Source organism: Mustelus asterias, chromosome 5 (assembly GCF_964213995.1).
Source record: "Mustelus asterias chromosome 5, sMusAst1.hap1.1, whole genome shotgun sequence".
NCBI classification, from domain to species: Eukaryota; Metazoa; Chordata; class Chondrichthyes; order Carcharhiniformes; family Triakidae; genus Mustelus; species Mustelus asterias.
In genome coordinates, this window is record NC_135805.1 from 16,485,732 (window position 1) to 16,774,089 (window position 288,358).

Below are 288,358 nucleotides of genomic sequence, written 5' to 3' on the forward strand. Positions count from 1 at the left end.
TGACCCTGCTTTAGAAAGCGGAAAAACACTTTAACAGCCAACTAAGAGTTTCTGAAGTGCAGACACTCTTTTATTGTAGAAAACCTTACAGCCAACATACGCAGAGCAAGCTCCCACAGACAGTGATATGATAGTGATCAACTCACCAGCTTTAGAGATGTTTATAGAATCATACAATCCTCCAAGCAGAAGGAGGCCATTTGGCCCATTGAATCTGCACCGACCACAATCCCACCCAGGCCCTATCTCCATAACCCTATTCATTTACCCTAGCTCGTCCCCCTGACACTAAGGGGCAATTTAGCATGAAAGTCCACCTAACTGGGAGGAAACCGGAGCACCCTGAGGAAACCCACGCAGGCATGGGGAGAACGTGCAAACTCCACAGTGACCCAAGGTGTTTCTTCATGATGTTTTTTACACAGGAGGTGGTAAGTGCCTGGAATGCGCTGCCAGAGGAGGTGGCAGAAGCAGATACAATGGCAACGTTTATGAGGCATCTTCACAGATTCATAAATAAGCAGGAAATAGAGGGATAGGGACCATGTAGAGGCAAAAGGTCTCTGGTTTAGAAAGGTGTCATGTGTCGGTGCAGGATTGGTGGGTCGAAGGATCTGGTCCTGTGCTGTTCCTTGTTCCGTGATTGAGGGATAAATATTGTCCAGCAGATAACTCCTTGGCTCTTCTTTGTAATAGTGCCATGAGGTCATTCATGGGCAGCTGAGAAGGCAGAGCTGGCCTCAGTTTAACAGCTCATCCAAAAAAAACCAGCACCACCAGTCATGCAGCACCCACTCAGTACTGTGGGTGTCAGCTTGGATCCTGTAAAGTAAAGTTTATTTATTAGTCACAAGTAGGCTTACATTAACACTGCAATGAAGTTACTGTGAAAATTCCCCTAGTCGCCACACTCCGACGCCTGTTCGGGTACACTGAGGGAGAATTTAGCATGGCCAATGCACCTAACCAGCACATCTTCCAGACTGTGGGAGGAAACCGGAGCACCCGGAGGAAACCCACGCCGACATGGGGAGAACGTGTAGACTCCGCACGTGACCCAAGCTGGGAATTGAATCCAGTTCCCTGGCGCTGTGACGCAGCAGTGCTAACCACTGTTCCATCGTGCCGCCCTCAAACTTCTACTCAAACCTGGAGTGGGACTTGGACCCATGGCTTCCTGCCACAGAGGCAAGAGTGCTACAGCATGCACTCGCGGTAACAATAATAAACTGATCAGCTGGCCTCCATGAATCACTGTCAGCGCTCACAGATGAATGTAAGATGGATGAAGTTCCAGAAGGCAGTGGGCACCCTATAATCCCACTGGTATCTGCCCCTTCTATGGGGAGAGGGAGTTTCTGGTGGAGAGGTGATGGTAGGAGGAAGGGAAAAGCTGTTCTGCCATGATGCTCCAGCCATAAGACCATAAGACATAGGAGCAGAATTAGGCCACTCGACCCCTTGAGTCTGCTCTGCCATTCAATCATGGCTGATATTTTACTCATCCCATTCTCCTTTCTTTATCCCATAACCCCTGATCCCCTTATTAATCAAGAACCTATCTATCTCTGTTTAAAGACACTCAATATCCTGGCCTCCACAGCCTTCTGCGGTAAAGAGTTCCACAGATTCACCACACTCTGACTGAAGAAATTCCTCATCTATGTTTTAAAGGATCGTCCCTTTAGCCTGAGGTTGTGCCCTCTGGTTCTAGTTTTTCCTACTAGTGGAAACATCCTCTCCCGTCCACTCTAGCCAGGCCTCACAGTATCCTGTAAGTTTCAATAAGATCCCCCTTCATCCTTCTAAACTCCAACGAGTACAGACCCAGAGTCCTCAACTGTTCCTCATACAACAAGCTCTTCATTCCAGGGATCATTCTTGTGAAACTCCCCTGGACCCTTTCCAAGGCCAGCACAGCCTTCCTTAGATGCGGGGCCCAAAACTGTTCACAATATTATAAATGGGGTCTGACCATAGCCTTAAGAAAGCCTCAGAACTACATCCTGCTCTTGTATTCTAGCCCTCTGAACATGAATGCTAACATTGCATTTGCCTTCCTAACTGCCGATTGAACCTGCACGTTAATCTTAAGAGAATCTTGAACAATTACTCCCACGTCCCTTTGTGCTTCTGATTTCCTAAGCATTCCCCCATTTAGAAAATAGTCTATGCCTCCATTCCTCCTTCCAAAATGCATAACCTCACACTTTTCCACATTGTATTCCATCTGCCACTTCTTTGCCCACTCTCCTAACCTGTCCAAGTCCTTCTGCAGCCCCCCTGCTTCCTCAATACTACCTATTCCTCTACATATCTTTGTATCATCTGCAAACTTAGCGATGGTATCTTCAGTTCCTTCTTCCAAATCGTTAATGTATATTGTGAAAAGTTGTGGTCCCAGCACTGACCCCTGAGGCACACCACTAGTCACCGGCTGCCATCCTGAAAAAGATCCCTTTATCTCCACTCTCTGCCTTCTGCCAGTCAGCCAATCCTCTATCCATGCCAGGATCTTACCCTTAACACCATGGGCACTTATCTTATTTAACAGTCTCCTAGGTGGCACCTTGTCAAAGGCCTTCTGGAAATCTAAATGAATCACATCCACTGGTTCTCCTTTATCTAACCTCCTTGTTACATCCTCAAAGAACTCTGACAGATTTGTCAGACATGACCTTCCCTTGACGAAGCCGTGCTGACTCAGTCCCATTTTACCCTGCACTTCCAAGTACTCCGCGATCTCATCTTTAATAATGGACTCTAAAATCTTGGCAAGACAGGTTTGTGTAAAATAAAACCCTTAAAAATTTAATTGGAGGAGAATTTCTTGCTCTGAGAACTTACCATGCAGTGGCTGACCAATTTCAACTCGCCCCTGGCCTCAGGTAGAAATTGAACACCACCTTTTATAGGGAGGACCGTTCTGCTCCCACCCCTCAAGCCCCCCGTCAAGTATGTTGCTTCCTATTGGAGGTGGTGGATAGGGCAGAGAAGCAAGGGCTTACGTTAAATGATAAGGGGTCAAAATTATGCTCTGTAACATTATAACTAATGCGTTAAGTTGGTGGGCAATGTAATGGCACATAAACACACAACCTAGTTTATGACCTGATGGATGGTACATAAATGTTCAACCAAATAGCAGTAGATTCCAATATAGTTAAGAAAACCCACCAACACTTCTACTTTCTCAGGAGGCTAAGTAAATTTAGCACGTCTGTTATGATTCTCATCAACTTTTACAGATGTACCATAGAAAGCATTCTTTCTGGTTGTATCACAGCTTGGTATGGCTCCTGCTCTGACCAAGACCGCAAGAGACTACAAAGGGTTGTGAATGTAGCCCGTCCATCACTCAAATCAGCCTTCCATCCATTGACTCTGTCTGCACTTCCCACTGCCTCGGAAAAGCAGCCAGCATAATCGAGGAACACATGCACCCTGGACATACTCTCTTCCACCTTCTTCTGTCAGGAACAAGATACCAACTGACTCAAAAACAGCTTCTTCCCTGCTGCTGTCAGACTTTTGAATGGACCTATCTCGCACTAAGTTGATCTTTCTGTACACCCTAGCTATCACTCTAACACTATGTTCTGCACCCTTTCCTTTCCTTCTCTATGTACTGTATGCTTTGTCTGTATGGCGCACGGGAAACAATACTTTTCACTGTATACTAATACATGTGACAAAAATAAATCAAATCAAATCAAATCAAATCAATAAGGAAGGTAGGTATCATAGGCTGAGTTGCAAATTCAACTCAAAAATGTAACAAAGATCCTTCCACAGGCAGGCACAAAAAACCTCAACAGTAAGGCGAATGGTAAGGCTTTGCTCTATTATTCCTGTAAGCACATATATGTACTGACACCTTGATATATTTCCTCCCACTGATACCCACTTCACCGCCATCCTGCAATTTGTTAACTTGTCCAAGTGGGGATCTGTTTCTTACCAAGAAGAGCAATGTGAAGCACTTTCACAGGAATAAATGCTTCATGTCTGCGGCTTAAGCCAACTTTGATTGCTGGGTAATCCTACACTCTTTGTTTCGATCCGTCATTCTGGAAAAGAAGGAAGCCATTGTAGTTTAGGATAACCTTAGACATCAGGTTTAATCCAGCTAAACAGCGTAGTGTCACGGGAACCAAGTCTCTGTGTAATAAAGAACAAAGCCTGTGGCCTAAATAGTCATTTACAGTTAAAATTTGTTTTCCGTGTGAAGAGAACCAGCTGAGGCAGCTTTATATGTGGCCCAGAACTTTAAAAAAAAATGCAACTTTCCCGCTCTCATTCAGGGTTTCTTGGTCAAATTGCTGTTTATTAGGTGCATGTGGGACAGTGCGTTTTGGCGGGCTATTTAGTCATGGCAGGGTTTTGGAAGGCACGTTACTTCCTTGCTTCATACATTCCTCTTCCAGTTTTCATGCTCACCTTCCATAGACCCATAGAACCATAGAATTCCTACAGTACAGAAAGAGGCCATTCGGCCCTTCGAGTCTGCACCAACTCTCCAAAAGAGCAGCCTATCCAGGCCCTCCCCTCTGTCCTATCCCCGTAATTCCACACGTTTACTATGGCCAATCCACCCAACCTACACACCTTTGCACACTCAGGTGTGATTCAGGATGGCCAATCCACTTAACCTACACATTTTTGGACTCTAAGGGACAATTCAGGATGCCCAATGCACCCAACCTACACATCTTTGGACAGTCGGGGGAATTCAGGATGGCCAATCCACTTAACCTGCACATTTTTGGACTCTAAGGGGCGATTCAGCATGGCCAATCCACCTAACCTGCATATATTTGGACTGTGGGAGGAAACCGGAGCACCCAGAGGAAACCCACGCACACACTGGGAGAATGTGCGAACTCCACACAGACAGTCACCCGAAGCCGGTGGTGAGTTTGTGGAACTCGCTGCCTCACAGAGTGCTGGAGTCTGAATCATTAAATGGTTTCAAGAAGGAGATGCAAATATCTCTGATAAAGAAAATGGGTTAAAGGGAACAGGTGGGGAGGTGGATTTGAGACCAGGGAGCGATCAGCCATGATCTGATTGATTGGCAGAGCAGGCTCGAAGGGCTGAATTGCTGACTTCTGCTCCTAATCCCTATATTTCTATGTATCCCTTCTTCCTCGCCCACATTTGCTGAAGGCAATTTAAAGTTGCTGTCACTGCTGCTCTCAGTAGTTAACCCAATAGAAAGAAGTGGGCTTTATTTTGTCAAAATAACAATGGCAGCAACTGCAAACTCACCGAATTGAAACGCATATGGTTCTTAGAATAAAACATTGCATGCGAGCGGAAATAGGACCTCCCCACCCCGCAGGCCAATTTTCATCGCTCCATCACAGACCCCTGTACCTTCAGGTGCCTCGGCCCAAAGCTTGCAAATTAGTTCCCTAAAACTCTTCACTTTTAAGATTCTCCATTAAATAGCATGTCTCTGGGCCTCAGAAAATCCCAAAACTCTTTGGAGACAATGATTTGAGTGTAGTCACCATTGTAATTTGGAAATAGTGCAGCTAACTTGTGCACAGCAAGATCCCACAAAACAGCATTGCAATAATGATAAATAACTTTGTCGTGCAGAATAATTATTGGTTAGGACACTGGGGAGAACTCTCTGCTCTTATATGTAGTGCTGTAGGATCTTGAATATCAGTCTGAGAGAACAGACAGAGACCTCATTTTGACATCTTAGCTGAAAGGCGGCACGTTTGTCAAGAACAGAAGGTTGGTTAGGGCAAGTTTAGGGCCAGTTATAGATGGCAGAGGGAAGTTATGTGTGGAACCGGAGGAGATTGGTGAAGCATTGAACCAATATTTCTCTTCGGTGTTCACGCAAGGGGACATGAATATAGCTGAGGAGGACACTGGGTTGCAAGGGAGTAGAATAGACAGTATTACAGTTGATAAGGAGGATGTGCAGGATATTCTGGAGGGTCTGAAAATAGATAAATCCCCTGGTCCGGATGGGATTTATCCAAGGATTCTCTGGGAGGCAAGAGAAGTGATTGCAGAGCCTCTGGCTCTGATCTTCAGGTCGTCGTTGGCCTCTGGTATAGTACCAGAAGATTGGAGGTTAGCGAATGTTGTCCCATTGTTTAAGAAGGGGAACAGAGACTTCCCCGGGAATTATAGACCGGTGAGTCTCACTTCTGTTGTCGGCAAGATGTTGGAAAAAATTATAAGGGATAGGATTTATAGTTATTTGGAGAGTAATGAATTGATAGGTGATAGTCAGCATGGTTTTGTGGCAGGTAGGTCGTGCCTTACTAACCTTATTGAGTTTTTTGAGAAAGTGACCAGGGAGGTGGATGGGGGCAAGGCAGTGGACGTGGTATATATGGATTTTAGTAAGGCGTTTGATAAGGTTCACCATGGTAGGCTTCTGCAGAAAATGCAGATGTATGGGATTGGGGGTGATCTAGGAAATTGGATCAGGAATTGGCTAGCGGATAGGAAACAGAGGGTGGTGGTTGATAGTAAATATTCATCATGGAGTGCGGTTACAAGTGGTGTACCTCAGGGATCTGTTTTGGGGCCACTGCTGTTTGTAATATTTATTAATGATCTGGATGAGGGTATAGTTGGGTGGATTAGCAAATTTGCTGATGACACCAAAGTCGGTGGTGTGGTAGACAGTGAGGAAGGGTGTCGTAGTTTGCAGGAAGACTTAGACAGGTTGCAAAGTTGGGCCGAGAGGTGGCGGATGGAGTTTAATGCGGAGAAGTGTGAGGTAATTCACTTTGGTAGGAATAACAGATGTGTTGAGTATAGGGCTAACGGGAGGACTTTGAATAGTGTGGAGGAGCAGAGGGATCTAGGTGTATGTGTGCATAGATCCCTGAAAGTTGGGAATCAAGTAGATAAGGTTGTTAAGAAGGCATATGGTGTCTTGGCGTTTATTGGTAGGGGGATTGAATTTAGGAGTCGTAGCGTTATGTTGCAACTGTACACAACTCTGGTGCGGCCGCACTTGGAGTACTGTGTGCAGTTCTGGTCCCCACATTACAGGAAGGATGTGGAGGCTTTGGAGAGGGTGCAGAGGAGGTTTACCAGGATGTTGCCTGGTATGGAGGGGAGATCCTATGAGGAGAGGCTGAGGGATTTGGGATTGTTTTCGCTGGAAAGGCGGCGGCTAAGAGGGGATCTTATTGAAACATATAAGATGATTAGAGGTTTAGATAGGGTGGATAGTGATAGCCTTTTTCCTCTGATGGAGAAATCCAGCACGAGGGGGCATGGCTTTAAATTGAGGGGGGGTAGTTATAGAACCGATGTCAGGGGTAGGTTCTTTACCCAGAGGGTGGTGAGGGATTGGAATGCCCTGCCAGCATCAGTAGTAAATGCGCCTAGTTTGGGGGCGTTTAAGAGATCCGTAGATAGGTTCATGGACGAAAAGAAATTGGTTTAGGTTGGAGGGTCACAGTTTTTTTTTTAACTGGTCGGTGCAACATCGTGGGCCGAAGGGCCTGTTCTGCGCTGTAATGTTCTATGTTCTATGTTTGATTCATCTGAGCACTCCATTACAGTGTTAAACAACGTTTAACGCTGAAGTCCCCAGAATGGGACTTGAACTCACAACCTTCTGATGAAGCGCACTGCTGCAGCTGATCCGTGATTCACCTTCACAGTGGCACAGTGGTTAGCACGGCTGCCTCACAGCGCCGGGGTCCCGGGTTTGATTCCCGGCTTGGGTCACTGTCTGTGTGGAGTTTGCACGTACTCCCCATATCTGTGTGGGTTTCCTCCGGGTGCCCCAGTTTCCTCCCACAGTCCGAAAGATGTGCTGGTTAGGTGCATTGTCCGTGCTAAATTCTCCCTCAGTGTACCCGAACAGGCGCTGGAGTGTGGTGACTAGGGGATTTTCACAGTGACTTCATTGCAGTGTTAATGTAAGTCTACTTGTGATACTAATAAATAAACTTTAAACTTAAGCTTTAACATTAAACTTCCATCAGCTTGATAATGGCATGCTTCAACAATGATGGAGCTGTTGAAAATTCATACCAATTCACAGGAGGGCGGTGGGGAAGAAGTGGTATTGTTGCTGGACTAGTAATCCAGAAATCCAGGGTAAACCTCTGGGGGCCCAGATTCGAATCCCACCACAGAAAATGCAAAATTTGAATTCAGTTAAACGTTTATTGATGACCATGATACCATTATTATTTTTGTAAAAGGAGGCAATGGCCTAGTGGTATTATTGCTAGACTATTAATCCAGAAACTCAGCTAATGTTCCAGGGACCCAGGTTCGAATCTCGCCACGGCAGATGGTGGAATTTGATTTCAATCAAAAATATCTGAAATTAAGGATCTTCTGATGACCATGAAGCCATTGTCGATTGTTGGGAAAACCCACCTGGGTCACTGATGTCCTTTAGGGAAGGAAATCTGCCGTCCTTACCTGGTCTGGCCTACATGTGACTCCAGAGTCACAGCAATGTGGTTGACTCTTAAATGCCCTCTGAACAAAGGCAACTAGGTATGGGCAATAAATGTCCCACAAATGAATATTAAAAAAACCCATCTGGTTCACTAATGTCCTTTCGGGAAGGAAACCTGCCATCCATACCTGGCCTACTTGTGACTTCAGATCCACAGCAATGTAGCTGACTCTCAGTTCAAGGGCAATTTGGAATGGGCAATAAATGCTGACCCAGCCAGAGATGCCAACATCTGATTAATGAATGAAAAAATAAATCAATCTCTATCTCCAATGGTGGAATGCATGAAGGATCTATAACTGGGTGGCATGGTGGCACAGTGGCTAGCACAGCTGCCTCACATCGCCAGGGACCCAGGTTCAATTCCAGCCTTGGGTTACTGTTTGTGTGGAGTTTACACATTCTCCCCATGTCTGCGTGGGTTGCCTCCGGGTGCTCCTGGCTTCCTCCCACAGTCCCAAGATGTGCGGGTTAGGTTGATTGGCCATGCTAAATTGCACCTTAGTGTCAGGGAGATTAGCAGGGTAAATATGTGCGGTTACGTGAATAGGGCCTGGGTGGAATTGTGGTCGGTGCAGACTCGATGGGCCAAATGGCCTCCTTCTGCGCTGTAGGGATTCTAACTCTGCCACTGCATTACATATCAGAGAGGATAGAGTGGCTTCGTATGTCACTCAGTTCAAGGACAATTAGGGATGGGCAAAATATGCTGGCCCGCATCCCATCAAAGAATATTTTAAAAATGCATCCTAGTGGTCCTGCATTATGGTCATTGCACAGTGCGAAACAGTTTGAGGCACAGCATAAATGTAAGTATTATGAAGCTTGGCACTGTCTTCAATTGGATGTAGCCTTGTTAGTGATAAGCCACGCCAACTGTTTCCTTGCTGCGAGGTTCAAATATTGAGAGATATCAATCATGACCAGATTAAATGAGCGTTCCTGCATTTAGGCAGCAAAGCAGCTGACAGATTTAGCAACTGTGAAAGAGAGGTTGGCACAGGCATGGTTACCTTCCTGGTCAACCCTCATCATAGCAAATTACTCAGAACAGTGGTACTGTTTAACTACATGTGAATGTCACGAGGCCAGGTAATCACACAGGCCATTCATTATGCAAAATGTAGATACGATGTGGCACTCACATAGGGCAACTGCTGTTATTAATTTCCACACAAAACATGTAGAACATTCCAGGCACCATTTATTCACATAGTTATCCAACAAGGGCACCCAACTGAATGACATACAGGCAACTATGTGATTTTTTATCTTCCGGTCTTAAGCAGAAAAATGGTACATTACAAAGAAATAAATGACATTGTACAAAAAACCTTTGACATAGCTAATGCAAGCTAAGTGAAACCACGAGTTGTCAAGAATGCAGGTTTGATGGTGTCATGCTTAAGTAATCAGAGGAACTGAATTCCACAATGCAATCATAGATCTATTAGTAATTTACTGCCAGGTAGGAGGCTATTTGGCCCATCATGTCCGAACCAACAGACGAGTGGTCAAATCCAGCCTAATCCCACTTTCTGGCTTTTGGTCTGTAGACTTCTGTGTTATGGCACATCAAATCTTTAAAGTTTATTTATTATTGTCACAAGCAGGCTTACATTAACACTGAAATTACGTCAGTGTGAAAATCTCCGAGCCGCCACATCCGGCGCCTGTTCGGGTACACTGAGGGAGAATTTAGCATGGCCAATGCACCTAACCAGCTCATCTTTCAGACTGTGGAAGGAAACCGGAGCACCTGGAGGAAACCCACGCAGACACGGAGAGAATGTGCAGATTCTGCACAGACAGTGACCCAAGCCGGGAATCGAACCCGGGTCCCTGGCACTGTGAGGCAGCAGTGCTAACCACTGTGCCACTGTGCTGCCCCATCAGGTGCATAAAAGTGAAATTTTTAAGTGCTAAGAAAGTTCCTGTCTCTATCCCCCTTTTAGACAAAAGAGCCATTCGGCCCATCAAGCCTTCTCTGCCATTCAATTAAATCATGGCTGATCTTTTACCTCAATGCTACTCTCCTGTGCGATCCGCATTACCCTTAGAAACATAGAAAAACTACAGCACAATACAGGCCCTTCAGCCCACAAAGTTGTGCCGAGCATGTTCCTACCTTAGCGATTACTAAGCTTACCTATAACCCTCTATCTTACTAAGTTCCATGCACTTATCTAAAAGTCTCTTAAAAGACCCTATCGAATCCGTCTCCACCACCGTTGCTGGCAGCCCATTCCACACACCCACCACCCTCTGAGTGAAAAACTTACCCCTGACATCTCCTCTGTACCTACTCCCCAGCACCCTAAACCTGTGTCCTCTTGTGGCAACCATTTCAGCCCTGGGAAAAAGCCTCTGACTCTCCACTCGATCAATACCTCTCGACATCTTATACACCTCTATCAGTCACCCCTCATCCTTCGTCTCTCCAAGGAGAAAAGGCCGAGCTCACTCAACCTATCCTCATAAGGCATGCTCCCCAACCCAGGCAACATCCTTGTAAATCTCCTCTGCACCCTTTCTATGGCTTCCACAACCTTCCTGTAATGAGGCGACCAGAACTGAGCACAGTACTCCAAGTGTGGTCTGACCAGGGTCTTATATAGCTGCAACATTATCTCACGACTCCGAAACTCAATTCCTCGATTGATGAAGGCCAGTACACCATACGCCTTCTTAACCACAGCCTCAACCTGCACAGCTGCTTTGAGCGTCCTATGAACTCGGACCCCAAGATCCTTCTGATCTTCCACTCTGCCAAGAGTCCTACCATTAATATTATATTCCGCCATCCTATTTGACCTGCCAAAATGAACCACCTCACACTTATAATGAACCATCTCACACTTGATGTCATTCGTCTCAATAGATTTATATCTTGAACATGTTCAGTGATTCAGCTTCTGCAGCCCTCTGGAGCAGAGAATTGCAAATATTCACCACTGTTATAACCCCCCATGAGGTCCTTGGGGAACCACTGATTGTTCTCCCAGTGGGGCTCGATGAGTATGAGTTCCCCTAGTAACAGGCAGTGGCCTGCCCAGTTAGAACTCACCACCTGAGCCTTTATAAGACAGGCCCAGGACTGGGACTACTGAACTGCGGTCCCGGGCTGGGATTAGTATGGTGGTTTTACTTTGCATTTTGTAATAAACTATGTTCCTTTCCAGTCAAGCTTCCTGAGTCATTATCACCACCCTCTGAGTGAAGAAATTCTTCCTCGGTTCAATCTTAAATGCCCTGCCCCTTATTCTGAGACTGTATCCCCTGGTTCCAGACTCACCAGCCAGGGGAAACATCCTAATCATTCAGTGAATTCCAGATCCCCAATAGCCTCTTGGTAAAATAAACTTTCCCTTGAATTCCCTCTAAACCTCCAACCTAATTTTTTTTTGGAATATGGGCATTGTTGGCAAGGTCAGCATTTGTTGCCTGTCCCTAATTGCCCTTCAATGGACTAAATGTAAAAGCTTATTTACTTAAAATTTATTTATTAGTCACATGTAAGGTTTACATTAACACTGCAATGAAGTTACCGTGAAATCCCCCAGTCGCCACAGTCCGGCACCTGTTCGGGTCAATGCACCTAACCAGCACATCTTTCGGACTGTGGGAGGAAACCGGAGCATAGAGTCATAGAAGTTTACAGCATGGAAACAGGCCCTTCGGCCCAACTTGTCCATGCCGCCCTTGCTTTTTTAAAACCCCTAAGCTAATCCCAATTGCCCGCATTTGGCCCATATCCCTCTATACCCATCTTACCCATGTAACTATCTAAATGCTTTTTAAAAGACAAAATTGTACCCACCTCTACTACTACCTCTGGCAGCTTGTTCCAGACACTCACCACCCTCTGTGTGAAAAAATTGCCCCTCTGGACACTTTTGTATCTCTTCCCTCTCACCTTAAAACTATGCCCTCTAGTTTTAGACTCCTCTACCTTTGGGAAAAGATATTGACTATCTAGCTGATCTGCGCCCCTCATTATTTTATAGACCTCTATAAGATCACCCCTCAGCCTCCTACGTTTCAGAGAAAAAAGTCCCAGTCTATCCAGCCTCACCTTATAACTCAATCCATCAAGTCCCGGTAGCATCCTAGTAAATCTTTTCTGCACTCTTTCTAGTTTAATAATATCCTTTCTATAATAGGGTGACCAGAATTGCACACAGTATTCCAAGTGTGGCCTTAACAATGTCTTGTACAACTTCAACAAGACATTCCAACTCCTGTATTCAACGTTCTGACCGATGAAACCACGCATGCCGAATGCCTTCTTCACCACTCTGTCCACCTGTGACTCCACTTTCAAAAGAGCTATTAACATGTACCCCGAGATCTCTTTGTTCTGTAACTCTCCCCAATGCCCTACCATTAACTGAGTAAGTCCTGCCCTGGTTCAATCTACCAAAATGCATCACCTTGCATTTGTCTAAATTAAACTCCATCTGCCGTTCGTCAGCCCACTGGCCCAATTGATCAAGATCCCGTTGCAATTGGAGATAACCTTCCTCACTGTCCACTATGCCACCAATCTTAGTGTCATCTGCAAACTTACTAACCATGCCTCCTATATTCTCATCCAAATCATTAATATAAATGGCAAATAACAGTGGACCCAGCACTGATCCCTGAGGCACACCGCTGGTCACAGGCCTCCAGTTTGAAAAACAACTCTCTACAACTACCCTCTGGCTTCTGTGAAGAAGCCAATTTTGTATCCATTTAGATACCTCACCGTGGATCCCGTGAGATTTAACCTTATGCAACTGGAGCACCTGGAGGAAACCCACACAGGCACAGGGAGAATGTGCAAACTCCGCACAGGCAGTGACCCAAGCCGGAAATCAAACCTGGGTACCTGACGCTGTGAAGCAGAAGTGCTCACCACTGTGTCACCATGCCGCCCCACGGTTCAACAAGGACTACCCTTCCAAGCCATAAGAGAGGGCAGTTAAGAGTCATTGCTGGGGGTCTAGATTCACATACAGACCAGGCCAAGTAAGGGTGCCAGATTTCCTTCCCTTAAGGACACAAGTGAACCAATTGGGTATAAACAATAATAGATTCATGATCATCATTATTGAGACCAGCTTTCAATTCTAGGCACTGGGTGATTTTTTTAAAAATAGAAAGAATATGTAATTCTTTATGATTGGAGGCTGGAATTCTCCCATCCCACCTGCCACTGAAATTTTAGCGGGCGGGTTGCGGACAATCTGAAACCCCATTGACAGTCCGTCAGGAATTTCCAGCTTTTAGACAAGCGCGGCTGGAGAATTCCACCCAGAATTTTAAATTCCATTCGCTGCTGTGGTGGGATTTGAACTAATGCCCCCCAACATTATTAACCTGGGCCTCTGGGTTACTAGTCCAATGGCATTGCCACTATGCCACTGTTTCCATCATGCCCTAACCTATGTCTCTTTGTTGAATACCTGTCAACCTAGAGGAATAGGGCCTTCCTATCCACCCTATCTGGAACTTTCAATTATAGTAAAAAGTCTAACAACACCAGGTTAAAGTCCAGCAGGTTTATTTGTTAGTAAATGCCCTTTCAATTGCAGTTTGGCCTCTGCTCAGCCTCTTTTGCTCAATAAAACATCCCTGGCTTATGCAATTTATCCTCATAACTGAAATTCACGAGTCCAGGCAATATCCTTGTAAATCTCCACCCTCCCGAGTGCAATCACATCCTATAGTGTGATGGCCAGAACTGCACACAGTGTTTCTTCCATTGGATGTGGGTGTTGTTGTGTCAAGCCAGCACTTATTTACCATGCCCAGTTGCTCTTGAGAAGGTGATGGTGAGCTGCCTTCTTGAAATGCTGCAGCCCCTGTGATGTAGGCACACCCACAGTGCCTACACAGTGCTCTGATTCTGATCAACGGATCCACCACAGATCCAATTCACATTCAGAATGGAGCCAAGCAAGGCAGTAGCATAGCAGGATGCTCTTCTTGATCATCCATGTCTCTATGCTCTATCTCACCCTCAGCCAGCTTCCCAATGGAGTGCAGTTAAGCTCCGGAACAAATGTTGAACCTCCACCACCTGCAGGACAGACCCAAGGATGTCTCATCCTCTGTCATTCTCCTACAGTATGCAGATGACGCTTGTGTCTGTATATATATATTGGGGAAAGAGCTCCAAGCCATTGTCAATACCTTCACCGAGGTGTATGATGACATGGGCCTTACACTCAACATCCATAAGACAAAGGTGTGTACCAACCTGCCCTGCCACACAGCACTACACTCCACCGCCACACCACTCCCCCCATCCACAATGAGGCTTTGAACAATGTGGACCAATTTCCATACCTTGGGAGTCAACAATCAACAAGGGCAGATATCGATGACAAGGTTCAACACCACCTTCAGTGTGCCAGCGCAGCCTTTGGTTACCTGAGGAAGGAGTGTTTGATTTGATTTGATTTTTGATTTGATTTGATTTATTATTGTCACATGTATTAACTTACAGTGAAAAGTATTGCTTCTTGTCCGCTATACAAACAAAACATACCGTTCATAGAGAAGGAAACGAGAGAGTGCAGAATGTAATAGAAACATAGAAACATAGAAAAACTACAGCACAAACAGGCCCTTCGGCCCCACAAGTTGTGCCGAACATATCCCTACCCTTTAGGCCGACCTATAACCCTCCATCCTATTAAGTCCCATGTACTCATCCAAGAGTCTCTTAAAAGTCCCTATTGAGTTTGCCTCCACCACCACTGACGGCAGCCGATTCCACTCGCCCACCACCCTCTGTGTGAAAAACCTCCCCCTAACATTTCCCCTGTACCTACCCCCCAGCACCTTAAACCTGTGTCCTCTCATAGCAGCCATTTCCACCCTGGGAAAAAGCCTCTGAGAGTCCACCCGATCTATGCCTCTCAACATCTTATATACATCTATTAGGTCTCCTCTCATCCTACATCTCTCCAAGGAGAAAAGACCGAGCTCCCTCAGCCTATCCTCATAAGGCATGCCACTCAATCCAGGCAACATCTTTGTAAATCGCCTCTGCACCCTTTCAATCTTTTCCACATCCTTCCTGTAATGAGGCGTCCAGAACTGAGCATAGCACTCTAAGTGGGGTCTGACAAGGGTCTTATATAGCTGCATCATTATCCCCGGACTCCTAAACTCAATCCCTCGATTGATAAAGGCCAGCACACCATACGCCTTCTTAACCACCTCCTCCACCTGCGGGGCCGATTTTAGAGTCCTATGGACCCGGACCCCAAGGTCCTTCTGATCCTCTACAGTACTAAGAGCCTTGCCCTTAATATTGTACTCCTTCATCCCATTTGACCTGCCAAAATGGACCACTACGCATTTATCTGGGTTGAAGTCCATCTGCCACTTCTCCGCCCAGTCTTGCATCCTATCTATGTCCCTCTGTAACTTCTGACATCCCTCCAGACTATCCACAACCCCACCAACCTTCGTGTTGTTGGCAAACTTACCAACCCATCCCTCCACTTCCTCATCCAGGTCATTTATGAAAATGACAAACAGCAAGGGTCCCAGAACAGATCCCTGGGGCACACCACTGGTGACCAACCTCCATTTAGAAAAAGACCCATCTATACACACTCTCTGCTTCCTTTGGGCAAGCCAGTTTTGGATCCACAGGGCAGCAGCCCCTTGGATCCCATGCCCTCTCACTTTTTCTAGAAACCTTGCATGGGGGACCTTATCGAACACTTTGCTAAAATCCATATAAACCACATCTACCGCTTTCCCTTCGTCAATGTGTTTAGTCACATTTTCGAAGAACTCCACCAGGCTCGTAAGGCACGATCTGCCTTTGACAAAGCCGTGCTGAGTATTCTTGAGCATACTAAACCTCTCTAAATGCTCATAAGTCTTGTCCCTCAGGATCTTCTCCATCAGCTTACCAACCACTGAGGTTAGACTCACTGGTCGGTAATTTCCTGGGCTATCCCTATTCCCCTTCTTGAAAATAGGAACCACATCTGCAATCCTCCAATCCTCCGGCACCTCTCCCGTCTCCATCGACGATGCAAAGATCATCGCCAGAGGCTCTGCAATCTCTTCCCTCGCCTCCCACAGTAACCTGGGGTACATCCCATCTGGACCCGGCGACTTATCTATCTTGATGCCATTCAAAGATTCCAGCACAACCTCTTTCTTAAAGTCCACATACTCAATCTTTTCAGTCCACCGCAAGTCCGCAGTACATCCACCATGTAATGTTACAGTCATAGTTAGTTTGTAGAGAAAGATCAACTTAGTGCGAGGTAGGTCCATTCAAAAGTCTGACAGCAGCAGGGAAGAAACTGTTCTTGAGTCGGTTGGTACGTGACCTCAGACTTTTGTATATTTTTCCTGACAGAAGAAGGTGGAAGAGAGAATGTCCGGGGTACGTGGGGTCCTTAATTATGCTGGCTGCTTTGCCGAGGCAGCAGGAAGTGTAGACAGAAGACCTGGAGCTAAGATTTGGTTCCAAGCTCATGGTCTACACTGCTGCAGTGATACCCATCCTCCTATATGGCTCAGAGATGTGGACTATATACAGCAGGTACCTCAAAACCCTGGAGAAATACCTCCAGCACTGTCTCTACAAGATCCTGCAAATCCATTGGCAGGATCAATGTCAGTGTTCTCGCTCAGGCCAACATCCCCGCTATCGAAGCATTGACCACTCGATCAGCTCAGTTGGGTGGGCCACATCATCTGGATACTTGACATTAGACTCCCGAAACAAGTGCTCTATTTGGAACTTCGGCACAGCAAGCGAGTCCCAGGAGGGCAGGGGAAATGCTTCCAGGACACTCTCAAAGCCTCCTTGAAAAACTGCAATGTCTTCACCAATACCTGGTGCACAGATCCTCGAAGGTGACATCACAGGTGGAGAAGGTAGTGAATAAGGCATGTGGCATGCTTGCCTTTATAGGACGGGGCATAGAGTATAAAAGTTGGGGTCTGATGTTGCAGTTGTATAGAACGTTGGTTCGGCCGCATTTGGAATACTGCACCCAGTTCTGGTCACCACACTACCAGAAGGACGTGGAGGCTTTAGAGAGAGTGCAGAGGAGGTTTACCAGGGTGTTGCCTGGTATGGAAGGGCTTAGTTATGAGGAGAGATTGGGTAAACTGGGGTTGTTCTCATTGGAAAGACGGAGGATGAGGGGTGACCTAATAGAGGTGTATAAAATTATGAAAGGCATAGATAGGGTGAACGGTGGGAAGCTTTTTCCCAGGTCGGTGGTGACGTTCACGAGGGTCATAGGTTCAAGGTGAGGGGGCGGGGAGGTTTAACACGGATATCAGAAGGATGTATTTTACACAGAGGGTGGTGGGGGCCTGGAATGCGCTGCCGGGCAAGATGGTGGAGGCGGACACACTGGGAACGTTTAAGACTTATCTAGACAGCCTCATGAACGGAGTGGGAATGGAGGGATACAAAAGAATGGTCTAGTTTTGACCAGGAAGCGGCACGGGCTTGGAGGGCCGAAGGGCCTGTTCCTGTGCTGTATTGTTCTTTGTTCTTTGTTTTAATACCTGCGAAGCCCGGGTGCAAGACTGCATGAAGCGGGGGAAATGCATCCGGGAAGGAGTTCAATACCCTGAGTTTCATCATGGAGAGCAAGCTAGCGCCAAACCTCAACAGCAAAAGGAACATGTGGCAACCCGAGCACCCCACCAGCTGCTCCCCTAACCAACCGGGCACCCCACCAGCCGCTCCCCTAACCAACCGGGCACCCACCCAACCACTCCCTTAACCATCGGGCACCCCACCCACCCAGTCCCCTAACCACACGGGCACCCCACCAGCTGCTCCCCTAACCAACCGGGCACCCACCCACCCACACCCACCCACCCACTCCCCTAACCATCGCGCACCCCATCCACCCACTCCCCTAACCATCGGGCACCCCACCCACCCAGTCCCCTAACCACCTGGGCACCCTACCAGCCGCTCCCCTAACCAACCGGGCACCCACCCAACCACTCCCTTAACCATCGGGCACCCCACCCACCCACTCCCCTAACCATCAGGCACCCCACCCACCCATTCCCCTAACCACCCGGGCAACCACCCACCCACTCCCCTAACCACCCGGGCACCCACTCATCCAATGCCCTAACCATCTGGGCACCCCATCCACCTGCTCCCTTAACCACCTGAGCACCCACTCCCCTAACCACCCAGGCACCCCACACGCCTGCTCCCCTATCCACCCGGGCACCCGCTCCCCTAACCACGCAGGCACTTGCTCCCATAACCACCCAGGCACCCCACCTACCCGCTCCTCTAACCAACCGGGTGCCCCACTCACTCACTACCCTAACCACCCGGGCAACCCACACACCCACTCCTCTAACCACCCAGGCACCCCACCCACCCGCTCCCTGAACCACACGGGCACCCCATCCACCTGCTCCTCTAACCACCGTCTGCCCCTCCTGTGACAGGGAGTGTAGGTGGTGCATTGGACTCCTCATTCACCTGAGAATTGATTCTTAGTGTGAGAAGCAAGTCATCCTCCACTCCGAGGGACTGCCTTAGAAGAGAAAACATTTCAACAGTACTGAATTGACTTTGGGACATCACGAATTTGATTTAATTTGATTTATTATTGCCACATGTATTGGGATACAGTGAAAAGTATTGTTTCTTGTGCGCTATACAGACAAAGGATACCGCTCATAGAGAAGGAAAGGAGAGAGTGCAGGAAATAGTGTTACAGTCATAGCTAGGGTGTAGAGAAAGATCAACTTAATGCAAGGTAAGTCCATTCAAAAGTCAGACAGCAGCAGGGAAGAAGCTGTTCTTGAGTCGGTTGGTACGTGACTTCAGACTTTTGTATCTTTTCCTCGAAGGAAGAAGGTGGAAGAGAGAATGGCAGGGGTGGGTAGGTCCTTAATTATGCTGGCTGCTTTGCTGAGGCAGAGGGAAGTGTAGACAGAGTCAGTGGATGGGAGGCTGGTTTGCGTGATGGATTGGGCTACATTCACGACCTTTTGTAATTCCTTGGGGTCTTGGGCAGAGCAGGAGCCACACCAAGCTGTGATACAACCAGAAATAATGCTTTCTATGGTGCATCTGTAAAGGTTGGTGAGAGTCGTAGCTGACATGCCAAATTTCCTTAGTCTTCTGAGAAAGTAGAGGGGTTGGTGGGCTTTCTTAACTCTCGTGTCCTCATGGAGGGATACAGACTGCTTATTGGTGATCTGTTCACCTAAAAACTTAAAGTCTTGACCATTTCTACTTTGTCCCCATTGATGTAGACAGGGGCATGTCCTCCACTATGCTTCCTGAAGTCGATGACTATCTCCTTTGTTTTGTTGACATTGAATGAGAGTTCATTGTCATCTCACCATTTCACCAGACTCTCTGGCCAGAATTTCACTGGCACGCCCGCCCCAGAATCGGGGTGAGTGAGGCTCGCAGAACAGCATTCTCCATTGGCAACGGGCAGGGTCCTATGAGCCTCTGGTAGGTGAGGTGGCACAATTCCAGCATCTATCTCTTTCCTGTACTCCGTCTCATCATAGTTTGAGATCCCACTACGGTGGTATCATCAGCAAACTTGAAAATCAAGTTGGAGGGGAATTTGGCCACACAGTCATAGGTGCATAAGGAGTATAGTAAGGGGCTGAGGACACAGCTTTGTGGAGCACTGGTGTTGAGGATGCTCGTGGAGGAGATGTTGTTGCCTATCCTCACTGATTGCGGTCTATGGGTTAGGAAGTTCTGGATCCAGTCACAGAGGGGGGAGCCGAACCACAAGCCACGGAGTTTGGAGATGAGTTTTGTGGGAATAATAGTGTTGAAGGCTGAGTTGTTGTTGATAAATAGGAGTCTGACATAGGTGTCCTTGTTATTTAGGTGTTCCAGGGTTGAGTGCAGGGCCAGGGAGATGGTGTCTGCTGTGGATCTGTTACGGCGATAGGCAAACTGTAGTGGATCCAGGTAGTCCGGGAGGCTGGAATTGATTCGTGCCATGACTAACTTTTCAAAGCACTTCATAATGATGGATGTCAGAGCCACCAGACGATAGTCATTAAGGCACGCTGCTTGGTTTTTCTTTGGTACCGGATGATGTCGTCTTCTTGAAGCAGATAGGGACCTCAGATTGTTGTAAAGAGAGGTTGAAGGTGTCTGCGAATAACCCCGCACAGGGTCTGAGTGCTTGTCCGGGTACCCCATCTGGGCCAGTCGCTTTCCATGGGTTGACCTTCAAAAAGGCTACTCTGACGTCCGAGACTTCCAGGGTGGAGGGCATGCTCTCGCTGACCTCTTGCTCAAAATGGGCATAGAATGCATTGAGCTCGTCAGGGAGGGGTGCGTTGGAGCCGGCGATTTTACATGCCTTCATCTTGTAGCCTGTTATATCTTGCAGACCTTGCCATAGTCGGCGGGGGTCGGTGTGGCTAGCCTGGGACTCTAGTTTGGTCTGGTACTGTCTTTTGGCATCTTTGATGGATCTCCTTAAATCATATTTGGCTTTCTTATATAGGTCAGGGTCGCCTGACTTGAACACCTCAGACCTGGACTTCAGCAAGCAGTGGATATTCCTGTTCATCCATGGTTTCCTGTGGGGAACACACGGATTTGCTTCTTTCGCATACAGTCTTCTACACACTTGCTAATGAAGTCAGTTACTGTAGTGGCATACTCGTTCAGACTGGTTGCAGAGTTTTTAAATACTGACCAGTCCACTGACTCCAAGCAGCCCCCGTAGGAGATCATCCGATTCCTCAGACCAACATTGCACAACTTTCTTTGACGGATTCTCCCATTTCAGTTTTTGCTTGTAAGCTGGGAGCAGGGGCAAGGCCTTGTGGTCTGATTTGCCAAAGTGTGGGCAGGCGATAGAGCAGTAGACATCTTTGATATTTGTGTAGTAGTGGTCTACAATGTTTGGGCCTCTGGTGGAACAGAAGACGTGTTGGTGGTAACTTGGTAGGATGCTCTTGAGTGTGGCCTGATTGAAGTCCCAAACCACGATGAACAAGGTCTCGGGATGTTTTATCTCAAGGCCATTTGTGGTGGTGTATATTCCGTCCAGCGCTGTCTTCACGTTCGCATGGGGTGGGATGTAAACTGTTGTCAGGAAAACAGAGGCGAACTCCCATGGAAGGTAGTAGGGGTGGCATTTTAGCCTCAGATATTCTAGGTCCGGGGAGCAGAAACTCCCCAATGTTGCTATGTCTAGGCACCATGAGGTGTTGATTAGGAAGCAGAACCACCCCCCCTCCCATCCCACCTGCCCCCTCCCCGCCCACCTCCCCCACCCCAGATGGAGGTCTGGGCCTAGGCCATCATGTTTGAGCAGGTGAAAGGGCACACATCATAAACTGTTGTGTGTAACTATTAATATTATTTTACACTAAACAGTAACCTGAGTCACCAGGGAAGCTCCAAGGCTGTCATTTTAAGAACAGTCTTAGTAAATTACAGTTATAGTTTCCTCATCATTGCCTGAGGCCTCTGTACGGTCTATTCAGTGAATTGAGAAGCCCTCTGGTTTCAGGGCACAGTCCAGTGAAGCAGGAGTGAGCCATGTCTCTGTGAAACAGAGTACAGTAAGAAGTCTCACAACACCAGGTTAAAGTCCAACAGGTTTATTTGGCAGTACTAGCTTTCGGAGCCTCAAGCTCCTTCTTCAGGTGAGTGAGGACTTGTGTTCACAAACAGGGCATATAAAGACACAAATTCAATTTACAAGATAATGCGACTTGCCCAGGCGAGTCGTGGGGCAAGTTGTGTAACCCCCACGACTTGCCTGGGCTTGCAAAATCTCACTAACTGTCCTGGCTGGAGCCAATACACATCTCTTTAACCTGTGCTTAACCCTCTCTCCACTCACATTGTCTGTACCTTTAAGACTTGATTACCTGTAAAGACTTGCATTCCAACCATTATCTTGTAAATTGAGTTTGTGTCCTTCTATGCCCTGTTTGTGAACACAAGTCTGCACTCACCTGAAGAAGGAGCTTGAGGCTCTGAAAGCTAGTGCTGCCAAATAAACCTGTTGGACTTTAACCTGGTGTTGTGAGACTTCTGACTGTGCTTACCCCAGTCCAATGCCGGCATCTCCACATCATGAAACAGAGTACACAGCAGTCCCTCAGTACTTTTTGTAAAGTGAGCCTGGCTTTAAGTTTGTCTGGCTTGTTTTCCAGAGATTGGACATTTGCCAGGAGTAAGCTGGGGAGGGGGGGGCCATGCTGTTTCACTCTCACCTGAAGGCCTGCACGTTTTCCACGCTTCCTGGAGTGGAAGCTTCTTTTCGGGCCTGAGAGATGGTGAGAGTGGTTTGCGGTGTTAAGGGCTTCCAATGAATTTGTGAAAGGTGCAAGATTTTATGTTTTTTAATGGGACTCGAGTTTCATACTGTGCCGTTGGCTCTCACTGCACTTTGAAGTGCTTTTGCATAGTCAGCTGCCAAGGGATAAACAATGCAATATCATTGCCAGAGCCACCCACATTCTGAGAATTAAGATAAAGCTGACGGCAACTCTTCTTGGTTTGAAAACACTGCCTGTTTTGACATACATTGCTCTTTGGAAACAATAACATACCTATTACAAACTGTAAAGGAGGTCGGCACATTAGCCTGCTCATTAATGTTCATGACAGAATAGGAACAAACAGTCAGGGCGATAGTGAAGGTTGACTATGAAATATGTGCCCTCCTCCAATTCAACCTTCTTTGGTATCATCGATTTTACTCTCTTCACTTTTTCAGGCTCTTCCTTCAGCTGCCTCAGGCCTTAAGTCTATAATTTTCTCCCTGAATTTCTCTGTCTTTCTTTCCTCCCTAAATCCTACCCATCTTTCATTCCCTCACCCTGCAGTATAAATATCTTCCACTTTCTATTCCTTTTAGCTTTGACAAAGGGTCACCTGGACTCGAAACGTCAGCTCTTTTCTCTACTCACAGATGCTGCCAGACCTGCTGAGATTTTCCAGCATTTTCTCTTTTGGTTTCAGATTCCAGCATCCGCAGTAATTTGCCCACCTCTTTAGCTAAGCTTTCAACCATCTGTCTCATAATAACTCGGTATTACATTTTGATTGATAATGCTAATTTTAAAAATTCGTTGATGGAGGTTTGGGCATCACTGGCTAGGTCAACATTTATTGCCCATCTGTAACTGCCCTTGAGAAGGTGGTGATGAGCTGCCTTCTTTAACTGCTGCAGTCCATGTTGTGTAGGTACACCCACAGTGCTGTTAAGAAAGGAGTTCCAGAATTTTGACACAGCGATAGTGAAGGAATGGCAAAATAATCCTAAATCAGAATGATGTGTGACTTGGAAGGGAATTTGCAGGTGGTGGTGTTCCCATGCATCTCCTCTCCTTGTCCTTCGAAGCGATAGAGGTTGTGGATTTGGAAGATGCTGTCGAAGGAGCCTTGGTGAGTTGCTGCCATGCATCTTGTAGATGGTATATCTACATTCATCCATGGTGGATGGAGTGAATGTTTGTGGATGGGATCAAGCGGGCTGCTTTATCCTGGATAGTGTCAAGCTGAGGGCAGCATGGTGGCACAGTGGTTAGCACTGCTGCCTCACAGCAGGGTTTGATTCCCAGCTTGGGTCACAGTCTGTGTGGAGTTTGCATGTTCTCTCCGAGTCTGCATAGTTTTCCTCCAGGTGCTCCGGTTTCCTCCCACAGTCGAAAGATGTGAGGGTTAGGTGCATTGAACCGAACAGGTGCTGGAGTGTGCTGTAGCTTCATTGCATTGTTAATGTAAGCCTTACTTGTGACTAATAAATAAGCTTTAGTTTTAAGCTTCTTGAGTGTTGTTGAAGCTGCCATCATGCAGGCAAGTGGAGAGTATTCCATCACACTCCTGACTTGTGCCTTCATGGGGGACAGCCTTCAGGTCAGGAAGTGAGTTACTCACCATATGAAACAGCTTGGGATGATTTAGTGTAAGATAGATGCTGTTACATATAAAGTACATTAAGCGATGTATTAGAAGACATTTATTTTGTTTATTTATGGGCTATTTATACGCTAAGTTGATGTGTAAATTGCTTCCAATTTTGACCTCTAGAAATATTTATATTGGAAACCTACTCAATTTAATTAGTAGTTTTGCCATCCATCAATTCCTGCACTTAGTTCAATTTCTAACAATAGAATTTTAACATTCTACACAGAAAACATCCTTTGTTCTCTTCAGGGGCTATCTGCTTTTTTTGAACATTATCACTGGCATTTTACTTGACCAGATTTCCAAAGGAAAAGGGTTCAGACTGGTCCTATGATGAGGAGATATTGGCTATTACAATTTTCAATTAATTTACATAATGAAAAATAGAATTTCCTGCCTCAGGCAAAGTAAATAGGAATAAGGAACCTTGGTTCTCGAGGGAGATTGTAACACTGATTAAGAGGAAGAGAGAGTTGTATGAAATGTACAGGCAGCAAGGAACACATCAGATGCTCGAGGAGTATAAAAAGTGCAAGAAGCTACTTAAGAGGGAAATCAGGAGGGCTAAAAGAAGACATGAGGTTGCTTTGGCAGACAGAGTGAAGGAAAATCCAAAGAGTTTCTGTAGGTATGTTAGGAGCAAAAGGATAGTGAGGGATAAAATTGGTCCTCTTGAAGACCAGAGTGGTAGACTGTGTATGGAACCAAAAGAGATGGGGGAGATACTAAATGGTTTTTTTGCATCCGTATTTACTGAGGAAACGGGCATGGAGTCTACGGAAATAGGGCAAACTGGTAGGGAGGCCATGGAACCTTTACAGATTAAAGGGGAGGAGATGCTCGCTGTCTTGAGGCAAATCAGAGTGGATAAATCCCCAGGACCGGACAGGGTATTCCCACGGACCTTGAGGGAAGCTAGTGTTGAACTTGCAGGGGCCCTGGCAGACATATTTAAAATGTCAGTATTCATGGGGGAGGTGCCGGATGATTGGAGGGTGGCTCATGTTGTTCCGTTGTTTAAAAAAGGTTCCAAAAGAAATCCGGGAAATTATCGGCCAGTAAGTTTGACGTCGGTGGTGGGCAAGTTATTGGAAGGTGTGATAAGGGATAGGATCTACAAATATTTGGATAGACAGGGACTTATTAGGGAGAGTCAACATGGCTTTGTGCGTGGTAGGTCATGTTTGACCAATCTATTAGAGTTTTTCGAGGAGGTTACCAGGAAAGTGGATGAAGGGAAGGCGGTGGATGTTGTCTACCTGGATTTCAGCAAGGCCTTTGACAAGGTCCCTCATGGGAGGTTAGTTAGGAAGGTTCAGTCGCTAGGTATACATGGGGAGGTAGTAAATTGGATAAGACACTGGCTCAATGGAAGAAGCCAGAGAGTGGTTGTGGAGGATTGCTTCTCTGAGTGGAGGCCTGTGACTAGTGGTGTGCTGCAGGGATTGGTGTTGGGTCCATTGTTGTTTGTCATCTATATCAATGATCTGGATGATAATGTGGTAAATTGGATCAGCAAGTTTGCTGATGATACAAAGATTGGAGGTGTAGTGGACAGTGAGGAAGGTTTTCAAAGCTTGCAGAGGGATTTGGACCAACTAGAAAAATGGACTGAAAAATGGCAAATGGAATTTAACGCAGACAAGTGTGAGATATTGCACTTTGGAAGAACAAACCAAAGAAGAACGTACTCGGTAAATGGTAGGACTCTGAAGAGTGCAGTGAACAGAGGGATCTGGGAATACAGGTACAGAATTCCCTAAAAGTGACGTCACAGGTGGATAGGGTCGTAAAGAGTGCCTTTGGTACATTGGCCTTTATAAATTGGAGTATCGAGTATAAAAGTTGGAGTGTTATGGTAAGGTTATATAAGGCATTGGTGAGGCCGAATTTGGAGTATTGTGTACAGTTTTGGTCACCTAGTTACAGGAAGGATGTAAATAAGATTGAAAGAGTGCAGAGAAGGTTCATAAGAATGTTGCCGGGACTTGAGAAGCTGAGTTACAGAGAGAGATTGAATAGGTTGGGACTTTATTCCCTGGAGCATAGAAGATTGAGGGGAGATTTGATAGAGGTGTATAAGATTTTGATGGGTATAGATAGAGTGAATGCAAGCAGGCTTTTTCCGCTGAGGCTAGGGCAGAAAAAAACCAGAGGGCATGGGTTAAGGGTGAAAGGAGAAAAGTTTAAAGGGAATATTAGGGGGGGCTTCTTCACGCAGAGAGTGGTGGGAGTGTGGAATGAGCTGCCGGATAAAGTGGTAAATGCGGGGTCACTTTTAACATTTAAGAAAAACTTGGACGGGTTCATGACTAGCTATGACTCGAACACTATATTCCGCACCCTCTCCTTTCCTTCTCCCCTATGTACTCTTTGGGCAACATGGTGGCACGGTGGTTAGCACTGCTGCCTCGCAGCATCAGGGACTTGGGTTTAATTCCCGGCTTGGGTCACCCTCTGTGCGGAGTCTGCACTTTCTCCTCGTGTCTGTGTGGGCTTCCTCCGTGCTCTGGTTTCCTCCCACAGTCAGACGTGCTGGTTAAGTGCATTGGCCATGCTAAATTCTCCCTCAGTGTACCCGAACAGGAGCCAGAGTGTGATGACTAAGGGATTTTCACAATAACTTCACTGCAATGTTAATGTAAGCCTACTTGTGACGCAAATAAATAAACTTAAAAGTTAATGTTCTCCCCTGTTGCCATCAGACATTTGAATGGACTTATCTCGCATTAAGTTGATCTTTCTCTACACCCTAGCTATGGCTGTAATACTACATTCTGCACCCTCTCCTTTCCTGGCACAGTGGTTAGCACTGCTGCCTCACAGCGCCAGAGACCCGGGTTCGATTCCTGACTTGGATCACTGTCTGTGTGGAGTTGGAAGTTCTCTCTGTGTCTGCATGGGTTGCCTCCGGGTGCTCTGGTTTCCTCCCACATTCTGAAAGACGTGCTGGTTCGGGGCATTGATCTGAACAGGCGCCGAACTGTGGCGACTAGAAATCATAGAAATCATAGAAACCCTACAGTGCAGAAGGAGGCCATTCGGCCCATCGAGTCTGCACCGACCACAATCCCACCCAGGCCCTACCCCCACATATTTACCCGCTAACCTACGCATCTCAGAACTCTAAGGGGCAATTTTTAACCTGGCCAATCAACCTAACCTGCACATCTTTGGACTGTGGGAGGAAACCGGAGCACCCGGAGGAAACCCACGCAGACACGAGGAGGATGTGCAAACTAGGGGATTTTCACAGTAACTTCATTACAGTGTTAATGTAAGTCTTATTTGTGACGAATAAAAGATACTTTACTTTTTTTCCATGAACAGTATGCTTTGTCTGTATAGTGCACAAGTAATAATACTTTTCACTGTATACTAATACGTGTGACAATAATAAATCGAATCACATCATTCTCCTCTCTTCAACATTGGATTTGGTTACAGGTGCGTTTTATAATTAATTTTACAATGTAAGATAGGTAATATTTAGAAGGTGGTATGTGTGAATAATGTACAATTGGCTTCTATTGTCTATTGCATTGACCACAATTGATTCAGCTCCAGCAATGAGCCTGCCTTTGATTGACAGCTGGGACCGGAAGTGCTGGGTGCTGGGTGACTGGTCCTTTCCGGCCGGCCGGCTGCGGGAAGATGGCGGCGATCGGCGCTTGGCGCTCTGTTTGCCGGGCGGCCAAGAACCCCTCTCTCTGGCTTTCCAGCCAGCGCTTTTCACCAGATACCGTTACCGGATCGCGACTGCAGCTTGCTCCGGCGGTGCTGGTACCAGCCCGAGGCCTGAGGGAAAGTGAGTGCGGGGAGGGATGGGGGGAAGCCAGACGAAGGCCCCGCGGCTCTGACGCGCGACGCCGGGTACGGGGCGTGAGAGGGCGGGGCCAGCGGCAGGAGTGGGGGCGGGGCCAGCGGCGGGAGTGGGGGCGGGGCCAGCGGCTGGAGGGGGGAGCGGGTTGCTCAGTGATTGAGAGCGATGTGGGGCGGGGCTCTGTGATTGACAGGTGGGGCGGGCCAGGCTCTGATTGACAGCAGCTTGGGGCGTGTCCAGGCATCCTGGAGCGATTTGATTGACAGGTTAAAGAATCCAATCCATTGTGTGTGATCAGGCTTGGCTTTTCCTCCTCTTCCCATCAATGCCTATTGATAGGGCTCACCAAACTGGTAGCAATGTGATGGAGGAGGATTTCCTGGAATGTATAAGGGATGGTTTTCTTGGCCAATATGTCGATGTACCAATTTAGAGAGCAGGCCAATTTACACTAGGTATTGTTTAATGAGAGAGGATTAATTAGCAACATTTGTGGTGCAAGATCGTTTGGGAAAGAGTGACCATAATATGGTAGAATTCTTTGTTAAGATGGAGAATGACATAGTTAAGTCTGGGACTAGGATTCTGAACTTAAGGAAAGCTAACTTAGATGGTATGCACAGTAAGTAGTCTCACACCATCAGGTTAAAGTCCAACAGGTTTAATTTTTTAGCACGAGCTTTCAGAGCGTTGCCCTTTCATCGAGTGAGTCACTCAACACCAGGGCACACTTTAACCTGGTGTTGTGAGACTACTTATCGTGCCTACCCCAGTCCAACGCTGGCAACTCCACATCATTAGATGGTATGAGATGTGCATTGGCTAGGATAAGCTGACAAGGATAATTAAAGGGTTGACAGTGGATATTTAAAGAGCACATGGATAAACTTCAACAACTGTACATCTCTGTCTGGCGTAAGAGTACAATGGGGAAGGTGGTTCAATCATGGATAGCAAGGGAAATCAGGAATAGTGTTCTCCAAGGCGGCCTTCACGACACACGACAGCGCAGAGTCGCTGAGCAGAAACTGATAGCCAAGTTCCGCACACATGAGGACGGCCTAAACCGGGATGTTGGATTTATGTCACATTATCAGTAACCCCCACAGCTTGCCCCCTGGACTTGCAGAATCTCACTAGCTGTTCTGTCTGGAGACAATACACATCTTTTTAACCTGTGTTTAATGCTCCCTCCACCCACATTGTTGGTACCTTTAAGACCTGGCTGGCTGTCGAGATTCGCATTCTAATTAGTATTCTGTAACTTGATTTCTGTGTCTGTGCACTGTTTGAGAGCAGATTTCCACTCCATCTGACGAAGGAGCTGTGCTCCAAAAGCTTACGGTATTTGCTACCAAATAAACCTGTTGGACTTTAACCTGGTGTTGTGAGACTTCTTACTGTGTTCACTAAGGAGGGCACACATAACCTTCAAGAAATTCCAGGGGACAGAGGAAATTGTATTGGGGTAATTGCTGGGATTAAAACCCATTAAGCCTGACGTCCTGCATCCCAGATTACTTAAGGAAGTGTCTCGAGAAAAAGCAGATGCATTGGTGATCATTTTCCCGCATTCTATAGACTCTGGGAGAGTTCCAATGGATTGAAGGATAGCTAATGTAACCCCACTTTTTACAAAAGGAGGGAGAGAGAAAATGGGGAATTGTAGACCAGTTAGCCTGATACTGGTAGTAGGGAAAATGCTGGAGTCAGTTATTTAGGGTGTAATAACTAAACATTTGGAAAGCGGTGACAGGATTGGTCCGAGTCAGCATGGATTCACTAAAGGGAAATTGTGCTTGACAAATCTTCTGGAATTTTTTGAGGATGTGACCAGTAGAGTGGACAAGGGTGAACCAGTGGATGTTGTGTATCTGGACTTTCAAAAGGCTTTTGACAAGGTCCCACACAAAAGAATAGTGAGCAAAATTAAAGCTCATGATATAGACGTGGATCGAGAAGTCACCCTTCATAACACTGTTGCTGACTCCCATTACGTAATGACTGAGAGTAGACTGATGATAATTGTCCAGTTTGGATTTGTCCTTTTTTTGTGCACAGGGCATCCTGGACAATTTTCCACACTGTCAGGTAGATGCCAGTGTTGTAACCATACTGGAAGAGCTTCGTTAGATGTGTGGAAGGTTCTGGAGTACAAATCTTCAGTGCTATTTCTGGAACATTGCAGGGCCCATTTCCTTTGCAGTATCCGGTGTCTTCTGTGTTTCTTGATATCTCATGAATTGTATTGGCTGAAGACTGCTATCTGTGATGCTGGGGGCCCTCGAGGCTGATGATGTGAAATCAATCCTGTGGAAGATTGTAGCAAATACTTCAGTCTTGTCTTTCACACTGATGTGGGCTTCCCTATCATTCAGGATGGGGATATTTGTGGAGCCTCCTCCTCCAGTGAATTGTTTAATCGTCCACCACCATTCACAGCTAGATGTGGCAGTTCTGCAGAGCTTGGATCTGTTCTGTTAGTTGTGGGTCGCTTATCGCTGGTTGCATGCTGCTTCCACTGTTTGACACGCAAGTAGTCCTGTGTTGTTCAATCGTTTTTATAATCAACATCCAGATTAACGTTGATTAGGTTCGAACCTCGGGTAAGATAATTTTGGTTATTACAGATATAATGGACTAAAACAGTTAAAAAGACAAGGCATAACTAGATGGTGCAGTTTCCAACAAGCACATGAACGAGAAAGGGACAGAAATGTGTGGGGATAGGGTAAGATGAAGAGGGGTGGGAGGAGGCTTGTGTTGTTGGGCCGAATGGCCTGTTTCAATGCGATTAACTCTATACCTGCTATCGACCAGTTCAAGAATATCATGGTCATCAGAATGAAAACAAGTTAGCATGAGATTTGAAGAAACCCAGAAAAGGACGGTAATCAAATCAGTCTGATAATGAAAGGCAACATGTCCCCACAACAAAGTTTGTCTTCATGTTTCAATCAGCTCTCATCTGGAGGGGTTTAATGGGTGTAGGTGTGATTTTAGTTCATTTTAAAAGTTTAGCAGACAAATATAAGGGCCCTATGAAGAGATAGTCTTAGAGGTTTACAGCATGGAAACAGGTCCTTTGGCCCAACTTGCCCATGTTGCCCTTTTTATAAACCACTAAGCTCCTTCCAGTTGCCCACGTTTAGCCCATTATCCCTTTATACCCATGTAACTGTCTAAATGCTTTTTAAAAGACAAAATTGTACCCGCCTCTACTACTACCTCTGGCAGCTTGTTCCAGACACTCACCACCCTCTGTGTGAAAAAAATTGTCCCTCTGGACCCTTTTGTATCTCTCCCCTCTCACCTTAAACCTATGCCATCCAGTTTTAGACTCCCCTACATTTTGCCTTGGAATTGTATATCAGACTTCTTTTGCCATTGGCAGTTCTATAAAGAGCCTAGAGTGTATGATATGATGGGGTTTTATGTAGTTTCCATTTGGTAGATATTGGTTTTCAAACAATGCCATTTCTTTGCTTTGCAGTTATAAGGATCCAGGATGGACAGACCACAATGGTGAGTCCGGCTTCCTCAGCGTCTCATCCAACCTAAAAATGTGCAGTGACTGAACCGTGCAAGCAGAAGACAGCCAATTACCACAGAACTGAGCCACCACACCAAGAAAAATCACCGTCTGAGTATAATATCTAGCTCTAGAGGAGGAGGTCCTTAATTTCTCTCAATTACGAAACCTGGGTGAAGAATCAGACATTTATAATCACAGATTGAAATGGGGTAGGGGAAACGAAGGAAGGTTAAAGAGTTGTACTATTTTGATTCCTGGATAAAATTTTATTTTATGGGACATGGGCATTGCTGGCTGGGCCAGCAACACCCATGTTGTTGCCCATCCCTAGTTGCCCTTGAACTGAGTGGCTCACTTGGCCATTTCTGAGGGAAATTGGGAGTCAACCACATTGCTGTGGGTCTGGAGTCACATGTAGGCCAGACCAGTTAAGGATGGCGGATATCCTTCTCTAAATGACATTAGTGAACCAGATGGGTTTTTCCGACAATCTACAATAGTTTCATGGTCATCAATCGATTCTTACTTCCAGATTTTTAAAATTGAATTTAAATTCCACCAGCTGCCACGGTGGGATTCGAACCCAGATCCCCAGAACATTAGCTGAGTTTTTGGATTAATGGTCTAGTGATAATACCACGAGGCCATCGCCTCCCCTGGAAGTAGTCTACATTTCAAATCACTGAAGATGCAGGAAACATAAGAACTTAAGAAACAGGAGGACTGGGCCACACAATCCCTCATGTCTATTCCGCTGTTCACTAAGACGGTTGATCTTCCACCAGAGGTCCATTTTCCTGTCCTAATCCCATTTTGCTGACTCTTAATTCCAGGTTTTCTTTTGAATTCAAATTCTACCATCTGCTAAATTCAGGGAGAATATTGCTGAAATCCAAGATCAGGCGATGAGGCAGCAGCAGATGCAGCGGGAACTGTTTCGGGTCCCCTGGACATAGTGGATTGTGAATCTTGAAGTTATAATTCTGCATTGCTTGAAATACTGATGGAGAGAAGAATAAAGGGAAAAGGAACTGCGTTTGATAGTGAACTCAGACTTAATTCACATTTTACTCTTTTTATATTTTATATATTTTTAATATTTTTTGTATATATCTTTTAGTGTCACAAGTTACTGTGAAAATCCCCTAGTCACCACACTCCAGGGCCTGTTCGGGCACACTGAGGGAGAATTTAGCATGGCTAGTACATTTAACCAGCAAGTCTTTCGGACTGTGGGAGGAAACTGGTGGAAACCCACGCAGACATGGGGAGAATGTGCAGACTCCGTACAGACAGTGACCCAGAAGCCTGGCATTGTGTGGCAGCAGTGCTAACCATTGTGCCACTGTGCAGCTCCTCCACAGTATCTCAAGCATTAGGCCATAAGGCTTCTTCAAATTACTTGTGTTGCAGAAGGTAGATTGGAATTCAGAAGACCCTTCAGTCGCCCCCAGCAACCCCACTGTAGGAACACACAATATTACAGTACAAATAAAGGCATTAGCTCTATCATGCATGTACCAGCTCTTCGGAATTCTTTTAAAGTTTATTTATTTGTTAGTGTCACAAGTAGGCTCCATTCCCCATCTCTTTCCATTTTTAAATTATTTTGCCAATTTTAGAAGCAGTTACGAATTCTGTTTCCACTGCTCTTTCTGGTAGGGTATTCCGTGTTCCAATAAATAAATTATCCTCCTTACCTCTCACTTCATTGGTTTGGTCACAGGAACAGGTGTAGGCCACTCAAACATATATCCTAACTCCACTTACCCATCTTGATTCCGTAACCCGTAATTCCCTTGCCCAAAAAGGGATCATGATCTTCAGTTTATTCCCTTCAGATACAGATTCGCTGACCAGTCCTTCCAACTGAAAGAAAACCTCTCATCGTTTTGCTTACCTAGGTCAGATCGCCTCTTACCTTTCTCATTTTGGAAGCTGAGTGCCTTGGGCTACAAGATGATATAGATGGAATGGTCAAATGGACAGATAAGTGGCAGATGGAATTTAACCCTGAAAAGTGTGAAGTGATACACTTTGAAAGGAGTAATTTGACAAGGAAATATTCAATGAACAGCATGACACCAGGAAGTTCTGTGGAACAAAGGGACCTTGGCCTGTTTGTCCACAGATCTCTGAAGGCGGAAGGGCAAGTCAGTGGGGTGGTTAAAAGGCTTCTGGGACACTGGCCTTTATCAATCGAGGCATAGATTACAAAAGCAGGGAAGTCATGTTGGAGTTGTATCGAACGTTGGTGAGGCCACAGCTGGAATACTTGTGCAGTTCTGGTCGCCACATTATAGGAAGGATGTGATCGCACTGGAAGGGGTGCAGAGGACATTCACCAGGATGCTGCCTGGGATGGAACATTTAAGTTATGAAAAGAGGTTGGATAGGCTTGGGCTGTTTTCGTTGGAGCAGAGAAGACGACGCGATGGACTGAAGGGCATCATCTGCACTGTATGATTCTATGAATTCTGACAAGGGTCCCAGTTTTTCTAGTGTCTTCCATTAACTAAAGCCCCTCATCCTTGGAATCATGTGGAGTCTCTTCTGGATGCAGTCCGTGGCCTTCACCTTTTTGTCTGATAGCATCTAAAACTGGCATTGCCATTCCAACAACTTTTCACTAACCTCTAAAGAGCATCTGTTGACCTTCCACATCTTTAGCTCCTCACCTCCTTCCACTCCAATTTAGTTTGCGGAAATGTTTCTGTAAATACGAGTTTTTATCAGAGTATGAGAGAAAGTTAGCTCTTAGATTCTGTATGGCACTTTTTCAGAATGAAATATAAAAGTAGGGAAGTTTTACTGTAGCTGTACTGGGGGTACAGACCCCATCTGGAGTCCTGTGTACTGCTTTGGTCTCTCTATTTGAAAAAATTGATATCATTGTGTTAGAAGCAGTACAGAATAGATTCACCTAACTCATTCCTGGGATGAAGGGCTTATCCTGTGAAGGGCGGTTAACAAGTTGGGCCGAGACTCATTGGGGTTTAGAAGAATGAGATGTGACCTTATTGAAACGTAAGATCCTGAGGGGATTTGACACCCGGCAGATGTTTTTAATTGTGGCAGAGACTAGAACTAGAGGACACAGTTTAGGAATAAGAAGTCTCCCTTTTAAGATGGAGATGAGGGAACTTTTTTCTCTTGAGGATAGTTAATATGTGCAATTCTCTTTTGAAGAAAGCAGTGGGGCTGCGTCATTGAATTAATTCAAGGCAGAGTTGGACAGGTTTTTGATGGACAAGTGGAGTCATGGATTATGGGTGCAGACAGGAAAGTGGAATCGAGGCCAGAACCAGATTGCCCATAATCTTATTGGATGATGGAGCTGAATGATCCATTGCCACTCCTAAGAACTATGTTTTTGTGCCTTTTATTCTTGTTCTTGTGCCTTTTATGTACTGGTGCGGTGAGTTTGGAGAATCGGCTGTAACTCCTAAGCCTCTCGGGCACAAGAATTGCTGAAAAGTCACATTCAGAACTTTAGGATTGTGGTGGCAAGACTATCTTTTGTCCATTGTTGTTTCTTTGCTTCCTTGGCGGTTGGGCACATTTCAGTTATATTGGAGCAGGCCTTTGAACTCAGCATTGTTACTGACCAGTGGAACTGTTACCCTCACCTTTTTAATGGTCACACTCATTAATTCTCCTTTCAGATTGAAGGAAAGAAAGCCGAGAATCCCCCAGTGGCTTCTGAACCTCCAAATCCTTCAGGGCAGTGTCCGATCTGCAGATGGAACCTGAAACATAAATATACCTACACAGTAAGTAGACTGCATTCAGGAATTATCCATTTGTGTAATGTTTCAGTGAACGGATTTCATTTTTACAACCACCCAGAGAGTGGTTAAAAAGTGGAGCTCTCTGCCTTTTGGAGCATTTGAGAAGAACAGTATCTCTGCCTTTAAAGGAAAGTTAGTTAACATAGAAACATGGAAGATAGGTGCAGGAGGAGGCCATTTGGCCCTTCGAGCCTGCTCCGCCATTCATTACGATCATGGCTGATCATCTAACTCAATAGCCTAATCCTGCTTTTTCCCCATAACCGTTGACCCCATTCACCCCAAGTTAAATATATGAGGCAAAAAAATATAGCAAGCCATGCAGATGGGGTGAGATGAAGTTGGTGGCAGGAGTTTCTTGAGGAGTGTAAACACCAGCTTAAGCTAGCTGGGCTGCATGGCCTGTTATTGTGCTGTGATTAATTATGTGAGGAATACAGTAGTAAGCTCTGACTTTGGGTAGTCTCAAGCTCTTGAGCATGAACACACAACAGACCTTCTACTTTGTACCTTGGTGGAAAATGGGAGGTGTGAGAATGGGAACTTGGTGGTGAATGGGGTGTGTGAGAATTGGAGCTTGGTGGTGAATGGGGGGGGGGGGGGGGTGAGAACTGGAGCTTGGTGGTGAATGGGGGGGGGTGAGAATTGGAGCTTGGTGGTGAATGGGGGGGGTGAGAATTGGAGCTTGGTGGTGAATGGGGGGGGGGGTGAGAACTGGAGCTTGGTGGTGAATGGGGGGTGTGAGAATTGGAGCTTGGTGGTGAATGGGGGGGGGGGTGAGAATTGGAGCTTGGTGGTGAATGGGGGGTGTGAGAATTGGAGCTTGGTGGTGAATGGGGGGTGTGAGAATTGGAGCTTGGTGGTGAATGGGGGGTGTGAGAATTGGAGCTTGGTGGTGAATGGGGGGGGGGGTGAGAATTGGAGCTTGGTGGTGAATGGGGGGTGTGAGAATTGGAGCTTGGTGGTGAATGGGGGGGGGTGAGAATTGGAGCTTGGTGGTGAATGGGGGGGGGGGTGAGAACTGGAGCTTGGTGGTGAATGGGGGGTGTGAGAATGGGAACTTGGTGGTAAATGGGTTGTGTGATTAATAATATTCCTGGGAGGTAAGGAAGGAAAAGCACCGCCTGAATGTCCATCTGGTAGATTGGCATGTGAAGCATCACTAAACACAACCAATTTCATATCTTCCGGTTCTCCGAGTGTTGGGAATTTAATTACACACACCTCTAATTTTAACTTTTTTAGTGTTTTATTAGCCTGCTAGATCTCTCTGACTGTGGCGCGCTTCAACATATTACTGAGCTCTAGGACAGTATAGCTCCCATCTGGTCTTGTCAGTGTGCATAGCCAATTTAGCTGTCCTATCATATCTTGTTCCCATTGGTCACATTACATCCAATACAAAGTTGTCACTGGTTACATTCTAACACCGGTTACCATATCCCTCTATTCCCATCCTATTCATGTATTTGTCCAGACCCCCCTTTAAAGTCACTATCGTATCTGCTTCCACTACCTCCCCCGGCAGCGAGTTCCAGGCACCCACCACCCTCTGTGTAAAAAGAATTGCATAACTATAGGGTTCGTGGTGGGAGATACAGGGCGGATATCAGAGGTAGGTTCTTTACGCAGAGAGTGGTTGGGGTGTGGAATGGACTGCCTGCAGTGATAGTGGAGTCAGACACTTTAGAAACATTTAAGCGGTTATTGGATAGGCACATGGAGCACACCAGGATGATAGGGAGTGGGATAGCTTGATCTTGGTTTCAGATAAAGCTCGGCACAACATCGTGGGCCGAAGGGCCTGTTCTGTGCTGTGCTGTACTGTTCTATGTTCTATGTTCTACACATCTCCTTTAAACCTTGCCCCTCGCACCTTAAACCCAGGCCCCTAGTAATTGACTTACACCCTGGAAAAAAGCTTCTGACTATCCTTTGTCGATAAGTTTTCCATCTTGAACTCAACAGGGCAAACACAAGAATGCCATATTTTAAACAATCACACTAATTTACACTACAGGAGAGAAAGGGTGCTGATTGGCCAAGGCCGCCTTACCTTGGAGCTTGGGCATCCTATAGTTTCACGTTGCTTTTTCCACAGCAATGCCTCGCCCAATCAGAATTGACTTTCCATTCAATCATCACCTTTTTGTTTTTATTCCTCCATGGGATGCGTGTGTGCTGGCTGGACCAGCATTTATTGACCACCCCTGCTTGCCCTTGAAGGATTTATGTCATATTGTTGGATTTATGTCACACTATCAGTAACCCCACAGCTTGCCTCCTGGACTTGCAGAATCTCACTGGCTGTCCTGTCTGGAGACAATACACATCTCTTTAACCTGTGCTTAATGCTCCCTCCACCCACATTGTCTGTACCTTTAAGACCTGGTTGGCTGTAGGGATTCGCATTCTAATCAGTATTCTGCAACTTGATTTTGTGTCTCTGTACCCTGTTTGAGAGCAGAGTTTCACTCCATCTGACGAAGGAGCAGCGCTCCGAAAGCTAATGGCATTTGCTACCAAATAAACCTGTTGGACTTTAACCTGGTGTTGTTAAAACTCTTACTGTGCCCTTGAAGGGACAGTTAAGAGTCAACCACATTGCTGTGGACCTGGAGTGATATACAGGCCAGACCCGTAAGGATGGCAGATTTCCTTCACTAAAGGGCATTAGTGAACCAGATGGGTTTTTACAACAATCATTTCATGGTCATTAGTAGGTTCTTAATTACAGATTTTTATTGAGTTCAATCTCACCATCTGCAGTGGCGGGATTCAAACCCAGGACCCCAGATCATTGCCCTGGGTCTCTGGATCACTAGTTGAGAGACAATAGCACTTTGTTACTGCCTCCCCTAAAAACCAATGATGCAGACTTGGCAGCTTTCATGAGTTACATGTGTAACATGGCAGGAGGAAAACCTTTTTCTCACAGTAAATAGTTAGGATTTCGACTGCACTGCCTAAGAATGTGGTGGACAGGATGAGAGGTCACACGACACCAGGTTATGGCCCAACAGGTTTATCTGAAGTCACAAGCTTTCGGAGCACTGCTCCTTCGTCAGGTGAAGTGACGCCTAGCTGAATTGATCTTGCAAAGGGACAAGATGGATGGAATGGCCTCATTCTGTGCTGTAATCCTTCTATGATTTTGTTGGACACCCAAATCCGCATGATTTTGCACAGTCATTCCCCCTGCCAACGCATCTCTGCCCTCAAAACTGGTTCTGTTAGTCTAAAACAGACCTTTTGCACGTCTTTCCAAGTATTTATTGACCAGACCCAGCAGAGACTTGGCTGACAATCGCACAAGCATCACGTCGCGGCTAAGAATGCAGAGTTCACTCATTGCTCTGCTCAGAAGACTGCTGCAAATACAGTGAGCCAAAACAGAAGTGCTAATTTATTCTGAGTTAATCGCAGGCCCTGCTGACGTGGAGGCTGAAAGGTGCTGTGGCAGCAGCAAGAGGAACAACAGCATGTCTGCCCGATATACTGGCAAAAAAACTTTTCTCACGACCAGTGACAATCAAAATAAATAAATCACGTTGACCACTCGATCATCCTGTGTCTGCTTTAAGGAAGCTTTGTTGTTGCATTTGCCTCCATAATGGTCACGACCATTTATCAACAGCGTGATAGCTTTATATGTGCATGTCTGTCATTTTGGGAAGTGCATTGAGATGCCCTAGGCTCTGGAGTGCAGCTCCTAAACCATTTGGCCTTTCCATTTCTCTCTCTGCTTTCTACTTCTTTGATGTGGAGATGCCGGCGTTGGACTGGGGTGGGCACAGTAAGAAGTCTCACAACACCAGGTTAAAGTCCAACAGGTTTATTTGGTATCACTCACCTGATGAAGGAGCAGCGCTCCGAAAGCACGTGATACCAAATAAACCTGTTGGACTTTAACCGTCTACTTCTTTGACCAAACCTGTGCTCACTTGTCTTAATAAATCCTGATCAACAATAGTTTCATGGTCATCATTAGACTTTTAATTCCAGATTTTATATTGAATTCATGGTGGCACAGTGGTTAGCACTGCTGCCTCACAGCACCAGGGACCCGGGTTCGATTCCCGGCTTGGGTCACTGTCTGTGCGGAGTTTGCATGTTCTCCCCGTGTCTGCGTGGGTTTCCTCCGGGTGCTCCGGTTTCCTCCCACAATCCGAAAGATGTGCTGGTTAGGTGGGTTGGCCGTGCTAAATTCTCCCTCAGTGTACCTGAACAGGCGCCGGAGTATGGCGACGAGGGGATTTTCACAGTAACTTCATTGCAGCATTAATGTAAGCCTACTTGTGGCAAAAAGTAAACTTTAAACTTCTAAATTTCACCATCTGCCATGGTGGAATTTGAACCCGGGCATTACCAGAGCATTACTCGGGTCTCTCTCTGGGTTACTCATCCAGTGACAATATCACTATGCCACTATTCCCTAAATCCTGATGTGTCTTGGTGTCAGATTTCTATTAATGTCCCTGTGAAGCATCTTTAAAAGCTTGATTTAGTTACTGTTGTTTAATATCTACTGATATCAGTATTTGATTATACAAAAGCTCCTACGGAATAACGTGTGTGAGGAATTGGAGGGGGTCGGTAGCTTGTGTTTATCCTCGTGTACAGAATGTGAGGTAATGTCCCACGTATCATCTACACGGTGGCGCAGTGTTTAGCACTGCTGCCTCACAGAGCCAGAGATCCAGGTTCAATTCTGGCCTTGGGTCACTGCGAAGTTTGCACGTTCTCCCCGTGTCTCCGGGTGCTCTGGTTTCCTCCCACAGTCCAAAAGACGTGCTGGTTAGGTTGATCAGCCACGCTAAATTCTCCCTCAGTGTATCCGAACACGCGCTAGAGTGTGGCGACTAGGGGATTTTCACAGTAACTTCATTGCAGTGTTAATGTAAGCCTACCTATGACACTAATAAATAAACTTTAACTTAATTATAATGTTGAACAGAGACTGGAAACAACACTGCGCTTGTCGACTGAGAGTGGTATAGTTTAGTAATTGATCAATGAGGAGTGGTGGGACCTGGTGAACGTGTTGCACTCGAGATACGTGCTGTCCTGCACTGCTTTGTCATACCACAGGAAGTTTGTTGTGCATTCCTTTTAGCAGGCACCTGGGTGTGTTGGAAAAGTACACTGAGTACTTGTGGAGCAGAATAGTATAATTTGTTTCTCATTTCCAGTTTAGTGACTTATAAGCGACTGATTTTTCCGTTCAATGGTTCTGCAGCCTGCAACTTCTCTGTTGCCTGCTGCATAACGTATCCATCGGAGTATGAAACATGAGCATGTAATCTAGGCTGACCTCCCACTGCAGTGCCAAGGGAGTGCTGTACTGTTGGAGGTGCCATCTTTCAATAAGATGATGTTAAACTGAGGCCCCATCTGTGGATGTAAAATATCTCCCGCCACTATTTGAAAGAGATCTGGGCAGTTCTCCAGGTATCCTGATCAATATTGTTCCCTTAACCAAATCCTGAAACATTAATTAAAAACAAAATATGTCAGAAATCTGAAAGAAAAACAGAAAATGCTAGAAAAACTCAACAGGACTGGCAGCATCTGTGGAGAGAGAAACAGTTAACAGAGCTCTGAAGAAGTCATACAGCCATGACACATTAACTCTGTTTCTCTCTCCGCAGATACCTTTGCATAGCCCCACCCTCACTCAGGCCCGAACACACTGGCACTGCCCTGGCACGTGTATGGTACCCAATTAGGCACTGCCATAGTGTCCAGTGTGCAATGCCCAGCCATGCCCCCGACCACCAGGGGGCTTCAGTGGCCTCCCATCCCCCTGGTGTGGCCTTGGTGCCTGGTCTCTGCTGGTGGAGATTGCCGGTATGACTTCATGCCAGCGAGGGAGAAGATTACAGGAGGCCGGAAGATGCCGTGCAGGAACACGCCGTTTTCGGGCACGAAGCCGATCTTGCCGGCAAAGGTGCGAATCGGATTTTACCCTCACCCACGGTTTTCCCGGCTCGTCACACTGATCAACCGGTGTGGCCCTGAGTATTTGAAATGTTTAAAGTGGTTGGGAGGGTTGCAATGGGGTTTTGCACCGGCGCTGAACTCGTGAACCTATCACCCGCGCTTCCCCGCCCCCGCTCTGCCCTAACACGAGCTGCGCCAGGTGTGACTCAGCTGGAAAATCGCAGCCATTATCTTGTTATTATTGTTGGTTTTGTATTGGGACCTTGCCACCTCGTTTATCAAATTTGCTGCCACGTTTTGTATTTTTGACCAAACTTCAAAAACACTTTGTCGGCTGTGAAGTGCTTTGAGTTATCCTGAGGGGGGAGGGGAAACGTCATTATAGATATGCAAGTCTTTTCCTCATTATCTATGGTAGAGCTTAAGATGAGCTTCCCACACCATATCCTTTCAATCACAAAACACTGCCTGCATCCTCTCCTTCTGGCCCAGTTCAGCCCGGCTGCCATTTTACCTTCACCTATGCTCACGACTAGTTTGTCATTGGAAGTATTTCATATAGTGGATTATTCTTTAAAGAGAAGCAATTGTTGTCATGTTTGGCTGTACCAGTAATAACTCACACACAGCCGAGAGATGAACGAGCATCATTGTCCTGTTGTGGTGATATTTTCTGAGGGTGCGGTGCTGAACAGGATATGAGGGAGAACTTCTGGATTGGGAGGTGATTAAGGTGAAAGAGCTTTCCATCTAGATGATATTTAACATTGATACCAGAGGGCAGTTGATCTTTGGTAAGGTGAATAGCCACTGTCAGGTAGATTGTAAGCTGTATGAGGCTATCCAGTCCAAACAGCAATACTATAATGAGCAGATGGTGTGATGTTGGTTGAAGGATTTGATTGGTTTGAGTTATTATTGTCACATGTATTAGCGTACAGTGAAAAGTATTGTTTCTTGTGCGCTATACAGACAAATCATAATGTTCATAGAGAAGGAAAGGAGAGAATGCAGAATGTAGTCATAGCTAGGGTGTAGAGAAAGATCAACATAGTGCGAGGTAGGTCCATTCAAAAGTGACAAGAAGCTGTTCTTGTGTTGGTTGGTACGTGACCTCAGACTTTTGTATCTTTTTCCCAACGAAAGAAGGTGGAAGAGAGAATGTCAGGGGTCCTTAATTATGCTGGCTGCTTTGCTGAGGCAGCGGGAAGTGTAGACAGAATCAATGGATGGGAGGCTGGTTTGCGTGATGGATTAGGCTTCATTCACAACCTTTTGTAGGTCTTGCGGTCTTGGGCAGAGCAGGAGCCATACCAAGCTGTGATGCAACCAAAAAGAATGCTTTCTATGGTGCATCTGTAAAAGTTGGTGAGAGTCGTAGCTGACATGCCAAATTTCCTTGGTCTTCTGAGAAAGTAGAGGCGTTGGAGGGCTTTCTTAACTATAGTGTCGGCATGGAGGGACCAGGACAGGTTGTTGGTGATCTGGACACCTAAAAACTTGAAGCTTTCAATTTTTTCAAGGATGTGCAAATGTATGCAGGTTCAGTGGATTGGCCGTGCTAAATTGTTCCTTAGTGTGCAGATTAGATGGTAAATGTGCGGGGATACAGGGATGGACCAGGAAGGTGGGTCTGCGTAAGATGCTCTGTCGGAGAGTCTGTGCAGACTCGATGGGCCAAATGGCCTCCATCTGCACGACAGGGATTCTATTAATATGACCAGGATGCCAGGGATAATTCTCCCGCTATTTCTTTTGAAATTGTGGTTTGGGATTTTTAATATCCACCTGAGAGAGCAACAAAGACCTCATGTTAATAGCACCTCCGACAGTACAGTACTCCCTCAGTACTGCACAAGTGTCAATTTGGATCTCATGCTCAAGTCTCTCGAGCAGGACTTCGGCTCACAACCTTCTGGCTGGGATCTGTGTGCACTGCCAACTGAGCCAATGTCACAAACTGTGGGTGGAGTGACCCCAGTGTGCCTTTGTCTCAGATTTCTGGCGGGGGCAGCTCTCTCCCACTGTGTCAATATCGTAGATTCGAGTTAGGGAGCAGCAAGGATTCACTTTGTCTGTATAATAGACCCAAGGGGAAGGGTGAAAGAATACTGGGCTGAGTGATCTCCTCCTGTGGTTTTATGGTTCGGAGTAGCAAAACAATTTGGGTGTCTTTTGCCCCATAGTGAGCGGCAGATTAGCTTGTCTGCTACCTGCTCTTTGTAACAGAAACAGGTCCAGCTCACCTACCTCAGCAGCATCATAAACCCGATCCGGCTGTAAGGATAAGGCAAATTAGAACAGGAATTTAGCCCCTTTATTGATATTTAACACAATCATGGTTGCTCTATTTGTTAAGTCCTGTTTTCCTATCTTGATTGCATACCCCATAATACCCTTATCCAACAGAAATCTCAGTCAATTGTCCCAAACCTCAATGACTTTATTAGGGGGAGAGCTTTCTCGATTTTCGCTACCCCTTGTGTGACTCAGTGATTCCTGACTTCACCCCTGAACAGCCAAGCTCAAACGTTAAAGATTTTCGTTCCCCCCCCTCATTGGTCTCCGATCCCCAGAAGGAATGATTCCTCTCCGTCCTCTCTATCAGCTCTTTCAATCATATTAAACAGCTTAATTAGGTCACCTCTTAACCTTCTATAGCCGAGGGATTAGGAGCCTAATCTTAACAGTGCAAACAGAAGAAGCCCATGTGATTGTGTAAGAATCCAGCATGCCTGCAGAAATAGGCTGCCCGAAGACAGTACACTGGTGTGGTCCTGAAACAGAATCCAGTTAAAACACCCCAAGTAAGCCAATTGTTGCTTTATTTACGGATTACAGATTTCCCCTCCTCCCTTCACCTGTTTAAGCTATCGTTACACTTTAAGAAAGGCTCAGCTGCATAATCAATATTTACCTCCAACTCTGGAATTTTGGAGCCTTTAGAAATTTCTTGTCCAGCTGAAGTTGGCCTGGTCCCAAGAATGCAGCAGCGCTGAATGCAAAGTCAGTGCGGCGAACAATGGGAGCTGTTTCCTCGTTCAAGTAGTGGGTGCTGGGCTTCCCTTGGTTTTTAAATTAAATTAGTATTTCACTCACTGAGCTCCGAAATTGTCTTAATTAAAAACAAGAATTGCCGAGCTGGCCGGCGAGCTTGCAGAGGCAGGTGTCAGTATGTCGCCTAAAACGCGAGGAATTTCCTTTGACAGAGGTCTGCTGAAATTGCTGTGTCACTGAACTCCAGGCAGTGGTGGTCTGTAATCGGTAGTGGAGTTCAGAATGAAGGGGATCGTAAGTATATCCAAAGAAAGAAAACTGTCTGCGTTCAAAATAATGCAGTGAAGGGTGTGATTTCCTGATTCAGAATCTCGTGGGCCAGGTTTGGCAGGGAGGTGAAGGTGATCGGGTAAGTGTGCCAAAGTATGGTTGAAAAGGCCTCGATTATTGCTACGAAATAAACACTTGTTTGAGTCACTGGAAATTGGTTGATTTGGCAAGTCGTCTTTTTCGGGTTGGTAATTGCTACTTTTGGGTGGGAGTGGAAGTGGCCAGTGCCCTCCCTCATGCTGGAGGAGAGCTGCATAATACGAACGCACAAATTTGGATCAGGATTATGTCATTTGGCACGGTGGCACAGTGGTCAGCACTGCTGCTTCACATCGCCAGGGACCCAGGTTCGATTCTGGCCTTGGGTCACTGTCTGTGCGGAGTCTGCACGTTCTCCCTGTGTCTGCGTGGGTTTCCTCCCACAGTCTGAAAGACGTGCTGGTTAGGTGCGTTGGCCATGCTAAATTCTCCCTCAGTGAACCCGAACGGACGCTGGAGTGTGGAGACTCGGGGATTTTCACAGTAACTTCATTGCAGTGTTAATGTAAGCCTACTTGTGACACTAATAAGTATTATTATCCTCGAATCCCTACAGTGCAGAAAGGCCATGTGGTCCATTGAGTCTGCACCAACTCTCTGAGAGGACGCCTTATTCAGGTCTTCTCCTCCCACCCTACCCCCCTCGCACATTCACCATGGCTAATCCAACCAGCTGCCACATCTCGGGACACTAAGGGGCAATTTAGCATGGCCAATCCACCTAACCCGTACATCTTTGGACTGTGGAAGAAAACCAGACCACCCGGGTGAAACCCAGGCAGACACGGGGAGAACGTGCAAACTCCACACACTGGAATCCGGAGGCTGGAATCAAACCTGGGTCCATGGCACAGTGCTAACCACTGTGCCACCGTGCCTCCCACACCGTGCCGTGGAGGTGCCTTCAACCCCACTTTCCCGCCCAACCTCCCACTCAGTAATTCTACGTCACTTATCATTTAACTTGCTGGTCTCCAAAATCAGTTAATCTTACTGGGTGAAAAAATTTTTCCTAATGTCCCCTCTAATCCTTCTACCCATCCCCTTGTAATTGGCCCCCTCAGCTAGGGAGAAACAAGTCTTCCCTGGTTGTATCTACGTATCGACATTTTATTTATTTACATTGAAAACTTTTAAAGAATTTGTCAAGGCTTCACAAGGGCATTTTTACTTCACAGTGGCTCCATAATTTCCCTTCTCGGTAGAGTGGAACTGAATGTTGCAGCACAATTGTTGAATGCCATAGAGTGAGATAAATGTCAATTCAATTCCTGCTCCAGCAAGTTTAGGGGAGGTGATGGCCTAATAGTATTATTGCTAGACTATTAATCCAGAAACTCAGCGAACGTTCTGGGGTCCCGGGTTCGAATCCTGCCACGGCAGATGGTGGAACTTGAATTCAATTAAAAATACCTGGAATTAAGAATCTACTGATGACCATGAAACCATTGTCGATTGTCGGAAAAACCCACTGGTTCACAAATGTCCTTTCGGGAAGGAAATCTGCCATCCTTACCCGTTCTGGTCTACATGTGACTCCAGAGCCACAGCAATGTGGTTGACTCTCAACTGTCCTCTAACGGCAACTAGGGATGGGCAATAAATACTGGTCAGCCAGCGATGCCCATGTCCCATGAATGAATAAAAAATAGATCTGGGGAGTGGGGTGGGTGTTTTTGGCTCCCCCTGGCATTTGGCTACAGGTTGTGTTCTGTGAGCATTTTCTGACATGCTTCAAATCTATGAGAGCAGAATGATTGTTTGATAGGCTTCTTGGCACATACGCTGCCTCCATCTTCCTCAAGTCATGAGCTTCATTTTGTTGAGGTGACAATCTATTGTAAAACAATAATTGACGTTGGGCAGCACGGTGGCACAATGGTTAGCACTGCTGCCTCACAGCACCAGGGACCCGGGTTCAATCCCGGCCTCGGGTCACTGTGTGGAGTTTGCACTTTCTCCCTGCTTCTGCGTGGGTTTCCTCCGGGTGCTCCGGTTTCCTCCCACAGTCCAAAGATATGTGGATTAGGTTGATTGGCCATGCTAAATTGACCCTAGTGTCAAGGGAATAGCGGGGTAAATATGTGGGGTTATGGGAATAGGGCCTGGGTGGGATTATGGCCGGTGCAGACTCGAAGGCTGAATGGCCTCCTTCTGCACTGTCGGGATTCTATGAAATTAAACTGGAGAGAGTGCAGAAGAGATTTACAAGGATGTTGCCAGGACTCAAGGGACTGAGTTATAGGGAGAGATTGGACAGGCGAGGACTTTTTTCTTTGGAGGGCAGGAGACTGAGGGGTGATCTTCTAGAACAAAGAAAATTACAGCACAGGAACAGGCCATTCGGCCCTCCAAGCCTGCACCGACCATGCTGCCTGACTTAACTAAAACCCCTACCCTTCCGGGGACCATATCCCTCTATTCCCATCTATTTATGTATTTGTCAGGATGCCCCTTAAAAGACATTATCATATTCGCTTCCGCTACCTCCCTCGGCAACAAGTTCCAGACACCCACTACTCTGTGTAAAAAATCTGCCTCCTACATCTCCTTTAAACCTTGCCCCTCGCACCTTAAACCTGTGCCCCCTAGTAATGACTTTTCCACCCTGGGAAAAAGCTTCTGAGTATCCACTCCGTCCATGCCTCTCATAATCTTGTAGCCTTCTATCAGGTCACCCCCTCGACCTCCATCATTCCAGTGAGAACAAACTAACTTTCTCCAACCTCTCTTCATTGCTAATGCCCTCCATAGCAGGCAACATCCTGGTAAATCTTTTCTGTACCCCCTCCAAAGCCTCCACATCCTTCTGGTAGTGTGGCAACCAGAATTGAACACTATATTCCAAGTGCGGCCTAACTAAGGTTCTATAAAGCTATAACATGACTTGCCAATTTTTAAACTCAGTGCCTTGGCCGATGAAGGCAAGCATGGCGTATGCCTTTTTGACTACCTTCTCCACCTGCATTGCCACTTTCAGTGACCTGTGTACCTGTACACCCAGATCCCTTTGCCTATCAATACTCTTAGGGGTTCTGCCATTTACTGTATATTTCCTATCTGTATTAGATCTTCCAAAATGCATTACCTCACAGTTGCCTGGATTAAACTCCATATTTATAGAGGTGTATAAGATCATGAGAGGCATTGCTAGGGTGAATGCACTCAGTCTTTTTTCCCAGGGTCGGGGAATCAACAACTCGGGAGCATAGGTTTAAGTTAAGAGAGGAAAGAATTAATGGGAACCTGAGGATGAACTTTTTTACACAGAGGGTGGTACGTGTGTGGAATGAGGTGCTGGAGGAAGTGGTTGAGGCAGGGACATTGACAACATTTATAAGGCATTTGGACAGAGACATGATAGGAAAGGTTTAGAGGGATATGGGTCAAATGCAGGCAAATGGGGTTAGCTTCGATGGGCATTTTAGTTGGCATGGACCAGTTTGGGCCGAAGGGCCTGTCTCCATGCCGGAGGTACTCTGATTTTAATAATGAACTGCACCTTGTTTTGAGGTGAGAGTTTTAAGTATCTGTTATCCCAGATGTCTGTACCTCTACAGAATGAGGGGGCAGAACCTGAAAGTTAGAATTCAGTCATGATGTCAGGGACTACAGTGCATTGTGAGAATTTAGAATGATTTCTCTTACAGAGCTGTTGGAGACAATCGGTCAATTGAAAAGGTCAAAATGGAGACCATTAGATTTTTGTTCAGCAAGGGTACTTATTACCGGTTATGTCGCCAAGGTAAGTTAAGATCCTGTGGTGAAATTGGCTCAAGGGGCCGAATGGCCCCTGTTCCTGTGCGAAGTGCCCACTCCCTCAACCCTCTCCACCACTTTGTGCTAACCGGTTAGGAGTCAGCTATTCTCTTGTTGCTCCAATCTCTCTTGTTGCTTCTCACTAGGACGTGCTCCTGCTCAGTCAGTTCATCCGGTCAGATGGAGGGATGTTATCACGCCGGATCACGGGCCTCTGCTTCGAAGAACATAAAAAGATTGAAGTCTGTGTGAAGATGGCTCACCGAACGGGTAAATCTGTGTGTGTGTATGTCTGTCTGTTTGATATTGAGTTTTACCTCACTTTCTCATGAGCAACAGGGCGGCACAGTGGCACAATGGTTAGCACTGCTGCCTCACAGCGCCAAGGACCCGGGTTCGATCCCCGGCTTGGGTCACTGTCTGTGTGGAGTCTGCACATTCTCCCCGTGTCTATGTGGGTTTCCTCTGGGTTCTCCGGTTTCCTCTCTGTCGAAAGGTGTGCGGATTAAGTGGATTGGCCGTGCTAAATTGACCCTAAGTGTCAGGGGGACAAACTAGGGTAAATGAATGGGGTTATGGGGATAGGGTCGTGGGATTGTGGTCAGTGCAGATTTGATGGGCTGAATGGCCTCCTTCTGCACTGGAGGGATTCTATGATGATTCAACTCTGATGTCCCTCTGTGTATTGAGTAAGCATGCCTCTGGATCCACTGTAGCCCCCTGGACCGTTGCCTTTTAACTAATTCACATCCCTCTCCATCGCAAGTCCTGTCTTCGGGTATTTTCTTTTCACCAGTGAAAAGAATGTATCCCAGTCCCACGTGCTCTTTTCCAATCGCTTTCAGGCCCATGCCAGCCATGTCATTGTTCTATAAGATCATAGTGGACAGTGAAGAAAGTTATCTCCAATCGCAACGGGATCTTGATCAATTGGGCCAATGGGCTGACGAATGGCAGATGGAGTTTAATTTAGACAAATGCGAGGTGATGCATTTTGGTAGATTGAACCAGGGCAGGACTTATTAAGTTAATGGTAGGGCGTTGGGGAGAGTTACAGAACAAAGAGATCTAGGGGTACATGTTCATAGCTCCTTGAAAGTGGAGTCACAGGTGGACAGAGTGGTGCAGAAGGCATTCGGCATGCTTGGTTTCATCAGTCAGAACGTTGAACATAAGAACATAAGAAATAGGAGCAGGAGTAGGCCATCTGTCCCTTCGAGCCTGCCCCGCCATTCAACAAGATCATGGCTGTTCTGAAGCGAATCAGTTCCACTTACCCGCCTGCTCCCCATATCCCCTAATTCCCTTATCGATCAGAAAACTATCTACCCGTGATTTAAACTATCTACCCGTGATTTAAACAGGATTGAATACAGGAGTTGAAATGTCTTGAAGTTGTACAAGACATTGGTAAGGCCACACTTGGAATACTGAGTGCAATTCTGGTCACCCTATTATAGAAAGGATATTATTAAACTAGAAAGAGTGCAGAAAAGATTTACTAGGATGCTGCCGGGACTTGATGGATTGAGTTATAAGGAGAGACTTGATAGACTGGGACTTTTTTCTCTGGAGCGTAGGAGGCTGAGGGATGACCTTATAGAGGTCTATAAAATAATGAGGGGCACAGATCAGCTGGATAGTCAATATCTTTTCCTAAAGGTAGGGGAGTCTAAAACTAGAGGGCATAGTTTTAAGGTGAGAGGGGGGAGATACAGAAGTGTCCAGAGGGGCAATTTTTTCACAGAGGGTGGTGAGTGTCTGGAACAAGCTGCCAGAGGTAGTAGTAGAGACGGGTACAATTTTATCTTTTAAAAAGCATTTAGATAGTTACATGGGTAAGATGGGTATAGAGGGATATGGGCCAAATGTGGGCAATTGGGATTAACTTAGGGTTTTTTTTTAAAAAAAGGGCAGCATGGACAAGTTGGGCCGAAGGGCCTGTTTCCATGCTGTAAACCTCTATGATTCCACAAGGAATAGACCCAATGAGCCTGCTGCGCCATTCCATAAAATCATGGCGAATCTGATTGTGGCCTTAAATTCACTTTTTCTACTGCCCACCATCACCCTTAACTCCATTGTCAATCAAATATCTATCCATCTCTGACTTAAATGGGCGACCCTTTATTTTTATGCTGTCTGCCTTGTTCCAGATTTCCCCACGAGGGAAAACAACCTCTCCGCATCTACCTTGTCAAGCCCCTTCAGAATCTTTTATATTTCAATAAGATCACGTCTCATTCTTCTAACATCCAATGAGAGTATTCCAGTTGCTGTCTCTTCGCCTGTCCCTATCTCCCTCGCTCCCTCCCCCGGTGGCACGGTGGTTAGCACTGCTGCCTCTCAGTGCAGAGACCCGGGTTCAATTCCTGGCTTGCGTCACTATCTGTAGAGTTTGCATGTTCTCCCTGTGTCTGCGTGGGTTTCCTCCGGGTGCTCCGCTTTCCTCCCACAATCCAAAAGACGTGCTGGTTAGGTGCATTGGCCATGCTAAATTCTCCCTCAGTGTATCCGAACAGTAACTTTATTGCAGTGTTACTATAAGCCTACTTGTGACACTAATAAATAAACCTATACCATGCTTGTATAATCATTGAAAATATCATGACACATTCACTGAAATGAAAGACTATGAAATTGGCAGTGGGTTTAAAACCTTCGCATGCAGCTAAGTTGAAAGTTAGACAGATGTGCACAACCAATTATAACTCTGGTTTTACAGGATAGGAGGCCAATACAGTGACAGTTGTTATCAACCCCATGTCCAGATGCTGAAGCTTGTTTATGGTATTAATCTTGAACTTGACCTGATTGAGGAGATTGTAATCTTCATGTTAAATAAAGCGAAGAAAGTCGGCCGTTGAAACTTGTTGAAAAGTCACAGGTTGTAAATGGCAGAGTTTCAGACTCCAGAGAGTGAAAGCCTTGCTGCAAATTATTAGTGTCCAGCTTGTCTGCGGGATCCTAAATTGATTAATACCGAAAAAAGAACTGAGATGGCTAAGGATATGAATGTGTTAGCTTGAAATATTCGGCAGGGAAGCATGCCATCTGTCGAAGGGGGTTTAAGAACTCGCATTAATGACTGAAGTAATTTGCTTGGGTTTTCTGGACATGTTGATAAAACTAAAATCTACACTGAAGGAACTGTGTTCCTGTAGACACTGAGTGAGACCAAAAACAACTTCAACCAAGTGTTAAAACAAGTGAAGTAACTTGCATTTATATAGCACCTGTCGCAACCTCCGGAAATGCTTTTCAGTCCATGAAATACTTTAGAAATCACTGTTGTAATGTAGGAATTATCACATTGCAAGTTTGTGGGAGTTTGCTGTGTGGAAATTTCCACACAGATTTTTTCAGGCCTTATTTTATTCATTCAAGGGATGTTGGGCATTATTGCCCATTCCTAGTTGAGAGTCAACCACATTGCTGTGGCTCAGACCAGGTAAGATTTCCTAAAGGACATTAATGAACGAGATGGGTTTTTATGACAATCGACAATGGTTTCATGGTCACCAGTAGATTCTTCATTCCAGGTGTTTTTTTATTGAATTCAAAGTCCACCATCTGCTTGGCGGGATTCGAACCTGGGTCCCTAGAACATTAGCTGAGTTTGTGGATTAACAGTCCAGCGATAATACCACTAGGCTGTCGCCTCCCTTGAGTGAGATTGAACTAAACAATGATGAGACACCTTGTCACTGATCTGCGATCAACTCGGTAGAGTTCAAGTCTGGGTTTGTAGCTGTAGCTGAAGCTGTAGAGTGCTCTGGTCAGTTTTGATGCATGCGAAAAATAGCCAAACCCTGGTAGTAACAAAGAACTCAGACATGGTGGAAAGGTTTGAATTGATCAAGAAAAAGCAAATACGATTAAATTAAGGGTTAGATGTTGTGCCGAGCTTTGTCCGAAACCAAGATCAAGCTATCCCACTCCCTATCATTCTGGTGTGCTCCATGTACCTGTCCAATAACCACTTGAAAGTTCCTAAAGTGTCCAACTCCACCATCACAGCAGGCAGTCCATTCCACACTCCAACCACTCTCTGAGTAAAGAACCTACCTCAGACATCCCTCGGACATCCCTCCTATGGTAAGGTTATATAAGGCATTGGTGAGGCCGAATTTGGAGTATTGTGTACAGTTTTGGTCACCTAGTTACAGGAAGGATGTAAATAAGATTGAAAGAGTGCAGAGAAGGTTCACAAGGATGTTGCCGGGACTTGAGAAGCTGAGTTACAGAGAGAGATTGAATAGGTTGGGACTTTATTCCCTGGAGCGTAGAAAATTGAGGGGAGATTTGATAGAGGTGTATAAGATTTTGATGGGTATAGATAGAGTGAATGCAAGCAGGCTTTTTCCGCTGAGGCTAGGGGAGAAAAAAACCAGAGGGCATGGGTTAAGGGTGAAAGGAGAAAAGTTTAAAGGGAATATTAGGGGGGGCTTCTTCACGCAGAGAGTGGTGGGAGTGTGGAATGAGCTGCCGGATAAAGTGGTAAATGCGGGGTCACTTTTAACATTTAAGAAAAACTTGGACGGGTTCATGGATGAGAGGGGTGTGGAGCGATGTGGTCCAAGTGCAGGTCAGTGGGACTAGGCATAAAATGGTTCGGCACAGACAAGAAGGGCCAAAAGGCCTGTTTCTGAGCTGTAATTTTCTATCGTTCTATGGTTCTATATCTCCCACCATGAACCTTATAGTTATGCCCCCTAGTAACAGCTACATCCACCTGAGGAAATAGTCTCTGAACGTCCACTCTATCTATCCCCCTCATCATCTTATAAACCTCCATTAAGTCGCCTCTCATCCTCCGCTCTAAAGAGAAAAGCCCTAGTTCCCTCAAAACCTTTCCTCACAAGACCTACCCTCCAAACCAGGCAGCATCCTGGTAAATCTCCTTTGCACGCTTTCCAATGCTTCCACATCCTTCTTATAGTGAGGTGACCAGAACTGCAGACAGTATTCCAAATGTGGTCTCACCAAGGTCCTGTACAGTTGCAGCATAACCCCACGGCTCTTAACCCCCTGTTAATAAACGCTAACACACTATAGGCCTTCTTCACGGCTCTATCCACTTGAGTGGCAACCTTCAGAGATCTGTGGATATGAACCCCAAGATCTCTCTGTTCCTCCACATTCCTTAGAACCCTGCCATTGACCCTGTAATCCACATTCAAATTTGTCCTACCAAAATGAATCACCTTGCACTTATCAGAGTTAAACTCCATCTGCCATTTTTCGGCCCAGCTCTGCATCCTATCAATGTCTCTTTGCAGCCTACAACAGCCTTCCACCTCATCCACTACTCCACCAATCTTGGTGTCATCCGCAAATTTACTGATCCACCCTTCAGCCCCCTCCTCCAAGTCACTGATAAAAGTCACAAATAGCAGAGGACCAAGCACTGATCCCTGTGGTACACCGCTGGTAACTGGTCTCCAGTCTGAAAATTTTCCATCCACCACCGCCCTCTGTCTTCTATGAGATAGTAAGAGTTTTAACAACACCAGGTTAAAGTCCAACAGGTTTATTTGGTCTATGAGATAGCCAGTTACTTATCCAATCGGCCAAATTTCCCTCTATCCCACACCTCCTTACTCTCTTCATGAGCCGACCATGGGGAACCTTATCAAACGCCTTACTAAATTCCATGTATACGACATCAACTCCTCTACCTTCATCTACACACTTAGTTACCTCCTCAAAAAATTCAATCAAATTTGTGAGGCAAGACTTACCCTTCACGAATCCGTGTTGACTATGATCCAGCTCTGTGTGGGTAACATTGATGTCCTACATTTTCCGTGTTTTAAAATCACAAGGAAGAAATATCCAGTTCTGTATGTGCTCTCTTTCACCCCTACCCCTTGCACCATTGCCATTGAAAAAGCTACCTGTTAACCATTGGCCGACCATGTTATGTCAGGTTCATGCTGTGAGCCAAGTATGGCACCACTTGGCTGGGCACGTCGCTGGCAAGTGGAGCACTTTCACAGCCCAAGTGAACAAACAAAGGGCTTTGCCTTGATTTGATATGGCGATACACAAAGGCCGGTGGAACATAATGTACAATTCATAAAATTGTACAGTGCCTAGCTGCAGTACAGAAGGTAATTTCCTGACTCCATTCTGTTGGCACAAGGCACATCTCATTCTTAACCATCTGAAGAAGAAGACCATTGCAGGTCTGAAACTCTGTGACTATAGTTACTTGGGTAAACAGTACTGCCTGCCAGGGCTCAAGATAATGGGTCTTTAAGGATAAAGTGTTTCCAGAAGTATTGTTTGACTGCAAATCAAAGTAGACATACATGCGTTTTCTTGTCCTCTATTATTTCTTCAATGTTGTTGTTACTTTGCTACATGACTTCCCAGCACATTCTTTACTTTGCAGTCATGATCTGTAGCACGTCCGCATGTTTTTTTTAATTCTCTAAATCATCATCCCAACCTTGTGCAGCTGACTCCATATCCCTCTGACTTCAGTCTGTAAAGGGTGGTTATATGGCTCACTCTCTTGCCCAGTGACTGCTGCCTCACAGTGCCAGGGACTCGGGTTCGATTCCCAGCTTGGGCCACTGTCTGTGTGGGTTTTCTCCGGGTGCTCCGGTTTCCTCCCACATTCTGAAAGACGTACTGGTTAGGTGCATTGACCCGAACAGGCGCCGGAGTGTGGCGACTAGGGGGAATTTCACAGTAACTTAATTGCAATGTTAACGTAAGCCTTACTTGTGATTAATAAGACCATTCGGCCCATCGAGACTGCACTGACCACAATCCCACCCAGGCCCTATCCCCTTAACCCCATGCATTTACCCTAGCTAGTCCCCCAATGACTCTGGTCTGAGGAAGACTGTTGTTATACATCCTGATGACAGGTTTGAAGAAGCTGGCCGCTATATCTGGATCGCCAAAGATGTGCGGGTTGGGTGGATTGGATATGGTAAATTGTCCCTTAGTCCCAGGGGGACTATCAGTGTATCACAGAATCCTACAGTGCAAAAGGAGACCCACCGAGTCTGCACCGACCACAATCTCATCCAGGCCCTATCTCCATAACCCCATGCTTTTACCCTAGCTAGTCCCCCTAACATTGAGGGGCAATTTTAGCATGGCCAATCCACCTAACCCACACATTTTTGGACTGTGGGAGGAAACAGCACTTGGAGGAAACCCACACAGACACGGGGAAAATGTGCAAGCTCCACACAGCCAGTGACCCAAGCCGGGAATCGAACCCGGGTCCCTGGCGCTGTGAGGCAGCAGTGCCAACCACTGTGCCACCGGGTAATTATGTGGGGTTACGGCATAGGGCCTGGGTGGGATTCTGGTCGGTGCAGACTCGATGGGCTGAATGACCTCCTTCTGCACTGTGGGGATTCTACAATATATTGTAGAAACATTACCTTTTCCCATTGCCGAAGCAGTTAGGCTGACTCTTTCCAACAATTGCTGATTTTCATTACTTTCCTGAGTCTGATATGTTGCAACCATGCAGGAATCTTATTCTGTTTTTTTTGCAATTTTATTGTTCTTCCCTTCCTTGAGCTCATTCACTCAACTAGATTTATCAGGTGAAAGGTTTAGGGTACAGAACAACGCGGCTGTAGCAACAGCACTCTGAGAGCACTGATGAGAATTGATCCCCCGCATAGTTTTGACTTGGTATTCCTAACCACTCCGATGAATGTTAAAGACCCTATGGCTGTCTGTCAGAGAAAAGCCAGGAAGGTGTCACTAAGTGTTCTGGTCAATAATGATCTCTCAGACAGCATCACTGAGAGCAAATGACCTGGTCATTATTTGAATGCTGTTTATGGGAGCTTGCTATTTGCAATTGGTTGCCACATTTCCGACATTGCAATAGTGATGCACTTAATTCTCTGTAAAGGACTTTGAAAAACTCCTGAGGTGATGAAAGATGCTCGAGAAATGCGAGTCATTTCTTTCTTTATACATAGTTGTCAATCCTAACGCAGGCAGTCCTCAAATTTACAAACCCCAGCTCACAGAAAAAGAACATATCAATGTCGCTGAAGCAGGGGGAAGGGGTATATACGTTTTTCAGAGATTTTCATTTTAAACTCTTAAGTTACTTTAGCAGTTGTATGACAGAGCCTTGTCTAAATTTACAGCAAAATATTACAATTTACTTTTACCTTTCCAACGCTGCGGGTTTTTATCAATTAAAACGATAAACTTAAGAAATACAGTCGTTTGCTATCTGTGTATCTATGTCAGGCTTGCATAAAAGAAGAGGGAAAAGTATGTAAGAAAGATAGCTTCCAGTTCTACTTGGGAGCTGTTAAACTATAACTACATACCTTGTAAAAGAGTTATAGTTTGAGGGTGTATCATTGAATGAGCTCAGGGAAAGTTTTATTTTCAATTGGATCTGTTGAATCTAGTGAAGGGATACGACGAGGGCCCAGGTAGAGATGTTTCCATGTGGGGGAGGTCACAAACAGGGGCCAAAAGTGTGCAGTGGAGTAGTATTAGGATGTAACCAGGATATGAGGAAGTGCTCAGGGAGGGAGCCCAATCAACCAGTTGAGACCTTAGTGACAGGAGAGATGGCAAGGCCTAGGAGGCGCCTGGGGCTATGGAATACACCCTAGCTATGATTGTAACACTACATTCTGCACTCTCTCTTTTCCTTCTCTATGAACAGTATGCTTTGTATAGCGCGCAAGATACAATACTTTTCACTGTATACCAATACACGTGGCAATAAACCAAGTCAAAAGATGAGATGGAGTGACGATAGGATAGGACGAGTCAGTGGATGAATTACCACACCCATGGTAAATGAATAAGGTCATGATGTGGAGATGCTGGCGTTGGACTGGGGTAAACACAGTAAGAAGTGGACTCTATCTTGGTCCAAAGTCCAAAGATGCACGGGTTAGGTTGATTGGCCATGCTAAAATTGCCCCTTAGTGTCCTGGGATGCGTAGATTAGAGGGATTAGCAGGTAAAATATGTAGGGATATGGGGGTAGGGCCTGGGTGGGATTGTGGTCGGTGCAGACTCGATGGGCCGAATGGCCCCTTTCTGTACTGTAGGGTTTCTATGATTGGTAAATGAATAAGGAGCAGATTCAATCCCAAAGCCACCTAAATCATGGAGCGCCATGAGCAAAAGAGGTGCACTTTGAAAACCAGAATAGGCGTCATCGGAGTAGCAAACCTATACCCCCCACCCCCCCCAGGGCAACACGGTGAAGACTGGGAGGATAGCGAAGGTCAACTCAGGTTGGTACTCCAGGGAGAAATTTCAGAGAGGAGAAAGTTAATCTTTTGACTTGCAGAAGGCATGGAGGGTCTGAGGACCAGCAATGCCTTCTGGGCCAAAGAAATGATCTGAACTGGGGCAGAGAGAAATTTGTGTTGTCTTGAAGATCATGTGGCGTAAGATTGTGAAGGTTGGAAGTCGGCTAATTGGAAAAGTGTAACTCATTTGAACAACTCTGGCCTCGTGTTATAAAATTCTGGCTCATCGGAGAAATGGGTAGAGAGAGACACTGGAGAAAGTGCAAATGAGGCTTCATCAGGATGACACCAGAATTGAGAGGTAACAATCCTCAGGAAACACTGGCTAAAGGTTGAGGATATTTTTCTCTGGAGAAAGGAAATCCGAGAACTGACCTGACAGGGTATTCATTAGGGCCAATGTTGAGGTATTCGCACTTGGGGGAAATCAGAATTAGGGGTCATAAATATAATATGGCCATGAATAAGTCCAATAGGGAGCTCAAGCAAGATTTATTTACTCAAAGTGAGAATGTGGAACTCACCACCACCGGAAGTAGTTATGAGGTCAGGGAAAGATTTAATTTAGCAGAAACTAAATAAGTACATGAGGGGAGAAAAACGAAGGCTGTGTTGATCAAGTTGAATGAATTAAATAGAATGTGAGGGGGATTGTATTATGCATAAACACTGGCACGAATCTGTTAAATTTAGAACCATAACATCATAGAATTCCGATAGTGCAGAAGGAGGACGTTCGGCCCAGCGAGTCTGCACAGATTCTCCGACAGAGGATCACACCCAGGTCCTATCCCCGTGATCCCAATTATTCCCCCCATATCTGTCTAATCTACCCATCTTGGGACACTAAGGGGCAATTTAGCATGGCCAATCCACCTTACCTGCACACCCTTGGAGTGTTGGAAGAAACTGGAGCACCTGGAGGAAACCCAAGCAGACACGGGGAGAACGTGCAGACTGCATACAGACAGTGACCTGAGGCGGGAATTGAACTTGGGTCCCTGGCGCTGCGAGGCAGCAGTGCTAACCATTAAAAGCCTGTTTCTCTACTGTAGGTTTTGCACACATATGCATGTGGTTAAGTGAAAGATTACAGCATTGTCAGCCCTGGTAGAAGCCTGTGTTTGACTTCGGGATCTTGGGTCACCGTGATTGTTCACACGACTTTCACAGGTTGGTGGTGAGGTTTGAGTCATGTAAGACCCTCGTCAGACCCCACTTGGAGTACTGTGCTCAGTTCTGGTCACCTCACTATAGGAAGGATGTGGAAAAGATTGAAAGGGTGCAGAGGAGATTTACAAGGATGTTGCCTGGATTGAGTGGCATGCCTTATGAGGATAGGCTGAGGGAGCTCGGTCTTTTCTCCTTGGAGAGACGAAGGATGAGAGGAGACCTAATAGAGGTGTATAAGATGTTGAGAGGCATAGATCGGGTGGACTCTCAGAGGCTTTTTCCCAGGGTGGAAATGTCTGCTACGAGAGGACACAGGTTTAAGGTGCTGGGGGGTAGGTACAGGGGAGATGTTAGGGGGAGGTTTTTCACACAGAGGGTGGTGGGCGAGTGGAATCGGCTGCCGTCAGTGGTGGTGGAGGTGAACTCAATAAGGTCTTTTAAGAGACTCCTGGATGAGTACATGGAGCTTAATAGGATGGAGGGTTATAGGTAGGTCTAGAAGGTAGGGATGTGTTCGGCACAACTTGTGGGCCGAAGGCCTGTTTGTGCTGTAGTTTTTCTATGTTTCTATGTGTCCAGCCGTGATCCCCAGGACCACCTTGCCGTTGCAGCCTTCTTGCACTTCCACAGCCGGTGAGATGCACTGTCTTCTTTCGCCTGTTCTGTCGTTTACTTTTTATATCAATAATATATCAAAAGTCTCGCATATAACAGAAATTTCCTGTAACTGTCACATTGCCTTCCTGTCACACTGATAACTTTAGGGGGCACAGTAGCACAGTGGTTAGCACTGCTGCCTCACAGCGCCAGGGATCTGGGTTGATTCCCGGCTTGGGTGACTGTCTGTGTGGGGTTTGCACGTTCTCCCCATGTCTGCGTCGGTTTCCTCCCACAGTCCAAAGATGTGCGGGTTAGGTGCATTGGCCATGTTAAATTTGCCCCTTAGTGTCAGAGGGATTAGCAGGGTAAATGCATGGGGTTATGGGAAAATATAGGGCCTGGGTGGGATTGTTGTCACTGTGGTCTTGATGAGCTGAATGGCCTCCTTCTGCACCGTAGGGATTCTATAATTTCAGTGTTTCTTCCCGCTGGTTGAGCAGTGCCGTGGAAAATCGAGTATACTTATTAAAATATTGGCCCCCATCCTAACCGACAAACTGAAGTAAGAAGATCCTTTGCTTTGAAACACACTTTTATTTTGAAATGCTGCAAGACAGCAGTGACCTTTTCCTGAAGGGAATGATGCAAAGTAAAACATGACAATGTGGTGGTTATTGTTCTCGACCAGCAACCCAGAGGTCATGAGTTCAAATCCAACCGTAGCAAGTTGTAAATTTAGTAAATCTAGTAATTTACAAGCTGGCACCAGAAAATTGACTGCCAGAGTTTTAAAGCTGGTTCATTAATGTCTTACAAGGAAAGGAATCTGGCACTCCCGATCTGGTTTGGTCAATTTGTACCTCAATAATCATGCTTCATGGTTAACTTTTCATCTCCATTTAACTGGCATAACCAGCCACCCACTGCAAAGGCAATTACTACAAATCAAGGAGCAGCCACCCAATACCAGCCATTTAAGGGTAGAATCATAGAAGCCCTACAGTGCAGAAGGAGGCCATTCGGCCCATCAAGCCTATATCGACAATATCCCACCCAGACCTTATCCCCGTAACTCCACGTCTTTACCCTGCTGATCCCTTGACACTAAGGGGTAATTTATCATGGCCAATCAACCAAACCCGCACATCTTTAGAGTGTGGGAGGAAACCGGAGCACCTGGGCGAAACCCACGTAGACACAGGGAGAATGTGCAAACTCCACACTGTCACCTGAGGCCGGAATCGACTCCGGGTCCCGGGCGCAGTGAGGCAGCAGTGCTAACCACTGTGTCAAAGTGCCGCCCAGGATAGGGTGCCCACTGGGGATAGGGCCTGGGTAACTCGGAATGGGTAAAACTTGAAGCCTTGTTAGCATCACCCGTATTCCAAATAAAGAGCAGAGAGCCGTTAAGGTATGTTCATCTAGAAACGCTTTTAATGGGCAAAGGAATCTGCATTTAGTAGAATCTAAAAATAAATGCATTACTTTGTATAAAGTACATAAATCTCAAGCCCTTCACATTGTTTAAACAAGTGTAATAAGAGTTACTATTCTGTGAGATAGGACTGACCCAGATTTCTGCAGGGTACCATGACAGCTAGCTTAGCATCCAGTGCTAAATGAAAGATAGTTGTGGGTAAATTGGCACTGCTGTGCCACCATGGTTCAGTAACTTCCTCTACCTATATCCATTTGCATCCATACACATTTGTAGTCCTGAATGGAAATTTTAGCTCCTTCTGTATTTGGATATCAGATTACAAATTGTACTGTACCCACCCACACAGGGCAAAGCACTTGCTGTGGAGCCTTTTAGCTGCACCTGGCAGGGTTACCAGATATAGGATGTTGTAACTGCGATGATACGTCGCCTAAGCTCATCAGGGGAGCAACTTAGATCATCTGGACATGAGAATTCAGCGAGAAACCACAATTTTTTTGATCAAGTTTTCCCATTCTGAGTTACCCATAGGACGTTGGTGGTGGGTGGCTCCTTCTTGATTCCGAGTCATTGTCTCTGAGGTGGTATTGGAAAACGTCAAGTATTTGAGCAGAGGCGCCGAATTAGGAAAATAAGAAATGGCCAGAGTAGGCCATTCAGCCCCTCGTGATCGCTCCACCATTCAGTAAGATCATGATTGATCTGATCTCAACAAGCCTCTCGCGCCCCCCCCCCCCCCGCTCCAATCACCATATCACCTGATTCCCTTAAGAGTCCAAACTTTTATTGATCTCGGTCTTGAATATGCTCAAACATTGAGCATTCACAGCCTTCTGGAGCAGAGAATTTCAAAGATTCACAACCCTCTGAGTGAAGAAATTTCTCCTCATATGCCAAATGACCAACTGACCTCTGGGTCAAGATCCTCCACAGGTACAGTAAGCAATTAGGAAGGCAAGTGGTAGGCTGGGCTTTATTGCAATGGAATTAGATTAAATAAGTCTTGCTGCAATAGTGCTGGGCTTTGGTGAGGCCACACAGAATCCTGCAGTGCAGAAGAGGCCCATCGAGTCTGCACCGACTCATGAAAGGCCCTGACCTGCCCACCTAATCCCACTTGCCAGCACTTGACCCATAGCCTTGAATGTTGGCATACTCTGCACTGTTTTGGTCTCCACACACAAGGAAGACTATACTTGCCTTAGAGGGGGTGCAGTGAACACACACAAGATTAATCCCTGGGTCGAGAGTTGTCCTATGTGGAGAGATTGAGTGGAATCAGCCTGCATGCTCTCGAGTGAGAGTGATCTCACTGTAACAAAAACAAATTTTGAGTGTGCTTGGCAGGGTGGACACTCCGAGACTTGAATTATGAGGAGGGACGAGGGAAATTTGGGATCTTCATTAGAACAAAGAAGGTTAAGATCAGGGTATTGAAATCAGAGAGGTTTTGCTGGAGTAAATCGGCTAATGCTATTTCGACTGGCCACCCTCTTGGTAAAAATGTTTTTTCCTCAAATCCCTTCTAAATTCCTGCCCATAACCTTAACTCGTATTGACACCTCTACTAAGGGGAAAAGTTTCTTCCTATCTACCCTATCTCTGTCTCTCATATTTTTCTGCACCTTGATCAACGCCCCATCAGCTTTCTCTGCTTGAAGGAAAGCAACGCCAGCCTATCCAGTCTCTCTTCGAAGCTGAAATATTCCAGCCCAGGCAACATCCTGGTGATCTCCTCTGCGCCCTTTCTAGTGTAATCACATCCATCCTATACTGTGGTGACCAGAACTGTACGCAATACTCTATCTGTGGCCTAACAAGCATTTCATACAGCTCCATCATAACTTCCCTGATCTTATATTCTATGCCTCGGCTAACGAAGGCAAGTATCCCATATGCTGCCTTAACCAACTTATGTTACTGTCCTGCTGCCTTCAGGGATCTTTGGACATGCACCCCAAGGTCTCTCTGGTCCTCTGTACTTCCTAGCTTCCTGCTATTCATTGTGTATTTTCTTGCCTTGTTAGTCACCCTATCTTTCTTTGCAGCATGCCATCGTAGGTGGAAGAATGCTGGTTGGCCTGCCAATAAGTTTTCAAAATTGAATACTGAGAATTTGAGCAAAGAGTGAGGGGAGGGAAGAGCAAGGTTGGCGGATGCATAGGAACAGCAGCATCTGCAACTTCCCCTCCAAGCTGCACACCATCCTGACTTGAAACTTCCCTCCCTGTTGCTGGGTCACAATCCTAGAACTCCCTCTTTAACAGCACTTTGGTTATATCTACACTCAGTGGACTGCAGCAGTTTAAGAAGGCGGCTCTCCGCCATCTTCTTCAAGGGCAATTAGCGATGAATGAAAAGTAAAGTGTAGAAAAGGTTTGTACGTTTTATTTAGTCCAAGTGTGTGTGCTGCATAGTGTCTATTCAGCTCTTACAGAGTACCGCACACTCCTATAGAGGCAGGATGGATTCATGCCATGGAAGATGCACTTAACCACAGGTCCCCAGTTATAAAGAAAAAGTGATACAGCCAAGAATTGCTCCTTTAACTTAATACTGGGGACGGTGGCACAGTGGTCAGCACTGCTGCCTCACAGTGCCAGGGACCCGGGTTCAATTCTGGCCTCGGGTGACTGTGTGGAGTTTGCATGTTCTCCCCGTGCCTGTGTGGGTTTCCTCCGGGTGCTCTGATTTCCTCCCACTTTCCAAAGATGTGTGGGTTAGGTGGATTGGCCATGCTAAATTGCCCCTTAGTGTCAGCAGGATTAGCAGAGTAACTACATGGGGTTAAGGAGATAGAGCTTGGGTGGGATGGTTGTTGGTGCAGGCTGAATGGGTCGAATGACCTCCTTCTGCACTGTAGGTTTCTATGGTACACACCTCACCCATGTTAAATATCTATTCGGATAGGCACAAGCAGCCTGTCTTTGCACTGTCCTTTAAGTTCTGTGTTGAGGTGTACACCAAGACTGTATTCACATGAAAACAAGTGAATGTTTTTATTGAAGTGGAAAGGGGAGTTTTTGTAAATATTTAATGCACGCAGCTTATTTTATACTTGGGAGTTTTCATTGCGACATGCTTGCCAATTGTTCTGTTTCAACTTGCAAACCATTTGTAATTTTCCTTTCTTGAAATAAGATGTGGCCAGAGAAAGGAGAGAGCGAGTTAACTTTTTAAACTGAAGCTCTGACGTAGGGACTCCCAGTCTTTTGCTTCGGGATCGACCAGATTTTTTAATGTTTCAGTTCCTAATTTGAGAATCCGGTGGCGGGGAGGTGCGGATTCTGGGAGAGGAGGGGTGCGAAGACGATGAAAAGCTTTTTAAAACCCTGACCCCTGCACCTATTCTGTTAGTACAAAGAATGTCTGAAACCCCCCCAGCCCGCATCTCGTCCAGATCAGAAAAGAACCTGCTGGGCAAGTTCGCCAGCTAAATAAATGTGTCTAATTGATTCAAAAACAGGTGAAACATGCCCTCTAGAGGAAGCTCTTGTGGCTGTGATTAGGTTTCAAATCGCAGGTCTCTTCGTCAAGAGAGTCCACCACTATTGTAATGCATTCTACTTTGCTCTGCTCTCTGAATATAACAAAACAAAAGAGCCTTCTAAGTCTTCTCAGTACATTTGAGGCTAATATAAACCTTAACTATTGGAAGGGAAAGAAAAGTGTTTGTATCGTCACAAAAACAAAATATGCTGGACAAAGAGGTGGCGCAGTGGTTAGCACCGCTGCCTCACAGTTCCAGGGACCTGGGTTCGATTCCCAGCTTAACATAGAACATTACAGCGCGGTACAGGCCCTTCGGCCCTCGATGTTGCGCCGACCAGTGAAACCAGTCTAAAGCCCATCTAACCTACACTATTCCAATATCATCCATATGTTTATCCAATGACCATTTAAATGCCCTTAATGTTGGTGAGTCCACTACTGTTGCAGGCAGGGCATTCCACGTCCTTACTACTCTCTGAGTAAAGAACCTACCTCTGACATCTGTCCTATATCTATCACCCCTCAATTTAAAGCTATGTCCCCTCATGCTAGCCATCACCATCCAAGGAAAAAAGCTCTCACTGTCCACCCTATCTAATCCTCTGATCATCTTATATGCCTCTATTAAGTCACCTCTTAACCTTCTCTCTAACGAAAACAGCCTCAAGTCCCTCAGCCTTTCCTCATAAGACCTTCCCACCATACCAGGCAACATCCTGGTAAATCTCCTCTGCACCCTTTCCAACACTTGCACATCCTTCCTATAATGCGGTGACCAGAACTGTACGCAATACTCCAAGTGCGGCCGCACCAGAGTTTTGTACAGCTGCAACATGACCTCATGGCTCCGAAACTCAATCCCTCTACCAATAAAAGCTAACACACCGTACGCCTTCTTAACAACCCTTGGGTCACTGTCTGTGTGGAATTTGCATGTTCACCCCATGTCTGTGTGGGTTTGCCCCAGGTGCTCCGGTTTCCTCCTGCAGTCCAAAGATGTGCGGGTTAGGTTGATTGGCCATGCTAAATTGCCCCTTAGTGTCCCGGGATGCGCAGGTTAGAGAGATTAGCGGGGTAAATATGTGGGGTTACGGAGATAGGGTTTGTTGTCGGTGTAGACTTGATGGGGCCGAATGGCCTCCTTCTGCACTGTAGGGATTCTATGAAACCAGCAGGTTTGACAGCATCTGTGGAGAGAGAATAGATTCAGTGTTTTGAGTCAGGATGATCCTTGGAGGTCAACCTGACCCTTGGGTCATCCAGATTTGAAACATTGGTTCTATTCTCTCTCCACAGATGCTGCCAGAGCTGCTGAGAGTTTCCAGCATTTTCTGTTTTTGTTTCAGATTCCAGCATCCGCAGTAATTTGCCTTTATCTTCGTGTTTGTATAGCGCCTTTTATATTCTCTGGATATCTCAAAGTACTTTACAACCAATGACGTACTTTTAAAATGTAGCCAATATTGTAATATAGGGAAATACAGCAAGCGATTTGCGTCCAGCCTTGAGATAAATAACAGAAAGACTCTTTCTTTTTTAGTGATGTTAGTTGTGGGATAAACATTGTCCAAAGCACTGGGGAAAATTCCCCTGCTCTTCCTCAAAATAGTGGCATGGAATCTTTTACATTTACCTGAGGGTTGAATATCTTATTAGGATGATGTAGTTTACATGGATTTCAGCAAAGCCTTTGACAAGGTCCCACATGGGAGACTTATGAAGAAGGTAAATTCACGTGGGATACAGGGTAAAGTGGATTCAAAATTGGCTCAGTTGTAGGAGACAGAGGGTGATGACAGAAGCTGCTTTAGTGACTGAAGCCAGTGTCCAGTGGCGTACCATAGGGACCTGTGTTGGGCCCCCGATTATTCGTCATTTATATAAACAACATAGGTGACTATGTATGGGTAGGATTAGTAAGTTTGTAGATGACACAAAGATTGGCCGGGTTGTTAACAGTGAGGCAGAGTGACTTGGGCTACAAGAAGATATAGACGGAATGGTCAAATGGCCAGATAGATGGCCAATGGAATTTAACCCTGAAAAGTGTAAGGTGATACACTTTGGAAGGAGTAATTTGACAAGGGAGTACTCAATGAATGGTAGGACACTAGGAAGTTCTGTGGAATAAAGGAACCTTGGTGTGTTTGTCCACAGATCTCTGAAGGTGGGAGGGCATATTAGTAGGGTAGTGAAAAAGGCATATGGGACACTTGCCTTTATCAGTCGAGGCATAGATTACAAAAGCAGGGAAGTCATGTTGGAGTTGTGTAGTACTTTGGTGGGACCACAGCTGGAGTACTGTGTGCAGGTCTGGTTGCCACATTATAGGAAGGATGTGGTTGCACTGGAAGGGGTGCAGAGGAGATTCACCAGGATGCTGCCAGGGATGGAACATTTAAGTTATGAAGAGAGGTTGCGTAGAGGTGGGTTACTTTCGTTGGAGCAGAGAAGACTGAGGAGTGACCCAATCGAGGTGTACAAGATTATGAGGGACATGGACAGAATGGATTGGAAGCAGCTGCTCCCTTTAGTTGAGGGTCAGTCACGAGGGGACATAGGTTCAAGGTGAGGGGCAGGAGGTTTAGGGGGGATGTGAGGAAAAACATTTTTACCCAGAGGGTGGTGACGGTCTGGGATGTGCTGCCTGGGAAGGTGGTGGAGGCGGGATGCCTCACATCCTTTAAAAAGTATCTGGATGAGCATTTCGCACATCATAGCATTTAAGGCTATGGGCCAAGTGCTGGAAGATGGGATTAGGTGGGAGTTCAGGTGTTTCTAATGTGACGGTGCGGACTTGATGGACCGAAGGGCCAGTTCTGCAGTGTATAATTATATGATTCTAAGATGGTACCACTGGTAGTGTAGTCCTCCCTCAGTACTGCATTGGCAAATTGTCCTGGATTACATGCTCAATTCACATCATAGGAGTGCCACAGGATGGGCAATAAATGTTGGCCTAGCCGGTGTTACGTCCAGCTGCAGGTGAGATTCTCCAAAAGTTGTTGATCCGGGCGAGACCCCTCGATTTGTCATTGTCTGACTGGGATACTCCCAAATTGTTACAAGCCTGGGAGAGGACAGATGACTGCGTTCGTGCCTTTATTCAACCCAGCTTCTGCTGGTAGCAACAAGGTTTAATCTAACAAAGTTTCCTTTCCCTTGGATAACTTTTCCAGACCTAGTAATTATGTTTAAAAAGAAGCTGATTAAACAGGCTTTTTTGTCTTAAGGTAGATCAAGTTTATTAACTACTAAAAGTGGAAGAAGAAATGTAACACACATGGGCGGCACGGTAGCACAGTGGTTAGCACTGCTGCTTCACAGCTCCAGGGTCCCGGGTTCGATTCCCGGCTCGGGTCACTGTCTGTGTGGAGTTTGCACATTCTCCTCGTGTCTGCGTGGGTTTACTCCAGGTGCTCCGGTTTCCTCCCACAGTCCAAAGATGTGCGGGTTAGGTTGATTGGCCAGGTTAAAAATTGCCCCTTAGAGTCCTGGGATGTGTAGGTTAGAGGGATTAGCGGGTAAATATGTGGGGGTAGGGCCTGGGTGGGATTGTGGTCGGTGCAGACTCGATGGGCCGAATGGCCTCCTTCTGCACTGTAGGGTTTCTATGATTCTATGATGATTCTATGAACATGCATTTACATTCAGATGGATTGGAAGAAAGAATCGAGTCCAATAGTAAGTGAATACAAAAAACAGAGAACAAAGAAAATTACAGCACAGGAACAGGCCCTTTGGCCCTCCAAGCCTGCACTGACCATACTGCTCGACTGAACTAAAACCCCCTACTCTTCTTGGGACCATATCGCTCTATTCCCATCCTACTCATGTATTTGTCCAGACACCCCTTAAAAGTCACTATGGTATCTGCTTCCACTACCTTCCTCAGCAGCGAGTTCCAGGCACCTACCACCTTCTGTGTAAAAAAAAACTTGCCTCGTACATCTCCTTTAAACCTTGCCCCTCGCACTTTAAACCTATGCCCTCAGTAATTGACTCTTCCACCCTGGGAAAAAGCTTCTGACTATCCACTCTGTCCATGCCCCTCATAATCTTAAATAAAAAGTTTTACGGAACAGTCTTTGATCGTGAGGTGTAGATAATGAAGCGTTATGGCCATTACTGATTGATCCCAGTATAGTTGATTTCTACTGACAAATAGTTGATTCTTCAGTTCAGGTGTCCTGTGGTTTGGTAGAGATATTTCGGTTCCTTTTTCCAGCTGTGATCCTTTTCCAATTTCCACTGTCAGAGAGAGAGTTTTTAGATATTCCTGCAAACACAGTTTCTGATACTGAGTGTCACACCTTCCCTATGGAAAACCTCCAGCCGCTTTTCCTCACAGCACACACGCAAAGCCTGACCAACAGGGCAAATACAAGCAGGCAGTTAGGCAAACAGGACAGCATGCAAGTATTTTTTAACCTTTGTGTATTCCAACTGGACTTAGAATCCACTAGTCGGTCGAGGGAGACTATTTTGCCCAGGCTTTTTTAGATTATGGCCATTATGTTCCTTTGTTTTCACTGAAGATAGGGATGAGTCTTTGGATGTTTTTGGAAGTAGTTTGTCTGGAAACACTGGGAGGGGTTCCATTGTCCCTGAGAGAAACACCCTGCAGTCATTCCTGTCAGTAGCTAACCAAGCATTCTCAGCCATCTTCGGTAGTTTGTGTCCATTATAAAATATAATTAAAACCCAGGTCTTTTAATAGTCCCATATTTCTGTGTATAATGTCACTGCTTTTTTCCAGGGCCCCGGGTTCGATTCCCGGCTTGGGGCGACTGTCTGTGTGGAGTTTGCATGTTCTCCCCATGTCTGCATGGGTTTCCTCTGGGTACTTGGGTTCCTTATACAGTCCAAAGGTGTGCGGGTTAGGTGGATTGGCCATGCTCAGTTGCCCCTTCGTGTCAGGCGGACTAGCTAGAATAAATCCATGGGATTATGGGGATAGGGCCTGGGTGGGATTGTGGTCGGTGCAGAGTCGATGGGCCGAATGGCTGCCTTCTGCAATGTAGGATTCTATGATTCTTTCCATTACCATAACACCAGCAACTTGAAATTTTTGGAATTCTGTATCCCAGAGGGCTGTGTAAGTTCAGTCGTTGGAAGTATTCAGGACTGAGATTGATAGATTTTTGGGCACTAAGGGAATCTAAGGATGCGGAGATAGGTGGGGTAAGTGGAGTTGAAGTAGAAAGTCAGCTATGATTTTATTGAGTGGCAAAACAGGCTTGAGGGCTGAATGGCCTACTCTAGTTATCAATTCTCTTTTAAAAAGTCTGATTATCTGACTTTGAGGTGACAGTGTTATTGGCTGAACTATCGCTGACATACAGAAATGTTTCAGAAGATTGAAAGAGTGACACAAGGCAGTGGAGCGGCCAATTGCCGATATAATAATAATGAGGGGAAGAAATTGGGGGAAGGGACACGCCAAACAGATCACTGAGATGATCCCTGTGACCTTTCAGAGTAAATCTCAAAGAATCATCTGCACTTTCTGTTGTAGAAAGTCCTCCCCACTATCTCTTCCAAATATAACCAAGAGATTGTTTAACAATTAAATTTCAGTGGTTTGGGGAGCAAGAAAGAAATAGGGTTTGGGGGTCGGGGGGGGGAAACGAGGTGGGTAATTCTTTGAGATGTCATCTGGAAACAGAAAATAGGAGCAGGAGTAGGCCATTCCGCCCTTTGAGCCTACTCTGTTATTTATTATGATCATGGCCAATCATCCAACCTGTTCCCCTCCCTTTCCCCCGCCCCCCCCCCCCCTCATATCCTTTGATCTGTTTAGCCCCAAGGGCTGTATCTAACTCATTCTTGAAAACATACAATGTTTTGGCCTCAGCTGCTTTCTGTGGTAGAGAATTCCACAGGCTCACCACTCTCTGGGATATAAAGACTACTTGCACCATGAAATACTGTGTGAAAATGCTTCCACAATGACTATATTTAATAAAGCACCAATGGAGCTCTGTCTTCATTCATTTTCTGCCTCATGCTAGAGGGTTACTTCTGTTTTTATGTCATGTTTTTAAAAAAAGTACATAGTTTTCGGCTAAACCCTTGCTTTTTCGATCGGTTAAGTTGTATCTGTCTGCCTGTTACCCAACGCTGGTTTGTCTACTGCATGTCTGACCCCACACTTCGCCCGACCCCAGTTTCCTCCGAACCCAGATGTTAATTTGATTCCTACGATCATCCTTTCTGAAAGTAGCTGATATGAAAACCTCTCCAGTTGAGCATGAGCATTATCGAAGAATAGAATTTCTGATAGAATCCCTCCAGTGCAGAAGGAGGCCCATTGGGTCTGTACCGACTGACCCAACAGAGCATCCCACCCAGGCCCTATCCCCATTACCCCACACATTTACCCCACCAATCCACCCACTTCACACATCGTGGGACACTAAGTGACAATTTAGCATGGCCAATTTATTTATTCATTTCTTCATTTCTTCCTCCATGGGATGCAGGCGTTGCTGACTGGGCCACCATTTCTTGCCCATTCCTGAGGGCATTTAAGAGCCAATTATATTGTTGTGGATCTGGAGTAGGCCAGACCAGGTAAGGACGGAAGATTTCCTTTCCTCAAGGCCATTAGTGAACCAGATGGGTTTTTGCAACAATTGACAATGGTTTCATGGCCATCATGAAACTTTTAATTCCAGATTTTTATTGAATTCAAATTTCACCATCTGCCATGGTGGGATTTGAACCCAGGTTATCAGAGCACTGGGTCTCTGGATTACTAGTCCAGTAACAATGCCACTACACCACCGCCTACCAATCCACCTAACCTGTACATCTTTGGACTGTGGGAGGAAACCGGAGCATCTGGGACAAACCCATGGGGAGAACATGTAAACTCCACACAGTCACCCAAGGCCGGAATTGAACCCGTGTCTCTGGTGCTGTGAGGCAGCAGCGCTAACCACTGTGCCGCCTTCCTGATGCATCTGCCATGGCTCAATGAGTAGCGCTCGGACCCAGAATAGAAAGATCGAGAGACTTGAGGACAAAAAAATCTAGGCTGACACACCAGTGCTGCATGGAGGGAGGAGTGATGTGGAGATGCCGGCGTTGGACTGGGGTAAACACAGTAAGAAGTCTCACAACACCAGGTTAAAGTCCAACAGGTTTATTTGGTAGCAAATACCATAAGCTGACGAAGGAGCAGCGTTCCGAAAGCTTATGGTATTTGCTATCAGATAAACCTGTTGGACTTTAACCTGGTGTTGTGAGACTTCTTACTGGAGGGAGGAGGCCAGCACTGCTGGAGGTGCTGATGTGTCAAACAGAGGCATTGTGTCTTGTTTGATAATGTAAAAGATCCCACAGCAGTATTTCGAAGAAGAGTTTGAGAGGACGCCTCTGGTGTTGATAGCAGTATTTATCCCTCAACCAGCATCACTTAATCCAGTTATTTATTGTTTACTGTGCACTAGTTAGCTACAGCACTTCCTACATTATAGCTTCAGAAAACTTAATTGGCTGTACGGGATGTCCTAAGGTCATACAAGATGGTATTGAAGTCTAAGTCCATCTGTTTTGCTACTACATCACATGCTACCACACAAACCCTAATTCCTCGACACTCTTCACTTCTGTTTTGTAACCACAAATTAATTTATGTTCTACACAAGTCAAATCAGCCATCCTCTGTATCTTCTAATTGCTGAATGTGAGTGTGACGCTCAAAGCGTTACATTTTCAGAGTCTTTAGTTTATGTGCACATGTGTGTTTCAGTGTATCACAAAAACGAACTGCTGTGGTATTGCCAGTGACTTCGACAGGGGGAAGAGCACTCAGTGACCAAGATTCAAATTGCGATCACCCAAACTATGATAAAAGTTAGCTTGAGAATCAGTTGTCACTGTTGCTGAAATGATTATTTTCTAGAAAAGGGAGAAGCTGGCAGGAGTGTTTGCATATGTTGGTGGCTGGTTTTACAGCTGTGTTTTGAGTTTTGTGTGTGTGGGAACTTTACTAGTATATGAACATTTAACTGTTACATCTATAAAAGACAGCTGCTGCTATAGTTACCAGTGTGTCACTAATTGCTTTTTTTTTAGGCTTGTTGCCAGACCACAAACCTGCCCTGCCAGAAGGTCATGTTCCAAAAAAACAGAAGCCCCACTTAAACAGGTAAGTGTCTTTATTTGATGCGAAAAAAAAGGATTGCTGAGGTTAAAAGAAAGCACAAAAAACAACATTGTCAAGACCCATGGAATTCTCTTACTGAGCAATGATTGCGGGATGTGGATTGAAACAAACCATATTCCTTAGGAAACCTAAACGCTACAGCGCTCTGCCTCTGCAACAAGTCCATTAAAAAGCCACTGGACCTTTCAGTAAATGGTGTTCAGGTGCATTTCGCCACAAGACTGCAGAACCAGGATGCTGATGGTGGTCTGAATGTTCTAATCATTGGGCTGTGGAACCAGGGTACTGGACTGGCTGCACAGTGGTTAGCACTGCTGCCTCACAGCGCCAGGGACCCAGGTTCAATTCTGGCCTTGGGTCACTGTCTGTTTGGAGTCTGCACATTCTCTGCGGGGTTTCCTCCGGGTGCTCCGGTTTCCTCCCACAGTCCAAAGATGTGCAGGTTGGGTGGATTAGCCATGCTGAATTGACCCTTCGTGTCATGGGGACTAGCAGGGGGTTACTGGGATAGAGCCTGGTGGGATTGTTGTTGGTGCAGGCTCGATGGGCTGAATGGCCTCCACTGTAGGGATTCTATGACTGTAAATGGTCAAAATCCTGCAATTTCCACCCTGGCGGTATTGTGGATCAATCCACAGCACATAGTCTGCAGAGATTCAAGAAGGCAGATCACCACCACCTTCCCTAGGGCAACTAGAGATGGGCAATAAATGCTGGCTCAGCCAGCGACGTCCATGTCCCACAAAGGAATAACAAAAATGGTAGTCTTCATGGTTTAGTAGCAGATGTGACACTAGTTAGGCCTTAGCTTGAATCTCACCTGGACTACTGCTCCCAGTCCTGGGCTCCACACTTGAGGAAGGATGTGAAAGCATTTGAGAGAGTACAGAGGAGCTTCACGAGAATGACTCTAGGAATAAAGAACTGTAGCTACGAGGATGAATTGGAGAGGCTGCGACTGTTTTTCTGGGAGAAACGAAGGCTAGGATAAATCATGATGGGGGTTTTCAAGATCATGAGGGGTACGGACAAGGTAGATAGTGAGAAACTGTTCCCACTCAAGACAGCATCAAGAATGAGAGGGCACAGATTCAAAATCATTGGTAAATGGAGTAAGAGTGATGTGAGGAAAGATTATTTTGCTCAAAGGGTGGTTGAAGTCTGGAACAAACTTCCTGAGGCTTTGGTGGAGGCAGGTTCAATCGAGGTATTTAAAAGGAATTGGATATCTGAAAAGAAAGAAAGTGCAAGGATACAGGAATAAGGTAGAGGAATGGGACTGGCTAGAATGCTCTTTCAGAGAGCCAGTGCAGACTCGATGGACTGAATGGCCTCCTTCTGCACTGTAAAGATTGAGTGACACTGTGGAACCAGGAAACTGGACAGTAAATGGCAGCCTGACTGCTTTAACCAATAGGCTGTCGGACTATGAGTATTGACATAGAACATAGAACAGTACAGCACAGTACAGGCCCTTCGGCCCTCGATGTTGTGCCGAGCTTTGTCCGAAACCAAGTTCAAGCTATCCCACTCCCTATCATTCTGGTGTGCTCCATGTGCCTATCCAATAGCTGCTTGAAAGTTCCTAAAGTGTCTGACTCCACTATCACAGCAGGCAGTCCATTCCACACCCCAACCACTCTCTAAGTAAAGAACCTACCTCGGACATCCCTCCTATATCTCCCTCCATGAACCTTATAGTTATGCCCCCTAGTAACAGCTACATCCACCCGAGGAAATAGTCTCTGAACGTCCACTCTATCTATGCCCCTCATCATCTTATAAACCTCTATTAACTCGCCTCTCATCCTCCTCCGCTCTAAAGAGAAAAGCCCTAGCTCCCTCAACCTTTCCTCATAAGACCTACCCTCCAAACCAGGCAGCATCCTGGTAAATCTCCTTTGCACTCTTTCCAGCGCTTCCACATCCTTCTTATAGTGAGGTGACCAGAACTGCACACAATATTCCAAATGTGGTCTGACCAAGGTCCTGTAGAGTTGCAGCATAACCCCACGGCTCTTAAACTCCAACCCCCTGTTAATAAACGCTAACACACCATAGGCCTTCTTCACGGCTCTATCCACTTGAGTGGCAACCTTCAGAGATCTGTGGATATGAACCCCAAGATCTCTCTGTTCCTCCACATTCCTCAGAACCCTGCCGTTGACCCTGTAATCCGCATTTAAATTTGACCTCCCAAAATGAATCACCTCGCACTTATCAGGGTTAAACTCCATCTGCCATTTTCCGGCCCAGCTCTGCATCCTATCAATGTCTCTTTGGAGCCTACAACAGCCCTCCACCTCATCCACTACTCCACCAATCTTGGTGTCATCAGCAAATTTACTGACCCACCCTTCAGCTCCCTCCTCCTTAACGTGTTTGAAATGTGGAATTTGCTACCACATGAAGTAGTTGAGGGAAATAGCATAGGTACCGCTCAGGGAAAGAACAAAGAAAATTATAGCACACGAACAGGCCCTACGGTCCTCCAAGCCTGCACTGACCATGCTGCCCGACTGAATTAGCATGAACTAGCACTGAATCAGCAAGCTAGCTAAGTGCACACGGGAAAAAGGAATATACAGATCAGGCAAGATAAATCTGAGGAGGGGGGAGCTGATGTGGAGCATAAACACCGGTGTAGATCAGCTTGACCAAGTGACCGGTGTGTATGAGATAAATGCTGGCTTGTTCTAACTCGTAGAATTATAGAATCCTGCAGTGCAGAAGGAGGCCATTTGGCCCATTGAGTCTGCACCGACCACAATCTCACCCAGGTCTTATCCCCATAACCCCACCACCCCACGTATTTACCCTGCTAGTCTCCTTGACACTAAGGGTCAATTTAGCATGGCCAATCCACCTAACCTTCACAACTTTGGACTGTGGGAGGAAACTGGAGTGCCCGGAGGAAACCCATGCAGACACGGGGAGAATGTGCAAACTCCACACAGACAGTGACCCGAGGCCGGAATTGAATGCGGGTCCTTGGCGCTGTGAGGCAGCAGTGCTAACCACTGTGCCACCGTGCTGCCCCTGACGTGAGAAAAGCAGTATTATATATTAGTAGCGCTTTTGTTTTGCTGATATTTTACCCCCAGTTCAGTATAACTGGTAGGGTATTGGAGATGATGGACAGTTAATGCAGTAATCATCTTTGTGGCCTGTTTGCAATCTGTGTGCTTGCCTCTGTAGGCAACTTGCTGCTTTTTTAATGCTTGAATTCTTCGATTGAACCACAAAATGTATTTTAGCCTCTGAGGGAAAAGCACAGCAGTAGGAAGTATCCCCAGGCGTTTTGGATGGCTACCCAAGTCAAATGGCAACGGACACTTCTGGAGGATGCCAGCCCTCAGGGATATTAATGCGTGCTGTTTCCGCCACCCTATCTCCCCACATACTTTCAGTTGCTAAATGATAACTGAAGTTGTATACACCTTGCCGAGCTGACAGATATATTTCATAACATGCTTTTTGCAATCAGCTGGAGGCCGTACTTGGGTGGTATGTAGTTATCCAGTTGGAGCATTGCTTGTATTCTAGTCGAGTAGGTCCAATGGAATAGCCTTACCCAGCACCTCCTGGCTGGTGTCTGTCTGATCAAAGAGCCAGTGGTTCAGAGCAGGGAGCAGTGTTTTTATTTTGTTCTTGACTGCATCACTTTATTTTCAACTGTATGCTTTGGGTGCTGACTTTTTTTGGTGACCGTCTTGCATTTCCCCCTGCTTTGTGTCAGCTCTGGCTGTCGTAGCGTCGAAGTTAGATTGAAACTGAAGTTACGTGAGACAGATGTGTTGTTTTCTGCCTAGGCCGCGTTTTGCATTCATTTTTCATGCACTGTTAGATGAAGCCCTTCCGTGCCTTATCACATCTGTAACTCTGAAACTGGCCAGCGGGTAGCGTGAGAGCAGCTGAGGGTTATCATCCCCCCAGATCTGTCTTTTCCTACTCCCCTCCCCATGTGGGAAAACATGAAAGCATGTTGTGGGAGGGTTAACTGTTGCAAATTTAATTTAAATTAACTTGATGATAAAATGAGAAGCATGAGGACTGCTCTTTTCTCCATTAGTGTAATGTCAGAATTATGATCTATTTCCTTGGGACCTTTAATATATTTTCTAATTGATTTCCTAATTCCCTCAAGTGATTGGCTTTGATGCTACATCAACAGCCATTCACAGTAAAGTGTCCCAAACCAACATTGTATAGGTGGATTAGCCATGCTAAATTGTCCCTTACTGACCCAAGATGTGTAGGTTAGGGAGATTGTGTAGGTTAGGGAGATCATTGGGTAAATACATGAGGTTATGGGGATAGGGCAGGGGTGGGCCTGGGTAAGATGCTCTGTTGGAGAGTTGGTGCAAATTTAATGGGCTGAATGGCCTTCTCCTGCACTGTATGGATACTATGGGGAAAAAAAGTTCTCAAATCCCGTCTGAATCTCCTGCTTCTTACTCTAAAACTATGCCCCCTCGTGATTGACCCCTCAACCAAGGGGAACAGCTACATCTTATTCACCTTGTCCATACCCTTCATAATCTTATACATCTCAATCATGTCTCCCTTAGCCTTCTCTGCTCTAAAGAAAACAATCCAAGCCTAACCAGTATCTCCTTATAGCTCAAATGTTCCATCCCAGGCAACATCCTGGTGAACCTCCTCTGTCCCCCCCTAGTGCTGTCACATCCTCCCTACAGTGAGGTGACCAGAACTGCACACAGTACTCCAGCTGTGGCCTAACTAACGTTCTGTACAAGTCTAACATTACCCCCTTGCTCTTATACTCTGTACAACGACTAGTGAAAGCAAGTGTCCCATGTGCCTCCTTAACTATCCTATTCACGTGCTCTTCCGTTTTCAGGGATCTGTATGTGTTTAGGGTTTTTTGACAATTGAAGATAGTTCCATGGTTACTATGACTGATGCTAGCTTTTATTCCAGATTTATTTAATTAACTGAATTTTAAATTTCCCCAGTTGCCATGGCTGGATATTGAACTTGTGGCCAGAATTTTACCAGCCCTGTGGAGGTAGTGGGAGTTGTGGGAGCATGGAAATTTGGAATGCAGAGGGTAGCGTGGGCTTCCTGCTGTGTTCCTGCCCCCAGGCTAATTTCCCAGGAGCGGGCTGAGAGTGGAATCGGCCGTTTGCCTGCAGGAGGCTTTCCGGCGATCAAGCTTCAACTAAGAGCCGTTTCCATCCAGGGAGGCAAATTTCTGGACATCGCACAGGCCACCCACTCTGTCAGGAGGTCCAGCAGTCGCATTGGAGGCAGCTTCACATGAGTGGTCTGAGCTGTAATTCTCAATGCTCGTGTCCCAAATCAAAGGGCATGCCTTTGAAGCCAGCTCAGAGTGACTGATGTCTCCACAGCTGCTATAGCGGATATGATGGCAGCCGCTCTTCTCTCTCTGAAGGCATCTCCATTGCACTGTTGCTGGTCCTGCAGTTGACCCCTGGGCAATGCCCGCACTGTCAAAGGACACACTGAATGAACCTCCTGACCCAGGCTGTCATCCTCATTTAGACGGGCTCCCGCCGGCAGCCTGTTAATTCTTGATCCTCCGCCGTCGGAACGGAATCTGTTTATAATGTGTGCACCTCCTCCTTTGCCACTTTTTCTAAAAAGTTTAAAGTTTATTTATTAGTGTCACAAGTAGGCTGACGTTATCACTGTAATGAAGTTACTGTGAAAATCCCCTAGTCGCCACACTTCGGCACCTGTTCGGGTACACTGAGGGAGAATTTAACATGGCTAACCAGCACGTCTTTCAGACTGGGAGGAAACCGGAGCACCCGGAGGAAACCCACGCAGACACGGGGAGAACGTGCAGACTCCACACAGACAGTGACCCAAAGCCAGGAATCGAACCCGGGACCCTGGTGCTGTGAGGCAGCAGTGCTAACCACTGTGCCTAAGTACTTGTACAAAACCTGTTGTGGCTCTCTGCAAATATTTTATTTTCCCATACTCCCTTTTTGGCCTCACTGTTTTTTTGTTGTCTAAATCTCCCTTGTCTTCTTGTTTGATACTGGCCCTAGTTGCTGTTGCAAATGGTGGCCACATACCCCGAAACCACTCTGTTGCCTTCAAGGTTTTGTAGTTGTTTTTTCATCTGCTAATTAACTTTTTAAGCAGTTCACCGCTACCAATCAACAACTTACCACAGCAAACTCCACAAGAACAACTTGCAGCACTTAAAATAAAGGAATTCATTGCAGGGTGCTTCAGAGATGTAAACAGAAAGAAATATTGGGGGAGTTGGTGTGAACACCCATCTACTTTGGTGGCATATTTAGCAAGTGTCTCATTGAGGGTTAAAACTTGAAACATTGCTGCTTTGCCACCACAATCTGCTTTCAAATAAGATCCATGTTTTCTTTTGATAACTATCACATTCTTTGCCTTAACTTGCAACATTGCCTCCAGCCATAGTTCAAAACTTAATCAGATTTGCTTATTAGTCAATGGGTGCTCTCCTGTGTGTTATGTATGTGCACTTTTCAGTCAGCCTCTGAGAGAAGTTAACTGAAATTTGCCCGTAGCGTCCGCAACATGCAGTTTATATTGAAGTCAATTATGTTACAACACACAATCTTAAGTTACATATTTGCTTCAAATGAGCCACAAAGATGCCACAAGGGAGAGATTTTTAAACGTCAAACGGTGATAGTGAGATGTTGGAAGGAAAATGTTCCCTCCCTGGGGGAGCAATCCCAAGCACCATTAACCATCAAACCTTGTGTGTAGGGTTTTTTCCTCATTTGAACCTATCTTGGTCTGAACGCAGAAATCTCACCGGATGATTTTTGGAGGGATTCTTAAGGGCGCGGAGAAGTGAGTTCAAAGCAAGTCACTTTCACTTTTGGGTGGCACAGTGGTTAGCACTGCTGCATCACAGCGCCAGCGGCCTGGGTTCGATTCCCGGCTTGGGTCACTGTCTGTGTGTAGTCTGCAAGTTTGCCCCGTGTCTGTGTGGGTTTCCTCCGAATGCTCCGGTTTCCTCCCACAGTCCAAAAGACGTGCTGGTTAAGTGCATTGTCCATGCTAAATTCTCCCTCAGTGTACCCGAACAGGCACTGGAGTGTGGCGACTAGGGGATTTTCACAGCAACTTCATTGCAGTGTTAATGTAAGCCTACTTGTGACACTAATAACTAAATTTTAAAACTTTACTTTCAGTGCATGTTATTTTAAATTTGATCTGATTTATTATTGTCACATGTATTAGCATACAGTGAAAAGTATTGTTTCCTGCACGCTATACAGACAAAGCATGCCGTTCATAGAGAAGGAAATGAGAGAGTGCAGAATGTAGTGTTGCAGTCATAGGGTGTAGGGAAAGATCAACCTAATGCAAGGTAGGTCCATTCAAAAGTCTGACTGCAGCAGGGAAGAAGCTGTTCTTGAGTTGGTTGGTACGTGACCTCAGACTTTTGCATCTTTTTCCTGACGGAAGAAGACAGAAGAGAGAATGTCCAGAGTGCGTGGGGTCCTTAATTATGCTGGCTGCTTTGCCAAGGCAGCAGGAAGTGTAGACAGAGTCAATGGATAGGAGGCTGGTTTGCATGATGGATTGGGCTACATTCACGACCCTTTGTAGTTTCTTGCGGTCTTGGGCAGAGCAGAAGCCATACTAAGCTGTGGCTGTGAATAGTCAGCAGCTCGGTCAAACAGTTACCTCAGTCCATATCAATGCAGTCAGACCTTACACTAGGTAAGGTGGGGAGGTGATGGTATTGCGGTTGATGAAAGGGAATAGGTCAGTAGAACCAGGAGGTAGATTGGGCCACAGGGATAATCTTTGGGAGCATGTTTCCTTATTCCTTTATCTTGCTGAAGGTTAACGAGGAAAACCCTGCAACTCAGTAGCATTTCTTTTCCTACGGAGGAAGGAAATGAGGAATGACAGTGCTGAGCCTCTGGGTTTAGGAATGATTGCTTGTGTCGTTCGCTGTGCATTCCATGCTGTTAGCATAAATGTGCATTTATTTGTCCCATCACGTACCTTAAGCTTGGTTCAGGTGGCAGACACTTTTGTTTCTGAATCAGACGATTGTGGGCGCACGTTCCACTCTGCACAGACTGTGTTCCAACTCTATTATTGAGGCTTCCAAGTCTGCTGTTGCGGACAGTGTTCCAATCATTAGGAATCAGTCCTTTCATGACATGATAAGGTCATGCCTGCCACTTCCACTGTTCCAAGTAGATTTTAAAGGTCCCATGCTACTCGAAGAGAATCATAGAATCCCTACAGGGCAAAAGGAGGCCATTCAGCCCATCGAGTTAGTATCGACCACAATCCCACCCTCTCCCTATCCCCATAACCCCACATATTTACCCTGCTAATCCCTCTAACCTACGCATCCTGGGACACTAAGGGGCAATTTAGCATGGCCAATCAACCTAACCCACGCATCTTTGGAATGTGGGAGGAAACCGGGGCACCTGGAGGAAACCCACGCAGACACGGGGAGAACATGCAAACTCCACACAGACAGTGACCCAAGCCAAGAATTGAACCCGGGTCCCTGGCACTGTGAAGCAGCAGTGCTAACCACTGTGTAAGGTGAGTTCTGCTTGTGTCTTGGGCACATTCTTCCCTCAACTCCAGCACAGACTTAATTATTCATCTAATTGTTATTTAAGGGATCTTGCTGTGTGCAAATTAGCTACAACATTTGTTCCCTTAAGTCTGCTCTAGTGTACTTGACTGTGAAGAGCTTTGGGAGGTATTGAGGAATGTAGATTTTTTTTTAACCCTGTAACAGTTGAAGTTATGATGTGGAGATGCCGGCGTTGGACTGGGGTAAACACAGTAAGAAGTTTAACAACACCAGGTTAAAGTCCAACAGGTTTATTTGGTAGCAAAAGCCACACAAGCTTTCGAAGCTCTAAGCCCCTTCTAGGTAAGGTGGGGAGGTGATGGTATTGCGGTTGATGAAAGGGAATAGGTCGGTAGAACCAGGAGGTAGATTGGGCCACAGGGATAATCTTTGGGAGCATGTTTCCTCATTCCTTTATCTTGCTCTCACCTGAAGAAGGGGCTTAGAGCTTCGAAAGCTTGTGTGGCTTTTGCTACCAAATAAACCTGTTGGACTTTAACCTGGTGTTGTTAAACTTCTTACAGTTGAAGTTTGTCAGCACCAAAGACCACGATGGGTGTTCTGAGCTTTTCTCTCTATGTACCATATGACGTGTTTTCCTGCATGTTAAAATCATGGTTCAGTGCACGTTCCTCCTCATCTAAATCATTCTTTTCCAGGATCACAAAACTGTGGAATTCCTCAACCCCTTCCTGCAGTTTTTCAAATGCTTTCCAATTTCTTCTCCGGCTAACTGGTATTCTGCACCGTGAGCCTTTACTGAGAAGAACAAAAAAAAATCCTTCATAAACGTCAGTCCTTTTCAAAAGGGACCGATTTCCTGTTTACTGTTTATAAACTAAATTATGTGTTTATGTGAAAATGGCCAACAGCGTAATCTCTTCCGTACCTCGGTATCAGTTTAACACTAGTCTTTCTTCTTATTAAGCCTGAAGTAGTTCACATCTCCCTTCGCTAAGCTTGAAGAGTGAATCCTCTATGCCCTAATATTCATTTTCTATGCCAACAGCGATTGGTATTAACAGAATTATTCGTCTCTCTCCTGTGCTTCCCTTTTGAAGTAAATTATATTTGCTTGCTGTTTTTGTGCCTCTGGACCACATGGTACTATCTTGTGGACAGAAAACAACTTGTTGATGCAATCAGCTGCCTGCCCTAGGAACACAATGCTCTTTGTCCCTGTACAGAATTCTTGTTTTGAAAAACAGATCATCAGTAGACTTCAAACTGGGGCAGAAACTAGAGATTATTTTCTTGCTTCAGATGATTTCAACAGATGGATCGTCTTGTAGGTTGGACTGATGGAGTGAATTTTTAACAGAGAACATGGCCTTTCCTCCATGCCTCTCCCATCTTCCCCCGCTGAAAAATTATAGAATCATACAGTGTCGAAGAAGGCCGTGCGGCCCATCGAGTCTGCACCGACCACAATCCCACCCAGGCCCTATCCCCTTAAACCTATGCATTTACCCTACCTCTGATACTAAAAGGGGCAATTTAACATGGCCAATCCACCTAACTCGCACATCTTTGGGAGGAAACCGGAGCACCCGGAGGAAACCCACGCAGACACGGGGAGAATGTGCAAACTCCACACAGACAGTGACCCAATCTAGGAATTGAACCCAGGTCCCTGGAGCGGTGAAGCAGCAATGCTAACCATCATGCTACCGTGCTGCATGTTGACAGGATGTTAAAATCATGGCTCAGTGCACGATCCTCCTCATCTAAATCATTCTTTTTCAGGATCACAAAACTGTGGAATTCCCAAGGGAGAGAAACAAATAATTCTGTTAATATCAATCACTGTTGGCATCGAAAATGATTATTACTGAGTAGGGCATAGAGGATTCACTGTTCAGGCTTTGCAGAGGAGATGTGAACGTTAATGTCTTTGGGAAGAGATTGTATTGCCAGCAGAAAGAATGGGTTTGAAAACATGAGAAAATTCAGCTGAAGATGGGGCCATTCAGCCCATCCTGGGTTGGGTGTCACACTGCTTCCAACCTCAGCTGGCCAGTTCTGCGATTCTGCAATTCCATTTCCCGCTGCATCCTATCACTTGCTTTTAAAGCTTCAATGGAGCATTTGTTTGCTTTTATTAATATATGTTAGTACAATGTATTTCCTGTGAGATGGGGGTGGCATGGTGGCACAGTGGTTAGCACTGCTGCCTCTCAGTGCCAGGGACCTAGGTTCAATGACTCCCAGAGTCCAAAGATGTGCGGGTTAGGTGGATAGGCCATGCTAAATTGCCCCTTAGTGTCAGGGAAACTAGCTAAGGTTAATTCATGGGGTTATGGGGCGAGGGCTTGGGTGGGATTGTGGTCAGTGCAGACTCGATGGGCCAAATGGCCTCCTCCTGCACTGTAGGATTCTATGATAGCACAGGTGCCAGAGTGGGTCTTGAATCCGCTCTCTTCTAGCTCTGACAAGAATGCCACTAATTTTCAAATCCTGACATGTAAGACTATCCCAGAGAACCTGGATCGACAGTTATCTCAACAAGAGGTGATTTTTCTCAGTGGGTGACTTGAGTAAGAAAGGCAAAGATTGATGGGGATAAAAGAGAGATGAAAAGACAGTCAGAAAGGCAAAATCTGCATTTTTCTGTAGCGCTTTGGTGCCAGTACATTAGCCTGACAGTACTGCAATGTGAGGATTCATCTCTTCAGTGTATTTTTCAATCTTTGTACAATGGTTCCATCTTGCCTCTTTCTGTAGTGCAGCTGAAGAGAGATGAATGTTTGAGGGAAACATGCTCCCAAAGTTTATTCCTGTGGCCCAATCTACCTGCTTCCATATTTACCTCTGCAATCGATTTTTACCCAGTTATCTGGGTCGCTGCTGCTGTGTCAAGAAAAATGACAGACTTCTAAGGAACATTCTTGTCATGCCTTGTGATATATGGTTTGCGTCAGCTCAGTGGTTCCAAGGTGCCTGTTGACACACAGTGTTGCTTTCAGCCGCAGGCTCTAACCATGTCCAATTAATAGCAATATTAGTGCGGATTAGGTCCAGTTTGTACAAAGTGCTGCCTTCATGTTGAATGACATTGTTGTGTACATATATCATTCCTTTGCTAACTTAAGTGTTTTTAATCTTATCGTAATATCTCAGACCTTGGCTGTCTGTGTAATGACTTTTCATGTCTAGATTTTCTTGGCACTGCAGAGCTGTTGCAGAGGACAAGAGAACTTTGGTGACTTGTTCTGTGTGGGGCAAAACTTAGTGTGGAAGTGAGAATCTTTGCACTATCCAATACATCTTTTACTTTCTCCAAAAGGGAATTTTTTTCCCTTGTTCCCATTTTCCCAGTGTTATTATCCAGATGAGGGATGCAGCCCTGGGGATTGCAAAACTTCTTCATGTATCCAGTGATGAGTTAGGCAAGTATTACCAGGTCAGTTGCAACATGAGTTGGATGTTTGCAGATTGTAGATGCTTGTAGAGTAAAACTCCCTCTGTTCTGCCCAGCAACATGCACTAAACCTAAACTCATTCAAGTGCCATCTGCTGTACCAGTGTGTTATTTTCATACCTGAATCACAACCAGCATTTTGATGTCTCTCCAGGAAAGGGATTTGCTTCTGTATGGACAGTTTGTGCTGTGGGATTGCATTGCTGGCTTAGATTTTGATTTGATTTATTCTTGTCACATGTATTGGTATACAGTGAAAAGTATTGTTTCTTGCGCGCTATACAGACAAAGAATACCATTCATGGAGTACATAGGGAAGAAGGAAAGGGGAGGGTGCAGAATGTAGTGTTACAGTCATAGCTCGGGTGTAGTGAAAGATCAACTTAATGTAAGGCAGGTCCATTCAAAAGTCTGATGGCAGCAGGGAAGAAGCTGTTCTTGAGTCGGTTGGTACGTGATCTCAGGCTTTTGTATCTTTTTCCCAGCGGAAGAAGGTGGAAGAGAGAATGTCCGGGGTGCGTCGGATCCTTGATTATGCTGGCTGCTTTCCCAAGGCATCGGGAAGTGTAGACAGTCATTGGATGGGAGGCTGGTTTGCGTGATGGACTGGGCTACATTCACAACCCTTTGTAGTTCCTTGCAGTCTTGGTCAGAGCAGGAGCCATACCAAGCTGTAATACATCGGATAAGGATGCTTTCTATGGTGCATCTGTAAAAATTGTTGGGGGTCATAGTAGACATATTGAATTTCCTTAGCCTCCTGACAAAGTAGAGGCATTGGTGGGCTTTCTTAACTATAGCGTCGATCTGCCTAATCTCAAAGAACAAAGAAAATTACATCCCAGTAACAGGCAAAGTCTCACTTGGTCTCTGTTGCTGGAGTTTTCTCGCAATGCAGAACGCTATAGGTGTTTATAACTTGCTTGAGTATAAGGCAACATCCATCTGGCGGATGTCCATTTGGATGAGGTGTAAGAATCTCCTTAAGATGAGGACATTGGAGAGAAACGTAAAAGGCTGATAATTAATTACCCGGACTTCCGTTAGCTAAAATCACCAAGATCCTCCGTGACATGATGCCCGTTTGGTGCAGTCTGTACAAGGTTTTCCGGTTGTCAGTGTTTATACATAAACCCCTTTGCCTCCAACTGCTGTTGCAGTGTTGCTTCGTCCATAATAGCTTGGATTTATTGCCATTACTCCCACTGGATATCTATCAGTTCCACAGATTGCAGTATCAGCTGCAAATATCAGCTTAACAGGCTTGTCGTTTCACACTTTTATGCTTTCAAACTTTGCCGAAAGCTGAAATCACTTCTGCTGTTTTCTTTTTTTGCTGCGAATGGCCTCTTGTATTTAATGGTCTGTGAAAAATTCAGCAACAGCCCAATTTCCATCCACATTTGTGCTGCTCTCCAACTTGTTCCACCTGGTTTGAATTTCTGAATGATGAAGTACTTTGCTCTGTATTTACCCTTCCTTCCTGGGAGTGATCTCTGTCACTCTCCTATCCTGACGGTGTTGAATGCTTGTTGGGGGTGTAGATCCTCAGATATCCACTGTTCATGTGTGGGCCTTGATCATGAATATTAGCATTCTACTGTGGATTTACTCACCCAAATGTCGCATCCAGTGCTTCCAGCTGGAATCTGCACAGCAAACAGAGCCTTGGCAGTTTCTCTCACTAATACTGTTGATGTTGAGACCAGTTAAAGTACCATACTCTTATCCAAGCAAAAGCCAGCAGAAAATGTCGATCAAACCTGGGATTTTTCAATTTTCTGTGATACTCACTCGATAAACTTGCTGAGCCACTGAGGAAGCTCCCTAAGCCCTTGTTTTATTTTCAACGGCCCTCTCCAATTATTTTCCCACAGCTCTTACAAAGGCACTTACAAAAATATTATCCAGCTGGATGGGACCGCCCTCACCTTGTTCCATTCTTGTCCATCAGCTTCTGGCCAGAGAATCTCCTGAAATGGATTCTCCTCCAGTTCCCGCACCAATGTCCACAGTCTGTGGAGTTCCCCCAAAAATCTGTCCTTGCCCCTATTTTTCATCGACACTGGCCCTCAGTGATATCATCCAAAAATGCAACATCAGATGCTACATGTACAGTGACGACACCCAGTAGTACATTAGAAACATAGAAAATAGGAACAGGAGGAGGCCATTCGAGCCTGCTCCACCATTCATTATGACCATGGCTGATCATCCAACTCAATAGCCTGATCCCACCTTTCCCCATATCTTACCATTACCTCCCTCAAATCTCCTTGGTTTCGCCTGGATTTTCTCAAACCTTCTCCAGCTCTATAACCTCTTTGTTCCACTAATTCTGGCCTTTTGTACATCCCCGATTACTTTGTTTCCCTGTTGATGTTTGTGTCATTAGCTGTCGCGGTGCTCAGCTCTGGACCCGCACCCTTAACCTTGCCACCTCATGTAATCTTGCTTGGCCCATCACATCAATCACAGATAAAGTCATCTCTGATCATTATCTTGTGTAACTCATTCAGGCATTCCCCATGCCTGAACCCTATCTCCTCCTGTAGCCCACAATTCATTTACAACTGCACTTTATCCCAACTATCTAGATTTGCTCAACTCCACCCTCCCCTCCACCTTTGATCCAAATAAAAACATTACTCTCCCACCATGGCTGTTTTGCCCTGAGTACAGCCCTCATCTCCATTCCCTTAAATCCAAGTACAAAGATGTGCGGGTTCAGTTGATTGGCCATAGTAAATTGCCCCTTAGTGTCAGGGGGACTAGCATGGTAAATAAGAGGGCTTACGGGGATAGGGCCTGGGTGGGATTGTGGTCAGTCCGCACAAGTGGGGCCTTGCAGGGAACCCAGACTTCAGCTGTGATGCCCCCCAGTCAATGGCTCACATCATTGAAGACTGACACAATTTAGCTCAGGGCTCAGAGCTCCACTTAGCCACTGCGGAAGCTATTGTCTGGCTTGGTGATTGCTAGAGTCAGAGAACAATACAGCACAGAAACAGTCCCTTCGGTCTAACCTGTCCATGCTGACCATGGTGCCCTCCCAGCGAGTCCCAATTGTCCGCGTTTGGCCCATATCCCTCTAATCCTTTCCCATCCGTGTACTTATCCAAATGCTTTTTAAATGTTGCTATTGAACCTGCCTCAACCACTTTCTCTGGCTGCTCATTCCATACACGCACCACCCTCTGCGTGAAGACGTTGCCCTTCAGGTCCCTTTTAAATCTTTCCCCTCTCACCTGAAACCCATGCCCTCTAGTTTCCAATTCCCCTTCCCTGGGAAAAAGACACTGTGCGTTCATCCTATCTGTGCCCCTCATGATTTTATACACCTCATTCTTCTACATTCCAAGGAATAAAGTCTTAGCCTGGCACCCTATAACTCAGGACTACTAGTCCTGGCAACATCTTCATAAATGCCTTGTAACTACAGAACACACTTTAAAAAAAGGATGAAGTTTGATAGGTGAAGAAGCTCCGACAGGCTACATCTTCAACCATGAGTCCTGTCAAGATTGTCATGGTAATGGTGTGTTACTTATCACCAAATCACACCTAGGCCTAACTACTTACTCCTCTGGTATTTTCTCCTTCTTTAATCATCGTTCTGTGCCACCCTCTGTAGTATGATAAAATATTTTCTCACCGCGATATCATCAATGCTTTCCACCCTCTCAGCCTCTGCACCAATGACTTTTCAATGTCCGTGATTTCAACTTCCATCTCAACTCAGCATCTTCTCTCTCCTCTGAGTTCACTGCCCCTTTATCCTCGCTAAATCTGTATTTCCATGTAATCTCTCCAACCCATATTCACAGCCGCACCCTTAACCTTGCCACCTCATGTAATCTTGCTTGGCTCATCACATCAATCACAGATAAAGTCATCTCTGATCGCTACCTTGTGTAACTCATTCAGGCATTCCCCATGCCTGAACCCTATCTCCTCCTGTAGCCCACAATTCATTTACAACTGCACTTTATCCCAACTATCTAGATTTGCTCAACTCCACCCTCACCTCCACCTTTGATCCAAATAAAAACATTACTCTCCCACCATGGCTGTTTTGCCCTGGGTACAGCCCTCATCTCCATTCCCTTAAATCCAAGTACAAAGATGTGCGGGTTCAGTTGATTGGCCATAGTAAATTGCCCATTGGTGTCAGGGGGACGAGCATGGTAAATAAGTGGGCTTACGGGGATAGGGCCTGGGTGGGATTGTGGTCAGTGCAGACTCAATGGGCCAAATGGCCTCCTCTGCACTGTAGGGATTCTATGATTTCTAAGTAGTGCGCACTTGAAATTCATGACAGTCACTTCTTTAGCCTTCCACTGCACTGTCTGGACCACCCTATTGGTCCTGCTCTCTTCTGTTCAAATTACTCACTGTTCCAAGATCATCCCAGAATACGAAGATCACTTTTATCTTCTTTTCTCAACTGCACATCATCTTCTGAAACCCTGCTGCCCTGTCTCCCCCATCCTCTCCTCCACAAATAAGTGCAAGGTGATCCTTTGTCACCAAGATCAAGGTGATTCGTTCAGCTGTCTCTGCTTCATCCATCTCCCTCTCTCTCTCTCTCTCACCTAGTCCACCTGGCCAAACCAAAGTTCCCTAGTATCCTCACCCTGAACTTGCATCTATCTCTTGTTTCTCTCCGATCTTGCCCTGTGCTCTCTGAGCTCAACTTGCCCACGAGACCCACCTCTGTACCACTTGGCCTCACTCCCAGTAAATGGCTGATCACCCAGCTTCCCCTCCTGGCGTTAGCTAGTATTGTAAATCATTCTTTCTCTTCTGGTGTTATCCCTCTCTCCTTAAAGTCTGCTGTTGTCACCCCTCTCCTCAAGAAACAACCCTTGATCTCATCTTTTTTGCAAGTGACTTTCCGATCTCCAATCTCACTTTCCTCTCCAAAGCCCTTTACCTTGAGACCACTTCCCAAATCCCTGCCCATCCTTCCCAGGGTCCAATGTTTGAATTCTCCAAATCAGTTTCTGCCCTGCTGTCGTACTGAAATTGCTCTTATTAAAATAATTAGTGGCATCCTGAATGACTGTGACAAAGGCAAGCTATCCCTCCTCATCCTGCTCACTCTGTCTAAATACATCACGTCCACTGGTTCTCCTTTATCTAACTTCCTTGTTACCTCCTCAAAGAACTCGAACAGATTTGTCAGACATGACCTCCCCTTGACGAAGCCGTGCTGACTCAGTCCTACTTTATCATGCACTTCCAAGTACTCTGCGATCTCATCTTTAATAACGAACTCTAAAATCTTGCCAATGACTCAAGTCAGGAGAACCAGCCTATAATTTCCCGTCTGTTGCCTCCCTCCCTTCTTAAACAGCGGTGTTACATTAACTACTTTCCAGTCCTCTGGGACAAGCTCCGAAAGCTTGTGTGGCTTTTGCTACCAAATAAACCTGTTGGACTTTAACCTGGTGTTGTTAAACTTCTTACTGTGTTTACCCCAGTCCAACGCCGGCATCTCCACATCACCCTCCCTACCTCCAGTGATTGCTGAAAGATCACCACCAATGCCTCCAAAGTTTTCCTCAGCTATCTCTTTTAGAACCCTGGGGTGTAGTTCATCCGGTCCAGGTGACTTATCCACCTTCAGATCTTTCAGTTTCCCAGAACCTTCTCCTTAGTGATGGCCACTACACTCACCTATGCCCCTTGACTCTCCTGGAGCTCTGGCATCCCAATGGTGTTTTCCACCGTGAAGATTAATACAAAGTAACTATTCAGTTCCTCTGCCATTGCTTTGTTTCCTATTATTACTTCTCCAGTCTCATTTTCCAGTGGTCCAATGTCTATTTTTGCCTCTTTTTTTATATATTGAAAAAATCTCTTCCTATCATCTTTTATATTACTAGCTAGCTTACACTCATATTTCATCTTCTCCCCCCTTATTGCTTTTTTTAGTTATCCTCTGCTCGCTTTTAAAGGCTTCCCAATCCTCTGGCTTCCCACTAATCCTCGTCACTTTGTATGCTTTTTATTTTGCTTTTATGCTGTCTTTGACTTCCCTCGTCAGCCATGGATGCCTCGTCCTCCCCTTAACATGCTTCCTCCTCCTTGGGATGAATTTCTGTTCTGCCTCCCGAATAACCCCCAAAAACTCCTGCCATTGCTGTTCCACTGTCTTCCCTGCGAGGCTCCCTTTCCAATCAACTCTGGCCAGCTCCTCCCTCATGTCTTTGTAGTTACCTTTATTTAATTGTAATACCGTTACATCTGATTCCAGCTTCTCCCTCTCAAACTGCAGGGTAAATTCTATCACATTGTGGTCACTGCTCCCTAAGGGTTCCTTCACCTTAAGTTCCCTAATCAAGTCTGCCTCATTACACATCACCAAATCCAGAATTAGAGGTGCAGATAGTTTGGAGGCCAGTATAGATAGGGCTTTAACCTAAATAGCGGGGGGGGGGGGGGAGGGTTCAGTTATATGGAGAATTAGAAAATCAAAGTTAAAGGAGAGGGTAGAAGTGCAGGTTAATAGTGACGTCTTTCAACTAGTTAAAGGAGCCGAGGGCACAGGAGAGGTTAGTAAAATTTCAAGACCACGTAATAGAGCAGATAGTATAGAAGATGGCAGGAATCTCAGACAGAGCAATAAAGGTGACAAGTATAAATCGGGAGGTGGTCAATACAAGACTGAGGGTATTGTACCAAAATGAGCGCAGTGTACAGAACAAGGTAAATGAGCTTGTTGCGCACATTGAAATTGGCCGGTACGATGTTGTGGGCATCTGTTCGCTGATAGGCTCTGTTACAAGCTGTTCCAAAACCATCTCTTAGACATTCCACAAATTCCTTTTCTTGGGATCCACCATCTACCTGATTTTCCCAGTCCCCCTGCATATTGGAGTCCCCATGATTGTTGTAATATTGCCTTTTTTAAATGCCTTTTCCATCTCCTGATTTATTTTCTGCCCCACATCCTGACTACTGCTCGGGGGCCTGTACATAACTCCCATCAGGGCCTTTTTACCTTTGCGATTCCTCAACTCTACCCACAGAGATTCTATGCCTTCTGATCCTATATCACTTCTTGCTATTGATTTAATGTCATTCCTTACTAACAGTGCAACCCTGTCCCCTTTGCCTATCTGCCTATCCTTTCGATAGGTTACATATCCTTGGATATTTAGATCCCAGCCCTCATCCCTACTGATTGCCTACTAGGGAACAGGCACTTCTGGATTTCATGATTTGTCATGAGGCAGACTTGATTAGGGAACTTAAGGTGAAGGAACCCTTAGGAAGTAGTGACCACAATGTGATAGAATTTAACCTGAAATTTGAGAGGGAGAAGCTGGAATCAGATGTAACAGTATTACAATTAAATAAAGGTAACTACAAACTCATAGAACATAGAACATTACAGCGCAGTACAGGCCCTTCGGCCCTCGATGTTGTGCCGACCAGTGGAACCAATCTAAAGCCCCTCTAATCTACACTATTCCAATATCATCCATATGTTTATCCAATAACCACTTGAACGCTCTCAACGTTGACGAGTCCACTACTGCTGCAGGCAGGGCATTCCATGCCCTTACTACTCTGAGTAAAGAACCTACCTCTAACATCTGTTCTATATCTCTCACCCCTCAATTTAAAGCTATGTCCCCTCATGTTAGCTATCACCATCCGAGGAAAAAGGCTCTCACTGTCCACCCTATCTAATCCTCTGATCATCTTGTATGCCTCTATTAAGTCACCTCTTAACCTTCTTATCTCTAACGAAAACAACCTCAAGTCCCTCAGCCTTTCCTCATACGATTTTCCCACCATACCAGGCAACATCCTGGCAAATCTCCTCTGCACCCTTTCCAACACTTCCACATCTTTCCTATAATGCGGCGACCAGAACTGTACGCAATGCTCCAAATGCGGCCGCACCAGAGTTTTATACAGTTGCAGCATGACCTTGCTCCGAAACTCAATCCCTCTACCAATAAAAGCTAACACACCGTACGCCTTCTTAACAACCCTATCAACCTGGGTGCCAACTTTCAGGGATCTATGCACATGGACACCCAGATCCCTCTGTTCATCCACACTACCAAGTATCTTACCATTCGCCCAGTACTCTGTATTCCTGTTACTCCTTCCAAAGTGAATCACCTCACACTTTTCCGCATTAAACTCCATTTGCCACCTCTCAGCCCAGCTCTGCAGCTTATCTATGTCCCTCTGTAACCTGCCACTTCCCTCCGCACTGTCTACAACTCCACCGACTTTAGTGTCATCCGCAAATTTACTAATCCATCCTTCCACGGCCTCATCCAGGTCATTAATAAAAATGACAAACAGCAGTGGCCCCAAAACAGATCCTTGCGGTACACCACTAGTAACTGAACTCCAGGATGAATATTTCCCATCAACCACCACCCTCTGTTTTCTTACAGCCAGCCAATTCCTGATCCAAACCATTAAATCACCCTCAATCCTATGTGTCCGTATTTTCTGCAAAAGCTTACCATGGGGAACCTTATCAAATGATTTGCTGAAATCCATATACACCACATCAACCGCTTTACCCTCATCCACCTCTTTGGTCACCTTCTCAAAGAACTCAATCAGGTTTGTGAGGCACGACCTACCCTTCACAAAACCGTGCTGACTATTCCTAATCAAATTATTCCTTTCTAGGTGATTATAAATCCTATCTCTTATAATCCTTTCCAAAATTTTGCCCACACAGAAGTAAGGCTCACCGGTCTATAATTACCAGGGTTGTCCCTACTCCCCTTCTTGGACAAGGGGACAACATTTGCTATCCTCCAGTCTTCTGGCACTGTTCCTGTAGACAATGACGACACAAAGATCAAAGCCAAAGGCTCTGCAATCTCCTCTCTAGCCTCCCAGAGAATCCTTGGATAAATCCCATCCAGCCCAGGGGACTTATCTATTTTTACCCTTTCCATAATTGCTAACACCACCTCCTCATGAACCTCAATCCCGTCCAGTCCAACAGCCTGCATCTCAGTACTCCCCTCAACAACACTGTCCCTCTCCTGTGTGAATACCGACGAAAAATATTCATTTAGTGCCTCTCCTATCTCCTCAGACTCCACGCACAACTTCCCACTACTGTCCTTGACTGGCCCTAATCTTACCCTAGTCATTCTTTTATTCTTGACATACCTATAGAAAGCTTTAGGGTTTTCCTTGATCCTACCTGCCAAAGACTTCTCATGTCCCCTCCTGGCTCTTCTTAACTCTTTCTTTAGGTCCTTCCTGGCTAACCTGTAACTCTCAAGTGCCCTAACTGAGCCTTCACATCTCATCTTAACATAAGTCTCCTTCTTCCTTTTCACAAGAGATTCAACCTCCTTCGTAAACCACGGCTGCTTCCTCCCTGCCTGACAGGTACATATTTATCAAGGATGCATGAGGGAGGAGCTGGTCAGAGTTGATTGGAAAGGGAGCCTAGCAGGGAAGACAGTGGAACAGCAATGGCAGGGGTTTTTGGGGGTTATTCGGGAGGCACAACAGAAATTCTGGGAGGCTGCAAGGGGATCAGGGATGTCCTCTGTGATGCCCACAACATGGTATCGGCCAATTTCAATGTGTGCAACAAGCTCATTTACCTTGTTCTGTACACTGCGCACATTTTGGCACAATACCCTCAGTCTTGTATTGACCACCTCCCGATTTATACTTGTCACCTTTTTTGCTCTGTCTGAGATTCCTGCCATCTTCTATACTATCTGCTCTATTACGTGGTCTTGAAATTTTACTAACCTCTCCTGTGCCCTCGGCTCCTTTAACTAGTTGAAAGACGTCAATATTAACCTGCACTTCTACCCTCTCCTTTAACTTTGATTTTCTAATTCTCCATATAACTGAACCCTCCCCCCCACTATTTAGTTTAAAGCCCTATCTATACCGGCCTCCAAACTATCTGCACCTCTAATTCTGGCCTCTTGAATATCCCCAATTTTAATCGCTCCATCAATGTGGAAGTGCCTCCAGCTGCCTCGGGCCTAAACTCTGGCATTCCCTCCCTAAACCTCTCTCTTTCTCTTCCCTCCTTCAAGACATTCCTCAAAATCTGTCTCTTTAACCAAGCTGTTTTGTCGTCCTCCTAATATCTCCCTCTGTGGCTTGGTGTCATATTTCTATTGTGCTTTGTGAAGTGACTTGGGATGTTTTATTAGGTTAAAGATGCAATCTAAATATAGAATCCCTACAATGTAGAAGGAGGCCATTCAGCCCATTGAGTCTGCACCAGCTCTTCAACAGAGCATCTTACCCAGGCCTTATCCCCATTACCACTTGCATTCGCCCTGCTTATCCACCTAACCTACACATCTTGGGACACTAAGGAGCAATTTAGCATGGCCCATCCGCCGAACATCTTTGGACTATGGGAGGACAACGGAGCACCTTGAGGAAACCCACGCAGACACGGGGAGAACATGCAGACTCTACACAGGGGATCTCATAGAAACGTATAAAATTCTGACAGGGTAGATTCAGAAAGAATGTTCCCAGTGGTGGGGAGTCCAGAAATAGGGGTCATAGTTTGAGGATAAGAACTGAGGTGAGGAAAAATTTCTTCAGCCAGAAGGTGGTAAATGTGTGGAATTCATTACCACAGAAAGTAGTTGAGGCCAAAATGTTATGTGGTTTCAGGAAGAAATTAGATATCGCTTTTGGGGCTAAAGGGATATGGGAGGAAGGGGGAGTCAGGCTATTGAATTTGATGATCAGCCATGATCATAATGAATGGTAGAGAAGGCTCAAAGGGCCAAATGGCCTCCTCCTGCTTCTAGTTTCTATGTTTCTATGATAATGCAGCTGTGAAGCACTTTAGGACTTGGTGCAGTATTAAAGATGCACATATCTGCGATTTGTTGTTGGTAATGAGGACAGTTGCGGTGCTGAGTGGAACATGATGACTACCGAGTTATGGAGACCAAGGAAATGTCATGCCAAAGCAGGCAGCTGCTGAAAGATGAGCTGCGGCTCTGACAGGAGATTTATTGCTTCATCTTTTGGAGGGTAGGGAGCAGGCTGCCGAACCTTGAGCTGAGCTATTGATGATGATGGAAGGAATGGGATCAATTTGTCTGCAAGGCCACTTTCCCATTCCACGTTTATTGATGATGTAACATGAAACAAGTGACATACTGGTGCTTTAACCAGCATCACAAGAAGCCGCCAAAGGAAGGTCGAATAATTCTCTTCTCCTTCTGCAATACGCATGCAAAAGGAAAATCTTACCCAGCTCCTCCTGCGCAATCTAATCGCAGAGCTTCACTGATGGCTAGAAGTAGGCCATTCGGCCCATTAAGTCTGCTCCATTTAATGAGATCATGAGTGATCTGATGTGATAATCTTCAGCAGCTCTTTCCCACCGCATCCCTCCTTGATTCCCTCACTGATTAAACATTGTTTTTAGTTTTTATAGTTGGGAGAAAACTCAACCATGCTTGTTTGGAAATCACAAAGGATAAGGATCCCCCAAAAAGAATAGACAGACTCATGCTTACAAGTTGCACATTCTCACCACTCTGAATAAAGATGTTGCTCCTGAATTCCTCATTGGGGCTTATAACTGATTAATTTTATATTTAGGACACCTCGTTCTGGTTTCGCCATAAAGTAGAAACATCTTCACTACGTCTACCTAATCGAGCCCTTTCATAATCTTAAAGACAGGTTCAGTGCTCAGTCTTCTCTTTCTAGTGAAAAGATACGCAGCCTGAACAATCTGTCCCATTAGGTATAGCCCCTCAGTTCTGGTATTATCCGAACATTTTTTTTTAACTTAGTGCAGGCCTCTATATCTTTTTTCTAATATGGGGGTCCAACCTGTTAGTGCTCCGAAAATGTAGTCTAGCGAAGATATAGTCAAAAGTGCTTTTCAGTTCTGTTCCTCTGGAAATGAACCGCAATGTTTGTGTTTCTTTTTAATGGCCTTCGTCATTACTTTTAGTGATTTGTACATCTGCACTCCCCTCCAGATCTCTCGGCTCCTTAAATAAAAGCAAAATACTGCGGATGCTGGAATCTGAAACAAAAACAGAAAATGCTGGAAAATCTCAGCAGGCCTGACAGCATCTGTGAGGAGAGAATAGAGCCAATGTTTTGAGTTGTCCCTAGTCTCTCCACAGATGCAGTCAGACCTGCTGAGATTTTCCAGCATTTTCTGTTTTTTTTCCCTCTGCTCCTTTACTTTTTTTGAAGACTTATTTTCCAAGCAATATGCGGCCTCCTTATTCACCCAATAATATACATATGTACACACCACCTCACAGTTAGAGATAATGAGAAAAAAAGCTGTCAACTGCAGGAAAATATCAGTGGACTAGTCAGGTGGGCGGTGGGCAAATGGAGTTCAGTCAGAAGAAGTGTGAAGTAATGCACTTGGGGAAGAGAAAGAAATAAAGACTAGATGGCAGGATACTGAGACATATCGAGAAACAGAGGGGCGTGCACGTCTGCTGATCCCTGAAGGTGGCTGAACAGGTGTATAAGGTAGTCAAGAAGTTCTTACAGTATATGTTCAATGGCATTAGCATCTCTTCACTATCAACACCCTGTGGATTACCATTAACCAGAAACTGAACTGGACTAGCCATAAAAATACTGTGGCTACCAGAGCAGGTCAGAAGCTGTGGATTCTGTGGTGAATAACTCATCTCTTGACTTCCCAAAGCCTGTCCACCATCGACAAAGCACATGTCAGGAGTGTGATGGAATATTTTTAATTAGTGTCACAAGTAGGCTTACATTAACACTGCAATGAAATTGCTGTGAAAATCCCCTAGTTGCCACATTCCAGCGCCTACTTGCCTGGATGGGTGCAGCTCCAACAACACTCAAACCCAATACCATCCAGAACAAAGCAGCTTGCTTGATTGGCACCCCATCCACAAATATCCACTCCCTTCACCCAGGCACACTGTGGCAGCCATGTGTGCCACTTACAAGATGCACTGCTGCCAACCATTTGCCATTATTTTTCTGTGGCTAACGAGAGGCTTAAACAAATAACTTCCCTTATACTTCTTGTCCAGCCCCTTCAGGTTTGGAAAATTATCCATCGTATCTGCAGTGGGCCTTGTAACTCATTAACCACCCAAGGCTTCTCTCGTGGTTAACTATAAAGATAGATACACCTCCCCCTCGCTGTTGCACAGTGCACTGCTGTGTTACACAGTTGGCCATTCCAAAAGCTGAATATGTACTATTTTATTTTCCTGTGGCATAGTATTACACAATTAGTCTAGGTGCAAAATCCTGAACACTGTGTAGATACTGATCCCTATTGTGCTTGAGAAGTAGACATGCCAGCCATGCTTCATTTAATCTAAGCAGAGAGGATTAAAATGATTTATAGCATACATGAGGTAAAATATGTCTCATGAATGTTTGACCTTGGAGTACCTATAAAATGAGTCAGCACATGCCTCTTGATGCATTGACATGTTGAAATCCAGCCTGATATTTTACCAGATGCATTAAGTCAATATATCTGGATGTTTCAATACAGATTGTTCTCATTTCAAAAAAGGGAGAGTATGGCGTATGCACCTGACATTATCTGATAAGATGGAACATGCTGTGTAACTTGTCTCTTGTGGGGCACCTTGTACTTCTTATCTTCTTTGGCTTGATTTATCTGGGCCAGACCCATCTATTCCGCTGTGATTCTGCAACCCTCAATCCATCCATCATTTGTCTGCAATTCCAGTGAGTACGCCTTGCCTGAGTTTCTGTACAACATGCCTGTCAGGAATGTACAGGTGAATTGCTCTTCTATCAGCGTGGGAGGAACGGCGATTAGCTTCACATCTGTCTGGACGGCTTTTATTTAATCTTTCGTGGGATGGGTGAGAATCGTTGCTCCTCTCTCAATACCCTTGGCTTGCCAGGCCATTTCAGAGGGCAGTTAAGGGTCAACCACATTGCTGTGGGTCTGGAGACACATGAAGGCCAAACCAGTTAAGGATGGCAGATTTCCTTACCTAAAGGGCATTAAGTGAACCAGATGGGTTTTTCCAGCAATCGAGAATGGTTCATGGTCACCACTACTGGGACTGGCTTTTCAATCTCAGATTTATTCATTGAATTTAAATTCCACCAGCTGCCTTCGTGGAATCTGAACCAATTTCCCCAGAATATTAGCCTGGGTGTCTGGAAACTAGTTCAGTGGCATTGCCATTATGCCACCATCTCCTCCACCGTGGGTTAGCACTCTATCCTTTTGTCTTTGGTACCTGGGTTGAACCCAGGCCACAAACGCCTCCAGTGGGATACAAATCTTCTTGGTGCGCTAGTGCTAATAACCCTACATGTATAAGAAACCACTTTACCTTGCAATAGAGAAAATATAGAATTTACTATCACAAGGAGTAGTTGAAAGGGGTAATATTTAAGGGGAAGCTAGCTAAGTGCAGGCAAGAACAAGGAGTATAAGGACATGTAGGTGAGGAGGAGTTTCATATAATGCAATGACATTGAGGAGGAGTTTCATATGAAGTATAAATCACAGAGTGGAACAGAATGACCCAGCACAGCTTTGGCTGATAGGTAGCAAGTACAAGTGCCAGACAATGCCATCTACATCAACAGAGAATCCAACAGTCTTCCCTGACATCACTGAATTCCCCAACATCAACATCCTGGGGTTAGCATTAACCAGAAACTGGACTGGACCAGCCATATAAATACTGTGACAACAGAAGCAGCTCAGATGCTGGGAATTCTGCGATAAGTTATCTCCTGATTCCCTGAAGCTTGTCTACCGTCCACAAGGCCAGATTTTGATGGAATACTCCCCACAACACCGATTTGTCATTCAATCATATCCTGGCTGAACTGTACCTCAACTCTGTTTGCCCACATTTGCTCATATCCATCAATACTCTTGGCTAACAAAACCTACTCGCCTGTCTTCAAATTCTCAGTTGACTTCTATGGGAGAGAGATACCCATCTCCACGTGCTTTTGTGTGGACACAGTAAGAAGTCTCACAACACCAGGTTAAAGTCCAACAGGTTTATTTGGTAGCAAATACCATAAGCTTTCGGAGCGCTGCCCCTTCATTAGGTGAGTTGCTCGCCTGATGAAAAGCTCTGAAAGCTCCGTGCTACCAAATAAACCTGTTGGACTTTAACCTGGGGGGGGTGTTGTGAGACTTCTTACTGTGCCCACCCCAGTCCAACGCCGACATCTCCACATCATGCTTTTGTGTGGAACAGGTTCAATCTAATGGTATTCCAAAATGACCTGGCTCCAGTTTTAAGATTATATTGTTTTTCCTGACATGTATTAATAATCTGGACCTTGGTGTGGACAATTTCAATATTTGCAGATGATACAAAACTTGGAAGCATTGTGAATTCTGAGGAGAATAGTGTAAAACTTCAAAAGGGCAAAGACAAGTTGGAGTGGGCAGATAGGTGGCAGATGAAGTTGAATGAGGACAAATGTGAAGCGATGTATTTTGGTTGGAAGAACATGGAGAGATAATATAAAATGCAGGGTACAATTCTAAAGAGGGTGCAGGAGTAGAGGGTCCTGGGTGTATATTTGCATAAATCATTGAAGGTGGCAGGGCAGGTTGAGAGTGGGGTTAATGGAGCCTACAGTGTCCTTATTAATAGTAGCAGAGAGCAAGGGAGATTGGAGCTGTTTTCCTTAGAGAAGAGAAGGCTGATAAGAGGTTTAATAGAGGTATCCAAAATCATGAAGGGTTTGGACAGGGTAGTTAGGGAGAAACTGTTTCCATTGGGTTGGGAATTGTATCTGCTCTAACTTTTCTCACTCGCCTAGACTTGTCTACCTCCCTTTGTGACTTGCTGTTCCTGTCCACTACTGTCTGTCCCAACATTGTGGCCCTGTGGATGTACAACATTCTGCAGCTTTATCCAAATCATTGGTGTATATGGTGAACAGATCCATGCTACCGGTCGATCACAGGGATATCTAGCAGGTCATTCAAGTCACAATTAATCACACAGAGTTTACGCATATTTCTGTAAATATCTGAAAGGGGTGCTCGTGTAAATTTATAGTTGCAGTGATGAATTATTCACCCTCCCCAAGTGAATGGAGGCTTTTCTGGAGTTCATGGTGAGGCAGTTTGCAGGAATTGAGATGGGGCTGTGTGTGAAGGTAGTTTAACTTTCCATTTTGGAGGGTGGGAGGGAGAGAAGGTCTCGAATGGTTGCATGCACCTGATATGAGCTCTCAAATTCTGGAAATGAGCCTGGCCAACTCCGAGCTGCAATGAATGAACATGGCAGATGTTTCTGATGCTGTAAGTCATTGATCTGTTGAGCAAAGACAGGCAGAAAGCTGAGGTAGTGGGGTTTCTTGCAGTATCTGACTTCAGTCCAGTGGTCAGGAGCTCAGAAATGCAAGTTAGTTTAGTGCGTGAAGATTGCCTGTAATCTAATGATGTGAAGTTGATTCAGCACTGCTGTGTGGAGAAGAACCTGATGGAAAAATGAGGGGGAGGTTGATTTGATTCCTCTACCTCTCCCCTTATGAACAAAACCCTCTCCCTCCTGAGGGATTTGCCGCCCTGTTGAATTGCTGTTTCAAGGGCACTGGTACAGTTTGCAATTCAAGGATCCCAATTTACATACCCTGGCACTGCCAGGAATGCAATAGCAAAATGAATGTGAGAATAGGTCAAGGGAGCACGGCTTCAAAGTCAGAAGCAGCAAATTGAGAAGCATTTTTGGAACGTTCTTCATTGACCAACACTGAGGATATGGAGCAGGTATAGCAGCTTGCTGAATGAACCTTCTTCACCTTTAGGTATCTTGTAAAGTTAACCCAAATACTAAGAACAACCATTTTTTAAAAATTCATTCATGGGACATGGGCGTCGCTGGCTGGTCAGCATTTATTGCCCATCCCTAGTTGCCTGAGGGCAGTTGAGCGTTAAACACATTGCTGTGGCTCTGGAGTCATATGTCGGCCAGACCGGGTAAGGACAGCAGATTTCCTTCCCTAAAGGACATTAGTGAACCAGATGAATTTTTCTGACAATTGACAATGGTTTCATGGTCATCAGTAGATTCTTATTTCCAGATTTGTTTAAAAATTGAATTCAAATTCCACCGCCTGCTGTGGTGGGATTCGGATCCAGGACATTAGCTGAGTTTCTGGATTAATAGTCTAGCGATAACACCACTAGGCCGTCACCACCCCTGTTACATTTCTAACTTTTCCCAATTCTGATGGACCTGAAATGTTAACTCTTTTTCCCGCTCCGTAGATGCTGTCAGACCTGTCGAGTCTTACCCGCATTTTCTGGTTTTATTTCAGATTTCCAGCACCCGCAGCTGTTACCTCTGTTCCAGTGATCATGGTCATTAACAAATCTCACTTGTTTTCATTTAGTGACCAGAGAGACGCACCCTTAAAATTGCATAATTTCCCAAGCCGTCCCAGCCATGAGGAATTTAATGATAAACATTGTTTCAGCCCCTGTTTTATTGTTTTACTGTTTGCAATGCCAGTTGTATCAGTCCAGGCATGGGTTTCAACACTGGAACATAGTTGGCTGCTGGCACCAACAGTATCAAGCTGCGTCTGCCCTGAGCATGCACTGTAAAATGTGCTGCTGCCTCCCACTGTTACGGTGCAGATTCACTGCTACATCAGACTAGCATTGCTAAAGCCTGAGAAGACAGGAACTTACTCCAAAGTTCACTCTTAGAATCCCTACAGTAGCCATTCAGCCCATTGAGTTTGCACCAACTCTCTAAACAAGCATTTTACCCACACCCTTTGGACTCTTCATTTCAACAGATCTGTCTCCCAGCTTTTGAGTATTGAGCTGAACTTTACGGCCAATCGATGTTCCTGACTGTGGGCCCTTGGCTCCTCCAAAGTGAAATCCTGTTTGAAGTGTGGAACACCATGGTTAAAAAAACAGTCTTGGAATTTGATTCTGACATCCCGGAATAGGATATCTAGGATTGCAAATCCTAGGTACTACCAATTTCCTTCTACCTCAATCCATTTGAGGCCATTTGAATGTATGCATCTAGACCAGGGCATGGTGGCAGGCTGCTTGATCATGGACATCTGATCTTGAGACCATCTGCCCTTCCTGTCCAGACTTTGTAGCAATGCTAAATTGCCTCTTAGTGTCCAAGCATGTCTAGATGGTTAGTCATGGTAAATACGTGGGGTTTGGGGGATAGGACAGTAGGAGGGATTGGGTAAGATGCTCTTTGGGTGAGTTGGTGCAGACTTGATGGGCCGAATGGCCTCTTTCTGCACTGTAGGGATTCTGTGGTTCTATGGATCGCTAGTTAGTGGTCAAGGGTAGGAACACTAACTGTATGTTCCTTTCCTTTCCCCAAGAATAAGGCTGATTGTCACATCACAACTGCTGGCTTTTGTAAAATGTGCAAGTTGGCTCAGTTTTACTCATATTGGAGGTCATAGATCCTGCACAGAAGGAGGCCAGTTGGCCCATCGTGTCTGCACTGGGAAGTGGATAGGTCTTTCACAATCATTTTTTAAGGTTCCTCCATAAAACTCTCTTGCTGCCCATTCAGAAAGGCCGTTTGACCTCGACGTGCTGGGGTAGAGTCAGGAACTGATGTTTGAACATGGGAGTTCCATCGACTGGCTCGCCGGGGACCCATCTGGAAGATATCTTCCAGGACACTTACTTGCTCTCCTGCTCCTCCTCTCGCTTTCTCTCATCTATGCACGATGTATTTTAGCTTTGAGACAAAGCTACATCCTGGCGTTTGTGGCAGTCCTTTAGAGAAATGTGTCAGCAGCCACTGAAAGTGAGTACGAAAAGAGGAAGCTAACTGATGTGCTTTCTTTACCATATTTTTGTAACGTGTTCTAGGTTGTTGCTTAAGCACTCAACCTTCACTTTTGCTGTTTGACGTCAACCTGGTCCCCTCGTGCGCGCTACAGATCGAAGCAGATTCACAACCCTTGACATTCTTTGCAGCCAGAGTGCTGTGGAGCCTAAAAGCTGCGAGCGATTAGAATCCGAATCACTGACCCAACCATTTTGCACAGTTGGAAGTAGAAACAAATGACGTGAGTTCGTATGTCAGCAGCTAGTGGCAACGATTGTCCTTTGTTTGGCTAAAGTACAGCAGGAGCACCCTCGAGATCATTGAATCCAGGATGCATTCACACGTGGAAGTTACGGTATGTTGGACAGCATTTGGCAGCCTCAGGCTTGGTGTTCCCGTCATTGTTGCTGGGTCAAAATCCTGGAACTCCTGACCTAACCGCACTATGGGAGTACTTTCACCACGCACACACACACACACACACACACAGACAGGTAGCAATGGTTCCTCCATCACACAGACAGCCGCGATTCCAGAAGAAGGCAGCTCACCACCATCTTCCCGGGGGCTACTAGAGCAGTGCTCCCCAAACACACTTCTGCTGTGACCCTGTTTCAATGCATCACACTTGGTGTGACCCAGGGTGAACTTTGTGGCAAGGTTGGGGTATTGGAGGGGTGGGGGGGAGAGTTGTTGAGCAGAGTGGGGGTCAGACAGCTGGGATACAGGTGCAAAAATAAGCAAGACGCCCACCATCTTGCAGGTTTGTTGGTGTCAGAGCTTATTGGATTTGGTCATGCTCAAAGGCAGAAGGAATTGTGCATGTTTAAGAGGCCTCGCAGCCGACCTCAGCAATGTTTTTGCTCCAAGCGCTGCCTCGGAGCTTGCTGTCATCACCCAGGGCATGGGCACCCCTGAATTAGGGAATGGGCAGTAAATCTGCTGCCTTGCCAGTGAGTTTCAGGCCATCGGGGAATGATTTTTGTTTTGAAGGAAAATCTCAAATTCTCTGTTTGGAATGGATTGGGAGAGATGGTTTGGGATTTGACAGGATTTAAGTGCCGAGCCTAACCAGAATCCGTTTAAGAACAAGCAAGTTCGGCCAAGTGGAAAGGCTGCTGCTTCCTGAAGCAAATGATTGAAAAAGTGTTTTCCAGTACATTTAACACTGCGACTAAACACACTATCAACTCGACTGGGAAAGAAGGCTGTTGAGTTTTTATGATGCTGCGAGAAAAGGAAAATGACCAGTTGTTTATTGTTCTGTGGAGTCTCTCCTCCTTCAGGGCAGCTTCAGACTGCTTTCAGCATCTTCCAGCTCTTGTTCAGGGGAAGGGACCGTTCAGAGGCCTGGAGGAAGCTGTCTGCTAATTTTCTCTGGAGCACCATGAGAAATCAGTCACATTAAAAGAAAGAGTTTGGTCCCTCCTGACAGCCGTGTAACGTACTCTTTTCTCACTGCTAGCAGCTCCATGCGCTACGATCAGGTCAGGCGCCGTTACCTTGCCTTGCTTGGCATAGGGTCGAAAAGACAAAGACAAAAGACCATAAAAACAAAAAGACAAAAATTGTCACTGCACAGTGGGTTTGAGTGTTGCTGTCATTACGGGATAGTGGGTGGCACGGTAGCACAGTGGTTAGCACTGCTGCCTCACAGTGCCAGGGACCCAGGTTCGATTCCTGTCTTGGCTCACTGTCTGTGTGAAGTCTGCACATTCTCACCGTGTCTGTGTGGGTTTCCTCCGAGTGCTCCGGTTTCCTCCCACACTCCAAAGATATGCAGGTTAGGTGGATTGGTCATGCTAAAATTGTCCCTTGATGTCGGGGGGCCCAGCAGGATGAGTATGTGGGGTTACAGGGATAGGGTTTGGGTGGGATTGTTGTCAGTGCAGGCTCGATGGGCCAAATGGCCTCCTGCACTGCAGGGATTCTATGAAAGAGGCAAAAACCTTGTAACATTTAAGAAATACTTGGACTATTTGAACTTATGAAGCCACACACCGTGTGGGGTTAGGTTGGATGGTTACTTGTTGGTGACTGCCGATACGATGGCCTTCTTCCATGCTGTAACCTTCTATGATTTCTTTCTGTGGTTTCTTTGAAGGTTACAGGAAATGTTGAACAGGCCATTTAAAAAAAAGAAATATCAGAGTTCTGGCTTTTTAAACAGAAACATAGAGTAAAAGTTATGCCTGGCCTTTAAAAATCACTTGTCAGGCTGCAGGCAGAGTATGTTCAGGGCTGCAGTCAGTGTGTGTTCAGGGTGCAGTCGGAGTGTGTTCAGGGTGCAGTCGGAGTGTGTTCAGGGTGCAGTCGGAGTGTGTTCAGGGTGCAGTCGGAGTGTGTTCAGGGTGCAGTCGGAGTGTGTTCAGGGTGCAGTCGGAGTGTGTTCAGGGCTGCAGTCGGAGTGTGTTCAGGGCTGCAGTCGGAGTGTGTTCAGGGTGCAGTCAGTGTGTGTTCAGGGTGCAGTCGGAGTGTGTTCAGGGTGCAGTCAGTGTGTGTTCAGGGTGCAGTCGGAGTGTGTTCAGGGTGCAGTCGGAGTGTGTTCAGGGTGCAGTCGGAGTGTGTTCAGGGTGCAGTCGGAGTGTGTTCAGGGCTGCAGTCGGAGTGTGTTCAGGGTGCAGTCGGAGTGTGTTCAGGGTGCAGTCAGTGTGTGTTCAGGGTGCAGTCGGAGTGTGTTCAGGGTGCAGTCGGAGTGTGTTCAGGGCTGCAGTCGGAGTGTGTTCAGGGTGCAGTCGGAGTGTGTTCAGGGTGCAGTCGGAGTGTGTTCAGGGTGCAGTCGGATTGTGTTCAGGGTGCAGTCGGAGTGTGATCAGGGTGCAGTCGGAGTGTGTTCAGGGCTGCAGTCGGAGTGTGTTCAGGGTGCAGTCAGTGTGTGTTCAGGGTGCAGTCAGTGTGTGTTCAGGGTGCAGTCGGAGTGTGTTCAGGATGCAGTCGGAGTGTGTTCAGGGTGCAGTCGGAGTGTGTTCAGGGTGCAGTCGGAGTGTGTTCAGGATGCAGTCGGAGTGTGTTCAGGGTGCAGTCGGAGTGTGTTCAGGGTGCAGTCGGAGTGTGTTCAGGATGCAGTCGGAGTGTGTTCAGGGTGCAGTCGGAGTGTGTTCAGGGTGCAGTCGGAGTGTGTTCAGGGTGCAGTCGGAGTGTGTTCAGGGTGCAGTCGGAGTGTGTTCAGGGTGCAGTCGGAGTGTGTTCAGGGTGCAGTCGGAGTGTGTTCAGGGTGCAGTCGGAGTGTGTTCAGGGTGCAGTCGGAGTGTGTTCAGGATGCAGTCGGAGTGTGTTCAGGGTGCAGTCGGAGTGTGTTCAGGGTGCAGTCGGAGTGTGTTCAGGGTGCAGTCGGAGTGTGTTCAGGGTGCAGTCGGAGTGTGTTCAGGGTGCAGTCGGAGTGTGTTCAGGGTGCAGTCGGAGTGTGTTCAGGGTGCAGTCGGAGTGTGTTCAGGGTGCAGTCGGAGTGTGTTCAGGGTGCAGTCGGAGTGTGTTCAGGGTGCAGTCGGAGTGTGTTCAGGGTGCAGTCGGAGTGTGTTCAGGGTGCAGTCGGAGTGTGTTCAGGGTGCAGTCGGAGTGTGTTCAGGGTGCAGTCGGAGTGTGTTCAGGGTGCAGTCGGAGTGTGTTCAGGGTGCAGTCGGAGTGTGTTCAGGGTGCAGTCGGAGTGTGTTCAGGGTGCAGTCGGAGTGTGTTCAGGGTGCAGTCGGAGTGTGTTCAGGGTGCAGTCGGAGTGTGTTCAGGGTGCAGTCGGAGTGTGTTCAGGGTGCAGTCGGAGTGTGTTCAGGGTGCAGTCGGAGTGTGTTCAGGGTGCAGTCGGAGTGTGTTCAGGGTGCAGTCGGAGTGTGTTCAGGGTGCAGTCGGAGTGTGTTCAGGGTGCAGTCGGAGTGTGTTCAGGGTGCAGTCAGTGTGTGTTCAGGGTGCAGTCGGAGTGTGTTCAGGGTGCAGTCGGAGTGTGTTCAGGGTGCAGTCGGAGTGTGTTCAGGGTGCAGTCGGAGTGTGTTCAGGGTGCAGTCAGTGTGTGTTCAGGGTGCAGTCGGAGTGTGTTCAGGGTGCAGTCGGAGTGTGTTCAGGGTGCAGTCGGAGTGTGTTCAGGGTGCAGTCGGAGTGTGTTCAGGGTGCAGTCAGTGTGTGTTCAGGGTGCAGTCAGTGTGTGTTCAGGGTGCAGTCGGAGTGTGTTCAGGGTGCAGTCAGTGTGTGTTCAGGGTGCAGTCAGTGTGTGTTCAGGGTGCAGTCGGAGTGTGTTCAGGGTGCAGTCGGAGTGTGTTCAGGGTGCAGTCAGTGTGTGTTCAGGGTGCAGTCGGGGTGTGTTCAGGGTGCAGTCGGAGTGTGTTCAGGGTGCAGTCAGTGTGTGTTCAGGGTGCAGTCGGGGTGTGTTCAGGGTGCAGTCGGAGTGTGTTCAGGGTGCAGTCGGAGTGTGTTCAGGGTGCAGTCAGTGTGTGTTCAGGGTGCAGTCAGTGTGTGTTCAGGGTGCAGTCGGAGTGTGTTCAGGGTGCAGTCAGTGTGTGTTCAGGGTGCAGTCAGTGTGTGTTCAGGGTGCAGTCGGAGTGTGTTCAGGGTGCAGTCGGAGTGTGTTCAGGGTGCAGTCAGTGTGTGTTCAGGGTGCAGTCGGGGTGTGTTCAGGGTGCAGTCGGAGTGTGTTCAGGGTGCAGTCAGTGTGTGTTCAGGGTGCAGTCGGGGTGTGTTCAGGGTGCAGTCGGAGTGTGTTCAGGGTGCAGTCGGCTGCAGTGTTCAGTCCTGGGCACCTCACCTTAGGAAGAATTGTCCAGACCTTGAAGGAGATACAGAGAATTTACCAGAATGGTGCTGGATGAGAAATGTTTGTTCCGCAGACAGACTGGAAAGGCTGTTTTTGTTCTCCTGAGAATAGAGCAGGCTAGAAGATTGAGTGTGGGTGGTTGGATTTGGGAGTGGTTCTGAAGGAGCGGATCTGCTGCCAGTGATCGAGATGGATGTTAATCAGATGAAACAGATGAAAGATGATTGCCAAAGAAAATGCAGGGAGAAAATGAAAGCGAGTTGTTGAGAGCTGAAATCCACTACCTGATGAAAAGGTGGAAGCCGATCAAATAATCATTTTCAAAAAGGAATTGAACAAATACTTGGAAAAGACAAAATTTGCCAGACCATCGGGAAAGGGCTGGGATGTAAGATCAATTGGACAGCTCCTTCAAGGAGCTAGCACAGACAGGGTATGAATGGACTTCTGGCCTGTATCATTGTATGGTTCTCATATTAACTTAGCAAGAACTCGAGGAATTTGTATAGAGTTGGACTGGGCCTACAATGTGGGAAATGTATTCATTAGTGTCACAGGTAGGCTTACATTAACACTGCAGTGTGAAAATCCCCTAGTCGCCACACTCTGGCGTCTGTTCGGGTACACTGAGGGAGAATTTAGCATGGCCAATGCGCCTACCCAGCACATCTTTTGGACTGTGGGAGGGAACCGGAGCATCCGGAGGAAACCCATGCAGACATGGGGAGAACGTGCAGACACCACACACACACTGACCCAAGCCAGGAATTGAACCTGGGTCCCTGGCGCTGTGAGGCAGCAGTGCTAACCACTGTGCCACCGTGCTGCCCTAAAGGTTAGAACAGTACAGCACAGAACAGGCCCTTCGGCCCACGATGTTGTGCCGAGCTTTATCTGAAACCAAGATCAAGCTATCCCACTCCCTATCATCCTGGTGCGCTCCATGTGCCTATCCAATAACCGCTTAAATGTTCCTAAAATGTCTGACTCCACTATCACTGCAGGCAGTCCATTCCACACCCCAACCACTCTCTGCGTAAAGAACCCACCTCTGATATCCTTCCTGTATCTCCCACCACGAACCCTATAGTTATGCCCCCTTGTAATAGCTCCATCCACCCGAGGAAATAGTCTTTGAACGTTCACTCTATCTATCCCCTTCATCATTTTATACACCTCTATTAAGTCTCCCCTCAGCCTCCTCCGCTCCAGAGAGAACAGCCCTAGCTCCCGAAACCTTTCCTCATAAGACCTACCCTCCAAACCAGGCAGCATCCTGGTAAATCTCCTCTGCACTCTTTCCAGCGCTTCCACATCCTTCCTATAGTGAGGTGACCAGAACTGCACACAATATTCCAAATGTGGTCTCACCAAGGTCCTGTACAGTTGCAGCATAACCCCATGGCTCCTAAACTCCAACCCCCTGTTAATAAAAGCTAACACACTATAGGCCTTCTTCACAGCTCTATCCACTTGAGTGGCAACCTTTAGAGATCTGTGGCTATGGACCCCAAGATCTCTCTGTTCCTCCACAGTCTTCAGAACCCTACCTTTGACCCTGTAATCCACATTTAAATTTGTCCTACCAAAATGAATCACCTCACATTTATCAGGGTTAAACTCCATTTGCCATTTTTCAGCCCAGCTTTGCATCCTATCTATGTCTCTTTGCAGCCTACAACAGCCCTCCACCTCATCCACTACTCCACCAATCTTGGTGTCTAAAGCTTTTTCACTAGGATCTTAATGAAGCACTAATGAAGGTATGTGGAATATGCATTTCATGAAAAATACCTCTCTGATACAATTAACGGCTGCTAACTTTCAGCTTTGGGTCGTACTTGGAGAGATCAGTTTGAATCATACAACACAGGCAGCACAGTGGTTAGCACTGCTGCCTCACAGTGCCAGGACCCGGGTTCGATTCCCGGCTTGGGTCACTGCCTGTATTAAATTTGCACTTTCTCCCCGTGTCTGCGTGGGTTTCCTCCGGGTGCTCCGATTTCCTCCCACAGTCCAAAGATGTGCGGGTTAGGCTGATTGGCCATGCAAAATTGCCCCTTAATGTCAGGGGGATTAGGAGGGTAAATATGTGGGGTTATGGAAATAGAACCTGGGTGTGATTGTTGTTGGTCCAGGCTCAATGGGCCAAATGGCCTCCTTCTGCACTGTAAGGATTCTATAGAGTGAAGTAGCATTGGTTGCAGGGATAATATAAAAGTCTGCTGAGAATGCTTCTTTTCTCATCCACATATACAGATGTTCTTCCATCAGTCATGTAACCCAATTTTATTAAATTTGCAATGACTGGTGCTTTGTGCAGAATAAAAGATGCATATCACCAGTGTAGGAAATTAAATGACATTCTGATTCACAATGCCACAGGCTCCTTCCTCACAACGGAGTCAGCTGATTGAAGTTCTGTCCCATATTAGTGGGCCATATTTGTGAGATGAAGAATTGGAATTTGAAGCATTTAATAGGCGAAGGGCCCAAGTATGCAGGATCAGATACACAGAAGGTGATCTGGGTTTTACAAATTTGATGAGGTAGTCTGGAGATGTTTTGATTGTGGATATTTGGGACGTTGCGTTCCAGTTCTGGGCATTTGCACAACTCAATCCTGTTTCCTTATCCTGCTGGCAGACTTGTAGACCACAAAACACCAAGTCTGGGAGTCTGCCCTCAGGATAAGAGAGGAGGATTTATTTGAGTGAGACATTAAGACCCAGCTCAGAGAATCCCAACAAGACCAGAACAGTACAAAACACCTGTTGGTATTGATGTTACAGATCTGACCACTGTTGCATGCTCACTGAAATCCTGCCCAGGCGAATGACTTAACTGTACGTGCCTTTTAAAAATAAAGACTTGCTTTCACACAGCGATGAACACACCTGTCAATATCTTCAGCTGCTTACATACAGCGATAACAAGCAGAATGACTTGTTAAGTGGGCAGTATTTGCGAGGCAAGATTCCACCAACAGCAATTAGAAAAAGGGGCAAATGAATAATTGCTAATGGTGTTGTTTTTTATTCTTTCACGGGACATGGGCGCCGCTGGTTAGGCCAGCAGTTTATTTCCCATCCCCAATTGCCCTTGAGAGAGTGATGATCGTAAGCACCCTCTTGACGCTGCAGTCCGTGTGATAGGAGATAAGACAACAACTGTTTGCATTTTTATAGTATCTTTAAACATAATGAAACATAGAAGATAGGAGCAGGAGGAGGCCATTTGGTCCTTTGAGCCTGCTCCGCCATTCATGGCTGATCTCAACTCAACATCTCTTGGTGCTTCACACAAGCAGGTTTTGGGAGCAGTGAGAGGTGGGCTTTAAGGAAGAAAGACATAAGTTTTGGAAGGGAATTCCACAACCACAGGAGTCGTTACCACACAATCTATGACATAGCTCGAATTTGGTGCTTTGTACATTAACTCCTCCAAAGGTGCGGACCTTGTCGAGTCTTCCACTGGAGTGTTAATCTGGAGCAGGGTCTGAATATACAGCCTTGTGACACAAGTAGGAGGGCAATCAGCTGAGAATAGATGGATTTCAGTCTGATTTATTCAAGCAGACACAGCTGGTGGGCAAGGGGAATCTGTCTTCACAAGAAGAAGCCTCATTCAATTACTCGGGGGCATAGGTTTAAGGTGGGAGGGGCAAGGTTTAAAGGAGATGTACGAGGCAGGGTTTTTACACAGAGGGTGGTGGGTGCCTGGAACTCGTTGCCGGGGGAGGTAGTGGAAGCAGATACGGTAGTGACTTTTAAGGGGCGTCTTGACAAATACATGAATAGGATGGGAATAGAGGGATATGGTCCCTGGAAGGGTAGGAGGTTTTAGTTCAGTCGGGCAGCATGGTCAGTGCAGGCTTGGAGGGCCACAGGGCCTGTTCCTGTGCTGTAATTTTCTTTGTTCTTTGTATTAACAATGTAGACATGGATATTTTGATGTTTTTAAAGAAATTGCAGTAGTTATTTTTGACATGGGTGATATATTTTTCTTCTCCCTTAGCCATTGCTTGACGCAACTAGTCTAATATTGCAAAGTGTATTAAAAGCACTTTATTGCAGACTGGGAGAATTAACCAGCTGCTGTCATGTTATTCTTAACCTTTTTTTATCTTTTATAAGCCCCAGTAATGAACTCCTGAAGGTTATCCACTTTTTAAAAAAGGAAAGGAAGTTACTTTCACAGCAGTAATTAATGACTGATTTCACTGAGGTGGAAGAACAGACATTAATGACTCTAATTTAACTGCAGTGTATCATGCCACTGTGTGACTCATTGATTTATCAGCCGTTCAAACAAATTTCGCCCGGTACTCAAAACTCATAGGGGAGCTCTTCCCCGCTGCCTCAATTGGTCATCTGGCCAGGGTGATCAGGCTTCACTTCCTGGTTGCCCTCAGCAATTGAGGTTGTGAATTTGGCCTTGTTTCCTTTAATTAGGGGAGGAGGACACATATCAGGCTGTTTCATTCTTGCTCGCTCCCTGCTGACTCCTGTAGAAAAACGTATGTGAGGACATCACCTGACGACAGGATCAGACTTCCTCCATTTCCAAATGGCCATGCAGCCTTGACTGGCTTATTAATCCATCACAAACTTTCCATCTCCTTGTTCCTCACTGTTTTCCAGTTTCAGAGCTGGCAGGTGCCAGCCCATTACAGGCATCTCATTGGAACACTGGTTTTCCATCTGTAAGCTTTGACCACAAGTGCCATTAAGCTTTAGTCATCTATCTAGTGCTGTCCTGGCTGAGAGGAGCTAACACAGCATAGATTTTTGAACTAAGCTTGGTCTCTGTACACCTCAACAGCGACTCATTATTTAAACTTGCTGAGTCGTCCGAGTATCTCTCAGTTGCTGACATAACCAAAAAATGTCTTTTTATCCCTAAGTGTTGCTTGAAGGTGCACTTTCTGTAAGTGTCATACTTCTAAAAGCATCACACTTCATTGTATTCAGTCTCGCCCTGAGCAACACGATGTGACCTCTGCACGTATAAGTAATAAAACTCGTGTGTGTGTTTTTTTGCACAGATACCTCACTCGATGGTCAATTGACTCAGTGAAGCCTATCTGGAAGAAAGGCCTGAAGTGGTGTAAGATTCGCATGCCTGTTGGAGACCCAATACTGAAGAATAATATTGTCTATGGGAAAAAACCCTGTTATATCAAACATTGATAAGGACATTGTAGTGGGATGACTGACTGAAGTTCCAAAATACTTCAACACATTTTACAAACAACCAGATCATTTGAAAGGGTTTTTGAATAACATTTATTCAAATCTAGAATGATTTCATGAATTGCCAGTCGTGTTTGTGTAATAAATACAGAACGTGTAATTTTTTGAAATAAATGAATTAAAATGAGAGCGACGACTTAGTCTCGTTTCACTGAGTTTTTCTTTCATTGAGTTTTGGGATTGCTCTGGCTGTCATATCATGAATGGGAAATCGATGTTCCTCTCACCCAGGCCCATGTAGATGTAGCCATGCTGGGGAGTCTCTGGCACATGGAAGAAAGTGAAGCCGAGCCACAGGAGGTTTCGAAGAATGACCAACTTGCTACCCCTCTCGTACTGCAAACTCCAGAACACTGCAAATCCAAAAACACACCACATATGTTAATCTCCTGTCTAGTCAGAGATTAGGCTTCCAAACCCCTGCACAGATGACGATACCTTGCCCTGAACCAAAGTCAGCACCATACATAATTAGTACAAAGCAACAGAAGTAAGGTTCTAAGCCGTCAAGAGTACACAATTCAGTGGGACTGCGTCAATACACATTCTTCAGACAATACTGGGCTGTGGCTGACTCATACAGTGCTCCTTTTCTTCAAGATGCTTTACTGAAGGTGATAGCTCAAAAAAAGGCAGGATCCATATTCTCGATACAAAATAAGAACTAGAAGCAGGAGTAGGCCATTCGGCCCTTTGAGCCTGCTCTGCCATTCATTATGATCATGGCTGATCATCAAATTCAATATCCTGATCCCCCTTCCCCCCATATCACTTGATCCTATAGCCCCAAGGGCTATATCTAATTTCTTCTTGAAATCAGACAATGTTTTGGCCTCAACTGCTTTCCATGAGAGTGAATACCACACATTCACCACCCTCTGGGTGAAGAAATTTCTCCTCACCTCAGTTCTAAAAGGTTTACTCCTTATCCTTAAACTATGATCCCTAGTTCTGGACCTTGGTTCGGGAACATTCTTTCTGAATCTACCCTGTCTAACCCTGTTAGAATTTTATAAGTTTCTATGAGAACCCCTCTCACTCTTCTAAACTCCAGTGAATATAATCCTAACCAATTTAGTCTCTCCTCATATGACAGACTTGCCATCCCAGGAATCAGCCTGGTAAACCTTCGCTGTACTCCCTCTATAGCTGGGACATCCTTCCTCAGTTAAGGACACCAAAACTGCACACAATACTCCAGCTGTGGCCTCACCAATGCCCTACACAATTGCAGCAAAACATCCCTATTCCTCTACTCAAATCTTCTCGCTATGAAGGCCAGCATAGCATTTGTCTTCTTTACTGCCTGCTGTACCTGCGTACTTACTTTCAGCGACTGATGGACGAGGACTCCAAGGTCTCGCTGAGTATCCACCTCTCTCAATTTACACCCATTCAAATAATAATCTGTCTTCCTATTATTGCTACCAAAGTGGATAACCTCTCATTTATCCACATTATACTGCATCTGCCATGCATATGCTCACACACTCAACCTGTCCAAATCATGTTGAAGCATCTCTGCATCCTCCTCACAGCTCACCCTCCCACCTACTTTGTATCATCTGCAAATTTGGAGATAAATACATTCAGTTCCCTCTTCCAAATCATTAATATATAATGTGAACAGATGGGGTCCTAGCATAGATCCCTGCAAACCCCACTAGTCACTGACTGCCAATCAGAAAAAGAACCATCTATGCCAACTCTTTGCTTCCTATCTGTTAACCAGCATTCTGTCCATCTCAAGACATTACCTGCAATCCCAAGTGCTTTAATTTTGCATTAGACAGTAGTCTGTGATGTGAAATCTTGTCGAAAGCCTTCTGAAAGTCGAAATAAACCATATCCACTGGTTCTCCTCGGTCAACTCTACTCGTTACATCCTCAAAGAATTCCAATAGATTCATCAAGCATGATTTCCCTTTTGTAAATCCATGCTGACTTTGACTATGCCACTGCCTTCCAAATGCCGAGTTATGAAATCCTTGATAATAGACTCTAGCAACTTCCCCAGTACCGACGTTAGGCTCACTGGTCTACAGTTCCTTGTTTTCTCTCTACCTCCTTTTTTGAATAGTGGGCTTACATTAGCTACCCTCCAATCTGTAGAAACTATTCCAGAGTACAAAGAATGTTAGAAAATAACGACCAATGGATCAACTATTTCCAGGGCCACTTCCTTAAGTAATCTGGGGTGAAGATTATCAGGACTTGGAGATTTATTCACCTTCAATCCCATCAATTTCCCCAAAACCATTTCTCTATTAATGCTGATTTCCTTCACCTTCTCACTAAAATATGTTTCAACACTCTGGCACATTATTCATGTCTTCCTTTGTGAAGACTGAAGCAATGTACAAACTTTAATTCCTCGGCCATTTTTTTATTCCCCATTATGAATTCTCCCATTTCTGACTATAAGAGGCCTATATTCATTTTTATCAATCTTTTTCTCTTTATATATCGATAGAAACTTTTACAGTCAGTTTTTATGTTCCCGCCCGCTTACTTTCATACTCCTATTTTTCCCTTGGTCCCCCATTGCTGAATTTTAAACTGCTCCCAACCCTCAGGCCTATTGTTTTTTCTTGCCAATTTGTATGCTTCTTCCTTGAATCTGATACTATCTCTAATTTCCCTTGTAAGCCATGATTTGGCCACAATTCCCTTACCACTCTTGTGCCAAACAGGAATAAACAACTTTTGAGTTCACCAATTCGTTCTTTAAATGCCTGTCCACTGTTTTTCCTTTCAGTAATATTTCCCAGTCCATCATGGCCAATTCATGCCTCATACCATCATAGTTACCTTTATTGAGATTTAGGGCCCTGGTCTCAGAATCAACTATTTCATTATCCATCTTGACAAAGAATTCTACCATATTATGGTCACTTGTCCCCAAGGGTTCTCTCACAACTAGATTGCCAACTAATCCTTTCTCATTGCACAACACCCAGTCCAAGATGGCCTGTTCCCTTGTTGGTTCCGCAATGTAAAACCATCCCGTATGTACTCCAGAAATTCCTCCTCTATTGCACTGTGGCTAATTTGACTCTCCCAATCTATATGCAGATTAAAGTTGCCCATAATCACAGATGTTCCTTTAACACATGCATCTCTGATTTCCTGTCTGATGCTTTTCCCAACATTACCTCTACAGTTTGGTGGTCTGTATACCACTGCCACCAATATTTTTTGCCTCTTGTTTCTTAACTCGACTGACACAGCTTCCACATCATCCATGCTAATATCTTTCCTCAATATCGTATCAATATCAAATTTGATCAAGAATGCAACTCCACCACCTTTTCCTTTCCGCGTGTTCTTCCTAAACACTGAATAGCCCTCAATGTTTAGTTCCCATCCTTGCTCACCTTGAAGCCACGTTTCCATAATGCCAACTATTTACACCCCTTTACATCTATTCATACTCCTTTACATCTATTGTATGGGGAGGAAAGGTGGCTGTAGTGATGAAGTTCTTTCGAACTTATAAGAATATTAGAATGCTGGAGGGACCAAGATTGAATCTATTTGGTTCTGGGTGAGAAACAACAGGGATAGCGTTACTGGGTTTATTCCAACAGACATCAACCGGTGGGAAAGATATAGATAGAAGAACAAATTTGTAGCGGAATTACTGAGAGGTGTAAAGACTAAAGTAGTAATAAAGTGGGATTCCAATTGAAGCTGCCTCCACCTCACTCTCAGGCAGTGCATTCCAGACCCAAGCACCTCCTATCCTCCTGTCACTTTTGCTTCTTTTATTAATTACTTCAAATTTGTGACCTCTCATTTTGCATTTGTTCATGGGATGTGGCCAGCATTTATTGCCCATCCCTAATTGCCCTTGAACCATTTCAGAGGGCAGTTAAGAGTCAACCACATTGCCATGGATTGGGAGTCATATGTAGGCCAAACCAGGTAAGGACGGCAGATTTCCTACCCTAAAGGACATTAGTGAACCAGATGGGTTTTTATGACAATTGGCAATGGTTTCATGGTCATCATTAGACTTTTAGTTATTGAATTCAAATTTCACCATTTGCAGTGGTGGGATTCGAACCCGAGTCCCCAGAGCATTACCCTAGGTCTCTGGATTACTAGTCCGGTGACAAAACCACTCTGCCATTGTCTCCTTCAAGGAATTGCTGAACCTTTCATAGAAATGAATCATAGAAACCCTACAGTGCAGAAGGAGGCCATTCGGCCCATCGAGTCTGCACCGACCACAATCCCACCCAGGCCCTACCCCCACATATTTTACCCGCTAATCCAACTAACCTACACATCCCAGGACTCTAAGGGGCAATTTTTTAACCTGGCCAATCAACCTAACCCGCACATCTTTGGACTGTGGGAGGAAACCGGAGCACCCGGAGGAAACCCACGCAGACACTTTGTGATGTGTTTCTCAGGGTAACCAAACCTCTCCATTACCTTTCAGAGGTGGCTGACTGTGGCAAAGGCCTCGGTCCATGTTCTACCGGCAGGTAAAGTAAAAGGTATTCCAAAAGCCTTCTAAAGGCATATTAATGGTAAAATCGCGTTGAAAGGAGGAGTGGGGCCAACTAGGGACGAAAAGGATTTATTCTTTGAGGTAAGGGGCATAACTGAGGCAGTAAATGAGTACTTAAGATGCTGCCTAATTCATACTGAAAGAGGAGATAGTTGAAACCTAAAAATTCCCTAAAGGACTAAAAGTTGATAAAAAGGCTGGTGCCACAGAAAGTTGGTAAGTAAGCAGGGCCAGATGAAATGCACTTGAGAGTATTAAGGAAAGTAAGGGTGAACATTATGGAGGCACGAGGCAATGGCCATAATCTTCCAATCCCCTTAGATACAAGGGCGATGCGAGAAGGGTGGATGATGACAAATCATAGAAGAAATGTTCGAAAACATACAAATGTTCTAAATCATACAAATGTTACATAAGTATGTAAGGATAAGCCCAGCAACTATACAAGAGTCAGTTTCACCTTGCTGCTGCTTGAGAAAGCCTCGAGAGGGTGGTGGGCGAGTGGAATCGGCTGCCGTCAGTGGTGGTGGAGGCAAACTCAATCGGGTCTTTTAAGAGACTCCTGGATGAGTACATGGGACTTAATAGGATGGAGGGTTATAGGGCAGAAAGGCCTGTTTCTATGTTTCTAAATGATAACCTGGGACAAAATGAATACTCACTTGGATGAATGTGGATTAATTAAGGAAAGTTAGCAGGGAATAGTTGAGGGAAAATTGTGTGTTTAACTAGCTTGAATTTTTTGACGAGGTAACAGAATTTATAAGGGTAATGCAACTGATGTGATATATATTGTCTTCCATAAGGCATTTGATAAAGCACCCAGAGGAAATCCACGCAGACACAGGGAGAATGTGCCAACCCCACCCAAGCCGAGAATTGAGCCCAGGTCCCTGGCACTGTGAGGCAGCAGTGCTAACCACTGTGACACTGTGCCATCCCGTGTTGACTTGATGGGCTAAATGGCCTCCTACTGCACCATAGGAATTCTATGATTCATGGACTTGGACGTGTTTTTAATCTGCTGTCACAGATCAGGTGCAGCAGCTCAGTAAGTTAATAACTGAGTCTGGAGTCTCGAACTCAAAGGGTTTTCTCACCCACCTCTTCTCTTTCAAAGTGTCAAACATCTCATAGAATCATAGAATCCCTACAGTGCAGAAGGAGGTCATTCAGCCCATCGAGTCTGCACTGATAACAATCCCACCCAGGCCCCATCCCCACAACCCCATGCATTCACCCTAGCTAGTCCCCCTGACACTAAGGGACAATTTACCATGGCCAATCCAGCTAACCCGCACATCTTTAGACTGTGGGAGGAAACCGGAGCACCCGGAGGAAACCCACGCAGACACGGGGAGAATGTGCAGACTCCGCACAGACAGACTCAAGCCGGGAATCAAACCCGGATCCCTGGCGCTGTGAGGCAGCAGTGCTAACCATTGTGCCATCATGCCATCTCCCTAGAAAGTCGCGACAAAAACTGTTGATCAGTGCAGGCAGATGCGACTGAATAAGGCTGGTCAGTTTATTGACAGCTTCCTTACTAATAGCGCGGGTAACGTGTAGAAAGTGAGGCTTTTTAGTTGCCAAACTTTCAATGACTTTATGGAAAACATCTGCTTCCTTCCAGTGCCGGGAAAGAAATCATCAGTTTTTCAGCTGACTTCTGATTGAAGACCGTGTGAAGCATTCTAATGGCTGCAGGGAGAGTTCATTTCTCTGCAACAGTGTGTGGCATTTTCTCTATCGCTCTGCGGTCAGCTACCATGTAAGAGGCTAAATGTGCTTTGTCATTCAATGTTAAATTTCTGCTAAGAACTTGAGCTGACGATTTCAGTTCTTGCTGCATCATTTAAAGTTTATTTATTAGTCACAAGTAGGCTTACATTAACACTGCAATGAAGTTACTGTGAAAATCCCCTCGTGGCCACACTCCGGTGCCTGTTCGGGCACACTGAGGGAGAATTTAGCATGGCCAATGCACCTAACCAGCACGTCTTTCGGACTGTGAGAGGTAACCGGAGCACCCGGAGGAAACCCACGCAGACACAGGGAGAACGTGCAGACTCCACACAGACAGTGACCCAAGCCGGGAATTGAATCCGGGTCCCTGGAGCTGTGAGGCAGCAGTGCTAACCCACTGTGCCACCGTGCCGCCTCCCATTTGAAAGAAAATCCAAAGGTTTGCTCTCCAGATCACCGTGCAGTGTTCAGATGCCTCTGCAGTTTAGAGGGTTTTAAACCCTCATTCCCCCACATATTACACACCTGGGCTTGGCATCCTGATTTGTTGGAATTGACAAAACACGACCTCAATAAATCATCTTTGTACGGCTTTGTTCCTGATTTTAGTTCTTTGCAGGCTGCTCACCGGAGGCCCTGGCACTCTGTTCATTGCTAACATTAATGCTGCTCTGTCCTGTCGTGGACTTGGCAGAGCGGCTAACTTTCTCTCAGATTCAGGTGCCAGATCCTAGCCAGTAGGTTTATTGGCCAATGGTGTCTTTGGCCCTCCCTTTCGCATAACAAAACAATCCATGTCTACAATCGGCTCACTAGAACAGGAAAGAAAACTGGCACCGGTTCACGTACGTTTAGGACGGTTGGCATCAAGTGCGTGTACAGGGTGCGCTGACCTGTTTATTCTTGCCTCATGTGGTCATTCACGGTACTGCAGTGAGTACCCAGTGAGGAAACAGGATAAAAGATTCGGGGATCTTTGGGGATCATTTTTGGGGACCCATTTTTCAACAACCCATAAATTTTACTTCATACCGTGACTTTTTTAAAATCAGGTTAATTCAAAATCAGGTTAACAAAGAGAAAGGGTGGGTTAATGTTTCAATAGGATTCCCTCTGACTGATAAAAATAGGCAAATTTATTATTCAGAAGCACCATATGTGATGTGTCACAACAAATGAGATAATGCATTTTGGAAGGTCCAATGCATGTAGGAATTATACTGTAAATGATAGACCCCTTAGGAGTATTGACAGGCAGAGAGATCCGGGCGTACATGTCCACTGATCACTGAAAGTGGCAACACAGGTGGATAAGGTAGTCAAGAAGGCATATAGCATGCTTACCTTCATCGGTCGGGCCATTGAGGATAAAAATTGGTCATGCTGCAGCGGTACAGAACCTTAGTTAGGCCTCATATTGGAATATTGTGTACAATTCTGGTCGCCACACCACCAAAAGGCTTTGGAGAGGATACAGAAGAGGTTTACCAGATGTTGCCTGGTATGGAGGGCATTAGTTATGAGAAGAGGTTGGATAAACTCAGTTTGTTCTTACTGGAACGACAGAGGTTGAGGGATGACCTGATAGAGGTTAACAAGACTATGAGCAGCATTGACAGAGTGGATAGTCAGATCTCTTTCTGTGAGATCTCTTTCTGTCCAGCTCACTGGACTGCCTGCAGTGATAGTGGAGTCAGACACTTTAGGAACATTTAAGCGGTTATTGGATAGGCACATGGAGCACACCAGGATGATAGGGAGTGGGATAGCTTGATCTTGGTTTCAGATAAAGCTCGGCACAACATCGTGGGCCGAAGGGCCTGTTCTGTGCTGTACTGTTCTATGTTCTTTCCTAGGGTAGAAAAGTCAAGTACTCAGGGACATAGGTTTAAGGTGCATGGGGAAAAGTTTAGAGGAGATGTGTGAGGCAAGTTTTTTACAAAGAGGGTGGTGAATGTCTGGAACAGGCTGCCTGGGGAGGTGGTGGGGGCAGGTACAATAGCGACATTTAAGGGAAAACTGGACGAATACATGAATAGGATCAGAATAGAAGGATATGGACTCCATAAATTCATACGGTTTTAGTTTAGGCAGGCATCATGATCGGTGCAGACTTGGAGGGCCGAAGGGCCTGTTCTTGTGCTGTACTTTGTTCTTTGTTGTTCACATACAATCGATTGCTTTTAGTACATCTAATTTAGATGCATTAATGACCTGGACTTGGAAATATGACATCATTTCAAAGATTGCAGATGACAAAACTCAGAAAGGTAGAAAGCAAGAGGGTAGCAACAGACTTCAGAAGGGTGTACAAAATACTGTGGATGCTGGAATCCAAAACAAAAACAGAAAATACTGGAAAATCTTAGCTGGTCTGGCAGCATCTGTGGAGAGGGAATAGAGCCAATGTTTCGAGTCTGGCTCAGCACTTGTCAGAGCTGAGGGTTCAGAAGGGTTTAGACAGAACGATGAAATGGACAGACAGTAGGCAGATGAAAGAGAAGTGTGTATGATTCATTTTGATAGGAGAGAGGAGGAGATAAATGGTACAATGTTGAAAGGATGCAGGAGCAGAGAGACATGTGAAGCAATGTTCCCTCTAACTACTCTTTGCTGGGTGCAGTCAGCACTTTTGCACCGTACAGTCTCTTTAAGACTGACATGCACCTTAAAGGGAACTTTGCGAGTGTGAGGCCTGTTTGGGGATTCCCTGTGTAGACCTTGTTCCCTGTGGTTGCACCAATGCAGCTTACAACAAACCTTACTGGGGAGTATGTCCACATTATGTAGGTGGCAAAATAAGTTGAGAATGCTGTTTAAAAAGCATACAGGATCTAATATATAGAGGTATAGGCGGTATTTTATAAAGGTGGAGATTTTGCCTGCTGGCTCAGCAACAGACCCGCGTTGTCTCCTGCGGGAACTAAGTGCCTCTTAGTGCACTCAAGTAGCCATTGGCAGGCCCTTTCCAGGATCACGGACCCAGGAAGAGGTGGGGGAGGAAATCTCACCCTCCAGCTACTTGTCAGTCAGAGACTGGTAGATCTTTGACTCATCTGTGTCACCAGGGAGACGGTGCTACTGTCAGAACATCTACTGAGGCCCAGGTCAGAGGTAAATCGTGGTGGGATGGGGTTTCGCAGGTGGGGCTCACAGGGAATAAGGGAAGGAAGTTGACCGAAAGGGCAGGGAGATGTCTCTCAGCTGCCCCCTCCCCCCCCCCCCCCTCAATTCCCGATGCTGGGTCTCCCAATCAGGTACTGAGTGTCTTTGAATGAGCGACCTCCACCTCCCCCAACCCTTTCGAGAATTCTTTATTCCATCGGGCTGTGGAGACCTTATCATTTAATATGTTCAAAGCACAGGTTGATATGTTTTGAGATACCAATGAAATCGAGGGATACAGGGATAATGCAGCAAGATGGTGTTGAGCTGGAAGATCAGCCATGATCGTTAAATAGCAGTGTAGGCTCGAGGGCCCGAATGGCCCACGCCTGCTCCTATATTCCTTAAGTGATCATTAGTTGCCTACTTAACGGCCTCAATTGGTGGTAATGCTAGAAGGCTATACGCAATCCTTCCCAGCCGGACTTAATTTTGGCAGAGCCAGAATGGTGACGGGGACCTTACCCACCACATTCCTGTCTGATTAAATCCCTCCGCACATTCAAACACGCCATGAGAAAGGCCCCATAGAGTACAAAAGCAGGGGGTTATGCCACATCATTGTAATACACAGGTTAGACTCCAGCTAATGTGGCCAATTCTGGATATCACACTTTAGAACTGAAGTTAAGGTTTTTGAGAGAATCTAGAGGAGATTTACTAGACTAATATGAAGAATACGGGACTTCAACCATTGCCGGAATTTTACCGCCTCGCCCGCCCTAGGTTCTTAAGATCCCACCCGAGGCCAACGGAGAATGCCGTTCTGTGAGCCTCGCCCGCCCTGATTTGAACCCAGGTCCCTGGCGCTGTGAGGCAGCAGTGCTAACCATTGTGCCAGCGTGTTGCCCATATCTAAGGACGGGCATACTAGCCATTGAGGAAGTGCAACGAAGCAAAGATCCCACAAATATCAACGAGGCAATGACTGTTTTTGCCAGTGGTTGAGGGGAGAATGTTAGGCAGGCAGTGCAGGGAGGAGAGAGCCTAGGGCTTAGTTTATTTTGTCCAAATTGTGTGCTGCTGCCTAGGCTGCGCTAATGGGTGACGCACCCCAGCAGCAGGGCTGGTGCAGAGAACTGGCCCTGTTTGAGAGATGCCCTGGAGCGCTGCTGGTAACCAGGCCATCTTACTGGAGAGAGTCAAATGCTACCAACTGCTGCTTAGGAAGCCATTTTGTCCAAACAGCCAGCATTTGTAGTTTCTTGTGTTGCTGAGAGTCTGACGTTGTAGCTCCCTGAAATGTGAATTACTGCACTGTTTGTGCTCTGTTTAAAAAAAGATTTTAAAACATGAAACCATCGAAGTTGCACCTGTCGATGTATCTAATAAAACCTTGGCAATACAAGCTCCGAATTAGGCTGAAAAGCACTCAATCTCTGGAGAGATTTTCTGAAACCTGTCCTGTCACTAAAATTGATACATTGGTCAAATTGTGTGTGTGTGATAATAAAATATAAAATAATTCTCACAAATCAATGGTCTCGGCCATGAGGCTGCACATTAAGAGTTTTATTTTTCTCTGGGAGGGATGTGGTGCACCTGAGTATATTGTGCACAGGATATTTATTGTGCTGCTGTGAAACAGAGCATTGATTGAAGAGTGAGGCACCAGCAAGGGATTTATTTAATCAGCTCAAGGTCTCTATTCCAGTCTCAAACATAATGGATTATTGCCATTAGCAGATGGACACGTTGATAATAAGCCTTTTATACGGAAATGGTTCGACAAAATACTCCCTTCTTGGAGCAACCTGACATTTAAAGTTGAAGTAAAAGCACCAACACGTTTTTATTGCCCAGGCCCTGTGGACCTCGAATTGAAATTATTGGTGAGGTAACAAATTGAGAAGCTGCGGCTGAATTTTACAAGGTGTTAAAGGTCACTGCATCCATCTGTCTGCTGAACTTATTAACGTGGATCCTGAAAGGTGTGTGTGTGTGGAGGGGGGGGGGGGGGGGGGTGTGGAGGGGGGGGGGGGGTGTGTGTGTGGAGGGGGTGGTGTGTGTGTGTGGAGGGGGGATGTGTGTGTGTGGAGGGGGGGGGGTGTGTGTGTGGAGGGGGGGGGTTGGTCTGTGTGTGTGTGGGTGCGAGGTGGTGGGGGGTGTGTGTGTGTGTGGAGGGGGGGGGTTGGTCTGTGTGTGTGTGGGTGCGGGGTGGTGGGGGGTGTGTGTGTGTGTGGGGAGGGGGTGGTCTGGTTTGTGTGTGTGTGTGGGGGGGGAAGGTGATGGGTATGTGTGTGTGTGTGTGTATGTGGGGGGAGGTGGTGTGTGTGGGGGGGGAGGTGGTGGGTGTGTGTGTGTGTGTGTGCAGGGTGGGTGTGTGTGTGTGTGTGTGCAGGGTGGGTGTGTGTGTGTGTGTGTGTGTGTGTGCAGGGTGGGTGTGTGTGTGCAGGGTGTGTGTGTGTGTGTGCAGGGTGTGTGTGTGTGTGTGTGCAGGGTGTGTGTGTGTGTGTGTGTGTGCAGGGTGTGTGTGTGTGTGTGCAGGGTGGGTGTGTGTGTGTGTGCAGGGTGGGTGTGTGTGGGGGGGTGAGTTTGTGTGTGTGGGGAGGGAGGTGGTGGGTGTTGTGTGTGTGTGTGGGGAGGGAGGTGGTGGGTGTTGTGTGTGTGTGTGTGTGCAGGAGGGTGTGTGTGTGTGTGTGTGTGTGCAGGAGGGTGTGTGTGTGTGTGTGTGCAGGAGGGTGTGTGTGTGTGTGTGCAGGAGGGTGTGTGTGTGTGTGTGCAGGAGGGTGTGTGTGTGTGTGTGCAGGAGGGTGTGTGTGTGTGTGCAGGAGGGTGTGTGTGTGTGTGCAGGAGGGTGTGTGTGTGTGTGTGTGTGCAGGAGGGTGTGTGTGTGTGTGTGCAGGAGGGTGTGTGTGTGTGCAGGAGGGTGTGTGTGTGTGTGTGCAGGAGGGTGTGTGTGTGTGTGTGCGCGCAGGGTGTGTGTGTGTGTGTGTGTGTGTGTGCAGGAGGGTGTGTGTGTGTGGAGGGGGGTGAGCGTGTGTGTGGAGGGGGGGAGGTGGTGGGTGTTGTGTGTGTGGAGGGGGGTGGGTGTGTGTGTGTGCGGGGGGGGTGAGTGTGTGTGTGGGGGGGGTGAGTGTGTGTGTGGAGGGGGGTGGGTGTGTGTGTGTGCAGGGTGGGTGTGTGTGTGTGCAGGGTGTGTGTGTGTGCAGGAGGGTGTGTGTGTGTGTGTGTGTGTGTGTTGGGGGGTGGGAGGGAGATCAGGGCAGAGATGTTCAGATGTGCCACCATTTTACAAAGTTTGATTGAAAGGAAACAAGCCAAATCTTGGATGAAGAGAAGGTGCGCGTTGTCTATTGGAGAATTGGGAAGCACGGAGGGTGAAAAATAACGGGGTTTAATTTACAGGGTGTTGTTCACTACGTGGCTGCTCCTTCACTCTGGCAGTTTCCCCGCACTAGCCACCTGTGATGTTAACTCCAGTGAATAATGAATATATTAATACACGGTGCTTAATGCAGCCACCAAGAATCAATAACAGTACGGAGCAGCTGTCTTTGGCAATGAGCTTTTCTCTGCAAAGTTAGAGTGATAGTGGCTTATTCTGACTGCGACACTTCCACATGGGTCTGGAAGCTGACAATCAAACTGGAATCATATGAAGCAATTCTTTAACCATAGCTGCTGCATGAATATGGGCACTGGCACCAATACTGGGACAGGAGGAACTGCACCATGTGGTTCTACGTAATAACAGTGACTACATTTTAATAGGTCATTCCCTGTTTGGGACATCTTAATGAAATACTGATAAAAGCAGCATTTTTATCTCTTTCACTCACGCAGTTAGGTTAGGTTATCACAGAGTGGGAGAGTGTCATGAACCCATACCCTCGAGCCCATGCAAAATTTCAAGGTCACTCAAATGCTGACAAAATGACTGACAAGTCAACCTGTTGATTGAGATGGGGATATGCTGGCCAGGAAACCAGGAGAGTTTCTCTGCTCCCTGCCACCAATTTTCTCAGGAAAGTAGAGCTTTATTGTGATTAGAGATGAGAACCTCTCACATTGTCCGGCCAAACAAAATGATTGGGGATTGTTACTAAACAAGTGATTGATGTCTGGATGGCACTGGTGTGGCCTCCTGGTCTATGACTGAACAGTGCGAACTGTCCACACCCCTCTTCCACAGCGATGGATAGTCAGAAGCTTTTTCCCAGGGTGGAAGAGTCAATTACTTCAGGACATACGTTTAAGGTTTAAAGGAGATGTACGAGGCAAGTGTTTTTTACACAGAGCGTGGTGGGTGCCTGGAACTCGCTGCCGGGGGAGGTAGTGGAAGCAGATATGACAATGACTTTTATGGGACGTCTGGACAAATACATGAATAGGATGGGAATAGAGGGATATGGTCCCTGGAAGGGTAGGGGGTTTTAGTTCAGTTGGGCAGCGTGGTCGGTGTAGGCTTGGAGGGCCGAAGGGCCTGTTGCTGTGCTGTAAGTTTCTTTGTTCTTTGTTCCTTGTTATATGTTCATTGCCTGGTGCCCTGGAGAGGAACACGCGGTGTCTGCTGGCACCAATGAGGCCTTCTGTGCCCGGTGGGAACTGCAGGGACTGGGGTGCGTTATTGATCCCTTTAATCACATTTTGTTTTGAGTATTTAAGTTTCCTTTGAGATTCTGTTTACTTTGATGCAGAATCCTTATAAAGAGCTGCCTTTTTAATTTATCCCACACTTTGTTAATTTTGTTTGCTTGGTTGATGAAAAGAAGCATTCACATTGTCCGCACATGCAGTCCTTGCACTTCAGAATTGCCTACAGCAGAACGACCAATATAGATTTTTTGTGCATACTTTAAGAGAAATGGTGCAAGTTTATGTGGATTAATGGTTCTGTTCTCCTTCACATAAGGTGGTCAGATTAGAAAGTTCAATGGAACTTGCCTGCTTACATTCAGTGAATTCTGTGCTTATCGAAAGAAGGTGAGGGATGGGGAATGGAATACACTATAATTCAGTCGCCTGCCTGCAGTATCAGGAACACCCAGGTTGTGTTTGGCACTCTTGATGTTAAATGTCCTCTAATCTGCCCCCTCCGGGAAAGAGCGCTAACTCAATTGTACCAATTTCAATCTTACCACATACTCCCCCATCACTACCCACACTCTCCCACACACATCACAGCAGCCATCCTTCATCTATATAGCAGCTAACTGAGTAGCAAATAAAACGTTTTATGCTGTGATCTACGCCAACTGAGATTACATATATAAATAGAAAATACAGCACAAATACAGCTAATCAGCCCCAAAAAAGCAGATCTATGGACACAATTCTCCCAATAAAGTTCTAAGTGTTGAATTTGTGGGAAATTGGTGCAAATCACGCCAGTTTTTTCAGTGAAGCTTCACACTCGAATCTCTCACACTCTGTGCAATCGAGGTCACAATCGTGGGGCAGGGCCTATTCACGCCAGAGGCTGACAGTTCCCAAACTCTGCGATGCGCAGTGTCCCCAAACTATCACCCTGCAGTTTGCTGGCCAGCCCGGGACCCCCGTAGTGCTGCCCCTCCAGCACTTGCCAACCACCCCCCCCCCCCCCCCCCCCCCACAGCCCGATTGTGGCCCAAGGCTGACCCACTCAGGCTGACCGCTCCCTTCTCCCCACCACCCCCCCCTCCCCCCCGGCTGTCCCGATCGTTGGCCTCCCCCCAGCCCCGGCCGATCCCAATGCAGAGTGGTAGTGGGACCCCCTACCCCCACGGATCGCCTCCTCGGCCCCACCCCCAGCTGGCCCTGACCCCAAGACCCTACCCCGAAGCCATGCCCCCTTGGCAGTGCCTAATGCCCGATGGGCAGTGCCAAGGTGCCCCCTGGGCATGGGCACTTTGTCCCTTGGGCAGTGCCAGGGGACCAGGCTGGCACTGCCAGGGTGCCCATGCCCAGGGAGCACCATCCCCCTGCTGCATTGGGGAGCTCCGATTGACCCTCCTTCACTACCGCAGGGTCGTCCCGCTAGTTCCCTGTAAGTAGGGAGTAATTCTGAACCCCGCTGGAGTGAAATACTCCCGACGGGGTGGGAGATGCTAGTGGGCCGGGAGAATTCAGTCCCGGGCCTACTAATCAAATTAAAATATGATTAAAAACAGATGCAAAGTACTGATCTTGTGTTCCCCCAGTTTCCAGCACTGCTCAAACAGCGCCGGATATCCGGCACTGGGAGATACACGCACAGCGCAAAAGCATGTGCGAACCGGCCAACACGTGATTCTCCCGGCCAGACGCACTAAAAAAACTCGCGCAGCAGGATGGGAGAATCACCTCCCCACCCCCATAACTCTGTTTATGCCTCATATGAACCTGCTCCCTTTCTCCCTCATGTACTTACCTATCCCCCCTTAAAAGCAGCTACAGCGTTTGCCTCAATTATTCCTTATTATTATTTATTTAGCGAATGCAAATCCCGAAGCAAAGCCATAGTTGTTTATTTGTTGAGTTTACGATGATTAGAATGTCATTTAGTCTGTAGAGGGGAAACATTCCTCAGTAATGTACACCATTTTTTTGTTTTTCCACAAGTCCATAGGGAGTTTGTACTGAGGCCCCAGCAGTGGGGTTGGCTGGACAGGAACTCGAGCCTGTCTTGAACTGATTTGGCAAGGACCACTCTCACCATGGTAGCTCCAGTTCGACAGGCTATTTTCAGCCCGGCAGCGCAGTGGTTAGCACTGCTGCTTCACAGCTCCAGGGGCCTGGGTTCGATTCCTGGCTTGGGTCACTGTCTGTGTGGAGTTTGCACATTCTCCTGCGTGGTTTCCTCCGGGTGCTCCGGTTTCCTCCCACAGTCCAAAGATGTGCGGGTTAGGCTGATTGGCCATGCTAAAATTGCCCCTTAGTGTCCTGAGATGCGTAGGTTAGAGGGATTAGCGGGTAAATGTGTAGGGATATGGAAGTAGGGCCTGGGTGGGAATGTGGTCGGTGCAGACTTGATGGGCCAGATGGCCTCTTTCTGCACTGTAGGATTTCTATGATTCTATGAACTTGATCACGTGTTGCGTCCCTTACAGAAACCAGCTGGGTTAACATGAAGGATGATCTCTAAAATCATGGCTGATCTGATTGTCACCATAACTCTACATTCCTGTCTGTCCCCATTACCTTTGAGTCCCTTGTAGATCAAAAGACTATCTAACTCAGCCTTGAATATGTTCAATGACCTTGCCTCCACTGTTCTCAGGGTTAGAGAATTCCAAAGAGACCTTCTGAGAAAATAAATTCCTCTTCCTCTACTTTTAGATTCCCTCACAAGGTGAACAATCCTCCCAGCATCTACCTCCTCAGTGTCAAGTCCCATCAGAATCACAGAATCCCTTCAGTGCAGAAGGAGGCCAATCGACTCATCGAGTCTGCACCGACTCAACATCTCCACCCAGGCCCACCCTATCCTCATAACCTCATGTATTTACCCCGCTAATCCCCATAACCTACGCATCTTGGGACACTAATGGGCAATTAAGCATGACCAATCCACCTAACCTGCACATTTTTGGACAGTGGGAGGAAACCAGAGCACCTGAAGGAAACCCACGCAGAATATTTTATGTTTCAAAGAACAAAGAACAGTACAGCACAGGAAACAGGCCCTTCGGCCCTCCAAGATTGTGTCACTCCTTGGTCCAACTAGACCAATCGTTTGTATCCCTCCATTCCCAGGCTGCTCATGTGACTATCCAGGTAAGTCTTAAACGATGTCAGCGTGCCTGCCTCCACCACCCTACTTGGCAGCGCATTCCAGGCCCCCACCACCCTCTGTGTAAAAAAAATCCTTCTAATATCTGAGTTATACTTCGCCCCTCTCACCTTGAGCCCGTGACCCCTCGTGACCGTCACTTCTGACCTGGGAAAAAGCTTCCCACCGTTCACCCTATCTATCCCCTTCATAATCCTGTACACCTCTATTAGATCTCCCCTCATTCTCCGTCTCTCCAGGGAGAACAACCCCAGTTTACCCAATCTCTCCTCATAGCTAAGACCCTCCATACCAGGCAACATCCTGGTAAACCTTCTCTGCACTCTCTCTAAGAGTTCAATAAGATTACTTCTCATTCTTCTAAACTCCAATGAATATATACCCTACCTGCTCAATCTCTCCTCATAAGACAAAGCCCTTCATCCCAAGAATCAGTCAAGTGAATCTTCTCTGAACTGCCTCCAGTGCAAGTATATGTATCCCTCCTTAAATAAGACTGAGCTGCATTGCCGTTCTCTAGGTGTGACCCTGTATAACATTTCCCAATTTTATATTTCATTCCCCCACAAAAAGATCATTGGTGTCCATATTAGTAGTAAATTACAAAATGGCAGCTAGAAGGAAGGCCTAGTGGTATTATCGCTAGACTATTAATCCAGAAACTCAGCTAATGTTCACCTATTGACAGAACAGTATGGAATTTGAATTCAGTTAAAAAAAAATCTGGAATTGAAAGTCTACTGATGACCATGAAACCATTGGCGATTGTCGGAAAAAAACCCATCGGGTTCATTAATGTCCTTTAGGAAAGGAAATCTGCCATCCTTACCTGGTCTGGCCTACATGTGACTCCAGAGCCACAGCAATGTGGTTGACTCTCAACTGCCCTCCAAGGGCAACAAGGAATGGGCAATAAATGTTGGCCAGCCAGCGACGCCCATGTCCCATGAATGAATAAAAAAAAGAAGCTGGAACCTTCCTTAATCTTTCCCCTTCTTGAGCCCAGGGGCACTGAGGATGTTTGCTGGTTCCGATCTGTGTTCGATGTGCAGGCTATTAGTGACTGACACATTAAGGCAATCATATAAGAACATAAGAACTAGGAGCAGGAGTAGGCCATCTGGCCCCTCGAGCCTGCTCCACCATTCAATAAGATCATGGGTGATCTTTTCATGGACTCAGCACAACTTACCCGCCCACTCACCATAACCCTTAATTCCTTTACTGTTCAATTATTTATCTAGCCTTGCCTTAAAAACATTCAATGAGGTAGCCTCAACTGCTTCACTGGGCAGGGACTTCCACAGATTCACAACCCTTTGTATGAAGAAGTTCTTCCTCAACTCAGTCCTAAATCTGCTTCCCCTTATTTTGAGGTTATGCCCCCTAGTTCTAGTTTCACCCGCCAGTGGAAACAACTTCCCTGCTTCTATCTTATCTATTCCCTTCATAATCTTATATGTTTCTATAATATCTCCCCTCATTCTTCTGAATTCCAATAAGTATAGCCCCAGTCTATTCAGTCTCTCCTCATAAGCCAACCCTCTCAACTCCAGAATCAATCTGGTGAATCTCCTTTGCACCCCCTCCAGTGCCAGTATATCCTTTCTCAAGTAAGGAGACCAAAACTGTACACAGTACTCCTGGTGTGGCCTCACCAGCACCTTATACAGCTGCAACATAACCTCGCTGTTTTTAAACTCCATCCCTCTCGCAATGAAGGACAAAATTCCATTTGCCTTCTTAATTACCTGCTGCACCTGCAAATCAACTCCTTGAGATTCCTGCACAAGGACACCCAGGTCCCTCTGCATAGCAGCATGCTGCAATTTTTTACCATTTAAATAATAGTCCATTTTGCTGTTATTCCTACCAAAATGGATGATCTCACATACCAACATTGTACTCCATCTGCCAGACCCTCGCCCACTCACTTAGACTATCTATATCCCTTTGCAGACTTTCAACGTCCTCTGCACACTTTGCTCTGTCACCCATCTTAGTGTCATCTGCGAATTTTGACGCACGACACTTGGTCCCCAACTCCAAATCATCAATGTAAATCGTAAACAATTATGGTCCCAACACTGATCCCTGAGGCACACCACTAATCACTGATCGCCAATCAGAAAAATACCCATTTACGCCCACTCTTTGCTTTCTGTTAGTTAACCAATCCTCTATCCATGCTGATACATTACCCGTAACATCCTGCACCTTTATTTTATGTAGCAGTCTTTGATGCGGCACCTTGTCAAATGCCTTCTGGAAATCCAGATACACCACATCCACAGGTTCCCCATTGTCCACTGCGCATGTAATGTTCTCAAAGAATTCCACCAAATTAGTCAAACTTGACCTTCCCTTCATGAATCATGCTGCATCTTACCAATGGGACAATTTATATCCAGATGTCTCGCTATTTCTTCCTTGATGATAGATTCAAGCATTTTCCCTACTACAGAAGTTAAGCTATCTGGCCTATAGTTATCCGCCTTCTGTCTACCTCCTTTTTTAAACAGTGGCGTCACTTTTGCTGTTTTCCAATCTGCGGGAACCGCCCCAGAGTCCAGCGAATTTTGGTAAATTACCACTAGTGCATTTGCTATTTCTCCCGCCGTCTCTTTTATCACCCTGGGATGCATTCCATCAGGACCAGGAGACTTGTCTACCTTTAGCACCATTAACTTGCCCAACACTACCTCTTTCGTGATAATGATAGTTTCTAGGTTCTCACCTGCCATAGCCTTCCTGTCATTTTTGGCATGTTATTTGTGTCTTCCACTGTGAAGACCGACACAAAATACCTGTTCAATGCCTCAACCATTTTCTCTTTTCCAGTTATTACATCCCCCTTCTCATCCAAATATCAAATCACTATATGTGGTAATAGCAGCAAGTGATATAGTAACATAGTCACATGACAAAAAATCCTGAGGAGAAACAAGGAGAATGTTTTACATACAAATATATGAATTAGGAGAAGCAGGCCACTTGAGTCTACTCAGCAATGACGAAGGGTCATCCAGACTCGAAACGTTAGCTCTGTTCTCTCTCCACAGATGCTGTCAAACCTGCTGAGATTTTCCAGCATTTTCTGTTTTTGTTTCAGATTCCAGCATCCGCAGTATTTTGCTATTATTTTGGACATGGCTGATCTAATTGTCATCTCAACCCCACATTCTCACCTACCCCCAATAACCATTCACCCCCTTGTTAATCAAGAATCTATCCAGCTCTGCCTTAAAAATATTCAAAGCCTCTGCTTCCACTGTGGTTAGAGGAAGAGAGTTCCAGAGACTCATAACCGTCAGGGAAAAACATTCTCCCCATTACCATCTCAATGAGCGACCCTTTATATTAAAACAGTGACCTCTAGTTCTCCAACAAGAGGAGACATCCTCTCCACATCCACCCTGTCAATACCCCCACAGGAATTTAAAGATTTTGATCAAGTTGCTCCTTACTCTTCTAAACTCTAGTGGAGACAAGCCTAGCCTGTCCAGTCATTCCTCATGAGGCAACCTGCTCATTCCTGGTATTAGTTTAGTAAACTGTTCCTAACGCATTTACATTAGATAAGGAGACCTGTATTCCAGTACTCCAGATTAGTGTGTTCTGATTTTGAATACATTGTTGAAAGGATGATGGAAGCAGACTCAATAGTAACTTGAAGAAACGCAGGGCCATGGGAAAAATAATTAGATGAATTGGTAGCTCTTTAAGGGGCATCTGGACAAATACATGAATAGGATGGGAACAGTAAGAAGTCTCAAAACACCAGGTTAAAGTCCAACAAGTTTATTTGGTAGCACGAGCTTTCGGAGCGCTGCCCCTTCATCATTGACTCACCTGATGAAGGGGCGGTGCTCCGAAAGCTCGTGCTACTAAATAAACCTGTTGGACTTTAACCTGGTGTTGTGAGACTCCTTAAAATAGCTACCCCAGTCCAACGCCGGCATTTCCACAGGATGGGAATAGAGGGATATGGTCCCCAGAAGGGTAGGGGGTTTTAGTTCACATGGGCAGCATGGTCGGTGCAGGCTTGAAGGGCCAAAGGGCCTGTTCCTGTGCTGTAATTTTCTTTGTTCTTTGAACTGACATTGGCATGATGGGCCAAATGGCCTTCTTCTATTTTGTAACTTTCTATGATTCGAACAAATGCCACTGTATTTCCCTTATACAGTCAACATTTCACCCAAATAGCAGAAAGCATCTTATATTGAATGTTTTTAATATATTTGGAACTAATATTGCTCTGCATCATTTCAAATGTGAAGTATGCAGTAACAGGCAAATCTGCCTGCCATAACATCCTGATTTTACAGCAGTCCTGTAAGGAATTCCTTTCTTTTGGCTCACTTATCTTCTATAGTGGCCTGCCCTAAACTTGCTGCTTCCACTGATGAATGGATCCAGCTGCTTTGGAAGCTGAAATTCAGAAGTTTTCAGAAATTTCTGCAATTTTACACTTACATTCTTCCTGGCAAGTAAGCATGTGTTGTATTGCCAAAAATAATCAAGGCATCTTGCTTGGAGAATTTCTCTGTTCCGCCGTTCAAAACAAACTTATTTCAAAATGAAAAATATCCCACATCCCGCCAAAAAATAAGGGTTCCCGGCACCGTTAGTCTATCTCTTGTTCCAGTCAGTTACAGCCTCTTCAATCCAGTAAATCTCACAGCAAGATAGCAATGTACAATTTTGGATAAGAAGGGTGAATAAAGGCCCATTTTAATTCATCAATCCAGATAAGCCCTTAAATTGCCCCATTTCATCATCCAACTGTTTCTTACAAGATTCCAGAGTTTGCTTCCACTACTCAGGAAACTGGGATTAGGCTGGCTGGCTACTTGTCAACTGGCGAGGACTTGATGGGGAAAATGGCTTTTCTTCCATACTCTAAGTTCTATACTCTGAATGTGTATTCCATACGCTGATCACACTTTGGATAAAGAACTTCAGACCTAAATGTGCCGTTTAATAGTTTGAAATGTGCCCTCCTGGCCTGTTCTCACCATGTAGTTTCCCTATAGACTGCCTGGGAAGGTTGCGGAGACCAGAAACCTTACAACCTTTTAAAAAGTAGTTGGATGAGCACTTGAATCTTATGATATTTTAAGTGTTGGGAGTCAGGAGGTGAATTACTTGCCACAGTATTCCTAGCCTCTGACTTGCTCTTCCAGCCACTGTGTTTATGTGATGAGTCCAGTTGAGTTTCAGGTCAATGATAATCCCGAGGATGTTGACAGTGGGAGGTTCAATGATGGTTACACCATTCAACGTTAAGGGGTGGTGGTTAGATTGTCTTTTATTGGTGATGGTCATTGCCTTGCATTTGTATGGTGCGAATGTTATTTGCCACTTGTCAGCCCAAGTCTGGATATTGTCCAGATCTTGTTGCATTTGAACATGGATGGCTTCAGTACCTGAGGAGTCACGAATGGTGCTGAACATTGTGCAATCGTTGGCGAACATCTGATGGAAGGAAGGTCATTGATGAAGCCGCTGAAAATGGTTGGGCCTCGGACACTAGTCAAATGCGTCCTTGATGTTAAGGGCTGTCACTCTCACCTCACCTCTGGAATTCAGCTCTTTTGTCCATGTTTGAACTAAGATTGCAATGAGAATCATAGAATCTCTACAGTGCAGAAGGAGGCCATTTGGGCCATCGAGTCGGCACCGATCACAATCCCACCCAGGTTCTATTCCCGTAACTCCACATATTTACCCTGCTAATCCCCTGACACTAGGGTCAATTTAGCATGGCCAGTCAACCTAATCCACACATCTTTGGACTGTGGGAGGAAACCGGAGCACCCGGAGGAAACCCATGCAGACATAGGGAGAATGTGCATCTCCACACAGTCAGTGACCCGAGGCTGAAATTGAACCTGGGTCCCTGGCGCTGTGAGGCAGCAGTGCTAACCACTGTGCCACCGTGCCACCCCACGAGGTCAGGAGTGAGAGACCCTGGTGAAATCCAAACTGGATGTTATTGCTGAGCAGGTGCTACTTAGACCATAAGACAAAGGAGCAAAATTAGGCCACTCGGCCCATCGAGTCTGCTCTCCCCATTCAATCATGGCTGATTTTTTTCTCTTGATAGCACTGTTTATGATCCTTTCCATCACTTCACTGATGATCAAGAGTAGACTGATGGGCCCGTAACTGGTCGGGTTGGATTTGCCCTGCTTTTTGTGTATAGGACATACCTGGGCAATTTTCCACATTGTCGGGTAGATGCAGTGTTGTAACTGTACTGGAAGAGCTTGGCTCAGAGAGCAAGTTCTGTAGCACGAGTCTTCAGTACTATTGCCAGAATGTTGTCAGGGCCCATTGCGTTTGCAGTATCCAGTGCCTTCAGCCATTATACAAAAATGTGGGTTCGAGGAAAAACTACTGTTTGACAGCCAAGAGTCATTCAATTAAGTCGTTAATAATCTGATCACTTTCCATCACTTTTCGAGGGACACATGAGGATGCTGAGAGGATGTTACCCCTCGTGGGGGAATCTAGAACCGGGGGGACACAGTTTAAAAATACGAGGCCTCCTATTTAAGATGGAGATTAGAAGGAATTTCTTCCCTCAGGAAGTCAACAGTCTTTGGAATTCTCTTTCACACTTATCGATACAGACTGAAACGTTGAATATATTCAAGGCTATGTTTGACAGCTTTTAACTTATATGGGGGGGCAGGCGGGAAAGTAGACTTAAGGCCACAATATAATGAGCCATGATCTTACTGTTTGGCGGAGCAGGCTCTTGGAGCTAAATGGTCTACTCCTGCTCCTATTTCTTATGTTCCTACGAGGATGGATTTGTTAGGTGACCAATGTTGGGAGCGTGAGAACGGGTCAATTGGAGCAGAGGTTGTTATCTATTGAAACCTCTCGGTCAATTACCTTAGGGAGGGGTAAAGCAGGGAGAAGTATTTAAAAGTAAACTTAAGTGCAAACTACGCAGATGATCTAATTGAAAAATACAAAATTCCTACAGGGGTCAACAAGGTAGATGCAGGAGGGCTGTTTCCCCTAGCTGGAGGACAGTCTCAGAAAATGGGGCAGGCCATTAGGACAGAGAGGAGGTGGAATTTCTTCACTCAGAGAGTGATGAATTATTGGAATTCTCAATCCCAGAGGGCTTTCCAGGCTCAGTCATTGCGAATGTTGACGACAGAGATCGATTTGAATTCAACATGGTGCTGGAGCGTGACTGCTTCTTGCGAGCTGTCCCCAGCGTACCCTCTAATTCGATCTTTTACTCTCGTTCTCACTACATTCTGAGCCCTCTCCTTTCCTTCTCTCCTATGCACTCTACATATGGTATGTTTTATCTGTATAGCGCGCAAAAAACAATACTTTTCACTGTACACTAATACATGTGACAATGATAAATCAAATCAAATCAAATCAAAGATAGATGTCTAAATAAGTTCATAAGATATAGGAGCAGAATTAGGCCATTCGGCCCATCAAGTCTGCTCCACCATTCGATCATGGCTGATATGCTCCTCATCCCCATTTTCCTGCCTTCTCCCCATAATCCTTCAACCCATTCCCAATTAAAAATCTGTCTCACTTTTTCTAAATTTACTCACTGTCCCAGCATCCACCGCACTTTGAGGGAGCGAATTCCACAGATTCACAACCCTTTGGGAGAAGTAGTTTTTCCTCAACTCTGTTTTAAATTTGCTACCCCTTATCCTAAGACTATGGCCTCTTGTCCTAGAATGCCCCACAAGAGGAAGCATCCGCTCCACGTCTACTTCATCCATACCTTTTATCATCTTGTGTATCTCAATTTGATCTCCCCTCATTCTTCTAAATTCCAGAGAGTATCGGCCTAAACTGTTCAATCTCTCTTCATACGACAAACCCCTCATCTCTGGAATCAATCTAGTGAACCTCCTCTGAACTGCCTCCAATGCCACTACATCCTTCCTCAAATAAGGGGACCAAAATTGTGCACAATACTCCAGGTGCGGCCTCACCAAGCTTTGTACAGTTGCAACAATACTTCCTTACCTTTACATTCTATTCCTTTAGCGATAAATGCCAACATTCCATTTGCTTCCTTTAAATATCAAGGGAAAAAGGTGTTCAGGTCGAAAATCAGCCATGATTTCCGCCAGAACTGGCTCGAGGAATGAATGGCCTACTCCTGCTCCTGTTTTCTATGTTCTTATATGAGAGAATAAAGGCCATTGCCACAAGTCAGTAACATTAATCTGCCTTTCTCTTTGAGACGCTGACAAACCTGCTGTGCGTTTCCAACACTATCTGTGGTTTGTTCCGTCTCGAATGCATTCTATCCAATGTTAACAGCAGTTGCAAAACACTGGCTCTGCCACCTCCCTATCTCTCTGCTCTGTAGCACCGATGACCCACAGTCTGAAAATCAACAACACTGAAAAGACGCAGGAACCGTCAGGGTCAAAGCAAGTCCAAAGCATTTTGTTGTTGAATCATTACACTCTGGGATTACTGCAGGGTAGGGAAGAAGGAAAAATCAGCCCCTGTTATTGCCAGCGTCAACACTGGGAGAGAGACAATTAAAGATAACAAAGTCTTGGGACCAAGGGGCAAGGTAATTAAGATTAAACATGGAAGGGTCACTACAGTCCAATTCACACATAACTGTATAAATAAAAACAAGGAGGTAAAGAGAGTTCAGAGGGTCATAGTTAAAGGATAAAGGAAAGTTCAAAGGGAGTCATTCTTGCTCAAAGTGCTCCCAGCTGTTGGATCTACTGATTTGAGGGTATTGCAGATAATTCCCAGCTCCTGCTGCCACCTCACCACCTTTGCCCAACTTGCTGAGAGAAGGAATTCCAAGCCCAGTAAAACTTGGATAGGTCACATTGCTGCCACTGCGGAGAAGGATGCGCAGCCATCTTCCCCCATCTCCCTCTATATCCATTAAGATGGGTATAGAGAAATATGGCCAAATGTGGGCAATTAAGACTGGTTGAAAACTGGGCGGCATGGACAAGTTGGGCCAAAGGGTCTATTTCCATGCTGTAAACCTCTCTGTCTTGAAGTTGGTTCAAGTGACCATCATCACCTCTTCCGAGGCAACAGTAGAGTTGCCGACCCTCCAAAATTAACCCGGAGTCTCCACAAGGATTATTCTTCAGGACACAGCTGCGAACAACCTGGGAGAAACATCATCAGGTCATTAAAAAGAAAATCATGTTTGGCCACTTTCATTTATCAGTTGTAAAACTATATCGGAGATTTGGGGGTGGGGGGGGGGAAGAAAAGGCTTGTTTGAATTATGGATAACGTGAATTTAGTCTGCTCCCTTTCCAATTGGCCACCAGGAGGCCGACCAAATGAGGAAAACAGGGATAGAACATAGAACATAGAAAATCTACAGCACAAACAGGCCCTTCGGCCCACAAGTTGCGCCGAACATGTCCCTACCTACTAGGCTTACCTATAACCCTCTATCTTACTAACTTCCGTGAACTTATCCAAAAGTCTCTTAAAAGACCCTGTTGAATCCGCCTCCACCACCACTACCGGCAGCTGATTCCACACACCCACCACCCTCTGAGTGAAAAACTTACCCCTAACATCTCCTCTGTACCTACTCCCCAGCACCCTAAACCTGTGACCTCTTGTGGCAACCATTTCAACCCTGGGTAAAAGCCTCTGAGAATTCACTCTATCAATACCCCTCAACATCTTATACACCTCTATCAGGTCACCTCTCATCCTTCGCCTCTCCAAGGAGAAAAGACCTCGCTCTCTCAACCTATCCTCATAAGGCATGCCACTTAATCCAGACAACATCCTTGTAAATCTCCTCTGCACCCTTTCTATGGGTTCCACATCCTTTCTGTAATGAGGTGACCAGAACTGGGCACAGTACTCCAGGTGGGGTCTGACCAGGGTCCTATATAGCTACAGCATTATCTCCCGATTTCTAAACTCAATTCCTCTATTGATGAAGGCCAGTATTCCATACGCCTTCTTAACCACAGCCTCTACCTGCGACACTGCTTTGAGCGTCCTATGAACCCTTCCGATCTTCCATACTGCCAAGCGTCTTACCCTTAATGTTATATTCTTTCATCCTATTCGACCTGCCAAAATGAACCACCACACACTTGTCTGGGTTGAACTCCATCTGCCACTTCTCCGCCCAGTCTTGCATCTTATCTATGTCTCGTTGCAACTGCTGACATCCCTCTACACTATCCACAACCACACCAACCTTTGCGTCATCAGCAAACTTGCCAACGCATCCTTCCACTTCCTCATCCTGGTCATTTATAAAAATCACAAAGAGCAAGGGTCCCAGAACAGATCCCTGGGGCACTCCACTGGTGACCGACCTCCATGCTGAAAAAGACCCATCTACAACCACTCTTTGCCTTCTGTGGGCAAGCCAGTTCTGAATAGTTTATGTATTTGTGTCACAAGTAGGCTTACATTAACACTGCAATGAAGTTACTGTGAAAATGCCCTAGTCGCTACATTCTGGTGCCTGTTCGGGTACACAGAGGGAAAATTTAGCACGGCCAATACACCAAAGCATCACGTCTTTCGGACTGTGGGGGGAAACCGGAGCACCTGGAGGAAATCCACGCAGACACGGGGAGAACGTGCAAACTCCGCACAGTCAATGACCCGAGCGTGGAATTGAACCTGGGTCCCTGTGAGGCAGCAGTGCTAACCACTATGCCGCCATGCTGCCCAATGCTACCTAAGTACCATATTACTGGAACATACCGAAGTACTTTATGCATTGAGGGCTTTTTTTGCATTGTTGTTACAGTGCACAGTGGTTAGCACTGCTGCTTCACAGCTCCAGGGACCTGGGTTCGAATCCCGGCTCAAGTCATTGTCTGTGTGGAGTTTGCACATTCTCCCTGTGTCTGCGTGGGTTTCCTCCGGGTGCTCCGGTTTCCTCCCACAGTCCAAAGATGTGCGGGCTAGGTTGATTGGCCATTCTAAATTGCCCCTTAGTGTCCCGGGATGCATAGGTTAGAGGGATAGTGGGTAAATATGTAGGGATATGTGGATGGGGCCTGGGTAGGATTGTGGTTGGTGCAGACTCGATGGGCCGAATGGCCTCTTTCTGCACTGTAGGATTCTATGATTCTAAGAATTGTAGAATGATAGCGCAAAGGGTGACTCCAATTAATCCCTTTTTAATGCTTTTTGCCCTTAAAGTATTTAACTGATTCCCTTTTGAAAATCATTCTTGAATCTGCTTCCATCATCCTTACTGGCAATGCATTCCAGCTGGCAAAAACTCCAAGCAAAATAAAGTCTCCATATCTCACCTGTGGTTCGGATGTCAATGATCTTAAATCTGTAACAGGGCTGGCTTAAAGCAAATCAAAAGGGTAAAACGAGATCACTAAAATCAAAAACGTGTCTTGATCAGCTGAAGAGTCATTTTGTTAGTAAATAAAAATAACCGTGCTGTTTATGTAAAAAGCTTCAAGAAGCCACTAAATGACAATCTTGGGGCCAGAAATTCCTCCTGTCGCTGATTTTAGTAGGAGAGTATTTAATCTGACTTCACAAGAAACTATTGGGTGGCACAGTGGTTAGCGCTGCTGCCCCACAGTATCAGGTACCCGGGTTCGATTCCAGCCTCGGGCCACTGTCTGTGTGGAGTCTGCACATTCTCCCCGTGTCTGCGTAGGTTTCCACCGGGTGCTCCGGTTTCCTCCTACAGTCCAAAGATGTGCGGGTTGGGTGGATTGGCCATGCTAAATTGCTTCTTAGTGTCAGGGGGAACTAGCAAGGTAAATATGTGGAGTTACAGGGATAGGGCCTGGGTGGGACCGTTGTTGGTGCAGGCTTGAAGGGCCGAATGGCCTCCCTTTCCACTGTAGGGACACTATGCTGACATAATTAGCAAGAATTAATTGTAGCTCTCAGGCTGGTAATTCTTATGCTTGGGCGCCTTGCCATCAAGCCTTCTATCAACTGAAGGGAGGTGTCTCAAGGTAGCTTCACTAGACATAGCTGGAACGAATTTGGACAAGGCTGAGGGCCATTTTGGAGCCATTACTTTATGGAGTTATTTCCCATCCACATATTTGTAACACAAATGGAGGGGGGTGGGGAGAGCAGGGGTTACGGAGGAAATACTTTGCACATAATATACTCCCTTGGGCTTCCCTATTACAGCTTTTCTGAACCTGGACACGATTCAATATTCCCAATCCTTTGAGGATATTTTAAGCACCAATTAAGATTTATGCTTCATTAGCAATGGTATCAGATGAACTAAAGTGTAAACATTGGAAAAACTGTGCCAAATTACCCTCAGGGGAAGGGTGTGTGTGTGTGTGTGTGTGTGTGTGTGTGTGTGTGTGTGTGTGTGTGTGTGTGTGTGTGTGTGTGTGTGTGTGTGTGTGTGGAAGGAGGCAGATACCAAATGAAAGCCAGGAATGGAGGAGAGGGAAGAGAGTCATATGAGGCAGCTCTTGTCTTTCTCAGGCACACTGATTACAAAGAAGTGTTTGAAAAAGGTTCAGCAGTCAGGTACAGTGGAGAGTCAACCTGACGAGAAAGGTAGAGAAAAGACAAATGCAATCCAATTATTAGAGAATACAATTGGGAAGAAAACTGGGAGGTACGGTGGCACAGTGGTTAGCACTGCTGCCTAACAGCCTCAGGGACCCGGGTTCAATTCCGACCTCAGGTCACTGTCTGTGCGGAGTCTGCACGTTCTCCCTGTGTCTACGTGGGTTTCCTTTGGGTGCTCCGGTTTCATCCCACATTCCGAAAAATGTACGGTTAGATTGATTGGCCATGCTAAATTGACCCTAGTGTCAGAGGGATTAGCTAGGGTAAATATGTGGGGTTACCGGGATAAGGCCTGGGTGGGATTGCGGTCAGTGTAGGCTCGATGGGCTGAACGGCCTCCTTCTGCACTGTAGGGATTCTATGATTCTATGAAAACACCAGGAAGAGGAGTGTACAGTTAATTGAAAGGAAGGCTATGGATGAACAGATACTTAATTCCACCAAACCGTCTATCTAAGCCAGTGGTTCCCAACCTTTTTTCACTGGGCCGCACTTTCAAAGAACAAAGAACAAAGAACAGTACAGCACAGGAAACAGGCCCTTCGGCCCTCCAAGCCTGTGCCGCTCCTTGGTCCAACTAGACCAATCGTTTGTATCCCTCCATTCCCAGGCTGCTCATGTGACTATCCAGGTAAGTCTTAAACGATGTCAGCGTGCCTGCCTCCACCACCCTACTTGGCAGCGCATTCCAGGCCCCCACCACCCTCTGTGTAAAAAACGTCCCTCTGATGTCTGAGTTATACTTCGCCCCTCTCAGCTTGAGCCCGTGACCCCTCGTGATCGTCACCTCCGACCTGGGAAAAAGCTTCCCACTGTTCACCCTATCTATACCCTTCATAATCTTGTATACCTCTATTAGATCTCCCCTCATTCTCCGTCTTTCCAAGGAGAACAACCCCAGTCTACCCAATCTCTCCTCATAGCTAAGACCCTCCATACCAGGCAACATCCTGGTAAACCTTCTCTGCACTCTCTCCAATGCCTCCACGTCCTTCTGGTAGTGCGGCGACCAGAACTGGACGCAGTACTCCAAATGTGGCCTAACCAGCGTTCTATACAGCTGCATCATCAGACTCCAGCTTTTATACTCTATACCCCGTCCTATAAAGGCAAGCATACCATATGCCTTCTTCACCACCTTCTCCACCTGTGTTGCCACCTTCAAGGATTTGTGGACTTGCACACCTAGGTCCCTCTGTGTTTCTATACTCCTGATGACTCTGCCATTTATTGTATAATTTCGGAATAAAAATTTGCTCGCGCCACACCAAATTTTTTATTGATAAGACATACATTCAAAAACAAAAAAAACTCCTAGCAGTGCTTGATTCATAACATAGAACACAACTACTTTATAATATGATCATGGGACACCCTCTCTCGCCGCACCAGTGTGGCGTGCCGCACCCTTTGGGAACCACTGATCTAAGCCAGGCCTCTTTTCCCGAACCATTTGTTTCCTGTTTGCCAATTAACATTCTATCCCAGCTGCTACGTTTCCTCGTACACTATGGCCAACATTTTTGTAATGTAACTTACTGTGGATCTTCAGAAAATCAACATAATCTACATTTCTTTTATTGGTCCGGCCGGTTCTGTTTGCCAGTTCCCATTTTTCAAGACTGGTCGGAAACCCCGCCAACACAAAATCACTCTGGAGAAGGGTGAAATCACTGCCTGAGGGGATGATACAGCAGGAGGCCCACTAGTGATATGTAAATGTATGCCAATTGGGTTTCCGACCTTCCATGGAGGGAACCCCATCATTGATGGGAGGCGACATCAATCCCAACAGGAAATCCCACCGGCGTGGAAGCCGTTCTGGAAATCCTGTTGGATTCTCCAACCCCTCCGGCTTTCCTACCCGCTGAAATCGGGGGCAGAAAATCCCCTCCAAAGCTGCGGAGTTACTTCGAGACTTGAATATTTGTTGGGCGATTGAGCTAGGCAGTCCAGGAGTTTGTCAGTTTCTCAGCTGTATTTAACATTTTCTTAATTCACTCTGGGATGTGGTTGTTGCTGCTAAGGCCAGCATTTACTGTCCATCCTATTGCCTTTGAGAAGGTGGCAGTGTCTTGACAATGAGTGGCTTGCTACTCCATTTCAGAGGACACTGAAATTGTTGTGGTCCTGAAGTCACATATGGATCAGACTGAGTGACTATGGCAAATAACCTTCTATCTTTCCCAGAACGACAGTAGTGAACTAGATCGATTTTTACAATAATAGTTACCTCATGCTCAGCATTACAGACACTGGCTTTTTAATTAATTGGAGTTCAATTCCCCAGCTGCCATGGTGGGATTTGAACTCCCCTCTCCAGATCATTAGTTCAGGCCTCTGGATTGGAACAAAAAGCAAAGCACAGGAACAGGCTCTTCGGTCTTCTAAGCCTGTACTGGGCTTGATTCATCAATCATGATGCCCTAACTAAACCACTTCTGCCCTTACTCTCTCCATCTCCCTCTATTCCCTCCCTATTCATGTGCCCATCCAGATATCTCTTAAATGTTGCTAATGTACCTGCTTCCACCACTTCCCTTGGCAGCAGGTCCCAGGCACCCACCACTCTCCACGTGAAAAACATCCCCCGCACATCTCTCTTAAACTTTCCCTCTCTCGCCTTGAACCTGTGCCCCCTTGTAATTGACACTTCCACTCTGGGAAAATGCCTCTGACTATCCACCCTGTCTATGCCTCTCATCATTTTGAGGACCTCTATCTGGTCTTCCCTCAGCCTCTATCTTTCCAGTGAAAGCAATCCTAGTTTATTCAACCTCTCCTCATAATCAACACCCTCGAGACCAGGCAACATCCTGGTGAACCTTCTTTGCACTCTCTCCAAAGCCTCCATGTTCTTCTGGTAGTGTGGTGACTAGAACTGCACGCAATACTCCAAATGTGACCTAACCAAAGTTTTATATAGCTGCAACGTGATTTCCCAACTCTTGTACTTGGTGCCCTGGCCAATGAAGGCAAGCATGTCATATGTCTTCTTAATCACCTTGGAAAACTGCACTGCCACCAAGAAAATCACTACTGGTACCTTTATGAACCTTGATGATGTTTCACATGTTGGGTCTTGGTCTTTGCCTTGGGTTTCTCAATTTAAGAAAATGGTTAGCAAAGGTGAGTAATGAAGATAATTCTAAACATCAAGAACTTGTTATAAGGAAAGGCAGCAAAGAAATGACTAGGAAACAATGGGGCCTGCCACTGAACCACCCTACAGCTGGTGATCACGGAATCGGCTTTCTTTTGAGGCTAGTAAATCTTTTATGAAATGGGACAAAACTTTGAATAACTTTCTTTAGAAAAGAGACTGTGGAGTGGTGTACCTAAATTAAAGATTATGAAATGAATCAACAAATTTAGCAGGGAAATTGTGCGTCATGGGGAAAGACTTAAATACCAAGAGCCAGGTTCGGGCTGAGGAGATGAGGAGTGAAAAAGGAAGTGAAACAGGTGCTTTACATGTATGGATTAATGAAATAATGGAATAAATTAATAGGAAGGTCACCGAAGCAGGGAAATTAGTTTAAAGTTCAATTACATAGAATCCATAGAATCCCTACAGTGCAGAAGGAGGCCATTCGGCCCATCAAGTCTGCACCGACCATAATACCACCCAGGCCCTATCTTCATAACCCCATGCATTTACCTTAGCTAGTTCCCCTGACACTAAGGGGCAATTTAGCATGGCTAATCCACCTAACCTGCACATCCTTGGACACCAAGGGGCAATTTTAGCAAGTCCAATCCACCTAACCACACATCTTTGGACTGTGGGAGGAAACCGGAGCACCCGGGGGAAGCCCATGCAGACATGGGTAGAATGTGCAAACTCCGCACAGTGACCCAAACCGGAAATTGAACCCGGGTCCCTGGCGCTGTGAGGCAGCAGTGCTAACCACTGTGCCACCGTGTCGCCCTGTTACAGTTTAGAAATGACTGTAGATAGAATTCATGAACGATATTTCAAATGTTTGTAAGAAGTTCCTGTCTGTGAATGTAACACAAATATTAGCCATTGTATTAAATAGATTAATTTTGCGAATGAAACAGAGCGACAGCTTGGCTGAGTAAGCAGCATTTTTGTCTCTGAGTCAGTGGGGCATCAGTTCAAGCTTTATTCGGAACTTCAGTACACAATCTGAGATGACACTTTGCAGGCGGAGAGAGGGAACTGTCAGAGATGCTGCCTTTGGAGGAAATGCTAACTCGATCTGCCTGCTCCCACAGTTCAGGTATGTCACGAAGATCCAATGGTGGAGCTCGAAGGATAGGGAGTTCCCAAGAGCTTCTGGCCAATATTCCTCTCTCGACCCGAAACCAATAGAAACAAGCAAATGTGCTGGGCCACTTGCCAGTGACCTGACATTCCACCATCGCTACCACCCTATCACATGACAGCAGCAACCCCAAGGAACTTCGGAGCTTGTAACTTGAAGCACTATCATCATTAATGATTAATAGCAATGCCCCCGATCACGCAGTTTAAACTGTACATCTTCTGACTAATGTTAAAATTCTTCAAATTCAAGCCTGTTCATGGGCCCAGTACAAGGGAGTACATAAAAAGTGATAGCAGAGTTCAATAGCCTGCTGTCCTGACACTTTCCTGTAAACAGTTCCCCCGTGACCGAGTCGTTTCCCCCGCCAACCCCTCCTTCCCCACCCCCCCAACCCCAATAAAAGTAAGCTTGGAGCAGAAAAACATGCAGTGATTAATGAACACTTGCAGTTCAAACTGACAATTCACATAGGCCGTGTCGGTGAATTATGTTAAATCCCTTTTCCCTGTCACTGACCACCCCCTCGTACACATCCCCATGAGATGGTTTGCTTTTTAAGTCGGAAAGAAATTGTGAAAGAAATGAAACTGAAATGGCAAAAGGGAATTGTAAAAATTTTGATTTTCCACAGTTGTGGTAAATGTGAGCATTGATGAAATAGGGTAGCAGGAATGATGCAGGGGCCCCGAATGAGAAATGGGAGCACGTGGCACCCAATACACCACAATTCTGCACTGCCTCATTATCCCCAAGTTCAACAACAACCAATTTCATTAAGATAGTGCCTTTAATACAGAAAACCTGAATGGGGAGCTTCACACAAAATTCCTGTGAAAATTGAGCAGAAAGCCCGGAGACAGTAAAACAAAACCCATAGTGACCATAGCAACAACTTCCAGTCCTCATGCAGAAAGGCTCAGAGCAACTATACATGGAGGAAGCCAGGAAAGTTGAAGAGAAAGGGGACAGTCAGTGGGTGAAAGAAGAATTTTGAAGCCAGGGAATGAAGTGGTTTAGGAAAAGAGATTCAGCTTCAGTGGGTGAGATATCAGTCACACTTCCATATACCTGAAGCAGTGGAGGAAGACTGGGAAGACCAGGCTGCTGTACCAGGCAATGGTGGACAAACAGACACACTGATGAATCTGCCAGCCAATATATGATGGGTGACATTAAATATAAGGAGTGAAATAGGAGATAAGGATTGAGATGTAGCTTCGATCACCTCTTGGACGTCCAATGCCCACCGGATGTAATTTTCAGCTGGGCCTACTTATGGGCACACAGCACACCCATCTGTTTTAGGGCAGGACGATCCTATACTGTTTTAAGACTCTGGTTGTAAAGTCTGTTGTGGAGTACAGATAGGACAAAGCCCATTTTTAACTGAGCAGCGAATGGCCTAACTAACCCCCTCCTCAAAGGGATTCCTGGTGGCCAATCTTCAAAAGGATCCCTTCAGGAGTGCTCCTTCTGACACCACCAGCACCCTGCTATCGGTCTGCGCTTGTCCTTTTCAGGTTCAGCTTTGCGCACTCAATTTCAACCTTACAGCCAGCATAGCTGAGGCGCAGACTGGATTTGTCTGCCTCGCCACGGCCAACTTGTGCCCATTGGGGATCCACTGCCAAATGAGTGCTTTGGGCCTCTTGATGCTGGTTTCAGGCAGAAACTGAAATAAATTTTACCCCCTCCTCACCATGAGCTTAAGTAGCTTTTAAACCAGCCGCATTGCAATCTGAAGAAGCCCAGCTCACAGTTAAAAGAAGATATGAAGCAGAGCAGATAAATACTTGCAGGGGACAAAATTGAAGAGCAGGGAAGTGTGACTAATTGCGCTGTCTACAGAAGAGCTGGCTCGGGCAGAATGGGCCAATTAGTCTTTTTTCTAGCTGTGATACTAAGGGAGGTGGCCTTAACAGGCATTACATTCTGTCTGGAAAACTGTAAAATGTTGGACTTTTTAAAAATTCATTCATGGGACATGGGCATCGCTGGCTGGCCAGCGTTTATTGCCCATCCCTAGTTGCCCGAGGGCAGTTGAGAGTCAACCACATTGCTGTGGCTCTGGAGTCACATGTAGGCCAGACCAGGTAATGACAGCAGATTTCCTTCCCGAGTGAACCAGATGGGTTCTGAATGTTCTAAGAACATTAATGAACCAGATGGGTTTTTCTGAAAGTTGACAATGGCTTCATGATAATCAGTAGGTTCATAATTCCAGATATTTTCCATTGAATTCAAATTCCACCATCTGCTGTGGCAGGATTCGAACCCGGGTCCCCAGAACATTAGCTGAATTTCTGGATTAATAGTCTCGCGATAATACCACAAGGCCATCACCTCCCCACACAGCAACCTCGATCAGCGTCTGAAAAGGCAGGTTAATGTTCAAAGTGGGGCACTTCTTCGGAGCTACTCTGAAAGAGTCCTGCTTGAAGCACCAAGCTGTCTGCTACCTTTCAGATGTTGGCTGATCAATGGGATATTTTCAGTTTTCAGCATTTGGAGTTGCCTTGCTATCTCTGGAGACCTGTGCTGTCGTGTTGTCTGCATTAGTCCATGACTTTTAATAGCTGGTTTCAAGTCCGCTCACAGAGTTCTCAGCATTTGTGGATTAAATTAGATAATTTGGCTTGATGACAGAAGCCAGAGGGTGGTTGTCGAGGGTTGTTTTTCAAACTGGAGGCCTGTGACCAGCGGTGTGCCTCAGGAATCAGTGCTGGGTCCACTGTTATTTGTCATTTATATTAATGATTTGGATGAGAATATAGGAGGCATGATTAGTAAGTTTGCAGATGACACCAAGATTGGTGGCATAATGGACAGTGAAGAAGGTTATCTCGGATTGCAACGGGATCTTGATCAAATGGGCCAGTGGGCTGATGAATGGCAGATGGAGTTTAATTTAGATAAATGCGAGATGACGCAATTTGGTCGACCGAACCAAGGACTTACTCAGTTAACGGTAGGGCATTGGGGAGAGTTATAGAACAAAGAGATCTTTGGGCGGCACGGTAGCACAGTGGTTAGCACTGCTGCTTCACAGCTCCAGGGACCGGGTTCGATTCCCGGCTTGGGTCACTGTCTGTGTGGAGTTTGCACTTTCTCCTCGTGTCTGCGTGGGTTTCCTCCGGGTGCTCCGGTTTCCTCCCATAGTCCAAAGATGTGCGGGTTAGGTTGATTGGCCATGCTAAAATTGCCCCTTAGTGTCCTGAGATGAGTAGGTTAGAGGGATTAGTGGATAAATATGTAGGGATATGGGGGTAGGGCTTGGGTGGGATTGTGGTCGGTGCAGACTCGATGGGCCAAATGGCCTCTTTCTGCACTGTAGGGTTTCTATGATTTCTATGATTTCTATGATCTAGGGGTACAGGTTCATAGCTCCTTAAAAGTGGAGTCACAGTGGACAGAGTGGTGAAGAAGGCATTTGGCATGCTTGGTTTCATTGGCCAGAACATTGAATGCAGGAGTTGGGACGTCTTGTTGAAGTTGTACAAGACATTGGTAAGGCCACACTTGAAATACTGTGTACAATTCTGATCACTCTATTATAGAAAGGATATTATTAAACTAGAAAGAGTGCAGAAAAGAATTACTGGGATACTACCGGGACTTGATGGTTTGAGTTATGAGGATAGGCTGGATAGACTGGGATTTTTTTCGCTGGGCTTAGGGGTGATATTATAGAGGTCTATAAAATAATGAGGGGCATAGATCAGCGAGATAGTCAATATCTTTTCCCAAAGGTAGGGAAGTCCAAAACTAGAGGGCATAGATTTAAGGCTAATTTAGTCGGATGATGATAATGAGAGGGGAGAGATACAAAAGGGTCCATAGGGGCAATTTTTTCACACAGAGGGTGGTGAGTATCTGGAACAAGCTGCCAGAGTTAGTAGTAGAGGCGGGTACAATTTTGTCTTTTAAAAAACGTTTAGACAGTTACATGGGTAACATGGGTACAGAGCAATATGGACCCAACGCGGGCAACTGGGACTAGCTTAGGGGTTAAAAAAGGGGCAGCACGGACAAGTTGGGTCGAAGGGCCTGTTTCCATGCTTAAATCTCTATGACTCTATTTATGCAAGGAAGCTATGATGCTTCACACAATGCCAAAAACCAACAAGGGAGTTGGAAAAAAAAATGGGATCGTATTTAGGGGGAATCTAAAAGAATTGTTCAAAATTATGGGCAGGATTCTCCAGCTATTCACACCAGCGAGATTCTCCTGTCCCACTGCAGTGAATGGAGATTTGGCTGAGCGCCAAATTCTCCATTCCCTCTGGCCTCGACGATGGGGCGTGAATGGTTGGAGAACTCCGGCCTAAAGGTCAAATTCCCCTCCGATTCAATTTTCACCACCGTAGTGGGTCGGATCTCAAACAATGACGAGACAGAGTACAGGAATGAGATAGAGAATCTGGTGAACTGGTGCGGTGACAATAATCTCTCCCTCAATGTCAACAAAATGAAGGAGATTGTCATCGACTTCAGGAAGCGTAAAGGAGAACATGCCCCTGTCTACATCAATGGGGACGAAGTAAAAAGGGTCGAGAGCTTCAAGTTTTTAGGTGTCCAAATCACCAACAACTTGTCCTGGTCCCTCCATGCCGACACTATAGTTAAGAAAGCCCACCAACGTCTCTACTTTCTCAGAAAACGAAGGAAATTTGGCATGTCAGCACCGACTTTCACCAACTTTTACAGCTGCACCATCAAAAGCATTCTTTCTGGTTGTATCACAGCTTGATATGGCTCCTGCTCTGCCCAAGACTGCAAGGAACTACAAAGGGTCATGAATGTAGCCCAGTCCACCACGCAAACCAGCCTCCCATCCATTGACTCTGTCTACACTTCCTGCTGCCTCGGCAAAGCAGCCAGCATAATTAAAGACCCCACGCACCCCGGACATTCTCTCTTCCACCTTCTTCTGTTGGGAAAAAGATACAAAAGTCTGAGGTCACTTACCAACTGACTCAAGAACAGCTTCTTCCCTGCTGCTGTCAGACTTTTGAATGGACCTACCTTGCATTAAGTTGATCTTTCTCTACACTCTCACAATAACTGCACCACTATATTCTGCACTCTCTCGTTTCCTTCTCTATGAACAGTATGCTTTGTCTATATAGCATGCAAGAAACAATACTTTTCACTGTATGTTAATATATGTGACAATAATAAATCAAATCAAATCAAAAATTTCCTGACATCTGCTCCTTCAAAGGAACTTCTGAGCTTATGAAATGGTTTGGAAGGTCTATTATTAACAAAGGGACATAAAGAATATTACCAGATGTGTGAAGAGGTGAAATTAGAAGGAATTTCATCCGTTTATTAGAATGTGGAATGTTTGCCAATGTGCCTATTGAAGGCAAGTCGAGGAGGATCTGATAGACATATAGGGAAGAAAAGTATTAATGGGTGCAGGAATCGGTCAGAGAAATGAGATTCACTGGTTCTGGAGTACAGTCAGCAGCAGGACAGGTAGAATGGCTGATACAGTTGAAAAGGCTATGATGATTCTACTAACAACCCACTCCATTGGCCGGGTTTCTTGCACTAACATTCTAACATTCTGATATTATTTTGAACTGTTTATGAAACCAAACAACATCCACATTCCCACATAAGCTGCCAATGGTCAGCAACTAGCGCTGTCTATGCTTGGTTCACAGTTACTTGCTGGGAGGTGAGCTGGGGTGCCTCTCTTTTACGTGTTACTTGTGGGGAATGCCAGCCTGATTTTGCTCGACTCTGTAGAAGCTGTGGCCTTTTTAGCAGCTCGCAACAGCTTTTCAAAAATAAGGGGTCATTCATTTAAGACGGAGATTAGGAGAATTTTTTTCTCTCAGGGGGTCATGAGTCTCTGGAACTCTCTTCCTTAAAAGACAATTTCAAAAGGCTATTTCATCATTTAACTCAATAGTTTTGAAAAAAAAACTTCCAGTGACTTACCTTTCAACTCGTCGTCTTCGAGAGAATTGAGAAAATCGATGGATTCCTCCAGATTGGCTTGTGACAGCATCGACTTGGTCTTCCGCTTGACAGGAGTGGTGAAGTGAAGATAGGATTGCAACTTCCCAGCCTCAGTCACCGACAAACCTGGGGCCAAAGTCAGAGTGGAGGATGTCATTAGACTGACAAACTGAACGAGTACCATGGGATCTTCTACATCCATTAGACTGACAATGCCGCCAACTGGTCAATCTTCTAAAGCATCGTGATAGCTGTAAGCATTGGATAATTCATTATACAAGAGGTATTGTAAAAATAAAAAATAAAACCTGTTGGACTTTAACCTGGTGCCGTTAGACTCCCTACTGTGTAGAGTCTACACATTCTTCCCTTGTCTGTGTGGGTTTCCTCCGGGTGCTCCGGTTTCCTCCCACAGTCTGAAAGATGTGCTGGCTAGGTGCATTGGCCGTGCTAAATTCTCCCTCAGTGTACCCGAACAGGCGCCAGAGTGTAGCGACTGAGGGATTTTCACAGTAACTGTGTGGGGCGGCACAGTCTAAAGATGTGCGGGTTAGGTTGATTGGCCAGGTTAAAAAATTGCCCCATAGAATCCTAAAATGCGTAGGTTAGAGCGATTAGCGGGTAAATATGTGGGGGTAGGGCCTGGGTGGGATTGTGGTCGGTGCAGACTCGATGGGCCGAATGGCCTCCTTCTGCACTGTAGGGTTTCTATGATTCTATGAACTTCATTGCAGTGTTAACGTAAGCCTACTTGTATAGATACTAATAAACAAACTTAAAATAAAACAACTTCACAGTCAATGAAGCACCCGGAGGAAGCCCACACAGACACGGGGAGAATGTGCAAACACCATACAGACAGTAACTCAAGCAGGAAATCAAACCCGGCTCCCTGGCACTGTGAGGCAGCAGTGTTAAATGCCACAGCCAATTTGCAAACAACAGGCTCCGAAAAAACAAAATTGAAATAAAGGTCCATATGTTTATATTACTGGCTGAGGAATAAATATTGATTAGGAGAGTGAGGAGAACACTTCGTCTTTTCATTGAACGAGTACCATGGGATCTTCTACATCCATTTGAAGAAGCAGACAGGACTTCACTTTAATTTTAAAAAACTGCACTGGAGTTTCAGCCTAATTATGTGCTGCATAACTTTGTAACTCAGGGGCGATTGTCCAAACACTGAATTACAGCTAATGTGTATATACATATATCATATATTATGCAGAAAACAGCAACCAAACTGATATCTGGCCAAAAACATCTGAGCGATGAAAAGAGGTTAGAGAGTGTACGACCGTTTGAAACGAAGATGTCAGCGAGAGGTTATTCAACTGTCCAAATTCTTCAAAGCAACAGAAGGACTGGGCATGAAGTTGATTATGTCACCAGCAGTGGAGGGGGGTCTCATTCTCAGACGGGTTAAGTCCTGTCACGGCCCTCTCGCAAGAGTTAGCTGCCATAACAAAATTTGCACCCACGTCAAACGGGCCCAAAACAATCACGGCCCAAACTCCAAAACGGGCTCTGGCAAAGGGTCATCCAGGCTCGAAACATTGGCTCTATTCTCTCTCCACAGATGTTGTCAGACCTGCTGGGATTTTCCAGCATTTTCTGTTTTTGTTCCAAAACGAGGTTCACCCTGAGAAGAGGGGTAGTATTAAAGGCAATTTACATGAAATTATTTAGTTGGGAACATATGGCTCAGGGAGTGGAAACATTTAAAGAAAACTAAAAAGCTAGAGAGAAAACCTGGGGAGAAACACGTTAGTTTTCAGTCAGAAAATTGCCATTTTTGTGGGAAAATTCCACCCATTTTTTTAGATTTCTCATTTCAGAGACTTTTTAAGAGTTTAAAGATAGTGTGAAAGCCAACAGGAAATGGGGGTGCAATTCCTGTAAGGGGAGGTTTGCAAAAGAGGAAGTGAAACCACAGGCTGTCCAGCAGGATCAGACTCTGTCTACATTGCAGTCAGATGAATGGGGTACTTGAGGTGCAATCAACTGTGAAGGAAATTCAAAATAAACACAGATGGCTGGATGCTGATAGAAAGCCTTTGATCTGACAGCTGGATCTTTTACCACAGCATTGCAGATTGAACTTGTAATAGATCAAAGGCTTTGAGTGCAATGGAGAGGGTTTCAGTGAAAGCAAAAAAGAAAATGCTGGAAAATCTCAGCAGGTCTGGCAGCATCTGTAAGGAGAGAAAAGTGCTGACGTTTCGCGTCCAGACGACCCTTTGTCAAAGCAGGGTTTCAATGATTTCAGCTTGCTGGGAAGCCACAATAACTTCAAATCAAAGTTGTGTGCATACACTGGGGCTGAGTGTACAGCTGGGCAGACTGGAACCCCCCCCCTCACCCCCCACATCTAGGGAAATTGATATCTCCCTTTTGTCAGAGGGGTCTGCTCACACCTGCAGCTCCTGACAGGGAGAAAGAAAAATCTCTGCTGCAGAATGGAGTGCTGTGATGATTTAAAATCCCACCAGGTGACTGGTGGAGTGGGGGGGGGGGGGGGGGGGGGGGGGTGGCGCAGAATAAAGTGACTTGGCCACTTCAGAATTTGCACAGCTGACAGGCAGGAATGAAGATGTTGATCACAGAGCTGCCTGAAATCACCATGCCAGTCATCCCGACAGAGAGTGGTGAGGACAACCACTTCACCCCCCCACCCCCAACAGCCTCCCCCCCCCCGCCCTCCTCCCACCTCAGCCTAAGCCCAACCAATCTGCAGAACCCTTGTGGAACCTCTATAGTCTGGCAACAGCAGCAGGGCAAATAGCCACTGGACCTATCTCCTCGAGCCCTCTTGGGGTTCCAAGGCACCAACCCAGGATGTCAGTGCCAAGGGCAGTGCACTGTTGGCACTGACAATGTGCTTGGCCTGAAGGGAGACTGAGTAGGGGTCTGAGGGGGGGCTCTGAGGGATGAAGGAAGCTGAGTGGGGGGGTGGGTCAGGTGGGTCATGCCTGTGTGGTGTGTGGGGGAGTCAGCCATTATTTGTGGATGAGGAGGAAGATGCCCCTCTTTGGTGAGGGGGTTAGTGGTGTTCCCCTAGTCAGTGGGGGGGGGGGGGGAACAGCATTTCATTTTTTCGAGGGATGGGGTCAGCAAACGAGCGAGGAGGTTGGGTCACCATGTAAAAGGGGCGGCCCAGGCTCAGACCAGTGAGGATGGCTGGCGGTTTGCCAACTATTCATAAATTAGCATATATCAACTTGGAGAATCCCAGCTGATAGATATTCTCACACCGATGGGAAATTCTCCAGGTTTCCAGCTGCTGTGGGCCGTTAGGAAGCAATTCTCCTGAATTAGAGTCATAGAGGTTTACAACATGGAAACAGGCCCTTCGACCCAACTTGTCCAGGCCGCCCTTTTTTTTTAAACCCCGAAGCTAGTCCCAATTGTCCGCATTTGGCCCATATCCCTCTATACCCATGTAACTGTCTAAACGCTTTTTAAAAGACAAAATTATACCTGCCTCTACTAACGCCTCTGGCAACTTGTTCTGGACACTCACCACCCTCTGTGTGAAGAAATTGCTCCTCTGGACCCTTTTATATCTCTCCCCTCTCACCTTAAACCTATGCCCTCTAGTTTTAAACTCCCCTACCTTTGGGACTAAATGTCATAACGGTGAGTTTAATGGAGTGATCCGCGCTGGTCTGTCAGGCGCACTCTGCACCCCAATCCTCCCACACACTCTTGCTTTTTTGGAGAGTTGGCAATTTGGCGCCAGTACTGGGGAGGAGGGGGCAGGGCCTAAACAAGCAGAGCCCAGCTTCAGGGCACTCGGGTGCCATTTTGCAAGGGTGCCCGATCTCACAGTGCACTGGGAGACCTTATCGGTGGCAGATGATCCCATCGCCGACATGGGTCGCTAGCACAGGGCATCGGGGCCCTCCTAATGGGTCCCCCTGTCTGACCCCCAACATGCTCCCCCATCATGATCCCTCCAGCATAACCCCCCTGTCATAGCAGCCCCTGTTATCGCTCCTGGCACTGCCCCAGCACACTGGCAATGCCCAACTGGCACACCAGCAGTGCCCAAATGGCACCGCAGGATTGCCCAGTGGCCACTGCCAGGGTGTCCAATGGGCACCTCCAGTGTGCCAGGTGGGCAGTGTCAGGTGTCCCTCGCAGTTGGGCACTGCCCGGCCATGCCCCCAAACATCCAAGAGCTTTAATAGCCCTGAATCCCCCGGTGTAACCATTGCGCCAGGTCTCCGCTGAAGACCAGTAGTGAATTCTGGCTGTTCTCACGCTGCGTCCAAAGGCCAATGAATTCCATGTTCTGGGAGTATGCTATGCATATTTAAAAGCTACTTTAAATATGCTAATCAGCCTCACGTCCATCCAGTTTGCGCCATTGGAAAGGGGTCGGGAGAATATTAAGTAATAACCTGTAGGTGTTTGACGTCGTTCCAGCAAGTGATACCTGAACTTAAAGGACTCTTTACCTTCAAAACTCCTGTTCTTGTGAATCTGTTCAAGAGGTGTTCTGACAAAAGCACCCCTGGGAATTATTGCAGCTTCCCTGTTTATTTGTTCAATCGTAGCAGTCAGACGTTCTTCCTCCTTTACCTTCAACTGAAACAAAAATGCACGTATATTTATGTTCAAAAGCCCCTGATGATTGTCAATTGCAACTTATGTTCAGCTATCATTTCTATCCCAGCTGATTTCTGGGACTGGCATCCTGTCTTCTAGGGACTAGGGAGAATGTGAAATTGAAGGAAATTAGTATAAGAAGGTTGTATTGGAAAAATTAATGGGACTGAAAGTTGATATGCCCCCAGGACCTGATATTATGCATCACAGAGTGTTAATAGAGGCTGCTATAGAGATAGTGAATTTATCTCAGAAACATAGAAATTAGGTGCAGGAGTAGGCCATTCGGCCTGCACTGCCTTTCAATATGATCATGGTTGATCAAGCACTTTCAGAAAGTATCCCATTCTTGTTTTCTCTCCATACCACTTGATCCCTTTAGCCACAAGGGCCATGGCCAGCTCCCTCTTGAACATATCTAACAAACTGTCCCCAACAGCTTTCTGTGGTAGAGAGTTCCACAGGTTCACAACTCTCCGAGTGAACAAGTTCTTCCTCATCTCAGTCCTGAATGGCTTACCCCTTATTCTTAGACTGTGACCCCCAACACCAGGAACATTCTTCCTGCATCCAGCCTGTCCAGTCCCATCAGGATTTTATATGTTTCTACGGGATCCCCTCTCGTTCTTCTAAATTCCACTGAGTACAAGCCCAGTCGATCCAGTCTCTCTTCATATGTCAGTCCTGCCATTCCAAGAATCAGTCTGGTGAACCTTCGCTGGATTCCCTCAATAGCAAGAATGTCCTTCCTCAGACTAGGAGACCAGAACTGCACATAATACTTAAGATGTGGCCTCACCAAGGCTCTGTATAACTGCAGCAAAACATCCTTACCCCTATACTTAAATCCTCTTGCTATGAAGGCAAGCAAGGTTCTACAGATTCTGGAATGGTTCCAGAAGATTGGAAGGTAGCAAATGTCACCTCAATATTTAAGAATGGAGGGGCATGGGATAGGAGGCAATAGACTGGCATGGATTAAGGATAGGCTGACAAGCAGAAAATAGAGAGTATGAATAAATGGGTCATTCTCGCATTGGCAGGCTATGGCTAGTGGGGGTAACAAGAGGATCAGTACTTGGGCCCCAGCTGTTCACAATGTATATCAATGATTTGGATGTGGAGGCCAAATGTAATATTTCCAAGTTTGTGGATGATACAAAGCTAGGCGGGAATGTGTGTTGTGAGGAAGATGTAAAGCGGCTATAGGAGGATTTGAACAATCTTAGTAAGTGGGCAAGAACATGGCAGATGGAATATAATGTGGAAAAATGTGAGGTTAGCCACCTTGATAGAAGGAACAGATGTGCAGGGTATTTCCTAGATGGTAAGAAATTAGAAACTGTAGGTGCACAAAGAGACCTGGGTGTCCTTGTCCATAAGTCACTGAAGGCTGACATGCAGGCGCAGCAAGCTATCAGGAAGGCTAATGGAATGTTAGCCTTTATCACAAGAGGATTTGAGTACAACAGTACTGAGGTCTTGCTTCAATGTGTAGAAGCTTGGTTAGACCATACCTGGGGCACTTTGCAGTTTTGGCCTCCTTGTCTCAGAAGGCTATCATTATCATAGAGGGAGTGCAACAAAGGTTCATCAGACTTGTTCCAGGGATGGCGTGGCTGTCTTACAAAGAGAGATTGAGCAAACTTGGCCTGTATTCTTTAGCATTTTGAAGAATGAGAGACAATCTAATTGAAATCTACAAGATACTTAAAGGAATAGACAGGGTGGATGCAGGTAAGATGTTTCCCTTGGTTGGGGAGTGTAGAACTAGGGGAGACAATTTTAAAATAAGGCGAAAGCCACTTAGAACCAAGATGAGGAGAAATTTCTTGACACAGAAGGTTGTGAATCTTTGGAATTCTCCACCACAGAGAGCTGTGGAAGCTCAGTCATTCAGTATGTTTAAGGTAGAGATTGATATATTTCTGATTAACAATAATTTCAATTGTTATGGGGATAGTGGGCGTAAAAGACATTGAAGTGGCCCATCAGCCATCATCGTAGAACAGACTGCCTGGCCAATTCCATCTCCCCCAGGGGCTATATTTACCTTTACGACCCAGGGGACACCCTCACGACAGGGTCACATCTAGGTGAGCCTGTTGTAAATGGCATTGACGTGTCCACTGACTATCTGGTGAGGGGGGACATCCCAGAGAGAGTGCTTTCTAATGACATGCTGATGTATTAAAATGAGCTTTTTACGGTCCCGTGGCTTGATTCACGCCACTCCACCAGCAAAGGACTGGGAAGATTAGAACTTGGAAACTCGCCGATGCGATTCCCGCTCTCCAGATTTCGAGCACACACCGCCAGTCCCACAGACAGACATAGTCTCCCTGGATATTTTGAGTTTTCAAACCCATCACCCTCTCTCTCCGATTTCACAACTGATGACAGACACTTTGACTCAATGGTTCTGCACTTTGGAATTCTCTTCCTAATCCTCTTTGCTTTGCTACCTCTTCCTGCACAAACCACACTTTTGATTATTTCCCCCTCATTCCATCAGTTAAGCACCTCAGAACATTGCATCATATTAGAGCTGTTGCATAGATTAAAGTGTTCCTCTTTATAAATCTCCAATTGTTCCTTTCCGTTGTCCCAAGTACAAGAGTTCAATGGGTGATGGCTGCCTTCAAGGGCATGGGCCAAGTATACCCTATTTATATGAGCCAAGAAACTGTGTTCGCAGTCTATCTGAGTGTGGAAAGCATCACAGCTAAGCTAGATTGAGTCTTCTACCAACTTCCACACTGGAGCAATCTCCTACAAGACTAGAATCAGATCAGAAAGCTGATTTTAGGCTCTAGATCCTAGCCCTGAAAGAAGCAAGATGCCAGAGAATGTATCCCTGACTACATTTTGGGTCATCTGGTGGTGGTGGAAGGGGTGGGGGCTTAAGCCTCGGCAAAATTCAGTCAGGACCTAGTTACACTGCCTCTCCACCACCTTCACAACTTCTCCCTTTTCCTACACCATTAACCAATAATCCTACACAATGGCTATTCTCAGGCAAAAACGACGGGTTGGTCTTGTGTCCACCAGCACTTATTTCGCCATCAGCAACAACCCACCAGGTGTGGGTCCCCTGGCACCTAGCGAATACCCGCGCTTCAATAATGCTTAGACGAGTGCCCAGTCACTACACAGAAGTAACCTGGACTTCCAACAGGGTCAAGCTGTTTACATGAAGCAGTATTCTGAGGCCTCCTCCTATCGTTGCCATCCTTGTAGCCCTTTAAGACTAATTTGCAAACATTTCTAGTATTTCTAAATGCTGACTTATTCCATTCCAAAATCTTACACTAACCTCCAAATCGCTTTCTTCTTCTTCAGTCTTCTTAATTGTTATAGTCTCGTACTCATGAGAAGGATCACCCATGAAGCGACCTTTAACATGCAGGGAATTCTCTATCATCTGGTCTGTTGCTGGAGGCAACAATTTCCAATCCATGCAGTTCAAACTGTGCAAACAGGAACACAATCAACATACATCATTTTCATTAACTTTGGTTGAGGTGAATATAATTAAAGGGAATGTCATTCTGATCACCATTGGACTAGCAGTTGTCACAAAGAAGCTCTACTCAAGACATTATTAACCTTTGCTCAGAGACCTGTTATGCACTTGCCAGAATTCTCTTTTAGTACAAAACTCAGATATCTCCCAATGGCACTGCTCGCAGTTAGGTACTGATCCACGTCAGATCAGCCATGATCTTATTGAATGGCGGGGCAGGCTTGAGGGGCTAGGTGGCCTACTCCTGCTCCTATTTCTTATGTTCTTATGTTGCTGTCAACGTCCTTGGGGTTACCATTGACCAGAAACTCAACTGGACTCACCACATTAACATAGTGGCTACAAGGGAAGGTCAGAGGCTAGGAATACTGTGGCGAGTAACTCACCTCCTGACTCCCCAGAGCCTATCCACCGTCGACAATGCACAAGTCAGGACTGTGATGGAATACTCCCCACTTGCCTAGATGGGTGCAGCTCCAACAACACTCAAGGGCGGCACGGTAGCGCAGTGGTTAGCACTGCTGCTTCACAGCTCCAGGGTCCCGGGTTCGATTCCCGGCTCGGGTCACTGTCTGTGTGGAGTTTGCACATTCTCCTCGTGTCTGCGTGGGTTTCCTCCCACAGTCCAAAGATGTGCGGGTTAGGTTGATTGGCCAAGTTAAAAATTGCCCCTTAGAATCCTAAAATGCGTAGGTTAGAGGGATTAACGGGTAAATATGTGGAGGTAGGGCCTGGGTGGGATTGTGGTCGGTGCAGACTCGATGGGCCGAATGGCCTCCTTCTGCACTGTCGGGTTTCTATGATTTCTATGATTTCTAAGCTTGACATCATCCAGGCCAAAACAGCCCGCTTGATTGGTACCACATCTACAAACATCCACTCCCTCCACCACGACACTCAGAAGTAGCAGTGTGTACTATCTACAAGATACACTGAAGCAATTCACCAAAGATCCTTAGACAGCACCTTCCAAACCCACAACCACTTCCATCTAGAAGGACAAGGGCAGCAATTACATGGGAACACCACCACCTGCAAATTCCCCTCCAAGCAACTCACCATCCTGACTCGGAAATATATCTCCATTCCTTCGCAGTCGCTGGGTCAAAATCCTGGAATTCCCTCCCTAACGGTATTGTGGGTCAACCCACAGCACATAGACTGCAGCGATTCAAGAAGGCAGCTCACCACCACCTTCTCAAGGGCAACTAGGGTGAGTAATAAATACTGGCCAGCCAGCGAGGCCCATGTCCCATGAATGAATAAAAAAAACTGTGTTGTCACATTAAGCTGTGTTTAATCGTGCCGTTCCTTTTAAGATCACTTCCTAAAACGTCCCACACAGAAATGGTCTCAATCAATGTGGTTGACTCTGAACTGCTATTCAGTTCGAGGGTAATTAGGGATGGGCCAGCCTTGCCACTGATGCCCATATCCTGTGAAAGAATAAGTAGAAGACAGGGGGTGATCTTGCCAAAAAAAATTCTAAGTGCCGAACGAGCGTGAAAACAGGAGAGAATCGCGCCCATTTTTGGGCGAGCTCTCAGACACTATTGTACAGCACTTTAAAAATACCCAAGTGTGAGTCTCGCCAGCAGGGGGAGTGGGTGGATTGGAGGATAGCTAATGTGGTCCCGTTATTTAAGAAGGGTAGGAAGGATAACCCGGGTAATTATAGGCCAGTGAGCTTGACGTCCGTGGTGGGGAAGTTGTTGGAGAAGATTCTTAGAGATAGGATGTATGCGCATTTAGAAAGGAATAAACTCATTAACGATAGTCAGCATGGTTTTGTGAGAGGGAGGTCATGCCTCACTAATCTGGTGGAGCTTTTTGAAGAAGTGACCAGATTGGTTGATGAGGGAAGGGCCGTGGATGTCGTCTATATGGACTTGAGTAAATCGTTTGACAAAGTCCCTCATGGTAGGCTGGTGAAAAAGGTTGGATCTCATGGGATAAAGGGGGAGGTGGCTAGATGGGTGGAGAACTGGCTTGGTCACAGAAGACAGAGGGTGGTAGTGGAAGGGTCTTTTTCCGGCTGGAGGCCTGTGACTAGTGGTGTACCGCAGGGCTCTGTATTGGGACCTCTGCTGTTTGTGATTTATATAAACGATCTGGAAGAAGGTGTAACTGGGGTGATCAGTAAGTTTGCGGATGACACAAAATTGGCAGGACTTGCAGATAGTGAGGAGCATTGTCAGAAGCTACAGAAGGATATAGATAGGCTGGAAATTTGGGCAAAGAAATGGCAGATGGAGTTCAATCCTGATAAATGCGAAGTGATGCATTTTGGTAGAAATAATGTAGGGAGGAGCTATACGATAAATGGCAGAACCATAAAGGGTGTAGATATGCAGAGGGACCTGGGTGTGCAAGTCCACAGATCCTTGAAGGTGACGTCACAGGTGGAGAAGGTGGTGAAGAAGGCATATGGCATGCTTGCCTTTATAGGACGGGGCATAGAGTATAAAAGTTGGGGTCTGATGTTACAGATGTATAGAACGTTGGTTCGGCCGCATTTGGAATACTGCGCCCAGTTCTGGTCGCCACACTACCAGAAGGACGTGGAGACTTTGGAGAGAGTACAGAGGAGGTTTACCAGGATGTTGCCTGGTATGGAGGGGCTTAGTTATGAGGAGAGATTGGGTAAACTGGGGTTGTTCTCCCTGGAAAGACGGAGGATGAGGGGAGACTTAATAGAGGTGTATAAAATTATGAAAGGCATAGATAGGGTGAACGGTGGGAAGCTTTTCCCCAGGTCGGTGGTGACGTTCACGAGGGGTCATAGGTTCAAGGTGAAGGGGGGGAGGTTTAACACAGATATCAGAAGGACATATTTTACACAGAGGGTGGTGGGGGCCTGGAATGCGCTGCCAGGCAAGGTGGTGGAGGTGAACACACTGGGAACGTTTAAGACTTATTTAGATAGCCATGTGAACGGAGTGGGAATGGAGGGATACAAAAGAATGGTCTAGTTTGGACCAGGGAGCGGCACGGACTTGGAGGGCCGAAGGGCCTGTTCCTGTGCTGTATTGTTCTTTGTTCTTTGTTCTATTCACCCCAGGACGCTGGCTGCTGAACTCTAGGGACACCATTGCGCAGGCGCCCCAATCTCCCAGTGCACTGAGAGATAGGGTATAGGGGAATTATCTCCCAAGTGGCGCATACGTTCCTCCTAATGTAAAATCTGCCACACGTGATGGGTTAGTTTGCAAGCTTATCATTAATTAGAAGATTCTGTTGTTCAATTAGAAGTCCAAAGGAGGGAGAGGACAGTGTCCATAAACCCTCAGAGGAGTACACCTTTTCAATAATGATCACAATCTTCAGGAAGTAATATCTTTAGCTAGAAGGGGCTACATTAGGGATGAAGTGAATTATGGATACCATTGAATGCACAAGGATGGGGTGTTGTTTTGTACATCGCAGCACAGGCTGAAACTATAAACCAACAAATTGGCCTGCTCAGATCATCTTGGCATTTCAGAATCATTGCCTAATGATTATCAAAGAACTATTGATGCAAGACATTGTCCCATTCCAGAATCGGGAAACATGATGCACTGCACATCTGAATATCTGCACAGGCATTTTGTCTGATATCCAAACAGTGCTGGCTGAAGCAACAGTGGTCCCTGTGTTAAAATGGGAGTTCAGCGATATCTACTACGTTGCACAGTTTTCAAATTACGTGGCTCTGAAGTAGACCTCAGCTTATCTGAATATTTTAGAACTGAGACCTAGTTACTCTGTGCTGAGGACCAGCATTTCCCTTTTATAATCATGGGAGAGATCTGTGTTAATTAGGACGGCCAAGTTATACAACCCTAAATCTACAGAGTGCCTGGTAAATGCATTCCCAAGCAATTCTCATGGAATAAAAGCAAAGTACGTGATTGACGTCATGAAGCAATTCGTTTATTGCCTTTGTCAATAAAACAGTAATTCATCACTTCACATAAATAATAAGTCTACACATAAATGTATAAAGATAAATAAGACATAAATGTACAAAAGCTACTTTCCAGACTGGCAAATATTCATTGAAATCGTGGCTGATGTAATTTTGCAATTTTCCAACTGCAATGAAAATCAAAAAAGATGGGACAATCAGGCGGATCTTCATTAAGACAACACACCAATCATAAGGCGAGGTAAAGGTTGGAGGGTATGGGAGCAGAGAGGGTACAGACTGGGGAGGGGAAAGACTGCAGAAGAGAAACATAGCAAGGGGAGAGGTTGGGGCGCGACAGCCGGAGCCACGGTTCAGAGAAGGAGAAACAGTGGCCAGTTGCTGCATAGTGGGGCAGGTGAGAGGGAGATAGTGTCCAGTTTCTGCAATGGGGAAATTGCAGCTTCTGGTTGGCAAGGCTTTGTGCCACCCCAGGGAAATTCACTGGGTGTGTACAAGAATAAACCCAGAGATGAAGATTAATGGAATCAAAATGAATAACTAAGTCAGTGATTGAGATCATGACATAATCAGAGAGGGATGAGGGGCGGGCATTCACTCGTGTTTGGTTTAGTAAAATTGACAGTGGGTGACATCTGGATCCAGTTCAAGTCAGCTGGAAAGTACTGGTGCCCCTTGGTGACTACACAGGTACTGGCAACCCCGACCGGATTTCCAATACGTCCAGTAGAGTCATCGGCCGCTACCAGTAAAATCCAGCTGAGACTTGATCAGAAAGGAGGTAGACAAGAGGCGGGTAACTATAGGCTGGTTAGCTTAACTTCTGTAGTGGGGAAAATGCTTGAATCTATCATCAAGGAAGAAACAGCAAGACATCTGGATGTAAATTGCCCCATTGGGTCATGTTTAACTAATTTACTGGAATTCTTTGAGGACATTACCAGCGTGGTGAACAACAGGGAACCGGTGGATGTGGTGTATCTGAATTTCCAAAAGGAAACTGACAAGGTGCCGCACCAAAGGCTACTGCATAAGATAAAGGTGCATGGTGTTATGGGTAATGTATTAGCATGGTTAGAGGATTGGTTAACTCACAGAAAGCAAAGAGTGGGGGTAAATGGGTGTTTTTCTGGTTGGCGATCAGTGACTCGTGGTGTGCCTCAGGGATCAGTGTTGGGACCACAATTGTTTACAATTTACATAGATGATTTGGAATTGGGGACCAAGTGTAGTGTGTCAAAATTCGCAGATGACACTAAGATGAGTGGTAGAGCAAAGTGTGCAGAGGACACTGAACGTCTGCAAAAGGATAGAGAAAGTTTAAGTGGGGCGACACTGTGGCACAGTGGTTAGCACTACTGCCTCAAAGCACCAGACCCGGGTTCGATTCCCGGCTTGGGTCACTGTCTGTGTGGAGTTGACACATTCTCCCCGTGTCTGCATGGGTTTACTCCGGGTGCTCTGGTTTCCTCTCACGGTCCAAAGATGTGGTGGATTGGCCATGGTAAATTGCCCCTTAGTATCAGGGGACTAGCTAGGTTAAATGCATGGGGTTATGGGGATAGGGCCCTGGTGGGATTGTGGCATGTGCAGACTCGATGGGTTGAACGGCCTCCTTCTGCACTGTAAGATTCTATGAATGGGCAAGCATCTGGCAGATGGAGTACAATGTTGGTAAATGTGAAGTCATCCATTTTGGTAGGAAGAATAGCAAAATAGACTATTATTTAAATGGTAAACAATTGCAGCATTCTGCTGTGCAGAGGGACCTGGGTGTCCTTGTGCATGAATCACAAAAAGCTGGTTTGCAGATGCAGCAGGTAAATAAAAAAGTAAATGGAATTTTGTCCTTCATTGCTAGAGGGACAAAGTTTAAAAACAGGGAGATTATATTGAAGCTGGACAAGGTGCTGGTGAGGCCACAGCTGGAGTACTATGTGCACTTTAGGTCTCCTTACTTGAGAAAAGATATACTGGCCCTGGAGGGGGTGCAGAGGAGATTCACTAGGTTGATTCCGGAGTTGAGAGGGTCGGTTTATGAAGACAGACTGAGTAGGCTGGGGCTATACTCATTGGAATTCAGAAGAATTAGGGGAGATCTTATAGAAACATATAAAATTATGAAGGGAATAGTTAAAATAGAAGCAGGGAAGTTGTTTCCACTGGCAGGTGAAACTAGAACTAGGGGGCATGGCCTCAAATTAAGGGGGAGCAGACTTAGGACTGAGTTGAAGAGGAACCTCTTCACCCTTTGGGTTGCGAATCTGTGGAATTCCCTGCCCAGTGAAGCAGCTGAGTGTTTTTAAGGCAAAGATAGATAGATTTTTGAACAGTAAAGGAATTAAGGGTTATGGTGAGTGGGCTTAGGGAGTGGAGCTGAGTCCATGAAAAGATCAGCCATGGTCTTATTGAATGGCAGAGCAGGCTCGAAGGGTCAGATGGTCTACTCCTGCTCCTATTTCTTATGTTCTTATGTTCTTAAATGAGTTTGTGCCAGTGCAGACCAATTCAGACTTGGGCTGGTCTAAACTGGCTTTTCCATCTGGGAGGAAGTTGAAGAAAATTGTGCTTTATAAAAGAAGTAGAACAGATATGGTGTTGCTTCTGTAAATGAAACAGAGGGCAAAATTTTCCCGTCCTGCCTGCCACGAGAATCGATACACGTGGAGGGCAGGATACGGACCATGCAAAGGTCCATTGACCTTAGGCAGTATTTTCCGGTCTTGGGGTAAGTGCGGCCGGAAAATCCCACCCAGAGTGTTGGTTTTGGAAAGCTTTGTGAAGTGTTCAAGGCAATAGTTAAAATGTGATACAGGCTCGAGAGTAGTTTTGGACTTGGCAGAGGAACAAAATTGAGAATATAGAAGAGGATAGATAGTTGAGGATTGAGTAATGAAGCAATGGAGAGGGACTGTGAGTAATTTGGGAAGGGGGTCACGGGTTGTGGAACTGGACTATTATTATGAAGCTTCACTCCTTAGGGAGTTGGATGTTTTCACTAGTCTTCATTGCCTCCCTACATTTTGGGGCAGATGGGAGGGAGGTAGTCCAGTTTCCGCAATGGGGAATGGAGAAATTGTAGCATCTGGTTGGCAAGGCTTTGTGCCACCCCAGGAAAATTCACTGATTGGGTGTAAGAATAAAGTAAGAAGTTTAACAACACCAGGTTAAAGTCCAAAAGGTTTATTTAAGAACATAAGAACATAAGAAATAGGAGCAGGAGTAGGCCATCTAGCCCCTCGAGCCTGCCCCGCCATTCAATAAGATCATGGCTGATCTGACGTGGATCAGTACCACTTACCCGCCTGATCCCCATAACCCTTAATTCCCTTACCGATCAGGAATCCATCCATCCGCGCTTTAAACATATTCAGCGAGGTAGCCTCCACCACCTCAGTGGGCAGAGAATTCCAGAGATTCACCACCCTCTGGGAGAAGAAGTTCCTCCTCAACTCTGTCTTAAACCGACCCCCCTTTATTTTGAGGCTGTGTCCTCTAGTTTTAACTTCCTTACTAAGTGGAAAGAATCTCTCCGCCTCCACCCTATCCAGCCCCCGCATTATCTTATAAGTCTCCATAAGATCCCCCCTCATCCTTCTAAACTCCAACGAGTACAAACCCAATCTCCTCAGCCTCTCCTCATAATCCAAACCCCTCATCTCCGGTATCAACCTGGTGAACCTTCTCTGCACTCCCTCCAATGCCAATATATCCTTCCTCATATTTGGTAGCAAAAGCCACACAAGCTTTCGAGGCTCTAAGCCCCTTCTTCAGGTGAGTGGGAATTCTGTTCACAAACAGAATTTATAAAGACACAGACTCAATTTACATGAATAATGGTTGGAATGCGAATACTTACAACTAATCCAGTCTTTAAGAAACAAAACAATGGGAGTGGAGACAGCATCAAGACAGGCTAAAAAGATGTGTATTGTCTCCAGACAAGACAGCCAGTGAAACTCTGCAGGTCCACGCAACTGTGGGAGTTACAAATATTGTGACATGAACCCAATATCCCGGTTGAGGCCGTCCTTGTGTGTGCGGAACTTGGCTATCAGTTTCTGCTCAGCGACTCTGCGCTGTCGTGTGTCGCGAAGGCCGCCTTGGAGAACGCTTACCCGAATATCAGAGGCCGAATGCCCGTGACCGCTGAAGTGCTCCCCAACAGGAAGAGAACAGTCTTGCCTGGTGATTGTCGAGCGGTGTTCATTCATCCGTTGTCGCAGCGTCTGCATAGTTTCCCCAATGTACCATGCCTCGGGACATCCTTTCTTGCAGCGTATCAGGTAGACAACGTTGGCCGAGTTGCAAGAGTATGTACCGTGTACCTGGTGGATGGTGTTCTCACGTGAGATGATGGCATCTGTGTCGATGATCCGGCACGTCTTGCAGAGGTTGCTGTGGCAGGGTTGTGTGGTGTCTTGGTCACTGTTCTCCTGAAGGCTGGGTAGTTTGCTGCGGACAATGGTCTGTTTGAGGTTGTGCGGTTGTTTGAAGGCAAGAAGTGGGGGTGTGGGGATGGCCTTGGCGAGATGTTCGTCTTCATCAATGACATGTTGAAGGCTCCGGAGGAGATGCCGTAGCTTCTCCGCTCCGGGGAAGTACTGGACGACGAAGGGTACTCTGTCCACTGTGTCCCGTGTTTGTCTTCTGAGGAGGTCGGTGCGGTTTTTCGCTGTGGCGCGTTGGAACTGTTGATCAATGAGTCTAGCGCCATATCCTGTTCTTATGAGGGCATCTTTCAGCGTCTGGAGGTGTCTGTTGCGATCCTCCTCATCCGAGCAGATCCTGTGTATACGGAGGGCTTGTCCGTAGGGAATGGCTTCTTTAACGTGTTTAGGGTGGAAGCGAGGCATGGTACATTGGGGAAACTATGCAGACGCTGCGACAACGGATGAATGAACACCGCTCGACAATCACCAGGCAAGACTGTTCTCTTCCTGTTGGGGAGCACTTCAGCGGTCACGGGCATTCGGCCTCTGATATTCGGGTAAGCGTTCTCCAAGGCGGCCTTCGCGACACACGACAGCGCAGAGTCGCTGAGCAGAAACTGATAGCCAAGTTCCGCACACACAAGGACGGCCTCAACCGGGATATTGGGTTCATGTCACAATATTTGTAACTCCCACAGTTGCGTGGACCTGCAGAGTTTCACTGGCTGTCTTGTCTGGAGACAATACACATCTTTTTAGCCTGTCTTGATGCTGTCTCCACTCCCATTGTTTTGTTTCTTAAAGACTGGATTAGTTGTAAGTATTCGCATTCCAACCATTATTCATGTAAATTGAGTCTGTGTCTTTATAAATTCTGTTTGTGAACAGAATTCCCACTCACCTGAAGAAGGGGCTTAGAGCCTCGAAAGCTTGTGTGGCTTTTGCTACCAAATAAACCTGTTGGACTTTAACCTGGTGTTGTTAAACTTCTTACTGTGTTTACCCCAGTCCAACGCCGGCATCTCCACATTGTAAGAATAAACCCAGAGCTGAAGATTAATGGAAGATTAGGCCTTTGCTATATGTGAACAATTTACCCTGGACCATGTTGACCAATTAATTCCCTTCACAATCTGTACAAATCAATAATATAGTCTCAAAGTCTCCTGGTTGTTTCTCGAAAAACAAGCCCAATTGTCTTAACTTTTCCTTATAAATTTCCGATGGCAAGAAACCATAACTCACTATTCTGTGGCACCATCTGTTCCTGGTGTTTCAAAGAACTGGACCACTGCATATCCATGCATAAATATCCACCACTTGCCTCCTCTCTCCCATTACCCATTTCAAAACTTTGCCCCAAGCAACACAATACTGCTGATTAGAAATTTCTTGCTCTTTATAGTTTCTGAAAAATGTGCTTTGAACCCAAAGTTATTACAGCTCATGGTAAATTGCCAGAATCAGTCAGCCATGTCAGCTATATTCTGTGGGTGATATCACGGGGTTAGACAGGCTAAGCTTTATTCCAGTGTGTTAAGTTGCCTGGTGCAATGAAAATAATCATCAGATATAATGGTTCTAACTCATTCTAATCTGGGAAATGCAATCAAATAAACATAAGTAATTGTGTTGGAGACTACGATTAAAAATGACATTTTCACAGGACCTTCTTCAGCTGCATTATTTTGACATTGCTTTAAAAGCATTGGGATATCAAAGTAACGTTCCAAGCCCAAGCACCTTCAGCTGCTTCATCATCAGGTCAGAAGTGGGGATGTTCTCTGATTATTGCAGTTTTCAGTACCATTCGTGACTTCTCAGATACTGATGCTGTTTCTGACCTTATGCAGCCATACCCTTGATTTGATTTGATTTATTGTCACATGTATTAGTGTACAGTGAAAAGTATTGTTTCTTACACACTATACAAAGAATGCTGCTCATAGAGAAGGAAAGGAGAGGGTGCAGAATGTAGAGTTACAGTCATAGCTAGGGTGTAGAGAAAGATCAACTTAATATAAGATAGGTCCATTCAAAAGTCTGATGGCAGCAGGGGAAAAGCTGTTCTTGAGTTGGTTGGTATGTGATCTCAAACTTTTGTATCTATTTTCCGACAGAAGGTGGAAGAGAGTATGTCTGGGGTGCGTGGGGTCCTTGATTATGCTTTTCTGAGGCAGCGGGAAGTATAGACAGTATCAATGGAAGGGAGGCTGGTTTGAGTGATGGACTGGGCTTTGTTCACTACCCTTTGTAGTTGATTGCGGTCTTGGTCAGAGCAGGAGCCATACCAAGCTGTGATACAACCAGAAAGAATGCTTTCAATGGTGCATCTGTAAAAGTTGGTGAGAGTCATGGCGGAGATGCCAAAGTTCTTTAGAATCCTGAGAAAGTAGAGGCGTTGGTGGGCTTTCTTAACTGTAGTATCAGCATGGGGGGACCAGGACAGATTGTTAGTGATCTTGTTACAAGGGAAACACTTAGGCCTTTGAAGATCACTTCCAGCCTCACCACCTTCCTTTCCGGTCTGAGGATGAATTCCTGGCGTATTCTGTCTTCTCTTCCCTGGCTACTGATCTTTCTTTCACTTTCCCACCTTCTACTTCTCAGGACAATTCATAGAACATAGAACATAGAACAGTACAGCACAGAACAGGCCCTTCGGCCCACGATGTTGTGCCGAGCTTTATCTGAAACCAAGATCAAGCTATCCCACTCCCTATCATCCTGGTGTGCTCCATGTGCCTATCCAATAACCGCTTAAATGTTCCTAAAGTGTCTGACTCCACTATCACTGCAGGCAGTCCATTCCACACCCCAACCACTCTCTGCGTAAAGAACCTACCTCTGATATCCTTCCTATATCTCCCACCACGAACTCTGTAGTTATGCCCCCTTGTAATAGCTCCATCCACCCGAGGAAATAGTCTTTGAGCGTTCACTCTATCTATCCCCTTCATCATTTTATAAACCTCTATTAAGTCTCCCCTCAGCCTCCTCCGCTCCAGAGAGAACAGCCCTAGCTCCCGCAACCTTTCCTCATAAGACCTACCCTCCAAACCAGGCAGCATCCTGGTAAATCTCCTCTGCACTCTTTCCAGCGCTTCCACATCCTTCTTATAGTGAGGTGACCAGAACTGCACACAATATTCCAAATGTGGTCTCCCCAAGGTCCTGTACAGTTGCAGCATAACCCCACGGCTCTTAAACTCCAACCCCCTGTTAATAAAAGCTAACACACTATAGGCCTTCTTCACAGCTCTATCCACTTGAGTGGCAACCTTTAGAGATCTGTGGATATAGACCCCAAGATCTCTCTGTTCCTCCACAGTCTTCAGAACCCTACCTTTGACCCTGTAATCCACATTTAAATTAGTCCTACCAAAATGAATCACCTCACATTTATCAGTGTTAAACTCCATTTAGACCAATTCAGACCACATGATTGGCACCCTATCCACCACCTTTAACATTCACTCCCCCTACCACTGACGCATTGATGGCAGGGTGTAGCATCTGTAAGATGCACTGCAGCAACTTATTCGTTTGACAGCACCTTCCAAACCTCTTAACACCTCGAAGGACAAGGGCAACTGATGCATGGGAACACCACCACCTGCAAGTTCCCCTCCAAGCCACACACCATCCTGATTTGGAACTGCATTGCCGTTCCTTCACTGTCACTGGATCATAATCCTGGAACGGTGGGTGTACCTTCATCATGTCGACTGCAGTGGTTCAGGAAAACATCATCATCTTCTCAAGTGCAATTAGGATGGGTTATAAATGCTTGGCTCGAAAGCAACGTTCACATCCCATGAACAAATAAAAGACCTTGTCAATAACTATTCAATTTGCCATTGCATTGCACATGATCCAAGACCACTTTGAAGTTTCCAAGTAACATTCAGAAGATAATTGGATAAGTACTTGAAGGGAAATAATTTGTAGGTCCTTGGGGAATGAGCAGGAGAGAGGGATATGTTGGAGAGTTACCAAACAGTTGGCACAGGCAAAATGGACAAATTGTGTTTCTCTGTGCTGTTTCATTTTATGATTCTATGAACCTCCAAAGAAAAGACCAATACAACAGTGATTTTATCACATTACTTCTCAGTTTTATGGTATTGTAACAAGATAATTTCATTGTAATCTTTGTAACATTATTTATATTAGACTGCTTACTCTATTTAAAATATTGATATAGTATTGATATATCTTCTAAATATGTATTTATACATCAAGATCATATATTACTATTCATGGTGTTCTTCTATAATCAGTTCTTCACGTACCTGTAAAAGGACTTCCTGCCTCACATTTGATGCATCTCCATGTTTTCTAAGATCCTATTATTAAAACAGGTAACTTTTGAGACTGTACGGTGTTTAATTCAGGGGTTTGGGAGCACGTATAGGGTTAGGTCATGGAGGTTTCAGAGTTACTTTTGAGGTTACGGATTAGAGTTAATGCATAGGGTTAGGTTGTGACATTTATGGTTTGCAGCTAATGCTTGGAGATAGGTTTTAATATTTGGGACTTAGAATTAATTAGGGGAGGTGATGGCCCAGTGGTATTATTGCTGGACTATTAATCCAGAAACTCAGTTAACGGATTAAGGATCTTCTTGTGAAGGATCCTCTTGGGATGAGTGATCATAATATGGTGGAATTTCTGATACAGATGGAGGGTGAGAAAGTAGGGTCCCAAACCAGTGTCCTCTGCTTAAACAGAGGGGAGTACGATAGGATGAGGGTGGAATTGGCTAATGTAGACTGGGCGAGCAGATGGTAGGTAGGACAGCTGAGGAACAGTGGAGGATTTTTAAGGAGATTTTTTTAAGTACTCAGCAAAAATATATTCCGGTGATAAAGAAGGACTGTAAGAAAAAGGATAACCGGACGTGGATAACGAAGGAAATAAAGGAGAGTATTAAAATAAAAACAGATGTGTACAGAGTGGCCAAAAATAGTGGAGAATTAGTGGATTGGGAAAGCTTTAAAGAAAAACAAAGAACGACTAAGAAAGCGATTAAGAAAGGAAAGATAGATTATGAAACTAAACTAGCTCAAAATATAAAAAATGATAGTAAAAGTTTTTACAAGTATATAAAAAGGAATAGAGTGGCTAGAGTGAATGTTGGACCCTTGGAAGATGAGAGGGGGGATTTAGTAGTGGAAAACGAGGAAATGGCTGAGACTTTAAATAAGTTCTTTGTGTCGGTCTTCACGGTGGAAGACACAAATAGTTTGCCGAATATTAGAGATCGAGAGTTGGTGGGAGGGGAGGTCCTTAATACAATTACTGTTACTAAGGAGGTGGTGCTTGGTAGACTAATAGGACTGAAGGTAGACAAGTCCCCAGGCCCGGATGGAATGCATCCCAGGGTACTGAAAGAAATGGCTGAGGTAATAGCAGATGCGTTAGTAGTAATTTATCAAAATTCGCTGGACTCTGGGGTAGTGCCGGCTGACTGGAAAACAGCTACTGTTACGCCGCTGTTTAAAAAAGGAAGTAGACAAAAGGCGGGTAACTACAGGCCGGTGAGCTTAACGTCCGTAGTTGGGAAGATGCTAGAGTCCATTATTAAAGAGGAAATAACAGAGCACCTGAATAAGAATGGTTCGATCAAGCAGACGCAGAATGGATTCATGAAGGGAAAGTCGTGTTTGACGAATCTACTGGACTTTTATGAAGATGTCACTAGTGCGGTTGACAGAGGGGAACCGGTGGATGTGGTGTTTTTAGATTTCCAGAAGGCGTTCGATAAGGTGCCTCACAAAAGGTTGCTGCAGAAGATTGGGGTACACGGAGTTAGGGGTAAGGTGTTGGCGTGGATTGGGGATTGGCTATCTAACAGGAAGCAGAGAGTTGGGATAAATGGGTGCTTTTCTGGTTGGCAGTTGGTGACCAGTAGCGTGCCACAGGGATCGGTGCTTGGGCCTCAATTGTTTACCATTTACATAGATGATCTGGAGGAGGGGACTGAATCTAGGGTATTCAAGTTTGCTGATGACACGAAGGTGAGTGGGAAAGCGAATTGCGTGGAGGACGCGGAAAGTCTGCAGAGAGATTTGGATAGGCTGAGCGAGTGGGCGAGGATCTGGCAGATGGAATATAACGTTAGCAAATGTGAGGTTATCCACTTTGGAAGAAATAATAGTAAATTGGAATATTATTTAAATGGAGAAAAATTACATTGTGCAACTGTGCAGAGGGACCTGGGGGTCCTTGTGCACGAATCACAAAAACTCAGTCTGCAGGTGCAGCAGGTGATCAAGAAGGCGAATGGAATGTTGGCCTTTATCGCGAGGGGGATAGAATATAAAAGCAGGGAGGTCTTGCTGCAACTGTACAAGGCACTGGTGAGGCCGCAACTGGAGTACTGTGTGCAGTTTTGGTCCCCTTATTTGCGAAAGGATATATTGGCCTTGGAGGGAGTGCAGAGAAGGTTCACCAGGTTGATACCGGAGATGAGGGGTGTAGCTTATGAGGAGAGATTAAACAGATTGGGTCTGTGCTCGTTGGAGTTTAGAAGGATGAGGGGTGATCTTATAGAGACATATAAGATAATGAAGGGGCTGGATAGGGTAGAGGTGGAGAGATTCTTTCCACTTAGAAGGGAAAGCAGAACTAGAGGGCGCAGCCTCAAAATAAGGGGGGGCCGGTTCAGAACAGAGTTGAGGGGGAACTTCTTCTCTCAGAGGGTGGTGAATCTCTGGAATTCTCTGCCCATTGAAGTGGTGGAGGCTTCCTCGTTGAATATGTTTAAATCACGGGTAGATAGTTTTCTGATCGATAAGGGAATTAGGGGATATGGGGAGCAGGCAGGTAAGTGGAACTGATTCGCTTCAGATCAGCCATGATCTTGTTGAATGGCGGGGCAGGCTCGAAGGGCCAGATGGCCTACTCCTGCTCCTATTTCTTATGTTCTTATGTTCTGGGGACATGGATTCAAATCCCACCACGGCAGAAGGTGGAATTTGAAATCAATAAAACAAAATCTGGAATTAAGAATCTACTGATGACCATAAAACTATTGCCGACTGTTGGAAAAACCCATCTGGTTCATTAATATCCCTTGAGGGAAGGGAATCTGCCGTCCTTACGCGGTCTGGCCTACATGCGGCTCCAGATCCACAGCAATGTGGTTGACTCTCAACTGCCCTTGGGCAACAAATGCTGGCAAGAAAGCGACACCCATGACCCATGAATGAATTTTAAAAAAATTTACAGTTCGCATTTTATGTTTAGGGTTTAGTGTTAAACCAGGCTGATTCCGGGGATGGCGGGACTGATGTATGAGGAGAGATTGACAAGGTTAGGATTGTTTTCGCTGGAGTTCAGACGAATGAGAGGGGATGTCATAGAGACTTATAAAATTCTAACAGGACTAGAGAGGGTAGATGCAGGGATATTCCCGAAGGTCGGGGAGTCCAGAACCAGGGTCACAGTCTGAGGATTCAGGATAAACCATTTAGGACGGAGGTGAGGAGACATTTCTTCAGCCAAAGAGTGGTGAGCCTGTGGAATTCATTACCACAGGAAATAGTTGATGCCAAAGCATTGAATGTGTTCAAGAGTAAGCTAGATATAGCACTTGGGGCAAATGGGATCAAAGGTTATGGGGAGAAAGCAGGATTAGGCTATTGAGTTGGATGATCAGCCATGATCGTAATGAATTGCGGAACAGGCTCGAAGGGCCAAATGGCCTCCTCCTGCTCCTATCTTCTATGTTTCGAAGTTAATGTTTAGTGTTTAATGATAATGTTTAGGGTCTAGTGCCTAATGTCTAATGTTTAGGATTAGGAGATGCGATGCATAGCCCTTCTCTTATTGCAGTTTGCACTGCTGCCCAGCCCCTTTCCCAGTACAGACACTTGCTGCTCCCTATCCCCTTTACCTGTACAGACTCTTGCTGCTCCCCAGCCCCTTTCCCAGTACAGACACTTGCTGCTCCCTATCCCCTTTACCTGTACAGACTCTTGCTGCTCCCTATCCCCTTTACCTGTACAGACTCTTGCTGCTCCCTATCCCCTTTACCTGTACAGACTCTTGCTGCTCCCTATCCCCTTTACCTGGACTCTTGCTGCTCCCTATCCCCTTTACCTGTACAGGCTCTTGCTGCTGCCCAGCCCCTTTACCTGTACAGACTCTTGCTGCTCCCTATTCCCTTTACCTGTACAGGCTCTTGCTGCTCCCTATCCCCTTTACCTGTACAGACACTTGCTGCTCCCTATCCCCTTTACCTGTACAGGCTCTTGCTGCTGCCCAGCCCCTTTACCTGTACAGACTCTTGCTGCTCCCTATTCCCTTTACCTGTACAGGCTCTTGCTGCTCCCCAGCCCCTTTACCTGTACAGACACTTGCTGCTCCCCAGCCCCTTTACCTGTACAGACACTTGCTGCTGCCCAGCCCCTTTACCTGTACAGGCTCTTGCTGCTCCCCAGCCCCTTTACCTGTACAGACACTTGCTGCTGCCCAGCCCCTTTACCTGTACAGGCTCTTGCTGCTCCCCAGCCCCTTTACCTGTACAGACACTTGCTGCTCCCCAGCCCCTTTACCTGTACAGACTCTTGCTGCTGCCCAGCCCCTTTACCTGTACAGGCTCTTGCTGCTGCCCAGCCCCTTTACCTGTACAGGCTCTTGCTGCTCCCCAGCCCCTTTACCTGTACAGACACTTGCTGCTCCCCAGCCCCTTTACCTGTACAGACTCTTGCTGCTGCCCAGCCCCTTTACCTGTACAGGCTCTTGCTGCTGCCCAGCCCCTTTACCTGTACAGGCTCTTGCTGCTCCCCAGCCCCTTTACCTGTACAGACACTTGCTGCTCCCCAGCCCCTTTACCTGTACAGACTCTTGCTGCTGCCCAGCCCCTTTACCTGTACAGGCTCTTGCTGCTGCCCAGCCCCTTTACCTGTACAGGCTCTTGCTGCTCCCCAGCCCCTTTACCTGTACAGACTCTTCCTGTCGCTCAGCTCGTCCTTCTCCACCCCCTGCACGATGAAGTAGTCGGCGTTCAGGCCGATGACCTTGCCCCAGAAGTAGAGCTGGCTGAACTTGTAGTTCTTCTTGGCGATCTCCAGGGAGATGTGCAGCGCGGCCTGCTGCTCGGGGCTGAGCAGCAGCCCGTTGCTGGCCACATGCTCCAGGTACTGGTGCAGGTAGTCGGCCTGCATGCTGCCCGCTTCGCCCGGGGCCCGGGCCGCTGGTTGCTAAGGGAGGGGGGAAGCCTCGCGTGCTCTACCGGGTCGGGCCCTCCGCGTCGCTGCCCTGGTTACTGTTGCCAGGCGACGCGCGAGCCTGAGTTCAGAGGGCAGCCAGCCCCTCCCCCTAACTCCCCCAACAACAACAACATCTGCCTCTCTCTCTGAGCTCAAACATTCCCAATGTTCTCACATCCACACTCTGTTCATACCCTGTGTGGATAATGGGATTGCCAACTCCCCAGGATTGGCCTGGAGTCTCCAGCAATTGAAGATCTATTGTGTACTGCACTGTATTCTGTACTGTGTACAGCTCTGGTCACCTATTATAGAAAGGATATTATTAAACTAGAAAGAGTGCAGGAAAGATTTACTAGGATGCTACCGGGGACTTGATGGTTTGGGTTATAAGGAGAGGCTGGATAGACTGGGACCTTTTTTCTCTGGAGCGTAGGAGGTTGAGGGGTGAACTTATAGAGGGCTATATAATAATGAGGGGCACAGATCAGCTCGATAGTCAATATCTTTTCCCAAAGGTAGGGGAGTCTAAAACTAGAGGGGATAGGTTTAAGGTGAGAGGGGAGAGATACAAAAGGGTCCAGACGGGCAGTTGTTTCACACAGAGGGTGGTGTGTCTGGAACAAGCTGCCAGAGGTAGTAGTAGAGGCGGGCACAATTTTGTCTTTTAAAAAGCGTTTAGACAGTTACATGGGTAAGATGGGTATCAAGGGATATGGGCCAAATGCGGGCAATTGGGACTAGCTTAGGGGTTTTTAAAAAAGGGCGGCATGGACAAGTTGGGCCAAAGTGCCTGTTTCCATGTAAGCCTCTCTGATTCTATCATGGTCTTATGTTAATAAGGGGATCAGGGGTTAATGGGGAAAATGCAGGAGAATGGGGATGAGAAAAATATCAACCATGATTGAATGACGGAGCAGACTCGATGGGCCAAGTGGCCTAATTCTGCTCCTATGTCTTATGGTCTTATCAATCTCCAATTCTGTGCAACCCTGGAGAAAATTTTGATTTGATTTATTATTGTCACATAAATTTTAAAAACTTAAAGTTTATTTATTAGTGTCACAAGTAGGCTTGCATTAACACTGCAGTAAAGTTAATGTGAAAATCCAAAGGTCGCCACTCTCCAGCACCTATTCGGGTACACTGAGGGGAAAATTAGCATGGCCAATGCACCTATCCAGGCTTTCGGACTGCGGGAGGAAACCGGAGCACCCGGAGGAAACCCACGCAGACACACATTTATTAGGATACCGTGAAAAGTATTGTTTCTCATGCGCGATACAGACAAAGCATACCGTTCATAGAGAAAGAAAGGAGAGGGTGCAGAATGCAGTGTTACAGTCATAGCTAGGTTGTAGAAAAAGGTCAACTTCATATAAGGTAGGTCCATTCAAAAGTCTGATGGCAACAGGGAAGAGGCTGTTCTTGAGTTGGTTGGTGCATGTCCTCATATTTTTCTATCTTTTTCCCGATGGAGGAAGGTGGAAGAGGGAATGTCCGGGGCGAGTGGGGTCCTTAATTGTGCTGGCTTCTTTGCCGATGCAGCGGAAAGTGTAGACAGTGTTAATGGATGGGAGGCTGGTTTGCGTGATGGACTGGACTTCATTCAAGCTGCCAGAAGTAGTAATAGAGGCGGGTACAATTTTGTCCTTTAAAAAGTACTTGGATAGTTATATGATAGTACTTGGTAAGATGGCTATAGAGAAATATGGGCCAAACGCGGACAATTGGGACTAGCTTAGTCGATAAAAAAAAGGGGCGGCATGAACAAGTTGGGCCAAAGGGCCTGTTTCCCTGCTGTAAACCTCTGTGACTCTATCCACTATATATTCATATCCTGTATGGATAATAGGATTGCCAACTCTCCAGGATTGGCTTGGAGTCTCCACCAATTGAAGATTAATCTCCATGCAACCCTGGAGAAAAATTCATCAGGACATTAGTTTGTGGTCACTTTCGTCTTCACTGGGCCAAAAGGTCTGTCTCCATGCTGTTCATCTCTATGACACTATGAACAGATATGAAAATATTGAAACAAAATCTCAGCAAATCTATCAGCATCTGTGCAGAGAGAATAGAGCCAATGTTTCGAGTCTGGATGACCCTTCATCAATTTCCCAAGAATGTTGGCACTCAGTAAGCTGAGGCAACATCCAATTCGCAGAATGGAAAATGGACACATTGCCAAAGATTCTCTATATGACAAGGTAGCCAGAATCAGAAGACCAGTATCACACCCAAAACTCTGTTTGCAATGCCTTGCACATTGATTTTCACACCTGACAGACACTAGCTGACAACAGAGGAAGATGGAGGTGGTTTTTAGATGGAGGCTATTGCTTTTGATTGGGTGTGGGAAAGGGGGAATGGGGGAATTTTTTGCTGACCACAAGAGACAGAGTGGGTCTGGTTGAGGAGTGAGGGTTGCTGGTTTAAGGCAAGCAAAGCTTATAACCTTGTCGAATCTCATTCTTCTGTAAGAGTCATATGTGGGCAGATATGCAATCAGTGACAATAGGCACCAAAGCCAAAAGCAACAGCCCACAACAACACCTGATAACTGTGCGGCATTCATAGCAGAACCAAACTCGCATGGATTGATCTTTCTAGCCTTGAGCAAAAATGCACCATATGAAGCTACCCTTCTCCCCAGCAGATCTGTTTGAATGGAAGGATGCTGCAATGAAATTCTGAGACTTACTGCCAACAGAATGCTGCTGAAGATCACCCTGAATGCCACAGGATAGCCCTGGCGCAGTTGGCTGAATTACTCTGCCGACAAAAACTGGGCAAATAAATTTTGTAAATGTGTCGAATGTCAAATAATTCTCTTCAAAGAAAAAAATGATTATTTGTGCTGTGGGGAAATTTGAAAAGGTGGCCAATTGTGTCTTAAACTAAGACAATTCAAAACTTGCAAGGCAAATATCTCTGTGCAAAGATGTACAAAATTTATTTGACACGTAAGACATAGAGCAAGACAATATAAACGTACAGCTGGGTTAAATAGCTCTGGAACAGAGCGACAGCACCTCTCCGAAAGATCTGAAGTACATTGTCAAAAACAGATCAACTGTAGTTTTTTCAAATGCAGGCAATTGAGATTAGTTTAAGGGTTTAAAAAAAAGGGCGGCATGGACACGTTGGGCCGAAGGGCCTGTTTCCATGCTGTAAACCTCTATGACTCTATGATTCTATGAATCAATAATTCCACCAAATTAATTAATTTCACTTAACAATGATACACCAATACAAATCTCTGACAAGTACCTCAGCCAACCATATGATACTTAATAGCATGGTGATATTTTATTTGTTCTTCTGATTCCAGATATATTCTTTCCCATTTTCCATGGTAATGGCAGACACTACCGCAAGGTCAAAATGGACATTCCCACCGGCTCACTGCCAAGTTGAATAAACATGTGTTCCTGCATCCAGGTTCATATCTATCCTGGTGTCTGGGCAATGAATGCATCTATTCACTAATGCTGCATAATGCGTCCTTTCATAAGAATTCCACCCGCACAGGCTGCTGCTGACTAACAAGTTCCCAGACCTTTGGCTTTGACCTTTACCACCATGCCTTTCAGTAACTTAGCTTGACCAAAGTGAACAATGCATTGGAAATATGTTAAAATATCATAAAATGTCAGCATATAAGTTTGAAAATCACAACTGTTTGTTTTGTTTCATTTACTGCATTAACATTTGTGATAGCTGGTCTAAGAATCATTTAACTCCTTACTGATTCCTTGTCCTCTATAGGACTGCATTCTGCTTATAAATCTAATTGGCTGGTTAGAAATCCCCTTCCACAATTTGTGATCCCAGGTCAGCAGATTCTGCATTCAAGGCCCATTCCAGAGACTGGAGCACAACATTAAGATTGACACCACAGCGCAGCACGAAGAGCAACGCCAGACTGTTGGTAGATTCTGCCCTTTGGTTACACAGAAATGCTCAACAAAGGCCCTGTTATCATAGAATCATAGAATCCTACAGTGCAGAAGGAGGTCATTTGGCCCATCGAGTCTGCACTGGCAACAATCCCACCTAAGCCCTATTCCGATAACTCAATGCATTTACCCTAGCTAGTCCTCCTGACACTAAGGGCAATTTAGCATGGCCAATCCACCTAACTCGCACATCTTTGGACTGTGGCAGGAAACCGGAGCACCCGGAGGAAACCCACACATCACAGGGAGAACGTGTAGACTCCACACACACAGTGACCCAAGTCGGGAATCGAACCCAAGTCCCTGACGCTATGAGACAGCAGTGCTAACCACTGTGCCACCATGCTGTTCATGCTGTCAGGTAGATGTAAAAGACAATACAGCACTATTTTAATAATTAGCAAGGTCTTCTCAGTGTCCTGATTCATCAAAAAACAATTGTAAAGGAAAAGGTGAAACATTTGCAACACCGTTCAGCCAAAAGTGCCGAGTGGATGATCCATCTCAGCCTGCTCAGCCAATTCAATTCACTGCACATGATATCAAGGAAAGTCTGAAGGCACCGGATACTGCAAAGGCTAGGGGCCTTGACAACCAGATTGCAAAACTCAGGTGACAGTGCAGTACCAGCAGAACCACGGTGCCGTTATCCCCACCCGCGTGCCCACCATTGTCATCTCGGTGCAGCACGATGAGGGACGCTCTGAAGGACAAGGTGGTCAAGGCTGTCATGCTTTCCAAGTACCTGGACGAGGAGACCATCTGCCACCTGCAGCCCAGTTGGTTAGAGCTCGTCGCTCTTCCATGTGGTGGGCTTCTGAAATCTGCTGACGTGTACAGTCTTAGAGTAGCTTTCGAGGCTGTTTGCTGCATGTGCTTCAAGCTTTGCTGTTTTCTTTTGCCTGAAAGCGAATGATGTAGTGCTACCCCTCCCCCTCCCTCCCCCCCCCCCCCCCCCCCCCCCCCCATCCACCCCACTATTGGAGCTGAGACTTTTTTCCCTGGAGCGTAGGAGGCTTTGGGGTGATCTTACAGAGGTCTATAAAATAATGAGGGGCATAGATCAGCTAGACAGCGAACATCTTTTCCCAAAGGTAGGGGAGTCTAAAACTAGAGGGCATAGGTTTAAGGTGAGAGGGGAGAGATACAAAAAGGGCCAGAGGGGCAATTGTTTCACACAAAGGGTGATGAGTGTCTGGAACAAGCTGCCAGAGGTAGTAGTAGAGGTGGGTACAATTTAAAAAAAAACATTACATGGGTATAGAGGGATTTGGGACTGACTAGCTTAGTGGTTTACAAAAAGGGGTTGATGCGCGATTAAATCACTCCGGAGGCTAGATTGTACCCGGGAAATAAAGGCTTTTATTACTGACAAGAATGGAGCACACTATATACAATACAATCCCAGACTAAAGGGTCACCAGGCAGTGCAGTGACCTTTATACTTTCCCTGGTAGGCGGAGCCAACTGGAGTGTACCACAGAACAATATCAACAGGTAGAACAGCCCAACCCTAACACCAACAGTAACTACAGTAACATATCTACAAACACCCATAGTGCTGACCATCCATGGCTCAGCACTCATAGTGGTAACCAACTATGGTTCACCACAGGGGTGGCATGGACAAGTTGGGCCAAAGGGCCTGTTTCCATGCTGTAACCCTCTGACTCTGACTCTATAAATATTCTGGCAATAGGATTGAAGACCTGTGCTCCAGTACCTGCCGCGACCCTAGCCTAGCTGTTCAACGGCAGCTACAATACTGGCATCTACCCAGCATTGTGCAAAATTATCCAGGTATATCCTGCACACGAAAGGTAGAACAAGTCCAACCCGGCCAATTACCGCCCATCAGTCTACCCTCTGTTGGTTGGAGTCATACCGGACAAAGATAGATTGTTGTGTTTATTGCTAGTCAATCATCTCAACTCCAGGACATCTCTGCAGGAGTCCCTCAGGGTAGTGTCCTTGGCCCAACCATCTTCAGCTGCTTTATCAATGACCTCCCCTCCGTCATAAGGTCTGAAGCGGGGATGTTCGCTGACGACTGTATAACGTTCAGCATCATTTGCGATTCCTCAGATACTGAAGCAATCCATGTCCAAAAGGGGCACGACCTGGACAATATCCAGCCTTGGGCTGAGAAGTGGCAAGTAACATTCATGCCACACAAGTGCCAGGCAATAACAAAGGAGAATCTAACCATCTCCTTTGAAACTCAATGGCATTACCATTGCTGAATCACCCACAATGGACAGGCAATGGCATAGTGGTATTATCACTGGACCAGTAATCCAGAGACTCAGGGTAATGTTCTGGGGACCCGGGTTTGAATCCCACCATGGCAGTTGGTGGACTTTGAGTTCAATAAAAAAAATCTGGAATTAAGAATCTACTGATGACCATGAAACCATTGTTGATTGTTGGAAAAACCCATCTGGTTCACTAATGTCCTTTAGGGTAGGAAATCTGCTGTCCTTACCTGGTCTGGCCAACATGTGACTCCAGAGCCACAGCAATGTGGTTGACTCTCAACTGCCCTCGGGCAACTAGGGATGGGCGCTAAATGCTGGCCAGCCAACGAAGCCCATGTCCTACGAATGAATAAAGAATAATCAACATCCAGGTGATTCATTAACCAGAAAGACAGCTGGACTAGCCATATAAATACTGTGACTACAAGAGCAGATCCAATGGTGAGTAACTCACCTCCTCTCTGCCAAAGTCTGTGCTCCATTAAAAAAGCACAAGTCAAGAGTGTACTGGAATACTCTCCATTTGCCTGGATGAGTGCAGCTCCAACAACATCCGAGACACTCGACACCGTCCAGGACAAAGCAGCTGCTTAATTGCTACCCCTTCCACAAACACTCATTCCATCCACCACTGTCACACAGTGGCAGCCGTGGGTACCATCTACCAGATGCATTGCAGGAACCCAACAAGGCATCTCATACAGCACCTTCCATTGACATGCCCACTACAGCAGACACCTGGAAGAAATTCCCCTCAAAATCGCTCACCTTCCTGACTTGGAAATACATCACTGTTCCTGCATGTCGCTAGGTCAAGATCCTGTATACCCTTCCCTAACTGCACTGCGGGTGTACATGTACTTTGATTTGATTTATTATTGTCACATGTATTAGTATACAGTGAAAAGTATTGTTTCTTGCGTGCGATACGGACAAAGCATACCGATCATCGAGAAGGAAAGGAGAAAGTGCAGAATGTCGTGTTACAATCATAGCTAGGGTGCAGAGAAAGATCAACTTAGTGCGACGTAGATCAATTCAAAAGTCTGATGGCAGTAGTGAAGAAGTTGGTTGGTACATAACCTCAGACTTTTGTATCTTTTTCCCGATGGAAGAAGGTGGAAGAGAGTATGTTTGGGGTCTTTAAGCCTTAAGGTCCGTAGCCTTAATTATGCTGGCTGCTTTTCTGAGGCAGCGGGGAGTGTAGACAGAGTCAATGGACGGGAGGCTGGTTTGACTGATGACCTGGGCTACGTTTATGACCCTTTGTAGTTTCTTGTGGTCTTGGGCAGAGCAGGAGCCATACCAAGCTGTGATACAACCTGAAAGAATGATTTCTATGGTGCATCTGTGAAAGTTGGTGAGAGTTGTAGCCGACATGCCCAATTTCCACATGGGCTGCAGCGTTTCATGACGGCATCTCCCCATCAACTTCTCAAGGGCAATAAATGCTGGCCCAGCCAGTGATGCCCACAAACAATGAATGAATATTTAAAATAAAAGCAATAATTTATTTCATTGTTGTTTCGTGTGTCGGATGTCATATTTTGGTGTCAGAAACATTTCACTGGAAGTAAAGAGCTTTGAGATGTCATGAAAAACAATTCATAAATGCATGACTTTTATCAGTTACGTTCAAAAATTGCTAATGATTTAGCCATTGCTTGAGTTTTTTGCAGAGTAGATAGCAAACAGCTTTTAACAATTGCACAAAATGCGCTTCACAATTATGATACTCTACATGAATGCCCAGGGATAAAAATACCAAACTGATATGAGGTGTTCTAAAAAAGACAGTAAAGTTTATTTATTAGTCACAAATAAGGCTTACATTAACACTGCAATGAAGTTACTGTAAAATTCCCCTAGTTGCCATATTCCGGCACCTGTTCGGGTCAATGCGCCAAACCCGCACGTCTTTCAGACTGTGGGAAGAATCCGGAGCATCCGGAGGAAACCCACGCAAACACGGATAGTGAACCAAGCCAGGAATCGAACCCGGGTCCCTGACACTGTGAGGCAGCAGTGCTAACCACTGTGTCACCGTACCACCCCGAGACACAGGAAGACAGATTATTTTGTGATCGGATCCAACTATCTATTATTCTATATGTAAATATCTCAATTTCTCAATTTGATTCCAGTCTGTAATCACTCCCAGGTATCCATTATTCTAGATATAAACCATCTGAACCCCTCGATTAGATTCCAGTCTGTAATCACCATCAGGTAACCATTATTCTACATATAAACCATCTTTACCCCGGATTGGATTCCAGTATATAATCACACTCAACATAACATAAGAACTAGGAGCAGGAGTAGGCCATTTGGCCCTTCGAGCCTGTTCCGCCATTCATTAAATCATGGCTGACCTTTTCGTGGACTCAGCTCCACTTCCCTGCCCGCTCGCCATAACCCTTCATTCCTTTACTGTTCAAAAATCTCTACATTTGCCTTAAAAACATTCAAAGGTGGAGCCTCAACTGGTTCACTGGGCAGGGAATTCCACAGATTCACAACCCCTTGGGTGAAAAAGTTCCTCCTCAACTCAGTCCTAAATCTGCTTCCCCTTATTTTGTGGCCATGTCCCCTCGTTCTAGTTTCATCCGCCAGTGGAAACAACCTCCATGCTTCTATCTTATCTATTCCCTTCATTATTTTATATGTTTCTAAAAGATTCCCCCTCATTCTATTGATTTCCAATGAGTATAGTGCCAATCTACTCAGTCTCTCCTCATAAGCCAACCCTCTCAACTCCGGAATCAACCTAGTGAATCCCCTCTGCACCCCCTCCAGTGCCAGTATATCCTTTCTCAAGTAAAGAGACCAAAACTATACACAATACTCCAGGTGTGGCCTCACTACAACCTTATACAGCTGCAACATAACCTCCCTGTTTTTAAACTCCATCCCTCCAGCAATGAAAGAGAAATTTGCCTTCTTAATTACCTGCTGCACCTGCAAACCAATTTTTTGTGAATCATGCGCAAGGACACCCAGGTCCCTCTGCACAGCAGCATGCTGCAATTTTTTTACCATTTAAATAATAGTCCATTCTGCTGTTATTCCTATCAAAATGGTTGACCTCACATTTACCAACATTGCACTCCATCTGCCAGACCCTCGCCCATTTATAGAATCATAGAATCCTAGAGTGCAGAATAAGGTCATTCGGTCCATCAAGTCTGCATCGATCACAATGCCACCCAGGCCCCTATTCCCATAACCCCATGCATTTACCCTGGCTCGTTCGCCTGACACTAAGGGGCAATTTACCATGATCAATCCACCTAACCAGCACATCTTTGGACTGTGGGAGCAAACCGGAGCACCCGGAGGAAACCCACGCAGACACGGGGGGAATGTGCAAACTCCGCACAGACAGTGACCCAGTGCTAACCACTACGCCACCGTGGCACTTCACTGAAAATATAAATAGCTTTGCAGACCTTTAGTGTCCTCTGCACACTTTGCTCTAGTGTCATCTGTGAACCTTGACACACTACACTTGGTCCCCAACTCCAAATCATCTATGTAAATCGTAAACAATTGCGGTCCCAAGACTGATCCCTGAGGCACACCACTGGTCGCTGATCGCCAACCAGAAAAACACCCATTTACCCCCACTCTTTGCTTTCTGTTCTATCTGTTCTCTCAGGTATCTATTATTATTATATATAAACCATCTGAACCCCTCGATTAGATTCTAGTCTGTAATCACTCCCAGGTATCCATTATTCTATATATAAACCATCTGAACCCCTCGATTAGATTCCAGTCTGTAATCACCCCCAGGTATCCATTATTCTATATATAAACCACCTGAACCCCTCGATTAGATTCCAGTCTGTAACCACTCCCAGGTATCCATTATTCTATATATAAACCACCTGAACCCCTCGATTGGATTCCAGTCTGTAATCACTCCCAGGTATCCATTATTCTATATATAAACCATCTGAACCCCTCGATTAGATTCCAGTCTGTAATCACTCCCAGGTATCCATTATTCTACATAAACCATCTGAACCCCTCGATTAGATTCCAGTCTGTAATCACTCCCAGGTATCCATTATTCTATATATAAGCCATCTGAACCCCTCGATTAGATTCCAGTCTGTAATCACTCCCAGGTATCCATTATTCTATATATAAACCATCTGAACCCCTCGATTGGATTCCAGTCTGTAATCACTCCCCGGTATCCATTATTCTATATATAAACCATCTGAACCCCTCGATTAGATTCCAGTCTGTAATCACTCCCCGGTATCCATTATTCTATATATAAACCATCTGAACCCCTCGATTAGATTCCAGTCTGTAATCACTCCCAGGTATCCATTATTCTATATATAAACCATCTGAACCCCTCGATTAGATTCCAGTCTATAATCACTCTCAGGTATCCATTATTCTGTATATAAACCATCTGAACCCCTGGATTAGATTCCAGTCTGTAATCACTCCCAGGTATCCATTATTCTATATATGAACCATCTGAACCCCTCGATCACATTCTAGTCTGTAATCACTCCCAGCTATCCATTATTCTATATATAAACCATCTGAACCTCTTGATTACATTCTAGTCTGTAATCACTCCCAGGTATCCATTATTCTATATATAAACCATCTGAACCCCTCGATTCGATTCCAGTTTGTAATCACCCCCAGGTATCCATTATTCTATATATAAACCATCTGAACCCCTCGATTCGATTCCAGTTTGTAATCACTCCCAGGTATCCATTATTCTATATAGAAACCATCGGAACTCCTGGTTTAGATTCCAGTCTGTAATCAATCCCAGGTATTCATTATTCTATTTATAATCCACTTAAACCCTAGTTTACCTGTTCCTTTTATGTTCAGTGGTTAATACTTTGGAGATCTTTGCAAAGTGAATGAAGCAATTCTTGCTTCTATGATAACTGGACAGATATTGCACTTGTGTGGAAGGGATTACCTGAGTGCATCAATAGAGCAAATGTGCTAGGGGAAGGATCAGTGCCCACCTGATTTTCCACTAATCTATCGCAGAGAAAGGATTATGCTCCAAGGCAATGAAATAAATCCTCTCAACTTTATTGCAAGCAAATTTGGACCGCTGAACTACAAGATATATTCATTCTCTTCCTCGCAGTTTCCAACCATCTCCCACCTTGCCACCTCCAACGGAGTTTGTAAGTTAAATCCTGAACCATTTTTCACCTCAGACCATTCTAATCTTGTTATAAACACGTCGCAATGTCTGTGTTTGTGGAACCAGCATGTTGTTTTCTCTTTTTTATTAAAAAAATCGTGTGCTTCCCCTATACCTTTAGCTTCCTAATTCCACATGTTGCTTTCTCAGTGTATCGGATGTCAGAGCTCCGTAATCCCTGCCTTTGATCCCTTTATGGGTGCTCAATGCACCAAATCAGCACCTACCATCTTGATGCCCATCACTTACCCGCATCGTGGCCCAGCCATCAAAAGGCCTCATTTACTTTCTTCCTCAAACTAATAACATCTGTTCTACAATTACCACTTCAAAGAGAGGCAGTCAGCTGCTCCTCCTCCTCTTTTCTATTCTTTCCCTATCCTACCGTATCTGTCCCGTGATCTGGATGGTTGTGAATGCCCTTGCTTCTGCCGCTTGTCAACATACTGACTACCAGTAGGCTCCTCTGGTATTTCGATTATTATCACCTCTTGGGCCCACTTAATTTGTGAACAAAACGTCTCCAAAACAAAAATATAAGCCTTTCAACCTGCACGCTGTCATGCAAAAAAATAGAACAGTCTCAACTATCTTTTTGTTACATCGAACGAGTTGATATCTGCGATCAAACCGCAGACTTTCAGATGGTGAGGATTGCGTGTACATTATGAGATCTGATGCAGCCACTGCAAAGGTCTAGTGGATCGGGTGTCTTGTTCCACACAATGGCTGATTCCATGTCGTTAAGAGCATTGCAATACTGGATTCCTGCTTCTTCCGTCGGGAAAAAGATACAAAAGTCTGAGGTCATGTACCAACCGACTCAAGAACAACTTCTTCCCTGCTGCTGTCAGACTTTTGAAAGGACCCACCTCGCATTAAGCTGATCTTTCTCTACATACTAGCTATGACTGTAACACTACATTTTGCACCCTGTCCTTTCCTTCCTTATGAACGGTATGCTTTGTCTGTATAGTGTGCAAGAAACAATACTTTTCACTGTATGCTAATACATGTGGCAATAATAAATCAGATCAAATCAAATCAAAATAAAATGCTGCTTAACTAAAGCGATATCTAAGTTTATGACTATTCTTCAAGACGTGCTGGTTAGGTGCATTGACCTGAATAGGTGCCGGAGTGTGGCGACTAGGGGAATTTCACAGTAACTTCATTGCAGTATCTGTTACTCTATAAGTAAGCCTTACTTGTGACGAATAAAAAAACTTTAAAAGTTCGACTCTAGCCTATTAATATATCCAGTTTGTAACCCCCGAGAGATTCCTTTCTTTAACTCATTGACTGCTACAGAGACCATTTGGACTATTGCAGTCACCAATCTGAAAGAAGATTCCAGGTGGTACGTTTGTGCAGTTGACACATGGCGCGTACCCAACACGTTTTCCCCACATTTCTTTTATTTCTAAGGTTGCCTCCGAGAGTCTCAGTTTTTAGTCCCATGTCGTACTGTTCCCCTGACCCTCAAGATGCAAGAGCATCTTGGTCTTGATGCACCCGATCACTTGTTTTGGCACTGTTGCAATGAAAGCCAATCCAAGGCCTGAATACGCGTGACCACTTCAGAGATATTAAGAAGCAGCCACATATCACACCATGGGTTTACCTACAACAAGATAGACTCCAGAGATTCAAGCAAATAGCCACCATCTCTTCAAGACCTATTGGAGATGGGCAATAAATATGATGATGTTCAGTGGCAATATCTATCTGCGTGAGGAATAATTCATGTTGAGAGTGTGCTACCAGAAGGAATCTCATCTTACCTCAGCGAATCCCATGATATCGAAAGAAGTCACTCTGGGTGCGATTCTCTGACCTCGCCACGTCTGGCGCAGATCGTGCCAATCCCAGGGAATAACGTGCAGGGCTAAAAATTGGTTTTGTGCCCGGCGCTAATAGTTTGTGATGCTCCCGGCCCCTTCCTAATGGCGTGAACTAGATTGTGCCCAGAAAGGGCGTGAGTCCAATTAGTATATTTGAAGTAGCATTTAAATATCCAAAGCCCGTTCAACTGCTAGCGCACAAAATTTACCGGCCTTTGGTCATGGCGTGATAATGTTGAGAACTACTCGTCTTCACCTACGGAGACCTGGTGCTTTGGTCACGCCGATGGGGGAATAGCTCGGAGGTCATTGAAGCCCCTGGGGGCATGCCCGGGCAGTACCCATCGTGAGTGCCCACCTGCCGGGACCCACCTGGCACACTGGCAGTGCCTGGCGGTGGCCACTGAACAGCCCAGCAGCAGATACCAGCGTGCCAGTTGGGTATAGCCAGTAGACCAAGAACAGTGCTAAGAGGATGGGGCCTTTATGGGGGCATGATGGGGGCATCATGAAGGGATATCTGACCGGGGGTGGGGGGGCCGGGGGTGTCATGCAGAGGTGGATCATGAGGCAATCATGATGGGGGCAATTCAGGGGTCCTTGTGGGGGAGCATGTCAGTGGTCGTGATGGGGGGGGGCGCATGTCGGAGGTCGGGCAGGGGGAGGATTGCGGTGCGGCGCATGCCTGAGAAACTGGCATGGATCACTTCATTATTCTCACCATTATTAGAAATGTTTTGGGATAATTCCACCCATTGTTTCCTGTATTATTACAGTGACTACACTTCAAAAAAAACATGCTTACTTGCTCGTAAAGCAATGCAAAACATACGGAGCACATGAAGGTACTACATAAATGCAAATATTTTTTAGTGTACCTGAGGAAATCCATTTGTGCCCAAGGAAATCCTGTGAGTGAATCGTTTGTAGAATATATTCCTGGAGGGAATCCCATTTTACCTCATGGAACGCCTTTTAACTTGAGGGGCTCCCATTCTCCCTGAAGGAATGCCACCCGAGAAAACACATTATAGCCGAGGAACTCTCATGAATCAGAGTGAAAACCATTATGCCTGAGAGATTCCTATTCTACTGGAGGGGATCCTCTTCTGTATGAAGAAATTCCCATCTACCTGATGGAATCCCATTCTAACTGAAGAAATTTGATTGTACCTGAGGGAATTCTGTTATACCTGAGGATTCCAATTGCACCTTTCGTTTTAAGTTTAAGTTTATTTATTAGTATCACAAGTAGGCTTACATTAACACTGCAGTGAAGTTACTGTGAAAATCCCCTAGTCGCCACACTCCGGCATCTGTTCAGATACACTGAGGGAGAATTTAGCCTGGCCAATGCATCTGACCAGCACATCTTTTGGACTGCGGGGCGGAAACCGGAGCACCCGGAGGAAATCCACGCAGATACGGGGAGAACGTGCAGACTCTGCGCAGACAGTGACCCAAATCGAACCCGGGTCATGGTGCTGTGAGGTAACAGTGCTAATCACTGTGCCACCCTGCCGCTCTACCTGAGGAATCTTGTTCTACCTGAGGGAATCCTGTTCTACCTGAGGGAATCCTGGTCTACTTGAGGGAATCCTGGTCTACTTGAGGGAATCCTGCTCTACCTGAGGGAATCCTGCTCTACCTGAGGGAATCCTGGTCTACTTGAGGGAATCCTGCTCTACCTGAGGGAATCCTGGTCTACCTGAGGGAATCTTGTTCTCCCTGAGGGAACCCTGGTCTACCAGAGGGAATCCTGTTCTACCTGAGGGAATCCTGGTCTACCTGAGGAATCCTGTTCTACCTGAGGAATCCTGGTCTACCTGAGGAATCCTGTTCTACCTGAAGGAATCCTGGTCTATCTGAGGGAATCCTGTTCCACCTGAGGGAATCCTGTTGTACATGAGGAAATCCTGTTCTACCTGAGGGAAGCCCGGTCTACCTGAGGAATTCTGTTCTACCTGATGGAATCCTGTTCTACCTGAAGGAATCCTGGTCTACCTGAGAAATCCTGTTCTACCTGAGGAATCCTGTTCTACCTGAGGAATCCTGTTCTACCTGAGGAATCCTGGTCTACCTGAGGAATCCTGTTCTACCTGAAGGAATCCTGGTCTATCTGAGGGAATCCTGTTCCACCTGAGGGAATCCTGTTGTACGTGAGGAAATCCTGTTCTACCTGAGGGAATCCTGTTCTACCTTCGGGAATCCTGTTTTACCTGAGGGAATTCTGTTCTACCTGAAGGAATCCTGGTCTACCTGAGGGAATCCTGATCTACCTGAGGAAATCCTGTTCTACCCGAGGGAATCCTGTTCTACCTGAGGGAATCCTGTTTTACCTGAGGGAATCCTGGTCTACCTGAGGAATTCTGTTCTACCTGATGTAATCCTGTTCTACCTGAGGAATCCTGGTCTACCTGAGAAATCCTGTTCTACCTGAGGGAATCCTGTTCTACCTGAGGGAATCCTGTTTTACCTGAGGGAATCCTGGTCTACCTGAGGAATTCTGTTCTACCTGATGGAATCCTGGTCTACCTGAGGGAATCCTGATCTACCTGAGGAAATCCTGTTCTACCTGAGGGAATCCTGTTTTACCTGAGGGAATTCTGTTCTACCTGAAGGAATCCTGGTCTACCTGAGGGAATCCTGATCTACCTGAGGAAATCCTGTTCTACCCGAGGGAATCCTGTTCTACCTGAGGGAATCCTGTTTTACCTGAGGGAATCCTGTTCTACCTGAGGGAACCCTGTTCGACCTGAGGGAATCCTGTTTTACCTGAGGGAATCCTGTTCTACCTGAGGGAATCCTGTTCTAATTGAGGGAATCCCGGCCACAGCAATGCCCATCTCCACATTCTGCTCACTGACAGTGATGTAATACCTGGATGTGGTTCAAAAATTGTCATTAATGTACAATGGTCTTTCAATATTGTGAATTTCGTTCTGTACAAAGAACAGTACAGCACAGGAACAGGCCCTTCGGCGCACCAAGCCTGCGCCGATCACGTCCTATTTAGAAACCGTCTGTATCCCTCTATTCCCCGTCTGTTCATGTATCTATCCAGATAAGTCTTAAATGTGGCTAACGCATCTGCCTCAACCACCTCACTTGGCAGTACATTCCAGGCCCCCACCACCCTCTGTGTAAAAACCTTCCCTCGCACGTCTCCACTGAACCTTTCCCCCCTTACCTTGAACTTGTGCCCCCTTGTAATAGTCATTTCTGCCCTGGGAAAAAGCTTCCAACTGCTCACCCTATCTATCCCCCTCATAATTTTATAAACTTCTATCAGGTCGCCCCTCAGCCTCCGTCTTTCCAGGAAGAACAATCCCAGTTTATTCAGTCTCTCCTCATAGCTAATACCCTCCATACCAGGCAACATCCTGGTAAACATTTTCTGTACTCTCTCCAAAGCCTCCACGTCCTTCTGGTAGTGTGCTGACCAGAATTGAACACAGTATTCCAAATGTGGCCTAACCAACGTTTTATACAACTGTAACATAATTTGCCAACTTTTGTACTCGATGCCCTGTCTGCTGAAGGCAAGCATGCCATTTGCTTTCTTCATCACCTTTTCTACCTGTGCTGCCACTTTTAAGGATCTGTGGACCTGCACGCCCAGATCCCTCTGTGTGTCTATACTCCTGATGGTTCTGCCATTTATTTTATAACTCCCAGCTGAATTGGACCTACCAAAATGCATCACCTCACATTTTTCCGGATTAAATTCCATCTGCCATTTCTCCAACCAATTTTCTAGCCTATCTACATCCTTCACTGCGATGTCCTTTATACTTCCCAGCTCCCCGTCGAAAACCTCAGCGTGTCACTTCAGGATATTGGTAAGGCCCGATTCTGAATCAGGCATTCGGTTTTCTTCAGCCCAATTTAGTTGGATCTTTTCCAGCCAAGTTTGACCCATTTGTGCCGGACAATTGCCTTTGACTATGTGTAAGGACAAAGGACAAGGCCAAGTGTCCATTTAATTGTACTGCTACGACAATACAGCCCTTCAATGGCATCACTTCACCAGTCTAAGCCTTGAACACAATTCTTGGGTGTCTCAGTGGAAAATGTCAGAGCTTTTCTTTGTAGATAAGTCTCTGGCACCAGCGAGACTGCTGCCCCAGTGTCTACCTCCATCTTTATCGGCTGTTCTACCAGGAGTGGAGTGACTCAATACCTAATTGCAGCATGAGCAATGGCTAGCACATTCAATGACAATTCATCCTCAGACTATGAATCAAGTCTTTTCTCTCACCTGTTTGTACTACATGGCCATTTTTTCCTTTGGTTTGCTTGTGGGTTGCTTTATTCAGCTCTTGTTTTTCGCTACTTTTTTTCCCAAAGCACTCAGTGTGACCTTTTTCCGACAGTTTCTGCACATGGTATCTTTGCACCAACAATTTGTTGCTGATGTCCAGTCTTTGCACATCTATGGTAAGTACAAGTCTGTGTTTGCATTTCGGCAGACGTCTTGTGAATCCTTGCTTTTGAACTCAACTGCTGAGCTTCTTTAGCTGCTAACTCCATTGATACAGCAACTTTTATGGCTTTCTTTAAAGTCAGGTTGCTTTCAGTTAATAACCACTTTTGAATTGCCTTGCTCCTCAAACCACAGACCAGTCTCTCTCGGATTGTATCATTTAATACATCCCCAAACTCACAGTGCTCTGCCAGTCTTTTCACTGTAGCCACAAGTTATGCAATTGATTCCCCCTCTTTTTAGAATCAAAGAATCATACAGTGTAGAAGAGGACCTTCGGCCCATCGAGTCTGCACTGACATATTAGATACACCTGAACTCCCATCTAATCCCATCTGCCAGGACCAGCCCATAGCCTTGAATGTTGTGACATGCCAGGTGCTCATCCAGATATTGTTTAAAGGATCTGAGGCAACCCGCCTACACCACCCTCACAGGCAGCGCATTCCCATTCGTCACCACCCTCTGGGTAAAAAGGGTTTTCCTCACATCCCCCCTAAACCTCCTGCCCCTCACCTTGAACCTAAATCTCCTCGTGACTTACCTGACAACTAAAGGGAACAACTGTTCCTTATCCACTCTGTCTATGTCCCTCATAATCTTGTACACCTCGATCAGGTCCCCCTCAGTCTTCTCTGCTCCAACAAAAACAACCCAAGCCTATCCAACCTCGCTTCATAATTTAAATGTTCCATCCCAGGCAGCATCCTGGTGAATCTCCTCTGCACCCCTTCCAGTGTAAAGGAGATTCACCCTCTTGATTGCAGCTTTGAAATCTAAACCTTTCTGCAATGACTAAAGGTTTTGGTGATTAGTGACCCTTGCAAAATTTCCACCATTTCTTAGTATGTCTTTTGTGCCTGGCTTTGCCAGCTACACCAGACTCCTGAGGAGGTTTCATTAAACGCCCCACCATTATGCTCAGGAATGTGGGAACTTCTTTTTCCTCTGCCATCTTGTTAGCTTGTGCAAAATAGTCAAAGTGTTCCATATACAAGCTCCTTTGCCCTGTAACCATAGAATCATAGAATCCCTACAGTGCAGATGGAGGACACGCGCCCCATCGAGTCTGCACCGACCACAATCCCATCCAGGCCCCATCCACAGAACCCTACGCACTTACCTTAGCTAGTCCGTCTGACACCAAGGGGCAATTTAGAATGGCCAATCCACCTAACCTGCACATCTTTTGGACTGTGGGAGGAAACACTCGCAGACACGGGCAGAATGTGCAGACTCCACACAGCCAATGATCCAAGCCGGGAATTGAACCCGGGTCCCTGGCATTGTGAGACAGCAGTGCTAACCACTGTGCCACTGTGCCAGTCCCATGGTGCCAAAAATGTCCACCGTATTCTCTTGATGGAAGGATCTGTGTATGTACAGTGTGCCACAAAGTTTTAGCGAACCTTACCTTACCCCTCTTAAAACAAAGCACAATTTAGCTTGGTTTTCTTGTTTTAAAACACCCCCAGCTCTCGATTTGCTGCTGCCGAGTAATTGTTACTCACAGCTACTGAGTTCATTGTGACTGGAGCACGTGGTGAGCTTCTCATCAAAGTTCTTTTCTCTGAAATGTTTTCGTTTCCTCCTGGTAGTTGCAAGCATTGTTCATCCGATCCTCGTCGCCAGTTTTTGCGTGTGGTGTTTGCAGGATTGAGGCTCGGAGGCCATGGAGGTTCAATGAACTAAGAGCTTAATGAACATGATGTGTTCACTCAGGCTGTGCTGTTACTCTGAACAGTTACCCCATAAACGGTCAAAGAGGTCACCTCCAATGTGCCCTGTTCAGCTTCAATGCTGCCAGTAAGAAATCACGAGAAATGCACACCTTTATGGTACACCGGCAGTGATAGGGGAACAGGATGCCACATGGCGGGGGAGGGGGTCTCCCTGTGGATTTGCGAGGGGGGATTAGATGAAAAGAGCACCACCTACTGGTGGGAGTGTGATGATGCAGGGGAACAGTTTGCTGAGTACGGGTAGCATAATGGTTATGTTATTAGACTAATTACCCAGAGGCATGGACTAAATAATTAGGTATATGTGTTCAAATCCCACTGCAGCAGCAATCGAATTTGAATACAGATAATTAAATAAACTTGGAATACAAATATGTCAAGAGTAAAAGGATGAGATGTGAAGGCATAGGACCCTTAAAAGGTGAAGGGGGAAAAGTTTGTGCGGAACCGTTAGAAATGGCGGAGCTGCTTAATGAATACTTTACCTCGGTATTCACGGTGGAAAGGGATCTGGGTGGTTGTACTGCTGGTTTGCGGTGGACAGAAAGGATCGAGCATGTGGACATAAAGAAAGAGGATGTGTTGGAACTATTGAATGGCATCAAGGTTGGTAAGTCGCCGGGACCGGATGGTATGTACCCCAGGTTACTGTGGGAGGCGAGGGAGGAGATTGCGGAGCCTTTGGCGATGATCTTTGCATCGTCGATGGAGACGGGAGAGGTTCCGGAGGATTGGAGGATTGCAGATGTGGTCCCTATATTCAAGAAAGGGAACAGGGACAGCCCGGGAAATTACCGACCGGTGAGTCTAACCTCAGTGGTTGGTAAGTTGATGGAGAGGATCCTGAGAGACAGGATTTATGATCATCTAGAGAAGTTTAGTATGATCAAAAGTAGTCAGCACGGCTTTGTCAAGGGCAGGTCGTGCCTTACGAGCCTGGTTGAGTTCTTTGAAAATGTGACCAAACACATTGACGAAGGAAGAGCGGTGGATGTGGTCTATATGGACTTCAGCAAGGCGTTCGATAAGGTCCCCCATGCAAGACTTCTTGAGAAAGTGAGAGGGCATGGGATCCAAGGGGCTGTTGCCTTGTGGATCCAGAACTGGCTTGCCTGCAGAAGGCAGAGAGTGGCTGTGGAGGGGTCTTTCTCTGCATGGCGGTCAGTGACCAGTGGAGTGCCCCAGGGACCTGTTCTGGGACCCTTGCTGTTTGTCATTTTCATAAATGACCTGGATGAGGAAGTGGAGGGATGGGTTGGTAAGTTTGCTGACGACACCAAGGTAGGTGGTGTTGTGGATAGTTTGGAGGGATGTCAGAAGTTGCAGCGAGACATAGATAGAATGCAAGACTGGGCGGAGAAGTGGCAGATGGACTTCAACCCGGATAAGTGTGTGGTGATCCATTTTGGCAGATCCAATGGGATGAAGCAGCAGTATAATATGAAGGGTACCATTCTTAGCAGTGTAGAGGATCAGAAGGACCTTGGGGTTCGGGTCCATAGGACTCTTAAATCGGCCTCGCAGGTGGAGGATGCGGTCAAGAAGGCGTACGGCGTACTGGCCTTCATTAATCGAGGGATTGAGTTTAGGAGTCGGGAGATAATGCTGCAGCTTTATAGGACCCTGGTTAGACCCCACTTGGAGTACTGCGCGCAGTTCTGGTCACCTCATTACAGGAAAGATGTTGAAGCCATTGAAAGGGTGCAGAGGAGATTTACAAGGATGTTGCCTGGATTGGGGGGCATGCCTTATGAGGATAGGTTGAGGGAGCTTGGTCTCTTCTCCCTGGAGAGACGAAGGATGAGAGGTGACCTGATAGAGGTTTACAAGATGTTGAGAGGTCTGGATAGGGTAGACTCTCAGAGGCTATTTCCAAGGGCTGAAATGGTTGCTACGAGAGGACACAGGTTTAAGGTGCTGGGGGGTAGGTACAGAGGAGATGTCAGGGGTAAGTTTTTCACTCAGAGGGTGGTGGGTGAGTGGAATCGGCTGACGTCGGTGGTGGTGGAGGCAAACTCGTTGGGGTCTTTTAAGAGACTTCTGGATGAGTACATGGGATTTAATGGGATTGAGGGCTATAGATAGGCCTAGAGGTGGGGATGTGATCGGCGCAACCTGTGGGCCGAAGGGCCTGTTTGTGCTGTGGCTTTCTATGTTCTATGTTCTATGTTCAGTAGTGGCCATGAAAATATCAAATCGTCCGAATGACCCATCTGGTTCATTAATGACATCCTACAGGGGAGGAAATCTGCCATCCTTATTCGGTCTGGCCAATATCTGACTCCAAATCAGCAGCAATGTGATTGTCTCTTTACTGAACTGGGCTAGCATGACACTCGGATCCAACTGCCACATGTCCACACTTGCGTGGGATCAAGAAGGTAGCTCACCACAACTTTCCCAGTGACAGTTAGGGATGGGCAATAAATGCTGTACTGGTCAAGCGGTGCTCACATTCCATGAATTAATTTAGAAATAACTTTCAGGAATAAGATAGATAAAGTTTAAGTTTAAAGTTTATTTATTAGTGTCACAAGTAGGCTTACATTAACACTGCAATGAAGTTACTGTGAAAATCCCTTAGTCGCCACACTCCAGGGCCTGTTCGGGTAACATTGAGGGAGAATTTAGCATGGCCAATGCACCTAACCAGCACGTCATTTGGACTGTGGGAGGAAACCGGAGCACCCAGAGGCAACCCACGCAGACACGTGGAGAATGTGCAAACTCCACACAGACTGTGACCCAAACCGGGAATTGAACCCAGGTCCCTGACACTGTGAGGCAGCAGTGCTAACCACTGTACCATCTTGCCATCCTGTTTTGTGAGTTAAGAACATAGAACATAGAACACTACAGCGCAGTACAGGCCCTTCGGCCCTCGATGTTGTGCCGACCAGAGGGTATGGAGTAAAAGAGGGCACAGATCAGCGATAATTTGATTGAATAATGGTACAGGTCGGATGATTACTAGGGGGCATAGGTTTAAGGTGCGAGGGGTAAGGTTTAAAGGAGATGTACGAGGCACGTTTTTTACACAGAGGGTGGTGGGTGCCTGGAACTCGCTGCCGGGGGAGGTAGTGGAAGCAGATACAATAGTGAGTGTTAAGGGGCGTCTGGACAAATACATGATTAGGATGGGAATAGAGGGATATGGTCCCTGGAAGGGTAGGGGGTTTTAGTTCAGTCGAGCAGCATGGCCAGTGCAGGCTTGGAGGGCCGAAGGGCCTGTTCCTGTGCTGTAATTTTCTATGTTCTTTGTTCTTTGAGTGAATGTCCCTCTGTTATGAAGACCATTCAATTGGCAATGGCTCTGCCTACTATACCCTTCAACCACACAGAACCAAATATCTCAGGTTCAATCCACCTTCTGTACTCGGTTACTTAACTGTAGGAAGGAGACATGACAATTTGCCTCAGTACCATCCCGCATCAAGGAGAGGAAAGAATCATGACGGGGCTCTCAATCCCGACCAATTGATTTCCGCTGGGAAAATGTGCAGATGTCAGGATGTCAGGCTCAGGACAGGCTGGATAAAGCTGACTCCTCTACTTTGCAGGTAAGGATTGTCCGTGTGGGTGCAGTATCGGGCAGTTTGGTACCTTCGGTGCCAAATAACATGTGAGCAAGGTGGAGGGTGAGAAGAGAACAATGGAAGTTTACCCTGAAAGAAAATTAAAAACACTCATGACAAACACGTTCACCAGCGGCACGGTAGCACATTGGTTAGCACTGCTGCTTCACAGCTCCAGGGACCTGGGTTCGATTCCCGGCTTGGGTCACTGTCTGTGTGGAGTTTGCACATTCTCCTCGTGTCTGCATGGGTTTCCTCCGGGTGCTCCGGTTTCCTCCCACAGTCCAAAGATGTGTGGGTTAGGTTGGTTGGCCAGGTTAAAAATTGCCCTTAGTGTCCTGGGATGCGTAGGTTAGAGGGAGTAGTGGGTGAATATGTAGGGATATGGGGGTGGGGCCTGGGTGGGATTGTGGTCGGTGCAGACTCGATGGGCCGAATGGCCTCTTTCTGTGCTGTAGGGTTTCTAAGATTCTAAGATTCTAAGAACAGGCGCCAGAGTGTAGCGACTAGGGGAATTTCACAGTCGCTTCATTGCGTGTTAATGTAAGCCTTACTTGTGACTAATAAACTTTACTTTTAAACACACGGAAACACAAAAACAGACACACACACACATACATAGACACATAGACACGCAAGTGTCAGGATGGCGTTGGCCTAGTCGTATTACTGCTAGACTATTGAACCAGAAACTCAGCTAATGTTCTGGGGACTCAGGTTCGAATCCCGCCACGACAAATATCTGGAATCAAGTATCTACTGATGACCATGAAATCATCGTCGATTGTCGGGAAAACCCATCTGGTTCACTAATGTCCTTTAGGGAAGGAAATCTGTCGTTCTTACCTGGTCTGGCCTACATGTGACTCCAGAGCCACAGCAATGTGGTTGACTCTCAACTGCCCTCGGGTGATTAGGGATGGGCAATAAATGCTGGCCCAGCCAGCGACGCCCATGTCCCACAAATGAATAAAAAAATACATTCAGACCCCACACCCCACCCACCCCTCAACCCCGCCCACACACACACATCCAAAAACACAAATAAGAACAGACAAATACACAGAGGCATACGCACAAATGCATGCACAGCTACCCACACACAGAGCTACACAGACAGACACACACATATACCCACAGAGTTTCACACGTACACACACCTCAAAGGGGAGCTCCTTTGGAATGCTTCTAAACTGACTCGACTTGGTGTAACGCACAGCGTGTAATAAAGGTTTTCATTAACAAACTGTTTAAGTCTTTTCTTCTCCCAGTAGAAAGACAGGCACAGGGTCATCCACAGAAGAATTAAACGCCTCGATAAAGGTTATGAAAATCCTTGTGGTATTTCTCCATTTCTCGTTTCAGACATTTCTTAATGTAATCCATGCGTTTCCACCCCCCAAGGCCTCCCCGACAGGCTCCTCCCTGCCTTTGCAACAAACCAGTTCAATCAGCAATATTTGTTTAGACTGGAAACTTTCCTTCCAGGAGCTTCATTTGCAGAAAGCGCTACTGCTATTTGGGGGGGAATTTGACAGGGTGAAGACAGGGAATTCTTTAATAAATTCCCATTAAAACCATAATCTCCAGTGTATTTCTGCATGGGTTAATGTTTGAACAAGTTCTAAGCCAGTCAGGGCAGTGAGAGAGTCGCAGTAATCTACAATCACCAATTTAAAAATAAAATCATTATCGCCACACGTGAAAAAGGGGCCACAGCGTGGAAATTGCTAACTGAACAAAGAACAAAGAAAATTACAGCACAGGAACAGGCCCTTCGGCCCTCCAAGTCTGCAGCGACCATACTGCCCACGCGAACTAAAACCCGCTACTCTTCCAGGGACCATATCCCTCTATTCCCATCCTATTCATGTATTTGTCAAGATGCCCCTTATAAGTCACTATCGTATCTGCTTCCATTACCTCTCCCAGCAGTGAGTTCCGGGCACCCACCATCCTCTGTGTAAAAAACTTGCCTCGTACATCTCCTTTAAACCTTGCATCTCTCACTTTAAACCTAGTAATTGACTCTTCCACCCTGGGAAAAAGCTTCTGACTAACCACTCTGTCCAGGCCCCTCATAATCTTGTAGACTTCAACCAGGTCTCCCCTCAACCTCCGTCGTTCCAGTGAGAACAAACAAAGTTTCTCCAATCTTTCCTCTCATAGCTAATGGCCTCCATACCAGGCAACATCTTGGTAAATCTTTTCTGTACCCTCTCCAAAGTCTCCACATCCTTCTGGTAGTGTGGCGACCACTGTGATATTAGTTTAGTACATTTATGTGTTTGGACAAATGCCAGCCTTGTGTAGTACACATGCCCCTGATTCTCACTCCAACACTTGAGCACATGATCCAGGCGCTCTTTCTGACACGATATTAAACCTGTCTGACCCCTCAAGTGAATGTAAAAGTTCTCATGGCACCTGCTTGAAGAAATGTGGAACAGGTATCCTGGCCAAGGTTTATCCCAAGCGAAACAATACCATTTCACCCACTTACACTGAGATTATGCCCTCTGGCCCTATACTTTCTCACATGGGAAAACAACCTTTCAGCATTTACCCTGACAAGCCTCCTGAGAATCCTATATGTCTCAAAAAGGTCACTTTTCATTCTTCTCAATGAGCACAGGCCCAATCCACGACAGTTTGCCTCCCGCGGCAACAGGTCCACAGCAGACGCCATCTCCCTGGCCCTGCACTCAGCCCTGGAATCCCTAAACAATGAAGACATCAATGTCAAACTCCTATTTATTGAGTACAGCTCAGCCTTCAACAACATTATTCTTACGAAACTCATCTCCAAACTCTGGGGCTCGGCTCCTCCCTCTGTGACTGGACCCTGAACTTCCTAACCCACAGACAACAATCAGTAATATTCTCTCTTCCATCTTCTTCCGCTGGGAAAAAGATACAAATGTCCAAGGTCACACACCAACTGACTCAAGAACAGCTTCTTCCCTGCTGCCATCAGACTTTTGAGTGGACCTACCTCGCACTAAGTTGATCTTTCTCTACACCCTAGCTGTAACTGTAACATTACATTCTGCACTCTCTCGTTTCCTTCTCTATGAATGGTATGCTTTGCCTGTATAGTGCGCAAGAAACAATACTTTTCACTGTATGTTAATACATGTGACAATAATAAATCAAATCAAATCAAAACCTCTCTTTATAAGAAAATCCCTCCATACCTGGCATCAACCTAACAAACCTAGACTACCTCCAATGCCAGTATGTCTTTCCTTAGATAAGGGGATCATAACATTTTGCCTCCTTGATGTGTTGGAATGTTTTCCGAGATGAAAGGAAGTAGATGCATGTCAATTGACAACCTGTGTTCACCCAAAAATGTGATGCAACCAACAAAGTACTTTTGAAGAATCGCCACTTTTCTACCGTAAAGTTTATTTATTTGTATCACAAGTAGGCTTACATTAACACTGCAATGAAGTCACTGTGAAAATCCCCTAGTCACCACACTCCGGCGCTTGTTCGGGTACACTGAGGGAGAATTTAGCACGGCCAATGCACCTAACCAGCACGTCTTTCGGACTGTGGGAGGAAATCGGAGCACCCGGAGGAAATCCATGCAGACACGGGGAGAACATAGAGACTCCACACAGACAGTGACCCAATCCGGGAATCGAACCCGGGTCCCTGGCACAGTGAGGCAACAGTGCCAACCACTGTGCCAGGAAATGTGGCATAGCAAGATTCCACGACCAGCAATAAGATAATTTGGTTTTGTCGTGTTGTTTGAGGGATAACTGTTGGCCAAAGCACTCAAGGCAACTCTCTCGCCCTTCTTCAAATAATGGGATCTTTCGCACCCACATGGGAGGATAGTTGTGCCTTTGGTTTAACGTCTCAATTGAGGGATGAAGTAGGCCTGGGATAGGTTCCTGGTCACCTGAAGATCTTCCCATGAGTGCTGTATGGTCAGAACCTGGATGAGTCTGACAAGGCTTCTTGGCGGAGTTCAATGTACAAACTGCCAAACAAACCCTGGATCAGATTGGCATGATTTCCACAACTCAGTGGCATATCGAATGACACTAAAAGCGCCGTTCTGCGAGCGATACTTTTATTTCTCATCCTTCACTATTAGCTCCAAAGTGGGAGCTGTTTAAACATGCTCTTCATCAGTCTGGAGGGCAAAAGAGTTGGGAAAGGACACAATGGGAAATATTATGGGGATGTGCCATTTTATTTGAATACATTCTTACACTTTGCAGACTGGAAGGTTTTTAAAAATGAGGCATCGTTGGACTGGTCAGATAAGCTCAGAGGTGATAGGTAAAAGGAACTTGGTGAAAATTGGGACATGAGCAATCAAATTTTATAAATTGCCCTAAATTTATCAATTGCCCAAAAAACAGCCTTTTTTTGATTTGATTATATTATCGTCACATGTATTAGTATACAGTTAGAAGTATTGTTTCTTGCGCCCTATACAGACAAAGCATACCGTTCATAGAGAAGGAAAGGACAGAGTGCAGAATGTAGTGTTACAGTCATAGCTAGGGTGTAGAGAAAGATCAACTTAATGCAAGGTAGGTCCATTCAAAAGTCTGATGGCAACAGGGAAGAAGCTGTTCTTGAGTTGGTTGGTACGTGACCTCAGACTTTTGTATCTTTTTCCCAATGGAAGAAGGTGGAAGAGAGAATGTCCAGAGTGCGTGGGGTCCTTAATTATGCTGGCTGCTTTGCCGAGGCAGCGGGAAGTGTAGACAGAGTCAATGGATGGGAGGCTGGTTTGCATGATGAATTGGGCTACATTCACGACCTTTTGTAGTTTTTTGCGGTCTTGGGCAGAGCAGGAGCCATACCAAACTGTGATACAACCAGAAAGGATCTTGGTGAATCAGCAGTTAATGATAAATAAGTCTTTCAAAATAAGCAACTATATCTGAAACTTAAATGTTTAGCCTTTACTGCAAGGGATCCATGTTGTCTCCTGATTAATGGTGCCCATACTTTGCCTGTCTCCAATACTGTGTCACCCAGGAAAACATTTGGCTTCACACTCCAGACTTTGGTACAAATTATATCATCCGTGATGAGTCAGATACATGAAACACCATTGCTGAGAGCATTCGCAGGTACAAGGTCTCAAAGGGGCAGCCTCGGGACTGACTGAGTCTACCCTACATTTTGGATCTTGCCAGGTTTCAGGTCAGGCAGATTGGTCCGGGTCAGTTTGGCAGGTTTGGGCCAAGCCAGGTTGGGTGAGGTCAAGGATCGCTCGAACTATATGTAGCATGGGAAAAGTCTGGTTGTAAAGCAGATGTGGAGATGCTGGCGTTGGACTGGAGTACATAGAACATAGAACATAGAACAGTACAGCACAGAACAGGCCCTTCGGCCCACGATGTTGTGCCGACCTTCATCTGAAACCAAGATCAAGCTATCCCACTCCCTACCATCCAGGTGTGCTCCATGTGCCTATCCAATAACCGCTTAAATGTTCCTAAAGTGTCTGACTCCACTATCACTGCAGGCAGTCCATTCCACACCCCAACCACTCTCTGCGTGAAGAACCTACCTCTGATATCCTTCCTATATCTCCCACCATGAACCCTATAGTTATGCCCCCTTGTAATAGCTCCATCCACCCGAGGAAATAGTCTTTGAACGTTCACTCGATCTATCCCCTTCATCATTTTATAAACCTCTATTAAGTCTCCCCTCAATCTCCTCCGCTCCAGAGAGAACAGCCCCAGCTCCCTCAACCTTTCCTCATAAGACCGACACTCCAAACCAGGCAGCATCCTGGTAAATCTCCTCTGCACTCTTTCCAGCGCTTCCACATCCTTCTTATAGTGAGGTGACCAGAACTGCATGCAATATTCCAAATGCGGTCTCACCAAGGTCCTGTACAGTTGCAGCATAACCCCACGGCTCTTAAACTCCAACCCCCTGTTAATAAAAGCTAACACACTATATGCCTTCTTCACAGCTCTATCCACTTGAGTGGCAACCTTTAGAGATCTGTGGATATGGACCCCAAGATCTCTCTGTTCCTCCACAGTCTTCAGAACCCTACCTTTGACCCTGTAATACACATTTAAATTAGTCCTACCAAAATGAATCACCTCACATTTATCAGGGTTAAACTCCATTTGCCATTTTTCAGCCCAGCTTTGCATCCTATCTATGTCTCTTTGCAGCCTACAACAGCCCTCCACCTCATCCACTACTCCACCAATCTTGGTGTCATCAGCAAATTTACTGATCCACCCTTCAGCCCCCTCCTCTAAGTCATTAATAAAAATCACAAAGAGCAGAGGACCAAGCACCGATCCCTGCGGCACTCCGCTAGCAACCTGCCTCCAGTCCGAAAATTTTCCATCCACCATCTGTCTTCGATCAGACAGCCAGTTCCCTATCCAATCGGCCAACTTTCCCTCTATCCCACACCTCCTCACTTTCATCATAAGCCGACCATGGGGGACCTTATCAAACGCCTTACTAAAATCCATGTATATGACATCAACCGCCCTACCTTCATCAACACACCTAGTTACCTCCTCAAAAAATTCTATCAAATTTGTGAGGCACGATTTGCCCTTCACAAATCCGTGCTGACTATCCCGGATTAATCCGCATCTTTCTAAATGGTCGTAAATCCCATCCCTAAGGACCTTTTCCATCAATTTACCAACCACCGAAGTCAGACTAACCGGTCTATAATTACCAGGGTCATTTCTATTCCCTTTCTTAAACAGAGGAACAACATTTGCCACTCTCCAGTCCTCTGGCACCATCCCCGTGGACAGCGAGGACCCAAAGATCAAAGCCAAAGGCTCTGCAATCTCATCCCTCGCCTCCCAAAGAATCCTAGGATACATTTCATCAGGCCCAGGGGACTTATCGACCTTCAGTTTATTCAAAACTGCCAATACATCCTCCCTCCGAACATCTATTTCCTCCAGCCTATTAGCCTGTAACACCTTCTCTTCCTGAAAAACATGGCCCCTCTCCTTGGTGAACATTGAAGAAAAGTATTCATTCATCACCTCGCCTATCTCTACTGATTCCATACACAAGTTCCCACCACTGTCCTTGACCGGCCCTAACCTCACCCTGGTCATTCTTTTATTCCTCACATAAGAGTAAAAAGCCTTGGGGTTTTCCTTGATCCGACCCGCCAAGGACTTCTCATGTCCCCTCCTAGCTCTCCTCAGCCCCTTTTTCAGCTCGTTCCAGCTCGAGTAAACACAGTAAGAAGTCTCACAACACCAGGTTAAAGTCCAACAGGTTTATTTGGTAGCAAAAGCCACTAGCTGTCGGAGCGCTGCTCCTTCGCCAGGTAAGTGGGAGTTCTGTTCACAAACAACGTGGCTATCACAGATGCCATCATCTCACGTGAGAACACCATCCACCAGGTACACGGTACATATTCTTGCAACTCGGCCAATGTTGTCTACCTGATACGCTGCAGGAAAGGATGTCCCGAGGCATGGTACATTGGGGAGACCATGCAGATGCTACGACAACGGATGAATGAACACCGCTCGACAATCACCAGGCAAGAGCGTTCTCTTCCTGTTGGGGAGCACTTCAGCGGTCACGGGCATTCGGCCTCTGATCTTCGGGTAAGTGTTCTCCAAGGCGGCCTTCACGACACACGACAACGCAGAGTCGCTGAGCAGAAACTGATAGCCAAGTTCCGCACATATGAGGACAGCCTCAACTGGGATCTTGGGTTCATGTCACACTATCTGTAACCCCCACGAATTGCCTGGGCTTGCAAAATCTCACTAACTGTCCTGTCCGGAGACAATACACACCTCCGGGTGCTCCGGTTTCCTCCCACAGTCCAAAGAAGTGCGGGTTAGGTTGATTGGCCAGGTTAAAAATTGCCCCTTAGAGTCCTGAGATGTGTAGGTTAGAGGGATTAGCGGGTAAATATGTGGGGATAGGGCCTGGGTGGGATTGTGGTCGGTGCAGACTCGATGGGCCGAATGGCCTCCTTCTGCACTGTAGGGTTTCTATGATTCTATGATTCTTTAACCTGTGCTTAACGCTCTCTCCACTCACATTGTCTGTACCTTTGAGACTTGATTACCTGTAAAGACTCGCATTCCAACCATTATTTTGTAAATTGAGTTTGTGTCTTTATATGCCCTGTTTGTGAACAGAACTCCCACTTACCTGACGAAGGAGCAGCGCTCTGAAAGCTAGTGGCTTTTGCTACCAAATAAATCTGTTGGACTTTAACCTGGTGTTGTGAGACTTCTTACTGTAAAGCAGATAACCAGACGGGCGCACCAATGCAGCACCTAACCAAACAAGCTGGTGAGTTATTTTACTTGTTTAGTAAGAATTAAGATTCATGCATGGCAGCTTGTAAACATGTCCGGTTTTTGGACATCTCTGATTTTTGAACAGCCAGATCTGAGACACTGTACATGTCCATGATGATCATAGAATTGTACAGCACTGCAGAAGGCCATTCAGTCCATCATGCCTGTGTTGGTTCTTTAGCTATCCAATTCGTCACAAATCCCCTGCTGCTTCCACATTGTCCCTGTTCATTTTTATTTTTCTAACATTTATCCAATTCCCCTTTGAAGTTAAGATTGAATTTCCTTCTGCCACGTTTACCGTAAGTGCATTTCAGATCATGGGGATAGATGGTGGTGTGGTGGACTAGTAATCCAGAGGGCCATTTCTATGGCTCTGGGCACCCGGGTTCAAATCCCACCATGGCAGCTGGTGAAATTTAAATTCAATGAATAAATCTTCAATTGAAAGCTAGTCCCAGTCACAGTGAGCATGAAACCATTGTCACCTCTCCTAAAAACCCATCCAGTTCACTCATCCCCTTTAGGGAAGGAAATCTGCCACCCTCACCTGGTCTGGCCTACATGTGACTCCAGAGCACAGAAATGTGGTTGGCTCTTAAATACCCTCTAAAATGGCCTGGCATGTCACTCAGTTCAAGGGCAATTAGGGATGGGCAAGAAATGTTAACTTTGCCAGTGATGCCCACACTCCATGAAAGAATAAAGGAATAGTAACCATAAGAACTAAAGTTCAAGTTCCATGAACCCATGCTGCATCTTCCCAATGGGACAATTTACATCCAGATGTCTTTCTATTTCTTCCTTGATTATAGATTCAAGCATTTTCACCACAATAGAAGTCAAGCTAACCGGCCTATAGTTACCCGCCTTTTGTCTACCTCCAATTTTAAACAGTGGCATCACATTGGCTGTTTTCCAATCTGCGGGAACCACCCCAGAGTCCAGCGAGTTTTGGTAAATTACCACTTGTGCATTTGCTATTTCTCCCGCCATCTCTTTTAGTACCCTGGGATGCATTCCATCAGGACCAGGAGACTTGTCTACCTTTAGCCCCATTAAGTTGCCCAACACTACCTCTTTCATGATAATGATAGTTTCTAGGTCCTCACCTGCCAAAGTATTCTGGTCATCAATTTTTGGCATGTTATTTGTGTCTTCCACTGTGAAGACCGACACAAAATACCTGTTCAATGCCTCAGCCATTTCCTCATTTCCAGTTATTACATCCCCCTTTTCATCCTCTAAAGGACCAATGTTTACTTTAGCCACTCTTTAGGACTTTAGACCCAACATAGGAACGTGCGAATTAGGAGCAGGAATAGGTCACTCGGCCCCTTGAGACTGTTCCACTGTCCAATAAGATCATGGCTGATCTGATTGTGACCTCAACCCCACATTCCAGCCTAACTCCCGATGACCTTTCACCGTCACCTTGTTAATCGAGAATCTATCCAGTTCTGCCTTAAATATTTTTGTCCGAATGCTCTGATGAAAATGCTTTGCATGCCTTAATGCATTAAAGGTGCAAAATAAATGCAAGGTTTTGTTGTTGGTCTGAAAAGTGTGACATTTTACAGTGTGACACTGGAGGGTAATGATTTGCACTTAGTGCATTGGTCTCCTCTGATACCTTCATGTAGGATGGCATGGTGGGACAGTGATTATCACTGCTCCAAGGACCTGGGTTCGATTTTGGTGTTGGGTGAGTGATTTTTGACTTGATTTGATTTATTATTGTCACATGCATTGCTATACAGTGAAAAGTATTGTTTCTTCCGCAATATACAGACAAAGCATAACATTCATAGAGAAGGAAAGGACAGAATGCAGAATGTAGTGTTACAGTCATAGCTAGGGTATCGAGAATGATCAACTTAATGAGAGGTAGGTCCATTCAAATGTCGAGGCAGCAGGAAGTGTAGACAGTGTCAATGGATGGGAGGCTAGTTTGAGTGATGGATTGGGCTACATTCACGACCTTTTGTAATTCCTTGCGATCTTGGGCAGAGTAGGAGACATACCAAGCTGTGATACAACCAGAAAGAATGCTTTCTATGGTGCATCTGTAAAAGTTGGTGAAAGTTGCAGCAAACATGCCAAATTTCCTTAGTCTTCTGAGAAAGTAGAGGCGTTTGTGGGTTTTCTTAACTATAGTGTCAGCCTGAGAGGACCAGGACAGGTTGTTGGTGATCTTGAAGCTTTCTACAATTTCTACACTGTCCGCATTGATGTAGACAGGGGCATGTTCTCCACTATGCTTCCTGAAGTTGATGATAATCTCTTTTGTTTTGTTGACATTGATAATAACATCTCACCGTTCCCACCGGATGAAACCCAACCAATATCTCGTTAATGCAATCCAAATAAACAGCCAACTGGAATCTACCCCTCCTCCCCACCCACCCCCCCAGTCTATGATCCGTCCCTGCCGCTGTAAATTCAGGCCAGTTCAAACCATGACCTGACCAATGCGTGGTTGAGATGGCGAGTTAGGACTTAGTGGAAGGCCCTGCCCAGTTCACATGGAGGTAAGCGGGCGGGGGGGGGGGGGGCTGCTGAAACTCAAAGGGGGGGGGGGGGGGCGTGGTGGGATGACGTATGGCAGGGGAGCGGGGTAGGGGGGAGTGCTGGACATAAGGTAACGGGTGGAAAGGCAAAAGGTAGGGTCAGGGGAAGGGGGAAGAAACCATGGAGACTTGCAGTAGAGGGGGGAGGCGGGTAGGAACTGAGGCACACTGCAGGGGAAAACCAAAAGCATTGAAGAGCGGGGGCTAGGGGGGAAGGTTCAAAGGGATGGGTCTGTGGTATCAATGGAGGAATCTTGGACGTGCGGGGGGAATTGAAGGCACTGGTGGTGGGAGGGCGCAGTTACTATATGCTGGGGCAGTGGGATGTGTTCAGTGGGAGGGTAAGAGTCTGTCTGTGATGGCTGTAGGGTCACTCTGGGTGGTCTGAGGGGATGTGGAGGTGTACACACAGTGGGCAGGATCAGGGCGGGAATGGGCTCTGTTACAGACTTGCAGAGAGTAAGCATGCATCCTCTCCGGATAGCTGGGAGATTCCGGCCTCGCTAATGCCAAGGACACATTCACAGTCCTCCCCTGCCACCTTGGTTCATCGTATGAGGGGGGGCTGGATTTCGCGCATGCCCTCTCCTGCCCTCACCCTCTTGAACCTGTCTTCTCCTGTGCAAAGATGGTTTGTGAGCAGTTCTGATGGAGGGGCAGGTCACATGCTGCTCGTCCTGCCTCACACTAAGTGACCATGTGAATCCCCAAAGCCAGTCCACCATCTGTGCTGGATAAGCAGCACTCGGGAAGGTGGATACCATGCAAGGCTGTGCAAGGCCACCTGACAGATACCCCATCTACCCTCAATATTCAATCCATCCAGCTCCTGCCCATTGGCAGCTCCGTGCCATATGACAGATGACCTGCTGCTCGTCCCCAAGGGTACATTGGCAGCACCCTCCAGACCCACCAGCTCGAGCAGCTTGAAGGGCAAGGACAACAGCAGCATGGCATCAGCCGCATCTACAAGTCATCCTTTAGTCTAACCTTCAATCCGCTCATCCGCGGACCACATGGACTGGAGTGACCCAATGAGATTGTCACGATACAGAGGTTAATCCCCTTTACCCTGTAATCTGCTATGATTATTTGGGAAGGTGTTATCTGTTCTTCATTCAAGTTCAGAGGTTCATTAATCTGAAGGCCTGACACTCGCTTTAAGTGAATAATTAACAAGGTATTTTATTTAAATAACCAGGAACTTTAATTAAACAAGTAACACATTAATTAAGGTATGTTTTGACTGAAATGCTGTTCAAATAATACAAGGACCATCCATTACCAAAACAGTAATAACAGAATTTTTAAAAATCTTTTATACTTTTCCAGTTCAATCAAATCAAGTCCAATTCAGAGTCTCAACAAGTTGAGACATTTCCGATCCAAGCTGACGAGACAGGGCCTTCACACCTGTCTTGGGCCTGATCTACATGAGCCAAGCTGATTGGAGGAGTAGATAGCTGGATAATTCTCTGAAGGGATATTTAAACTGGCAGGCGTGGAGAGCTGCTCTAGAGATGAATGCTGGCTTTTGATTGGCTGCCCTGGTCTCTGGAGATGTTCTCCCAGAAAAGGCTGTTGCTTTGGCCTTTTACACCTGCCTTGACCTCCCAATTTACTTCCCCCAGGATTGGTCTGATGCTGTCAACACTATCAAATTCAAATTTGATGGGATCTTGATAGTTAATTGTCCCTTTTAAACTGATAGGCTGGCAGAATGCAAAAGCTTGTTACCAAGTCAACCCTGATGCTCGGTCCTTGAAAGAAATGTTGCAACCTGGAGTCTGTGCACTCTGCATTTTAGCACAGAATTCAGAAACAGCTTTTAAAGGGACCACGCACTGTTTTCTTTCCCTCTCGCATTTTTTACGATTCTTTTATATCTTTACAAACATTCTTTACATCTTTACAAATTCAACATCACAACAAGACAGCACCCCAACACCTTGTGAAGGGCTTTTTGGGACATGGAGCATAGATGCTGACCTTGCCATGACCTTGCCATTGACGCACACATCCCAGGGCCAATAAAGAGAACGGTGAGAGGAGTATGAAGAGTTGAGGGCTCGCCGACCCTGGTGACACGGATGAGGTTGTTCACTCATTTCCTCCTCTGCAGAGCTGTGGCATTGACCACTCTGACGACCAGCTCCCAGGGCAGCTATGGTGAGTGAGCGGGCCTCCTGCTCCCACCTCTGGGGAAGAGGGCATCCTTCCTGTCCTCCATGGCCTGGGGGAGGCTGGGTCCTCAGTGAGGCCGGTACTTGCTGTCTCCTGGCAGCCATGTTTGGATCCTGGACTCCTGGCTTGATGGAGGAATGGCTGCCCAGCTGCCTTTTAAATATGGCGGCCGAATGTCTTCCTGCCCATGCACCTTCCTTTTTGATGTACGACCAACAGCTGCACAATTAATGAGGTGAGAGCAGTGCACAACTCGGCCTCCTCACCCACTCCCCTTTACAGTGGATGTCTCCCCCTGAGTTCCTGCTCCCGCCACCAGACCGAGGCCCGGAATGGTAATTCCTGGCCATGGGTTCCAGCAGATTTCTTCCCAGCTGCTTAAAACATCCCTATTTTTATATTCCATTTCCCTTGCAATAAAAAACAACTATTCATTTGTGTAGGGTCCATTCATTCACTCGAATAGACAAGGGGACAGCACTCGGTACGAGTTTTAAAATGTTTTTTTTTATTAAACAAAACTTAAGAAACAATTAACATGACAGAAGTGAGAGGAGAGTGAACTTGGAGACTGCCTTCACAGCCAGGCCCTGTACATAAACATGTACTGAAATGAAATATACTTCAATCCTTATCTCGTTGTGGGAGGTGTTCTTCACATGCTGTCTCCATTCAGGAAAACAAGTCTGGCAGCTGCTGTTATCAAAAACTTGTTTTGCCTCCATTGTGTACCCTTTAGGAATGCAGTCAACTTCTAGCTAACCCAGCATGCCTTCTGAGTTTTAAAATGTAGTCAAGTTAGCAGTGTTAGTCAACCCTTAGAATCTAGCATTTAAATGTAACTGCATTGGCAGAAATACCTTAAAATAAAGTATTAAAGGGGAGACGATGGCCTTGTGGTATTATCGCCAGACTTTTAATCCAGAAACTCAGCTAATGTTCTGGGGACCCGGGTTCGAATCCCACCACGGCAGAATGGTGCAATTTGAATTCAATTTAAAACATCTGGAATTAAGAATCTACTGATGACCATGAAACCATTGTCGTTTGTCAGAAAAACCCATCTGGTTCACTAATGTCCTTCAGGGAAGGAAATCTGCTGTCCTTACCTGGTCTGGCCTACATGTGACTTCAGAGCCACAGCAATGTGGTTAACTCTCAACTGCCCTCAGACAACTAGGGATGGGCAATAAATGTTGGCCAGCCAGTGATGACCATGTCCCATGAATGAATTAAAAAAATTTGCACAGACTGAAGCAAACTGAAGGACTAAGCATACATAGGATCTCTCAATTTGCCTTCCACTTATTATACCTACATACTATTTTTTGTGATTCAGATCTCGCAATACCACAGAGTTCTGCAACCCCTCTCCACCTGGACAATAGATTGTTTTTTTATTCTTTCTACTTGGTGTGAAAATGGGACATCACCTCCACAAGGACTGTGCAATGGTCACTTCTACCAATTCACCCATGGATAGTTGCAACTGTGACAAATAAGTTGGCAAAGGCAATGTTAAGTAGGTTTTTTCCCCTCTTGTTGATTCTGTCACCCAGACTCAGATGGGTGCTCCCTGGCACTGCCCCTGACACTGTCTGTGCACTGGACCCCGGTGCTGCCCACTGGCAGGAGGGAACTGCCAAGGGTCAGTATCAGGGCACTGCCAAGGTGCTGCCCAGGCATGACCCTCTCCCCCTTGGGGACTATGGTTAAATGTGGGTGGGATCTCTTTGCCAAGTTTCCATTGACCAAAAGTTGTTGTAAATCCCGGTGAGTTAAGGTCATGGCGAAGGGGGGAGGGGGAATTCTAAGGTGGGGGTAATAGAGTGGGGTAGCCTGCCAATAATATTCAAATGCAATGGTCAGATAACCCCATTATATCATTGGCGGGGATGGGGTGAGGGTACAATTGGAACAGGAAATCCTGACAGCAGCAGCTTGGTGATTCCCTTTGGATTCTCCAGCCCCGCTGCCATTCTTGCCCATCAAAAACTGGCATGGAAAACCCCCCCAATATTCCAGATTTATTACTTAAATTCCAACGCTGCCATAGTGGGGTTTGAACCCGTCTCTCACAGAACATTAAACTGGTTTACTGGGCCAGTAATATCACCACTATGGCACCATACCACAGGGACATAGAATTTCATAGAATCTGACAGTGCAGAAGGAGATCATTCGGCCCATTCAAGTCTGCACCGACCACCATCCCACACAGGCTTTATCCCCATGCATTTACCCTAGCTAGTCCTCCTGACACTAAGGGGCAATTTTAGCATGACCAATCCACCTAACCCGCATATCTTTGGGCTGTAGGAGGAAACCGGAGCATCCAGAGAAAACCCATGCAGACACTGTGAGAAAGTGTAAACTCCACACAGACAGTGACCCAAGCCGGGAATCAAACCCGGATCCCTGGCACTATGAGGCGGCAGTGCTAACCACTGTGCCGCCGTGATGCCCGTAAAGGAAGGAATGTAAAGTCACTACTATGTAAAGTTAAAGCGCATGGGATTGCAGGTAACATCTTGAGACGAATAGAAAGCTGGTTAGCAGATAGGAAGCAAAGAGTTGGCATAAATGGGTCTTTATCCAATTGCAGTCAGTGACTGGTGGGCTTCCGCAGGGGTCTGTGCTAGCACCCCAACTGTGCATATTGTATATTAATGATTTGGAAGAGGGAACTGAATGTATTGTCTCCAGATTTGCAGTTGATACAAAGTTGGGTGGGAGGGTGAGCTGTGAGGAGGATGCAGAGATGCTTCAGTGTGATTTGGACAGACTGAGTGTGCTGGTATATGCACGGCAGATGCAGTATAATGTGGATAAATGTGAGGTGATTCACTTTGGTGGCAATAATAGGAAGACAGATTATTACTTGAATGGACGTAAATTGAGAGAGGTGGATACTCAGCGAGACCTTGGAGTCCTCGTGCATCAGTCACTGAGAGTAAGTGCGCAGGTACAGCAGGCAGTAAAGAAGGAAATGGTAAGTTGGCCTTCATAGCGAGAGGATTTGAGTTTAGGGATAAGGATGTTTTACTGAAATTGCATAGGGCGTTGGTGAGGCCACACCTGGAGTATTGTGTGCAGTTTTGGTGTCCTTATCTGAGGAAGGATGTCCTTGCTAGAGAGGGAGTGCAGCGAAGGTTTACCAGGCTGATTCCTGGGATGGCAGGTCTGTCATATGAGGAGAGACTAAGTCGGGTAAGATTATATTCACTGGAGTTTAGAAGAGTGAGAGGGGATCTCATAGAAACTTATAAAATTCTAACAAGGTTAGACAGGGTAGATTCAGAAAGAATGTTCCCAATGGTGGGGGAGTCCAGAACTAGGGGTCATAGTTTGAGGATGAGGGGTAAACCTTTTGGAACTGAGGTGAGGAGAAATTTCTTCACCCAGAGAGTGGTGAATATGTGGAATTCACTATCACAGAAAGTAGTTGAGGCCAAAACGTGTGATTTCAAGAAGAAATTAGATATTGCACTTGGGCTGAAGGGATTTTTTAAAAGTTTATTTATTAGTCACAAGTAAGACATTAACACTACATTAACACTGCAATGAAGTTACTGTGAAATGCCCCTAGTCTCCACAGTCTGGCACCTGTTCGGGTCAATGCACCTAACCAGCTAACCACCTAACCTCTTTCAGACTGTGGGAGGAAACCGGAGCACCCGGAGGAAACCCACACAGACACGGGGAGGATGTGCAAACTCCACACAGACAGTGACTCGAGCCAGAAATTGAACCTGGGTCCCTGGCGCTGTGAGACAGCAGTGCTAACCAAGGGATACAGGGGGAAGTGGGGAATCAGGATATTGAATTTGATGATCAGCCATGATCAAAATGAATGGCGAACAGACGTTTTCTGATGGCCTGCTTGATTGGCACGACATCCACAAACATTCACTCCCTCGACCACCTTCCAAACCCACGACCACTTCCATCTAGAATGACAAGGGAAGAAGATACATGGGAACATCACCACCTGCAAGCCAATCAACCTAACCTGCACATCTTTCGACTGTGGGAGGAAACCTACGTGACTATGGGGAGAATGTGCAAACTCCACACAGTTACCCAAGGTAGGAATCAAACCCGGGTCCCTGAAGCTGTGAGGCAACAGTGCTAGCGACTGTGCCACCGTGCCATCCCTTTTGATATACCCAGGGTGTGCTAATCTTTATAAGAAATGCAAGGAAATATATCCACTATTCTAAATACAGGGTGTGATTTTCACTGTTCTATATACGAGATAGAGAATTCACTATAATATATACAAGGTGTGATATTCATTATAATCTGTACAGTATGTGATATATTGGTCCACCAAAGGATATATAGTGTATAATATACTATATGTAACCTTGTTTTAGAAACTGCGCTTGCAAACTAATCCATTTGAAGTTCTGTGGAGTTGTGCTAATTACACTCAAATACAAAAGAAAATGTGGTGTTTCTCCATTTAAACATTTATTTTTGCTGGCTTAGTCCTCACGCAGTTGACCAATCAGACTGGTCAATCTTGTATATAAAATTCTGACAAGAGTCATTTCATTGTTTATTGAATCCTCTGCAGCTTATCTATCATCTAACTGATCTTTCTGCCTGGATCAAGGGACGGCATGGCAGCACAGTGGTTAGCACTGCTGCTTCACAGTGCCAGGGACCCAGGTTCGATTCCTGGCTCGGGTCACTGTCTGTGCGGAGTCTGCACTTTCTCCCTGTGGCTGCATGGGCTTCTTCCGCATGCTCCGGTTTCTTCCCACACTCCAAAGATGTGCGGGTTAGGTTGATTGGCCATGTTAAATTGCCCCTTAGTGTCAGGGGGACTAGCACGGTAAATAAGTGGGGTTTCAGCGATAAGGCCTGGGTGGGATTGTTGTCGTTACGGACTTGATGGGTCGCGTGGCCTCCTTTTGCGCTGTAGTGGTTCTGTGATTCCATGTGACCCTGCAGCCTGGGCTGACTGGTGGAGAAGTCTGAGCCAATCAGGGCATGGATTGAAAAAGTATAAACCACTCTGGGTTAATTTAATCCGATCACCGGCCACGTGGACAATGGGGCTGCAGAAGGTGTTGGAATTTCAACAATTGCTTGATACTGACTTGCAAAGATAATATCAGTGTTTAATTGTGCCATGGATCAGGGACAGAGTAAATGGATATTTTTTGAGTGGGGATCCTCTGTTAATCCAAGCCCAAAGGGACACTCTGTACTCCTGAGATTTATCCACATGCCACTTCCTTATTCCAGGAGGTTTCTCAACTTTCACAGCTTTACCATCTTTTCCTCCCCCTCTGCTACTTCACCGCACCAATTTACACTTCCTCCAGACACATCTTTTATTCCTTTACTTGTCCCATTATCACACTACTTTGTGTTGCACTCACATCCTGCTTACCATTCAGCTGTTCCTGCCACCCACCATACCTAGACAAATAACATAGAAAATTACAGCACAGGAACAGGCCCTTCGGCCCTCCAAGCCGGCACCGACCATGCTGTCCGTATGACCATATCCCTCTATTCCCATCCTATTCATGTATTTGTCAAGACGCCCCTTAAAACTCACTATTGTATCTGCTTCCACTATCTCCCCCGGCAACGAGTTCCAGGCACCCACCACCCTCTGTGTAAAACCTTGCCTCGTATGTCTCCTTTAAACCTTGCCCCTCGCAACTTAAACCTGTGCCCCCAGTAATTGACTCGTCCACTTCTGGGAAAAAGCTTCTGACTATCCACGCTGTCCATGTCCCTCATAATCTTGTAGACTTCTATCAGGTCTCCCCTCAACCTCCGTCGCTCCAGTGAGAACAAACCAAGTTTTTCCAACCTCTCCTCATAGCTAATGCCCTCCATACCAGGCAACATCCTGGTAAATCTTTTCTGTACCCTCTCCAAAGCCTCCACATCCTTTTGGTAGCGTGGCGATCAGAATTAAACACTATATTCCAAGTGCGGCCTAACTAAGGTTTATACGAACCACTATACCCTTTCCCTTAACCACTATTCCCCTGTCGCTCTTTCTTCCCATCGCCACCTTCTCTGCCTTGGCATGAGCTTAACACCTGTTAAACTTTCACTGCCATCTACTTTGTTTATTCGTTCATGGGACATGGGCATCGCTGGCTGACCAACATTTATTGCCCATCCCTAGTTGCCCGAGGGCAGTTCAGAGTCAACCACATTGCTGTGGCTCTGGGGTCACATGTAGGCAGACCAGGTAAGGATAGCAGATTTCCTTCCCTGAAGGGCATTGGTGAACCAGATGGGTTTTTCCGACAATGGTTTCATGGTGATAAGTTGATTTTTAATTCCAGATATTTTTTATTGAATTCAAATTCCACTACCTGCCGTGGTACCCAGAGCATCAGCTGAGATTCTGGATTAATGGTCCAGCGATAATACCACGAGGCCATTGCCTCTGCTGCTGGTGACTTGTCTGAAAGACTGGGTTGGATTTGTCCTTAGGCTTTGGGACTCTGATATGAATAATAAGTGAAGGGGGTGAGTGGGGAGGATGAAAGTGCCCAGCAAAATGCGGAGATCTTGAAGATTTGGAGGGATGGAGGCGGTTACAGGGAAGGCTGAGGTTATGGAGGTGTTCAAACATGACCGAACAGCAATTCAGCAATCAGACAGATATCTGTCACATGCAATTCAAAGTAGTTGACCACAACAGAGTAGATTTTTTGTCAAGAAGTACAGAGAAGTCATGTAAGCAGACAGTATATTTCTGTATGGAGAAGGACAGCCATCTAGGGATGGAAATGTTTAAGAGCAGGTTTATAGGCGGAAAAAGACATTTCGAATGCCAGTTGGAATCTGAGAATTTGCACCTTATGTAAAAGTGTAAAGAATCAGCAGAAGACCACAGTCCGAGTACCCTGACATCCATTTTAGCAAGGATGTGGAAAATGTTTAATCTGTAACCACTGGGATTACATCAAGTATGAGAGATCAAAGCAAAAAGGGAAGATTTGAAGAAAAAAAGGAAGTTTGGGCTGTATTTACTGCAGCTGAGAGGAGTTAGGGAAAAATCTAACAGGCGTTTAAAAGGAGTGGACTTATAGAACATAGAACATTACAGCGCAGAACAGGCCCTTCGGCCCACGATGTTGCACCGACCAGTTAAAAAAAAAACTGTGACCCTCCAACCTAAACCAATTTCTTTTCGTCCATGAACCTATCTACGGATCTCTTAAACGCCCCCAAACTAGGCGCATTTACTACTGATGCTGGCAGGGCATTCCAATCCCTCACCACCCTCTGGGTAAAGAACCTACCCCTGACATCGGTTCTATAACTACCCCCCCTCAATTTAAAGCCATGCCCCCTCGTGCTGGATTTCTCCATCAGAGGAAAAAGGCTATCACTATCCACCCTATCTCATAGAATAGAATAGAATCCTACAGTGTAGACCCACCGAGACTTGTCAGAAGAGGCCACAGACCTCAAACAGAACAGGGAATGTTGGAAGTACATTGTCAGAACATGGACAACACTGCCACTGGTGGTGGTCAAAGGTAAAGCATCCAGGGCTCTGAAGATAGAATTAAATTCACTTTTTTGAAGATTGTATAAAGCTGCTCTTGATCCCAATGTTTCCTCAAGGCTTCAATGCCAATTTTTGTCTGATTTACGCCCCTGTCAATCACCCTGGGATGTTTTACTGCGTTGAGGACAAATGTTGCTGAACTTAATTCCCTCCCTAACACTTCTCCAGCTTCCTTTCCTCCTTGAAGGCACTTCTTAACCATTAGCTGAGTTTAAGACTCTCTGATCTAATGGCTCCAGATGGAGTTCAGTGCCAACCTTTGCTTGGTAGCTCACCTATAAAGTACATTTTACTGTGGCTAACAGTGCTGTATCCTTGCCGTTTTGGCATCTCTGCAGATGAGGTTATGGACACTGGGGACTCTCAGTCTACCAGTGCTTTGATGCACTGGGACAGATTGCAAACCCCTTAGCCCAGCATCGGACTGTCCTCCCCTCCCCCCTCACTGAGCACTGTGAGAGTTGGCATCGTCGCTGTTTTGTGGGATTATTGTAGTTGATGGGGGGGTGGGGGCAGGGAGAGGGAGGGAAATAACAAATTAAAGTGGTTCTGGTTGGGAGAGAGAGCGGAATCCAAGTATAAGTCGTCAGCAATGTTAGCGCCCTAGCCTCTGAGTCAGAAGATCGTGAGTTTAAGTTTCACTCCAGAGACTTGAGTACATAATCCATGTTGAAGTTTAAAGTTTATTTATTAGTCTCGCAAGTCGGCTTACATTAACACTGCAATAAAACCATAAGACATAGGAGCAGAATTAGGCCACGCGGCCCATCGAGCCTGCTCCACCATTCAATCATGGCTGATATTTTCCTTATTCCCATTCTCTCTTCATTCTCCAATGAATTTCCTGTGAAAATCCCCTAGTCGCCACACTCCGGCGCCTGTTCGGGTACACTGAGGGAGAATTTAGCATGGCCAATGCACCCTAACCAGCATGTCCTTCAGACTGTGGGAGGAAACCGGAGCACCCGGAGGAAACCCACGCAGACACGGGGAGAACGTGCAGACTCCGCACAGACAGTGACCCAAGCCGTGAATCGAACCCGGTTCCCTGGCGCTGTGAGGCAGCAGAGATAACCACTGTGCCACCGTGCCGCGCTCAGTACAGCGCTGGAGGATCGTTGTGCTGTCAGAGGCGAAGTTTTTAAAATGAGGCAGCTCTCTCAAGCGTAAGTAAGAGGTCCCACGGCCCTCAATTGCAGGAGAGAAGCGAGTGAGAACGGTGACACAGCAGTTAGCAATGCTGCCTCACAGCTCCATCCCTCTATCAACATCACTTTCACAGATAATCTGGACAAATGTCAATATTAATATTTACCAGATCTTGTTTTGTACAAATTAACTGGAGCACTAACATAGTGTCTGCGTGGGTTTCCTCCGGGTGCTCCAGTTTCCTCCCACAGCCCAAAGATGTCATGTTGGGTGGATTAGCCATGCTAAATTGCCCCTTAATGTCCCGGGGCATGTATGTTAGAGGAATTACGCAGAATCTAGAAGCAGGAGTAGGCCATTCGGCCCTTCGAGCCTGTTCTGTTTTGATCATAGCTGATCATCAAATTCAATATCCTGATCCTCCCTTCCCCTTCCATATCCCTTGATCCCTTTAGCCCCCAAGAGCGATATCTAATTTTTTCTGGAAATCACACAATGTTTTAGCCTCAACCACATTCGGTGTTCGTGAATTCCGCACATTCACCACCCTCTGGGAAACAGGGTAAATATGTGGGGTTATGGGAATACGGCCTGGGTGGGATTGTTGTCAGTGCAGACTCGAAGGGCCGAATGGCCTCCTTCTGTACTGTAGGAGTTCTAATATCCTCTTCGAGATTTATCCCTTTATCAACATCACTTTCACAGATAATCTGGAAAATTATCACAATCCTGTTCATGAGATCTTGTTTTGTACAAATTAACTGGAGCACTGACGTAGAGGCTGGATTTCAAAAGTACTTAATCAGCTGTCAAGTGCTTTGTGACGTCCTGAGGTCTCAAAGGATTCTCTATAAATGCCCGATCCTTCCCCAGAAGACCTTTCTAGTTGAATTTGATGCTCATTTGCTGAAGCGAATCGAATCCAGACCAGGGTCTTGTGCATTGGGGGAAGTCGGACAGTACCTCAGGGTTTTGCAATGAGGGCAAGGAGAAAAAACATGGTTAATGTCGCCCTCTCTCGTCAACAATGTGACACTGCAGCTCACTGAGCTGCCAAGCAGTTTTGTCCTCTCTATGGAATGGTCCAGTGTTTGTGGTCAGTGCGAATGAAAGAGCGTTCATTGCTAACTTCAAAGGATGCCTTGCTGAGAGATCACAGTATTGGTACAGCACAGAAGGAGGCCATTCGGCCCATCGAGTCTGCACCGACCACAATCCCACCCAGGCCCTATATTTCCCCATAACCCCACATATTTACCCTGCTAATCCCCCTGACACTAAGGGGCAATTTAGCATGGCCAATCAACCGAAACCCGCACATTTGTCAAGTGTGGGAGGAAACCGGTGCACCCGGAGGAAACCCACGCAGACACGGGGAGAACGTGCAAACTCCACACAGACAGTGACCTGAGGCCGGATTTGAACCCGTGTCCCTGGTGCTGTGAGGCAGCAGAGCTAACCACTGTGCCACCGTGCATGCCTCGCTCGTCCCAAAACCATAAAATCCCACCTGAGGTTAACAGACGTATCCATTGTCTGCCCCTCGCCCGTTCTGATTCCCGTGGTGGGGGTAGCAGTAACATTCCAGCCATCATATTTGCACAGGCGTATATTCACAAGACCATAAGATATAGGAGCAGAATTAGACCATTCGGCCCATCGACTGCTCCACCATTCCATCATGGCTGACATGTTTCTCAACCCCATTCTCCTGCCTTTTCCCCGTAACCTTTGATCCCCTGACCATTCAGACAGCAGTTTAACCTGGCGATCTCTGTGGCGAGAACTTCAACTCAATTGGTTTATAATTGATTGTGGCATTTTCTTTAATGGAGATTCCCAGTGTGTTACTGTGGAGTCACAGGTGGACAGAGTGGTGAAGAAGGCATCCAGCATGCTTGGCTTCATCGGTCAGTATATTGAATACAGGAGTTGGGACGTCTTGTTGAAGTTGTACAAGACATTGGTAAGGCCACACTTGGAGTATTGTGCACAGTTCTGGTCACCCTACTAAAGAAAGGATGTTATTAAACTCGAAAGAGTGCAGAAGAGATTTACGAGGATGCTACCGGGACTTGATGGTTTGAGTTATAAGGAGAGGCTGGATAGACTGGGACTTTTTTCTCTGGAGCGTAGGAGGCTGAGGGGTGATCTTATCGAAGTTTATAAAATAATGAGGGGCATAGATCAGCCAGATAGTCAATATCTTTTCCCAAAGGTAGGGAATCTAAAACTAGAGGGCGTAGGTTTAAGGTGAGCGGGGAGAGATACAAAAGTGTCCAGAGTGGCACTTTTTCCACACAGAGGGTGGTGAGTGTCTGGAACAAGCTGCCAGAGGTAGTAGTAGAGGCGGGTACAATTTTGTCTTTTAAAAAGCGTTTAGACAGTTACGTGGGTACGATGGATAGAGAGGGATATGGGCCAAATGCGGGCAATTGGGACTAGCTTAGGGGTTTAAAGAAAAAGGGGTGGCATGGACAAGTTGGGCCGAAGGGCCTGTTTCCCTGCTGTAAACCTCTCTGACTCTATGACTCTCCTGCAGCGATGTCATCGAGATGTCCCAGCAACCAATCACATTGAAGAATTCTCACGGACAGCCCAGGATGAAAATGAGAAGCGCCAAAAAACCAAATCACTTTTTAAAAGATTTGTCAGAGAGCCGAATGAAGATTGGGAGTTACACCCGGTGGCAAGATGGAAGCTCAAATACCAGCAACAGGCTTGTCAGTTAAAAAACAACATTTGAACATATCTAGTAATTAGCTGGAGGATATGGGGGATTTGTGTGAGATTGTTAGTTCTTCTGTGTCACTGCAAGCCACACACTTCCGCTTTACATTTGGGTGGACTTCATTAGTGGCCCTTCAGCTCTGACTAAGGGTCATCCAGACTTGAAACTTTGGCTCTATTGTCTCCCCACAGCTGCTGTCAGTCCAGCTGAGATTTTCCAGCAATTTCTGTTTTTGTTTCAGATTCCAGCATCCGCAGTATTTGGCTTTTATCCCCCTCAGCTCTCCCCTATAATTCCAAGTAACTGGCAGACTCTGGTATCTCACCTTGGCTGACTGGCCATACTGCGCGAGTGTATCATCAGTCCTGGAGCGGCACGTTGGCCCAGTGGTTAGTACTGCTCCCTCACAGCTTCAGGGACACGGGTTCAATTCTGGCCTTTGGTCACAGTCTGCGTGGAGTCTGTACATTCAATGCCCAGGCTTGTGCTATTAAGTGGCAAGTAACATTCGTGCCACACAAATGCCAGGCAGTGACCATCTCCAACAAGAGAGGATCTAACCATCGGCCCTTGACATTCAATGGCATTACCATGACTGAATCCCCTACAATTAACATCCTGGGGGGTTATCATTGACCAGAAACTGCACTGGACTGGCCATATAAATACTGTGGCTGAAAGAGGAGCACAAAGGTAAGGAATCCTGTGGTGAGTAACTCACCTTCTGACTCCCCAAAGCCCACCCACCATCTACAAGGCACAAGTCAGGAGTGTGATGGAATACTCCACACTTAAGGGCCTCTTAAGATTTTTTACACAGAGAGTGGTGGGTGCCTGGAACTTGTTGCCGGGGGAGGTAGTGGAAGCGGATACAGTAGTGACTTTTAAGGGGCGCCTTGACAAATACATGAATAGGATGGGAATCGAGGGATATGGTCCCCGGAAGGGTAGGGGGTTTTAGTTCAGTCGGGCAGCATAGTCGGTGCAGGCTTGGAGGGCCGAAGGGCCTGTTCCTGTGCTGTAATTTTCTTTGTTCTTTGTTCTTATTCTCCCCGTGTCTGCGTGGGTTTCCTCCGGGTGCTCCGGTTTCCTCCTATACTCCAAGGATGTGCGGATTGGGTGAATTGTCCGTGCTAAACCTGTGGGGTTACAGGGATAGGGTGGGCCTGAAGGGGATGATTTGATTTATTATTGTTACATGTATTAGTATACAGCGAAAAGTATTGTTTCTTGCACACTATACCAAAAAAAACATACTGTTCATAGAGTACATAGGGGAGAATGAAAGCAGAGGGTATAGAATGTTACAGACACAGCAAGGGTGTAGCGAAAGATCAAGTTAGTGCAAGGTAGGTCTTCTGTCGGAGAATCGGTGCAGACTTCTTTGGTACAGTCTTTGTCTGTACTGTAGAGATTCAATGGCTCTGTGGTTACCATGTGTGGAGGGGGTCTGTCACCCCTCTAAGTGCATGAGAGATGGAAGAGGCAGATGATCCTAGTAAGAGGACCATGGCCCTGAGGGAGGACGCCTGCAAGTGGTGCGACAAATCCAGGGATCCTCCCAACACAGAGGACTCATGGCCAGTCACCTCAGAAAGGACCGGGGGCTTGCCTGGGATCATCCCAAAATCAGCAACACAAACTTGAAGCAAAAAAATACTTACAGCTCACGGTAGAAGTGAATCCAACCATCGAGAAGAGGATGGGGCCTGATGAAGAAGAAAAATTAATTCAACAACAGTCCACATTGCCCAGCAATCAATCAAATAAAATCATAGAAGTTTACAGCACAGAAAGAGGCCATTCAGCCCATCATATCCACGCCGCTCGTGAAAGATCTATCCAGCTAGTCCCATTCTCCAGCCCTATCTCCATAGCTCTCTACATTCATCACTTTCAATTATACATCCAGCTCTCCTTTGAAACCTCCTGTGGAATCTGCCTCCACCTCTCTCCCAGGCAGCGCATTCTAAATCCCAACAACTATCCGAGTAAAAACATTTCTCCTCATCTCACTCCTAGATCTCTTGCTGACCATCTTGAAACTGTGACCCCAGGTCACTGACATACCAACTAGTGGAAGCAGAACATCCTTCTTTACCCTGTCAAAATTGTTCATAATTTTAAACACCTCAATAAGGTCACCTCTTAATCCTCTCTGCTCCAAGGGGAATAAGCCCAATTTCTCTAATCTTTCCTTGGATCTAAAATTTCTGGTAACAAAGAACAGGAACAGGCCCTCCAGCCCTCCAAGCCTGCACCGATCATGATGCCTGCCTAAACTAAAACCGTATGCACTTAGAGTCCGTAGCCTTCCATTCCCATCCGATTTATGTATTCATCTAACTGCCCCTTAAATGCTGCGATCGTACCTGATCCCACCACCTCCCCGGGCAGCACATTCCAGACATTCACCGCCCTCTGTGTAAAAAACTTGCCTCGCACATTTCTAAACTTTTCCCCACGCACCTTAACCCTATGTCCCCTAGTACTTGACTTTTCTACCCAAGGAAAGAGCATCTGACTATCCACTCTGTCCATGCCTCTCATAATCTTGTGGACCTCCATCAGGTCGCCCCTCAACCTCCGTCATTCCAGTGAGAACAAACCGAGTTAATCCAACCTCATCTCATAGCTAATACCCTCAGACCAGGCAACATCCTGGTAAACCTCTTCTGTACCCTCTCCAAAGTCTCCTAGTAAATCTCCTTTGCCCTCTCTCTCGGGCTTTAACATCCCTCCAGAACTGAACACAATACTCCGAATGTGGTCTGACCAATGATTTGTAGAGCTTTAGCATCACTTTCTCACTAATAAACCGAATGATCCTATAAGCCTTCTTGACAATTGTTTCATCTTGCCTGGCCACCTTCAGAATATGATGCATTGAACCCTGAGGTCCCTCTATTCCTGTAATTTCCTCAGTATTGTACCATTGATCCTGTATCGTCTCCCCATGTTTCTTCTGCCAAAATGCATTCCCTCACATCTCACTACATTGAAATTCATCTGCCAGCATCTGCCAGGCATCATTTGGCCAACTTGTCAATGACCCTCTGAAGTCACTCAGCCATCCTCACAATTCACTATTCTCCCTAGTGTAGTATCATCTACAAATTGGGTGGCACGGTGGCACAGTGGTTAGCATTGCTGCCTGACGGCACCAGGGACCCAGGTTCAATCCCCAGCTTGGGTCACTGTCTGTGCAGAGTCTGCACATTCTCCCCGTGTCTGCGTGGGTTTCCTCCGCATGCTCCGGTTTCCTCCCACAGTCTGAAAGACGTGCTGGTTAGGTGCATTGGCCATGCTAAATTCTGCCTCAGTGTACCCGAACAGGTGCCGAAGTGTGACGACAGGGGGATTTTCACAGTAACTTCATTGCAGTGTTAATGTAAGCCTACATGTGACACTCATAAATTAATTTCTTCTTCATGATGCCAGGTGTCACTTTCCCAAAAACTTGAATCTTTGTCCCTCCAATCCTTGTGCAATCAGCTTTTGTCTGGGGGATTTAAACTCATTTGTCAGGGGGATGGGAAAACGAGCTGTAATGCAGAAGCCAGTGTTGAGAGCAGTGAGGTACCGAGGAGGGTATCAAGGTCGCAGGAGTGTACCAGCAGACAGGAAGGTGGGTTGAAGTGTGTCTACTTCAATGCAAGGAGCATCTGGAATAAGGTAAGTGAACTTGGAGCGTGGATTGGTACTTGGGACTACGATGTTGTGGCCATTACGGAGACATGGTTAGAACAGGGACAGGAATGGTTCTTAGAAGTTCCGGGGTATAGATGTTTCAGTAAGAGTAGGGAAGCTGGTAAAAGAGGTGGAGGAGCAGCATTGTTAATCAAGGATAGTTTAACGGCTGCAGAAAGGCAGTTCGAGGGGGATCTGCCTACTGAGGTAATATGGGCTGAAGTTAGAAATAGAAAAGGAGCGGTAACGTTGTTAGGAGTTTTCTATAGGCCCCCAAATAGTAATAGAGATGTGGAGGAAGAAATTGCAAAGCAGATTATGGATAGGTGTGGAGGTCACAGTGTAGTTGTCATGGGTGACTTTAACTTTCCAAATATTGATTGGAACCTTTATAGGTCGAATAGTTCGGATGGGGCAGTTTTTGTACAGTGTGTGCAGGAGGGTTTCCTGACACAATATGTGGATAGGCCGACAAGAGGTGGAGCCGCATTGGACTTGGTACTGGGTAATGAACTGGGCCAAGTGTTAGATTTGGTTGTGGAAGTGCACTTTGGAGATAGTGACCACAATTCGGTGTCTTTCATTATTGCAATGGAGAGGGATAGGGCCATACGGCAGGGCAAGGTTTATAATTGGGGGAGGGGTAATTATGATGCGATTAGGCAAAAATTAGGGAGCATAAGATGGGAACAGAAACTGTCAGGGAAAGGCACAAATGAAAAGTGGAGCTTGTTCAAGGAACAAATACTGCGTGTCCTTGATAGGTATGTCCCTGACAGGCAGGGAGGAAATGGCCGAGTGAGGGAACCATAGTTCACAAAAGAGGTTGAATGCCTTGTCAAGAGGAAAAAGGAAGCGTATGTAAGGATGAGAAAACAAGGTTTAGTTGGCTCAGTTGAGGGTTGCAAGGTAGCAAGGAATGAGCTAAAAAAAGCGCTTAGGAGAGCTAGGAGGGGGCATGAGAAGTCCTTGGCGGGCCGGATCAAGGAAAACCCCAAGATTTTTTACTCTTATGTGATAAATAAAAGAATGACCAGGGTGAGGTTAGGGCCGGTCAAGGATAGTAGCGGGAACTTGTGCATGGAGTCAGAAGAGATAGGAGAGGCGATGATTGAATACTTTTCTTCAGTGTTCACCAAGGAGAGGGGCCATGTTTTTGAGGATGAGAGTGTGATACAGACTGATAGGCTGGAGGAGGTAGATGTTCTGAGGGAAGATGTATTAGCAATTTTGAAAAAGCTGAGTGGCCAGATGGGATATATCCTCGGATTCTTTGGGAGGCAAGGGATGAGATTGCAGAGCCTTTGGCTTTGATCTTTGGATCCTCACTGTCCTCGGAGATAGTGCCAGAGGACTGGAGAGTGGCGAATGTTGTTCCTCTGTTCAAGAAAGGAAATAGGAATGACCCTGGTAATTATAGGCCAGTTAGTCTTACTTCGGTGGTTGGTAAGTTAATGGAAAAGGTCCCGAGGGATAGGATTTATGACCATTTGGAAAGATGCAGCTTAATCTGGGATAGTCAACACGGATTCGTGAAGGGTAAGTCTTGCCTCACAAATTTGATTGAATTCTTTGAGGAGGTAACTAAGTGTGTAGATGAAGGTAGAGCAGTTGATGTCGTATACATGGATTTTAGTAAGGCGTTTGATAAGGTCCCCCATGGTCGGCTCATGAAGAAAGTAAGGAGGTGTGGGATAGAGGGAAATTTGGCCCATTGGATAAGTAACTGGCTATCTCATAGAAAGAAGTTTAACAACACCAGGTTAAAGTCCAAGAGGTTTATTTGGTAGCAAAAGCCACACAAGCTTTCGGAGCCCCAAGCACCTTCTTCTTTACTCACCTGAAGAAGGGGCTTGGGGCTCCGAAAGCTTGTGTGGCTTTTGCTACCAAATATACATGTTGGACTTTAACCTGGTGTTGTTAAACTTCTTACTGTGTTTACCCCAGTCCAACGCCGGCATCTCCACATCATTTCTCATAGAAGACAGAGGGTGGTAGTGGATGGAAAATTTCCAGACTGGAGACCAGCGGTGTACCACAGGGATCAGTGCTGGGTCCTCTGCTATTTGTGATTTTTATCAATGACTTGGAGGAGGGGGCTGAAGGGTGGGTCAGTAAATTTGCTGATGACACCAAGATTGGTGGAGTAGTGGTGGAGGGCTGTTGTCGGCTGCAAAGAGACATTGATAGGATGCAGAGCTGGGCTGAAAAATGGCAGATGGAGTTTAACCCTGATAAGTGCGAGGTGATTCATTTTGGTAGGACAAATTTGAATGCGGATTACAGGGTCAACAGCAGGGTTCTGAGGAATGTGGAGGAACAGAGAGATCTTGGGGTTCATATCCACAGATCTCTGAAGGTTGCCACTCAAATGGATAGAGCCGTGAAGAAGGCCTATAGTGTGTTAGCGTTTATTAACACGGGGTTTGAGTTTAAGAGCCGTGGGGTTATGCTGCAACTGTACAAGACCTTGTTAAGACCACATTTGGAATATTGTGTGCAGTTCTGGTCACCTCACTATAAGAAGGATGTGGAAGCATTGGAGAGAGTGCAGACAAGATTTACCAGGATGTTGCCTGGTTTGGAGGGTAGGTCTTATGAGGAAAGGTTTAGGGAGCTAGGGCTTTTCTCTTTAGAGCGGAGGAGGATGCGAGGTGACTTAATAGAGGTTTATAAGATGATGAGGGGGATAGATAGAGTGGACGTTCAGAGACTATTTCCTCGGGTGGATGTAGCTGTTACTAGGGGGCATAACTATAAGGTTCATGGTGGGAGATATAGGAGGGATGTCTGAGATAGGTTCTTTACTTAGAGAGTGGTTGGGGTGTGGAATGGACTGCCTGCTGTGATAGTGGAGTCGGACACTTTAGGTACTTTCAAGCGGTTATTGGATAGGCACATGGAGCACACCAGAATGATAGGGAGTGGGATAGCTTGAGCTTGGTTTTGGACAAAGCTCGGCACAACATCGAGGGCCGAAGGACCTGTACTGTGCTGTACTGTTCTATGTTCTATCAAACACTTTGTCCACATCCTCCCTCAATCTCCTTTTGCTCCAAGGAGAATAGCAAGCTAACCCCTGGAGTTAAAATAGCTCATCCTTACAATCATCATCTGCAATATCTCAAGGACTCTCCTAATCATTGTAAAGTATGGTGACCAGAACTACCCATAATTCTCTGGTTGTGCATGAACCATAGTTACAAAGGCTGCAATATTCTCTTTCCAGATACTAGTGACCGAGTTGGTCCACCATTTTCTCTTTCTTACTTCAGATTTGTAGGCTGCATGGTGGCGCAGTGGTTGGCACTGCTGCCTCACAGTGGCAGGGATCCGGATTCGATTCCGGCCTTGGGTGACAGCCTGGGTGGAGATTGCACATTCTTCCCATGTCTGCGTGGGTTTCCTCCGGTTTCCTCCCCCAGACCAAAGATGTGCATGTTAGCTGGGTTGTCTCGCTAAATTGCCCTTGAGTGTCAGGGGTAAATACAAGGTTGTTTAGGGGGTAAAGGCCTGGGCGGGTTTGTGTCAGTGCAGGCTCGATGGGCTGAATGGCCTCCTTCTGCACTGTAGGGATTCTATGATTCAATGATTTCCAATGTCTGGCCTTTCTCCTTGTTGATTAATTTAACTCCACCTTTCAGGGATTTTGTTTCCTATGTCTGTCTTGCTTGCCATGATTAAGATGCCTCAGTCAAATCCATAGTCTGATCTGATGAGGTCCCAGACTTGGCCTCGGATAAAGAGTCTACTCACTGGCTCTGTAGCCTGACCATATTGTGGGAAAGTACATATCTAATTCCTGGCGGAGGAGGCAATCCCAGAATCAGGCCTGCGGTTAAAAAAAAAGTCTAAATGTTTATTTATTATCTAAAGATGGAATGATAGCCAAACAGACAGTGGGCAGAATCCAAATTCAGGCCAAGAATCTACCAGCTGTGGTTACTGAACCAAACAAAGAAAGCTGATAGGGTATAGAAAGAGAAGGAACAATTCATAATTTAATTTGTGATTTTGCACAACTCCACCTAGGCAATGGAGTACTTTCTGAAATATAATCACTGTTGCTATGAAGGAAACGCAGCCAGCTATTTCACAAAGTTCCATAACCAGCAATGAGATAAATGACCAGATAACAAAAACAGAAAAATGCTGGAAAATCTCAGTGGGTCTGACAGCATCTGTGGGGAGAGAATAGAGCCAACGTTTCGAGTCTGGATGACCCTTCGCAAGAGCTGAATGCAAAGAGAATCATGATGTGGAGATGCCGGCGTTGGACTGGGGGTAAACACAGTAAGAAGTCTCACAACACCAGGTTAAAGTCCAACAGGTTTATTTGGTAGCAAATGCCACTAGCTTTCGGAGCGCTGCTCCTTCGTCAGGTGAATGGGAGATCTGTGATCACTGTTGGACTTTAACCTGGTGTTGTGAGACTGCTTACTGTGCAAAGAGAATCAGCAGAGATTTATACTATTGGGGTTGGGGTTGGTGGTGGGGTGGTGGAGTGGGTGTGGAATTGGGCAAAGGAAATGTATACAAGGATACAGAAGTCTGAGAAAGTGCTAAGAGTGTCCATTGAGTGATCAGTATGAGAGAATGGCAAAACAGAGGCACAGATTGTTAAAGGACTGCCTGAGGAATGTGGCAGTTGCCCTGAAAGCGGGGAGGAGGGGGGAAGGGTTTGGAAAGAAGGAGAGCTGGAACAGAGAAGTGGAAAAATAGAGGTGAAAAAGGAGGATGATAAAATGGATGAATTAGATGAAGTGAAATGAAATAAAATAAATGGAAATGGTGTGAGGGTGAAGGAGAGAATATCCTCTGAAGTTGTTGAACTCAATGGTCAGTCCAGAAGGCTGTAAAGTGCCCAATCAGAAGATGAGGCGCTGTTGCTCCAGTTTACGTTGGGATTCTCTGGAACAACGCAAAAGGCCAAGGATGGACATGTGGACAGGAGAGCAGGGTGGTGAAGTGGCAAGCGACAGGAAGGTCTGGGTCCTGCTTGTGGACGGACCGAAGGTGCTCAGCAAAGTGGTCACCCAGTCTGTATTTGGTCTCTCCGATTTGGAGTAGACCGTATTGGGAGCAGCGAATGCAACAGATCAGTTTGAAGGAGGCGCACGTGAAGCGCTGCTTCATCTGAAAGGGGTGTTTCGGACCTGGGATGGTGAGCAGGGAGGAGGTAAAGGTGTTCCACCTTCTGTGATTGCATGGGAAGGTGTCGTGGGGCAAGAGGTGAGGTATTGGGTATGATGGAGGAGTGGACCAGAGTGCCCACAGAGAGTGGTCCCTGCGCAATGCTGACAGAGTGGTGAGGGGAAGATGTGTTGCTTGGTGGCATCATGCTGGAGTTGGCGGAAATGGTGGAGGATGATCCTTTGAATGCAGAGACTGGCCAGGTGAAAAGTGAGGACAAGGGGAACCCTATCCTTGTTCTGGGAGGGCGGGGAGGGGGGTGACAGCAATGGCCCGGGGGATGGGTTGGACACGGTTGAGAGACCTGTTAAACACAGTAGGTGGAAAACCACCATCGAGGAAGAAGGAAGACATATCGGCAGCATATTTTGGAAAGTGGCATCACCAGAACAGATGCGGTGGAGGTGAAGGAACTGAAAGAATGGGATGGAGTCCTGACAGGATGTGGGATGTGAAGAGCGGTAGTCAAGGTAGTTGTGGGAGTCAGTGAGCTTGTAATGGATACTATGACCAGATAATCTGTTTTTAGCAAGGACATTGTTAGCAATGCTAAGGTTCATGATCACTGCCTTTGGAAATGTGTTGTTTGAATGAGGTACACTTGATCTGTAGTGAAGGCTGGGAGATTATGTAAATCCGGATGGGGATAATATGGTTCCAGAATGAGAATGTGCTCTGTGCTGCGCAATGCTGAGGACTATTCTCCTACCTGTTAGTGAGTCTTCCCCTTTCACAGGGGTATCCTTGATAAGCCTTCCTAAGGATTCTGCTCTCTCGCTCTTTGTAAAGCCTTGCTGACAGTCCTGACATTTTTGGTCATCTTTTGGTGTTTTGAAAATTCAAGAGATCTCTCTGTTCATCCACACTACCAAGTATCTTACCATTAGCCCAGTACTCTGTATTCCTGTTACTCCTTCCAAAGTGAATCACCTCACACTTTTCCGCATTAAACTCCATTTGCCACCTCTCAGCCCAGCTCTGCAGCTTATCTATGTCCCTCTGTAACCTGCAACATCCTTCCGCACTGTCCACAACTCCACCGACTTTAGTGTCATCCGCAAATTTACTAACCCATCCTTCTACGCCCTCATCCAGGTCATTTATAACAATGACAAAACAGCAGTGGCCCCAAAACAGATCCTTGCGGTACACCACTAGTAACCGAACTCCAGGATGAACATTTCCCATCAACCACCACCCTCTGTCTTCTTACAGCTTGCCAATGGTCCCCTGACATGTCCAATCACCCAATGCACTGTCTTCCCACGGCCAGTCAGAAAGAGGTTTGATTCTGAGTCAAGCTGCTTTTCCCGCCTACAATATTTATATAACCAATAAGCAGAAGTGTTCAAAAACAATGAACGAAAACATGCATTTTCTTTAATGGGCACCTGAGTTGTTCAAGGCAGCGTCCTGGAGTTTAATCTTCAAATTCTGACAATGTCAGGCTTTGTGCAGGGTCCCTATGGCAATACTACCTCTTTGAAAGGGAGTGATGCTGCCATCCCTTTAAAGCATAGACACAGTGGACCTCTTTACTCTGGGCCATAAGACCACAAGATATAGGAGCAGAATTAGGCCATTCGGCCCATCGAGTCTGCTCCGCCATTCAATCATGGCTGATAAGCTTCTCAACCCCATTCTCCTGCTTTTTTCCCGTAACTTTTGATCCCCTTATCAATCAAACGCCTATTTACCTCTGTCTTAAATACACCTGGCCTCCACAGCCTTCTGAGTCAGCGAGTCACAGGGGATAAACAGCATGGAAACAGGACCTTCAGCCCAACTTGTCAATACCGCCCTTTTTTTTAACCACTAAGCAAGTCCCAATGTGGCAATGAGTCCCATAGATTTTATCAATGGAAACTCCTTCCAAACTCCTTCAGATTACATAACGGAAGAGCTTTCGAATCCCAGCAGTTTAATTTAAAAGAATTCAACAGAATCAAATTTGCCAAAGTTGAGGTTTCTTTCAATCCCTGACGCCAATCCTAAAGGAGACCATGGGTCAGACACTGGGCCAGGAATCTCCTTGGGCATCCATCATAAACAGCTTGGTGTAAAAATATACCTTTGGTCTTTTTGATTGAAGTTGAGTGAGGCAGCAACTGAAGGCTGACGGTTCTTGGAATTGGGCGTGGGACATATTTTTCTTAAACGCTGGTGGAAGTTTAGTAAAATAAACGGACAGCAGTTGTGATGTCCCTCAAACCTGGATCTTCATCCAGCCATGTAGGTTGATTTTTGCTTGGCCAGACATTTTGTTACGCATCTGAGATCATTGCTCAATATCTGCCAGTATGGAACTCTCTCAACTGTGTTGTCAGGTGACTGAGGGTGTGCGTGACTGGAGCACATTTTCCTTTTGTGTCTGTCTCAAATCCTTAATGGATTTTACCATTCTTTTGGTATGATCTGACTCCCCCTCGAGACATGGCTTGAGATCAATGGAAACCAAAAACCTTCCTCCCACCGTTCCCTGTCCCTGCCACCTCCCCCCACCACCCCACTACCCACCGTCCATCCCCCACCTCCCCCCCTCCCCCCCTCCCTCAGTTGACGCTCACTAGCCCCTGCTATCTGGTTCATTTGAAGATTCCAGAGTGGCTGTGAGCTAGGATAGGATGCTATAGAAGCAGCGTGTTTCACTGGCTGTTCCCTAAAGTGCCACAGGAAGTATCTGGGTGAGAAAGAAAGAACAAAGAAAATTACAGCACAGGAACAGGCCCTTCGGCCCTCCAAGCCTGCACCGTCTATGCTGCCCGAGTTAACTAAATCCCCTATCCTTCCGGGGACCATATCCCTCTATTCCCATCCTATTCATGTATTTGTCCAGATGCCCCTTAAAAGTCACAAGGCACGGCACGGTAGCACAGTGGTTAGCACTGCTGCTTCACAGAGACAGGGACCTGCGTTCGATTCCCGGCTTGGGTCACAGACTGTGTGGAGTTTGCATGTTCTCCCCGTGTCTGCGTGGGTTTCCTCCGGGTGCTCCGGTTTCCTCCCACATTCTGAAAGACGTGCTGGTTAGGTGCATTGACCCGAACAGGCACCGGAGTGTGGTGACTAGGGAAATTTCACAATAGCTTCATTGCAGTGTTAATGCAATCCTTACTTGTGACTAATAAACAAACTTTACTATTCTACCTGCTTCCACTACCTCCTCTGGCAGCGAGTTTCAGACACCCACCACCCTCTGTGTAAAAAACCTGCCTCGTACATCTCCTTTAAACATTGCCCCTCATACCTTAAACCTGTGCCCCTCAGTAATTGACTCTTCCACCCTGGGAAAAAGCTTCTGACTATCCACCTCTAACAGTGCTGCAATTCTGTGTTAGTTGTGGCTCAGCGGTGGACCAAACTGGTCAGAAACTGCCAGGTCTCAGGTTTTGCGGCCCTGTATTATAACGATGCGGGTGTATGGTGACACCTACGCAGTGTGGACTCAAATAATGCCAGGAAGGGACACTACTGCTCCTGTTATTCTACATACTGCATATGTATGTAATGAAAGAACCACAAACTCACATTTATATACCACCTTTCACAGCCGATTAAGTATTTTTGAGATGTGGTGGTTACTGGTATAATGTGGACAATGTTATCAAATGGCAGAGAAGGCTCGAGGGACCAAATGCTTTCTAATATGCTCGCGTCATTTTGATGGATGAGATAAGCTGTGCTCGATGGCCTTTGTCACCCTTAATTATCCTGCAAACAGAGGAGGGAATCAAGGCTGGAGTTGTGTTTATTTTGTTGCTAATGGTAATTTACTGAGCAGGCTTTGTGGGTGAGGTTGCCGGCACGGGAATAGGCTCACAGTAAATCGATAACCTACTTTATACTGCACGTGATTCCCAAGAATCTTTTCCATTGACTTCAATCTTGACCTTTTGTCCACTTATCAATTATCCCACTTTATCTTGGTGCTTTTATGAGTTTTTTGAGGTGTTGAAATAAAAACATACAGGATCGGAGCAAAAATAGGCCATTCGACCCCTCAATCCTGCTCTGCCATTTGATCAGATCATAGAATCATAGAATCATGGCTGATCTGTTTGTGTTTCAAGTTCGACATTCGATCTCCGCCCCCCCCCCTCCCCCTCCCAATCACCTTTGACTCCCTTGACTGACAAGAATCTATCTACTTTCATCTTGAAAATATTTAATGGGAACAGAAAAGATTCACCAGGATGTTAGCAGGGTGAGGTAGCCAAATGGATACAAAACTGGCTGGATGACAGAAGCCAGAGGGTGGTTGTAGAGGGTTGTTTTTCAAACTGGAGGCCTGTGACCAGCGGTGTGCCTCAGGGATCGGTGCTGGGTCCATTTGTCATTTATATTCATGATTTGGATGAGAATAGAGGAGGCATGGCTGGGAGGTAAGTTTGCAGATGACACCAAGATTGGTGGCATAGTGGACAGTGAAGAAAGTTATCTCGGATTGCAACGGGATCTTGATCAATTGGGCCAGTGGGCTAATGAATGGCAGATGGAGTTTAATTTAGATAAATGCGAGGTGATGCATTTTGAAAGATCGAACCAGGGTAGGACTTGATCAGTTAATGGTAGGGCATTGGGGAGAGTTATAGAACAAAGAGATCTAGGGGTACATGTTCATTGCTCCCTGAAAGTGAAGTCACAGTTGGACAGGGAGGTGACGAAGGCATTCAGCATGCTTGGTTTCATTGGTCATGATGTGGAGATGCCAGCGTTGGACTGGGATAAACACAGTAAGAGTTTTAACTACACCAGGTTAAAGTCCAACAGGTTTATTTGGTAGCAAATGCCATTTCAAGATGTGCCGGATCATCGACACGGATGCCATCATCTCACGTGAGAACACCATCCACCAGGTACACGGTACCTACTCTTGCAACTCGGCCAACATTGTCTACCTGATATGCTGCAGGAAAGGATGTCCCGAGGCATGGTACATTGGGGAAACCATGCAGATGCTACGACAACGGATGAATGAACACCGCTCGACAATCACCAGGCAAGACTGTTCTCTTCCTGTGGGGGAGCACTTCAGCCGTCACAGGCATTCAGCCTCTGATCTTCGGGTAAGCGTTCTCCAAGGCGGCCTTCACGACACACGGCAGCGCAGAGTCGCTGAGCAAAAACTGATAGCCAAGTTCCGCACACATGAGGACGGCCTAAACCGGGATCTTGGGTTCATGTCACACTATCGGTAACCCCCACAGCTTGCCTCCTGGACTTGCAGAATCTCACTGACTGTGCTGTCTGGAGACAATACACATTTCTTTAACCTGTGCCTAATGCTCCCTCCACTCACATTGTCTGTATCTTTAAGACTTGATTCGCATTCCAGACATTCCAGGTACAGCAGGCAGTAAAGACATTAAATGGTATGTTGGCCTTCATAGCGAGAGGATTTGAGTATAGGGATAAGGATGTTTTACTGAAGTTGTGTGGGGCGTTGATGAGGACATACCTGGAGTTTTGTGTGCAGATTTGGTATCCTTATCTGAGGAAGGATGTACAGCGAAGGTTTGCCAGGCTGATCCTTGGGATGGCAGGTCTGTCATATGAGGAGAGACTAAAAGGAGTAAACCTTTTAGAACTGAGGTGAGAAGACATTTCTTCACCCAGAGGTGGTGAATGTGTTGAATTCACTACCACAGAGAGTAGTTGAGGCCAAAACATTGTGTGATCTCAAGAAGAAATTAGATGTAGCTCTTGGTTGGTTAGTGGCTCTCTCGCGCTTCAGTGTACAGAAGTGGTTCCGGCTGGGTGGTTCTGTCTCACCAGATCTTGAAGTCAAATGATGAGAAGGGGGAAGGCAGTGGGCTGACAGTTAAATCATGGGATGATTAAACATTGGAAGATCGCGCAAACCGAGCTTTACCATCCGTGTTAATTTGGGCAATGTTTAAGTTGAGGAAACCCACGCAGACACGGGGAGAACATGCAGACTCCACACAGACGGTGACCCAACAGGGAATTGAGCCCGGGTCTCTGGCGACGTGAGGCAGCAGTGCTAACTGCTGTACCTCCTTGCTGTTCCATTAGAGGAGTGCATCACCCTCACCAGGTGGGATAAAGCTGTCAAGCTCCAAACTCCCTTTGCCTGAGATTTTCCAATATCTGTTGGAGGCAATGTTTCCTGGTGTCCAGAATGTGACCCCCGTACATTCCACAATCTGAATGCCCCAGGATTGGTGGGGTTTACTTGGGCTGGTATTTTGGGCTGGAGGGGAGTAGAGGAAGAGAATGTTGGAGACGGTGGCCCAGGAGTGAAAAGAAGCATTTGGGGCTGTCCTTACCTGTAATGGACAGTTGTACACCAGTGAGAAGGTGTTGGTGAAGGAATGGAAGAGGCAGTATTGAGCTGAGTGATCAATCAGACCAGTCATACTCTACATACGAACGTACAAATTAGGAACAGGAGTAAACCATTGAGCCCTTCAGCCTGCTCCGCCATTCAATAAGATCATGTCCGATCTGGTTCTGGCCTCAATTCCTGAAATGTCTGGAATGCGCTGCCCAGGGATGTGGTGGGAGCAGGTACGATAGTGTCATTTAAGGGCAACTAGACAAATACATGAATAGGATGGGAATGGAAGGATACGGACTCTGTAAGTGCATATGGTTTTAGTTCAGGCAGGCATCATGATCGACGCAGGCCTGGAGGGCCGAAGGGCCTGTTCCTGTTCTTTATTCTTTGTTTGTTCTTTTCCTGCCTACTCTCTATAATCTTTGTATCCTGTGCCAGGCAAGAATCTGTCTAACTCAGCCTGAAATAAATTAATTGATCCTCATTTGATTTGATTTGATTTGATTTATTATTGTCACATGTATTAGTATACGGTGAAAAGTATTGTTTCTTGCGCACTATACAGACAAAGCATACCGTTCATAGAGGGCGAAAGGAGAGAGTGCAGAATGTAGTGTTACAGTCATAGCTAGGGTGGAGAGAAAGATCAACTTAGTGCAAGGTAGATCCATTCAAAGGTCAGACAGCAGCAGGGAAGAAGCTGTTTTTGAGTCGGTTGGTATGTGACCTCAGACTTTTGTATCTTTTTCCCAATGGAAGAAGATGGAAGAGAGAATGTCCGGGGTGCGTGGGGTCCTTAATTATGCTGGCTGCTTTGCCGAGGCAGCGGGAAGTGTAGACAGAGTCAATGGCTGGGAGACTGGTTTGAGTGATGGATTGGGCTACATTCACGACCTTTTGTAGTTTCTTGCGGTCTTGGGCAGAGCAGGAGCCATACCAAGCTGTGATACAACCAGAAAGAATGCTTTCTATGGTGCATCTGTAAAAGTTGGTGAGAGCCGCAGCTGACATGCCAATTTCCTCAGTCTTCTGAGAAAGTAGAGACGTTGGTGGCCTTCTTAACTATAGTGTCGGCATGGGGGGACCAGGACAGGTTGTTGGTGATCTGGACATCTCAAAACTTGAAGCTCTTGACCCTTTCTACTTTGTCCCTGTTGATGTAGACAGGGGCATGTTCTCCTCTAAGCTTCCTGAAGTCGATGACTATCTCCTTCATTTTGTTGATATTGAGGGAGAGATTATGGTTTCCGCACCAGTTCACCAGATTCTCTATCTCATTCCTGTACTCTGTCTCATCATTGTTTGAGATCCGACCCACTACGGTGGTGTCGTCAGCAAACCTGAAAATCGAGTTGGAGGGGAATTTGGCCACACAGTCATAGGTGTATAGTAGTATAGGAGTATAGTAGGGACCTGAGAACACAGCCTTGTGGGGCACCGGTTTTGAGGATGATTATGGAGGAGGTGTTGTTGCCCATCCTTACTGATTGTGGTCTGTGAGTTAGGAAGTTCAGGATCCAGTCGTAGAGGAAGGAGCCGAGGCCCAGGCCACAGAGTTTGGAGATGAGTTTCGTGGAAATAATAGTGTTGAAGGCGGAGCTGGAGTCAATAAATAGGAGCCTGACATAGGTGTCTTTGTTATCCAAGTGTTCCAGGAAGAAGTATTTAGATATGCACATTTCTGTGCTGCAGACCTCGATGACTCTATGATCCTGCCTCCATCACTCTGTGGGGAAGGGAATTCCTCAGACATACAGCCCACTAAGTGAAAGCAATTCTCCTCATCTCCAAATTAAATGGGAACCCCTTATTTTTAAACAATGTCCCCGATTTCTTGTCTCTCTCATAGAAACATAGAACATAGAAACCCTACAGTGCAGAAGGAGGCCATTCGGCCCATCGAGTCTGCACCGACCACAATCCCACCCAGGCCCTACCCCCACATATTTACCCGCTAATCCCTCTAACCTACACATCCCAGGACTCTAAGGGGCAATTTTTAACCTGGCCAATCAACCTAACCCGCACATCTTTGGACTGTGGGAGGAAACCGGAGTACCCGGAGGAAACCCACGCAGACACGAGGAGAATGTGCAAACTCCACACAGACAGTGACCCGAGCCGGGAATCGAACCCAGGACCCTGGAGCTGTGAAGCAGCAGTGCTAACCACTGCGCTACCGTGCCGCCCCTCTCACAAAAGAGGAATCATGTTTTCAGCATCCACCCTGTCAAATCTCGTCTGGATAGAGACACATTCGGCCCTTCGAGCCTGCTCCGCCATTTATTATAATCATGGCTGATTCCCCCTTCCCCCCCATATCCCTTGATCACTTTAGCCCCAAGAGCTATATCTAATTTCTTCTTGAAATCACACAACGTTTTGGCCTCAACTGTCTCTGTGGGAGTGAATTCCACACATTCACCACCCTCTGAGTGAAGAAATTTCTCCTCACCTCAGTTCTAAAAGGTTGACCCCTTATCCTCAAACTGTGACCCCTAGTTCTGGACTCCCCCACCATCGGGAACATTTTTTCTGAATCTACCCTGTCTAATTCTGTTAGAATTTTAAAAGTTTCTATGAGATCCCCTCTCACTCTTCTAAACTCCAGTGAATATTATCTGAACCGACTTAACCTCTTCTCATATAGAATCATAGAATCCCTACAGTGGAGAAGGAGGCTATTCAGCCCATCGAGTCTGCACCGACAACAATCCCATCCTGACCCTATCCCCGTGACTCCACATATTGACCCTATTAATCCCCCTGACACTCGGGTCAATTTGGCATGGCCAATCCACCTAACCCGCACATCTTTGGACTGTGGAAGGAAAATGGATGTTCTCCGCAGGCATGGGGAGAACGTGCAAACTCCACACAGACAATGACCCAAGGTTGGATTTGAACCTAGGTCCCTGGCCCCGTGAGACACTAACCACTGTGTCACCATGCCGTGACAGACCTGCCATCCCAGGAATCAGCCTGGTAAACCTTTGCTGCACTCCCTCTATAGCAAGGACATCCTTCTTCAAACTGCACACAATACTCCAGGTGTGGCCTCGCCAACGCCCTATACAATTGCAGCAAAATATCCCTGTCCCTATACTCAAATCCTCTGTTTCAATTGGATCACTTTTTATTCTTCTAAAATTCAATGGATAAAGGGCCAACCTGACCAAACTTTCCTCATACGGTAACACCCCAGCCCTATCCCAGGAATCAGTCATGTGAACCTACTCTGAATTGCTCTTAATGCTGACCTGCAGCAGTAATTGCAATGTTACCGTGGCCTATTTCTCTTCCATGGTTTGACAGCCCTTTGGATTACTGGCAGCCCTCTCCTGGTTTATTTTTATTGTCCTGGACTGCCTCCAGCCCCCATGCCCTTACTCAACCTCAAATCAATCACAAACCTTACCCACATCATCACATGCCACATCCCAAACTCAATCCTTAATTGGCTGATCACTCACTTGAGTCGGCACGGTAGCACAGTGGTTAGCACTGCTGCTTCACAGCTCCAGGGTCCCGGGTTCGATTCCCGGCTCGGGTCACTGTCTGTGTGGAGTTTGCACATTCTCCTCATGTCTGCGTGGGTTTCCTCCGGGTGCTCCGGTTTCCTCCCACAGTCCAAAGATGTGCGGGTTAGGCTGATTGGCCAGGTTAAAAATTGTCCCTGAGATGTGTAGTTAGAGGGATTAGCGGGTAAATATGTGGGGGTAGGGCCTGGGTGGGATTGTGGTCGGTGCAGACTCGATGGGCCGAATGGCCTCCTTCTGCACTGTAGGGTTTCTATGAGTCCCTGCTCCTTTTACTGGGGCCCAAGATTGTTATTTTCAACCGTCCACCATAAATAAGTTTGGATATCGCTTTGTTTTCTTTCTTTCATGGGATCCAGGTGGTGTTGGCTCCACCAGCATTTATTGCCCATCCCTAATTGCCCTTGAGAAGGTGGCAGTGAAGGCCACGTTCTTGGACCGCAACAGTCCATATGATGTAGGTACGCCCACAGTGCTGTTAAGGAACGTTTTAAAGTTTAAAGTTTATTTATTCGTGTCACGAGTATGCTTACATTAACACTGCAATGAAATTACTGTGGAAATCCCCTAGTCGCCACTCTCGGGCGCCTGTTAGGGTACACTGAGGGAGAATTTAGCATGGCCAATACACCTAACCAGCACATCTTTCGGATTGTGGGAGGAAACCCGAGCACCCGGAGGAAACCCACACAGACACGGGGAGAACTCCACACAGACAGTGACCCAAGCCAGGAATCGAACCCAGGTCCCTGGTGCTGTGAGGCAGCAGTGCGAACCATTGTGTCACCATGCCGCTGGGGAAGGAGTTCAAGGATTTTGACCCGGCAGTGAAGGAATGGCGACATATTTCCAAGGCAAGAGGGTGAGAGGCTTGAAGGGTAACCTGCAGGTAGTGGATGTTCCCAAGTATCTGCTGCCCTTGTCCTTCTAGTCGATAGAGGTTGCAAGTTCGGAAGGTGCTGATGAAGGAGCCTTGTGAGTTGCTGTAGTGCAATTAAGTAGATGATACACTGTGAATCAGTGGTTGAAGGAGTGAATACGGAAACACAGAAACTAGAAGCAGGAGGAGGCCATTTGGCCCTTCGAGCCTGCTCGGCCATTCATTTTGATCATGGCTGATCATTAAATTCAATATCCTGATCCCCCTTCCCCCCATATCACTTGATCCTAATTTCTTCTTGAAATCACACCACCTTTTGACCTCAACTACTTTCTGTGATAGTGAATTCCACACATTCATCACACTCTGAGTGAAGAAATTTCTCCTCATCTCAGTTCTAAAAGGTTTATCCCTTATCCTCAAACTATGACCCCTTGTTCTGGACTCCCCCATCATTGGGAACATTCTTTCTGAATCTACCCTGTCTAACCCCGTTAGAATTTTATAAGTTTCTATGAGATCCCCTCTCACTCTCCTAAACTCCAGTGAATATAATCCTAACCAACTTCGTCTCTCCTTATATGAAGGTGGTGGATGAGGTGTCAATCAAATGGGCTGCTTTGTCCTGGATAGTAAGAAGTCTCACAACACCAGGTTAAAGTCCAACAGGTTTATTTGGTAGCAAATACCATAAGCTTTCGGAGCACTGCTCCTTCGTCAGATGGAGTGGATATCTGCTCTCAAACAGTGCACAGACACAGAAATCAAGTTACAGAATACTAATTAGAATGCGCATTGTCCTGGATAGAACAAAGAACAAAGAAAATTACAGCACAGGAACAAGCCCTTCGGCCCTCCAAGCCTGCACCGACCACGCTGCTCAACTTAACTAAAACCCCCTACCCTTCCAGGGATCATATTCCTCTATTCCCATCCTATTTATGTACTTGTCAAGATGCCCCCTAAAAGTCACTGCCGTATCCGCTTCCACTACCTCCCCCGACAACGTGTTCCAGGCACCCACTACTCTCTGTAAAAAATCTGCCTCGTACATCTCCTTTAAACCTTGCTCCTTGCACCTTAAACCTATGCCCCCTAGTAATTGACTCTTCCACCCTGGGAAAAAGCTTCTGACTATCCACTCTGTCCATGCCTCTCAAAATCTTGTAGACTTCTATCAGGTCTCCCCTCAACCTCCATCGCTCCAGTGAGAACAAACCAAGTTTCTCCAACCTCCCCTCATAGCTAATGCCCTCCATACTAGGCAACATCCTGGTAAATCTTTTCTGTACCCTCTCCAAAGCCTCCACATCCTTCTGGTAGTGTGACGACCAGAATTGAACACTATATTCCAAGTGTGGCCTAACTAAGGTTCTATAAAGCTGCAACATGACTTGCCAATTTTTAAACTCAATACCCCGGCCAATGAAGGCAAGCATGCCATATGCCTTCTTGACTACCTTCTCCACCTGCATTGCCACTTTCAGTGACCTGTGTGCCTGTACACCCAGATCCCTTTGCCTATCAATACTCTTAAGGGTTCTGCCATTTACTGTATATTTCCTAGCTGTATTAGACCTTCCAAAATGCATTACCTCACATTTGTCCGGATTAAACTCCATCTGCTATCTCTCCGTCCAAGTCTCCAACTGCTCTATATCCTGCTGTATCCTCTGATGGTCCGCATTGCTATCTGCAAATCCACCAACCTTTGTGTCGTCCGCAAACTTACAAATCAATCCAGTTACATTTTCCTCCAAATCATTTATATATATTACAAATAGCAAAGGTCCCAGCACTGATAGTGTCAATCTGTTTGTGTTTTATCTTAGCTGCACTCATCCAGCTGAGTGAAGAGTATTCCATCACACTCCTGATTTGCCCCTGTCCCTATAGGTGGTGGTGTTTGCAGGTTTTAAGTTGCTGTCGAAGAAACCTAAAAGTTAATGGAATGCTATTGTTTATTGTGAGGGGAATTGAAAGGAAAAGTAGGGAGGTTATACTTCAATTATACAGGGCATTGCTGAGACCACATCTGAAGCAAAAACAGAAAAATGTTGGAAAATCTCAGCAGGTCTGACAGCATCTGTGGAAAGTGAGTTGAGTAAGAAATCTCACAACACCAGGTTAAAGTCCAGCAGGTTTATTTGGAATCACAAGATTTCGGAGGGCTACTCCTTCCTCAGCTGAGTCAGCTCCAAAAGCTCATGATTCCAAATGTCCTGAAAGCTCGTGATAACAAAGACTTGCCTGAGGAAAGAGCAGCGTTCCTAAAGCTCGTGATACCAAGTAAACCTGTTGGACTTTAACCTGGTGTTGTGAGACTTCTTACTGTGCCCACCCCAGTCCAATGCCGGCATTTCCACATCATGGAGAGAGAGTAGGGCCAATGTTTCGAGTCTAGGTGACCCTTCGTCAAAGCTGAGAAGGAAAAGAGTATTGTGAATGGTATTGGTCTCCTTATTTTAGGAATTCTGGCAATGTATTTGGAGCAGTCCAGTTTACCAGACTCATCCCAGGAATGGGTGAATTGTTTCATGAGGAAAGGCTAGGTTTATATCTGGTCAATGGTAACCCCAGGACGTTGATAGTGGGGATTCAGCGATGGTAATGCCATTAAAGGTCAAGGGGAGGTCATTGGATTCTTTCTGGTCAGACCCCATTTGGAGTATAGTGAGCGGTTTGGGGCCCCATATCTAAGGAAGGATGTACTGGCCTTGGAAAAGGCCCAGAGGAGGTTCACAAGAATGATCCCTGGAATGAAGAGCTGCCGTATGAGGAATGGTGGAGGACTCTGGACCTGAACTCGTTATACTTTAAAAGGATGAGGGGGGATCTTATTAAAACTTACAGAATACTGCGAGATCTGGATAGAATGGACATGGAGAGGATGTTTGCACTAGTAGGAAAAACTAGAACCAGAGGGCACAACCTCAGACTAAAGGGACGATCCTTTAAAACAGAGATGAGAAGAAATTTCTTCAGCCAGAGAGTGGTGAATCTGTGTAACTCTTTGCCGCAGAAGGCTGTGGAGGCCAGGTCATTGAGTGTCTTTAAGACAGAGATAGATAGGTTCTTGATTAATAAGGGGATCAGAGGTTATGGGGAAAAGGCAGGAGAATGGGGATGAGAAAAAATATCAGCCATGATTGAATGGCGGAGCAGACTCGATGGGCCGAGTGGCCTAATTCTGCTCCTATGTCTTACGGTCTTATGGCCTTATGGTCTCTTATTGGTGATGGCCATACCTGTGTGGCAGGAATGTTACTTGCCGCTTATCAGCCTAAGCCAGAATGTTGTCTTGCTGCATAAGGGCACACGCTGCTTCAGTACCTGAGGGGTTGTGAATGGTGCTGAACATTGTGCAATTATCAGCAAACATCCCCATTTCTGACCTTATGATGAAGGGAAAGTCAATGATGAAGTAGCTGAAGGTGACTAGGCCTCGGATACTACCCTGGTGCTCTGTTGCAGTGCTGCCCTGGGACTGAGACGATTGACCCTCCACAACTACCAGCATCTTCCTTTGTGCCAGGTATGACTGCAACCAGTGGAAAGCTTTTCCCACTCCTTGATGCCATACTCAGTCAAACGCTGCCTTGATGTCAGGGGCAGCCACTCCCACACCCGCACTTTTGCCCTTGTTTGGACCAAGGCTGTATTGAGGTCAGGATCTGAGTGGTCGCTGGTGGTTTAACAAAAAGGTGGTGCTAAGGAGATAGAAGGAAAGACAGAACGACAGAAAGAGAACAAATAACTTGCTTTCCTCCATCACCTCTCATCATGTTCCAAAGCAGCTTACAGCTAACGAAGTACTCTTGAATTGGGGTACTGACTGTAAAATGTCAGAGACACGGCAGCCAATTTGCGCAAAATCAGCTCTGTGACAATGAACAATTTATTTTCGAATGATGTTGACTCAGGGGTGAATATTGAGTCAGGACACAGGGGAAGAAGCCCTCCACAATGGGATCTTCCACATTCACCTGAGAGGGCTGACAGAGTCCCGGTTCAAGGTGGCAATCAAAAGACTACACTTAAGACAATGCAACGCTCCTTCAGCACTGCGCTGGAGTGTAAGCCTGGATGATGTGCTCAAGTCCCTGGAGTTGGGTCTGAAGCCAGCCAGCAACACAGAACTGACCACCGAGCCAAGGCTGACAACACGAACTCCAGGATCGAGTTGCAATTAATTCATTAAATCAACCCTTGTAGCAATTAATTCTTGGCCGCTGCGCAACTCAGGCAGCTGTTTACGGAGGTCACGTTTGTACTTTCTCCTCTGTGCCATCCTCCTGCCAACTTGACTCTTGTTAAGTACTTGGGCATTTCAATCCACATGGGATGGCATCAGCAAACTTGGCGCATATTTTCAGCAGGCACCATGACATGTCTTCATATGCTTCCCAGCTGTTTTTCACATCCATGGGAAAATCTTGATAGGCGCAGTTTGGCAGAGGAACTAAGGGTCAAATGGTTAGACCTCGCCCACTCAGGCCTTAATTTGTTTCCCTCGGGCAAAACTTTAAATAACCGTTTTATTTATTTGCCTTCTGCATGATTACATAATTTATTTCAGGTACTTAAGAGGCAGTCCCACCCTCCCTCCCCCTACCCTCCCCCACCCTGCCCCCACACCCTTAACATTTAGACTGAAGCAGGGATTTTTCTCTCGCTCTGGACACTTCGAGAAGCATTTTTAAGCCATGGAGATAGAGTCATACAGTGAAGAAAAGGCCCTTCTGCCCATCGAGTCTGTACCGACAATAATTATCACTAAAGTCGCGCTAGTCCCATTTTCCTGCACTTGCCCCGCACTTGTGGAATTCATTACCACAGAATGTAGTTGAGGCCAAAACGTTGTCTGTTTTCAAGAAGAAATTAGATATAGCTCTTGGAGCTAAAGGGATCAAGGGATATTGGGGGGAAGGGGGGAATCAGGATATTGAATTCGATGATCAGCCATGATCAAAATAAATGGCGGAACAGGCTCGATGGGCCGAATGGCCTCCTCCTGCTTCTCGTTTCTATGATTCTAAGCCCCATTTCCTTGAATGTTATGATGTTTCCAAATACTTTTAAAGGCTGTCAGGTTTCCGGCCTCCAGTACCTTCCCAGGCAGTGCATTCCAGATTCCTACCACCCTCTGAGTGAAAAAAATGCTTTCCCAAATCCCCTCTGAATCTCCTGCCCCTCACCCTAAAACTATGCCCCCTCGTGATTGACCCCTCAACCAGGGAGAACAGATGCTCCCTACTCACCCTGTCCATACCCCTCATAATCTTATACACCTCAATCATGTCCCCCCTCAGCCTTCGCTGCTCTCAAGAAAACAATCCAAGCCTATCCAGTATCTCCTTATAGCTCATATGCTCCATCCCAGGCAACATCCTAGTGAACCTTCGCTGTACCCGCTGTAGTGCTGTCACATCCTCCCTATAGTGAGGTGACCAGAACTGCACACAATACTCCAGCTGCGGCCTAACCAATGCTCTGTGCAACTGCAACATTACCTCCCTGCTCTTATACTCTATACAACAACTGATGAAAGCAAGTATCCCATATGCCTTTTTAACTGTCCTATTCATGTGCTCTGCTGCGATCTGTGAATGATTACCCCAAGATCCCTCTGTTCCATCGACCTTGGTGCAGACACAATTTATAGCAATGTTCCCTTCAGGATGAGGGATTTCAGTCATGTGGCACACTCACCTTTATCAATCGGGGTAGATTACAACAACAGAGAAGTCATGATGGAGTTGTATAGAACTTTGGTGAGGCCACAGCTGGAGTACCGTGTGCAGTTCTGGTCGCCACATTATAGGAAGGATGTGATCGCACTGGAAGGGGTGCAGAGGAGATTCACCAGGATGCTGCCTGGGATGGAACATTTAAGTTATGAAGAGAGGTTGGATAGGCTTGGGTTGTTTTCCTTGGAGCAGAGAAGGCTGCGTGGCGACGTGATCGAGGTGTTCAAGATTATGAGGGGCATGGACAGGGTGGATAGGGAGTCACTATCCCCCTTAGTTGAAGGGTCAGTTATGAGGGGACACAAGTTAAAAGTGAGGGGTGGGAGGCTTAGGGGGGATTTGAGGAAAAGCTTTTTTACGTGGAGGGTGGTGACAGTCTGGAATGCGCTGCTTGGGAGGGTGGTGGAGGTGGGATGCCTCACATCCTTTAAAAAGTAACAGGATGAACACTTGGCGCATCATAACATTCAAGGCTATGGGCCAAGTGCTGGCAAGTGGGTCAGGGCATTTCATGCGTCAGTCCAGACTTGATGGGCTGAAGGGTCTCTTCTGCCCTGTAGTGTTCTGTGATTCTGAGAGTTTGGGTTCTCCTTTATCCTCAGTGTTGAGACATTTAAGGGAGATTTTTTTAAAATGTGTTTATTCTTTCAAGGACGTCGCTGGTTGGGTCAGCATTTGATGTCCATCTCTAAATGCTCTTGAATTGAGTGGCCTGCTTGGCCATTTCAGAGGGCAGTTAAGAGCTGGCCTGGAGTCACACGTAGGCCAGACCAGGTAAGGACGGCAGATTTCCTTCCCTGAAGGACATTAGTGAACCAGATGGGTTTTTGTGACAATCTTGGGCGGCACGGTAGCACAGTGGTTAGCACTGCTGCTTCACAGCTCCAGGGTCCCGGGTTCGATTCCCGGCTTGGGTCACTGTCTGTGTGGAGTTTGCACATTCTCCTCGTGTCTGCGTGGGTTTCCTCCGGGTGCTCCGGTTTCCTCCCACAGTCAAAAGATGTGCGGGTGAGGTTGATTGGCCAGGTTAAAAATTGCCCCTCAGAGTCCTGATGCGTAGGTTAGAGGGATTAGCGGGTAAATATGTGGGGGTAGGGCCTGGATGGGATTGTGGTCGGTGCAGACTCGATGGGCCGAATGGCCTCCTTCTGCACTGTAGGGTTTCTATAATTTAAAAAAAAAAAATTCTACAATAGATTCATGGTCACCATTTTACGGCTTCGCTCGTCCCGAAACTGGAAATACCAGCCTGAGGTCGATGGACCTTCCCGTTTTTCGCCCTTTGCCCACTCCAATTTCCGTGGCGGGCGGGGCAGTAAAATTCCGGCATAACGTTCAGTGCCAGATGTTGAATGAATCATATTTAAGTTCCACCAGCTGCCATGGATGAGGTTTGAACCCGTGTCCCCAGAGAATTCGCTTGAGCATCTGGATTTCTAGCCCAGTGAAGTTACCACTGCACCAACCTCTTCCCTTTCCCATTGATCAGCCATGATTGAATGGCAGAGCAGACTCGATGGGCTGAATGGCCTAACTCTGCTCCTGTATCTTATGGTTTTATTTAATCCGAAATATCTGGAAAGGGGTTTTGATAGAATTAGTAGAAAGTCTCTCCATTGGCTGGAGAATCAGTGTCCTGAGGACACAGGTTTAAGAAAATTAGAAAAAGAACCAGAGGGGGAGATGAGTGGGATATTGGTCAGAATTCTTCGATGTCACTCTCGCTGGGCTGGAGAACCCCTACTTTTTCATCTAATATTCTTAAATTCTTATTACTCTGTTTTTCAATCCTATCCCTTGTTACGTCGCAGAGGTTAATCCCCTTTCCCTCGCTTCGTAATCTGGTTAAAGTGTTTGAGAAGGTGGTAACTGTTCTACATTAACCTTTAGAGGTTCATTAATATGAAGACCTGACACTCACTTTAAGAGAATAATTAACAAGTTATTTTATTTTTAACCAAACACGAACTTTAACCAAACCAGTAACATTTTAATTAAAGGAAAGTTTGACTGAAATGCTGTTCAAATAAACACAAGGAACATTTATTACCAAAACAGTAATAACAGAATTTTAGTCACTCTCAAAGAATTAGGTCTGATAGCGTTCGGAAGTTTTAGATTTCTTTGGTAGTTGTCCGCTGTCTGTGAGAGCTGTCTGATTTGGTACTTTTCGCTGGTTAGAGGGTGTTTTATCTTAAGACCCGTCTGAAGCTGGCAGAGTTAAGAACCAACTGCTCCAGTTGTTCTAACTGCCTTTAACTGCCTTTAACTGCTTCAGGTGATTGGGCCCTGCGTCTTGTTGAACTTCTAGCTCAACCCCTGATGGAACTGAACTGAAGGCAGTTGAGTTCCTCTTTTATATTCCTGATGACCTTTGCATCTTCTACATCAGGATTGGTTTGATGCTGACAGCAACAGCAAATTCAAATCTGATAGGTTCCCTTCAGCTGAGTGTCTTCTTTAAACTCATAGGGCCCAATTTTACTATCAAGTTGCACCCATTTTCGAGCACAAACTTGGTTAAGTCGGGCATGAAGCGAGTTGCGCGATCTGTGATCATCTCCGCATCTGCTCCCCCTTTACCAAGCGCCTAAAATGGCCACGATCGGGACTGCGCCCAAAATGGACGCGATGGCAATTTGAATGCATGTGGATGCATTTAAATTGACTTAATGGGTTGGATGCCCAAACTTACCGACATTTCCCCCTTTACCACCAGGTTCACCCATCCAGATTCGGCACGAAACAGACATGGTCCGCAAAGGTCCGATTCGGGTGCTCCAGCTTCTGAGGAGGTAAGTTCAGAGCTTCCACTGGCTCACTGGCTCAGATCGGTGGTTGGGGGGAGGGGGTGATAGTTGGAAGTGGGTTAGATGGCTCTCTGGTGGGGGGTGGGGGGGGAGGGAGGTGGGTCAGATGTCTCTCCAGTGGAGGGTGAGGAGGGAGACGGGTCAGATTGCTGTCTGGTGGGGGTGAGGAGGGAGGCGGGTCAGATGTCTCTCCGGTGGAGGGTGAGGAGGGAGCAGGTCAGATCACTCTCTGGTGGGGGGGGGGTTGAGGAAGGAGGTGGGAGAGATGGCTCTCTGGTTGCGGGGAAAGGGCGGTCTGCTGCCACTCTGTGTGCAATTGGTGGGGGGGGGGGAAGGGGGGCAGGGGGCTGTGATCAGTCTGGATTGTGGGGGGTGGGGGATAAGGGGGACAGTTATGTTGTGGGGGTGAGGCAATGTCTATGGGGGCCAGGGGGAAGGCACTATCCGGCCTGGGAGCGATGTAGCAGGAGAACATTTTTCGATTTCTTTTACTGCGCAGTTGAAGGCTCCGATCGGAGCTGCAGCGTTTCGGGTGCAATAAGCCCCACCCACAGGGCTCTGCAGCACGATTCAGACTCACTGCTATTGTTTCAGACACAGTGCGTATGGGGGCGCCTGGAACGGGTCTAAAAGTCAGATCTGAAACACTCCCAGATTCAGCCCTTAGAATCAAAATGGTAAAATCGGGCCCATAGGCTGTTAGCTGAGTGTCGTCTTTAAACTCATAGGCTAACAAAATACAAAAACTTGCAGAGCCTGTAGCCAAGGCAACCCTGTTGTCTGGTCCTCAATACAAATGTTGCAACTTAGAGTCTGGGTGTACTCTGCATTTTAAACATCTCAGCATTAAACAAAACCAGATTTTAAAGGGGCCATGCACTGTTGTTTCCCCTCTAGTATTTACATTCTTTATAAACTCACATTAACCACACCCTCCAGAAATCAAGTGTTCAGTTTTGTATAATTATGTCCTTATTAACCTATATTGCTGCTATGTTCCTCTTCCCAATAAAAACCATTTTATTTTCCAAGGAATATGTGACCTCCTAATTCTTCCTCCCAAAAGATGTTATTCACACTTACCCACAATAAAGATTGTTTTCAAAGTGTATCAATGTTTTCTTGTTATCTCACATCGCTGCAATCAGATAAATGTTCTGAACTATTGACACTGCGATGGGCTTTGGGGAGAATCACAGGATGGGTCTTATCTTTACTTCACATGTCCACACTTCCCTGTAGGAGTCACCAATCCAGAAAATGAACCCTGATTAGCTGTTTTGCTCCCTATCCAAGTGACACCAAGGCCAACTCTACCCTATCCTGCCACACAGCTAACTCGACACAGCCCGAGGGAGCAAACCTTAAAGACAATTGCATCTGTACAGCGCAGACAGCACGGTGGCACAGTGGGTTAGCACTGCTGCTTCACAGCGCCAGGGGACCCGGGTTTGATTCCTGGCTTGGGTCGCTGTCTGTGCAGAGTTTGCACATTCTCCCCGTGTCTGCGTGGGTTTTGTCCAGGTGCTCTGGTTTCCTCCCACACTTCGAGGGCACTGGAGGGGGTGCAGAGGAGATTCATGAGGTTGATTCCAGAGTTGAGAGGGTTGGCTTATGAGGAGAGACTGAATAGACTGGGGCTATACTCATTGGAATTCAGAAGAATGAGGGGAGATCTTATAGAAACATATAAGATTATGAAGGGAATAGATAAGATAGAAGCAGGGAAGTTGTTTCCATTGGCGGGGGGCATGGCCTCAAAATAAGGGGGAGCAGATTCAGGACTGAGTTGAGGAGGAACTTCTTCACACAAAATTGTTGTTTGTCATCTATATCAATGATCTGGATGATAATGTGGTCAATTGGATCAGCAGGTTTGCTGATGATACAAAGATTGGAGGTGTAGTGGACAGTGAGGAAGGTTTTCAAAGCTTGCAGAGGGATTTGGACCAACTAGAAAAATGGGCTGAAAAATGGCAAATGGAATTTAACGCAGACAAGTGTGAGATATTGCACTTTGGAAGGACAAATCAAAGTAGAACATACAGGGTAAATGGTAGGACTCTGAAGAGTGCAGTTGAACAGAGAGATCTGGGAATACAGGTACAGAATTCCCTAAAAGTGACGTCACAGGTGGATAGGGTTGTAAAGAGTGCCTTTGGTACATTGGCCTTTATAAATTGGAGTATCGAGTATAAAAGTTGGAGTGTTATGGTAAGGTTATATAAGGCATTGGTGAGGCCGAATTTGGAGTATTGTGTACAGTTTTGGTCACCTAGTTACAGGAAGGATGTAAATAAGATTGAAAGAGTGCAGAGAAGGTTCACAAGGATGTTGCCGGGACTTGAGAAGCTGAGTTACAGAGAGAGATTGAATAGGTTGGGACTTTATTCCCTGGAGCGTAGAAGATTGAGGGGAGATTTGATAGAGGTGTATAAGATTTTGATGGGTACAGATAGAGTGAATGCAAGCAGGCTTTTTCCGCTGAGGCTAGGGGAGAAAAAGACCAGAGGGCATGGGTTAAGGGTGAAAGGAGAAAAGTTTAAAGGGAATATTAGGGGGGGCTTCTTCACGCAGAGAGTGGTGGGAGTGTGGAATGAGCTGCCAGATAAAGTGGTAAATGCGGGGTCACTTTTAACATTTAAGAAAAACTTGGACGGGTTCATGGATGAGAGGGGTGTGGAGGGATGTGGTCCAAGTGCAGATCAGTGGGACTAGGCATAAAATGGTTCGGCACAGACAAGAAGGGCCAAAAGGCCTGTTTCTGAGCTGTAATTTTCTATGGTTCTATGGTCTATGGTTCTAAAGGGTTGTGAATCTATGGAATTCCCTGCCCAGTGAAGCAGTTGAGGCTACCTCATTGAATGTTTTTAAGGCAAGGATAGATACATTTTTGAACAGTAAAGGAATTAAGGGTTATGGTGAGCGGGCGGGTAAGTGGAGCTGAGTCCAACAAAAGATCAGCCATCATCTTATTGAATGGTGGAGCAGGCTTGAGGGGCTAGATGGCCTACTCCTGCTCCTAGTTCTTATGTTCTTATTTTCTTATGTTCTTATGGAAGACGTGCTGGTTAGGTGAATTGGCCATGCTAAATTCTCCCTCAGTTTACCCGATCAGGCATCGGAGTGTGGTGACTAGGGGATTTTCACAGGGACATCATTGCAGTGTTAATGTAAGCCTACTTGTGACGCTGATAAATAAATAAATAAAATAAGTCTGAGGGCCAGTCTCACAGGGTCATTGATCCCACCTGCTTTTGGATCAGCTGAAACCCCACACTGAATGGAAAGGCCCCTGTGTCTGTCATTATGCTGTGTGCTGCCTAGGAAATGGAGTCAGGCTGCGGCCTACACTTCATATACTCAAGCAGCTGATAGCAGTCTAAATACACTTCCAGAAAAACAAATTGATATTTAAAAAAATTAATAAAGATCTACCAGACGCCTGATAAGATAAGTTGGAATGCCATGCAGTTTTAACAGATCTTTGAGACGGTAGAATCATAGAATCCCTGCAGTGCAGAAGGAGGCCATTCAGCCCATCGAATCTGCACTGACCGCAATCCCACCCAGGCCCTATTCCCGTAACCCCACATATTTACCCTGTTAGTGCCCCTGACACTCGGGTCAATTTAGCATGGCCAATCAACCTGCACATCGTTACACAATGGGAGGAAACCGGAGCACCCGGAGGAAACCCACACAGACACGGGAAGAATGTGCAAACTCCACACAGACAGTGACCCAAGGCTGGAATCGAACCCGGGTCCCTGACGATGTGAGGCAGTGGTGCTAACCACTGTGCTACCATGCTGCCCCATGATTGTAATGATAATGATAGTAATGATAATAGTAAATTATGTTTTTATTTAAATGGCTCTCCAAATGACTCAGCGTGCTTATCTCTTGAATGAATGAGTGACTCAGCTCATGAAAGTCCTAGATCTCTCTTCTTGCTGATAAAGAAGATGTTCGACCTCGGATGGGGTAGAGTTAGAGTTGCCAACCCTCCAGGAATGACCTGGAGTCTTCAGGAATTGAAGAATTGAAGGGGGAATTATGAGTGTGAGGCCAGTGTCGGATGTGGGAGGTCCTGGAGTCTCCTACCCTCCCGGGCATCCATGTCTGCACCAGGTGTGTCAAGCTGCAGCTCCTAAGGGACCGCGTTAGAACTGGCTTGCCTGCAGAAGGCAGAGAGTGGCTGTGGAGGGGTCTTTCTCTGCATGGAGGTCAGTGACCAGTGGAGTGCCCCAGGGATCTGTTCTGGGACCCTTGCTGTTTGTCATTTTCATAAATGACCTGGATGAGGAAGTGGAGGGATGGGTTGGTAAGTTTGCTGACGACACCAAGGTAGGTGGTGTTGTGGATAGTTTGGAGGGATGTCAGAAGTTGCAGCGAGACATAGATAGAATGCAAGACTGGGCGGAGAAGTGGCAGATGGACTTCAACCCGGATAAGTGTGTGGTGATCCATTTTGGCAGATCCAATGGGATGAAGCAGCAGTATAATATGAAGGGTACCATTCTTAGCAGTGTAGAGGATCAGAAGGACCTTGGGGTCCGGGTCCATAGGACTCTTAAATCGGCCTCGCAGGTGGAGGATGCGGTCAAGAAGGCGTACGGCGTACTGGCCTTCATTAATCGAGGGATTGAGTTTAGGAGTCGGGAGATAATGCTGCAGCTTTATAGGACCCTGGTTAGACCCCACTTGGAGTACTGCGCGCAGTTCTGGTCACCTCATTACAGGAAAGATGTTGAAGCCATTGAAAGGGTGCAGAGGAGATTTACAAGGATGTTGCCTGGATTGGGGGGCATGCCTTATGAGGATAGGTTGAGGGAGCTTGGTCTCTTCTCCCTGGAGAGACGAAGGATGAGAGGTGACCTGATAGAGGTTTACAAGATGTTGAGAGGTCTGGATAGGGTAGACTCTCAGAGGCTATTTCCAAGGGCTGAAATGGTTGCTACGAGAGGACACAGGTTTAAGGTGCTGGGGGGTAGGTACAGAGGAGATGTCAGGGGTAAGTTTTTCACTCAGAGGGTGGTGGGTGAGTGGAATCGGCTGACGTCGGTGGTGGTGGAGGCAAACTCGTTGGGGTCTTTTAAGAGACTTCTGGATGAGTACATGGGATTTAATGGGATTGAGGGCTATAGATAGGCCTAGAGGTGGGGATGTGATCGGCGCAACTTGTGGGCCGAAGGGCCTGTTTGTGCTGTGGCTTTCTATGTTCTATGTTCTATGTTAGGGAACTGGAGCTGCAGCTCGATGACCTTCGTCTGGTCAGGGAGAATGAGGAGGTGATAGAGAGGAGTTACAGGCAGGTGGTCACACCGGGGCCTCGGGAGGCAGACAAGTGGGTCACGGTTAGGAAGGGGAAGGGGAAAGGTCAGGTACTAGAGAGTACCCCAGTGGCTGTGCCCCTTAACAATAAGTACTCCTGTTTGAGTGCTGTTGGGGGGGACAGCCTACCTGGGGGAAGCAACAGTGGCCGTGCCTCCGGCACAGAGTCTGGCCCTGTAGCTCAGAAGGGTAGGGAAAGGAGGAGGAAGGCAGTAGTGATAGGGGACTCAATAGTGAGGGGGTCAGACAGGCGATTCTGTGGACGCGGTCAAGAAACTCGGATGGTAGTTTGCCTCCCTGGTGCCAGGGTCCGGGATGTTTCTGATCGCGTCCAAGGTATCCTGAAGTGGGAGGGAGAAGAGCCAGAGGTCGTGGTACATATTGGTACCAATGACATAGGTAGGAAAAGGGAAGAGGTCCTGAAAGGAGAATATAGGGATTTGGGAAGAGAGTTGAGAAGAAGGACCGCAAAGGTAGTAATCTCAGGATTGCTTCCTGTGCCACGTGACAGAGAGAGTAGGAATGGAATGAGGTGGAGGATAAATGCATGGCTGAGGGATTGGAGCAGGGGGCAGGGATTCAGGTTTCTGCATCATTGGGACCTCTTTTGGGGCAGTTGTGACCTGTACAATAAGGATGGGTTGCACTTGAATCTCAGGGGCACCGATATCCTGGTGGGGAGGTTTGCTAAGGCTACTGGGGAGAGTTCAAACTAGGATGGTTGGGAGAGAGGAGGTTAGCTCACAAATAGAGAAAGCTTGTCGACAGTGTGAGAGGGAGGACAGGCAGGTGATAGAGAAGGGGAGCGCTCAGACCGAAGGTTTGAGATGTGTCTATTTTAATGCAAGGAGTGTTGTGAACAAAGTGGATGAGCTTAGAGCGTGGATCACTACTTGGAAATATGATGTGGTGGCCATTACAGAGACTTGGATGACTCAGGGACAGGACTGGTTACTTCAAGTGCCGGGTTTTAGATGTTTCAGAAGGGACAGGGAGGGAGGCAAAAGAGGTGGAGGTGTGGCACTGTTGAACAGAGATAGTGTCACGGCTGTAGAAAAGATGGACACCATGGAGGGATTGTCTACGGAGTCTCTGTGGGTTTGGAACAGGAAGGGGTCAATAACTTTACTGTGTGTTTTCTATAGGCCGCCCAATAGTAACAGGGATGTTGAGGAGCAGATAGGGAACCAGATCCTGGAAATGTGTAATAAGAACAGAGTTGTCGTGATGGGAGATTTTAATTTCCCAAATATTGATTGGATTGGAATCTCCCTAGAGTAAGGGGTGTAGATGGGGAGGAGTTTGTTAGGTGTGTTCAGGAGGGTTTCTTGACACAATATGTAGATAAGCCTACAAGAGGAGAGGCTGTACTTGATTTGGTATTGGGAAATGAACCTGGGCAGGTGTCAGATCTCTCAGTGGGAGAGCATTTTGGAGATAGTGATCATAATTCTATCTCCTTTACAATAGCATTGGAGAGAGATAGGATCAGACAAGTTAGAAAAGTGTTTCATTGGAGTAAGGGGAGTTATGAGGCTATCAGGCAGGAAGTTGGAGGCTTAAATTGGAAAGAGGTTTTCTCAGGGAAATGTACGGAAGAAATGTGGCAAATTTTCAGGGAATATTTGTCTGGAGTTCTGCATAGCAACGTTCCAATGAGACAGGGAAGTTATGGTTGGTTACAGGAACCGTGGTGTACAAAGGCTGTAATGAATCTAGTCAAGAAGAAAAGAAAAGCTTACAAAAGGTTCAGGGAGCGAGGTAATGTTAGAGATCTTGAAGAGTATACGGCTAATAGGAAGGATCTTAAGAAGGAAATTAGGAGAGCCAGAAGGGGTCATGAGCAGGCCTTGGCAGGCAGGATTAAGGAAAACCCCAAGGCATTCTACAAGTAAGTGAAGAGCAAGAGGATAAGACACGAAAGAACAGGACCTATCAAGTGTGACAGTGGGAAAGTTTGTATGGAACCGGAAGAAATAGCAGAGGTACTTAATGAATACTTTACTTCAGTATTCACTATGGAAAAGGATCTTGGTGGTTGTAGTGCAGACTTGCAGCAGACTGAAAAGCTTGAGCATGTAGATATTAAGAAAGTGGATGTGTTGGAGCTTTTGAAAAGCATCAAGTTAGATAAGTTGCCGGGACCAGATGAGATGTACCTCAGGCTACTGTGGGAAGCGAGGGAGGAGATTGCTGAGCCTCTGGCGATGATCTTTGCATCATCAATGGAGACGGGAGAGGTTCCGGAGGATTGGAGGATTGCGGATGTTGTTCCTTTATTCAAGAAAGGAGTAGAGATAGCCCTGGAACTTATAGACCAGTGAGTCTAACCTCAGTGGTTGGTAAGTTGATGGAGAAGATCCTGAGAGGCAGGATTTATGAACATTTGGAGGGGTATAATATGATTAAGAATAGTCAGCATGGCTTTGTCAAAGGCAGATCATGCCTTACGAGCCTGATTGAATTTTTTGAGTATGTGACTAAACACATTGATGAAGGAAGAGCAGTAGATGTAGTATATATGGACTTCAGCAAGGCATTTGATAAGGTGCCCCATGCAAGGCTTATTGAGAAAGTGAGGGGGCATGGGATCCAAGGGGACATTGCTTTGTGGATCCAGAACTGGCTTGCCCACAGAAGGCAAAGAGTGGTTATAGATGGGTCATATTCTGCATGGAGGTCGGTCACCAGTGGAGTGCCCCAGGAATCTGTTCTGGGACCCTTACTCTTTGTGATTTTTATAAATGATCTGGATGAGGAAGTGGAGGGATGGGTTGGTAAGTTTGCTGATGACACAAAGGTTGGAGGTGTTGTGGATAGTGTGGAGGGATGTCCGAAGTTGCAGCGAGACATTGATAGGATGCAAGACTGGGCGGAGAAGTGGCAGATGGAGTTCAACCCAGATAAGTGTGAGGTGGTTCATTTTGGCAGGTCAAATAGGATGGCGGAATATAATATTAATGGTAGGACTATTGGCAAAGTGGAAGATCAGAAGGATCTTGGAGTCCGAGTTCATAGGACGCTCAAAGCAGCTGTGCAGGTTGAGGCTGTGGTTAAGAAGGTGTATGGTGTACTGGCCTTCATCAATCGAGGAATTGAGTTTAGAAGTCGTGAGATAATGTTGCAGCTATATAAGACCCTGGTCAGACCACACTTGGAGTACTGTGCTCAGTTCTGGTCACCTCATTACAGGAAGGATGTGGAAGCCATAGAAAGGGTGCAGAGGAGATTTACAAGGATGTTGCCTGGGTTGGGGAGCATGCCTTATGAGGATAGGTTGAGTGAGCTCGGCCTTTTCTCCTTGGAGAGACGAAGGGTGAGAGGTGACCTGATAGAGGTGTATAAGATGTTGAGAGGTATTGATCGAGTGGATAGTCAGAGGCTTTTTCCCAGGGCTGAAATGGTTGCCACAAGAGGACACAGGTTTAAGGTGCTGGGAGTAGGTACAGAGAAGATGTCAGGGGTAAGTTTTTCACTCAGAGGGTGGTGGGTGTGTGGAATGGGCTGCCAGCAACGGTGGTGGAGGCGGATTCGATAGGGTCTTTTAAGAGACTTTTAGATAAGTACATGGAACTTCGTAAGATAGAGGGTTATAGTAATCGCTAAGGTAGGAACATGTTCGGCACAACCTTGTGGGCTGAAGGGCCTGTATTGTGCTGCAGTTTTTCTATGTTTCTATGTAACTATCTCCAGGACACTGTTTTGAGCAACCCTCGAGGGAAAGTCATTGGGACATCAAAAAAGATTGTTAGTTTTGTCATTTTCTTTGAACATTTCTCTTTGCCAAATATGAAAATAGGAAAAACAGGCTGCTTGGTTGATAGTTAAGCGTCATCCAATTGGGCTTTGACAAAGGGTCGCCTGGACTCGAAACATCAGCTCTTTTCTCTCCTTACAGATGCTGCCAGACCTGCTGAGATTTTCCAACATTTTCTCTTTTGGTTTCAGATTCCAGCATCCTCAGTAATTTGCTTTTATCCAGTTGGGTAATAAGTCTTTCTGTTCTCCATTTGATTTAATTTGATTTGACTTATTATTGTCACATGTATTAGGATACAGTGAAAAGTATTGTTTCTTGTGCGCTATACAGACAAAACATACCGTTCATAGGGTAGGAAACGAAAGAGTTCAGAATGTAGTGTTACAGTCATAGCTAGGGTGTAGAGAAAGATCAACTTAATACGAGATAGGTGCATTCAAAAGTCTAATGGCAGCAGGGAAGAAGCTGTTCTTGAGTTGGCTGGTACGTGACCTCAGACTTTTGTATCTTTTTCCCGATGGAAGAAGGTGGAAGAGAGAATGCCCGGGGTGCATGGGGTCCTTGATTCTGCTGGCTGCTTTTCCGAGGCAGCGGGAAGTGTAGACAGTGTCAATGGATGGGAGGCTGGTTTGAGTGATGGACTGGGCTTCGTTCATGACCCTTTGTAGTTTCTTGTGGTCTTGGACAGAGCAGGAGCCATATCAAGCTCTGATACATCTGGAAAGAATGCTTTGGCATTTGAAGGCAGTGCGTCACATGGATGGATGTGTTGGCTGAATAATGGTGAAGCGTGAGGGGAAATTCATGTGATGAAACCTCGAGGAATGCATTTAATCACAGTTTCAAATCCTCGAAAGATTTATAGGATCATAAAATGATACAGCACAGGAGGAGGCCTTTTGGTATGTCATATCTGTGCTGGCTGTTTCTTAGAACTATCCAATTATTCTCCCTCCCCTGCTCTTTCCCCTGGCGCCCCCTTATCCCATTTAAGTATTTATCCAATTCCCTTCTGAAAGTTCATAGCTTAACCCACTTCCACCACACTTTCTAACAATCCACTCAGTTATAAAAAGAAATCTTGCTGACAGGATTAATCCCACAAAGGATTCTTCATCCCAGCATGGAGGCCAGGCATTTGCTGCATCAGGGGTTTCAGAGTAAGGCTCAATTCTGGACAGGCTCACACGCTTTTACTGAGAGAATGGAGACCCACCAACGCCTCCACTTTCTCAGGAGGCTTAGGAAATTCGGCATGTCAGTTCTGACTCTCACCAACTTTTACAGATGCACCATAGAAAGCATCCTTTCTGGTTGAAGCACAGCTTGGTATGGCTCCTGCCCAAGACCGCAAGAGGGAGAGTGGCAATGGAGGAGTGGGTAAATGGAAGAGAGAAAGAAGAATGATAAAAATGGACAGACGAATGAGATGAAAAGAAGAAACAGAATGAAATAAAATAAATGGAAATGGGGTGAAGGTGGAGGGGAGAGTTCATGCTCTGAAGTTGTTGAACTCGATGTTCAGTCTGGAAGGCTGTAAAGCGCCCAATCGGAAGATGAGATGCTGTTCCTCCAGTTTGCTTTGGGGTTCGCTAGAACATTGCAAAAGGCCAAAAGGACAGGAGAACAGGTAAGCTGGAATCGGAAACAAAAACAGGAAATGCTGGAAAACCTCAGCAGGTCTGACAGCATCTGGGGAGAGAGAATAGGGCCAATGTTTCAAGTCTAGATGACCCTTGGTCAGAGCTGAGGGCTCCGCAGTATTTTCTGCAGTACTTTGCTTTTATCTTATATTAAGCTGACCATTCTCGACACCCTAGCTTTGACTAACACTAAATTCTGCACCCTCTCCTATCCTTCTCCCCTATGTACTCTATGAACGGTATGTTTTGTCTGTATCGCGCACAAGAACCAATCCTTTTCACTGTATCCCAATACATGTGACTATAAAAATCAAATCACATCCAGTCATATCAGGCTGGGGCCATCATCCTTGGAGCGGGGGAGGTTGACAGGAGATTTAATCGGGGCTTTCAAAATCATGATTGGTGTAAGTTGAGTAAACACAGAGAAACTGTTCCAGTGACTGAAGTGTTGATAAAAGCAAATTACTGCAGAATCTGAAACCAAAAGAGAAAATGCTGGAAAATCTCAGCAGGTCTGGCAGCATCTGGAAGGAGAGAAAAGAGCTGACGTTTCGAGTCCACATGACCCTTTGTCAAATCTAAAAGGCACAGAAAGTGGGAGATATTTATACTGCAGGGGGAGGGAATAAAATTTTTGGGAAGTAGGTAGGAGCCAGATTGTCCGGGGTTGGGAGACTGTGAGGTTGGAAGCTGTCAAGGGCGGGATAGGGGGGGTGGGGAGGGCAGGGGGAGATATTTCGCCTTGTGCAGTAGTATAGATCACTGGAATGTGATGAAGGAACCACTGGGATGTGAACCCAGGATCGCCGGTTTACCAAACAGGCACTTGAACCAACTATGCCACAAAGCCTGAAGCATTGATGACAGGGGGCCACGACTTTAATATGATTGGCACAAGAACCAGAGGCAACCTGAGGAAATCTCTTTTTATACAGTAAACAGTTTGTCAGGATTTGGAACTCACTGCTACATAGGTTGGTGGAAACAAATTCAATAGTATCCTTCAAACAGGACTTTTATGTTTGTTTTTTTCCCAACGCCCTCCTGTCTTCGAACCATAGGCTGGAATTCTCTGATATTGTAACACTTGCCGCTGCCGCAATGGGCACGGAGAATTTAGCGCTCGGTCAAAACTCCATTCACAGCAGCGAGAGCGGAGAATCCTGGCCAAGGAGGAGGTCAGGGAATCCCAGCCAAGGATGAGAGCGGAGAATCCCGGCCAAGGACGAGGTCAGGGAATCCCAGCCAAGGACGAAGTCAGAGAATCCCGGCCAAGGAGGAAGTCAGAGAATCCCGGCCAAGGAGGAGGTCGGAGAATCCCGGCCAAGGACGAAGTTGGAGAATCTGGGCCAAGGAAGAGAGCGGAGAATCCCGGCCAAGGACGAGGTCCGGGAATCCCAGTCCTTGAGTCTTTTGTGATTTGATTTGATTTGATTTATTATCGCCACATGTATTAACGTACAGTGAAAAGTATTTTTTTTTGCACGCTATACAAAGCATACCATTCATAGAAAAGAAACAAGAGAGTGCAAAAAGTAGTGTTACAGTCATAGCTAGAGTATAGAGAAAGATCAAGTAGAATTAAGGAAAACCCTAAGGCGTTCTATAAATATGTGAAGAGTAAAAGGATGAGACGTGAAGGAATAGGTGAAGGCGGGAAAATCAGTACGGAACCAGTAGAAATGGCAGAGGTGCTTAATGAGTATTTTGCCTCGGTTTTCACAGAGGAGAAGGACTTGGGTGGATGTACTGTGGGCTTGCGGTGGACTGAAAAGATTGAGTATGTGGACTTTAACAAAGAGGTTGTGCTGGAATCTTTGAATGGCATCAAGATAGATAAGTCGCCGGGTCCGGATGGGATGTACCCCAGGTTACTGTGGGAGGCGAGGAAAGAGATTGCAGAGCCTCTGGCAATGATCTTTGCATCATCGATGGAGACAGGAGAGGTGCCGGAGGATTGGAGGATTGCGGATGTGGTTCCTATTTTCAAGAAGGGGAATAGGGATAGTCCAGGAAATTACCGATCGGTGAGTCTAACCTCAGTGGTTGGTAAGCTGATGGAGAAGATCCTGAGGGACAAGATTTATGAGCATTTAGAGAGGTTTAGTATGCTCAAGAATACTCAGCATGGCTTTGTCAAAGGCAGATCGTGCCTTACGAGCCTGGTGGAGTTCTTCGAAAATGTGACTAAACATATTGACGAAGGGAAAGCGGTAGATGTGGTTTATATGGATTTTAGCAAGGCGTTCGATAAGTTCCCCCATGCAAGGCTTCTAGAAAAAGTGAGAGGGCATGGGATCCAAGGGGCTGCTGCCCTGTGGATCCAGAACTGGCTTGCCCAAAGGAGGCAGAGAGTGTGTATAGATGGGTCTTTTTCTAATTGGAGGTCGGTGTGCCCCAGGGATCTGTTCTGGGACCCTTGCTGTTTGTCATTTTCATAAATGACCTGGATGAGGAAGTGGAGGGATGGGTTGGTAAGTTTGCCAACGACACGAAGGTTGGTGGGGTTGTGGATAGTCTGGAGGGATGTCAGAGGTTACAGAGGGACATAGATAGGATGCAAGACTGGGCGGAGAAGTGGCAGATGGACTTCAACCCAGATAAATGCGTAGTGGTCCATTTTGGCAGGTTGAATGGGATGAAGGAGTACAATATAAAGGGAAAGACTCTTAGTACGGTAGAGGATCAGAAGGACCTTCGGGTCCTGGTCCATAGGACTCTAAAATCGGCCCTGCAGGTGGAGGAGGTGGTTAAGAAGGCGTATGGTGTGCTGGCCTTTATCAATCGAGGGATTGAGTTTAGGAGTCCGGGGAACATGATGCAGCTATATAAGACCCTCGTCAGACCCCACTTGGAGTACTGTGCTCAGTTCTGGTCGCCTCATTACAGGAAGGATGTGGAAAAGATTGAAAGGGTGCAGAGGAGATTTACAAGGATGTTGCCTGGATTGAGTGGCATGCCTTATGAGGATAGGCTGAGGGAGCTCGCTCTTTTCTCCTTGGAGAGACGTAGGATGAGAGGAGACCTAATAGAGGTATATAAGATGTTGAGAGGCATGGATCGGGTGGACTCTCAGAGGCTTTTTCCCAGGGTGGAAATGGCTGCTACGAGAGGACACAGGTTTAAGGTGCTGGGGGGTAGGTACAGGGGAAATGTTAGGGGGAAGCTTTTCACACAGAGAGTGGTGGGCGAGTGGAATCGGCTGCCGTCAGTGGTGGTGGAGGCAAACTCAATCGGGTCTTTTAAGAGACTCCTGGGACTTAATAGGATGGAGGGTTATAGGTAGGCCTAAAAGGTAGGGATATGTTCGGCACAACTTGTGGGGCCGAAGGGCCTGTTTTGTGCTGTAGTTTTCTATGTTTCTATGTTTCTGATGTGAGGTAGGTCCATTCAAAATTTGTGGGACTGGAGGAGGCCATTTGACCCATTGCATCGATGCTGGCTCTCTGGCGGAGAGATCCAGTTACTCCCGCTCTATCCACGCAGCTCTGCAAGTTTCCCCCAAGTGTCCACCCAATTACCATTTGAAATTATTAATCATCTCTACTTTCACCACCTGTGTAAGCAACAAGTTCCAGGTTATTTACCACCCACTGCATACTTCCCCATACACCCCACTCCCCCCCGCCCCCCCCAACCCCAACCCCCCAAACATCTCTGAGCCAGAATCTTCAATCTGTGCCCCCTCGTTCATGTACCCTCAACTAATGGGAACAGATTTTCCTTGTTTACCTCATCCAAAATATAAGCAACATTGGAATTATGAGCAGAAGTCGGCAAATCCAGCCCTTCGAGCCTGCCCCGCCATTCAATCAGATCATGGCTGTTCTCTCCCTGGTCTCAAATCCACCTCCCCACCTGTCGATTGTGAATGCTTCAGCCTTATCTTTTGCACTGATGTGCTGGGCTCCTCCATCATTGAGAAGGGGGATATTTGTGGAGCCTCCTCCTCCAGTGAGTTGTTTAATTGTCCATCACCATTCCCGACTGGATGTGACAGGACTTCAGAGCCTAGATCGGATTCATTGGATGTGGGATTTGAGTTCTGTCTATCATTTGTTGTTTATGCTGTTTGGTATGCAAGACGTCCTGTGTTGTAGCTTCACCAGGTTGACCCCTCATTTGCTGGTGCTGCTCCCGGCATGCCCTCCTGCACTCTCCATTGAACCAGGATTGATCCTCTGACCTGGTGGTAGTGGTAGAGTGGGAGGTATGCCGGGTGGTTACAGATTGTGGTGGATTACAGTTCTGCTGCGGCTGATAGTCCAAAGCATCTTATGGATGTCCAGTCGTGAGTTGCTAGATCTGCTCGAAGTCTGTCCCATTTAGCATGGTGGTAGTGCCACACAATATGATGGAGGGTATTCTCAATGTGAAGATAGGCCTTTGTCTACACAAGATCTGTGCAATGGTCACTCCTACCGATACTGACATGGAAAGATGCACCAGCGGCAGGCAGGTTGGTAAGGATGAGGTCAAGTTTGATTTCCCTCTTGTTGGTTCCCTCACCACCAGTCCAAAGATGTGCTGGTTAGGTGGATTGGCCATGCTAAATTACCCCTTAATGTCGGGTGGACGAGCTAGGATATATGCATGGGATTACAGCGATAGGGCTTGGGTGGGATTGTTGTCAGTGCAGGCTCGATGGGCCTCTTGGCCTCTTTCGGCAGTGTAGGATTCTAAGACACCTACCGCGGTCCCAGTCTAGCAGCAATGTCCTTTAAGACCCAGCCAGCTTGGTCTGTGGTGGTACCACCGAGCCACTCTTGATGATGGACATTGAAGTTCCCCAGCCAGAATACACTCTGAACCCTTACCTCATTCACTGAATTCTCCAAGTGGTGTTCATCAGCTGAGGGGGGGTGGGGGGGGGGGGGGGGGGGGGGCGGGGACGGTATGTGGTAATCAGCAGGAGGTATCCTTGCCCATGTTTGACCTGGTGCCATGAGACATCATGGTGTCCTGAGTCAATGTTCAGGACTTCCAGGGCAACTCCCTCCTGACTGTTATACCACTGTGCCACCACCTCTACTGGGTCTGTCCTGCCAGCGGGATAGGACATATCCAAGGATGGTAAGGGTGGTTTCTGGGGTATTATTTGTAAAGGATAGTCCCATGAGTTTTAAAAAAATTCATTTGTGGGATATGGGCGTTCCTGGCTGGCCAGCATTTGTTGCCCATCCCTAGTTGCCCGAGGTTAAGATTGCTGTGGGTCTGGAGTCACATGTAGGCCAGACCAGGTAAGGACAGCAGATTCCCTTCCCTTAGAGACATTAGTGAACTGATTGTTTTTTCCTGACAATCGATTCATGGTCATCAGTAGATTCTTAATTCCAGGTATTTTTTATTGAATTCAAATTCCACCATTCAAATTTGAACCTGGGTCCCCAGAACATTAGTTGAGTTTCTGGATTCATAGTCTAACGATAGTACCACTAGACCATCATCTCCCCCAGGCTGTTGCTTGACCATTCTATGACACAGCTCTCCCAATTTTGGGCACAAGCCCCCAGATGTTAATAAGGAGGACTCTGCAGGGTCGACAGGCCTAGGTTCGCTGTTCTTGAGTCAGCTGGTACGTGATCTAAGATATTTCATTGAGTTATTAAATCTGCCGTGGTGGATTCGAACCCCGGTCCCCAGAGCAGGCCTCTGGATTACTAGTAAAGCGGCAATATCACTGTGCCACTGATTCCCCATGATAAGGATAAGTGAGAGGGCTAGATTGATCAAAACAGGCAATAAGATGGACAGTTGTTTGGAAGGGTGACCAAAGAACATAAGAACATAAGGACATAAGAAATAGGAGCAGGAGTAGGCCATCTAGCCCCTCGAGCCTGCCCCGCCATTCAATAAGATCATGGCTGATCTGAAGTGGATCAGTTCCACTTACCCGCCTGATCCCTATAACCCCTAATTCCCTTACCCATCAGGAATCCATCTATGTGATTTAAACATATTCAACGAGGTAGCCTCCACCACTTCAGTGGGCAGAAAATTCCAGAGATTCACCACCCTCTGAGAGAAGAAGTTCCTCCTCAACTCTGTCCTAAACTGACCCCCCTTTATTTTGAGGCTGTGCCCTCTAGTTCTCGTTTCCTTTCTAAGTGGAAAGAATCTCTCCACCTCTACCCTATCCAGACCCTTCATTATCTTATAGGTCTCTATAAGATCCCTCCTCAGCCTTCTAAATCCCAACGATCTGCTCAGTCTCTCCTCATAATCAACACCCCTCATCTCTGGTATCAACCTGGTGAACCTTCTCTGCACTCCCTCCAAGGCCAATATATCCTTCCGCAAATAAGGGGACCAATACTGCACACAGTATTCCAGCTACGGCCTCACCAATGCCCTGTACAGATGCAGCAAGACACCTCTGCTTTTATATTCTATCCCCCTTGCGATATAGGCCAACATCCCATTTGCCTTCTTGATCACCTGTTGCACCTGCAGACTGGGTTTTTGCATCTCATGCACATAATAGTCCAATTTGCTATTATTTCCTCCAAAGTGAATAACCTCGCATTTGTCAACGTTATACTCCATCTGCCAGATCCTCGCCCACTCACTCAGCCTGTCCAAATCTCTCTGCAGACCTTCTACGCCCTCCACACGATTCACTTTTCCACTTATCTTTGTGTCGTCTGCAAACTTTGTTACCCTACACTCAGTCCCCTCCTCCAGATCGTCTATATAAATGGTAAATAGTTGAGGCCCCAGTACCGATCCCTGCGGCACGCCACTAGTTACCATCTGCCAACCAGAAAAGCACCCATTTATTCCGACTCTCTGCTTCCTGTCGGATAGCCAATCCCCAATCCACGCTAACACCCTACCCCTAACTCCGTGTGACCCAATCTTTTTCAGCAATCTTTTGTGAGGCACCTTATCAAACGCCTTTGGAAATCCAAAAACACTGCATCCACCAGTTCCCCTCCGTCAACTGCACTAGTCACATCTTCATAAAAATCCAACAAGTTCGTCAAGCACAACTTTTCCCTCATGAATCCATGCTGCATCTGCTTAATCGAACCATTCTTATCCAGATGGCCTGCTATTTCTTCTTTAATGATGGATTCCAGCATTTTCCCAACTACAGACGGCACGGTAGCACAGTGGTTAGCACTGCTGCTTCACAGCTCCCGGGTCCCGGGTTCGATTCCTGGCTCGGGTCACTGTTTGTGTGGAGTTTGCACATTCTCCTCGTGTCTGTGTGGGTTTCCTCCGGGTGCTCCGGTTTCCTCCCACAGTCCAAAGATGTGCAGGTTAGGTTGATTGGCCAGGTTAAAAATTGTCCCTGAGATGCGTAGTTAGAGGGATTAACGGGTAAATATGTGGGGGTAGGGCCTGGGTGGGATTGTGGTCGGAGCAGACTCATAGAACATAGAACATTACAGCGCAGAACAGGCCCTTCGGCCCACGATGTTGCACCGACCAGTTAAAAAAAAAAACTGTGACCCTCCAACCTAAACCAATTTCTTTTCGTCCATGAACCTATCTACGGATCTCTTAAACGCCCCCAAACTAGGCGCATTTACTACTGATGCTGGCAGGGCATTCCAATCCCTCACCACCCTCTGGGTAAAGAACCTACCCCTGACATCGGTTCTATAACTACCCCCCCTCAATTTAAAGCCATGCCCCCTCGTGCTGGATTTCTCCATCAGAGGAAAAAGGCTATCACTATCCACCCTATCTAAACCTCTAATCATCTTATATGTTTCAATAAGATCCCCTCTTAGCCGCCGCCTTTCCAGCGAAAACAATCCCAAATCCCTCAGCCTCTCCTCATAGGATCTCCCCTCCATACCAGGCAACATCCTGGTAAACCTCCTCTGCACCCTCTCCAAAGCCTCCACATCCTTCCTGTAATGTGGGGACCAGAACTGCACACAATACTCCAAGTGCGGCCGCACCAGAGTTGTGTACAGTTGCAACATAACGCTACGACTCCTAAATTCAATCCCCCTACCAATAAACGCCAAGACACCATATGCCTTCTTAACAACCTTATCTACTTGATTCCCAACTTTCAGGGATCTATGCACACATACACCTAGATCCCTCTGCTCCTCCACACTATTCAAAGTCCTCCCGTTAGCCCTATACTCAACACATCTGTTATTCCTACCAAAGTGAATTACCTCACACTTCTCCGCATTAAACTCCATCCGCCACCTCTCGGCCCAACTTTGCAACCTGTCTAAGTCTTCCTGCAAACTACGACACCCTTCCTCACTGTCTACCACACCACCGACTTTGGTGTCATCAGCAAATTTGCTAATCCACCCAACTATACCCTCATCCAGATCATTAATAAATATTACAAACAGCAGTGGCCCCAAAACAGATCCCTGAGGTACACCACTTGTAACCGCACTCCATGATGAATATTTACTATCAACCACCACCCTCTGTTTCCTATCCGCTAGCCAATTCCTGATCCAATTTCCTAGATCACCCCCAATCCCATACATCTGCATTTTCTGCAGAAGCCTACCATGGTGAACCTTATCAAACGCCTTACTAAAATCCATTTTTACCACGTCCACTGCCTTGCCCCCATCCACCTCCTTGGTCACTTTCTCAAAAAACTCAATAAGGTTAGTAAGGCACGACCTACCTGCCACAAAACCATGCTGACTATCACCTATCAATTCATTACTCTCCAAATAACTATAAATCCTATCCCTTATAATTTTTTCCAACATCTTGCCGACAACAGAAGTGAGACTCACTGGTCTATAATTCCCGGGGAAGTCTCTGTTCCCCTTCTTAAACAATGGGACAACATTCGCTAACCTCCAATCTTCTGGTACTATACCAGAGGCCAACGACGACCTGAAGATCAGAGCCAGAGGCTCTGCAATCACTTCTCTTGCCTCCCAGAGAATCCTTGGATAAATCCCATCCGGACCAGGGGATTTATCTATTTTCAGACCCTCCAGAATATCCTGCACATCCTCCTTATCAACTGTAATACTGTCTATTCTACTCCCTTGCAACCCAGTGTCCTCCTCCGCTATATTCATGTCCCCTTGCGTGAACACCGAAGAGAAATATTGGTTCAATGCTTCACCAATCTCCTCCGGTTCCACACATAACTTCCCTCTGCCATCTATAACTGGCCCTAAACTTGCCCTAACCAACCTTCTGTTCTTGACATACCTATAGAACGCCTTAGGATTCTCTTTAACCCTATCCGCCAAAGTCTTCTCATGTCCCCTTTTAGCCCTTCTAAGCTCGCTCTTCAACTCCCTCTTAGCCAATCTAAAGCTTTCTAGTGCACTACCCGAGTGCTCACGTCTCATCCGAACATAAGCCTCCTTTTTCTTTTTAACCAACAAAGAAACTTTTTTGGTGCACCACGGTTCCCTAGCCCTACCAATTCCTCCTTGCCTGACAGGGACATACCTATCACAGACTCGCAGTAGCTGCTCCTTGAAAAAACTCCACATGTCGGACGTTCCCAGTCCCTGTAATCTCCTAGTCCAACCTATGTTTCCTAATTCTCTCCTAATAGCCTCATAATTACCCTTCCCCCAGCTAAAACCACTGGCCCGAGGTTCATGCCTATCCCTTTCCATCACTAAGGTGAACGTAACCGAATTGTGGTCACTATCACCAAAATGCACACCAACTTCCAAGTCTAGCACCTGGTCTGGCTCATTTCCCAGCACCAGATCCAATATAGCCTCACCTCTAGTTGGCCTGTCTACATACTGAGTCAAAAAACCTTCCTGCACGCTTTGAACAAAAACTGACCCCTCTAACGAGCTAGAGCTATAACAATTCCAGTCAATATTAGTCAAGTTAAAATCCCCCATAACAATTGCCCTATTACTATCACTCCTAAGCAGGATTGACTCCGCAATCCTTTCCTCAACCTCTCTAGAACTTTTAGGAGGTCTATAAAAGACTCCCAACAGGGTGACCTCTCCTCTCCTATTTCTAATCTCCGCCCATACTACCTCAACAGATAAGTCCTCATCAAACCTCCTCTCTGACACTGTGATACAATCTCTGACCAATAATGCTACCCCTCCCCCTCTTCTACCTCCTTCCCTACTTCGACTAAAACATTTGAACCCCGGGACCTGCAGCATCCATTCCTGCCCCTGCTCTATCCATGTCTCTGAAATAGCCACAACATCGAAGTCCCAGGTACTGATCCACGCTGCAAGTTCACCCACTTTATTGCGAATACTCCTGGCATTGAAGTATACACATTTCAAACCCTGCTCCACCCCACCTCTGCAATGCCGTGCATTGCAGTCCCCATCCATGCATCCCTCACTTTCAGCCCCACTACTCAGGATCCCTCCCCCCCCCCGAATCAGTTTAAACCTCCCTGCATGGCCTTAGCAAATTTACCCCCCAGGATATTGGTCCCCTTCTGATTAAGGTGTAGACCATCCTTCTCATAGAGGTCACACCTTCCCCAGTACGAGCCCCAATTGCTTAAGTACCTGAACCCCTCCCTCCTGCACCATCCCCTCAGCCATGAATTCAAACCTTCCCTCTCCCTATTCCTCTCTAAACTATCCCGTGGTACAGGCAAGAGTCCAGAGATAACCACTCTGTCAGTCTTGGCCTTTAGTTTCCACCCCAACTCCATAAATCCCTCCCTAATATCCCCTTCCCCTATCCTCCCTATGTCGTGTGTCCCCACATGTACAATGGGCCGAATGGCCTCCTTCTGCACTGTAGGGTTTCTATGATTTCTACAGACGTTAAGCTAACCGGCCTGTAGTTACCCGCCTTTTGTCTATTTCCTTTTTTAAACAGCGGCGTAACATTAGCCGTTTTCCAATCCGCCGGCACTACCCCAGAATCCAACAAATTTTGATAAATAACCACTAACGCATCCGCTATTACCTCTGACATTTCAAAAGATATTGTTCATGGATGGAGAGCTGGTTGTGAAAAGACATTGGAAGTTGAGAGAAACACAGCAATGAGGCAATGCAAGTCTTTCAAAATTTCTGAAAGGCACAGGTTGGCATGGTGGTCCAGTGGTTAGCACTGCTGCCTCACAGCGGCAGGGACCGAGGTTTGATTCCAGCCTCGGGTCACTGTCTGTTCGGAGTTTGCATATTATCCCCGTGTCTGCGTGGATTTCCTCTGGATGCTCCAATTTCCTCCCACACTCCAAGGATATGCAGGTTAGTTTGATAGGCCACGCTAAATTGCCCCTTAGTGTCTGGGGGATGAGGAGGGTAAATATGTGGGGTTACGGGATAGGGTGGGATTGTTGTCGGTGCAGGCTCGATGGGCAAAGTGTCTTCCTTCTGCACTGTAGATTCTATGATTCTATAACACATTATCGGGATTGTAAAGGAGCATGGAGTAACACTGCCATCTTGGGACACAACCGGATAACCTTTCCCAAAGAATTACACCGTGATGGGTGAAAGGTATGCAAGACATGACATGAATCAGTTAAAGCTCAGACATCACTAGCGCTGCTCCATTTAACACAGATAACAAGGAGATTATAATCTTCATTGGCGGCTTTTCCTGATGTCTTGTGACAGCAGACAATAAAGTAGCGAGGACCGGCGTCAAAGGCTCGATGATAGACGATGCAATCATTATGTGATTTGTGTGGCTTTTTTGCCCTGATATTCTCATATCCGGGAAACACAAACCTTCTCAGGGGTTAGACTGTAAAATGAAATACAGAATGACGGAGAGTTTTCACTTTATTGCCTTCCGACTCCGCTGTCGCACAAGGGAGGTTGATTAGTCCAATGAAGAGCAGCCAGGGCCTCTCAAAGATGTTGTTTTGAGAAACAGATTAAAGTAAATGATTTCTCGCATTGTCATTGAATCTACTTCAATCTATAAACATCAGAAATGGCTGAATGGCTGCTAATCAGTTCACAGATTTTAGATAACAACAGATCTTTTGATTGAACCTTTAACAAAATTACAAGTTGGCCAAAAGTTTTGAGTAAATTGAGGATTAAGAGGGCAGAGAGTCACTCAGTTCCATTCAGAGTGCCAGCAAGTGCTACCCAATCATCAAAACCCTGTTCGCTGCTGCTTAGTTTGTGTTTGTGTCCACGAGAATTTAGAAGAGTAAGAGGCGACTTGATCAAAACTGATCAAGCAGCATGGTGGTACGGTGGTTAGCACTGATGCTTCACAGCGCCAGGGACCCGGGTTTGATTCCTGGCATTGGGTCACTGCCTGTGAGGAGCCTGCACGTTCTCCCCGTGTCTGCGTGGGTTTCCTCCGGGTGCTCCGGTTTCCTCCCACAGTCCAAAGATGTGAAGGTTAAATAGATTCGCCATGCCAGATTTCCCCTTTGTGTCAGGAGGATTAGCAGGGTAAATACATGGGGTTACGGGAATAAGGCCTGGGTAGGATTGTTGTCCGTGCAGGCGTAATGGGCCAAATGGCCTCCTTCTGTACTGTAGAGATTCTATGATTTAAGATCCTGAGGGGTATTGACAGGATGGATGTGGCACAGTGGTTAGCTCTGCTGCCTCACAGCGCCAGAGACTCGGGTTCAATTCCGGCCTCGAGTCGCTGTCTGTGTGGAGTTTGCACATTCTCCTCGTGTATGCGTGGGTTTCCTCCAGGTGCTCCAATTTCCTCTCATAGTCCGAAATACGTGCTGGTTAGGTGCATTAGCCATGCTAAATTCACCCTCAGTGTACCCAAAAAGGCACCAGAGTGTGGCAACTAGGGGATTTTCACAGTAACTCCATTGCAGTGTTAATGTAAGCCTACTTGTGACAATAATAAATACATTGAAACTTAAGGTTAAAAAACTTAAACTCTTTTGGGAAAATCTAGAACTAAGGGTCGCTGTTTAAAAATAACGGGTTGTTCATTTAAGACAGAGATGAGGAGAAGTATTTCGATCAGAGGGTCATAGAATCCCTACAGTGCAGAAGGAGGCCATTTGGCCCATCGAGTCTGCACCAACCACGGTCCCACCAAGTCCCTATTCCCATAACCCCACACATTTACCCTGCCAATCCCCCTGACAGTAGGGTCAATTTAGCATGGCCAATCAACCTAACCCATCTTTGGACTGTGGGAGGAAACCGGAGCACCTGGAGGAAACCCATGCAGACACGGGGAGAATGTGCAAACTCCACACAGACAGTGACCCGAGGTCAGAATTGAACCCGGGTCAAAAGGCAGTGGAAGCAGAATCGTTGCATATTTTTAAGGAAGAGCTAGATAGATTCTTAACTAACAAGGGGGCGAAAGGGTATCGGGGGTTAGGCAGGAATGTGGGGTTGAAGTTAAAATCAGATCAGCCATGATCTTATTGAATGATGGAGCAGGTTTGAGGGGCTGAGTGGGCCAACCCCTGCTCCTAATTTGTATGTACATTTTGACAGAACCATTCAGTTCCAGATATTATCAAAGCCTGACCTGGATCTGGAGGCATAGAAGGCAGGTGAGAACGGCTGCCCTTGAAATCATGGCAACATTTTATGGAGTGTGGTGCCGAGGGGAGACTTGGTAAAGCTACAGTCAAAGGAGGTGGAACTGGGTGCGGGGCAGTCCAAGGGAAAATCCTTGGGTTTCTGGAGTCCTAACTGAGGCCAAGGAAGAGAGTTGTCGGAGGCTAATTATCACTGCAAGTCTTCCTCAGGAAAATGTCCGACCAGCTTCATCATCAATCTCCTTCCCTTCACCATACTGTCAAAAATGCTCAGTAACTTTATTCAGCCTCAGTATGTGGGCATCCTTTGCAAGGCTGGCATTTCTAGACCAGCCTCATTGTCCCTGAGAAGTTGGCAATATTGGGCCTTCTCTTGACATTGATACAACTGAGCCACTCCCTAGATCACCTCACAGGGGAGTTCAGAGTCTGCAGATTGTGCTGCCGTCACACACACAGGCCAGATTAGTAAGGACAGTAGGCCGAAGGACATTGTAGAAGCAGTCGGGCTTTAAGTTAATCTGACCACTTCATGGACACTACCACTGATTCCAGCCTTTATGAAGTGGTTCAAGGAGAGGATCCACAAGAACATTCTCTGGGACACTTTTAGTAAGTTACTCAAATCCTCTCACTTTCATAGCAAGAGGATTTGAGTATAGGAATTGGGATGTTTTGCTGGAATTGTATAGGACATTGGTGAGGCCACACCTTGAGTATGTTGCACAGTTTTCGTGTCCTTATCTGAGGAAAGTTGTCCTTGCTACAGAAGGAGTACAGCGAAGGTTTACCAGGCTGGAATGGCAGCTCTGTCATATGAGGAGAGATTAAGTCGGTTAGGATTATATTCACTGGAGTTTAGAAGAGTGAGAGGGGGTCTCATAGAAACTGATAAAATTCTAACAGGATTAGACAGGGTAGATTCAGAAAGAATGTTCCCAATGGTGGGGGAGTCCAGATCTAGGGGTCCTCGTTTGAACTGAGGTGAGGAAAAATTTATTCACCCAGAGGGTGGTGAATGTGTGGAATTCACTACCACAGAATGTAGTTGAGGCCAAAACATTGTCTGATTTCAAGAAGAAATTAGATATAGCTCTTGGGACTAAAGGGATCAAGGGATACGGGGGAAGGGGGGATCCAGGATATTGAATTTGATGATCAAAATGAATGGTGAAACAGGTTTGAAAGGCCGAATGGCCTTCTCCTGCTTCTAGTTTCTATGCATTAATTCATGGGATGTGGGCAGTGCTGGTGAGACATAATTGCTCTTGAGAAGGTGGTGGTGAGCTGCCTTCTTGAACTCTATAATCATGAGATGTGGGTAGAAATCATAGAATCACTACAGTGCAGGAAAAGGCCATTCAGCCCATCGAGTCTGCACCGACCACAATCCCACCCAGGCCCTACCCCCATATCTCTACATATTTTACCCACTAATCCCTCTAGCCTACACATCTCAGGACACTAAGGGGCAATTTTAGTATGGCCAATCAACCTAACCCGCACATTTTTGGACTGTGGGCGGAAACCGGAGCACCCCGAGGAAACCCACGCAGACACGAGGAGAATGTGCAAACTCCACACAGACAGTGACCCGAGCCGGGAATCGAACCCAGGTCCCTGGAGCTGTGAAGCAGCAGTGCTAACCACTGTGCTACCGTGCCGCCCTCATGGTGTAATGTCAATGGGAGATAGTTTGATTCTCCCTTGTTGAAAACGGTTGTTGCCTGGCAATCATTGTTACTTGCCACTTATCAGTTCAATGTTGATGAATGTTGTCCAGGTCTTTCTGCATTTGGAGCTGAACTGCCTCAGTATCTGAGGAGTCACGAATAGCTCTTCCTTCGTCCTAGGCATGACTCCAACCACTGGAGGGTTTTTGATTTTTGATTTTTGATTTTGATTTGATTTATTATTGTCACATGCATTAACATACAGTGAAAAGTATTGTTTCTTGTGCACTATACGGACAAATCATACCGTTCATAGAGAAGGAAAGGAGAGAGTGCAGAATGTAGTGTTACAGTCATAACTAGGGTGTAGAGAAAGATCAACTTAATGCAAGGTAAGTCCATTCAAAAGTCTGACAGCAGCAGGGAAGAAGCTGTTCTTGAGTCGGTTGGTACGTGACCTCAGACTTTTGTATCTTTTTCCCGACGGAAGAAGGTGGAAGAGAGAATGTCCGGGGTACATGGGGTCCTTAATTATGTTGGCAGTTTGTCGAGGCAGAGGGAAGCGTAGACAGAGTCAATGGATGGGAGGTTGGTTTGCGTGATAGATTGGGCTACATTCACGATCTTTTGTAGTTTCTTGCGGTCTTGGGCAGAGCAGGAGTCATATCAAGCTGTTGTACAACCACAAAGAATGCTTTCTATGGTGCATCTGTAAAAGTTGGTGAGAGTTGTAGCTGACATTTCCTTAGTCTTCTGAGAAAGTAGAGGCATTGGTGGGCTTTCTTAACTATAGTGTCGGCGTGGGGGACCAGGACAGGTTGGTGATCTGGACACTCTAATTTTCCCCCTAATTCCTATTGACTCCAGTTCTGTTAGGCCACCCCTCAGTCACTCTCAGTCAAATGCAACCCTGATGATAAGGGTAGTAACTCTCACCTCACCTCTCGAGTTCAGCTCCATGTTTGGACCTAGGTTGTAATGTGATCGGAATCTGAGTGGACCTGGCAAAACCCACGGAGTATCTGTGAGCAGGGTATTGCTAGTGCCACTTGATAGCAGTGTCAATGACCGCTTCCATCACTTTACTGATGATTGAGAGTAGACTGATAGGACAGTAATTGACCTGGTTGGACTTGTCCTAAAAATTCTAAGAATGAAATGCAGATTTGTCCAGAATAGAATCCCCACAGTGCAGGAGGAGGCCATTTGGCCCATCGAGTCTGCATCGACTCTCTGGTAGAGCATCCCACTCAAGCCCCATCGCCGCAACCCCACTCATTTACCATGGCCAATCCACCTAACTTACACATTTTCAGAATGTGGGAGGAAACCGGAGCACCCGGAGGAAACCCACGCAGACACGGGGAGAACGTGCAGACTCCACACAGACAGTCACCCGAGGCTGGAATCAAACCCGGGTCTCTGACGCTGTGAGGCAGCAATGCTAACTGCTGTGCCACCATGCTGCCCACTTGCTCTTATCGTAAGAAAAAGTATTAAAGAGTAAAACTTTGGGATTAGGAAACAGCAGGCAATGCTGGCCAAGTGAGTACCAAAGTTACAGAGCCTTGGGATGTTTTTTTATATTAAAGGTGCTATATGAATGCAAGTTGTTGTTTTACGAAGGGAGCATAGAACATAGAACAGTAATGCACAGGAACAGACCCTTCAGCCAAACATGATGCCAAATTAAACTAATCCCTTCAGCCTGCCCATATCCCTCTATCCTTTGCATATTCATGTGCTTATCTAAACGCCCCTTAAACGCCCCTATTGTATCTGCCTCCACCACCAGCCCTGGCAGCGCCTGCCTCACACCTACCACTCTCTGTGTAAAAGACCTGCCCCTCACATCTCCTTTGAACTTTCACCCTCTCACCTTAAGTGCATGCCCCCTAGTATTAGACATTTCAACTCTGGGAAAAAGATTCTGACTGTCACCTGTTGGAACCTGTTGGAAAACCTGAGTGAGGTGACAGAGCAGGGTTAATGGCAGCATGGATATAATTTGGCATGCAGTTCAGGAGATAAAGAGTTACTGGAGGTGCACGCTCTTCGGATTGGAGAAAGTTTACGATCAGGGGTCAGTGCTGGGATTACGTGCGTTCTCACGATATACAGATCATCTTGACTTGGACGTCAGGAGAGCAATTTCAAAACTTACTCACAGTAGGGGATTTGGCACGCATTCAGGAGGACTGTCGAGGTCTGTAATGTTGGGGGATTATGCAGACAGATGGCAGATGCAATTTAATATCAATAATTACAAATTAATACATTTTTGGTGGAGGAAGGGGGAGGTTTGGTGCAAGAGGTTGGTAAAACCAAGGCCTGGGAAGATTGAAATGGGCTGACGGACAGAATAGTTCCAATAGAAAATTCCCTGTAAGAACAAACACAGATAGACATCATCATCGACAAAACAAATGCCACAATAATCTTGGATTTTCTAAATGGAGTACGAGATTAAAGAAATATTGATGAAATCACACAGAATGTTAAGTAGTTCCTTTCCCAGAGAACAGTTAACCTCTATTTGAATTCGAAAATGGGGTTGGAGACAAATTTCCCACAATTCTTTCTCCAAATTGTCCTGAGTTTTTACCTGATTTTTACCACCCGTTGGCTTTTGGGTGGGGCTTTAGCGTGTAAATATTGTGTTGCAGAGCTGTCACGGTCATGCGGAACATACTGGAATTAAAAGGATCTTGCCTGTTCATCGCTCCTTTGCGTGTTCTTAATGCTTCGGCCTGCAGTTGCACAAACGGGCAGCACGACGGCACAGTGGTTAGCACTGCTGCCTCACAGTCATGATGTGGAGATGCCGGCGTTGGACTGGGGTAAAGCCTCACAGTGCCAGGGACCTGGGTTCGATTCCTGGCTTGGGTCACTCTGTCCACTTATCCACTCTGTCCATGTCACTCATAATCTTGAACACCTCAATCAGGTCGCCCCTCAGTCTGCTCTGCTCCAGCGAAAACAATCTAAGCCTACCCAACCTCTCTTCATAACTTAAATGTTCCATCCCAGGCAAATCTTCTCTGCACTCCTCTGCAGTGCAGTCACATCCTTCTCATAATGCGATGACCAGAAGTGCACATAGCTAGCTGTGGCCTCACCAAAGTTCTATAAAACTCCAACATTTGATTTGATTTGATCTGATTTGATTTATTATTGTCACATGTATTAACATACAGTGAAAAGTATTGTTTCTTGCGCGCTATACAGACAAAACATATCATTCATAGAGAAGGAAACGAGAGAGTGCAGAATGTAGTGTTACAGTCATAGCTCGGGTGTAGAGAAAGAGCAGCTTAATGCGAGGTAAGTCCATTCAAAAGTCTGGTTGCAGCAGGGAAGAAGCTGTTCTTGAGTCGGTTGGTACGTGACCTCAGACTTTTTTATCTTTTTCCCGAAGGAAGAGGTGGAAGAAGTGGAACATGACCTCCCTGCTTTTGTAATCTATGCCTCGATTGATAAAGGCAATTGGCCTATATGCCTTTTTCACCACACTACTAACATGCCTTCTGCTTTCAGAGATCTATGGGTGGAATATCTCACCTGAAAGACAGCACCTCTGACAGTGCAGCATTCCCATGGTCTTGCACCGGGATGTCAGCCGAGCTTTCTCGCTCAAGTCTCTGGAGCGTGACTTATGAACCTACATCACTCTGACTCAACAGTGAGACTGAACCATATAAAACCCTTTGGGAATACACAGTGTAGGTTTACCAGAATGAAGCCGGGGATTAGAATCTACAGTTTTTAGAAACCATTATTTTACACAATTTTACACAAGAGAGCAGATTAACTGGAGATTCTTATTTTGAAGTATGAAAATTTTTGATAGACTGACAGACTTTCCTCTAATTGGGGAGTAAGCGGTGAAAGGCTAAAACTGTATAATCATCACAAAGAGAGGTTTCTTTACACAAGACTGCTTTACCACAGGTTTACTCAGGGCCTCTTGTATCTTTGAAGGGAAAATTGAATGGTTGAATCTGAGGGAGTTGCAGGGCTGGGGGAGAGAGCAGGACTTTAAAGTTTGATTATTTTGCAAAAGGTTGGAACAAGCTAACAAAAAGTAAATTTAGAACTAACATCAGAACATTCTTCGCACAGGAGGCCATTTGGCCCATTGAGCCTGCATTGGGCGGCACGGTAGCACAGTGGTGGGCGGCACGGTAGCACAGTGGTGGGCGGCACGGTAGCACAGTGGTGGGCGGCACGGTAGCACAGTGGTTGGTACTGCTGCTTCACAGCTCCAGGGACCTGGGTTCGATTCCCGGCTTGGGTCACTGTCTGTGTGGAGTTTGCACATTCTCCTCGTGTCTGCGTGGGTTTCCTCCGGGTGCTCCGGTTTCCTCCCACAGTCCAAAGATGTGCGGGTTAGGTTGATTGGCCATGCTAAAAATTGCCCTTAGTGTCCTGAGATGCGTAGGTTGGAGGGATTTGTGGGTACATATGGGGGTAGGGCCTGGATGGGATTGTGGTCGGTGCAGACTCGATGGGCCGAATGGCCTCTTTCTGTACTGTAGGGTTTCTATGATTTCTTTCTATGATCAACCACAATCCCACCCAGGCCCTGTCTCCTTAACCCCACGTGTTACCATGGCCAATCCACCTAACCTACATACCTTTGGACACGAAGGGGCAATTGACCATGACTAATCCACCTAACTTGCACATCTTTGGACTGTGGGAGGAAACAGGGATCTTGGCGCTGTGAGGGCTTTCAGTATCCATCCTGTCAAGACCCCTCATGATCTTAAATGTTTCAATAAGATCACCACTCATTCTTCTAAACGCTGATGGATACATTCCCAACCTATCCAATCTTTCCTCATAAGATAACCCCCTCATCTCCAGAATCAATCAAGCGAATCAGCTTTGAACTGCTTCACACAGTACTCCAGATGTGGTCTTACCAACACCCTCTATAGCAGTAGCAAAACACCCCTACTATGATATTCCATTCCCCTTCCAAAAAAGAACAATATTCCATTTGCCTTCCATAAGACCATAAGACATAGGAGCGGAAGTAAGGCCATTCGGCCCATCGAGTCCACTCCACCATTCAATCATGGTTGATTTCAACTCCATTTACCCGCTCTCTCCCCATAGCCCTTAATTCCTCGAGAAATCAAGAATTTATCAATTTCTGTCTTGAAGACGCTCAACGTCTCGGCCTCCACAGCCCTCTGTGGCAATGAATTCCACAGACCCACCACTCTCTGGCTGAAGAAATTTCTCCTCATCTCTGTTCTAAAGTGACTCCCTTTTATTCTAAGGCTGTGCCCCCGCGTCCTAGTCTCCCCTGTTAATGGAAACAACTTCCCTACGTCCATCCTATCTAAGCCGTTCATTATCTTGTAAGTTTCTATCAGATCTCCCCTCAACCTCCTAAACTCCAATGAATATAATCCCACGATCCTCAGACGTTCATCGTATGTCAGGCCTACCATTCCTGGGATCATCCGTGTGAATCTCCGCTGGACCCGCTCCAGTGCCAGTATGTCCTTCCTGAGGTGTGGGGCCCAAAATTGCTCACAGTACTCCAAATGGGGCCTAACCAGTGCTTTATAAAGCCTCAGAAGTACATCCCTGCTTTTGTATTCCAAGCCTCTTGAGATAAATGACAACATTCCAAATCTTAGACCGTACCTAAATACTAACGTTTTGTGATTCATGTACCCAGGACACCCAGATCCCTCTATACCACGCGTTCTGCAACCCCTCCACATTTAAATAATATACTGCTGTCGTATTCTTCCTGCCAAGGTGGACAAGTTCATATTCGTGACATTATATTCCATGGGAGGCAGTGGTGTAGTTGTATTGTAACAGGGCCAGTAATCCAGAGACCCAGGATAATGTTCTGGGGACCCGGGTTCGGGGATCTGGAATTGAAACCATTGTTGATTGTTGGAAAAACCCATCTAGTTCACCAATGCCCCTTAGGGAAGGAAATCTGCCGTCCTCACCTGGTCTGGCCTACCGTGACTCTAGAGCCGCAGCAATATGGTTGACTCTTAACCGCCCTCTGAAAGGGGAGTTAGGGATGGGCAATAGATGGTGGCCAACCAACAACACTCACATCCTGTAAAATGAATTTAAAAAAACCCTGCAAATTATTTTGTCTACTCACTCAACTGATCTATATCCCTATTTGTAGACTCTTAACTTATTTTTGAAAAATCTCTCTCTTCATAAATTCATTGCTCCAGAATTACCTTCATTTTATTTATTAGTGTCAGAAGAAGGCTGACATTAACACTGCAATGAAGTTACTGTGAAATTCCCCTAGTCACCACACTCCGGCGCCTGTTTGGGTACACTGAGGGAGGATTTAGCACGGCCAATGCACCTAACCAGCACGTCTTTCAGACTGTGGGAGGAAACCAGAGCACCCGGAGGAAACCCACGCTGACACGGGGAGAATGTGCAGACTCAGCACAGACAGTGACCCAAGCTGGGATTCGAACCCGGGTCCCTGGCGCTGTGAGGCAGCAGTGCTGACCATTGTGCCACCATCACTGCATTATTAGGCAGGATCTTTCCATGATTTATTTAACTGTTGAAGAGCTGCCTTGGAATTCATTCCGAACTTCTCCATGTAAAGTTTCGATTAGTTTTAAAGCTGCCATTGTACTTACAGGGAAGGCTCTCTCCATGAGCCAGTTTACGTTAAGTCAAAGTTGATTGTGCTGTTTGTCTTACCGTCACTGATGTTAATCAGCTGTCAGTTAATCAACCTGCTAGCACCCATTGGTTAGATACTGCACAGTACATTTTGCGTAAGGAGATTCTGAATTATCCTGAAAAGAGATAGGGTAGCGATAGATTCCAAAATGATGTGGACCAACTGGTGGAACAGGAGGATGAGTAGCAGATGAAATTTAACGTAGAGAAGTTTGAAGTGGTACACTTTCGTAAAAAACATGAGGAAAGACAGAAGTCATAACATTCAGGGCTATGGGCCAAGTGCTGTCAGATTGCATTGGGTGGGAGTTCAGGTGTTTTTAATGTGTTGGTGCAGACTCGATGGGCCAAAAGGCCTCTTCTGCACTGTATGATTCCATGATTCTATGAAAAGCATTGCAGGAACAGAGGGGCCAAAGGGTATGTATGCACAAACTGTCACTTACTCCAGTCCATCACAATCTCTTCCGCTCTAGCCCAGGTGGTGTCCCGCTCTTGAAAGTTCTCCTTAAATGTACTCCGCTAGGTCTTCTTTGGCTGATGCCACCTTCTTCTTCTCTCAGGTGGTGCCCATTCTACTGCCACTCTGCCAGGCTGACATCCAGGAGACAGAATACTCCCAGCCGGTCTTAGTTGTGTCTCCGTCAAATTGCCCCGCGGGCATTTCTGACCAGTTCTCTGTGACAGCTTTTCACTTGCGATATTGCCTCTCCATGTGATGTCCAAGATCTTACATAAGCAAAGCTGGTGAAAGATGCCCAACTTACATCTGTTCT

The 288,358-nt window shown here is 46.2% G+C and overlaps 2 protein-coding genes across 2 annotated transcripts; one reads left to right on the plus strand and one right to left on the minus strand.

Annotated features, from left to right (window-relative positions):
• Positions 1-28,014: 28,014 nt before the first annotated feature.
• On the plus strand, positions 28,015-113,776 carry mrps18a (mitochondrial ribosomal protein S18A). Its single transcript, XM_078212222.1, has 6 exons — positions 28,015-28,221; positions 31,730-31,761; positions 35,437-35,544; positions 48,777-48,900; positions 72,700-72,772; positions 113,429-113,776. Exons 1-6 carry the CDS (start codon positions 28,068-28,070, stop codon positions 113,571-113,573), a joined length of 636 nt encoding a protein of 211 aa, XP_078068348.1. The 5' UTR covers positions 28,015-28,067; the 3' UTR covers positions 113,574-113,776.
• On the minus strand, positions 113,767-179,347 carry rsph9 (radial spoke head component 9). Its single transcript, XM_078212221.1, has 5 exons — positions 179,030-179,347; positions 161,528-161,681; positions 158,061-158,190; positions 153,574-153,720; positions 113,767-113,989 (listed from the first exon to the last, which is right to left on the minus strand). The coding sequence occupies exons 1-5, from the start codon at positions 179,254-179,256 to the stop codon at positions 113,829-113,831; spliced, it is 819 nt and encodes a 272-aa protein (XP_078068347.1). The 5' UTR covers positions 179,257-179,347; the 3' UTR covers positions 113,767-113,828.
• Positions 179,348-288,358: the final 109,011 nt, after the last annotated feature.

Excerpts from the sequence above, each read along its gene's own strand:
- rsph9 (XM_078212221.1), bottom strand. The coding sequence starts at position 179,256 with ATGCAGGCCGACTACCTGCACCAGTACCTGGAGCATGTGGCCAGCAAC. Across the intron at positions 153,721-158,060 it reads CAAGAACAGGAGTTTTGAAG|GTTTGTCGGTGACTGAGGCT; the intron begins GTAAAGAGTCCT and ends CTTTGGCCCCAG. Across the intron at positions 113,990-153,573 it reads CGAAGACGACGAGTTGAAAG|TGTTCTGGAGTTTGCAGTAC; the intron begins GTAAGTCACTGG and ends TTGGATTTGCAG.
- mrps18a (XM_078212222.1), top strand. The coding sequence starts at position 28,068 with ATGGCGGCGATCGGCGCTTGGCGCTCTGTTTGCCGGGCGGCCAAGAAC. Across the intron at positions 31,762-35,436 it reads AGGATGGACAGACCACAATG|ATTGAAGGAAAGAAAGCCGA; the intron begins GTGAGTCCGGCT and ends TTCTCCTTTCAG. Across the intron at positions 35,545-48,776 it reads AACATAAATATACCTACACA|GACGTGCTCCTGCTCAGTCA; the intron begins GTAAGTAGACTG and ends GCTTCTCACTAG.